General features: G+C 43.0%; 9 protein-coding genes and 1 pseudogene across 51 annotated transcripts; 7 read left to right on the top strand and 3 right to left on the bottom strand.

Annotated features, from left to right (window-relative positions):
* Positions 1 to 17,002: 17,002 nt before the first annotated feature.
* On the top strand, positions 17,003 to 24,045 carry LOC106599481 (eukaryotic translation initiation factor 5). Of its 6 annotated transcripts, none has more exons than XM_014190773.3 (12): positions 17,004 to 17,141; positions 17,336 to 17,497; positions 18,594 to 18,869; positions 19,046 to 19,127; positions 19,276 to 19,448; positions 19,942 to 20,053; positions 20,164 to 20,285; positions 20,464 to 20,622; positions 22,410 to 22,571; positions 22,709 to 22,873; positions 23,024 to 23,164; positions 23,307 to 24,045. In XM_014190773.3, exons 3-12 carry the CDS (start codon positions 18,798 to 18,800, stop codon positions 23,400 to 23,402), a joined length of 1,284 nt encoding a protein of 427 aa, XP_014046248.1. In that variant the 5' UTR covers positions 17,004 to 17,141; positions 17,336 to 17,497; positions 18,594 to 18,797; the 3' UTR covers positions 23,403 to 24,045. The 6 variants fall into 6 exon arrangements, with proteins under 6 accessions (XP_014046223.1, XP_014046248.1, XP_014046277.1 ...); XM_014190802.3 differs by having other exon boundaries at positions 17,336 to 17,527; positions 18,776 to 18,869; XM_014190738.3 differs by having other exon boundaries at positions 17,336 to 17,527.
* Positions 24,046 to 24,964: 919 nt separating this feature from the next.
* On the top strand, positions 24,965 to 54,887 carry mark3a (MAP/microtubule affinity-regulating kinase 3a). Of its 17 annotated transcripts, XM_014190616.3 has the most exons (19): positions 25,985 to 26,164; positions 27,954 to 28,136; positions 30,698 to 30,751; positions 33,981 to 34,029; positions 34,655 to 34,720; positions 35,441 to 35,511; positions 36,009 to 36,065; positions 36,624 to 36,860; positions 37,034 to 37,174; positions 37,913 to 38,012; positions 40,036 to 40,148; positions 40,253 to 40,400; positions 40,555 to 40,772; positions 40,898 to 41,001; positions 43,526 to 43,792; positions 44,579 to 44,605; positions 51,855 to 51,934; positions 53,702 to 53,746; positions 54,148 to 54,887. In XM_014190616.3, the coding sequence occupies exons 1-19, from the start codon at positions 26,057 to 26,059 to the stop codon at positions 54,222 to 54,224; spliced, it is 2,145 nt and encodes a 714-aa protein (XP_014046091.1). In that variant the 5' UTR covers positions 25,985 to 26,056; the 3' UTR covers positions 54,225 to 54,887. The 17 variants fall into 17 exon arrangements, with proteins under 17 accessions (XP_014046046.1, XP_014046071.1, XP_014046017.1 ...); XM_014190571.3 differs by lacking the exons at positions 25,985 to 26,164; positions 51,855 to 51,934 and adding an exon at positions 24,965 to 25,622 and having other exon boundaries at positions 37,034 to 37,153; XM_014190542.3 differs by lacking the exons at positions 25,985 to 26,164; positions 51,855 to 51,934 and adding an exon at positions 24,967 to 25,622.
* Positions 54,888 to 54,937: 50 nt separating this feature from the next.
* ckba (creatine kinase, brain a) lies at positions 54,938 to 67,679 on the bottom strand. 4 transcript variants are annotated; one of them, XM_045716811.1, is made up of 9 exons: positions 60,658 to 60,729; positions 59,830 to 60,031; positions 58,494 to 58,681; positions 58,198 to 58,352; positions 57,915 to 58,047; positions 56,208 to 56,379; positions 55,785 to 55,908; positions 55,438 to 55,627; positions 54,938 to 55,257 (listed from the first exon to the last, which is right to left on the bottom strand). In XM_045716811.1, exons 3-9 carry the CDS (start codon positions 58,669 to 58,671, stop codon positions 55,079 to 55,081), a joined length of 1,131 nt encoding a protein of 376 aa, XP_045572767.1. In that variant the 5' UTR covers positions 58,672 to 58,681; positions 59,830 to 60,031; positions 60,658 to 60,729; the 3' UTR covers positions 54,938 to 55,078. The 4 variants fall into 4 exon arrangements, with proteins under 4 accessions (XP_045572767.1, XP_014046157.1, XP_014046183.1 ...); XM_014190682.3 differs by lacking the exons at positions 59,830 to 60,031; positions 60,658 to 60,729 and adding an exon at positions 67,539 to 67,679; XM_014190708.2 differs by lacking the exons at positions 58,494 to 58,681; positions 60,658 to 60,729 and adding an exon at positions 67,539 to 67,557.
* A 233-nt stretch (positions 67,680 to 67,912) lies between these two features.
* LOC106586281 (tRNA (adenine(58)-N(1))-methyltransferase catalytic subunit TRMT61A) lies at positions 67,913 to 82,459 on the top strand (the record flags this gene model as incomplete). Its single annotated transcript, XM_014173443.3, is given in 10 exon segments — positions 67,913 to 68,126; positions 68,129 to 68,263; positions 70,570 to 70,599; positions 70,602 to 70,625; positions 70,628 to 70,678; positions 70,681 to 70,786; positions 81,517 to 81,567; positions 81,569 to 81,630; positions 81,633 to 81,729; positions 81,731 to 82,459. Coding segments are annotated over 10 exon segments (846 nt in total), but the record flags the coding sequence as incomplete, so codon positions are not given.
* A 20,907-nt stretch (positions 82,460 to 103,366) lies between these two features.
* Positions 103,367 to 118,742, bottom strand: bag5 (BAG cochaperone 5). Of its 5 annotated transcripts, none has more exons than XM_014190445.3 (3): positions 118,601 to 118,742; positions 106,252 to 107,094; positions 103,367 to 106,122 (listed from the first exon to the last, which is right to left on the bottom strand). In XM_014190445.3, exons 1-3 carry the CDS (start codon positions 118,621 to 118,623, stop codon positions 105,585 to 105,587), a joined length of 1,404 nt encoding a protein of 467 aa, XP_014045920.1. In that variant the 5' UTR covers positions 118,624 to 118,742; the 3' UTR covers positions 103,367 to 105,584. The 5 variants fall into 5 exon arrangements, with proteins under 5 accessions (XP_014045920.1, XP_014045932.1, XP_014045908.1 ...); XM_014190457.3 differs by lacking the exon at positions 118,601 to 118,742 and adding an exon at positions 116,331 to 116,575; XM_014190433.3 differs by lacking the exon at positions 118,601 to 118,742 and adding an exon at positions 113,301 to 114,589.
* A 385-nt stretch (positions 118,743 to 119,127) lies between these two features.
* Positions 119,128 to 127,784, top strand: coa8 (cytochrome c oxidase assembly factor 8). Of its 2 annotated transcripts, none has more exons than XR_006769587.2 (5): positions 119,128 to 119,414; positions 126,201 to 126,398; positions 127,050 to 127,113; positions 127,220 to 127,390; positions 127,633 to 127,784. XR_006769587.2 is itself a non-coding variant. In XM_014190405.3 (5 exons), exons 1-5 carry the CDS (start codon positions 119,268 to 119,270, stop codon positions 127,748 to 127,750), a joined length of 618 nt encoding a protein of 205 aa, XP_014045880.1. In that variant the 5' UTR covers positions 119,128 to 119,267; the 3' UTR covers positions 127,751 to 127,784. The 2 variants fall into 2 exon arrangements, 1 of the variants encoding a protein (XP_014045880.1); XM_014190405.3 differs by having other exon boundaries at positions 127,220 to 127,310.
* A 1,786-nt stretch (positions 127,785 to 129,570) lies between these two features.
* LOC100380464 (kinesin light chain 1) lies at positions 129,571 to 169,154 on the top strand. Of its 10 annotated transcripts, none has more exons than XM_014171030.3 (16): positions 129,572 to 129,988; positions 142,898 to 143,168; positions 143,431 to 143,661; positions 143,804 to 143,882; positions 151,789 to 152,017; positions 153,098 to 153,185; positions 153,712 to 153,813; positions 157,815 to 157,988; positions 158,127 to 158,226; positions 158,466 to 158,518; positions 159,091 to 159,158; positions 159,252 to 159,360; positions 159,633 to 159,770; positions 164,363 to 164,493; positions 166,161 to 166,227; positions 167,103 to 169,154. In XM_014171030.3, the coding sequence occupies exons 2-16, from the start codon at positions 142,899 to 142,901 to the stop codon at positions 167,166 to 167,168; spliced, it is 1,905 nt and encodes a 634-aa protein (XP_014026505.3). In that variant the 5' UTR covers positions 129,572 to 129,988; position 142,898; the 3' UTR covers positions 167,169 to 169,154. The 10 variants fall into 10 exon arrangements, 9 of the variants coding, with proteins under 9 accessions (XP_082811485.1, XP_082811477.1, XP_014026505.3 ...); XM_014170859.3 differs by having other exon boundaries at positions 159,633 to 159,797; XM_082955359.1 differs by lacking the exons at positions 166,161 to 166,227; positions 167,103 to 169,154 and adding an exon at positions 164,652 to 165,698 and having other exon boundaries at positions 129,571 to 129,988.
* A 6,249-nt stretch (positions 169,155 to 175,403) lies between these two features.
* LOC106599230 (zinc finger FYVE domain-containing protein 21) lies at positions 175,404 to 184,699 on the top strand. Of its 4 annotated transcripts, none has more exons than XM_014190368.3 (8): positions 175,404 to 175,607; positions 178,796 to 178,846; positions 179,044 to 179,212; positions 179,645 to 179,720; positions 179,912 to 180,003; positions 180,378 to 180,431; positions 181,407 to 181,537; positions 181,716 to 184,699. In XM_014190368.3, the coding sequence occupies exons 1-8, from the start codon at positions 175,434 to 175,436 to the stop codon at positions 181,749 to 181,751; spliced, it is 783 nt and encodes a 260-aa protein (XP_014045843.1). In that variant the 5' UTR covers positions 175,404 to 175,433; the 3' UTR covers positions 181,752 to 184,699. The 4 variants fall into 4 exon arrangements, with proteins under 4 accessions (XP_014045843.1, XP_014045835.1, XP_014045852.1 ...); XM_014190360.3 differs by having other exon boundaries at positions 181,685 to 184,699; XM_014190377.3 differs by lacking the exon at positions 180,378 to 180,431 and having other exon boundaries at positions 181,685 to 184,699.
* Positions 184,700 to 188,297: 3,598 nt separating this feature from the next.
* On the top strand, positions 188,298 to 226,406 carry LOC106599225 (transcription factor IIIB 90 kDa subunit-like; annotated as a pseudogene). Its single transcript, XR_014391918.1, has 15 exons — positions 188,298 to 188,502; positions 189,137 to 189,217; positions 190,757 to 190,930; positions 194,341 to 194,372; positions 195,493 to 195,565; positions 200,590 to 200,739; positions 201,549 to 201,641; positions 201,759 to 201,885; positions 202,035 to 202,074; positions 202,186 to 202,283; positions 202,849 to 203,110; positions 223,983 to 224,044; positions 224,180 to 224,261; positions 224,372 to 224,424; positions 224,906 to 226,406. The product of XR_014391918.1 is annotated as a transcription factor IIIB 90 kDa subunit-like (transcript).
* LOC106599217 (BTB/POZ domain-containing protein 6-B) lies at positions 195,922 to 199,153 on the bottom strand. The gene is made up of 5 exons (XM_014190342.3): positions 198,754 to 199,153; positions 198,239 to 198,524; positions 197,947 to 198,037; positions 197,734 to 197,852; positions 195,922 to 197,316 (listed from the first exon to the last, which is right to left on the bottom strand). Exons 1-5 carry the CDS (start codon positions 198,842 to 198,844, stop codon positions 196,284 to 196,286), a joined length of 1,620 nt encoding a protein of 539 aa, XP_014045817.1. The 5' UTR covers positions 198,845 to 199,153; the 3' UTR covers positions 195,922 to 196,283.
* Positions 226,407 to 226,771: the final 365 nt, after the last annotated feature.

Genomic DNA, 226,771 nt, shown 5'->3' with positions numbered 1-226,771 from the left:
TTATGACTTTGGAAGGAGGAAGGAAACCACATTAACAGCCTTGTTGTTGACAGGATAGGCATTTCAAGTGAGTCAGGCTGCCAATTCTTCCAGGTTAATGTCTCAATCTCCCCTGGAAGACTGTCAGTGTTTTGATAATAGCTTGTGATAAGGATTTAAGGGAAACACCATTCTTTGATGATAATGGCCCCTGGGATACCATTGAGGAAGCATGTAGTGGATGGGACTGTCCATTGAAAAAGATAAGATAAATACCATCCTACGTCTCTAATGGGGCCATCCAGAACGCATTCAAATTGACTTACTGATTACCGAATGTGTTGTGAATTACTGTACATTTTGGAATTTCCAATATTTGACTACTACTCTCACAAGCCAAAAAGTGAGACTACTCCCCACTCAGCTGAAGCAGTCACGGATAGCCTTACTGCCGTTGTCTCCATCTACAGGGCACTATTGGTTCTACACTCACTGCAAATGAAGTCTTTCCATTAGGCATTTTTGATGAGGATTAAAACCACTTGACCTCAAAATGAAAAACTTTAGGCAGTTTTAATTCCAATTTCTCTTTAAGACAGTAAATAATAACTTGCCATATAGTACCTTTAAAAAGTTGACAAAGACATGTGAACAGAGCTCCAAATATTGTGCAGTAGGGTGAGAATTTTAGGGTCATGTTGTTTAGAGTGGGGTCGTTATTGTCCTCTACCTGAGACTTCCCAGTTCCCACACTCAGCAGCAAAAAAGGCAGCCATACCAGGTTGCAAACCTGGTTTGGGACAGGAAAATGGAGTACACTTCCTGGCTTGCCTCCAGAACCTCCCAGGTCTGTCTCTGTGACAGTCCTCCCTTCCAATGCAGCAGAGTAGGCAGGTGCTCCATAGTACTACAACAGAGGTAAACATGTATCAATACATAATATTGGAGATATCAAGCCTGTACTCAAGCTATTCCCTATGGAATAAAATTAGTCAGTGCTGTGGATCATCCAGACTTTGGAAACCCTGTGGCATACTCATCCGTGTGAAGTGGGGCTGTTTAACTTTGTACTATAGCTTCTTAAAGATTTTATGTTGTATTTTGCATGTTGAATTATTTTGTAATAAAAAGAGCTATTCATTACATGTCTGTGAGGCACCTCTGTGTAGTTGACATTTCTCAATTTCTCCTTCATGGATTCAAGAATTATGTGGTTATTTAGTATTTTCTGCCTTACTCAAGGATTTCCCTTCAATTGGTTAGTCAATGATTCCAAGTCATTGTTACCATTCTGTCAATGAAAATGGAAAGTATACACTCTAAGTACTTGTCTAGCCGACCATGATTTATTTTGTGTATCAGTTCCAGGTAAACACTCACTTTACCCGTAAGCTACACTACCGGTCCAAAGTTTTAGAACACCTACTCATTCAAGGGTTTTTCTTTATTTTTGCTATTTTCTACATTGTAAACTAATAGTGAAGACATCAAAACTATGAAATAACACATATGGAAACATGTAGTAAACAAAAAAGTGTTAAACAAATCGAAATATATTTTATATTTGAGATTCTTCAAATAGCCACCCTTTGCCTTGATGACAGCTTTGCACACTCTTGGCATTCTCTCAACCAGCTTCACCTGGAATGCTTTTCCAACAGTCTTGAAGGAGTTCCCACATATGCTGAGCACTTGTTGGCTGCTTTTCCTTCACTCTAAGGTCAGACTCATCCCAAACCATCTCAATTTGGTTGAGGTCGGGGGATTGTGGAGGCCAGTTCATCTGATGCAGCACTCCAGCACTCTCCTTCTTGGTAAAATAGCCCTTATACAGCCTGGAGGTGTGTTGGATCATTGTCCTGTTGAAAAACAAATGATAGTCCCACTAAGCCCAAACTAGATGGGATGGTGTATCGCTGCAGCATGCTGTGGTAGCCATGCTGGTTAAGTGTGCCTTGAATTCTAAATACATCACAGACAGTGTCACCAGCAAAGCACCAACACACCATAACACCTCCTCCTCCATGCTTTACGGTGGGAAATACACATGCGAAGATCATCTGTTCACCCACACCGCATCTCACAAGGACACGGCAGTTGGAACCAAAAATCTCCAATTTGGACTCCAGACCAAAGCACACATTTCCACCGGTCTAATGTCCATTGCTCATGTTTCTTGGCCCAAGCAAGTCTCTTCTTCTTATTGTTATCCTTTAGTAGTGGTTTCTTTGCAGCAATTTGACCATGAAGTCCTGATTCACACAGTCTCCTCTGAACAGTTGATGTTGAGATGTGTCTGTTACTTGAACTCTGTGAAGCATTTATTTGTCCTGCAATTTCTAAGGCTGATAACTCTAATGAACTTATCCTCTGCAGCATCCATCCTTCCTTTCCTGTGGCGGTCTTTATGAGAGCCAGTTTCATCATAGCGCTTTATTGTTTTTGCGACTGCACTTGAAGAAACTTTCAAAGTTCTTGAAATTTTCCATATTGACTGACCTTCATGTCTTAAAGTAATGATGGACTGTTGTTTGTCTTTGCTTATTTGAGCTGTTCTTGCCATAATATGGACTTGGTCTTTTATCAAATAGGGCTATCTTCTGTATACAACCCTTACCTTGTCACAACACAACTGATTGTCTCAAATGCGTTAAGGAAAGAAATTTCACAAATTAACTTTTAAGAAGGCACACCTGTTAATTGAAATGCATTCCAGGTGACTACCTCATGAAGCTGGTTGGGAGAATGCCAAGAGTGTACAAAGCTGTCATCAAGAAAAAGGATGGCTATTTGAAGAATATCAAATATAAAATAAATGATTTGTTCAACACTTCTTTTTGTTTACTACATGTTTCCATATGTGTTATTTCATAGTTTTGACATCTTCACCATTATTCTACAATGTAGAAAATGGTAAAAAGAAAGAAAAACCCTTGAATGACAAGATGTTCTAAAACCTTTGACCGGTAGTGTACCTATGACTTTGGAAGGAGGAAGGAAACCACATTAACAGCCTTGTTGTTAACAGGATAGATGTTTCAAGTGAATCAGGCTGCCAGTTCTTCCAGGTTAATGTCTTTATCACCACTGGAAGACTGTCAGTGATTTGATAATAGTTTGTGATAATGATATAAAGGGAAACGGAATACTGTCCATTGAAAAAGATAAGCTAAATACCATCCTACCTCCCCAATGGAGCCATCCAAAATGCATTCAAATTGACTTACTGATTACTGTATGTGTTGTGAATTACTGTACATTTTGGAATTTCCAATATTCGAGTACTACTCTCACAAGCCCAGAAGACTTTCAGGGGATTTCCTTTCTCAGGGGAAGCACAATCACTGATAGCCTTACTGCCTTTGTCTCCATCTACAGGGCACTACTCACTACATATTAAGTCTTTCCATGAGGCATTTTTGATGAGGAATAAAAATCACTTGACCTCAAAATGAAAAACATTAGGCAGTTTTAATTCCAATTTCAGATATGTATTATTATTATTTTTCTTTAAGACATTAAATAATAACTTGCCATAGAATACCTTTAAAAAGTTGACAAAGACATGTAAACATAGTTCCAAATATTGTGTTGTTGGTTGAGAACTTGAGGGTCAGGTTGTTAGAGTGGGGTCGTTATTGTCCTTTGCCTGAGACGTCCCAGTTCCCACACTCAGCAGCAAAAAAGGCAGCCAAACCAGGGTGCAGACCTGGTTTGGGAGAGGTCAATGGGGTACACTTCCTGGCTTGCCTCCAGAACCTCCCGGTCAGTCTCCATGACAGGCCTCCCTTCCAGCGCAGCAGGGCTGGAAGGTGCTCAGCAGCACTACAACAGAGATAAACATTTATCAATACATAATATTGGAGATATCAAGCCTGTACTCAAGCTAATCCTTATGTAATAAAATTACATTCAATGCTGTGGACCATGCAGACTTTTGAAACCCTGTGGTATACCCTGTTTTACCTTGTACTGCCGTAGTCCCTCAGTATCTCACTGACTGTTATCTTGAGACGTTCAATGTCGCTGCACTCCAGCACTTCTCTCACTTTAATCAGTATGATGTGCCACTGTTTAACATCAGGATTCTGATAAAAATAACTAATGTCAGTAGAAGAATGTTGACCTTTTAAAGTAATTACACATTCTGAGAAGAACCAGCTGCATCTTATCAGGTAGAAAGGAGGCATTTATAGTAATTGGTGTACAACGGGACTAGCTTTTTCACCAGGCCTGAGAAGATGGAGTGAAGGAGCTCGGCATCATGCATCACTCTTTTGTTCACATAATCCCATCTCTTCACCAGCTTCCCATGGTTACTCTGCACCAGGTGTTGAAGGTACAGAAGGGTGATGGACTGATAGGCTTTGTTAATCACAGTCTGCAGAGAGAAGGGACAGAGATGTATAAAATAATACACTGGAAAGAACAAGAGAGAAGTGTTGAGTATTTCACATTACAGTTTCGTTATAAGAATGTAATAGGAGGGGCCTCCCAGGTGGCGCAGTGGTCTGTGCCACCAGAGATTCTGGGTTCGTGTCCAGGCTCTGTCGCAGCCGTCCGCGACTGGGAGGCCCATGGGGCGGCGCACAATTGGCCCAGCGTCACCCGGGTTAGGGAGGGTTTGGCCGGCAGGGATATCCTTGTCTCATCGTGCACTAGCGACTCCTGTGGCGGGCCGGGCGCAGTGCACACTGACCAGGTCGCCAGGTGTCCGGTGTTTCCTCCGACACATTGGTGCGGCTGGCTTCCGGGTTGGATGGGCATTGTGTCAAGAAGCAGTGCGGCTTGGTTGGGTTGTGTTTCGGAGGACGCATGGCTCTCGACCTTCACCTCTCCCGAGTCCGTACGGGAGTTGCAGTGATGAGACAAGACTGTAACTACCAATTGGATACCACGAAATTGGGGAGAAAAAAAGGGGTAAAAAAAGAAGAAGAATGTAATAGGAATGCTCTCAGATGTGAACAGTGAACACACCTTTTGTGTGTCCTTGTCTTTGGGAAGGTCTTGGAAAATAAATGTAATCTCTTTCATTAGATTTTCCATTTGTTCATCCTCTCTTTTGAAATACTTCTTCAAGGAAATCTGGGGACCACAAAACATTGTAACACCGTCCAGTTTCCCTTAATGGTTTCAAGATAATTTAATACAAATTAAGATTGCAAAATTAATGTGTTTCTAGGATGAAGTTCTTGTTGGAAGTGGGAACTTGTGGATTTTGAACAGATAGGCTTGTCTTGCTATAGTATTTCTATTCAGCTGGCGGGGAAATTAACCTGTGCAAGTTGAAATGGTTTTTCCAGAAGAAGCTTCCAAGAAAGAGCTTCCAACCCCTTAAGTGTTGAAATGGTTTTAACACAGTCTAAGCTTGTGTCATCTTTGGCAATCCTTGAAATATACAACCTGCAACAGATACATAATCATTTATAATCATAATGATTATCATGATTCAACAACAATACATGAGATTTGATTTCATAGCGTAAGAAGAAAATATAAAACTTACTCGAGTTCATTGCAGGTGTTGAAAGTCTTAAAGAAGTGCATTGTACTTGACGTGCCCATTCCTGCTTGTTTCTGAAGGTGCTTCTTTTCAGCATTGACATACCTACACAGTTTAGCACAATAAGCACATTCACTCAACATTTTGCCTGGTCTCGGTGCATTACCAGACAAACAGCAAGACAATGAAACAGTAGTGTGGTACTAAGAAAAGGTGACAACTACCTTTCCACGAAGTCCTGTAGCTCTTGCCAACAGACTATTTGGACCTTGCGCATCAGAGTTTGGCTCATCATCTTTGCTTTCTGGAGAACAGCATTGATGCACTATGTAGAGGAGGAAGAGTCACATGGAGAGAAATGGCTTAGTATAGATTTACAGTGATACACTTTATTATCTCTTTACACATCACTGCTGGTTGAAGTACCTGAATGACATCCAGATGCAGTTTGATAAAGGCCTCCTCTCCAGAGACACACACCTCTCTACCTGACTCCTCATTCTGAAGGATCCTCCTCAGTGATGTGGAGGTGTCCTCCTACAATGGGTCAGAAAGAGAGACTGAAATACGTAAAATCTTCACAGGAACTTCATGGGTTATTATCAAATAAAATATGTTTAAAAATCAATACATGATAGAAATCTAGCCCTCAAGAAGTGTGCTTGTTTTGAGATGACATCACATCACCTATAGTTGATTCACCTGCACAGTGGCCAGGAGTTTCTTCTCAGCTTGTGGGATCCAGTCTGTCAGAAGGAGAAGGTCAACTGCATGTAGAGCCTCATCCCAGATGTCGGGGTGTCCTAGCAGCTCCTCACTAGAAAAACAACCCAGAAATGTATGCCATTACTGCTTTAGTATCAGAATCAGTACTACACCATCACAGTGAGAGTGAATGAGAGAGAGAGAGTGTGCAGGTGGGACAGAGTACCTCAAGTATGTGTGTAGTACCCAGTCAAGAACTGTGAAGGCCTCTTTTTTTGTGTTGACATGCTGAAGGATCTGCTGTAGACAGTCAAACATACGCTGATGATAGCAAGCAATCAAATGCTTCAGCAACTGAGCCTCTTTGAGCAGGGGTGCCAACCTCAGAAGCTCCCCTTGCACAGTTATTTGCACCTTAATCAGGTAGCCCTCCAGCTTATTCACAGTGATCCTTGCTGGCAGTTTGGGGAAGTGTTTGTCCACAGACGCTTTAATAAGATGAAAGTACATCTGGTGCAAGACTTCTGGGTGTGTATCGTCCTTCTTCTGAGCCTCATGGCACATAATCTCTTCCGGTGGCCCCTCCAAATTAGCTTCAAGTCTCTCTTGAGGGACAGCATGGCTGACCCTCAAAGCTTTTGCAAGTACACTGAGCAACGACTGTCCCTTCTCCTGACCCCCCTGATTGTCCAACTCCTGATGGTTGTTAAAGCCATTCTCCATGTAGGGATTCCCATACCCCAAATTCCCGGTTTGGTCCTCTTCTGTGAATAATACCAATAATGCAATGCATTTGAATGAATACAGTGCTCAAAAAAAATATGCAAAAGACCATTATAACACCATTCGTGTATTCTTAGTTTATTCATTATAAATTGAATACTGTTTGTTTTGGTCATGCTATTATTACATTAAAATAACACATTTATCCCAACAAATGTAGACCTATCTTCTTGCTTATGGAACAAACATGACGAATGACAAAAACTCAGACAAACATTATAGACCATAATAATAATAATAATCTGGATCTCACCATCTGTAGGCAGTGTACTGTTCTTAATCAGAGGACTCACGTCCTCTCTCCCCAATGGCTTACTCTTTCTGCTCATGAAGTTGAATTTCTTCATGGTTTTCTTCTGGGTTGATTGCCTGACACACTGATTGCCACAAAAGGGACCACTGCTGAACTCAACTGGTCCTTAGTCAGAATCCAAGTAGGTGGATATGATGATGGAATATCTTGAGAGGATGTAGCAAGTACATGTACAGTAGTCCAAATGAGGAATACTGTAAGTCACAGTTTGTCAACCAACCACCAATATCCATACAATTGGCCGTTTACGAAACTATATAGAGTGGTGCTGGAGCAGGGAATTCCCCATTTCCTGATTAGAGACACCACAGTGTTGCTTTCAGTTTCTGTGGCTGCATTGTATTGTCCTGTACACCTATATACCATTACATGTTGAACAATACACTCATTGTGAAGAATTTTTTAGGAGAATCCTGTTAATAGACCAACTGATCTGTTAAATGGACTAAGGTAGACATGCTGGAGGTTATAGTCTGAACAAATGTGCATTATGCAGCACTTGCCTAACTGAGTGATGGTATGAATCAACTGTTTTGAATTCCCCAAAACTTTCCCAGGTCGGGAACATTTTCAAAGTGTGGGGGAATATTTGGTATATTCCTTAATAACAACTGCTCTACCTGGTTGTTTCATTCAACATTTACATAATCAAATTCCCCAACCATTCCTCCTGGAAGGGGCTCTGGATAAATGTGATTGCTAATCCACTCATAGCACGCCCTGACAAGCTGTTGGTCTGGTTTCATAGAAGAAAATATGAAAAAGTACTGTTGGTGTCACAGGGGTGGTTGAATAGAGACCAAGGCGCAGCGTGTATAGTGCTCATTCTTTGATTTTTAATGAAAACACTTCAACAACAAAACAATAAAACGACCAACAACAGTCCCGTCAGGTACTCTAGACTAAACGGAAACAGAAAACCCAAAACACATAGACAAAACACCCCCCTGTCACGCCCTGACCAAAAAATGACCTCATACCAGGGTCAGGACGTGACAGTAGGCCTATTTGTGTCTGCCACAGTAGATATATTTATGATTGACTGAGAAATATAATTTATTGAAGTATGAAACCAAAGGCTGTTTGTTTTACAACTGCTAACCAGAGATGTGGGTGGGGCAGTGGGTATGGTAGTGCTTGTGTATCAGGATAAAGGGAATTTTCCCAGGTGAACGCTAAACTTTCCCTTATTGTTGACATGACAATCATGATTATTCCAAGCTGAGCTAATGATGATGCAATCATTTTATCAGTACCAAAGAGGAAGAGGTAAAGCCATAGAACACCTTTGTCAGTACTAATCACAAGGGGACATGCTGTTGGGGGCACTGAGCTATACATGTACAGTGACTTCAGAAAGTAATCACACCCCTTGACTTTTCCGCATTTTGTTGTGTTACAGCTTGAATTTAAAATGGATTCAATTGATATTTGTGTAACTGGCCTACACACAATAATGTCAAAGTGGATTAATAATAAATAATAATAAAAATAAAAAAGAAATGTCTTGAGTCAATAAGTATTCAACCCCTTTGTTATGGCAAGCCTAAATAAGTAAAAGAATGTGCCCATTAAGTCACATAATAAGTTTCATGGACTACTCTGTGTGCAATAATAGTGTTTAACATGTTTTATGAATGACTACCTCATATCTGTACCCAACACATACAATTATCTGTAAGGTCCCTCAGTCGAGCAGTGAATTTCAAGCACAAATTCAACTAAAAAGACCAGGCTGGTTTTTCAATGCCTCGCAACGAAGGGCACCTGTTGGTAGATGGGTAAAAATAAAAAAGCAGACATTGAATATTCCTTTGAGCATGGTGAAGTTATTTATTACACTTTGGATGGTGTATCAATACACCCAGTCACTTGAAAGATACAGGCGTCCTTCCTAGCTCAGTTGCCGGAGAGGAAGGAAACCGCTCAGGGATTTCACCATGAGGCCAATGATGACTAAAACAGTTATAGAGTTTAATGGCTGTGATAGGAGAAAACTGAGGATGGATCAACAACATTGTGGTTACTCCACAATACTAACCCAATTGACAGAGTGAAAAGAAGGAAGCCTGTACAGAATAAATATACAGTTGAAGTCAGAAGTTTACATACACTTAGGTTGGAGTCATTAAAACTTGTTTTTCAACCTCTCCACAAATGTCTTGTTAACAAACTATAGTTTTGGCAAGTCGGTTAGGACATCTACTTTGTGCATGACACAAGTAATTTTTCCAACAATTGTTTACAGATTGTTTCACTTATAATTCACTGTATCACAATTCCAGTGGGTCAGAAGTTTACATACACTAAATTGACTGTGCCTTTAAACAGCTTGGAAAATTCCAGAAAATGATGTCATGGCTTTAGAAGCTTCTGATAGGCTAATTGACATCATTTGAGTCAATTGGAGGTGTACCTGTGGATGTATTTCAAGGCCTACCTTCAAACTCGGTGCCTCTTTGCTTGACATCATTGGAAAATCAAAAGAAATCAGCCAAGACCTCAAAAGAATTGTAGACCTCCACAAGTCTGGTTCATCCTTGGGAGCAATTTCCAAATGCCTGAAGGTACCACGTTCATCTGTTCAAACAATAGTACGCAAGTATAAACACCTTTGGACCATGCAGCTGTCATACCGCTCAGGAAGGAGACACATTCTGTCTCCTAGAGATGAATGTACTTTGGTGTGAAAAGTGCATATCAATCCCAGAACAACAGCAAAGGACCTCGTGAAGATGCTGGAGGAAACAGGTACAAAAGTATCTATATCCACAGTAAAACAAGTCCTATATCGACATAACCTGAAAGGCCGCTCAGCAAGGTAGAAGCCACTGCTCCAAAACTGCCATAAAAAAGCCAGACTACGGTTTGCTACTGCACATGCTGACAAAGATTGTACTTTTTGGAGAAATATCCTCTGGTCTGATGAAACAAAAATAGAACTGTTTGGCCATAATGACCATCGTAATGTTTGGAGGAAAAAGGGGAATGCTTGCAAGCCGAAGAACACCATCCCAACCGTGAAGCACGGGGGTGGCAGCATCATGTTGTGGGGGTGCTTTGCTGCAGGAGGGACTGGTGCACTTCACAAAATAGATGGCATCATGAGGAAGCAAAATTATGTGAATATATTGAAGCAATATCTCAAGACATCAGTCAGGAAGTTAAAGCTTGGTCGCAAATGAGTCTTCCAAATGGACAATGACCCCAAGCATACTTCCAAAGTTGTTGCAAAATGGCTTAAGGACAACAAAGTCAAGGTATTGGAGTGGCCATCACAAAGCCCTGACCTCAATCCTATAGAAAATTTGTGGGCAGAACAAAAAAAGTGTGTGCGAGCAAGGAGGCCTACAAACCTGACTCAGTTACACCAGCTCTGTCAGGAGAAATGGGCCAAAAGTCACCCAACTTATTGTGGGAAGCTTGTGGAAGGCTACCCGAAATATTTGACCCAAGTTAAACAATTTAAAGGAAATGCTACCAAATACTAATTGAGTGTATATAAACATCTGACCCACTGGGAATGTGATGAAAGAAATAAAAGCTGAAATAAATAATTCTCTACTTTTATTCTGACATTTCACATTCTTAAAATAAAGTGGTGATCCTAACTGACCTAAGACAGGGAATTTTTATTAGGATTAAATGTCAGGAATTGTGAAAAACTGAGTTTAAATGTATTTGGCTAAGGTGTATATAAACTTCCGACTTCAACTGTATTCCAGAACATGCACATGTTTGCAATAAGGCGCTAAAGGAAAACTGCAACAAATATGACAAAGAAATTAGCTTTATGTCCTGAATACAAAGCTTTGTTTGGGGCAATTCCAACAACACATCACTGACTACCACTTATCGTATTTTCAAGCATGGTGGTGGCTGTATCATGTTATGGGTATGCTTGTCATCGGTAAGCACTAGGGAGTTTCTTGGGATAAAAAATAAACGTAATAGAGCTAAGCACAGGTAAAATCCTAGAGGAAAACCTGTTTCAGTCTGCTTTCCAACAGACACTGGGAGACAAATTCACTTTTCAGCAAGACAATAACCTAAAACACAAGGCCAAATATACACTGGAATTGCTTACCAAGATGACACTGAATGTTCCTGAGTGGCCTAGTTACAGTTTGAAAAGCTATGGCAAGACCTGAACATTTTTGTCTAGCAATGATCAACTACCAATTTCACAGACCTTGAAGAATTATGAAACGAATAATGGGCAAATGTTGCACAATCCAGGTGTGGAAAACTCTTAGAGACTCACAGCTGTAATCGCTACCAAAGGTGATTCTGACATGTATTGACTCAGGGGGTTGAATACTTATCTAATCAAGATATATTAGTGTTATTTTTCATGATTATTTGTTTTTACAAATGTTAGAATTTTTCTTCCACTTGGATATTGAGTATTTTATGTAGATCTTTGACAAGAAATGACAATTAAATCCATTTAAATTTCACTTTGTAACACAACAAAATGTAGAATAATTCAGGGGGTTTGAATACCTTCTGAAGGCACTATATTTGGGGGTTGGGGGAGTGATATGAGGGAGGGTCCTTCACCAAATACATTTGAATTGAAACTGCAATGAGAAAGTTTTTGTTTGTGTAAACTAATTTCCAGTATTCTCAACATCAGTACTATTCCATTGAATAGTTTAACATGTGTGTTGTGTTTTATTTTGCTTGATATGGTCATTGTGTGTAAATAGAGAGAATTCTAGTGAAGGATTAGACAGGGAGGATTAATTACTTCCTCCCTGTCTCTGACGCACACTCCACTACATCAACCCCATCAAAGAAGAAGAAGGATTTGTCCAATGGATGAAAGGGGAGGGCGGGGATAACCAGTTGTGCAGACAGTTCACATTTTGGCTACATAGGTCTAGCATTGAAAGAGAAGAATGAGGAGGCATTTGCAACATTTCCATGGAAACTTACCCCTACACCAGTGTGTTGCCAGTGTTTTACGTTAATGTAAATTCAAGTGTAATTGTGTTTCCAATAGGAGTGTGAAACTAAAAACTTGGGTAGAGCAGAATCAACAACCACTGCATCATCAAAATCAAATCACATTTTATTTGTCACATACACATGTTTAGCAGATGTTATTGCGGGTGTAGCAAAATGCTTGTGTTTCTAGCTCCAACAGTGCAGTGATATCTAACAAGTAATATCTAACAATTTCACAACAATACACACATTACACACAAATCTAAAGTAAAGGAATGGAATTAAGAATATATAAATATTTGGACGAGCAATGTCAGAGCGGCATAGACCAAGATGGTTGCTTTGTGTAAAGGTGTTAAAATTCACAGTGAGCCATTGTTATGTAAATGAGGGCTGAAAAGTACCAGTGGCCTGGCTTTGGCCCCAGGTGAAAGTAGATCCACCGGAGCCATGGCCCAGTGAGACACGGGTGCTGGCCCGCATAGATGGAAACAGAAAAGTCTGAACCTTTTGGGTAAAACACTGGGGTAAATCCTGTATGGAAATGAGCCATCTGGGAGAATCTCAATAGCATACTCCTTGAGTCCTCTCTCCTTGCCTTCTTCTCAAATCCCATTGTATGAGAAAGCCAGAAGTCCATCCCCTCTGACCTTTTCCAATGGGTTTTGAGAAGGAGGCAAGGAGAAAGAACGCAAGAGCCTTTTGTCATTTGGGCAAAAGCTCGTCCTCCAGCCTCTATCTTCAGTGACATAGAAACCAATAAGTGGTCGGTGGTTGAGAAGTCAATTCGTTAGTAGGTGAACGGAAGAGTGTCCTCCCCTCCTTGATAGCCACCTTTCATCGAGGATGGTAATGTGTATCCTACCGGAGTCCTTCGCGGAAGAGTTTTGATATCTGCCACACCCCCTTTGAAGCAGTTGTTGTTTTCTGGAAGGAGAAATATGCTATTTATCTTTTTATCTAAAAAATGTCTTGCACCACTAGCTACATTTCTTTTATCAATATACACATTTATTTGGGGATTTCACCCCTGTAAATGTAATTTCATACAAGTGGATTTTCATCAACGTTCCTTCTACTCGCCGCCTATCCTCGATTAGGCCTACCTTTGACCTTTTTCAAAAGTAGAGAGAGGAAGGAGGAGAGAGGACGCAGGAGTTTAGCAAATCCAATTGAGAAGGAGTATGGAGTTGAAATTCTCCCTCTGAGTGGGACCAATGGCGTTGAGGTACAGGCAACTCAGAAAGATGGCGGAAACTGGAGACGGTGATGAACTTCAAACTTATGGTGGTAAAAGCAAGGAAGATTGGACAATGGTCCAGAAGAATAGAAAACAGACCAAAGTAGTGCTGGGAAACAAAACAGGTAGTTCTGCGAATGCCCCTTCTTATCTTGTAGGAGTGCGGTTTGTTGAGGAGGGGAGGGGAGGATTGAGTTGCCAAACCTGAGGAATCCATTTGAAATATCCAAGCTGGTGGAAAGAGTGATGGGTGAATGCAGTGAGGATTACGATAAGTGGACTTGTTTTGATTTTGTGTACTTGATTCGAGAAGGTTACCGTGTCGTGCGTAGCTCTTCGGTGCAGTGCACCCCTCAAGGGGGTAATATCTGGCGTTCATAGGAAGTCAAGATGGAAGAAATAACAAATATCCCTGGAGTGATTGATGCACATTGGATTAATCAAGTAGTTAATGGAGAGAAAGTGAAGAGTCTATCTGTAATTTGTTTTTTAAAGCGGAGACCCTACCTACCGAGGTGAAGAGTCCCTACCTACCGAGGTGAAGATTGCTGCAGTGTAATCACTATAGTGCCTTTGGACATGTGGAAAGTGTCTGTAGATGAAAGAAGCAAAGGTGTGAAAGTTGTGGAGATCACATTGAGTGTGGTTTGAGTTTTAATCGTGTGAAATATTTCAATTGTGGTGGGAACCATGTTGCTTCATGTTTGGAATGCCCGATGAGGGTGAAAGAAAATGAGGTGGCTAAAGTCAGGGCCAACCAGAACATATCATATGCAGCGGCTGCCGAGAGGGTTGAGGGGGCGAATGGTCCTGAAGGGCCAATGGTGGTGGATTCACTGCAGGCAGCAGGGGTTGGCTCTCATCAGCAGGACCCAGATATTCTACAGGTTAAGAAGGTGGACTTTGTACTTATGGCTATGGTGATCAATGGCACTGCCAAAGTGGAGAAAAGGTCTCGAAAGATAGACATCATTGTGGATGCGGCCAAGCGGTTTCTGGGATTGGAGGACTTCTCGGCGATGGAGTTACATGAAAAGCTGTCACGAGCTGTACTACCCCGAGTGAGGAGATATGGAACTTTGAAGGATGGAAGAAGTGGGAGTCTGTTCCCTTTCAGTCGGTCACTCTGCATAACATGCTATGGGGAGTCAACAACCAATCACATTCACCTGAAGAAAACACGCCCAACGGGCAGAGCCCATCCTCAGAAGTCCCGCCTTCCTGGCTATAACACCATGGCTCGCATTCATTTCCTCAATTCTTCGCTCTTCAGCTCACACAATTTACAAGCATCTTAGGTGTCTGTTAGTGGGGAGAGATTATTCGTCCACCTAGATGTTGCGAGTTTTGGGTCTTGTTATTGGTTTTTGTGTTTGCTAAAAGCAAACTACTTTCTGCTCGTGTAGCTAATGCTTCCTTGCTTGGGTAGGATTTGTGTTTTCTAAAAGCCTAGCACTTCTGCTCTGATTGTGTAGTTTGTGCTTCCTTGCTTGAGTAAGATGGCCAGTGGTAAGAGTAAGCTTAGGGCATGATACTCACAAGTGCTGTCCTGTTTGCCTAGGGTGGAAACACACTCAGTGTCACCGGAAGAGTTCAGACTCAGTTGTCCACTGACTTCTTAGGAAAATTGGGATTACTGGAGAAGGGCCTCTCTCTTTTTTTATCAGTGTTAAGGTGGCCTCAGGGCTGAGGAGACAGGGAGAGAGTGTGTGGGCTACTCGGAAAGGGGGGTTTGATCGACAGAACTAAGAGCACTGCATATCAATTACCTGGAGCTACTTGCTGTTTTCCTGGTGGTGAGGAGTTTTCTTACAATATTGGAGGGACAACATTTGTTGGTAAGGTCCGACAACAGGACGTCAGTGGCGTACATCAACAGGCAGGGGGAGAAGCGGTTTCTCTCTCTCCTGAACCTGGCCTGTTATCTGCTAAACGGGAGCAGTGCTCATTTCTTGTCGCTCAGGGCGACATACCTCCAGATCTACTTTCCAGGGGGTCCTCTGTCAGTAGAATGTACTGGAACTGCCATGTGCAGTAGTGCACTAGGCCAATGCATGATTTGACCTCGTAAGTGTCCGAGTTCCCAGTTATTTTGAACGCGCCATAACTACTAGTTGGCACCGCAGAGTGCGTCATCAGATGGCACGCGTGATGGGAGACGCCATTTTGATATTCTTAGTTAAGACATACGCAAATGTGTGTGTATGATAGCGCCTTAATCTTTCTACATGGAAACCATGTATTTCATATGATTCCGCTCCAGCTCTTACCATAAGCCCGTCCTCCCCAATTAAGGTGCCACCGACATCCTGTGACATCCTGCCTATATTTTCAGACGCGCAAGGTAACTGCAAGAGACAGGTCGGAATGTCTTACTGAAATACGGGACAGATCAACCTTTTTGTTCTACATTAGTGGTGTTTGGTTGCGGGAGATGGGACAAAGGCCAAAATTGCAGACTGTTGCGGCGTTCACATGCTAGTCGGAACTAGGAAACTCTGAAATTTCTGACTCGCTAACTGGTTGCAGTTATACACGTGTTGCGATTAATGAATCAGCAAACATTTCCTAGTTCCGACTACATGTGAACGTGGTATGCCCCGTACAATAAAATCATAGAGATCCTATTAAATTACTAGTTCCTTATTATATGCATAAAACCATAGATCCTATTAAAGATACACTATGCAAATAATTTAATTTGTATTTTAAGCAAACGAGACAAGTTTTCTTGTTTCTATCATTTACAGATATCCAGGGTCACACTCCAACATTCATTACAAACAAAGCATGTGTGTTTAGTGAGTCCACCAGATCAGAGGTAGTAGGAATGACCAAGGATTTTGTCTAAGTGCATGAATTAGACAATTTTCCTGCCCTGCTAAGCATTGAAAATGTACAAAGTAATTTTGTGTGTCAGGGAAAATGTATGGAGTAGAAAGTACATAATTTTCTTTAGGAATGTAGTGGAGTAAAAGTAAAAGCTGTCAAAAGTATAAATATTAAAGTACAAATGCACAAAAAAACCAACTTAAGTAGTACTTTAAAGTATTTTTACTCTACACCACTGTAAAGAGTGCAAATAGAAACAATATACAGCTTCGCTTCTTAGACTTGCTTTCAATGAGAATCTGTAACACACATTTATATGTGAATTTGGTTCAGTCACCCCCCTCAAAAATGTAGCTTTAAATCCTTAATTCTATGAGTAAGACCATGCACCATAATAGGATGTATGGTGCTGCGTTCAGCATAACTGGGAACTCGGACTTCTCCGACTTCAGTGCGTTCAAGAACACCGGGAACTCTGAAAATAACGAGCAACGACTGGGAAAAATAACTTTTTACTCGGTCATCCAATTCCGAAATCTAGTTGTCTTGAAAACACCATAGGAATTCGGTCAAATTATGAAATCACTGATCTTTAGGTCGGAGAAGTCGAAGCTCTAAGATGATCCCTGAGTTTCCGACTTGGAATTCAGAGTTGGATGACTGTTCAAAACTATTTTTCACAGTCGGAACGCGTTCCCAGTTGTCTTGAACGCACGGTAAATCTGATGTCGGAGATTCCCGAGTTCCATGTTCGCAGTTGTCTTGAACGCGGCAATAGTCTGCAGTAAAACCCCACAGAAGAAGCAGAAGCATTGAAAAATAACCTTCGAGAGGTAAGCAATTTTACTGTCGACCTTCTGACTGTTGTCTAGCTAGCAATTGTTTTATCAATATGTTATATTTAGCCAAAGCTAGTTAGGCAACATACAAAAAAACTAGCTAAAGTTAGCGTGAGAGTATCAACGTGCTAGCTGTCCGCATTATCTAGTTAGCAAGTTTCTACTGACTGACTTTCGCGTTTCCTTAGGTAACCCCACTCTGAGGGCGTCCAGAATATTTTCACAATAGGGGCAAGAATCTGCTGGATCGTGTCACCTCCGACGTTCACGACACTTATTTTGCCACCACAAGCCTAGCAACACATCACAGCTATTGGCAACCATTCACTGCGCCTCTTGGACGACCAGCGGTGTGTTTATGTCTTTGTTTTACGAAATCGGTGAGTGCATTATGACTATATAACGATTAAAGTGCTATCGTAAATGTATGTATATTTTAAAATTAAATTATTTGCGTCTTAACTAAGAACATCAAAATGGCGTCTCCCATCACTCGTGCCATCTGATGACGCACTCATCAGTGGCAACTAGTAGTTTTGGCGCGTTCAAAATAACTGGGAACTCGGACACTTACGAGGTCAAATCATGACGTCGGAGCTCTAGAAAGAGGCTCGAGGTGGAATTCAAATCGACCTTTCCCAGTCGGAGCGCGCTTTTTTCCCCTCCCGATTTCCAGTTGTTTTGAACGCGGCATGAATGACGCTTTCAAGATAACTGGAAACGAGGTCGAATCATGACGTCAGTGCTCTTCAGTGGGAACTCTAGAAAGATGCCGGAGATTCCGAGTTGGATGACTCTTAATGATATTTACCAGTCGGAACTCGGTTTTCCTGAGTTGTCGGGTGTTCTGGACGGCCTGACGGCGGATATTTCCGAGTTCCCAGTTGTTTTGAACTCTGCTTACGCTAGCTTCATCAGTCAGGCTTTCTGGTTGCTAATCCACCCAGCCTCGTTTGTAAGTGGTTTGGATATCGAAGTGAAAGAATGTGTCGTTAAATGTATTAGCTAGTTAACGGTAAAGCAAAATCAATTGGCTGGCTAGCGTAGCTAGTTAACAAACACAATGACCTGTGAGATTAACTACTCTAGTCGTGAAGATGGCTAGCTCCGTAGGTTAGAGTAATTTTTGATGCCGAATTTGATGTCTTCAACTCGTGACTTGACCACCTCGATATGGTAATGCATGGTCAGAATTGGAGGGCAATGAGCTAAATGTCAGACTGCCCTTTCGTCTGGTCTGTAATTGTCAACGGTGATATTTCATAAGAGCCACACTATGGACACATTGGGTTGCTAACAGTATACCTATACAGATTATAATTATATGACTTGACCTTTTAGTAACATAGGCTACTTGGGTTTTCAATAAAAGCCATTGCCGTCTAGGAAGTTATCAGAATCTGTGGCACTAGAGCTGATGTCCGTGCCTTTCTCCTTTTCTTTCAGAGCTGTTGTGCAGCTGTTGGAACCTGTGTGGGGGAAACCTAGTCTACAAGCAAGGAGCTTGCGGCCACTTTGGCAAAATATTTTTCATGTCAGAGACGGAGCACGCTTGCAGTCGTTTATGTCATCCCCTATTTTCCAGACAGAAGATCCCGAAACATCTCCAATATCTTTTTATCTTACAGATAGTGCTAGTAGCCAGCAAAAATGTCTGTTAATGTCAACCGCAGTGTGGCAGACCAGTTCTATCGCTACAAGATGCCCCGTCTGATTGCTAAGGTGACTATCTGGTAGAGTATGATCCTGTAAGAGAAATGACTTACAAATATCAAGAATGTTGAATGACTATCTTTGGCTGTGTTTGGTCTAGTTCTTTTCCAGTGCGATGTGCAGGCCTCAATGGTGATCATCTGCAAAATGATTCTACTCATTTATTTGTTTTTTTTTGTGGCCAGGTTGAGGGCAAAGGAAATGGAATCAAGACCGTCATTGTCAACATGACTGATGTTGCAAAGGCACTGAGTAGGCCTCCAACATGTAAGTTAACCTCCCCACCACAAGTGTTTTCTGAAGTGCTAACATTGACTCGCACCATACATTGATACCTTGACGTGACTAAATGTTAGTGTGCGTAACCATCCGTTGGCTTAGGGCATGTTGATTTTGACTCTTATGCTCCTTGCAGATCCGACCAAGTTTTTTGGTTGTGAGCTTGGTGCTCAGACCCAGTTTGATGCAAAGAATGACCGCTTCATCGTCAACGGATCCCATGAGGCGAACAAGTTGCAGGACATGCTAGATGTATTTATCCGGAAATTTGTGCTGTGTCCTGAGTGTGATAACCCTGAAACTGATCTGGTAACTATTTGAGGAACATATTTGTGGTGTACGTTTGGGTAGTAGAGGGGGACAGGAATAAAATGTGTCGAGTGCATTGATCTGTGGGACTTTGCAATTGTAATTTGACCATTATACCAAAGCCACAGATGGTCAGTTTTCCCGGTAATGTTTTGTTAATCATGTATTTTTTTATTTTACTCCGTGTAGTGTTGTATCAAGGTCCCTCCTGAGGCCTGTAGATATGACACAGCCCTGGTCAGGTTTTTGTATATAGATATATTTGATGTCCTGCCAACGTTGTGCTATATCTGTAATTTTGGGTTCTGCTTGTTCATGCCGCAGCCATTTGGATCTAATTTTGTATGCTACATACCCTGCAGTGAGTGATCAATTGTCTTTTTGTCTTGCAATACAGTTATGGTCTGTTGGGTAAATTATTACTTGTCTGTTATTGGTGGTATAGTCAATGTCATTAGTGAATATGCTAATTTGTTTGCCCTCTTTATTGCAGCATATCAATCCTAAGAAACAAACAATCGGTAACTCCTGTAAGGCCTGTGGGTACCGTGGCATGCTAGACACACGACACAAGCTCTGCACATTCATCCTCAAAAACCCACCAGGTAAGCACACAATAAGAATTTGCCCATGATCGATTTGTTTCCTTACTAATCTAAAAGTCAAGTCAGATATGTGGCCTATTGAGTTAATTAACGTGCCGGTTTTTCATCAGAAAATGAACCTGGGTCTGTGGAGAAGAAGAAAGATAAGAAGAACCGTAAGAAGGACAAGGAGAATGGCTCTGGCAGCGTAGAGGCTGGGAACCATAACGACATGGATGCCCCTGATGCCATGGTGAGTATCCTCATTAATGTACACAAACCATGCCAGTTCTTAATGTTAGCGGTTGAATAGGGGGAACAAACATCCATCACCCGCCTCCAAGCTATTATTGGTCTGAGGGACTAGTTTGTCAGTATCTCAAGCCTGCCATCTAGCAGCATTGACCCAGTGATAATATGTTGTGTATCAGAACGGTGAAGATGATGAGGATTGGGCAGAGGAGACCACGGAGGAGGCACAGAGACGAAGGATGGAGGAGATCAGCTCCCATGCAAAGAACCTGACCCTCAGTGAGGACCTGGAGAAGACCCTGGAGGAGCGGGTCAACATATTCTATAACTTTGTCAAAGTAAGTTGTGCCTGAAACTAATTACAAGGATAATGAAAGTTGGTGAGTGATTGTGAAATTCCCTTTGATATGGTGTAGGTAACTTTGGTCCTAGAGTGCTATAAGCACTTCATGTTTTTGATTTAACCAGACCAGGTGTGTTGCATTTAGTCAGTCACTGAACTAATCAATTAGCTCAGTTGGTCTGGTGTGGGACGTAGTTGGGACAAGCTCCCGCAGTACCTGCGGTAAGGGTGTGAATGTTTTAACGAAGTTGGGATCCTTAATGTTTAGAACAATCCCTAACTTAAAAACAATGTTTTTGTATCCCCCCCCCCCCCCACTTAATTGAAATCGCAGTGCAGTTATTTTCTGTTATAGGCTATAAAGGCCTAGGAAAGTTGTGTAAAACAAGAGGAACTTTTTAGGCTACTTTGGTGAATTTACAAGACATTGCGAGATGCACATTACCAAAACGTATGAGCATGTTTCTGCTGCCCCTCACCCACGTTGGCCTGTCTACTCTCTTTTTCACTAATGATGCAAATGTGTGGTCAGTCTTCTGTTTGTTGTGTGTAGAATATTTTAGCCTTTATGGTACAGGGCTCCTGAGTGGCACGGGTCTAAGGCACTGCATCTCAGGGCTAGAGGCATCACTACAGACCCTGGTTCAATCATGGGCTGTATCACAACTGGCTGTGATTGGGAGTCCCATAGGGCGGTGCACAATTGGCCCAGTGTCGTTAGGGTTTGGCTGGGGTAGGCTGTCATTGTAAATAAGAATGTGTTCTTAACTGACTTGCCTAGTTAAATAAATGAAACCGATTCTGCCGGGATACAGCAGCCTCTTCGGGACAGTTTTGCGAGCACAGGGTAGCCTATTCTTCGACTCTGCCTCATCTGAAATGGCAGTAGGCTACCGGGAGCCTTTATCGATTTACCCTTTTCAGACATAATTGAATGTGGCCCCATTAACGCACTGCAGCTACGGCATGTTTGTCTGCTAGGGTAGGGTGCGCTACGGCTTTTTAAATGCCGACAAAACTTCTGAAGATATGAATGGGCATTGTACTTGTCTGAAGGAATGAGGCTTCTGAAGCAGAACTAATGTCTATCACTAGGCGACCAGAACTGTCAATCAAATCTTCAGTTGCTGTGCGCAGCCTGCTGCCTTGCCTGCGGGCAGACAATCTCTCCTAAAAAAGTACTTTTAAAGTTAGTTAAATACCGGGACATTTAGTAGAAATAAAACCTCTAGCTACCATGCTATTTAAAAAAAAAAAAACACAGCAGCACATAATCACGTTTATTGTTGGGGAGAAAATGCAGAACATTTTATGCCAGAGAGCAGAATTCTGTCACTTATTTATTTTCTTGGTCTGCGACGCTCACAATTGTCGCTATCGACATGTTACTGTAGCTGTGTTCTATGTCTGTAAAGGTTTGCGGTAGATGACTTCATTGCCCGGTCCAGGCGGTCATACATGGGTAATAGAACCATTATACTGCATTGTAAATAAATGTGGATTATTTTTTATTTTTTGCGTTTTTACTGGAAAACAAAGAGGAATGATAGTTTAAACATTAAGCTAAATTGTCCATTTGTCACGTCCCTAACCTGCGGCACTCCAGGATCAGGATCTCCTATAGGGTAACAATGAAAAAGTGAACATTTTATGCCGGGAACCAAGAAGTGTTGCCTAGCAGTCCTGTTCCACACTCAAATCTGTGTTGCTAGGCTTCTTGCTCTATTTTGAAGACCATGGTGTTAAAAGCGTTCTTGCTGTGGTTACTTTCCCTGTCTCCAGCAAAAAAGGGAGGACTGCGCTATTGATGCAGCAGATAAGGAGATCTTGGTGGAGGCAGAGCGTCTGGATGTGACGGCCATGGGACCGCTGATTCTGAGCGAACTACTGTTTGACGAAAACATCCGTGACCAGATCAAGAAATACAAACGCCATTTCCTTCGTGTGAGTCTTCACTCGTATTGTTACGTTTGACCTCTGTCATAACCTCATAACTCAGTGGTAATGCATTCAAGAGGGGACAGTTGACCAAAACCTTCTCAAATTGATCATGGTTTTGTTACTGTTCCTTATGACTTCAGTTCTGTGTGAATAACAAGAAGGCCCAGAAGTACCTCCTGGGAGGCTTTGAGTGCCTGGTGAAGCTGCACCAAGCCCAGCTGCTGCCCCGTGTGCCTGTCGTGCTCAAAGACCTGTATGATGCTGACCTAGTGGAGGAGGATGTCATACTGTCCTGGGCAGAGAAGGTGTGTGGTTAAATGTGTACATTGCTCGCACACCAATACATTTGAATGTCCCCACTTAGCTTAATACGTAGCGTCTTGTAAAATAAGTGACGTTTAATTGTCTGTTTGCTCGGTTCTCTAAGTCTCGTTGCTCATGACTGTCTCTTTCAGGTGTCCAAGAAGTATGTCTCTAAGGAACTTGCCAAAGAGATTCATGCGAGGGCGTCTCCTTTCATCAGGTGGCTGAAGGAGGCGGAGGAAGAGAGTGAGGGCAGTGAGGTAGAGGAGGAAGAGGATGATGAAAATGTGGAGGTACTGGTTAGACTATCCCCTGATTTCACAGCTTTCCCAGTTATATACTGTTTGAGGTGGGCTACTAGGATCTGTTTAGTCAAAATTGCAGCTAATGCAAGACCTACTGTAATGTAAGAATTATTTTCTCATACTCTCTCAGGTTGTATATGATTCTTCTGCTCGGGAACTGAAAGTGGAGACAGTAAAACCGAACAAGCCTGATGAAGAGGACGACTTCGATATTGATGCAATTTAAACAAGGATGCCATTTTTGAGAAGTTGTAGCTTTGAATCACATTTTCTCATCTTGTCAAATCACCAGCCCTCCTTTCCTTTTCTCACACCCTTACTGCTTCCTGGCATGATTAACATGGCGCTATGCACATTTCCTCTGTAATTTTGAGATGTATCCGATCTGAGATATGGGTGGGTTTTGGGGGAATTACTTGACTGGCATGAATTTCTTCCCTTTTTTGTCATTAAATGTTTTACTGTCCACAACTGTATTTTGTTCCAATTGAATAATTAGATGGTATTCTTGATATTGTCAGATCTGTGATGTGTAAACCGTGCATAACCTCTATGGATGTCACTCAGTACTCAACACACTTGTGGTATTCCCCCTCTTGACAAGTCAGCAGTGCCATCGCAGCATATTTTTGAATTGATACAACTTTTTGGAATAATGAGAGCACAGGGGGAAAAAAACACTGAAATATATGAAGCTCATCAGGGTGACTCCTTAACCCCACCTGATTTGTATTCAGTATATTGCATCAGTATCTATTATAGGCCTAATTCACTTGGATGAGGTAAATATACACTGAACAAAAATATAAACGCAACATGTAAAGCATTGGTTTCATGAACTGAAATACAATATCCCATACATTTTCATACTCCCAGAAAGGTTATTTCTCTGATTTTGTGCACATTTGCTTACAGCTCTGTTAGTGAGCATTACTCCTTTTCCAAGATAATCCATCCACCTGACCTGTGGCATATCAAGAAGCTGATTAAACGGCATGGCCATAACACAGGTGCACCTTGTGCTGAGGACCATTAAATGGCCACACTAAAATGTGCAGTTTTGTCACACAACACAATGCCACAGATGTCTCAGGTTTTGAGGGAGCGTGCAGTTGGCATTCTGACTGCAGGAATGTCCACCAGAGCTGTTGCCAGAGAATGTAATGTTAATTTCTCTACCATAAACTGCCTCCAATTTAGTTTTAGAGAATTTGGCAGTACATCCAACCTGCCTCAACCGCAGACGTTGTGTATGGCGTTGTGTGGAAGAGCGGTTTGCTGACGTCAATGTTGTGAAAAGAGTGCCTCATTGTGGGGTTATGGTATGGGCAAGCAGGCATAAACTACGAACACAATTGCATTTTATGGATGGCAATCTGAATGCACAAAAATACCGTGACGAGATCCTGAGGCCCACTTTTTTTAAAAGGTATCTGACCAACAGCTGCAGATATGTATTCCCAGTCATGTTAATTTCATAGATTGGGGCCTAATGAATTTACTGATTTCCTCATATGAACTGTAACTCGGTAAAATCAATGAAATTGTTGCATGTTGCGTTTTATTTTTGTTCAGTATATTTTCTTTATGGGAGGACCTGCCATCCAGCCATAACCCAGCTACCTTTGGAAGCACAACCACTGACTGACTCATGGTTTCTGTAGGTAAGGCATGAACTTGTACAGAGAAAGACCTGTTATTTCCTATCTGTCATTAATGTGAATCACTGAGCGGTGACCGCGCTATCACCGGCTGTATTGCGCTCCAATGAGCGCCGAGGGACGCCTGTTTCCTCACTTCCTCTGCTGTTCTGACAGGATTTGGCCCGATCCAACCCGTGAGTAGCCATTTTGGTCCCACCTAAAACACTAGCCTCATTCGGCATCGGAGATGGACGAAATTGAGCCGACAGCGAGTCAGAAAGATAAACGCTATTGAAACTCATGAATACAAACGGACAGGACATCAAGGCATACAAGGATTGCGTTACAAAAAGGAGCGATTTTGGGACCGGTGACAACAACCATCTGCCGTCCCCTCTGTCCGAGTGCTATTCTAGCCTAGATTGGAGCCAGTCTCTGATAATTACTTAAATTTAAGAGGCCATGTATGGCATTTTGCAAATAAAAATATAGCTTATCAGCATTCATTCTCAATATAAATGACTATAGGCCGAGTGAGCGTTATAGGGACATAGATGTCATCGTTACACTTTTTCTGCGTCCTCGGGACACCTTGAGACACATTTGGATTGGATGGACCGATGTTGAGACAGTATTCCGAATCCATGGTTTTGGTCCAGAAGCAAGAGTACAATCGCCACCCCTTGTATTGCCAAAAAAAGGTGCAGAATTGAATCATCCGGGAAATAGAGGCAACATTCATCGAGAATAAAATGTCAACAAAAACTCCACTACCTACGGTCAATGAGAAAGAGGCGGAAAGCGTAAGTAAACGTATTATTAAGTAGTTAGAGGTGTATTGTGTCTGACAATACAAAGTAACCACTCTCCCTGTTCCATTGTATCATACCCTTTTACTTAGGCTACAGGCTACATTGTATCTGAGTGTTCGATACATTGTGTCACACGGGAGATGGGAGTATGTTCCTCTACTGTGCATGCCCTGGCTGTAATCTCCTATGTTGCCTGATAACTCGACATATGCTGTGTTTGGTCTGTGGACAGTGATAAATACTCGTTTGTATCTCCATCCAAACCTTACCTGTTAGAGGACTGGTTTTTAAAAGTGTCGACCAATAGAGGTGACAATTGCTCGCCTACCAATGGGCTTACACAGTTCCCACCCCTTTCAGTTCAATGACAATCGTCTGTCAGTTTTCATTCTCGTTGAGAGTATCGGGCAAGCGCCAGGGGATCTATGAGTTACCCCCACAAAAACGAGAGAGTTATCTGGTTAAATGGCATTCAAATTGCCAGCACAAAAATGACAGGGTCTCCGTCGACGAAGAGACCCCCCATCACCATAGTAAGTAACGATTTATTAATAAGAGAAATCTCTGCAACTCTAGGCTACCTGGAATTTTCATTTGGCTAATTGAGGACGAAACTCTCTTGGAATGTCTGTTAGTGAATTTGATCGTTTTATACTGTTGTATGAAGTTGCCTTCATCCTCAGTATCTGGTTAATCTGGAATTTACATTATAGTGAAGGAACATACACTGAGTATACAAAATATTTATTACTTTTCCCATGACAGACTGTCCAGGTGAATCCAGGTGAGAGCTATGATCCCTTATTGATGTCATTTGTTAAATCCACTTCAATCAGTGTGTAGATGAAGGGGAGGAGACAGGTTAAAGAAGGATTTTGAAGCCTTGAGACAACTGAGACATGGATTGCGTATGTGTGCCATTCAGAGTGTGAATGAGCAAGAAAAAATATTGAAGTGCCTTTTAACAGGGCATGGTAGTAGGTGCCAGGCGCACCACTTTGTGTCAAGAACCGCAACGCTGCTGGGATTTTCATGCTCAACAGTTTCTCACATGTATCAAGAATGGTCCACCACCCAAAGGACATCCTGCCGACTTTACACAACTGTGGGAAGCATCGGAGTCAACATGGGTCAGCATCCCTGTGGAATGCTTTCGATACCTTGTAGAGTCCATGCCCCGAGGAATTGAAGCTGTTCTGAGGGCAAAAGGTGGGGTGCAACTCAATATTAGGAAGGTGTTCCAAATGTTTGGTATACTCAGTATATTGCCAGGTAATAATACGTTGTGTGATCTACTTAGAGAAGGTTTATGAGAGAGTTGAATTGTTCTCACATTCAGAGGTGTTGTGTTTAGGTTGTTGTCTAGGCTGGTAGTGGATCACAACAGAAATTAAAACATGTTGCAGTGATGGGACAAGGCTGTAACTACCAATTGAATGTCACGAAATTGGGGGGAAAAAGGGGTTATGTTTTTAAAATTTTTATTATAGCATCCCTGCAAGTGATAACAGCACTGCAACCCAGTGTTATGGTTGGCTTTACAGGAAGTCTAGCCTGATCCAACAGACTGACCAGCACAGCGATCTGTCTGGTTTACAAGGCTATTGGACGTCTGCTGAATCTAGTGCATTCTTACTGGTAACATCCTGATCAATGCAAACATCAGAATCTTATTAGCCTATGCTTTTCCTTTTCTTCCAGTTCAGCGCTGTATATCTTCTCCCGCAACTGAAGCTGTCTGTGTGGCCAGGGAACCACTGATGCCCAGGTTAGGGGTGGGGTTGTTAGGGCGGAGTGAGAGCACAGAGCAGGCCCTGTTGAGGGAGCTGAATGGGGGTGGAGAGTCGATACTGACCATCAGAAAAGTCTCTATCTGATTTTGGGATGGGGTGTTGTGGGCTTTTAACCATGGTCAGAGGATCAATATGCTGGACATACACTGGATCGTCAGACTGCACTACAGTGAGTCACCTACACTAGGGTGTCAAAATTCCCTGGTTTTCCAGAAATCCTGGTAGGAGGATTCCGGATTTCCTCCTTATTCCCTCTTCATTCCGAGGGAATTTATTGAAAGTTCCCAAAATTTTGCAACCCTAACCTACACTAATCTTTCTTTACCCTCTTGGTTTGCTTGATCCTAATCTGTTCAATAAACATGTAATAAACAGGAGAGTTGTTTTGGATCCTGACAGGGGATGGAATGCCCCAGCATGAGCCACTGCTAGTGCAGAGATGTTCCACTCCTGTCTGTCCGTCCGCTTGTCAGTATGTCTGTCCACAGCACACTGTTTCACTCATGTCTGTCCGTCTGTCTGTCCACAGCATACGTCTCACAGCAATGGGCGCCAGGAGGTCACCACACGCTCCGTTCGCTCGGGAGTCCGCACCCGAAACTCTGGTGCCGACGAGCAGCCTCATGTGGGGAACTATCGGCTCCTGAAGACCATTGGGAAGGGCAACTTCGCCAAGGTCAAGCTGGCCCGCCATATTCTCACTGGCAGAGAGGTGAGAGGAGAGACCAGGCCTGCAGCAGGACAGGCTGCTGTAGCCCCTTTCTGGTTTACCTAGCTTCACAGACAGGTAGCCTAGTGGTTAGAGAGTTAGACTAGTAACCGAAAGGTTGCAAGATCGAATCCCTGTACTGACGAGGTACGTTTTTTTTGTTCTGCCCCTGAACAAGGCAATTAACCCACTGTTCCTAGGCTGTCATTGAAAATAAAAATGTGTTCTTAACTGACTTGCCTATAAAGGTATAAAAAATAGACTCTTCTTTCCCCTCTCAATAGCGTTGTTCTTGTTGTGCAAGTATGAATTGTATCTTTTTCATCAGTAGGTGACATTAAAAAAAAGAAGCAGCTAGTTTATTAGGTACACCCAGCTAGTACTGGGTAGGACCCCCCCTTTCCTCTAGAACAGCCTGAATTCTTCATGGCATGGATTCTGCAAGGTGTCAGAAACATTCCACAGGTATGTTGGTCCATGCTGACGCAATGGCATAACACAGTTGCTGCAGATTGGACGGCGGGACATTCATGCTGCGCACATCTATCTCATCCCGTTCTCTCTCATCCCGTTCTCTCTCATCACGTTCTCTCCCATCCCATAGATGTTCTATTGGGTTTGGTCAGCAACAATGTTGAGATACGCTGTAGCGTTCAATCGTTGCTTGTTTATATCAAGGGACCTAATGTGTGCCAGGAAAACATTCCCCACACCAGTACACCACTGTCACCACAGCTTTACCGTTGACACCAGGCAGGATGGGTGCATGGACTCATGCTGCTTACGCCAAATCCTGACTCTGCCATCAGCATGACAGGAACAGGAACTGGTATTTGTCGGACTAGGCAATTTTTTCCCACTCTTCAGTTGTCCAGTGTTGGTGATCGTGTGCCCACTGGAGCCGCTTCTTCTTGTTTTTATCTGGTATGAGTGGAACCCAATGTGGTCATCTGCTGCAATAGCCCGTCCATGACAAGGATTGACGAGATGTGCGTTCTGAGATGCCGTTCTGCATACCACTGTTGTACTGTGCTCTTATTTGTCTGTTTGTGGCCCGCCTGTTAGCTTGCACGATGAGCTGCTTTCACCCACAGGACTTCCGCTGGATGTTTTTTGTTTGTCGCACCATTTCCGGTAAACCCTAGACACTGTCATGCGTGAAAAGCCCGGGAGGCCGGCTATTTCTGAGATACTGGAACTTGCGCGCCTGGCACCAACGATCATACCATGCTCAAAGTTGCTTAGGTCACCCTTCCACAAGCTTCCCACAATACGTTGGGTGAATTTTGTCCCATTCCTTCTGACAGAGCTGGTGTAACTGAGTCAGGTTTGTAGGCCTCCTTGCCCGCACACGCTTTTTCAGTTCTGCCCACAAATTTTCTATAGGATTGAGGTCAGGGCTTTGTGATGGCCACTCCAATACCTTGACTTTGTGGTCCTTAAGCCATTTTGCCACAACTTTGGAAGTATGCTTGGGGTCATTGTCCATTTGGAAGACCCATTTGCGACCAAGCTTTAACTTCCTGACTGATGTCTTGAGATGTTGCTTCAATATATCCACATAATTTTGCTTCCTCATGATGTCATCTATTTTGTGAAGTGCACCAGTCCCTCCTGCAGCAAAGCACTCACACAACATGATGCTGCCACCCCGTGCTTCACAGTTGGGATGTTGTTCTTCGGCTTGCAAGCATCCCTCTTTTTCCTCCAAACATAACGATGGTCATTATGGCCAAACAGTTCTATTTTTGTTTCATCAGACCAGAGGACATTTCTCCAAAAAGTACGATATTTGTCCCCATGTGCAGTTGCAAACCGTAGTCTGGATTTTTTTGTGGTTGTTTTGTAGCAGTGGCATCTTCCTTGCTGAGCGGCCTTTCAGATTAGGTTGATATAGGATTAATTTTACTGTGGCTATAGATACTTTTCCACCTGTTTCCTCCAGCATCTTCACGAGGTCCTTTGCTGTTGTTCTGGGATTGATTTGCACTTTTCGCACCAAAGTACGTTCATCTCTAGGAGACAGAACGCGTCTTCTTCCTGAGCAGTATGACGGCTGCGTGGTCCCATGGTGTTTATACTTGTGTACTATTGTTTGTACAGATGAACGTGGTACCTTCAGGCATTTGGAAATTGCTCCCAAGGATGAACCAGACTTGTGGAGTTTACTATTTTTTTCCCGAGGTCTTGGCTGATTTCTTTTGATTTTCCCATGATGTCAACCAAAGAGGCACTGAGTTTGAAGGTAGGCCTTGAAATACATCCACAGGTACACCTCCAATTGACTCAAATTATGTCAATTAACTTGGAAGATTGGAAGCAAGAAGCTTGGCTTGTGTTATGTACAATGTAGATGTCCTTACCGAGTTGCCAAAACTATAGTTTGTTAACATGAAATGTGTAGAGTGGTTGAAACACTTAGATTGGAGTCATTAAAACTAGGTTATGTAAACTTCTGACTTCAACTGTATGTGCTGTGTTGATCCCAGTCAAGCGTCCTCAAAGGATAATTGTTTATACTGGTATTTCATCTTTTACACACCTTGTTTTTGCTCTCTCCTTAGGTGGCAATAAAGATCATCGACAAGACACAACTAAACCCAAACAGCCTTCAAAAGGTAAGGATCCTCCCCGTGTGGCTACGATTCACAGTTCACTTATTGAGGTGGTGTGACAAAATTGATCATTTGTGAGTGTGGCTGTGCAACCCCTGACCTTTGTAGTTTTGGCCCTGCTTGTGGTTGTTGCCAGTCAGATGGCATTATTGATCTGATTGATGTGCTGTAGCAGGCAGGGTTTTGGTAGACAGAAAGCAGAGCATGACTCGGGCATACCCGGGAAGCTTGTGTGGCCGTTGGTATTCTGCCTGCCCAGCTCTGAGACTTAGGGTAAGCATCTCTCTCACTCACTGCTTAGCTGCAGTTTACATCTTTTTTTCCCACCATTGATTCTGTGCTTTGTATTTAAGGCCTGGCCCTTCAGCATAGACTGTGCTAAACCAACAGAAACAATCAGAGCCATGAGGGGCTCTTCATGAGGTGGCTTGTTGGAAACACACAAAGCATGACTCTTCTGTTGACAACCTTCTTGTAGGTCCTTAGAAATAAACCCTAGGAGGAGTCATGTTGATTTAACTCATTTATAGCAATGCAAAGCTACAAATATCATGCTTAAATGGCCCCTTTGCCAGTTGAAATCCCCTTGTCTTACAATGCTATCAGAGACTTTGATTTGTGAACAATAGAAACTCTACCTCTCTCTGACACGGTCCTTGTTTTGATTTATTGACCCAATAACCGAAGCCACCCGCATTTGTAGTCTCCTCTTCTCAGTGTACCTTGGCCCTTGACCTTTGTGTTATGTAATTAGAGGTGTTGGATGTGAAGTTTTGTTTTCTTCCTAGTTTGGAAGAGAGGAGGCCCAGCTCACATCTGTCACAAGCTTATTGTGATTTTATTTCGCCTCCCTCGATCCATCCCTAGCCATCCCCCCTACTTCACTGGAGGTCACATGACCAGACCAGGCTGTTGTTGCCTAGGTTAGAGGGCAACGGTTATGGAAGCCCTTGATTAAAGGTAAACCGATTGTTCTCAAATGTTGGTGTGGCATCTGCTTCTACTGCTCTCCTGCTCTGTTCTCCTCAAGTCACCACAGAGCAGCACTAGTCTCAGTATATGCTAATGAGTGCAGAAGCAGTGCTCACCAGTAAATGTGGAACTGCCTGTTAGAAAGTGACCCGCTGTGACAATTAGCATTGCGCAAGTAAAGATGAATGATCCATGTATTAGTGCTCTGGTATAGCTGCACTGATTGCAACAACATCTAGAAGTGTTGTGTCTTGTGATGTTTTGGCAGAGTTCTTAAATGCCCTGGCCTGATAGTTCCCATGTGGTCTGTGTCTATGCCTCTACGCACACTCTGGAGGTTTCTTGATGTAGACTGAAGTCTAACGTGTGTGTGTGTGCATGTGTGTGCGTACGTCTGCATGCGTGTGTGAGAGTGAGAGAACTGACCAGTTCCGCTCTTTGTCACCCCATAAGCCTGTCATTAACTGCTGTAATATAGTGTTATCTGTCCCCCATAGTTTTTTCATTGGAAACAATGATACGCCTGCCTGCCTTTCCATGACATGGAAAATGGCCTTTGATTTTTTTCTCAATATTTATGCAGACTATGACAATATTTTGGATGTAATAATGGGTAGAGAGATGTAATGGGAAAAGTGAGTTTAAATTTGAACCATTCCGGTCTTCATCCTCCTCCAGGCTGGCTGGCTTCGCCAGTACGGAGTGTGGCCTGTGTCTGTCTGTCTTTTTGTCTGTTTGTTGATGACTTAACAGTTAGTTTTGTATGTTTTTAACAGGCAGATCAGCTTTAATATTACAGATAGAACCCACAATCTATCTATGTAATTGTTTACTTAATTTCCTATCCCCCATATACAGTGCATTCGGAAAGTATTCAGACCCCTTGACTTTATCCGCATTTTGTTACGTTACAGCCTTATTCTAAAATGAATTACATTAGTTTTTTTCCCTCATCAATCTACACAATATACCCCATAATGACAAACAAAAACAGGTTTTTAGACATTTTCGCAAATAAAAAAACAACAACAACAACTGAAATATACATTTACATAAGTATTCAGACCCTTTACGCCTCCCTAACCCCGATTGCTCAGTTTGGCCGGGCGGCCAGCTCAAGGAAGAGTCTTGGTGGTTCCAAACTTCTTCCATTTAAGAATGATGGAGGCCACTGTGTTCTTGGGGACCTTCAATGCTGCAGACATTTTTTGGTACCCAGATCAATGACACCCTTGTTTTTAAGCCCTAGATTTCTAGCCCCTTGATATTACTGTTGGATCTGATTTGAATAGCTAACATTTCTATGGCCATAATAAATAGATATGCCGATAATGGATAACCTTGTTTTACTCCTCTTGCCCATTTTTAATACTTTCTGAGAAGTAGCCATTATTTACTATTTTATCACATGGGGTTACTATACAAAACTTTGAACCCATTGTACAACACTAAAATAGTCAAATTATATATAAATTCTAGTCGTACTTTATCCAAGGCCTTTTCAAAATCAGCTATTAATGCCAGGCCTGGTTTCCCAGATTGTTTTTGTAGTGTTCTATTGTGTCAAGTACTTGTCTTATATTATCTACAATGTATCACCTATGTAAAAAAAAACGGTTTGATTAGGATTAATATTATCTGACAATACCTTTTTAATTTTAAGTGCTGTACATTTTTCTAGAATTTGATGTGAAATGAAAGGGGCCTCCAGTTTTTTTTTTAGGTGGACTGGATCGTTATATTTGCCACCTGGGTCCTGTTTCAGTTACAGTGAAATTAGACCTTCTTGCTGAGTATCTGATAGTTTATAGTTTTTTTTAATAATGGACCTTTGGGTGAACAGTTAGGATATGTTATTGAGCTGCAACTTTCAGACATGGTGATATACTGTATCTCCTCTAATGCATTGTTTATGTCTACTGCAGCACTATTATGTCTTGGATAATGCCAGCCGCACAGTAGTATGGCACAACATCAGGCATGTGTCCTGTTCCATTAAAGATGGATGACTTTTATTATTTTATGGATGGAAGGGGGATGGGAGCACAGCTAGCTATAGTTAAAGGGAGTTCAATCAAAAACAGCACATGGCTCTGACACAACTCTGCAATGGTTATGGAGCATTTGTCTAGTGTGTGCGTGCACAACCTGCTCAAATTAAGTTGAAAATGGTAAAGTCTAAGGTTCCCTACGGTCTCTCTTCTCTGACACATCCAGTCCAACACTGAAATATGAATTAATTTCTTTTCTCTCCTTCCAGCTCTTCAGAGAAGTAAGAATAATGAAGCTTTTAAACCACCCAAATATAGGTAAGCAGAACACACGCAGACACACAATTGCAGCTGGGGAAGGAGACGGGATTCTCTGCTAATTTAGTTTGATTTTGTACCCCACGCATGTCATGATTTCTCAAACCTGATTATAATGACATGCACAATGATAACCATCTAAAAGAGAGAAAGAACCGCTTCTACATCCCACCTCTGCTATATATAGCCCTGGAGCTCAGCCAATCGTCATCCAGAGACTGTTAGATCAGCTCACAGAAAACACTGCAGGGAAGACGACTTTACAGTATATACCCAGTAAGCATGTGTGAGTGGCCTACAGTATATGCACACATGAGATATGGTAAGCGTTAGTGTATGACTGGGTCCCACACACAGGCACGCATGCACAAAAGGAAATTAGAAATGTCTTCAGTTTTCTCTGCCTCCTCAAGGCTTTCAGCAGTGGAAAATGTAAGTTATTGGATTCCTTGCTTTAAGTTACGACAGCTTGCTATTGATACTGAGGAACAGAAACTCCCTAGAACCATCTTGAATGCCCTGTGCGCTATCCAGGACAAGCATTTTACAAAGTTGAGCCAGAAAGATGCAATGTATTAGTTGTTATTGCGTGTGGGCAATCGTTTTCTTTCTCTTTCCCCCTCAGTCAAGTTGTTTGAGGTGATCGAGACAGAGAGGACACTGTACCTGGTGATGGAGTATGCCAGTGGAGGTGAGCAGTATTACGCCTTGGCTTCTCAGCCCTCATAACTGCTGTGATGGTAAAGGGCTTGGTGAAGAGTCATACATATCAAGTGCTGGTGAAGTTACTTATTTTTAGAATTTTTTTGTGTGTGTGTGTGGGGGAGGGGGTTCGAGGTGAGGAGGATTATTTATTTAAGATGTTTGAAGAGGTAGTATTTCAGATGGGCAGGGACTCTGCTGTGCTAGCTTCAGGGAGAAGCTGGTTCTTCCATTGGGGTGCCAGGACAGAGAAGAGCTTGGTCTGGGTGGGAGAGCCAAGAGAGACACACACACTTACTCCCTGCCTCCGGTCAACACTGAGTGTGTGTGGGAGGGTTTTGAGGATGCAGAACTAGAGGTTTTATGGGGAGAGTTGTGTTGATGCTGGTGCCCTCCCCCCACACACAAACACACAGGTGCGTGGGTGGAGGAAAGCCTCTGATGTTGTAGCCATACTCAGAAGCTTGTGCCTTCAGGACAGAACTACAGTATATTAATTAGAGTTCTGTGTCTCTCTGTAAGCATGAGGAACAGTTAGGCTCGCATACCTTTTTTCAAAGTAGTTATTGACTTTTAAAAACATTTTTTTTTTTTTTAAACATTTACCTCATTTGATGTACTGTCTGAAAGTTTACATTTTTAAACTTTTTTTCCCTTTGAAATATTCAACCTTTAATTTCAGCTCCTTACTTTTGTGTTTCTCTTGCAGGAGAGGTCTTTGACTACCTTGTTGCACACGGAAGGATGAAAGAAAAAGAGGCCAGGGCTAAATTTAGACAGGTAAGTACAGGACTTCTCCCGCAGTGTGCTGGATTCACACCCTGCCTGCCTTGCCATACGTCACAAGTCAGTGTCCTGACCCACCCAGGGTAGACTGCTGTCGCTGTGGAGTTATAAGAACTGACAAAACACAGAGCTCCCCTCATCTCTTATCTCTCTGTCACTGATGGTGAAACACTGGGGGTGTGCTGCCTACACACAGTGCTCTGCAGTGGAAGGACATGCACACTCAGAAATGTCTAGGCTATAGCTTCCTACTTCCCTGGTCTCACTGCAGGTTCATCTTACTGCAGAGTTTCACTGGGGGCACTGATACACTGATACATGTAGAACAGGTGCAGACAGGAAGAGAGGAGACACAGTTTTCTCCCAGCTAGCTGTATCTTCTCACTCTACACCACATCTCCTCACCACATCCTTCACCGGGGGGGGAGGGGAGGGGGGTGTGAAAACATTGTCAGGTGGAAGACTGTAACTGTCTGTCTGTTTCTATGTAGATCGTATCTGCTGTGCAGTACTGCCACCAGAAGCACATTGTCCATAGAGACCTGAAGGTAAGGAACCAGTGAGGGCCTACATGCTACCACATGTAGAATAAATATTGATGCTCCTGTATTTTAATCTCGGTTAGCGTGAGTGGGTCGACCTCGGTGGGAGTGACTCTGTTCAGAGTTCCCATCTCCTCTCCTCTGGCGGCAGCCGCGTGTTTGCACTCTGCTTCCTCTGTAGAGCTTCATGAATGATCCATGAGGACAGAGATGTGAGAACGGAGAGCAGCCATCTCCACCCTGTGTGTTTGTGTCACTGGGGAGAGGAGGAAACGCAGTTAAACTTTAAACACGACACTAACTTTGACTTGCAGAGCACTTTGTTTTTGTGGGGGGGGGGGGGGTTCTGTAAAGGGCCCTCTTCAGGCATCAGTTGATCTTTTTGTGCCTCTGACATCTCTATATCTTATTGGAACTCTACTGTTATCATGAGTCTTTAAGTTATTCAAGTATTTGCTTTTACCTGTGACCCAGGTGGTCTGTTACCTATATCTAGTCGATTTCACTGCTATCTCTCACCTCATCCTACTTCCGTCTTCTCTCCCTTCCCTCCCGTGTCTCTAGGCAGAGAACCTGCTGCTGGATGCAGACATGAACATTAAGATAGCAGACTTTGGTTTCAGTAATGAGTTCACCATGGGGAACAAGCTGGACACGTTCTGTGGCTCCCCACCCTACGCCGCCCCAGAGCTGTTTCAGGGGAAGAAGTACGACGGGCCCGAGGTGGACGTCTGGAGCCTAGGGGTCATCCTTTACACACTGGTCAGCGGCTCGCTGCCCTTCGATGGGCAGAACCTCAAGGTCTGCAAAAATACGATCGCAAAAATATTTCCATCCTCAGTTCCTTTGTCATTGGGAGATTCATAGTCAATGAAACATATGGGTAAAATTTTAGATGAACAAGAACTCACAATTTCAAAGATGTCCTCACTGCCTGTCTCATTCACTCTTTCGCCCTGTCTGTCTCTCTGTAGGAGCTTAGGGAGCGGGTTCTGAGGGGGAAATATCGTATTCCCTTCTACATGTCCACAGACTGCGAGAACCTCCTCAAGCGCTTCCTGGTGCTCAACCCGGCCAAGCGGGGGACTTTCGAGGTGAGGGACGACAGCGAAAATGTAAATATTCTACGCTTCTTTATTCACTCCGCCATGGCACTCCAGAGCATTTCTTTCCACCCGCCATCTCTCCATCCATCCACCACTCCATCCATCCACCACTCCTCGGCCTGGCATCTGCTCGACACTCCTCCCACCACTCTCTTTTTGTGCTGATTACATATTCTCCCTTCTCTTTATCTCTCTCCACTGTTGGCACAATACATAATTCATGATCACTCTTATTTTTATCCTTTTTGTTTCTGAGAACAACACAGACGTTGTTTTAGTTCCTGTGTTCACATTGTGTGTGCTAGAATTCATCATTATCCCTCTTGTCACCAGATGGTCAGATTAGCTATAACCTTGTATTGAAAGATATAATTTAGAATCGGTGTCGGCCTCGTGGTTGTGCGTTTCCTATTATCTTGTAAACCCATCGTACACGACGGTCCTGTTGATTGGCGAGTTTGTTTGAAAATGACATTATACAGACTTTAAATGGCGATTCTGCTTTCAAACAGCAGAGTGTTGCTTCGAATCGAAATCTCTATCCAATCTTTTTCAAGGAAACCACAATTCACTTTATTTGAGTTCAATGATGTGAAAGTGAATTTAAGAGGGTTCCTTATGTTACACACATCCCCCTGTATCCGTATATACGTATGACTGATCATGATGTTAAAACCCTGTACTAAGAGGGCCCTGGCCTGTATTACAAGGGCGCTGTATTATGAGGACTATTTATTTTTCTTTCAGCAAATCATGAAGGACCGCTGGATCAACGTGGGATCGGAGGAGGACGAGCTTAAGCCTTTTGTAGAACCAGAACAGGACATCACGGATCAGAAGAGAATAGGTACTAAACAGGAGAAAAACTGCTCTTGTTATTGCGCTTCAGAAACTCAAGTGTGTAGGCAGCAGCAGCAACACTGCAACAGAATCACTCTCACTATTTAAACACTTTGAAAAGAAAAAGAAGAGATGCAGCATAAAAGCAGCCCTGTTTCTGCGAGAGCCCCTGAGAGAGGGTGAGACACATGAGACAGAGAGAGCCTCCACATCCTGCCCTGGATAAAAGCACTACGGCGGGAGAGGGAGGGGTAGAGAGGGCGTATGCTCTGAAAGATGTCCTCTGGAGTGTGGGGGTATTGCATAATAGCAGCTGGGATCTCTGTCAGAGCACATGTGTTAGAGGGAGATGCCAGTCACCTAGCGCACATAGAGAAAGAGAGGGGGGGAGAGAGATTGGATGGAGCACATGTTTCACTGAGGGTTCTGTAGTCTAGTGGAGAGAGATCACATGTTTCACTGAGGGCTCTGTAGTCTAGTGGAGAGAGATCACATGTTTCACTGAGGGCTCTGTAGTCTAGTGGAGAGAGATCACATGTTTCACTGAGGGCTCTGTAGTCTAGTGGAGAGAGATCACATGTTTCACTGAGGGCTCTGTAGTCTAGTGGAGAAAGATCACATGTTTCACTGAGGGCTCTGTACTCTAGTGGAGAGAGATCACATGTTTCACTGAGGGCTCTGTAGTCTAGTGGAGAGAGATCACATGTTTCACTGAGGGCTCTGTAGTCTAGTGGAGAAAGATCAGATGTTTCACTGAGGGCTCTGTAGTCTAGTGGAGAGAGATCACATGTTTCACTGAGGGCTCTGTACTCTAGTGGAGAGAGATCACATGTTTCACTGAGGGCTCTGTAGTCTAGTGGAGAGAGATCACATGTTTCACTGAGGGCTCTGTACTCTAGTGGAGAGAGATCACATGTTTCACTGAGGGCTCTGTACTCTAGTGGAGAGAGATCATGTTTCAGGGGACTTCCGATCTCTTTCACCCAGTGGAACAAATAACTCCTCAGTGGGCTTAGTGAAGCCTTATCTTCCAAAACAAATTGGATGGATAGATGGAGAGAAGGATGGATAGATGGAGAGAAGGATGGATAGAAGGAGAGAAGGATGGATAGAAGGAGAGAAGGATGGATAGAAGGAGAGAAGGATGGATAGAAGGAGAGAAGGATGGATAGAAGGAGAGAAGGATGGATAGAAAGAGAGAAGGATGGATGATAGAAAGAGAGAAGGATGGATGATAGAAAGAGAGAAGGATGGATGGATAGAGGGGGTGGAGAGAGAGAGGATGGGATAGAAAGAGAGAAGGATGGATGAGAAAGAGAGAAGGATGGATAGAAAGAGAGAAGGATGGATAGAAGGAGAGAAGGATGCAGAGATAGATAGAGGGAACTGATCTATTAAAGGAGCTGATGTATGATGGAACTACAGCTCTGGGATCTTCCCCACCTGGCATGCTCCTCTCAACGTGATGCGAGCAGCACAGCGGGGGTGGAAGTGATTGGTCGGGAGGCAGTGGAAGATGGGGAGTGATTGGTTGGAAGGCAGCGGGGTTGGCAGTGATTGGTTGGGAGGCCTGAGTGTTCCCCATTCCTCCCCCCTGGCACTTTTCCTCCTCTGCTGATGGATGGGGCGAGAGGGAGGAGGGGTGATAACACCTGAGCTGGAATGCAATGCTGACTCACTCATGATGAGGTTTCTGCTGCATTTAATAAGTGGTGGATTCGCTCTTGTCGTTATGGTGGAATAGGAAGATATAAATACACCATTGCTTTAAATGAGTCAGAGGACAAAGTGTGCATAATTGCTTATGAATTTTGTATTAACTATGTAGAACACACTAAGGATGTGGGCTGTTTTTGGCTGCTGACACTTGCGAATAAAGATCTCTCTGGTATTATGTTTGGTAACATTTTGGGTTGCAGGATTGGGGTCAATTCCATTCAATGAATAGTCCCTGAAAATGAGAAAGTTGTTGACAATGGTTGTAGAGGTGAGGGCTGTGTATGTGAACCCATGTCTCTGTACTGTTCCAGATGTAATGGTGGGGATGGGCTTCTCTCCAGAGGAGATCCAGGAGTCTCTGGCCAAGATGAAGTATGATGAGATCACTGCCACCTACCTGCTGCTGGGGAGGAAGTCTTCTGAGGTCAGAGCAACACGATGGATAGTTGTTGATATCTTCGTTCTAGTACACAGTATATCCAGAGTCCAGTCTTTTTAACGTGTGTTCTTGTGACCTTTGACCCCTAGCTGGAGCCCAGTGAGTCAACCTCCAGTAGCAACCTGTCCCTGGCCAAGCCCCGGCCCACCAGCGAGCTCAATGGCCAGTCTCCCTCACACCTCAAAGTCCAGCGGAGCGTCTCCTCCAACCAGAAACAGAGACGCTACAGTGACCAGGGTGAGACACTATCACAAACATTTAGAGGCAATTCTCCTCTTTGACTCATGCTTTTCATCTCAAGTGTGAGACTAAAGATATTCAGTTCTATGTAGGCCAGTAATGTTTCTATATCCTTTTACTATTTCTTCCTCGTTTTCTCTCTCTTCTCCAGTGGGTCAGAATGTTCCCCAAGGGTCCGGATACCCCAAGAGGAGCCAGACCAGCACGGCCGAAAACAACATCAAAGAGGAGGGAGGGGTGCAGCTCCGCAAACCCAACACCCCCGGGGGGCGCAGTGTCCCCCCTTCCAGCCCCCTTTTGGGGAACGCCAACAACCCCAACAAGGCTGATATTCCCAATGGAAAGAAGGGTGCTACCCCCGTCCCCAACGTGAGTGTCTGCTATTCCATGAAATGATTGATTCTATAACATATTGTGACACTTGAAGTGGGGAGGAATCCCTCATTCTGATTTGATGATGTGTGCTGAATCAGCGTTTCTGTACCACCCTGCAGAATAACACTGGCTCTGGCGGGATGACGAGGAGAAACACGTACGTGTGCAGCGACAAGAACGCTACGGACCGGCTCTCTGTCATTCCCAATGGGAAGGAGAAAAGGTAAGGAACAGGCCGGAATGTTACTGTGTTCACTGGCTGCCTGAACTAAACCCCTAGTGGCCCCTTTCACAGGAACCCTCCACATGGCATCAGCATTCAACACAGCACCTTCACTGTCCATCTCCCCAAGGGCACAGAGGAGAGAACTATGTGTAGTAATATTGTTATTATTGAGAGAAGTTATTAAAGAAAAACACAACAAGGCCTTTAGGGGAGAAATATCATCAATTTCTTGCTCTTCTTTTACTTGTCTTTCTTGGCTCCCTTTTTCTTCTCTTCTATCTTTCTGGTTACCTCTTGGTCTGGTTGTGTCCCAGTATAACTGAGATGTCTGCTTGTGTGACGGGTAGTCCGTTCTCTGGATTTGCCCCCGTGTTGTCTGGCTCGTCCACCTCGGTCCAGCTGAGGGACCAGGCCTCTGGCCCTCTCTCTGCCTGCCCCTCAGACTGGGCCACGCTGCCCCACTCCCACTGCACTCTGGACTTCTACAGGCCCAAGTAAGACTGCAGGCAGGGCCTCCAACTGTCTGTTTGACCTCTCCCACACCACGTGTAGACCACCTATTTCACTGTCTCAGGCCCTCTCTAACCCACGCAACGGCCCCACATCGACATCCATCCCTTTTATGGACTATCTCTAACCGTTGTGATGACGACATCTCTCCCTCTCTGTAATCTCTTGTAGGAGACAGCCCCACCCTTTATTATACACACAACTCTGTTCCCTAATCTCTCCATCCTCTGCTTGGACCTTGGAGCTTTGGTCTGACCCTGGTCTTGCCCTGGTATGGCACTGGGCCCGGTTTCCCAAAAGCATCTTCATTAACGTTGCACTTGAAAACGCTCGTAATGTAACGCCTGCCTATGACCACTTGTAGGACAGCTAAGTGCGTCGTTATATGTTTTTTTTGCCCTCCTGTGTCACTTTATACACAAAAGATCTCCGCTAAACATAGAATCACATGGTTTATCTTTCTCGCTGTGACCACAGATAACTTAGAACAAAGTTGCCAATGTCTTTGCAATTGATACAAACAAGCGATGTATGAAAAGATGCTTCAAACCGAGATGACTGCATCAAATTATAAATACAGTAAGTTAAAGGCCTATTTCAATCATATTGAAATACATTTAATGTTCAATAAATTGTGGTTTATTTTGCTACTGTCTAAAGGCTACTGTCTTTAATTTGTCTCAATATACTGTATTTCATGGTGTGTAACCTAACGTGTGCAATGATGTGCCAAATCAGTGATTTAGTGCATTTTTATTGGGTAAGCATTAGAATAAGCCGCCTGTCACGGATTCCCCCGGTACTGCTGCTCATTCTGTGCACCAGCTCTGGAGACTACGTCACAATGGCCTTCAGCATCACTGAACTGTTTCATTACGCACACCTGGTTCCCATTCCCCCTGATTAGTAATTGTATATATGTGCCCTCTGTTCACCATTGTTTTGTCGGTTATTGTTCCCATGTCCGTTGGTCTGTATTTTGGCTTGCGTGTATTGTGCACTTGTTATTACGGGTCTCGCCCCGTGTAGTGTATTGCGGGTCTCATCCCGTGTATTTATTAGAGGTTTAACCTCGCTCTTTTGTTTGGGTTACATCCCTGTGTTTTTGTACGTGTTTGTTTTGGGCTTCGTCCCCGCGCCTTTTCATGGCATGTTGTATATTTTGGGTATTAAACCTCCCTATTATGAATTCCTGCGCCTGTCTCCCATCATTTATACAATGTGACACCGCCTCAATATTTGCAGCCATAGGTGGTAATATCTCTCTAGTAGCATATCCGTCGTCAGTATTGTGAAATTATTCTAATGTTAAGGTAAGATTTGAATGGAGAAAGCTGACCCGAGAGGAAATCTAAAGACAACATCGTCCCGGTATTGAGTTTATAAAATTACCTAAATTAAATAAAAACCAGTGATCGATACATAAAAAGCGAACATATGAATGAACGTCTGAGAAACTTGCATCCAAACTTGCATCCTTTCTTTCGATCCTATCAGTATCGACACATGCTCCAACGATGCACTTAGCGACCGTTCATTCTGCATGGTGTTTTGGGAAACGCATGTTACGTCTTTGGCCGTTGTAGGAAAGATGCATCGTTAAAACACTCGTAAGCCTAAATTCCATCGCTATCAGGAAACCGGGCCCTGTCTGGCACTGGCAGCTCCACCACCCACCTCTACCTCGACTATCCAAAACTGTGCCGGTCACTCCATGTTTCCCCACTAGCCATGTTCCCAAACTGTTCATGTAACCTCTCTTTGTTTAGTTCTAACTGGATATTAGGACTTCAACTCACTTTAATAATAGAACACTTTAGGGAACTACTAGGATTATTCGAAATTAACATAATTAACAGATTAGATTTCATTTTAGAGTTTAGGACTTGAAGGTAAGGTTCTGGTGATATGAAAATGGCCCACCTGGTGATACTATGTTTATAACTGGTATGTACTGCCAGGTGTTTGTCTGTCTTCTCTGTATCATCTCTTCCCTCCGTCCTCCCTGTAGTGTGGCCGTGTCTCCTGGCCAGCGGAACCCTGTGGTGTCCACCCACAGCATCACCAGCGCCACCACGCCCGACAGACTACGTTTCCCACGAGGCACGGCAAGCCGCAGCACCTTCCACGGCGGCCAGCTGAGGGAGCACCGCACGGCCACCTACAATGGGCCCCCAGCCTCACCCACGCTGTCCGACGACGCCGCGCGCCTTACCCAGACTCGTAGCCGCGGCTCCAGCAACCTCTTCTCCAAACTCACCTCCAAACTCACACGCAGGTAGGTGTCAGGGACTACAGCTCCATGCCACTCAACTCAACTGAGTCCAAGCCCCTAAAATATACTCTGACTATATCGAGCTACTGTATATCAAATCAAAACAACAGGTGTGGACTAACAGTGAAATTCTTACTTATATGGTTTGTTTTTAATCCTTCTGAATGGCCTTTGAACACTATTCCTTTTAGCATCCTGAATCACATTGTGTGGAACGTTCAGTCCTACTAACAATAGATTGTTCCAAAAGCACTGATAACGTAGCCTGGGTGCCAGCCTAAGAAATACATATAATTAAATTTACCTCAAGTGTAAACCAGCAGGGAAAACCCAATTGAGTTTTTGTCCAGACTGACTAACACATCTCAGGCGGGCAGCCAGGCTACTGACAACAATTTAGGGACGTCCCAAGACTAACCTGACATTAGGAATAGAAATCAACATCTGTCTTTTGAACCTTCTCCTTCTCACCATTGATGATTCCAACCACCCTGCACTCTTAGAAAAAAGGGTTCCAAAGGGTTCTTCGGCTGTCCCTATAGGAAAACCCTTTTTGGTTCCAGGTAGAATTCTATTGGGTTCCATATAGAATCCTCTGTGTAAAGGGTTCTACATTGAACTCAAAAGGGTTCTACCTGGAACCAAAAGGGCCCGGCTGGGTCTTCAAAGGGTTCTGCTATGGGGACAGCTGAGTGTGCTTTTGTTCACTAATTTCAACCAATCAGTCATATTCCTTCAGTTGTCCTTCCTCATGTTCATGTTTCTTTGTGTTTCCTGATTCTGTTGTAGAAACATGTCATTCAGGTTTACCAAAAGGTAGGACCCCTTATTCCCTTCAGTGTGTGCAATTAATCAACTAAAACTCTCTTTAACCAATAATAAGCTGGAAGTGACAAACTAACACACTGCTTAGAACCTTTGTGATTGGTCTCAGGCTTCTAGAGTTAAAGATGCGGTATATTCTAAGGGCAGTGTTGCCCTCTTGATCGGTCAGTAAAAAAATCCATCAACAGCCAACAGAAAGCTTGCCACTAATCAATCTACAATGCATGCGGTGGGGACGGGGCTGCTTACGTAGTTGCTATTGACTGGTTTGTTTTTCACAAAGCAATGATTGGTTAGTATTGAACTGTTGTTCCAGGTAAGTTTGTGTGTTTTATGTTGACTGATATGTGTTTGAAAGGTAGACAGATTCTGGTGCTCTGTCCAGTATTGTATTTTGTTGTACGTTTATGGGTTATGATCGACAGTCCCTGTGATAACTTGGCTGGCTTGTAGCAATGTGATCGACTTTGTGATGTGGTGACGCATGATATAGATCCCTCAAATTCAACTGTGGACCTGGAAGCCAGTTCCACTGCTTTTTTCATTCTTCCCCTCTAATCAGGCACTGGTTTTAGATCTGGGACACCAGGTGGGTGCAATTTAATTATCAAGTAGAACTGAACCTGCAGGCTCCGGACCTCCAACTAAGAGTTGAATACCCTGATATAAATGATTCTGATAATTATTGTTTATAAGGCTTTGGGAACTGAAGTTTGTGGAATATTGGTTTGTGGAGTCATATGTACACTGTTAGGGAACCAAGAGGGTTGTGAAATAAATTATTGGGTTGCTTTTTGTGAACAAGATCAGATGCAATTCACAAATTCAAAGGGAATTATGTCTTGAGACATCAATTTCTGAACATCTACAAGCGGATGGTCTGGCAGCTCAGGAGCAGTTTTTTTTAGAAGTGAAGACAAAGACAAAGCTCTCCCACCATACCTTCTCTTCAGAGAAAACCTTCTGTTCCTCAGGCTGATTCAAGGCGTGTTTACACTGCTCCTTAGCCCAGAGCTAAGAGCCTGCTTAGCCCTGGGCTAAGCGAGTGTTCATACTTGCACATTCTAAATTGGACTAGCACCAACCTTAGCCCAGGGCTAGCTGGCCCTGCTCCGGAGTAGGTTAGAAATGACTTTTCGGGGCTAGCCCAAGAAACACGGTGCCAAAATAGCCAGTGTGAAACAGGGTCATTGCATTTTGGTACACCAGAAGTACATTAATTTCCAATGGAACGCTGCGTTTGCCTTGCAGCATTGTGTTGCAGAGGCAGTTGCAGTGCGTTCTGTGTGGTGCGTATGTTGGATTTACCGTAGACGGCTTGACAGAAATGGTAGCAGATGGTGAATGTTGAACTTTTGTTGCACACGTATCCAGATGATGCTGCGTACCATTTTACGCAATGACGCTATTGCTGTGATTGAGGCATTAAGCTCAGGGCCCTGGGTCTGAACCCCACCCTGTGCAACTGGTTCCTGGACTTCCTGACAGGCCGCCCCAGGTGGTGAAGGTAGAAAACAACACTTCCACTACGCTGAACCTCAACACAGGGGCCCCACAAGGTTGCGTGCTCAACCCCCTCCTGTACTGCCTGTTTACCCATGACTGCGTGGCCATGCACACCTCCACCTCGATCATCAAGTTTGCAGACGACACAACAGTAGTAGGCCTGATTACCAACAATGACAAGACAGCCAACAGGGAGGAGGTGAGGGCCCTGGCAGAGTGGTGCCAGAAATGTCAACAAAATGAAGGAGCTTCAGGAGACAGCAGAGGGAGCACTCCCACATCCACATCGATGGGGCCGCAAGTTCGTCGACGTACACATCACTAACAGTCTGAAATGGTCCACCCACACAGACAGTGTGGTGAAGAGCGCCTCTTCAACCTCAGGAGGCTGAAGAAATTCTGTTTGGCCCCTAAAACCCTCAAACTTTTACACATGCACCATTGAGAGCATCCTGTTGGGCTGTATTACCGCTTGGTGCGGCAACTGCACCACCCGCAACCGCAGGGCTCTCCAGAGGGTGGTGCGGCCTGCCCAACGCATCACTAGGGGCACACTGCTTGCCCTCCAGGACACCTACAGCACCCACTGTCACAGGAAGGCCAAAATAATCATCAAGGTCATCAACCCCCCGAGCCACGGCCTGTTCACCCCGCTATCATCCAGAAGGCGAGGTAAGTATTTTAAAGCTGGGGCAGAGAGGCTGAAAAACGGCTTCTATCGCAAGTCCATCAGACTGTCCACCCAGTACCTTGCCCTGAACTTAGTCACTGTCACTAGCCGGCTACCACCCGGTTACTCAACCTTGCACCTTAGTAGCTGCTGCCCTATTTACATAGACATTGAATCACTGGTCACTTTAATAATGGAACACTGGTCACTTTAATAATGTTTACATACTGTGTTATCATTTCATACGTACAGTGCCTTGCAAAAGTATTCACCCACCTGTGTGCAATCAGTGTCACATGATCTGTCACATGATCTCAGTATATATACACCTGATCTGAAAGGCCCCAGAGTCTGCAACACCAATAAGCAAGGGGCACCACCAAGCAAGCGGCACCATGAAGACCAAGGAGCTCTCCAAACCGGTCAGGGACAAAGTTGTGGAGAAGTACATATCAGGGTTGGGTTATAAAACAAATATCCAAAACTTCGAACATCCCACTGAGCACCATTAAATCCATTATAAAAAAAATGAAAGAATATGGCACCACAACAAACCTGTCAAGAGAGGGCCGCCCACCAAAATTCACGGACCAGGCAAGGATGGCATTAATCAGAGAGGCAACAAAGAGACCAAGGATAACCCTGAAGGAGCTGCAAAGCTCCACAGCGGAGATTGGCGTATCTGTCCATAGGACCACTTTAAGCCATACACTCCACAGAGCTGGGCTTTATGGAAGAGTGGCCAGAAAAAAGCCATTGCTTAAAGAAAAAAATAAGCAAACACGTTTGGTGCTCGTCAAAAGGCATGTGGGAGACTCCCCAAACATATGGAAGAAGGTACCTTGGTCAGATGAGACTAAAATTGAGCTTTTTGGCCATCAAGGAAAATGTCTGGCGCAAACCCAACACCTCTCATCACCCTTGAGAATACCATCCCCACAGTGAAGCATGGTGGTGGCAGCATCCTGCTGTGGGGGTGTTTTTCATTGTCAGGGACTGGGAAACTGGTCAGAATTGAAGGAATGATGGATGCCGCTAAATACAGGGACGTTCTTGAGGGAAACCTGTTTCAGTCTTCCAGAGATTTGAGACTGGGACGGAAATTCACCTTCCAAAAGGACAATGACCCTAAACATACTGCTAAAGCAACACTCGAGTAGTTTAAGGGGAAACATTTAAATGTCTTGGATTGGCCTAGTCAATCCAATTGAATCGGTGGTATGACTTAAAGATTGCTGTACACCAACGGAACCCATCGAACTTGAAGGAGCTGGAGCAGTTTTACCTTGAAGAATGGGCAATAATCCCAGTGGCTAGATGTGCCAAGCTTATAGAGACATACCCCAAGGGACTTGCAGCAAAAGGTGCCTCTACAAAGTATTGACTTTGGGGGGGTGAATAGTTATGCACGCTCAAGTTTTCAGTTTTTTTGTCTTATTTCTTGTTTGTATCACAATGAAAAATAGTTTGCATCTTCAAAGTGGTAGGCATGTTGTGTAAATAAAATGATACAAACCCCCCCAAAATAAATTTTCATTCCAGGTTGTAAGGCAACAAAATAGGAAAAACGCCAAGGGGGTGAATACTTTCGCAAGCCGCTGTATATACTGTATTCTAGTCAATGCCATCCTATTCAACCATTGCTGAATACAGTATATACCATTCTATCCTACGTATTCTACAGATATACTAAATATTCTATCCACATACTGTCCATAATGTCAATGCATCCCATCATATACTGTACATATTCAGTACTTGTCAAAGGTTTGGACACACCTACTCGTTCCAGGGTTTTTCTTTATTTTTACTATTTTCTACATTGTAGACTAACAGTGAAGACATCAAAACTATGAAACAACACATATGGAATTATGTTATAACTAAAAAAGTGTTAAATCAAAATATATTTGATGTAGAAAATAGTAAAAATAAAGAAAAACCCTTGAATGTGTAGGTGTGTCCTAACTTTCGACTGTTTTCATAGCTTTTCTATTGACATTTAATTAGATCAATGATAATAATATTGTTGCATTCTTTTTGCCTGGAGCAGAAAAATGTGTCTCGTCTATGCATTCTCTGTACAGGGCAAGATCACATTTCAATAGTGAAACTATAGAATTTGTATTTAGAATACTAGAATGAACCTTCTTATGATGGTCCAAAGGTCAGCCATGTTAGTCAGGGAGTTGGTCAACCATGGTTTGCCAGTGCTGTGATAAGATATTGTGTAAAACAATGAATGTGAAGAATTGATCTGCACTGTATTTGTGTTAGCTAGCTAGGCAGACAGTTTTAGAATAATTATTCCATAATTAGAAACATTTAACTGCCAATATGGAAACATTCCATTCAAACAATGCATTCAATCCGCAGCCATACACTGGCGCAAACAGTTGATGATAGGACTTGGACAAGTTGTAAATGCAACAAGTACTGATATTTTGTCATATTATAGCACTCACAGCTTTCCAAGAAAATAAAATCTGAGACATTTATGGTCTGTTTACATATGCTTTAGAGGCTGTTTATACAGAAAATGTCTCAGATTATAATTATATGACAATATTTTCCATTGACTATAATTATTCCATTACATTAATTTCTGATACATCACATGCCTTCCTTATATTTTCCTCCCTGACCAAGATGGCTGCCATTTTGGTGCCATTATGTAACTTTGAGGGTTTATGGTATAGCCCCTCTAGAAATGTAATAGGATCTGTATGAGTGAAACATTGTTTTTGAGGTCAGACAGGCAGACAGCAAGGTTTACAAAGGCTGGAAGCAAGAATACATAATGTGTTAATAAATGTCTTACTTAGCAGAGAGGTTGTTGTTCGCATGTTGTGTTTGTCTGTTAAGGTTACCACAAGCCCCACTCCGTTGATCTACATGCGTGCATGTGGGTGGAGTGGGATTTTTGGAGTAGCGGACACCTTTTGGTAGCACAATATCCTCGCCGGTCCCACTCATATTCACAAGGGGGCGATAACAATGTATTATCTTTTGAATTTTTGTATTTAGTGAAAACAAGGAAGAGTCTCCTTCCCTTGCTAGTAGTAGCAAGCTGGCAGCTAAAAACATAGCAAGCGAGCTAGTTTTTTTTAGCTTCCCTAATAATCAGATTTATAATTAAAATATCGGGCAAATATTCTTATACTTGCCCGTGTGACCTAGAACATTGTCCCAGTTTGATATGTTGCTTGAATGTATTCACTCCCATATCAGATAAAATAGAATGTCATGTTTTGGTGGTGGAGAAAAAGCATATATCTCGCAGCTGTTTTTACCAGTGTTGGAAAAAGTACCCAATTGTAATACTTGAGTAAAAGTAAAGATACCTTAATAGAAAATGACTCAAGTAAAAGTGGCACCCAGTAAAATACTACTTGAGTAAAAGTCTAAAAGTATTTGGTTTTAAATATACTTAATAAGTATCAAAAGTAAATGTAATTGCTAAAATATACTTAAGTATCAAAAATAAAAGTCTAAATCATTTCAAATTCCTTATATTAAGCAAACCAGACAGCACCATTTTCTTGTTTTTTTTTTAATTTACGGATAGACAGGGGCACACTCCAACACTCAGACATAATTTACAAACGAAGCATGTGTGAATTTGACACATTTCCTGTCCTGCTAAGCATTCAAAATGTAAGTACTTTTGGGTGTCAGGGAAAATGTATGGAGTAAAAAGTACATTGTTTTCTTTAGGAATGTAGTCAAAAATATAAATAGTAAAGTACAGATACCCCAAAACACTACTTAAGTAAAAAATACTTTAAAGTACTACTTAAGTACTTTACACCCCTGGTTTTTACCAGTAGCCTGGAGTCCCTAGTTATTACATCTAAACAAAATACATTTTGGGGAGATTCTAAAAAGGCTACAATGTTTTTTTAGTTAGTTTATTTACAGTCACTGAGATTATTATTTTCTTATCAATGTAAAATAGGCTACTTTGATGCATAGCCTATAGCAAGGTACTCAACTCTTACCCTACGAGGTGCGGAGCGTGCTGGTTTTCTGTTCTACCTGATAATTAATTGCACACACCTGGTTTAACAGGTCTAAATCAGTCCCTGATTAGAGGGGAACAATAAAAAAATGCAGTGGAACTGTCTTTGAGGTCGAGTTGAGTTTGAGGGGCCTATAGGCTATAGATCAAGGAACCAAGCAAGCTTCATTGCCTACACAAACTGTGCAGGAGCTCACTGGAGCTGAGTACCAACACCTAAAATGTTCTACTGCTTGAGCTCCTGTTCCTCTTATAAAATATTAGCTCGAAAGTATTGTGGAGCTCCTGCACCTAAATATAAACAGCACTGGTACCCAAAATGACTACCGGCACCTATTTCATTTCAAGTCAAGCACTTCACACAACACTGCCCCCACGGCTACAGAAGGAACGATACAGCGTGTTACAATTTCATGTGGCACAGGAGTACATCGAATGTCAGAGCGCACAACAAGGAGCCATCCCCTTTTGTGATGCAAAACAACAGTGCAACACTGCGCTACGCTCCGTCGGCCGCGTTTGCATATTCTGTGTAGACCCCTTTATCCCAGGGCTTTGGAATACAAGTGTGAATCCTTAGCCCAGGGCTGAAGCTTAGCCCAATAGCCCTGGGTGAACAAATGATTGTGTGAACACAGGATAAGATAGCACAGGGCCAGTCTTAGTCTGGGGCTAAGATAGCCCCGGGCTAAGAACAATGCAGTGTGAAAAGGCCTTTAGTGGCGACCAGGAGTTCTACATCTCAGGAAGTTCCGTCACATTTGCAACCCTCCCATCTTTCTTCCTTCACCATGTCCTTGTCACTCATTTCATTTCTCTGTCGAGTGATTCTTATTTCTGCACAGAGTAACAGCATCTTAGAAACGATTGGTTGAACTATAAGGAAGGAAGTCTTAGCAGGGAGTCTCTTGTCTCAGTAGTAGGCAATGCGCTTTGCCCTCCCTTCACACTTCTCCTCACTTGTGTATTGCTGTGATCCAATGTCTCCCTGACCTTTCTGTGCCCTTTAACCTTGGACCTTTCACTGCTCTTCCTCCCCTCAGGGTCAGTATTGACCCGGCCAAACGGCAGACGGCCAAATCAGGGCCTGCCATCCCTTCTTCCCAGGGAGCAAAGACTCTTAGTAAGTCTTCTGTCCACTCATCTCTCCTCTTCTCCCCCTTCCTCTTCCTCCTTGTCATCCTGGCATTATCGGCCTGTGATCATGTCATTTTTTCTTACTCTCTTTTCATGTATCCGTAAAAAATACACGCTTTCAAGAGCGGAAGATATAGGAAGTTGTAGGAAGTCGCAGATGGAGACCTAAAGTAAGGGATCATTTCAACCCTTATGTCCCCACAAGAGTTAGGCTCAACTCTGTATGTCAGAGTTCTGTGTGGAGAGAACAAACTCGTATACAACATGGTCACATTACCTTCTCTCTAGAATGTGTATGTGACACTCCCAGCCCCAGATACAGTCTCAGTACTTCTCTTGTCCCTCATCCCCCTGGCTAGAGGCTGCTATCTTGCCCACTAACTAAACCCTCCAGGAATCAAACTTTCTCTACCCTCCTGTAGACTCATTTCAAAGCTTGTCTACAGCACAAAACTCATTACGGTCTGTGGACATGGTATGCAGTCCTACAATGGCCCTGTAACTGCTTGCCTAATTGTCTTTCAAGCCAACCCCCTCTCCTCTAAACATAACCAGTGTCACATAGAGGGAAGAAACATGGGACATGTTAGAGGACGTCTAGAGGACCTCTGTCCTGCTGTCTGTCAACCTCGAGAATAGACTGCATGAGAGCTCCCACAACAGCCCCAGTCTGCATGCACTGACCCTAATACACAATGTGTGTATTAGAGGTGTGGGTGTGTGGACTGTAGTTCCACTGTATGGTTTTGTTTTTGTCTTGTTTGGGTGAATCTCTTCATGTCAACAAATGTATCCAAACTGTCATACCGTCACTCAACACATTTCCATTCCTGTATCCCCTTGCTCTATGTGGTCTGTTGAAGCACTTTTGTTAGTTTGAACACCAGCGAGACTGATCAGTGTGACCAGTTCAAAGTCTCTTTTTCCATTGATTCTGCACAGGTTTCATGTCAACACTTCCATAATGAGGTTATAGTTATTTGGTGGTGGCTTTCTTGTTTCTAAACACTTCTACATTAATGTGGATGCTACCATGATTACGGATAATCCTAAATTAATCGTGAATAATGATGAGAGCCGAAAGTTAGACACACAGATATCACCCCCCCCCCCCCCCAAAAAAAATGCTTGGAAGTATGATTTTTGAGTCTATAACTTTCTCACTCATTATTCATGCAGGATTATCCGTATTCATGGTAGCATCCACATTAATGTAGAAGTGTTTAAAAACATATATTCTTATTTACAATAAAAGTGACTCCAAAATGACACACAATACATTTACAATTAATTTCTATTGGTTACAAAATCATCTGAAATGCATCCAACAAATGTATAGAGTCAAGCTTTGCGTGTTATGAATTTGGGAACAATTACTTAACTAATTTACTACTTTAATATACATATAAGTGAATTTGTTCCCATACGTTTAGTCCCCTATAATGGGGTGGGGAGGACTATGTACAAAACGTGCTGTAATTTCTGAACGGTTCACCCGATATGGATGAAAATACCTTCAAATTAAAGTAGTCATTGTGTCATTTCAAATCCAAAGTGCTGGAGTACAGAGCTAAAACAATGTGTCACTGTCCCAATACTTTTGGAGCTCACTGTATGTTATATCTCTCAATGTATATTCACAGTACAGTGTTCTCTGTCATCCTTGAAATGACAAAACACTCTCTTTGGAAGTCCACATTTTGTGTTTTTTCTCTTTTTCCTAATCTTGCTCTGCTCCCTCTACAACTGTCAGAGTCTCAACCGAGTTTGAGAGAAACGGGAGATTTGAGGGCTCAAGGTGAGGTGTATGTTGCTTTCTCAACCTGATATTCCTGTGATGACAGAGATATCACTTCACTCCCAGCTGTTCTCCATTCTGTCAGTCAACCAGTATTCCCATCTGTCTATCCATAGGGTCCTTCTCCCTCACCTTTTCCCCATGGAAGTGGTCTCTGTATGTGATGAAGGGTGTGGTTATTTTAGTTCATTGTGGTTTCCTCATTGAGTGTTGTGCTCCTCCTAGTGTGCTGCATGACCATCCGTTTACTGTATGCTTTGCTAATTGACCCTTTGATCAACACCTTGCATTATTTTGTCTATTCACGATACCGAGCCATAAACAGATATGAAAATGACTAAACCTAGGGGAAAATGCAGAGCTTTAGTTAATTCAACTTCTCTTTATCTCCCCCTTATCAGTCGCAATGTACCTGGGGATCAGAAAGGGGAAAATAAAGACGGTAAACCCCGCTCCCTCAGATTCACTTGGAGTATGAGGACCACCAGCTCCATGGAGCCTTGCGACATCATGGAAGAGATACGCAAGGTGCTCAACGCCAACAACTGCGATTATGAACAGCAAGAGTGTTTCCTGCTGCTCTGTGTCCATGGTGATGGACATGCTGAGAACCTTGTCCAATGGGAGATGGAGGTGTGCAAGCTGCCCCGCCTCTCCCTCAATGGCGTGAGATTCAAGAGGATATCAGGCTCATCCATCACTTTTAAAAACATTGCATCCAAAGTCGCCAACGAGTTAAAGCTATGAACGAAAGGGCAAACTATGTCTAGAAAGTATTTAAGCTGTACAATCATTAAAGTAGCAGTTTCCATTTGTCGACACAAAATACAGTATGTATTGAATGATAAAATGCCAAAAGCATTCCTCTATACAATAATCACTGAATTACTAATAGCTACAGTATATACTCTGGTCATGTTAGACCATCATAACAAATTGAATATAGTTGGTCATGCTGTGAAAATGGACAAAGCTTTGTCTTTATTTATTTCATTATTTACACTGAAAACAAGGTTCTTACTTTCAAGACAGCTACACATTGTTATACTCCGTTTGTTTTATATATTGTTTGAATTTAGGTGGAATTTATGTAAATGCTCATTAGGTAAGAACACCAGTGTCAATAAAAATGTCTACTTGACTCGGTATATTTTAGTTCTAAATGAGGATGGGGAAAGAAAGAATCAAACATGGAAGAAACAGTTTTTATTTTCATATCCACTCACATTGAAAGAGGACCTTGTATGAGAGAGTAAGTGCTGTTTATTACAGAGTGCATTCCAGGATAATGTCACATTCATTCAGATGACAAGGAGGAGGCAATCATGAGTTTCACTTCTGGGCAGGCATGAGGTCATCAATAGACTGGCCCTTCTCCAGCTTCTTCTCCATCTCAACCAGCAGCTTAACACCATCCACAACCATTTGCACAAGCTCCACCTCAGAGAAGCCCAGGCGGTCTGCGTTGGAGATGTCGAAGGTGCCACCCACAGCTGCGGTGTCCACCCCACCTGGAATGGAGACAACGTCAGAAGATGGAATTAACAGCTACAAAACTCCTTTCAGAGAAATTCCAGCTTTAATGCTAGAACTATTGCCAGTGTTATTTATTCTACCACCTTAATGTGCTTGTAAGTTACCCTGAGCAAACAAAAGTAGATATCTGGTTCTGTGACGGATAAATGTTTTACCGGTTCCACGTTTCTGGAGCCTTAGCCTCTTGAGCACTTCCTCAAATTTGGCATGCTTGCTCATGTTGGGGATCTTGACGTGGACTCCAGCACGTAGCCCTGTGCCCAGGTTGGATGGGCAGGTAAGAACGTAGCCCAAGTGCTCATTCCACATGAATGAAGTGCCCTTATCTTTGAACAGGGTTTCAATCTGAGGAAAAGTGTCAAATTTTAACAAGGAAAGGAATACAAACGCCATCGATTGATCATTGCCCGCATGTTTTTACAACGAGCAATTTTTATATGGCAACAGAAAATTATCCTTATTTAAATTCTCAAAACCTTGAAAGTATTCCTTATTCACTCACCTTTGTGAGGCCAGTGCAGAAACGGTTGAACACCTCCTTCATGTTGCCACCCTTTTGCATAGAGATGACACGCAGGTGGTCCTCCTCATTGACCCAGACCAGAAAGGTCTTGGTATCATTGTGCCTTGACAGATTAGAATAAATAGATGTTATATGGTCCGCTTACAAGGTCATGGACAATGGCTTATGCCACCACCAGCGTATAAACTATTATGAATATTTACCCTCTGACTTAGCAGAGATTAAGGTACATCTAGTTAGAGGGCATCTGAGAATTTCCTATCCCTTCCCGCAGTCATTTACTTGAATAAAGTAAGGTTGGAGAAGTGAGAAAGTAAGAATGACAGGTGAGTTAGAACAAAACCAAATTCTAATACCTTTGAGGAAACCTAGAAGTGTGAGAATGAAAAACCCTGTCCTCACCAGATACCCCTGCCATCAGGCCAGTCCCGGGCCATGCCAGAGGCCAGCAGCAGAGGAGACACAGGCTTGTCAAACAGGAAGTGGTCATCAATTAGCTGCTGCTGCTCAGCATCTGACATGTTCTTCAGGGCATAGTACTTCCCCTTCAGGTCACCGGACAGGGAGTCCAGAGCTGCAGCGGAACAAAATCAGATGTGCCAGATCCAGTAAGCTCGCACAGAGCCAATGTATGAGTGAATGTGCAGTCTTCATTACGTGGCTATCAATCTGGTTGTGTTACAACCAGAAATTACCTTAAGGAAGAAAGGATCAATTCAATGTATATAAATATGTCCAGACAGTGATCTCCAGTCTAAAGCAGGGATCTTGAACATTTCCTTGCCCAGGGACCCAGATCATGTTAGCAAAATGTGTTTCTTCCCCCCACACCTTGTCATCCAGTGAATAATAATGGAAAGGACAAGTATAGTCAACATTTTAAAATGAATAGGTTTGGTAGATAAAACACTATTATTTTGACATCCCCACATTATAATTGGCAGTAGTGTCAACTAACATTAGCTAGAAAGGTAACTCCAATTAGGGCTGTGACAATTCTGAAATTTTGGGTAACGATTGTTGTGCAAATGACCATAGATAGTAATAATTGTCATTTTTGTTGAAGTGTTTTGAGCTTGTATGCATCATTAAGACATACCTAAATGCAGAAGACACATTTCAGTTGTACAACTGACTAGGTATCCCCCTTTCAAATACAACATAGACCTACCCAATTCATACAACACAGCTTTGGTGACACTCCTTTCTCAAAAACAAATGTTTGACAAATTGCAACTTTTGGAAATGAATTAGGGAAACTATCTACACTTGAATATACATTTTACCCCCCCCCCCAAAAAAATGTTTATATTAAGACTATACGATAATTGTGCCAGCTCTATGCCAAACACGGTCGCTATTAGCAGCTGTTTAAACAAAGGTTTGCCATGTGCAAAAATGTCCAAGTCAAGAAAGCTTACCAGCAGCCAGCATCACTTGCCATGAAAAAAAGCACCTGTGATTATCAGTCAAAGCCTGTCAGATACTCCATTGAACACAATTTGCTCAATATTAGGAGTTGAGAAATAAAGTTGACATCATTAGAAAGATGATTATTCACCTCTTTTCCATTGTAGGTATGCAATTCAAAATGTGTCTAGTCTTGTTGCTAGTAAAATTCATAAAACATTCACTTTAATTTTATATACATTTTAATATTTTTTTCACAGATCCCCTGCACTACCTCTGGAAAAAAAATATATAAGTGTACAAATGTTTTTTAAATAAATACCCCTGGTCTATGAATACCCTTGGTCTGAAACGATCCTTTGTAAGTAACAGACAAATAAATTCACATAGTTCACCACTAGAGGGGACCCTCTACACAGTAATGTTGCAAGAGGGAACTGGCATCATTCTAGGCTGGCAGAATGATGCCCCAGACCCTACTGCAGTACTGGATTGCCAATCTCTGCGCCGCTCCACCACACAGTTCAAACACCATTCTAGTTAATCTGTCTGCAATTCTACCATGCATTAAACACACCATCCCAACCCCTCAAGATATTGTTTCTACACTTCCCATCTTTGCAATTTATTGGGTAAAAACATTTAGAAAATACATTCTGTCCATCTTGATAATTTTTTGGGGTGGGTTTAAGTAATTACCTTCGACTGACATTTTCTCAACACCCCTTCGCTCTCCACGGCTGCAGTGTGGGGGCAGGCAGAACCCACGGATGCTCCTGCCTGTTCGGACACGGGAGCTAATGACATAGTTGGGGTCCAGGTCATCTCCACCCTGTACATTTTTTTATCAATTAAAAAAATTATAAAAATTAGCCTACAGTTAGCTGTAACTTGACAACACTGGTCTACTTTCCTGCAGGGTACACAGTTGAACATTTGCCTTAGACCACAGTCAACCAGGTACCCATTTAGAGGGCAGTACCTTCAGGTTGTCTGGGTTGAGGTCAGTCTTGTGCTTGTCTGTAGGCTTGTATCCCCCATGTCTGTCCTCAATGATGGGATCCAGCAGCTCCTTGAAGACCTCGTATGTCTCCTCATCTCCAGCCACACATCCCACAGTCATGATGAAGGGATGGCCTGGGGTAAAAGAAAACAGAGGAGTCAATTAGGAGACAAATTGTAGAGCATGACAAACATTAACAACCTCAATAAATAATAGTTAGCATTTCATCAGAATCCAAAGGTGGAGTCGACAGACTCCGGATGGGTTCGTTTTACCAGGATTATCAATCCCCGTCTGAATGACACCATCTATGGTGAAGCCGTTGGGGGTGGCACGGTCTCGGAGTTTGGTGTACATGTCCTGGGTTAAGACCTTGGCCATGTGGTTGTTGTGCTGGCTTAGGTCAGGGAACTCCTCCTCAGGTGACAGCCTCTTGATGGTCAGTTTAGCCATTTTATCATTGCTGAACAATAACAAACACATTCTACAGGGTAAGCCACCTGCTATGCTTAAAAATGCATTTGGACTATCTACTTAGTGTCTCAGTTCCCCTCAAAAAGGGTTGGCTATACTATTTTAGTTCATATGGAGTCACCAGATTGTCACTTATTGCAGTGACATTCTATGATGGTTTCCGTATTGATACATTCTTATGGTATGCTAGACCAACAAGCATTATTCCCAGCAGAATTTGAAAGGTTATCTGAAACTAATCATTGAACCATTGTGCTTTGGGCATTTGGTATGGATGCAGGCCAATGGAATACACACATCCTTCTTCCTATTGATTACACTCGTATAGAGTTATATAACCCATCAACAAGGTCACTGTGCAGAACAAAAGGGTATGAGCGCCTCCCTAGATGTGATACTGGATCAGAGATGGAAACTCGAGTCTGAGACTCAGACTCGAGTCGCAAAGAAAATGACTTCCGACTTGACTTAGACTCATGATCAATTGACCTGGACTCTAGATGAGCAACTCGTGATCAATGGAAGTCAGTACTGGGATAAGTTTGTTGTGCATTCTGTCAGATAACATGGAACAGGCTGCATTAACAGAGAAAGTAGTTCGAGACAGAGGGCTGAAAATTGTTCTAGAATGTCTGCGTTCCGCAAAAAAAAAATATGCATTCAAGGACGTATCTATTTCAATGGGAGGATAGTAATTACTCATATTTGCACTTTGTCCTTTGGATTGAGCGGACATTGTGTATGCTATTACTATGTAGATAGGAACAAGCAAAAGTTAAGCTATTGTTTGTCTTAAGTAAAGCTTGTTAAAACAAGCAAAAGTGAACTATTGTGTATCAGTATGTGAAATCATGTCATTTAAATAATATGCTGTAAATTACATAATTTTGACAGTGTTTGGCAACTAACTAAATGTTTGAAATTGTCCAAAAAATTATGTAGGAAATAATTTACTTCAAATCATTTACAAGGTTAATAGACCTAACCCACAGCAGGCAGAAAGCCATTGCCAAAAGGGACTTGAGACTTGACCTCTACCTCAGACTTGTGAACATTCTGTACTGGACGCCCTCACTAAACGCACTTTTAAGAGGCAGAACACATGGCTTGATGGTTGAACGCTGCATGGATCTTTACCTGGGTTATCAATCCCGGTTTGAATGACATCATCCAATGTAAATCCACTGGGCGTTTGTTTGCTCCTTAGACGCTCGTAGATGGCAGGAGTCAAGATCTTAGCCATATGATTATTGTGCTGGCTGAGATCTGGGTACTCCTCACTAGAAGCGTACTTCAGCTTTAGCAGGTTGTGGGTGTTTCCGAAAGGCATGACTGATCCCTGGACGCAACACGGAGTGGAGGAAAAAAAATGGTGAATGTGAGCTTAAATAGTACAACATAACTCTCAAATACTAGGTTTTTATTATGCAACTGCATGGCTCAATATGCGCATTGTGCAGTAAGCGAACGACAGTCACGATTATATAGGCTCGAGGAAAATGTCGACAGAAAGTTAATAAAATAAAGAGACCTTTACTCTAGAGGCGGAGTGATGGAATGCATGTCAAATGCTAAAGATTGCGCAGCAGTGTCATTCCAATCCAAGTAACTATTTTATAGAGCTCTAGTCTAGAGTGGTTTTTGCTTGTGAAATCCAAGTCGCTCAGAACAATAAGGTAGGGTAGGTTATGCGAGACAGTAACAGTTGCGGCACACTAGACTATCAACATGACGAGGTCTCCTGCTCGATCACGGCTACAGATTACTTTTTTGCGTTGTCTATTGTTATCGATATTTCGCCGAAATATGTAAAATATATGAATGGATATCGTTTTAAATATATCCTCTGCTAAATATATATATATTTGTAAGTATTTGCTAATGAGTCACTAATGTGTTGATTTCGGGTTAAAACGACTGATGCCATTCTGATCATCCTCGAGTGAGTAGAAATAGGGGTCCTACCTGCTGCCGAGGCTGGTCACTACTACTGGGGGAAGACACAAAGATCCCTATTTTTCCGACCGTGACGCGCAATCACCAACGTTATTTGGTTCTCCAGTAGAAGAAAATGGTCTTAGAGATGGTTCTTTATAGTAGGCGAACTCGGCTCCCATTGGTCAGTGTTTGTATTCCATTCATTCTATTGGTCGAACACTAGGCTATACGCCGAGTTGATATTCACGTAAAAATAAGGAATTCCCCTCGATGCGGCCACAAATACAAACATTCTTTCCAATTGACCCCCAATTTAAAAGAGGCAACTTCGTAGTCTATTTATAGTTATACATAAATAACAAAACATGCCGAAATGCTGCTGTGTTATTCAATGTACATGTAACAAGGTAAAAAAAATGCTCCCACCTAGGGATGTGACTTCAGGCTATTCTGTGTGGAAGACTGGGAAATGTTGGGACCAGGTGTCCAAGTAGGCTACACATAGCTAGCTGTACATGTTGAAAACGTTTAATCACAGGTAAGACATTTAACTTGTTTAGTCCGTTTGTAACTCCACTCACTACTTGTAGCTTTATAGTCAGGTTGGTAACTAGCTAGTACTCACTCACATGGCTGCTAGCACTGTCAAGAAAAGGGCACGAGAGAAGCAGTGGCGGTTCTAGACCATTTCAACTGGGGGGGCCAAGCTGTGGCCAGTTGTACTGTTAGAGGGGCCAGTTATATTAGACGTTATTGTGGTCATATCGTTTTGCATGTGGTACGATCCGCCCCTATAGAAAATGTTGGGTTAAATTAGTGTTCCGCGTTGCCACTGTCTAATAACGGATGTAAAAAAAAGAACGATAGCAAAAATTAGATACTTAAAAATTATTTCATACTCCACATTTAGGGGGGCCACAAGGGGGTCCAAAATTGTCAAAGGGTACTGGCCCCCCCTGGCCCTCCCCCAGAACCGCTAGTGGAGAGAAGCCCTACAATATTACGTTTTTCTAAGTAGTGAGAATTTTAGGGAGCAAGCAATGTTGAAAAGTCATTTAGACATGTACTTTTCTTGAATGCACTTTGTAATTGATTAAAACAAGCAAACAAAAAGAAAACTGCATTTGAACGTTTTTGCTGTGAGCCAATTTAGTAACCTAGGTAACCATAGGTTGTTTTACCCACAGGTGGGTGGGGCCAGGAAGCTCCATCTAATACCTACTGGTACTATACCAGATTGCAGTTTTTAGATGTTCCCTTACCTTGGCCTTCGCACTTTTCTCTTGAAACCTTTTATATGTAACTACATGTAATCGAAAATGTAATCTACTTAATCCCAAAAGGTAATTTGCATACTACAAGAAAGGTTTTTAAAGTGTAGTCACTTTTGAGGAAACAACTCAGGTACACAGTATAAATATGATAAAAATATGAAATATGATGTATTTCCTATTCAACAAAACTGTATGAATAATAATTTAAATTAATTATATTTTGTCTAAATATAGTATAATCAATTTCTAAAATGACTAACTATAAGATTTAATCTTCCTTACAAATGTAAAATACATTTGTCTATTTACTGTTAGAGAAAATGTGCATATCTTCTGAAGGTCTCTCTAGATCAAAACGTCTGCTCCCATCGCTGTGAACATCTCGTTACGATGTAAGGATTCCAGACATATGCATTGTTAGTGGCTGTGACCTAGGGTTCAGCCAGGAGTTGATAGACACTTGGAAAAGTGAATTAAATTGTAGGAGGGACAACCCAGCTTCAAGTGGTGTCAGATTTCACATCTTGCTTCATACAGGCAGAAGAGACATGTGTCCATGAGAATCAGGGCTGCTGCTCAATCTATGGTGTCCACATAATGATTTATAAGCGAAAAATGTCCGTCGGAACAGGTACCAGAACCACGCAGGTCCCCAAAACAGGGGACTTTACATCTAAGAGGTTTAAAGGCCGAGTGCAGTCAAAAGTGTGATTTTCCTCTGTTTAAATATGTATTTCCATACTATGAGGTTGGGATAATGTGAAAGTGTGAAAATGATAATGCCCTTTTAGTGTAAGAGCTGTTTGAAAAGACCACCTGAAATTTCAGCCTGTTTTTGGTGAGATGACATCACCAGGTGGTAAATGAGTTAAGGGACCAATAAAAAAAAGAGTTCCAAACCTCTCTGCCAATAACAGCTAGCCCCTCCCCACTCAGACCACTCCCAGACAGTCCTAGTGAAATTCTTGCTTGAGAAATTGATCTTTGCTAAGAAGCAATTTTTTCTTCTTCTTTTTGACCATTTTAGTTGAAAACAATCACAGTAAAATACTTAATTGTTATCCAGAAATGATTTAATATTGTGATAAAAATGGCTGCATTGGACCTTTAACGGTTATACATATGATATAACAATGTAAAAATGTGATTTTTAACCATAGAGAAAAATAGGACTTTTCTGTATATCTATGCCATTGTAGCGTCTGTGACACCATGGGCAGTGCCATTGTGTCACAGTTGTCGTAGGATGAAGCGGACCAAAGTGCAGCGTGTGTGTCGTTCCACATTTTATTTTCACTGTGAAACTATGCAATACATACACATAAACTAAAGAACAAAAAACAAACTGTGACGCAGAGGGGAAACATACACTAACTCAAAAAACAATCTCCCACAAACCCAGATGGGAAAACACCTACTTAAGTATGATCTCCAATTAGAGACAACGATGACCAGCTGCCTCTAATTGGAGATCATCCCAAACAAAACCCAACATAGAAATACAAAACTAGAACATAACATAGAAAAACTAAACTAGAAAACCCCCGTCACACCCTGACCTACTCTACCATAGAAAATAACAACTTTCTATGGTCAGGACGTGACAGTACCCCCCCCCCCCCCCCCCCCCCCAAAGGTGCGGACTCCAAACGCACCTAAACAACAACAAAAAAACAAAACAAAAAAAGGGAGGGTTAGGTAGGGTGACTAATGTCTATGGCGGCTCTGGTGCGGTACGCAGAACCCTCTCATCCCGCGGATCCTCCAGCAGAGGAGGCGGCTTCAGTTTGGGGCATAACCCCCGCTCCGCCCGCTGATCCCTCCGCTTTTGTGTCACCGGACCCTGGATCGTCGCCGAAGGACCCGGACCATGGATCATCACCAGAGGTTCTGGACTGCGGACCGTCTCAGGAGGTCCCGGGCTGCGGGCCGTCTCAGGAGGTCCCGGGCTGCGGGCCGTCTCAGGAGGTCCCAGGCTGCGGGCCGTCTCAGGTGGTTCCGGGCTGCGGGCCGTCTCAGGAGGTTCTTGCTGTAAACCGTCGCCGGAAGCTCTGGAATGGGAGCCGTCGCCGGAAGCTCTGGACTGGGAATGTGCACTGGAGGCCTGATGCGTGGGGCTGGCACAGGTGGCGCCAGACTGGTAACACGCACCTCAGGGCGAGTGCGGGAAGCAGGAACAGGACACCCCGGACTGGGCAGGTGCACTGGAGGCCTGATGCGTGGGGCTGGCACAGGTGGCGCTAGACTGGTGACACGCACCTCTGGGCAAGTGTGAGGAGCAGGCACAGGGCGTACCAGGCTGGATAGACTCACTGGAGGCCGGGTACGTGGGGCAGGCACAGGATATACTGGGCCATGGAGGCGCACTGGAGGTCCCGAGCATAGAGCTGGCACAACCCGTCCTGGCTGGATGCTTACGTTCGCCCGGAAAACGCGGGGTGCTGGCACAGGACGCACTGGGCTGTGAATACGAACTGGTGACACAGTGCGCAGAGCCGGCGCAGGATATCCTGGACCGAGAAGGCGAACTGGAGACCAGGAGCGCTGAGCTGGCACCACCCTTCCTGGCTGAGTGCTCAACCTAGCTCAACAAATGCGGGGCGCGGGCACAGATCGCACCGGGCTGTGAATGCGCACTGGCGACACAGTGCGCATCACCGCATAACACGGTGCTTGCTTCGTCACTCGCTCCCCACGGTAAGCACGGGGAGTTGCCTCAGGTCTCCACCCTGACTCTGCCAATCTCCCTGTGTGCCCCCCCAAAAAACATTTTGGGGGCTGCCTCTCGCACTTGCCTCGTGGTTGGTATAGTGCCTCGTAATTTCGCCGCTCCGCTTTCGCTGCCTCAATCTCCTCTTTAGGACGGCGATACACCCCAGCCTGACTCCAGGGTCCTTTCCCATCCAGAATTTCCTCCCAGGTCCATTCCTGTTTCTCCTGGGCACGCTGCTTGGTCCTTTGGTGGCAGGAGATTCTGTCACGGTTGTCGTAGGATGAAGCGGACCAAAGTGCAGCGTGTGTGTCGTTCCACATTTTATTTTCACTATGAAACTATGCAATACATACACATAAACTAAAGAACAAAAAACAACAAACCGTGACGCAGAGGTGAAACATACACTAACTCAAAAAACAATCTCCCACAAACCCAGGTGGGAAAACACCTACTTAAGTATGATCTCCAATTAGAGACAACGATGACCAGCTGCCTCTAATTGGAGTTCATCCCAAACAAAACCCAACATAGAAATACAAAACTAGAATATCATAACAACATAGAAAACCCCCCTGTCACGCCCTGACCTACTCTACCATAGAAAATAACAGCTTTCTATGGTCAGGACGTGACACATTGAGGTTACAACCCATATGAATCCCCACCCAGTTGACTACTTTGAAATGAATAAGCATGGTGGAAGCTCTCAATATCACTGCCCAAGGCCAGGTTAATGCAGGGGCTTACTGGGGCTGAAGGGCGCAAGAGGCAGCTAAAATAAAATAAATAAAGGAAATGTATACAGTAATATAAATATATATATGTATATGTGTATCTTTTTTTACTGCAACCGCCAACCACAGGAAGATTCAGGAGCCCGCTCACAATGAGTTTAGACAGCCTGCTGCTGCCGCTCTGCTAATCTTCAGATGGGGGAGGCCTGCCATGATTGGGTAACTGGCCCTGCCTTGATTGGGTAACTGATTATTTAAAAAAATAAAAAGTTTTTACAGCATAATAATATACAGTGCCTTCGGAAAGTATTCAGACCCCTTGACTTTCCCCACATTTTGTTACAGTCTTAATCTAAAATGGATTTTAGATGGGCCTTGGTCAGGGAGGTGATCAAGAACGTGATGGTCACTCTGACAGAGCTCCAGAGTTCATCTGTGGAGATGTGAGAACCTTCCAGAAGAACAACCATCTCTGCAGCACTCCACCAGTCAGGCTTTTATGGTAGAGTGGCCAGACGGAAGCCACTCCACAGTAAAAGGCACATGACAGCCTGCTTGGAGTTTGCCAAAAGCTACCTAAAGACTCTCAGACCATGAGAAACAAGATTCTCTGGTCTGATGAAACCAAGATTGAACTCTTTGGTCTGAATACCAAGCGTCACGTCTGGAGGAAACCTGGCACCATCCCTACGGTGAAGCATGATGGTAGCAGCATCATGCTGGGGGGCTGTTTTTCAGAGGCAGGGACTGGGAGACTAGTTAGGATTGAGGAAATGATTAACAGAGCAAAGTACAGAGAGATCCTTAATGAAAACCTGCTCCAGAGCGCTCAGGACCTCAGACTGGGGCGAAGGTTCGCCTTCCAACAGGACAAGCACACTGCCAAGACAACGCAGGAGTGGCTTCGGGACAAGTCTCTGAATGTCTTTGAGTGGCCCAGCCAGAGCCCGGACTTGAACCGGATCGAACATCTCTGGAGAGACCTGAAAATAGCTGTGCAGCCCCATCCAACCTGACAGAGCTTGAGAGGATCTGCAGAGAAGAATGGGAGAAACTCCCCAAATACAGGTGTGCCAAGCTTGTAGCATCATACCCATGAAGACTCGCTGCTGTAATCGCTGCCAAAGGTGCTTCAACAAAGTACTGAGTAAAGGGTCTGAATACTTATGTAAATGTAATATATCTGTTGAATTTTTTTAATTTGCTTTGTCATTAAAAAAAAGACAAAGCCCTGGGCCGATGCTTCCTTAATCTGGCGCTGCCCCTGCTAAAACTGCCTTTTTTCCCCCAGTGGCCTCTATGATTCTCTGTTTTTACCCAATGTAAAATTATATGAACTGACTAGCTTTGGGACACAACATCGAGAGTCAGTGTATTGGTTGGACTCCCTGAGTGGTTCCAAGAGTCCACTCAATACACAGATGTTGTCCCAAAAGCTATGAACTGACCTTCTGCGGCCCATGTAAATAGGCCTAACTAACTGTTAGGCCTACAGTTTGCAATCCCTAGGGATTCATTAACAAATATAGGACTGTCATGTGAAAAATGCTGAAAGTCAATTATGATTCACTTAATAGCTTGTTCTGCCTTTTTACGAAATCCTATACGTCATCAACTTGAGGCTGCACAGCTCAGCTGTTGAAGAGCATTTAAAAAGCACAGTGTTTGCGCCTTTTCGCAGATTTATATACCATCTGAATTGCCTCATTCATTGCACGATTCAGTGGATTACTGCGAATGAACCGAAGTCTCGTCTGGTCAGTGGTATCTAACAAATCCACATGTGAGATCTGCAAGAGCATGTGAACAGCAAGTAAGTTAGCTAACAAGGCTGAATCATTAACCTTTCGACATATAAATCACTTCGAATATGATCTTTACATCGCTTTTATACAGTAACGTTACTAGAGTTACTTCCAAGTAGCTACGTTTATGGCGGGTCAAACGTTCGTTGCCTAACTTTAGCTAATGTTATCTAGCTAGCTAACTAATGAATGGCGTTAGATTGCACCCCCCTCATAACATTGAAGTTTTGCACAGTGAAGTTGCCGAATAGTGTACTTGGAAAAGCAATATTACATTTGTTGTCGAACCAAGCTAGCTAACGATGAAAGGTTGCTAAATTGCATTTAACTAGATTTGTTCATTTCCTATTTTAAAATGAACAAACTGTTTTTCACTTACATTTTCTCCATGGTTGTGGCTGTTTTTAGGTGGAGGCACTCAAATAACTGAAGTAAAGTTTCTCCACTGTTCTAATTCGAAAATAAACAGCGGCCGTTTAAGATTTAAATGATACTTGTATTTAAAACAAAATATACAACTCGCACGTGCAAGTATTCCAATGAGTATGAAAATAAACAAACTCATTTTGGAGGGATTTTGATGTTCGGACCACCTAACTTCAGGAGGCAGAACTGATTTTAGCTAAACACAGCTATGTCGCCCAATACATTTCGCAAACTTGTATTTTTATGCATTTGTGAAAAGTGTTATGTTTGTCATGGGGGAACTGTTCACTAGTTTACGCTCTTTTTGATGGTCTTTTGTGGTGATAACATCTGGAACTCTTTACCTTGGTTCCCCCTTGTAGACCCTGTAATAGAAGATATGAGTATTCAGAGTTTATCCAGGAGGGTGATGTTGCCATTATCTTCCTTGGTCATGACTCAGTGATGCCAGTCAAGGTGTAGCAGGGTTCCCAAACAGACATGCATGGAGTCATTTGCCACTCCAAGGACCTGATAGGCCAGCGCTTTGGCACAATGGTCACCTGGTCTATGTGCTGCACCCCACCCCTGAGCTGTGGACCCTCAACCTGCCCCACCGCACCCAGATACTCTACACAACAGACATTGCTAACATTACCATGATGCTGGAGCTCAAGCCTGGCTCTGTCTGTGAATCCGGTGAGAGGGACAAAACCTGCTGATTTCCAACTTTGTGTAAGCTACTTTATCTGAGGACATGAATAATTTGAAACTTTCCCAAACGTCACCGTTTTCACAGAATAACTACTTAGCATACGACACACGCATACAGTATGGATTGCATGTTTCGTGTCCCTGTAGGAGAGGGTCACAGAGAGAAGACCTGGAGGAGGAATGTGTCATAGACTAGTGGGAAACACGCACTCAACAACAAAAGGCTAAATGTGACACCAATGATTCTTGTAACAGAGTGGCCAGTTAGTGAAAGCTCTCACTCAAGAGCTAAGTGGAGGGGACAAGATCACACTTGGCTTTTACATTTTAGTCATTTAGCAGATGCTCTTATCCAGAGCGACTTACAGTAGTGAATGCATACATTTCATACTTTTTTGTTGTTGTTGTCCCTCCCCCCGTGGGAATCGAACCCACAACCCTGGCGTTGCGCACACCATGCTGGTGTTGCAAACACCATGCTCTACCAACTGAGCCACAGGGAAGACCTGTGATGACGCATGTCAAGTTGTCATGATTATCTACCTTTGAAGAAAGCCGTTGATGCTGTTTTCACTGGGACACACCGTGTGGAGTTTTACATCCCATTTCTTAGACTTGGAGTGCCCACAGGTGTCAAATTGTACTTCAACTTTCTCTCTTGACAAATTCAGTTAAGTGGTCAGTTATGAGAATGACCTGAACTAGACGTGAGATGGAACACCACAGTAGTACCATCTAGAAATCTCCCCCAGTAAGGAGTGTCCACCGATTGAATTCATTTCAGAAGTAAAGTGATTGTGTGTGGGTGGTTAGTGGATGGCTGATGCAGCCTTGGCCATGTGTACGTGCCTGGCTAGGAGTGTCTGGAGGCAGACGGCTGCTCTTGCTGCAGTGCTTTATCATGCTTTACTGCTGTTCTGTTCCTTCCCAGTCGGGCAGGATATTGATGGAACATCGGTAACCGTGTGTGCCGACTCAAGACGGCGTATCGATGAACAAACGGTTTGATCAGCTCCCACTCGCCCTCCCTGGCATAATGGAGAGCCGCAACATGTCCTGCAGTGTTGCAGTGAGCCATCTGCCGATAAGCACTTACTAATATCAGGGGTGACTTATTTTGTCTTGAGTGACTTTGGGAGTGACCAATATAAACAGGCAATGATAGGTGATTATCAATTGGCTGTTCTGAGTGCACCATGTGTTGTAGGGAGAATTCAGTCACTAGAGTCACCTTGCGGCTAGATTGCACTGAAGTTCAGCAGGCTAGCGCAAGCACAAGGTCTCCTGTTATATTCTGCTTTTTCTCATGTTTAATTTCTTCCCTCTTTGCTGCCCGCTGACCAGGCTCCATCCTGCTGCCAGGATTACATGCTGACTAGACTGGGAGCGCGGTCGAAAAGCATTAAACATTCATGGCAATTTAGCTAGCTAACTCATTTGTCCTGGGATATAAAAAGAAAGTAACTCTTGAATGATTAGGTGTCCTAAAACTTTTGACCGGTGTGTGTTTGATAAAATATGCTATTTAAAAATTAATATTTTTTTACAGTGGAATATGTAAGTAATGTCTCCTCCGTGCACTCCATGCTTAGGCCTTCACGTGTACCCTGAGGGAATGTTCTTGCTTGATATTACCATGGAAGGTGACTGGATGTTTTGGATACTTGCGGTTTGAAGCTATCCCCATATTGCTTAAGGATTGTCATAGTAGAACATCACACACACTTGAGCAGAGTTGTGAATGAAATTGGGGAGTAAACTACAAAGCCTGGGAAATGGTTTACCATGCAGTAACACTACCCACACACAGCATCAGATTACATGCAGTAAGTAGTTACCAGGCACTTGTCTGTGCCCCTGCGTTTAGCAAGTCAATGTCCCGCTCTGGGGTAAACATTGCACCCATTGTTGCCATGAGAACAAAAGCAGCAGTGATGCAATGTGAGGAGGGGGAGGAGAAAGGGTCACTGTAGCCCATCACCATGTCCCCCTGCACTAACCACGTGTCACAAGATCGCTTCAGATGCAATCAGACAACAAAGTATTGTTGTGGTCATATAGTATGATGTACAGTCCAATATTTGATTACTATTTTTATGTTTGCACAACTACACAAACTCTCTAACATGTACTGTACATCAGACACGTTGATGGAATATGACATGAAAATGGTATTGATCTGTTTTTGACATTTTTCCCGTTGTGAAAACGCCAGCCATCTATGACACTACCATTGCCACTAGTCGCATACCCTCTTAACCCATTCCCTGTTTGTTTTGTTGTGGTTGTAGGTACGGGCAGCAGGTCTCTGTCCCACGCCATCCTGCGCCCACGGGCCACCTGCACACGGGTTCCACCAGCAGCATGCTGAGAAGGTGGCGGAGGAGTTCAGGGAGCGTAGGCTACCGTCCGTAACCAGGACATCTGCATGGAGGGTGGCATCCCCTCTCCCTGGGAGGCTGTCCAACATGCCAAGATTGCCATGAAGAGGCAGGGTAAGACACGAGGGTGTGTGTGGCGAAATCCAAAAACTTGGTCCCAATAACATGACTTTGGCCTGTCCACTCTGAAATCCCAGCAAGCCTTTGTTCCCTGGCAGTGCAGTGCACTCTTCCATATTGGGTATTGATCTGGATCAGCAGAGCGGTTATTAAATGTGTCCTTGGCTCGCATGTGTTCCTCCCTGTTTGTTTCTTCCTTGTCACACGGACGCAGAATAAAGTGACCTGATTAAAGAGCATGCAGTGTTCTCCGTGGAGACCAGGGCCCCTGGTGCAGTGGGGGCAAGCCTGGACAAGTTGGTGGCTTAGTTGGGTGGTCAGTCTCTGTGCGAGCGTGTGTTCGTGGGCTAAAGGTGGGACATGGGTAGAATACATCAGGGCTATTATTCACATAACCCTAGCCTAGTACAGTTACTTACTTTGGATCACTGGTTTATAAACTGCTTTGTAAAAGATTGAGGTGATTTTTATAATCCTGAGGCCCATAAACTGATAATCTTATTAAACGGAAGCCTCCATAAGAAATGGAATGTGGCACATGGACTAGCAGCAATGCAAAGACTCCAGCACCCTTTCCTACATTTTCTCCCGCGGTAGATGTTTCACTCCTCCCTTTTATGGTTTCACTTCTGCATATTCCTCTTTAGCTATCCGACTCCCCCTTACACACACACACACGCGCGCACACAGCCAGATATCTGGATATAGAATCAGTCCCATGACCATACAGGGTTATGTGCTGTAGGGAGAGGTTGCATGAGTCTCCTTTAGGCAAGGCACAATTTATTTCCCTCTGTTCCAGTCTTATAGACTTGAGTCCCGCCAGTAGCCTGACGGGTAGGAGCGTTGAGCCTGTAACCGAAAGGTTGCTGGATCGAATCCCCGCGCTGACAAGGTAAGAATATGTCATTCTGCCGATGAGCAAAGGCAGTTAACCCATTGTTCCCCGGGTGCCGTTGATGTCGATTAAGGCAGCCCCCCGCACCTCTTTCATTCAAAAGGGTTGGGTTAAATGCGGAAGACACATTTCAGTTGAATGCATTCAGTTGTATAACTGACTAGGTATCCCCCTTTTCCCATCTCGCTCTCGTTCACTCCTCTAGAGGACTGAACACTATGGAGCTGTGTCTCTGTGCTTCAGCCGAGGGTATCCAGCAGTTGACCAGTCAATTATACTGCCCCTGTGAGCTTCACATGCTCCTGCACAGAGCTTGTATAACCATTAATAATAAGTGTGTTTTCCTTTCCCTGCTTTAAATTTGGTCATGCTATCTGAGAACCAGGGTAAGGGGCAGAATGTGGAGAATTTCTTTTTTTTTTCTCACTGTAATTCTTTAAAAAAATTGGCCAGTGGCCTGCCCCTTTTTATTTAGAGAAGCTGTGCTCCGAAGACTCTGTATCCTGGCACAGACCAATTCCCCCCCCCCCCCCATTTCCAAGATTAGACATTGTTTTTTGTGTGAGTGCTTGTCTAGTATTTTACTTTTCTTCTACTTTGGTGTGGGTTTGGCACTTACCAGTACATGTCTGCTTGTGTTGCTTGTTGGACTTGTAAGGCTAAAAAGCCACCACTGTTCCTACACTGTTAAATCTACAATCAAGTCTCCTCACAGTGAGACCTGGGCTTCTGTAATAGGTGTGTGATTTAGGCTGCATGCTTTACTCAGTCTCTCCAGGTTAATGAAGATATCTTGGCAAGCTGCTCTCATCCCCTGCTGTGCGGCTTGTATTTAGTAGAGGGAGATTCTTTGCAGTGTGCACACATTCTTGGATGTTAGTTAATGATGTGCGTAGGATTTCTCTGGATGCATTATCTCAGTGGAAACGCATGCATAGTCTTGTGCGTTTGATTCTACTCATGTATTTGTACACACGTTCTGCCTCGGCTCTTTCAGTTCTGTGAAGTTCAATACTGGTCCTGTCACTGATTCTTTGTCACCATAGAAACACACACACATTCTTCTCCCTGGAGCCTGAGTGTTGCACGTCCAGGTTTTGGCCAGAGGAGGAGGTGATCCTGGGTTAAGTGGATCTGCTGTGATCCTGGTAAACTAAACTCATGAGCAGTGGTGGAAAAAGTACCCAACTGTCATACTTGAGTAAAAGTAAAGATACCTTAGTAGAAAATGACTCAAGTAAAAGTCACCCAGTAAAATTCTACTTGAATAAAAGTCTAAAAGTATTTGGTTTAAAATATGCTTAAGTATCAAAAGTAAATAGAATTGCCAAAATGTACTGAAGTATAAAACATTTCGAATTCCTTATTAAGCAAACCAGATAGTACCGTTTTTTACATTTACTGAAAGATGTGTTCACACTTCATCATTTACAAACAAAGCATGTCGGTTTAGTGAGTCCGCCAGATCAGAGGCAGGAGGGATGACCAGGTGTGTGAATTGGACTATTTTTCCTGTCCTGCTAAGCATTCAAATTGTAACGAGTTATTTTTGGTGTCAATGAAAATGTAGAGTTAAAAAGTACAATATGTAGTGAAGTAAAAGTAGTCAAAAATAAATTGTAAAGTACAGATTACCCCCCCCCCCCCCAAAAACGTTTTTTTTACTTAAGTACTTTACACTACTGCTCATGAGTGGCAGACCTGTCCCTCTCTCTCTCCCCCACTGCACTTGTTCTGCTCCAACCCCTTTTACTCCATCTGTGTCCCTACACAACCCTCTTAACCTGATTTTAGACCTGGCCACACAACACGCGCACACACACACACACACACACACACACACACAATGTCCCTACTTGAAGATGAGACAATTGGCCCAACCGTGTTTGTGTTACTGACCTCTCTCTGCATTGTCAGTATGCATGGCTGCCTGGCCCCAGATATATTTTGACTAGTTAGTTGTCAAATACCTTGAACAATAGCTTTCACACACTCCCTGGATCAGTGTTGTTGACAGCCTGATCTTCACTAGCTCCACCTCTTCTGCTTCTCTCAATCAACCACGGGTCAACAAGGGTCATCATCATAGCAATTACAATGCTTCTTGAGCAACCAGTGAAAAATTGCAATGTGTTCTTCTGTTACTAAACACTGATGTTATATCATTAGCATTTTAAAATGATTGACTTGCTGTTCTGTTCAACATAACACACAAGAACAATGAAATGTTTATGATTGGGTCAATATCTTGTTAGTCTGCACACAAGAGTTTATGTAAACAAATGGGTCATTACATCAATTTGGTGCCTTAAAAAATATAAATTTATTTCACCTAATTTTAACATTATTTCATAAGAGCACATGTTCAATTCCATAAACACGCTTTCCCATCTCGAGGTTAAATTTAAAAAAAAATATTAAGTGCCTATTAAAGATGCACTTTTCAGAAATTGCGCCGCCATTTCCTGGTTGCTAAAATTCTAATAGTTCACTTAATTTGAGTATGTGACAACCAGCAAGTATAGTGTAGAGAATCATTGTACCGTCTAAAGTGCTGTGAAATATATTTTCCATAACCAAAATGTTTGTACTTTCATCTGTTTTGAAGATGGACCTTTTTTGTCTTCTTTTTTTTACACTATCACTTCTAAGACCTGCTTTCAATGAGAATTATAGAAACACTACCGTTCAAAAGTTTGGGGTTACTTAGAAATGTCCTTGTTTTTGAAAGGAAAAGCCAAAGAAATTGTCAATTTTAAAATTGATAAGAAATACAGTGTAGACATTGTTAATGTTGTAAATGACTATTGTTGCTGGAAACAGCTTTTTTTTAATGGAATATCTACATAGGCATTCAGAGGCCCATTAACAGCAACCATCACTCCTATGTTCCAGTGGCACATTGTGTTAGCTAATCCAAGTTTATAATTTTAAAAGGCAAATTGATAATTTAGTAAACCCTTTTGCAATTATGTTAGCACAGCTGAAAACGGTTGTGCTGATTTTTAAAGAAGCAATAAAACTGGCCTTCTTTAGACTAGTAGTTGAGTATCTGGAGCATCAGCATTTGTGGGTTTGATTACAGGCTCAAAAGGGCCAGAAACAAAGGAACTGTCTTCTGAAACTCGTCAGTCTATTCTTGTTCTGAGAAATGAAGGCTATTCCATGTGAGAAATTGCCGTGTACTACTCCCTTTACAGAACACTTCAAACTGGCTTTAACCAAAATAGAAAGAGTGGGAGGCCCCGGTGCACAACTGAGCAAGAGGACAAGTACATTAGAGTGTCTAGTTTGAGAAACAGACGCATCAAGTCTAATTGGCAGCTTCATTAAATAGTACCCGCAAAACACCAGTCTCAACGTCAACAGTGAAGAGGCGACTCCGGGATGCTGGCCTTCTAGGCAGAGTTGCAAAGAAAAAGCCATATCTCAGACTGGCCAATACAAAGAAAAGATTTAGATGGGCCTACACTGCCTTTCCAGGCTAAACTGTTATACTCGACCTGCTCAGTTTTCTACCACAAAACACTAGAAAATGGCCAAAAAGAGTAGAACCGTTTTCACCTGCTTTTACTCTATTTGACTGTTAGATGTTCAATGTTTCTTCTGGGGAAAAAAACAAGTTTCACCATATTAAAACGAGTTCAGTTGAGGGAAAGATGTAAATAAGTCACTAATCACATGAAATAAAAAATCTTCAGAAATGACTGTCAAAGCAACAAAATAACTAGGGCTTTACAATAATGGAGAAACTTGGAGAAATGTTGGGTTTAAGTCGGTTAATCTTCCTAGAGGTAACACAAGATTGACAGAGGGACATGTCAAAATGCTGAATTGTAGCACTTTAGCAAGCCTATATAAAAATTAAAAAATCTGATTTATTGAATTCTCCATGTGGTCTATATTAAAGAGCACTTAATTTAATATAACAGGCTTTTAATAATTAAAATTCAATATTGGTGCACAACATTGAACTTGAAATATCAAAGATGGAACTCTTTTCTTCGTGGAATGACCCAAATGGTACCGTAGATCAAATAAATTCAAATTTTATTGGTAACATACACATTGTTAGCAGATGTTAATGCGAGTGTAGCGAAATGCTTGTGCTTCTAGTTCCGTCCGTGCAGTAATATCTAACAATTTCACAACTACCTTATACACACAAGTGTAAAGGAATGAATACGTACATATAAATATATGGATGAGCGATGGCCGAACGGCATAGGCAAGATGCCGTAGATGGTATAGAGTCCCGCATATACAGTCGTGGCCAAAAGTTTTGAGAATGTGAAATTAATATTTGTCTCAAAGTCTGCTGCCTCAGTTTGTATGATGGCAATTTGCATATACACAATAATGTTATGAAGAGTGAGCAGATGAATTGCAATTAATTGCAAACTCCCTCTGCCATGCAAATGAACTGAATCCCCCAAAAACATTTCCACTGCATTTCAGCCCTGCCACAAAAGGACCAGCTGACATGTCAGTGATTTTCTCGTTAACACAGGTGTGAGTGTTGACGAGGACAAGGCAGGAGATCACTCGGTCATGCTGATTGAGTTCGAATAACAGACTGGAAGCTTCAAAAGGAGGGTGGTGCTTGGAATCATTGTTATTCCTCTGTCAACCATGGTTACCTGCAAGGAAACACGTGCCGTCATTGCTTTGCACAAAAAGGGCTTCACAGGCAAGGATATTGCTGCCAGTAAGATTGCACCTAAATCAACCATTTATTGGATCATCAAGAACTTCAGGGAGAGCGGTTCAATTGTTGTGAAGATGGCTTCAGGACGCCCCAGGAAGTCCAGCAAGCGCCAGGACCGTCTCCTAAAGTTGATTCAGCTGCGGGATCGGGGCACCACCAGTACAGAGCTTTCTCAGGAATGGCAGCAGGCAGGTGTGAGTGCATCTGCATGCACTCCACAAAAGCCGTGGCCCTTGCCGAGCAAGGGGAACAACTACTTCAAGGTCTCAGAGCGAGTGACATCACCGATTGAAACGCACCCCGCTAACTAGCTAGCCATTTCAAATCGGTTACACCAGCCTAATCTTGGGAGTTGATAGGCTTGAAGTCATAAACAGCTCAATGCTTGAAGCAGAGCGAAGAGCTGCTGGCAAACGCACGAAAGTGCTGTTTGAATGAATGCTTACGAGCCTGCTGCTGCCTACCACCATTAAGTTAGACTGCTCTATCAAATCATAGACTTAATTATAACACACAGAAATACGAGCCTTAGGTCATTAATATGGTCAAATCCGTTTATTCTTTCAGTGAAATACGGAACCGATCTGTATTTTATCTAACGGGTGGCATCCCTAAGTCTAAATATTGCTGTTACATTGTACAACCTTAAATGTTATGTCATAATTATGTACAATTCTGGCAAATTAATTACGGTCTTTGTTAGGAATAAATGGTCTTCACACAGTTCGCAATGAGCCAGGCGGCCCAAACTGCTACATATACCCTGACTGCTTGCACGGAACGCAAGAGAAGTGACACAATTTCCCTAGTTAAGAGATTCATGTTAGCAGGCAATATTAACTAAATATGCAGGATTAAAAATATATACTTGTGTATTGATTTTAAAGCAAGGCATTGATGTTTATGGTTAGGTACATATTGGTGCCACGACAGTGCTTTTTTTCGCGAATGCGCTTGTTAAATCATCATCCGTTTGGCGAAGGAGGCTGTGATTCGATGAGAAATTAACAGGCACCACATCGATTATATGCAACGCAGGACAAGCTAGATAAACTAATAATATCATCAACCATGTGTAGTTAACTAGTGATTATGTTTTGATTGTTTTTATAAAATAAGTTCAATGCTAGCTAGCAACTTACCTTGGCTCCTTGCTGCACTCGTGTAACAGGTAGTCAGCCTGCCACGCAGGCTCATCGTGGAGTACAATGTCCACAATTGGTGTCCAAAAATTCCAATTACCGATTGCTGTGAATGATCAATCGGTCGACCTCTAACCTGTACTGACCTCGCCTTCTGGATGATAGTGGGGTGAACAGGCAGTGGCTCAGGTGGTTGTTGTCCTTGATGATCTTTTTGGCCTTCCTGTGACATCGGGTGGGGTAGGTGTCCTGGAGGGCAGGTAGTTTGCCCCCAGTGATGCGTTGTGCAGACCTCACTACCCTCTGGAGAGCCTTACGGTTGTGGCGGCGCAGTTGCCGTACCAGGCGGTGATACAGCCCGACAGGATGCTCTCGATTGTGCATCTGTAAATGTTTGAGTGTTTTTGGTGACAAGCCAAATTTCTTCAGCCTCCTGAGGTTGAAGAGGTGCTATAGCTACACTGTTGCGCCTTCTTCAATACGCTGTCTGTGTGGGTGGACAATTTCAGTTTGTCCGTGATGTGTACGCTGAGGAACTTAACTTTCCACCTTCTCTACTACTGTCCCGTGGATAGTGGGGTGCTGCCTCTGCTGTTTCCTGAAGTCCACAATCATCTCCTTTGTTTTGTTGACGTTGAGTGTGAGGTTATTTTCCTGACACCACACTCCGAGGGCCCTCACCTCCTCCCTGTAGGCCGTCTCATCGTTGTTGGTAATCAAGCCTACCACTGTAGTGTCGTCTGAACTTCATGAATGAGTTGGAGTCGTGCATGGCCACACAGTCATGGGTGAACAGGGAGTACAGGAGAGGGCTGAGAACGCACCCTTGTGGGGCCCCAGTGTTGAGGGTCAGCGGGGTGGAGATGTTGTTTCCTACCCTCACCACCTGGGGGCGGCCTGTCAGGAAGTCCAAGACCCAGTTGCACAGGGAGGGGTTGAGACCCAGGGTCTCGAGCTTAATGACGAGTTTGGAGGGTGCTATGGTGTTAAATGCTGAGCTGTAGTCGATGAACAGCATTCTTACATAGGTATTCCTCTTGTCCAGATGGGTTAGGGCAGTGTGACTGCGTCGTCTGTGGACCTATTGGGTCGGTAAGCAAATTGGAGTGGGTCTAGGGTGTCAGGTAGGGTGAATGTGATATGATCCTTGACTAGTCTCTCAAAGCACTTCATGATGACGGAAGTGAGTGCTACGGGGCGATAGTCGTTTAGCTCAGTTACCTTAGCTTTCTTGGGAACAGGAACAATGGTGGCCCTCTTGAAGCATGTGGGAACAGCAGACTGGGATAGGGATTGATTGAATATGTCCGTAAACACACCAGCCAGCTGGTCTGCGCATTCTCTGAGGACGCGGCTAGGGATGCCGTCTGGGCTGGCAGCCTTGCGAGGTTTAACACGTTTAAATGTTTTGCTCCCGTTGACTGCGGTGAAGGAGAGCCTGCACGTTTTGGTAGCGGGCCGTGTCAGTTGCACTGTATTGTCCTCAAAGCGAGCAAAGAAGTTGTTTAGTTTGTCTGGGAGCAAGACATCGGTGTCCGCGACGGGGCTGTATCTCTAATGTCTCTCTGGAAGGCAAACCTGACTCGAATTTCGTCTACCTTATTGTCAAGAGACTGGACATTAGCGAGTAGTATACTCGTGAGCGATGTGCCCGTCTATGGAGCCTGACCAGAAGACCGCTCCTTCTGCGACGCCATTGTTTTGGGTCGCCTACTGGGATCCGATCCATTGTCCTGGGTGGTGGTCCAAACAGAGGATCCGCTTCAGGAAAGTTGTATTCCTGGTCGTAAAGTTGGTAAGTTGACGTTGCTCTTATATCCAATAGTTCTTCCCGGCTGTATGTAATAAGACTTAACCTCTCTGAGGTAGGTGGGACGCTGCGGGACACACTCGCCAACAGCCAGTGAAATAGCAGGGTGACAAATTCAAAACAACAATCTCATAATTCAAATTTCTCAAACATACAACTGTTATATCCCATTTTAAAGATACACTTCTCGTTAATCCAACCACACTGTCCGATTTCAAAAAGGCTTTACGGCAAAAACATAACATTAGATTATGTTAGGACAGCGCCTAGACAAGAAAAACCACACAACCATTTTCCAAGCAAGGAGAGGCCTCACAAAAACCAGAAATACAGCTAAAATTAATCACTAACCTTTTGATGATCTTCATCAGATGGCAATCATAGGACTTCATGTTACACAATACATGCATGTTTTGCTCGATAAAGTTTATATTTATATCCAAAAAAAAACATTTTACATTGGTGTGTAATGTTCAGAAATGTTTTGCCTCCCAAAACTTCTGGTGAATGAGCACATCAATTTACAGAAATACTCATCATAAACGTTGATAAAATATACAACGGTTATTCAAAGAATTATAGATAGACACTTCTCCTTAATGCAACCACTGTCAGATTTCAAAAAAGCTTTACAGCGAAAGCAAACTTTGCAATAATCTGAGTACAGCGCTCAGATGTCAAAACAAGCCATACAGATACCCGTCATTTTGGAGTCAACAGAAGTCACAAATAACATTATAAATATTCACTTACCTTTGTTCTTCATTGGAATGCACTCCCAGGAATCCCAGTTCCAGAATAAATGTTTGTTTTGTTTGATAAAGTTTATGTTCAAATACCTCCTTTTTGTTTGCGCGTTCAGTGGAGTAATCCAAATGCACTGTGCTCGCGCAGTTCAGACAAAGTCAAAAAAGTTATATTACAGTTCATAGAAACAGGTCAAACGATGTATCGAATCAATCTTTAGGATGTTTTTATCATAAATCTTCCATAATATTCCAACCGGACGATTCCTTTGTCTTCAGAAATGAAAAGGAACACACCTCTCACGGGAGCGCCCGAGATTGAGCTCATGTCATTTTCTCAGTCATCTGACTCCATATGCTCTTATTCTCTCCCCATTCACAGTATAAGCATGAAACAACGTTCTAAAGACTTGACATCTAGTGGAAGCCTTAGGAAGTGCAAAATGACCCCACAGACACTGTGTATTAGATAGGCAATCACTTTAAAAACTACAAACCTCAGATTTCCACACTTCCTGGTTGGATTTTTTCTCAGGCTTTTGCCTGCCATATGAGTTCTGTTATACTCACAGACATCATTCAAACAGTTTTAGAAACTTCAGTGTTTTCTATCCAAATCTACTAATAATATGCATATCCTACCTTCTGGGCCTGAGTAGCAGGCAGTTTACTACGGGCACGCTTTTCATCCGGACGTCAAAATACTGCCCCTACCCCGATGAAGTTTTAAGATTTCCTGGGGTAACAGTGTAAGAAATAATACATAAAAAAAATGAAATACTGCATAGTTTCCTAAGAACGCGAAGTGACCATCTCTGTCGGCGCCATCATAAGATCTGTCTTTATACTATGGGCACCGATAGATAACAAGCAGCAATAGTTCCGGTGCTTGGGTATTTCGTCACTGGTTATTTGGACAAGGCCCTTTTTTTCGCAGGTGTATCTCGTCTTTAGAATTTTGTGAGGGGACATTCGGCCCATAGGCTGGCCCATAACTTGCAAAGAGCGAGGGTGGAGCTCCTCGTTACATTTCCGCTCCTCATTATAGCATCTTTATCTCTTCTCTTAATACGTGTGGACCCAGAACTTAATCGAACAGCTGACCAATTATGCAAGACTTAACTGAGATTACATTGTTGTGGAAGGATGTAAAAAAAAATCTAAATATATATATATATATATATATATTATATATATATATAATTCCAACATTGGAATCCAAGTCAGGAGCTGAGTGTTTCTGGTCTCTAAACCTGTTTTCTGAATCTCTTAAACATAGCTAGAAGATTCTCCATTAGGGATGAATATACCAAACTCAGGACGTTTACATAGAAATTGCCTAGAAGTAAGTGTGTGTTTTTGTTTTTTACCCTTATTTACCCTTTGTCTCCATCCTGTAATCCCCCTGTCTCATTCTCTCTCTCCCTCTGCAGGGGGACGTGTGTGTGCTCCTTCTCCCCATGTATTGAGCAGGTGCAGAAGACATGAGGCGCTGGCTGATGACGGTTTCGAGGCGATCAGCACTCTGGAGTTTCTGCTGAAGGTGCATGCGTGCGCACCATCATGCTCCCCCTACCAGACTTTGGTACTGACCGGCCCCTGGAGATCCCCACCGACACCCCAGTCCCTAGCAACACCTCTGTTCTCTAAGACAACTATGCCCCCCGTGGAGATGGCAGTGCACACAGGCTACCTCACCTTTGCCACCAAACCCCGGGTGTAGAGGACTGACTGCTGGAGGTTGTAGATACTGTTAGTCTAGGAGGCTATGTCAGGGGAACTCCAAGATTTAATGCAGTGCTGGTGACTTGGGTCCTAACTTGACCTGGGTGGAAAACCTCTGCTCACAGACTGATTTACTGTATTTTTCTTCCGCTCCCCTGCTCAGCTAAAACTCTACATTTCACAGTCGACATCCTCTTCGGGAGAGACGCGATTGAGAAATTGCTGCTGTTTTAGTCTTCCGTGGACTTTGATGAATGCGTGCATACACACGTACCCACACATACTCAAACACTCTCACAGAGGGAGGGAAGAGAAAGCTAAGTGGGATTTTATTAATAGGCAGCTGATTGCCGAGGGTCTCCACACAGGGCTGTGGAGAGCTGTCTGAGAGATTTGCTCTTAGTCTGTCATGTACAATCACTCTTATCATGCCACCGATATCTTCTTGCATCATTCAGGATTGAAATAATACTACCTTATTTCCAATTGATGGTTACAATGTCCCATTACTACCCAGTTTCTCTCTTCAGTTTGTTTCTAAACATATTTTTATATTTGTTTTGCACTTTGTGTTTGGGAGATGGTGTTTTGTCTCAGCCTCATTACAGCATCACCCTCTGCAAAATAAACACCTTACTACCTTTCCTACTGCCTTGCTTGTACTGTGATATGTTTTCTTTAACTTACGGTGTGCTATTATCTTCATTACTGGACAGAGCTGTGGCTCCAGACCAAAAAAGGCAGAGGAATGGCAGCTGTTCAGGCTGGGAGGAGGTGCAGATGTGCTCTACTGCCCTCTCTTCCTCTGTGTGAGGGACTGTAAACATTTTACTGTAGAAGAAACAGACCATTACACAATGGAACACAACCTCTGCCCAATTATTTTGTACATTGTCTGTACTCCTCACACATGACCAATGAGTTTGTACAGGTCTGCAAATGTAAAAAAATATATATATCAGTGGGAGAACCTAGGGTTTAACACTTTTATTAATTATTTTTCCCCTAATCCTACCACCCCTATCCTAATTGGAGTAAACTAATGGACAACAACACTTAGGCTTCTATTTGCAGCTTATACATACTATATACATTTTGCAGACACAGTATATTTTACATTAGTTATCTTTTGTTTTTAGTCCCATCCTTCAGCTACCCTCAACCCCTCCCATATATCTCTGAAGACCATCCAGTTTTATTTGTATTTGCCATGTGTTTCAACTGTGCTGTGATGTTTCACAAAACTTCTGAACCTTTCTGTTTTCATAGTTTCTACAGATTGTAAATTAAAGATGAACATTTTTGCTAAGAGTATTATTGATCGATTTGACTAGGACTTTTCAAATCACCCAGCAGTGCTATTTGCAGAGTTAGCTCCAGGTAAATGTTTAAATTCTTCAGCCATTCCAGAACCTGTAACTAAAAACAACCTACATATGGACAGCACCAAAACAAATTATCGAATGATTCTGTCACTTTGCAGCAACATCTGCAGAGCTGGGACGGTTTTGAATCCAGTGTCATTGTGTATCATGTGCCATGGAATCGGTATATCAAATCTCTTCACAACTATTTTGCAAGCTGTATGGCACAGCTGTATATGTGTTTGTCCTTAAATGAAACTGGTATACTTTTTTTATTGATCACAATTCTCTTGAACCAATTTAGGTCTTTAATGCAGGGCCGACAGACAAGTTCCTTACTTTCTCCCTCTTCCACTTGCCTCTTCCATTTTTGCGGTAATGCTCCAATTAACTGGTTGTAGTTTTGGATAGAGCAGACATTTCCATATATTTCCAGTCGTATTTATGACACAATTTTCAAAGATTATAGCTTTTTTTTTTATCAATTAGTATATTTGAGTTTAACCATAATATTTGTGGCCTTTAGTGAGAGGTCTAATGCTTTAATATTTAATCATTTCTGCCCTTCAAATTCATATTATATAAATCGGCCTGTTTTTATTTTTTTTCTGGCTTGCATTTCCAAATAAAATTGAATAATTAACAAGTTGTTAGGTGTAGGCAGGGTCATAAGCAAATGTGTAAACTGGGATATAACTAAAGAATTAATCAGGCAGATTTTTTTTTTTTCCATAAATAGACAGGTATTTTCCATTCCATGGTAGCAAGGTCTTATTTTTGGTAACTTTCTCTTAAAATGTATTGCAGTGATATCATTTCTTTAGGGATATGAATACTGAGTATGTCCACTGTCAGACCATTTTATAGGTAAATTTCACAGTAAGGTAAAAGTTTTATTTTTGAGTGAACAATAATATAGTACACTTATCATAGTTTTGTAATCTGTGGAGAGATCCAAATTGTGTGTTTAAAATAAATACGACTCATCAGCATACAATGACACATTTTGTTTTTAAGCCCTGGGTTTCTTGCACCTTGATATTATTGTTATTGGATCTCATTTCAATGGCTAACGTTTCAATGGCCATAATAAATAGACAGTTTAATACTTTCTGAGAAGTAGCCATTATTTACGATTTTACACCTAGAGTTACTATACATCATTTTAACCCATTGTATAAGAGACTCTCCAAAATTGAGATATTTATATAAATTCCAGTCGTACTTTATCATAAGCCTTTTCAAAGTTAGCTATGATTACCTTATCTCCAAAACTGATTTGAATGAATAATATCGACAATACCTTTTTTAATTCTTTGCGCTATGCATTTTGCATCACTACACTGAAGTGTAAGGGAACTCAAATGTTTATTTTACTTTTATGTAACTAGGCAAGTCAGTTAAGAACAAATTGTTATTTACAGTGACGGCCAAACCCTAACGACACTGTGCGTCGTCATATGGGACTCCCAATCACAGCCAGTTGTGTTCCAGCCTGGAATCAATTCAGGGTCTGTAGTGACGCCTCTAGCGCTGAGATGCAGTGCCTTAGACCACAGGGCCATGGACTGGATCTTTATATTTACTTGTTTCAGTAATGGTGAAATCAGAGCTTTTTGTTGAGTATCTGATCAACCATTTTCATAGGAGTGGTTAAAACATGCTAGTAACAGTCCTCTGGGTACATCAGAAAAGTTTTGATATACACTACCGTTCAAAAGTTTGGCGTCACTTAGAAATGTTTTTGAAAGAAAATAACATTTTTTGTCCATTTAAAATAACATCAAATTGATCAGAAATACAGTGTAGACATTGTTAATGTTGTAAATGACTATTGTAGCTGGAAACAGCCGATTTTATTATTTATTTATTTTTTGTAATTTTTATGGAATATCTACAAAGGTCTACAGAGGCCAATTATCAGCAACCATCACTCCTGTGTTCCAATTGCACGTTGTGTTAGCTAATCCAAGTTTGATCATTAGAAAACCCTTTTGCAATTATGTTAGCACAGCTGAAAACTGTTTATCTGATTAAAGAAGCAATAAAACTGGCCTTCTTTAGACTAGTTGAGTATCTGGAGCATCAGCATTTGTGGGTTCGATTATAGGCTCAAACTGGCAAGAAACAAAGGCCTTTCTTCTGAAATTCGTCAGTCTATTCTTGTTCTGAGAAATGAAGGCTATTCCATGTGACAAATTGCCAAGAAACTGAAGATCTCGTACAACGCTGTGTACTACTTCCACATAACAGCGCAAACTGGCTCTAACCAGAATAATGAGACCCTTTAAAAAAATGTATTTCACCTTTATTTAGCCAGGTAGGCAAGTTGAGGACAAGTTCTCATTTACAACTGCGACATGGCCAAGAATAAAGCAAAGCAGTTCGACACATACAACAACACAGAGTTACACATGGAATAAACAAAACATAGTCAATAATACAGTTGAAGAAAATCTATATACATTGTGTGCAAATGAGGTAAGAAAAGGGAGGTAAGGCAATAAATAGGCCATGGTGGCGAAGTAATTACAATATACCAATTAGACACTAGAGTGATTGATGTGCAGAAGATGAATGTGCAAGTAGTGATACAGGGGTGCAAAGGAGCAAGATAATAATAATACAGTATGGGGATGAGGTAGTTGGATGGGCTATTTACAGATGGGCTATGTACAGGTGCAGTGATCTGTGAGCTGCTCAGACAGCTGCTGCTTAAAGCTAGTGATGGAGGTAAGAGTCTCCAGCTTCAGTGATTTTTGCAATTCATTCCAGTTATTGGCAGCAGAGAACTGGAAGGAAAGGCAGCCAAAGGAGGAATTGGCTTTGGGGGTGACTAGAGAGATATACCTGCTGGAGCGCGTGCTACGGGTGGGTGCTGCAATGGTGACCAGTGAACTGAGATAAGGCGGGGCCTTACCTATCAGAGATTTGTAGATGACCTGAGGCCAGTGGGTTTGGCGACGAGTGTGAAGCGAGGGCCAGCCAACGAGAGTGTACAGGTCGCAGTGGTGGGTAGTATACATCCAACTGCATCCAATTTGTTGAGTCATTTTGTAAATTACATCGCTGAAGTCGAGGATCGGTAGGATGGTCAATTTTACGAGGGTATGTTTGGCAGCATGAGTGAAGTATTCTTTGTTGCGAAATAGGAAGCCGATTCTAGATATAATTTTGGATTAGAGATGCTTAATGTAAGTCTGGAAGGAGAGTTTACAGTCTAACCAGACACCTAGGTATTTGTAGTTGTCCACATATTCTAAGTCAGAACAGTCCAGAGTAGTGATGCTGGGCGGGCGGGCAGGTGTGGGCAGCGATCGGTTGAAGAGCATGCATTTAGTTTTCCTTGCATTTAAGAGCAGTTGGAGGCCACGGAAGGAGAGTTGCATGGCATTGAAGCTTGTCTGGAGGTTAGTTAACACAGTGTCCAACGAAGGTCCAGAAGTATACAGAATGGTATCGTCTGCGTAGAGGTGGATCAGAGAATCACCAGCAGCAAGAGCGACATCATTGATGTATACAGAGAAAAGAGTCGGCCCGAGAATTGAACCCTGTGGCACCCCCATGGAGACTGCCAGAGGTCCGGACAACAGTCCCTCCGATTTGACACACTGAACTCTGTCAGAGAAGTAGTTGGTGAACCAGGCGAGGCAGTCATTTGAGAAACCAAGGCTGTTGAGTCTGCGGATAAGAATGTGGTGATTGACAGAGTCGAAAGCCTTGGCCAGGTCGATGAATACGGCTAAGATTTTCTAAAAACCTGTTTTTGATTTGTCCTTATGGGGTATTGTGTGTAGATTTGATGAGGGGAAAACAAAACAATTTAATACATTTTAGAATAAGGCTGTAACGTAACAAAATATGGAAAAAGTCAAGGGGTCTGAATACTTTCCAAATGCACCGTATATGCCGATTATTTGATCGTCTGACTGCATTCTGTCCCCTATCAACACTTTTTTTTTACTTGGAAGTTTTATGTTCTTTAAATAAAGCCCCCTACCATGTTTAGAATAAAGCCCCCAACCATGTTTAGAATTAAGCCCCCAACCATGTTTAGAAAGTGTATTTGTGTGTATATGGGTTGGGGAGTTAATGATGTAATCCTGGCATTTGTGTGGGTTATAAACAGCCCTGTGTGGTCAGGTTGTGTCGAAGCTGACCCTGTTGTTATGAGATATAACAGTCTCACCTGTAGCCCAGGTGTCATCAGCCTGTCCCCAGCTAGAAAGGGTCTAATCTAGAGGATGGAGGCTGGGAATAGCAACTCTGAGCCCCTGGAAATTCCACTCCTAATCAGCTTGTCATCTGCCCTCCTGAGCTGAGATATGGCACAGGCACAAATCACAGAGCACTGACAGGCAGGCTTGCGAAAGCAGTCATTAGGATGGAACCTAGGACGGACCTCGGATGGAAGAGAGGGTGCGTCCAGCGTCCACTAATGGTTAAAAAGAGGGTTTACCCACTGTGAAGACCAGGGATGAGTGTTTGTGGGGTCCAAGCACAGAAAATAGTGTTTTGGCCACTGTTCTTTTCTTTGATGTTGAGCTAGTGTTGGAATGTGTATGTGATGGAATCTATGATTTATATTTATCCTCTGATCTTCAAGGACATCCCAAATGTGTTTCTGAGTCCATCCAGCTGTCCGGACAAAGACTACAAATGATCCAACCACTTTGAACTGATGATTGTCGACTGTAAACAGATCCCATCTCTCTCTTGCACCACATCTCTGTATCTCTTCTTTCTCCTCTGTCCCCTCTCCGCACTGGGAGTTTAAACCCCATGATCTGGTGCGGCTTGGTGCTTTAAAAAAATAAATGCAATTATGTAGCATTGTTGAGATTATAGAGGAAAATCGACTCAGGGTAAAGCTGTGTCTTCTTGTCGGTATTGTGGCTATTAACCCTCTTACTGAAGCTGCTCTGGGTTAGGACAACCATCCCATATCAGCGACACTAAGTGCCCCTACCTCTGTCACAGGGTTTGCTTCTTCAACTCAAGCAATGTCAGTAGAGACCAGTCATGTTTCTATGTGTCACACATAGCAAGCTATCTCCTGTAAACTGAGCTGCAAATTATACTGAACAAAAATGACCGCAACATGTTAAGTGTTGGTCCCAGCTTTCATTTGCTGAAATAAAATATCCCAGAAATGTTCCATATGCAGGTGTGGCATATCAAGAAGCTGATTAAACAGCATGGTCATTACACAGGTGCACCTTGTACTGGGGACAAAAGGCAAATCTAAAATGTGCAGTTTTGTGTCACAACACAATGCCACAGATGTCTCAAGTTTTGAGGGAGCGTGCAATTGGTATGCTGACTGCAGGAATGTCCAACAGAGCTGTTGCATGAGAATTGAATGTTCATTTCTCCGCCATAAGCGGCCTCCAGCGTTGTTTTAGAGAATTTGGCAGTACATCCAACCGGCCTCACGACCGCAGGACCTCCACATCCGGCTTCTTCACCTGCGGCTTGTTAAAGGAGGGATGGGGAGGGGGGTGCTGAGGAGTATTTCTGTCTTTAATTGTTTTATTTTATTTCACCTTTATTTAACCAGGTAGGCAAGTTGAGAAAAATTTCTCATTTACAATTTCGACCTGGCCAAGAAAAAGCAAAGCAGTTCGACACATACAACAACACAGAGTTACACATGAAGTAAAACAAACATACAGTCAATAATACAGTAGAAAAATAAGCTATGGTGACCAGTGAGCGGAGATAAGGGGGGACTTTACCTAGCAGGGTCTTGTAGATGACCTGGAGCCAGTGGGTTTGGCGACGAGTATGAAGCGAGGGCCAGCCAACGAGAGCGTACAGGTCGCAGTGGTGGGTAGTATATGGGGCTTTGGTGACAAAACGGATGTCACTGTGATAGACTGCATCCAGTTTATTGAGTAGGGTATTGGAGGCTATTTTGTAAATGACATCGTCGAAGTCGAGGATCGGAAGTATGGTCAGTTTTACGAGGGTATGTTTGGCAGCATGAGTGAAGGATGCTTTGTTGCGAAATAGGAAGCCAATTCTAGATTTAACTTTGGATTGGAGATGTTTGATGTGAGTCTGGAAGGAGAGTTTACAGTCTAACCAGACACCTAGGTATTTGTAGTTGTCCACATATTCTAAGTCAGAACAGTCCAGAGTAGTGATGCTGGGCGGGCGGGCAGGTGTGGGCAGCGATCGGTTGAAGAGCATGCATTTAGTTTTCCTTGCATTTAAGAGCAGTTGGAGGCCACGGAAGGAGAGTTGTATGGCATTGAAGCTTGTCTGGAGGTTAGTTAACACAGTGTCCAACGAAGGTCCAGAAGTATACAGAATGGTATCGTCTGCGTAGAGGTGGATCAGAGAATCACCAGCAGCAAGAGCGACATCATTGATGTATACAGAGAAAAGAGTCGGCCTGAGAATTGAACCCTGTGGCACCCCCATGGAGACTGCCAGAGGTCTGGACAACAGTCCCTCCGATTTGACACACTGAACTCTGTCAGAGAAGTAGTTGGTGAACCAGGCGAGGCAGTCATTTGAGAAACCAAGGCTATTGAGTCTGCCGATGAGGATGTGGTGATTGACAGAGTCGAAAGCCTTGGCCAGGTCAATGAATACGGCAGCACAGTATTGTTTCTTATCGATGGCGGTTACGATATCGTTTAGGACCTTGAGCGTGGCTGAGGTGCACCCATAACCAGATTGCATAGCGGAGAAGGTGCGGTGGGATTCGAAATGGTCGGTAATCTGTTTGTTGACTTGGCTTTCAAAGACCTTAGAAAGGCAGGGTAGGATAGATATAGGTCTGTAGCAGTTTGGGTCAAGAGTGTCCCCTCCTTTGGGCGAGTAGCTGTGGGGGGTGCAGTACTGTTGACCGCGGTAGGGGTAGGTGGAAAGCATGGCCAGCCGTTGAAAAATGCTTATTGAAATTCTCAATTATAGTGGATTTATCAGAGGTGACAGAGTTTCCTATCCTCAGTGCAGTGGGCAGCTGGGAGGAGGTGTTCTTATTCTCCATGGACTTTACAGTGTCCCGGAACTTTTTTGAGTTTGTGTTGCAGGAAGCAAATTTCTGCTTGAAAAAGCTAGCCTGTGTATATTGGTTTCTAACTTCCCTGAAAAGTTGCATATCACGGGGGCTGTTCGATGATAATGCAGAACGCCACAGGATGTTTTTGTGTTGGTAAAGGGCAGTCTGGTCTGGAGAGAACCAAGGGCTATATCTGTTCCTGGTTCTAAATTTCTTGAATGGGGCATGCTTATATAAGATGGTGAGGAAGGCATTTAAAAATGCTGACGGGATGAGGTCAATATCCTTCCAGGATACCCGGGCCAGGTCGATTAGAAAGGCTTGCTCACTGAAATGTTTCACGGAGCGTTTGACAGTGATGAGTGGAGGTCGTTTGACCGCTGACCTATTACGGATGCAGGCAATGAGGCAGTGATCGCTGAGATCTTGGTTGAAAACAGCAGAGGGCAAGTTGGTTAGGATGAATCTATGAGGGTGCCCGTGTTTACGGCTTTGGGATGGTACCTGGTAGGTTCATTGATAATTTGTGTGAGATTGAGGGCATCATGCTTAGATTGTAGGATGGCTGGGGTGTTAAGCATGTCCCAGTTTAGGTCACCTAGCAGCACAAGCTCTGAAGATAGATGGGGGGCAATCAGTTCACATATGGTGTCCAGAGCACAGCTGGGGGCAGAGGGTGGTCTATAGCAGGCGGCAACGGTGAGAGACTTGTTTTTAGAGAGGTTGATTTTTTAAAGTAGAAGTTCAAATTGTTTTGGTACAGACCTGGATAGTAGGACAGAACTCTGCAGGCTATCTCTGCAGTAGATTGCAACACCGCCCCCTTTGGCCGTTCTATCTTGTCTGAAAATGTTGTAGTTAGGGATGAGGATTTCAGAGTTTTTGGTAGAGACACGGCTAGGACATCCGGGTTGGCAGAGTGTGCTAAAGCAGTGAATAAAACATACTTAGGGAGGAGGCTTCTAATGTTAACATGCATGAAACCAAGGCTATTATGGTTACAGAAGTCATCAAAAGAGAGCGCCTGGGGAATAGGAGTGGAGCTAGGCACTGCAGGGCCTGGATTCACCTCTACATCACCAGAGGAACAGAGGAGGAGTAGGATAAGGGTACGGCTAAAAGCTATGAGAATTGGCCGTTTATGACGTCCGGAATAGAGAGTAAAAGGAGCAGGTTTCTGGGGGCGATAAAATAGCTTCAAAGTATAATGTACAGACAAAGGTATGGTAGGATGTGAATTCAGTGGAGGTAAACCTAGGCATTGAGTGATGATGAGTGAGATATTGTCTCTAGAAACATCATTGAAACCAGAAGATGTCATAGCATGTGTGGGTGGTGGAACTGAAAGATTGGATAAGGTATAAGGAGCAGGGCTAGAGGCTCTACAGTGAAATAAGCCAATAAACACTAACCAGAAGAGCAATGGACAAGGCATATTGACATTAAGGAGAGGCATGCTTAGCCGAGTGATCACAAATGTCCAAGTGAGATTCAGACAGCTAGCCGGGCCATAGGTAGCAAGTTGGCAGAAGATGGAGGGAGGTCTGTTTTTAGCCACCTCGTGCGTTTCCGTTGGTAGATTAGTGGGGTTCCGTGTGGTAGAGGGGACCAATCCAATTGGCAAAATAGTTATAGTTATAGTGGCCCAAGAAAATTGTCCGATAGACCTATTAAGATAGCAGCCGATAAGACAGCTTACGATTAGCTGGCCGCAGATGGGTGTTCAGGTTACATCGCGACGGAGGGGCCAGTTGGATAACTCCCTCGGGCAAATAACGTCGGTAGTCCATTCGTGAAGGCCCGATGGGGCTCCGCATCGGCAGTAAAATGGGTCCGGATAGGTGATTGTAACCCAGGAGTGGCTGATGGAACTCTTCAGCTGGCTAGCTCCGGAATAATTGATGTTAGCGCCGGAACCGACGTTAGCCAATAGTCACTTGGGTAGCAGCTAGCTAGCTGCAAGATCCAGGTGTAAATGTCCAGAGCTTGCAGTAGAAATCCAGAGATATGGAGAGAAAAATAGGTCTGGTATGCTCTGGTCTGAGTCGCGCTGTACAAAACTGGCGATAGCTTTTCGAGCTAAGGGATAGCTGATGACCGCCAACCGTGGCTAGCTGAACTCCAACGTTAGCCAGTGAACTGGCCAGCCTCTGGCTAACCTCTGGCTAGCTTCTGTTGTGGATTTCAGATTTGAGGTAAATAATACTTTTTTTTTTTATTTATTGGTGAGGCAGGTTGCAGGAGAGTGTTTTGAGGTTGAGTTTTTAGAAAAAAAAATATATAAAAAGATATGCGAAGAAAATATGTAAATATATATATATACACGGGACACGACAAGAAAAAATAATAAAATAATAAAGCCCTTTTGTGGGGAAAAACTCATTCTGATTGTCTGGGCCTGGCTCCCATGTGGGTGGGCCCCTGCCCTGTCGTGAAATCCATAGATTAGGGCCTAATGAATTTATTTCAATTGACTGATTTCCTTCTATGAACTGTAACTCAGTAAAATCTTTGAAATTGTTGCATGTTATGTTTATATTTTTGTTCAGCATAGTTCTATGGTCATAATACACAGTCTGATAATCATATCTGACAAGTAGTTCAGCAAATTAAGACGGTGGACACCTCTCCATAAAAAGCTGAATCTTTTGCATTACAATACTGCACACAAAAACAACATAATTATTGAGGCCTTTGGTGCGGGAGAGATAGGGGGTTGCTTTAGGGTCTATTTTTGTAGGTACTGCCAGAGGGGAAATGGAACATGATTGTGGAGCAGCCTTTTCCCATAGATAATGGTCCACAGGCATCAGGGTCATTGGTCATAGAGACGTTCCAAACAAAATAAAAAAGTAGGAACTGCTTGGTCACTGTCTCATCTCACAAGGCAATTAGTAAGTGTCCTACTCTTACTACTACTTACTTACAGTGGGTGCCTGTCAAATCCATAGATCATGAGCGACATTATTTCTAAATGTGAAATATGATTTAAATTGTAAATCTCCCTCCCACACAATCCCATTTTGAACTACATGTTTACATTGAACCGCACTACCAATCAGAGGTGATTAGTGTGTGGTCTGTCAGGTTGAGGTCAATACTCCTGGTCACTGGATTAGACACGCCTGATTATTCTACAGTGCTGCATTATTCTTTCTGCTGATTGGTTATCCCAACAGGTAAACATTTGTCCTCTGTACATCCATATTTTGTATGTGAGGTCATTTTGGTTTTGGAAAGAGATTGATTTCCAAATTGATTGGTTTTGTGATGAAAAGCCCATGTCTGTTTACCCCTGCCTGAAGGCTAGGGCCCACTTCACACAGGCTGTGTTGAGATTATTCTAAACCAAGGATGAGAGCCAAACAGGTACAGTAGAAACTATTTCTGTATCTCTGTTGTAAAACATCCCCTGACATGCTTTCATACCCTCTCCTTTTATTCCTTTCAGCCCTCCTCATTGCTATTTCTCTTTCCATCCCTATTATCTTAGTTTTAATCTTACCAGTAAGTGTAAACATAGTGCACTACTGCTTTCCCAGACTGAAGTTCCATCTTTATTGACACAAAGTCACCATGGTGAGTTCTGGCTGCCTACATAAGAGCTGTAATAGCAAATAGTTTTTTGTAGCTACTACAAGTGTCCTGTACCGATTCCCTAACACAGCGTCAGTTCAGTAAAATCATCACACGTCCATTAAACATCTCAGCTCCTCCATGCATGTCAAGCACTGCTACACACAGCAGGGCATCAGGGTTGGATGCTGCTGTTATCAGCATAGCTTAGTCAGCTGGTAACCTGCTGAGATAAAGAAAGCGAGAGAGACGTCATGGCAAGATTCAAGATACTTTACCCAAAATACTTTATTATTATACTTTGATCATGCAGCTGAATGCTGATAGTCCTCTCAGAGCTTAAATTCAAGGCAGTCTTCCATCTGATGGTTCTGAGGCCTCTAGGGCACACTTCCAAGCAGGGTTGCACAGGGTTAATGTGCTGGGTTAATACGCAGAGCTGCATTACATTGGCTCAATGATCAGGGATGGGCACCTGCTGGGCGAGCTGTGATAAGATCCTGGCTCTGCAGCAGGAGGGAAGAGGGGTGAGGTGGGGGTGTGATCCATGACTCCTGTCCCAGGTGATCCCTGTGTTCTAGTGACAGTGAAGGCTACCAGTTCTCTGCAGTATCAGGAGCACCCCCTTGCCACTCCCTACCCTTCACTTTTGAAGCACCACACGCACACACAGATTTGAGAGGGGAAATTGCCATGTCTTTAGATGTGAATGGAGACAGAGATGTCTGTGTGTTTTATCATTAGTCACTTCTTTCGGGGTCAGCGTCGATGCTTTGTTCTCTCTGGCACAGACGTCATGGCTAGTCTGGTAGCTGAGCAGGAGGGTGCTGAGACTGTTATCTACTCTGAAAATGTCACATTTATTCTCCACAACTGGAACGTTGCCCAACTGTGCCCAGTGCAATATAGAGTACACATTTACTGTGGATCTGAATAGCACCAAACCTTTCCTTTTTATTTAAACTATCCCTACGTTACTGTAATAACTGAAAACAGCTGACCAAGGCCCACCATTTTACTTAGGTTGTCCAAGAACACTCCACAAAATGCCCACACACTGCCTGGTTCCCTACCACTAAAATAGAACGCTGTATGACTTATTTTCGCCATGAGTCATATGAAACATTTGTCCACCACAACCATTTTAGAACTAACGTGATAGATTTGAAGTATAAACAGGTCACACAGAGGAGCTCTTCTTCCGAGGACTTGTGGGCATTCACAATCTCAATGAGTGCTAATAAAAATAGCAAAACAATTCATTGAGTAGACCTATAAAGATTATGGTGCCCTGTGTTGGACAACCATATCTGTTGTTATATGTACACTGGCTGCCTGGACGTACAGGCTACCCAGTCATGCAGTTTGTACAGATAAGATATTACCAGTGTATTTTTCCTTTGGTTCCTAGGTCAGTGTTTTACAAGACAGGTTTCACTATTACACATAAAAAGGGAAGATACGTTGTTATAAAGTAATTATGTCAGGCAAATTTGCTGCGAATGATGTAATAGGAATTATGGTTGAACATTGTACTTTTCAGGAGGAAAAGCCATAAAGTTTATATCAAACATGAGCCTTGTGTCACACATGCCTGCTCACTATCAGCCTAATCACAAGGTCTTAAAGGACTTGTTTGAATGTGACCAACCTTGTGACAACACCACTGTGCTCACCACTGGCCCTTATAAAAGGGCATTTAAGTTTGCCCTCATAACATGAAAAGGCTCACCTTTTTAGTTCTGTGGCTATGAGACTCATTACATGTGTATGGTCTATGATGATTATTTTTGTAAATATATTTTTTCATATATATTTTTATTGGACATATAAAGAAATACAAATTATAAATTGAACAGATACATCCTTTTATCCGCTTATACATAATTAAGTACCTCCCCTTAACAACAAAAGCAGCATACACACAAAAATTAAATCAATTAAAACATACAATTGGAAATAATAATATATAAATATACATATATATGCACATGTATACATACATACATACATACATACACACATACATACATACATACATACATACATACATACATACATACATACATACATACATACATACATACATACATACATACACACACACACACACACACACACATACATACAAAAATATCACAACATACTATACATACCATACTATCCTCCCACACTCTCTCATATCCCCTGTTGGCCAAAAGTATTACTCCTGATCAATAGAAGGCAACTGTTCAGAAAAGGAAATTAAAGGCTGCCATCTCAAGAAAACGTAATCAGTGCAACCTCTCAAAGTGTATTTAATTTTTTCTAAGTGTAGAAAAGACATTAGATCTTTCAACCAGGCTGATACAGTGGGAGGTTTGGAGGATTTCCAATTAAACAAGATCTGCCGGCGGGCTATGAGGGAAGCAAACGCTGCAACGTCTGTTTTACTTTTAGTGAGACTAGGAAACAAAGATGGAACTCCAAATATAGCTATCAAAGGACAAGGCTACAGGTCAATATCGAGAATGTTAGAGAGAGGATTAAAAAAGGATGACCAATACTCAGACAGCTTAGAACATAAATAAAACATATGGGTGTGGGCTGCTGGAGTGATTGAACATCTATCACGTCTCATTTGTGTCTGGGAGGAATTTACTACGTTTTTATTTAGTGTAGTGAATTCTGTGCAAGTCCTTGAACTGAATTAAACTTAACCGAGCACATGAGGGTGTGGAGTTAATCCTAAGAAGGGCCTTCTCCCACCAGTCATCTGTAAGGTCAAGTTCACGACCCCAGTCTGTCTTAATTTTGTTTATTGGAGAGGGTTCAGAGGAAAGTATGATGTAATATAATCTAGAAATCAGGTTACATCTCTTCTAGCAATGTCTTGGGAGGTAGTTGAGGAAAGGTGGGAAAATGAGAGCAAACAAAGAAAATAGCAGAAAATATTAGAATGAGCCAGATTACATTTAGCTACGAGATCATTAAAACTGTCAAACTTCCCTTCTAAAAATACATATTTGAAACATGCCAAACCTCTCTCTCGCCACAAAACAAAAGCCTGGTGGAGTTTGGAGGGTAAAAATAGATGATTGTTACAGATAGGGCTTAGAAGAGAAAGGGCAGAAAGTCTAACATGTTGACGAAATTGTCTCCAGATCTTCAAAGCAGAGAGCACAATGGGGTTTCCAGTATACTTTGAATGACTCAAGGACAGTGGGGCATTAGTAAGAGCAGAAAGGGAGTATGATTGGCAGGAGTGTGCTTCTATTGAGCACCAGTTCGTACTTGAAGCATTACACCAGTCCATAATCTTTTGAATATTGGCTACCCATTAGGAAAGCAGTACATTTGGAAGTGCCAATCCTCTATCTTGTCTCCTTCTTTGAACTATTGCTCTATGTAACCTAAGTGATTTGCCTGCCCAGATAAAATGACTGATGAGCCTATCCAACGTGGTAAAAAATGATTTTGGGCATAAAGATTGGAAGACATTAGAAAAAGGTATAGAAACCTAGGTAAAATTTAGATTTTAACAGATTGGATTCTGCCAGCTAAGGAGAGAGGCAAACTCTCCCAGCGTTGTAAGTCTGCTTCATCTTGTGTGACTAGACTTGCAAAATTAGTTTTATGGAGGGTAGCCAGAGAATGTGTTATATTCACACCTAAATAGGAAAAACCAGAGGGAGACAGACGGAAATGCAGGGCTCCAATGGGGAATTTGCTTGGCAGCGGGGTTGATCGGAAAATGTTAACTTTTCTGAATGTTCAATTTGTAACCCGTGAATGATCCAAATGTGTTTAAAATATGCAGTATGTTATCGACAGAGTTCACAGGGTTAGTGATATATAATATTAGATCTGTCACGTGTACTCCCTCTCCGGCCTCTAGGTCATCAGGCTGCTGATTATCCCGCACACCTGTCACCATCGTCAAGCGACTCCATCACCTCCTTGATTATCTTCCCTATATCTGTCACTCCCCTTGGTTCTTTCCTCAGATGTTATTGACTCTGTTTCATGTCGGTGTGTTTGTTTGTGTTTTGTTTTTATTGTTTTGTTTATTTATTGAAGCACTCACTTCCTGTACTTGCTTCCTGACTCTCAGCGCACTCGTTACAAGATCATCTGCATACAGTGACACTTTGTGTTCTTCACCAGCTCAGTGGATTCCAATGAATGATAATGATCATTTTAAGGCCAAGGAAAGCGGTTCTATCGCAAGTGCAAAAAGGAGCGGGGACAAAGGGCACCCTTGACGGGTCCCTCTGGAGAGGGGGAAGTATTTTGAATGTTGAGAGTTGGTGTGTACACTAGCCGTAGTATCAGAATAGAGCAGACGTATCCATGAGATGAAATTGGACCTAAAACCAAATCTTCCCAAAATCTTAATCTATTATGATTCTTGTGTTAGGACGTTGGTACTGTTCTATACTCCCGGAGGTACCAAAGGGTGTGGCAGCCCCTTTGGTACCTCCGTGATGGATGCTGTGTACTGGTTTAATGGGTACAAAAGTTTTTTTACCAGGGACCTTGGAGAAGAAAAATGTATCTGTTTATTGTCTTGTCCCCATACCCACAACTCCAGGCTGGCACAAGATCTGTTGATATGGTAAGGCAGTGGTTGGTGGACTTTAGCCTGCTGTTTTAATATGCCATTTGCTCCAGGCAGCTCCTCCCTTGCCACTGCGTTTATGAGGAAGTCTACCACTGGTGAAGTCTGAAGGGCACCTGTCAAACTGCACGTAACTGTTCTAAATACTGCTTCCTCCAGTTAGTGAAGTAGCCAGTGTGGTCCATCCAGCCTTCCACATGTCATCAGAGACAGACAGCTATGTAGACATGAATGCAGTCACTGAGTCATTGTTTGTCTCTGTGTTTCCTTTATTCTGAGAACAGCATAGTCGCTGAAGTTCCAACTTGGTAGGTTTGTCCGACAGATTCCACACTGAGACAGCTAACCCCCTGCTAAGAATAGAACCACTATTTGTTTAGCACGGGTAGTGGTGAGAGTTGGGGTGTGGGGTTCTATTTTCTAACTCCATTTTAGCATTTCTCCATTTGAACAGAGACCAAGGTGTGTCACATTCCTCTTAGTATTCATAGACAGACAGTAGGCTATGCCAGTGTCCAACAGAACGTGCTGAAGGGCAGGTGAACACTGTAGAGAGAAGGAGAATCTGAAACCTGGACAGATCCTTTGAGACGAATGAGAACACTTCAGGTTGGGGGAACAGTGGCCCCTGAAATACAGTAGCTAACACATCAAGACGCTGTGTTGCTTTCTCCATTCCAAAGCCCACTGTCCAAGGTGAAATGTTAGCCCTGGCCTGGCTGTGGTAGGGATGCCACAATGATCGAGTGCCCCCTGGAGCATGAATGAAGATGTGCCAACCTCTAAGATTAGACACTACCCGATGCCAGATACAGTGTAAATAGATGTGGCATGTGTTGTATATGTGTTCTCAGCCTTAAGCATGGCTTTTAAGGGAACTGAGAATGTAGGACTTGGTTTTGAGCTTGCTGCAGAAGGGATCTGTTTACAAAGGTTTCAAACATAGATTGATGCTCACCAGAGAGTGTAAACACAGCAAAATATGCAGTAGAAACAAGACAGCCTGTGTAGAGCCACTGAAGAGTCCACTCAGAAGACAGTTATGTTGTTGTAGAGCTGAGCTCTCTTGTCCAATGGAATAATGCTTTGCTCTGTTTTGAGGGGGATTTAATGACAACAGTAAATATGTGGAGATGCCTTACCCTATCTTTAGGATCTGTGTATGTCTGCATGTGTGTACTCTGAGTCCCTGAGGTTGGGGTGAGGGATGGGCAGCAGTACATTTGTGGGAGTGGAAAAACAGAACAACATCCACAGTGCAAACAAGGGCCAGTTTCCGTGGAGGAGTGAGTAATTCCTGTTGCTGCGGCAACCAGCCAACTGCTACTCTACTCCCATCATTTATGAGCCTTGCAGCTCTGTCCTGAGATTATCCCAGTTCAGTGAATTGAACCGGGATATAACAGACGTCAGCAGTCCTTGTTGCTCCAGATAGTTTCTGGCTGCCCTGCAGCTGGATAAGTTATGTACATTAGAGCAGAATATCTTCCCTCTGACTGGCTGACTCTCCTCCAGTCTGTTTGCTGTGACCTCACCGCTGGCGGTGTAATCATTTCTGGAAACCCACAGAATTTCTCACAGGGACCATGTGGGTGGGTGGGTGGGGGGGGATTAATTCCACAGCTGTCGTCCTTGAGTTACGTGTTTATTTGCCGAGGTTTGGCGCAAACTCAATTCACAATAACCTACTTACAGACAGATGGGGCTCGGACCCGGCCAATGAAGAGAATCCACTGGATGATCATGGGACCTCACGTTACCCTGTCTTTCTATATAGAATTATAATACATTTCATGTATGTAACTATTCTAGCGACACATTACATGACATGAGTCACAAAATACAGTATAGAATGCTCCAAACTGTTTATAAACACACATAGCAAACAAGAGCACCCACACACTACACTATTCACTCAAGTGGGGCCAAGCTCTCCAAGATCTAAATCAGGCGGTGTGGTAGGAAGGAAAATCATTAGACTCCAACCACCCAAGCCATAGACTATTCTTTCTGCTCCTGCAAAGCAAGCAGTATCGGTACCGGTGCAAGTCTGGCACCAACAGACTCCAGAAAAGCTTCTATCCCCAAGCAAAAATACCGGATAAATAGCTAACAAAATAGCTACACGGACTATCTGAGTTAACCTTTTATTTTGGCACTGTCTCTATGAGCACTCACAGGTTCCTACACACTCACACACACACTCACTCCATCACCTGTTCACTCACACATAATATACGCATACATTTATACTGACTCTACACACACGCACACCCACTCACATACAAGCTGCTGCTACTGTTTATCTTATACTCTGTTGCCTAGTCACCTTACCCCTATATATATCTACAGTACCTCCATCACTCCAGTATCCCTGCACATTGTAAATATGGTATTGGAACTGACCCTGTATATAGTATGCTTACTTACTTACTTATTGTTTTTGTTATATTTCTTCTTATTTCTAGTTTTTTTCATTGTTATTGATTATTGCATTGTGGGGTTTTGAGTTTGTAAGAAAGGCATTTCACTGTACTGGTGCATGTGACATTAACACTTGAAACTTGAATAGAAAAAGATGGGGAGAAGAAGAGCTGAAACATAAACAGTGATGAAGGGGGGAGGACAATGTGTTTATGTGTGGATGGTTATGTCATCCAGCAGGGTTTCTATTTTAGCCAGAGTAATGGTGCAGATGCAGAAGGGAAGAATGTTACGTAACTTGCATACAAAGAACCCACTGCTACGGGAGCACTGATCTGGGGGGGGATTGGGTGGGTGGGTGGAGGGAGGGAGGCAGGCAGGGGGATTGATTTGACTAAGCATCATTGACAGGTTGTTGCACATAGCGTTACCGTGTAGCAGCACTGAACCATGTTGTGAGGAACCGAAACGCTTGGCATGTTTTCAAGTTAATGCGACACACTAATGCAGTCCTCATAGCGACACCAAGTTTAAACACGCTGCAGGGTGCAGTCCATATGTGTGAGTGGGCCTCGCCCTGATTAACAGCACACACACCCTCTCTCTGGACGTTGACATTGTCACTGGGTGTTTGCGTGGCCTGTTATCTGGCTCTCTCTAGTGGCCATAAGTAGGAACAATTGTGCCCTATGGGAGAAAGAAAAATAGAGACAAAAAATATCTTGGCACAGTACCTATAAAATGACCCAGTGTTTAAGTTGGCAGGCACTCTAAACTGATACTGTAATAATGCTATAGTGATACTGTACAGAGTTGCAGGTGATGGAGCGGAAGTGAGCCCGTGCTGAGACACTCTGTCGTGTGAAAGGTCATGACCCCACACATGGGGTTTACATTTGGATGTGTTCCGTGTGGCCAGTCGCCCTGTCCCTCCCACAGTTCTGCTTCTGAGCTAATGCTCTGAAAAGCCTTTATATGATGGACTTTTAATGTAGAACGCTGGGAGCTTTTCTGAAATCCACCAGTCAGCCTCTGTGTATGTGTGTGTGTTGAGGCCAAGGTCACTGACGTCTTTATGAAGTGTGGGCGTTGGGAGGAATCTCGGACTATGGTTGATTGGATACTTTGGGTTCAGGTAGAGGTCAAGGCTGGGCAACAGGCACTTTAGTGCCCCAAAACTCATACCAGTTAACAGTCTACACCTCAACTCAAGCTTCTTTACCCAATCAATCAATCAAATGTATTTATAAAGCCCTTCTTACATCAGCTGATGTCACAAAGTGCTTTACAGAAACCCAGCCTAAAACCCCAAACAGCAAGCAATGCATGTGTAGAAGCAATGCAGGTGTACCCTTAGTTCCTATCTGTCCTTATGCAAAGCTATACTATAAACTGATGGAATGTGACCATATACACTACCTTTCAAAAGTTTGGGGTTCAACAGTTAAAAGTTCAACAGTGAAGAGGCAACTCCGGGATGCTGACCTTCTAGGCAGAGTTGCAAAGAAAAAGCCATATCTCAGATTGGCCAATAAAAGATTAAGATGGGCAAAAGAACACCGACACTGGACAGAGGAAATCTGCCTAGAAGGCCAGAATCCCGGAATCGCCTCTTCACTGTTGACATTGACACCGGTGTTTTGCGGGTACTATTTAATGAAGCTGCCAGTTGAGGACTTGTGAGGCGTCCGTTTCTCAAACTAGACACTCTAATGTACTTGTCCTCTTGCTCAGTTGTGCACCGGGGCCTCCCACTCCTCTTTCTATTCTGGTTAGAGCCAGTTTGTGCTGTTTTGTGAAGGGAGTAGTACACATCGTTGTATAAAATGGAATAGCCTTCATTTCTCAGAACAAGAATAGACTGACGAGTTTCAGAAGACAGTTCCTTTGTTTCTGGCCATTTTGAGCCTGTAATCGAACCCACAAATGCTGATGCTCCAGATACTCAACTAGTCTAAAGGCGGACAGTTTTATCACTTCTTTAATCAGAACAACAGTTTTCAGTTGTGCTAACATAATTGCAAAATGGTTTTCTAATGATCAATTAGCCTTTTAAAATGATAAACTTGGATTAGCTAACACAATGTGCCATTGGAACACAGGAGTGATGGTTGCTGATAATGGGCCTCTGTACGCCTATGTAGATATTCCATCAGCCGTTTCCAGCTACAACAGTCATTTACAACATTAACAATGTCTACACTGTATTTCTGATCAATTTGATGTTATTTTAAATGGACAAAAAAAAACAAAAAAAACCATTTGGGGTCACATTTCTAAGTGACCCCAAACTTTGGAACGGTAGTGTATGTACATACATAAATGGGTGATACATTGGGCTTCATTTGGGTGGCCTTTCAAATCTGTAGCAGACAAAAAGTACATTGGCAGTACAAATCTAGCTAGATATACTACTCCCAATGGAAAGTCTTTAAATATAGTATTGATATTTTGAAGGTTAACAAATTGTAGTTGTTTTTATACATGGAGTTTTGTAACCTGTCTACTCATATGATAGTGTTGTCATGGGAATGGCAAAACCAGGAATAAAAAAATAAAAAGGTCTTTACACAACTAGATCCGGAACACACCTTTTTTATTTTGGAGTCGGAATAAAAAGTCTAACAAACCTATTATTGAAGCATTCACACATCATTTAAACCTCAGTGTGCGTTTGTACACGTGCATCTTGTATGAGAAACACAGCAAAGCCTGTCACAATCCACTTAGTCAAAGGCGACTGGAGAAACAGATCGTCAAATTAAAACATTTAATACTGTACCCCACAGACACATTCCTGCCATTTGCAAAGTAAGCAAACCAAAAGGTCCACCACAGAGTAAGGAACATAAAAAGTTTCCTTAAAATAAATCAGCTTTGGTACTTGGAAAAATAAAACAAACTTATAACATTCTTCACTGACAAAATGATACATTCTACCCCTAAAATGTTCAATGCATTTTCAAACACGGGATGCAACTGATGCATACATAGTTCAGATAGAACACCTTGCATTGCTTTCAGATAAGAGGTTTGTTCTATTTTTGCAAGGTTGTGTGCAACTGTGCGTTGATAATCACACCTACTGGTACGTGAGCAGATCAAGAGGAGAATTATAACAGTAGCTAGTGTTAGCCTCTGATCTGGCAGGGTTGGTTAATTTGAGACAGCATTAGGTTTGCTGTGTGAACAAACACCCATTACATGAAGGCCACACTGAACACTGTCTAATCGAATCATTATCTCACTTATGAGTCAGACATCCCATGACCGTGTAGCTGGATTTCACTGTTTTTGTGCCATATGTTTTTCAACAGCAGCAGGGGAAGGGTTGAATAACCCCTGTCGTGTTGAGAGTCTGGGAGTTCTGTGGGAGTTAACTGAGGACTGTTTATGCTCTGTTAGTACTTAGGGCTATCTACCAGGCATGCAGGGGTCCATTTATTAACAGCTGAGGTATAATGCTGAAAATGTGTAAAAAGTGCAAATTTCTCACGGTGACAATTTCCTAGGTGCTCCTCAGTCACCCATTTAGTGCTTTTTCTTGTCTTTGTGCATTCAGGATTCTTTTGTAAAAGGTAGCAGCCAGTCCCTCCCTAGCTTGTCTGTGGAGTATGGTGGGGGCTGCTTTGTTTGGGATAAAAACACCAGAAGGGGGGTGAAAGGAAAGACACAGATTTTTTTTACTAATAGCTTCCTACCTCTGCTGAAGCGGTTTTAGACTGCCCTGTCCACTGTGATCACTGTCAACAGCTATAATAATAGTAACGTAAAATCAGTGACCCTCACCAGGGCTCCCAGACACACTCCTCTGACAATAGAAAAGTCACAGACAAAAACAAAACCACCTCCACACTGTTTTTCCCCTTCACTAAATTCAATGCAGACAGGATATAGCCTCACAAACACACAAGTCACAATCAACATTTAGCTACAAATTACAGACAAACATAGTAATTTATCATGTCTACAAATATTCAGTCTTTACAACTAGGCCTTTAACTAACCCTCCAAGTTGACAAAGGATCTCACAGGCCGTTTAACTTCACTGAGTTCCATGCCCATCTTCATTATTGTAGGCCAGTGGGTAAAGCCATGAATAAGCTCTCCTTTTCATTTGTCATCTGAACAGTTGCCAGAGACTGGTGTGTCCAGCCATGGTTAGGGGAGTTTGCCTCAGAAGTGTTGATTAAAGGAAGAAAGGGAGCAGAGGAGAAGCAAAATGAACAGGTGAAGATCTTGTCTCACAGTGCTGATGTACACTCTCTGTTCATCTCGGTAAAGAAGTATTTTGAGACATCACAGACATCGTTTGGGTTAATTTACAACTGACCTCCAAAGTAGTCAAGCAAAACATGGATACCATTGAGATGTAATTACTCTAGTCCCACTCCTGCTTTTGAAAAACAGATGACGTGATTGGATCTTAACTACTCTGACCACCACCATAACAGGCTTCAGTGCTTTTGGCCGCAGGCTTTACAACCACACAACAACACTGATCAAAACTCATACACATACAGTAGATTTAAAAAAGATGCTCAATAAACTTTCAAAAGCACGTCATAACACTTTTCTCCAAATTGTATTTCACAAAAATGTTCTTGGGTTGGTTTTTTTACCCACAGGCCAGTGACAATGACAACAAAGAGACCAAAAGCGCTGCTGCAGTGAATTCTGGGATTTAGTCAAAATGTACAGACCCCAACTCTTAGAGTGATGATACACCAGTGTATATATACAATTTAATAGGTCGGCGGACGCATACTTCAGCTATGTATAGTCTTTTCCAGTGGATTAGTATTCCCACTCGTCTGTCTTCATGTCCAGATAGCTGAGGATGTTCTGGGCAAACTTGACTGCCTGCTTGCGGGCCACTTTGGTCATCTCATCACCCTGTGGGTCAACTGCATCCAGGGCCAGCAGCTGTTTAGTTAGAAGCTCCTCAAGCAATATGTAGCTCTTGTCGGCCCGCTTGCCGTTGAAGCAGAGTACCTGGGCCTGGAGGTCTGACAGGCTGCCCAGGACCATCCACACAGCCCTGTGTTGTGGGGGCTCGTTGGAGCCGGGCTGGCGGCAGATCAGGGCCTCACGGAGGTCCAGGAAGGTGATGACAGCCTGGACCTCTAGCACAGCGCGTCGGCGGGCCTCACGGATACAGGGGTTACGGGCCGTGTCCACCTGGTCCAGGTGTGTGAGGAGACTCTGGAGCTCAGGCTTGGGCCTGAAGAGGTCGCCCACCCCACAGTGTCGCAGGACCTCCCCGCGCAGCTGGCCCACCCGACCCCGCACCGCCTCAATCTGACGGATTGAGTCATTCTGCGCCAAGTCATACCTGAAAAAAGAAAAAGATGTATACAACATCACATTTCTGAGCCAAGATCTACCTGAAAGCATGTATACACACATGCATACTGTATTTCCTTTCTGTACTATTATTTGTAATTGTAGTAAAGCTGTGTACCTGCGGGTGTCGTCTCCCTCTCCCTCCAGGTCCAGGTGTTTGAGCAGGCCGTTGATCTCCTCCACCACCTGTTTGCGGTAGTTCCGGACCGCTGCGTTCCCCGACACATCCAGGGCGTCCAGCTCCACCAGGAGCTCAGTGAGCACGCGGGACAGGTGGGCACAGCTATCCCTCCCACTCAGCCCCATCAGCAGTGCCACCAGCTGGCTGCGCGCCCCACTCACCTGCACCATCACCTGGTTGATCCTCTGCACGGCCACGTGCGTGTCTTCTGACAGGGGGAGGGTCTGCTGGCGCGTGCGCCCCTCGATCACGTCCTGCACGGCACACAGTCGTGTCAGGGCCCGATAGCGAGCCTTACGGAGGGGTACACTTCCTCCTGTCTTCACCTGGGTAAGCCTCAGTATCAGCTCCTGCACGGCATCCACCAGCTCATCACTGATCTCTGCTGTGCCCCCGGCCCGCTGCGGTTCCACCACCCCCTGCTCCACCAGCCTCTGGGCCTCCCGGCTCAGCTCCTCGATGGCCAGGCGGGACGGGTGGGTGGCGTTCTCCTCAAGGTAGCGCAGCAGCCCCTCCACCTCCTGGGCTGCTCTCTTGCGTGCCCCCTGTAGGTCTGCCCTGCCCTCCGTGTCCACCTGGTCCACCTCCAGGAGCAGCCGGGTCAGCTCGCGCTCCAGCCGTCGATACTCCCGCTCGTTCTTCAACCCACTGAAGGTGCACACCTGAGGGCCCAGAGACTGGACCTCCCGCTGGACCTCATAGAGTCGTATCATGGCTGGGTGCTGCTGCTGGCTGCCATGGTCCATCCTCTTTCCACCATCAAAGGGCTTTCCAAACAAGCTGCAAAACAGGCACAGCACAAATGCAATAACAAAAGTTCACAACTAAACACATTCATAGGCAAAATCTACACTCTCTAAAATGTCATATTTTTTCAATCAGTTGTTCAACTTTAAAATAGGAAAATGTGAAGAAAAAAATAAGCTTATCAGTATGAGGCTTGTCCAATTCCGTATGTTAGGCCAGGTGTTCTTGTTTCCATTATGTAATGTTGACCTAAGCTGCCTGCGGTTTTCCAAGCTCCACCCAAAATAAAAACAAGCGTGAACAAGACGCTTTTGTACCCTGTTCTTACCTCAAAGAACAAATAGTTACTGGAGGTTTAAATGAACTTGATGCACTTGATCAAAGTACAATACCAATTTGTTAGTGTGACCGTTTAACCAACAAGAATTATGCAGGCATGTCCTAAAAACAGGCAATAAATTAATTAAAACATTCAATTATAACACTAGCATGACAATCATTAAACTCCTTACTGAAAGTAGGCTACAGCTCCAGACACAGTGTTGGCTACTATTTCAGTTTATGTCCAAGGCTGTCTAATGAACGCCACTGAACTACATCTGATTACTGCAGCGACAACAATGCCGTTTTACTCCCCAGGTCTGAAATAACCATAATTGAGTTACATTCTTTAGGGAACGTCTGAGCGGACTGAAAATGACACCCAACAGAACTAATTCCTCTCACTCAAAGATGACTGTTTCCTTAATTGTATAAAATAGTCAACAACACTACTTACAAAAACTCCAGAGGGAAAACTCAATGAATAAGATCAAGCTGGCTCAGAAGAACACACCAGTAGCCTAAATTCTGCACCATCGGCATCCAGACACCGCAGATTGAGAGGCTCTCAAAATATTGTATTTGCAGGCGGTTCCTCTGCTGCTATTTAAGTGATGTGTCTGTAATGTCACAATAGACAGGTCATTCTTCTCATTCTTAAAGAGACAGTGTATCACTGTTGTTCACCATATGAGGGATTTTTCCAAACGGGGATTATGGTGAGAGAGCGCCGATTTGGCAGTCATTATGGGATTACTAGGGTCCATTTAAACCATATTTAGACAGTCCCGAGGAAAACATGTCTATTGGTTACATTGCAATACCACTCAGATAATAAACCCAAATGAAAAGCCTCAAATAATGTCAGTGTTACATAGGTTTTGACTATAGTCTATATGTAGTATTGTCTAAGAAGAGTAGAGGTCGACCGATTAATCAGAGTGGGCGATTAATTAGGGCCGATTTCAAGTTTTCATAACAATCGGAAATCGGTATTTTTGGACGCCAATTTGGACAATTTTTTATTTTGTAGTAAAACATTTTATTTTTTATTTTTTTTTAGACCTTTATTTAACTAGGCAAGTCAGTTAAGAACACATTCTTATTTTCAATGACGGCCTAGGAACGGTGGGTTAACTGCCTTGTTCAGGGGCAGAACGACAGATTTTTACCTTGTCAGCTCAGGGATTCAAACTTGCAACCTTACGGTTAACTAGTCCAACACTCTAACCACCTGCTTTACATTGCACTCCACGAGGTTACGCGAATGCAGTAAGAAGCTAAGGTAAGTTGCTAGCTAGCATTAAAGTTATTTTATAAAAAACAATCAATCAATCATAATCACTAGTTAACTACACATGGTTGATGATATTACTAGTTTATCTAGCCTGTCCTGCGTTGCATATAATCGCTTAGGTACACGTTGCTCCAACCATAAACATCAATGCCTTTCTTAAAATCAATACACAAGTATATATTTTTAAACCTGCATATTTAGTTAATATTGCCTGCTAACATGAATTTCTTTAAACTAGGGAAAATGTGTCACTTCTCTTGCAAACAGAGTCAGGGTATATGCAGCAGTTTGGGCCGCCTGGCTCGTTGCGAACTGTGAAGACACTTTCTTCCTAACAAAGACAGCCGACTTCACCAAACTGGGATGATTTAACAAAAGCGCATTTGCGAAAAAAGCACAATCGTTGCACGACTGTACCTAACCATAAACATCAATGCCTTTCTTAAAATCAATACACAGAAGTATATATTTTTAAACCTGCATATTTAGCTAAAAGAAATCCAGGTTAGCAGGCAATATTAACCAGGTGAAATTGTGTCATTTTGCGTTCATTGCACGCAGTCAGGGTATATGCAACAGTTTGGGCCGCCTGGCTCGTTGCGAACTAATTTGCCAGAATTGTACGTAATTATGACATAACACTGAAGGTTGTGCAATGTAACAGGAATGACGTTTTGTTTGAGATGATAGTTTCCGGATTCGGCCATATTAATGACCTAAGGCTCGTGTTTCTGTGTGTTATTATGTTATAATTAAGTCTATGATTTGATAGAGCAGTCTGACTGAACGATGGTAGGCACCAGCAGGCTCGTAAGCATTCATTCAAAATAGCACTTTTGTGCGTTTTGCCAGCAGCCCTTCGCAATGCATTGAGCTGTTTATGACTTCAAGCCTGTCAACTCCCAAGATTAGGCTGGTGTAACCGATGTGAAATGGCTAGCTAGTTGGCGGGGTGCGCGTTAATAGCGTTTCAAACGTCACTCGCTCTGACACTTGGAGTAGTTTTTTCCCTTCCTCTACATGGGTAACGATGCTTCGAGGGTGGCTGTTGTCGATGTGTTCCTGGTTCGAGTCCAGGTAGGAGCGAGGAGAGGGACAGAAGCTATATTGCTACACTGGCAATAATAAAGTGCCTATAAGAACATCCAATAGTCAAAGGTATATGGAATACAAATCGTATAGAGAAATAGTCCAATAATAACTACAACCTAAAACATCTTACCTGGGAATATTGAAGACTCATGTTAAAAGGAACCACCAGCTTTCATATGTTCTCATGGTTTGAGCAAGGAACTTAAACGTTAGCTTTTTTACATGGCACATATTGCACTTTTACTTTCTTCTCCAACACTTTGTTTTTGCATTATTTAAACCAAATTGAACATGTTTCATTATTTATTTGAGGCTAAATTGATTTTATTGATGTATTATATTAAGTTAAAATAAGTGTTCATTCAGTATTGTTGTAATTGTCATTATTACAAATAAATAAATCCCCCCCCAAAAATATATATATATTATTTTTTTTATTTAAATCGGCCGACTAATCGGTATCGGATTTTTTGGGGTCCTCCAATAATCGGTATCGGCGTTGAAAAATCATAAATCGGTCAACCTCTAAAGGAGAGCCATTGGAAAAAGTCAGTTGAGACAATATAGGCCTAGGGCTTATAGTATTCTCCTACACGCCACACGATTGTTCTGAAATCTATTTTGTTGCTAGTAACAGATAAGATTAGCATTCAAATTGGCCATTTTAATTTATAGGATTTGTATTATATTCAATAAATATAGGAACTAACATTTGATTTGGACCAAACCTTTTTTTTCTAACGTTGAGTAAGACATTAGGAATCCAAAGAAATTGTCCAAAGCCTCCCACGAACCCCCACACCAATCCCAACCCAACAATGACTATACAGTATCATTTCTCTGTGTTTGACAAGTAGTATGGAGCTGCAGCTTGGAGTATTGTTTCTTCAGCCGATGTAATGTATTCTCAGTGAATTTGTTTTTGTTTGTTTTTCCCTGTTCAATTAGTCATTGATGTTGTTAGGTTTATGTCCCATCCCACATCCTGATAATACCAGGTTCTGACCACTAAATGGTGCTGTTCCTGCTATTAAGTGATTTTTTTTAAGAACCCCTCAATGTTTAAGGGATAGTTCACCCAAATGACATATTGGTTTCCTTACCATGTAAGCAGTCTATGGACAATGTCTGACAGCAACCCATTATTTTGTTTTGTTTACCTGGCCACTGTTTCAAATGCTAACTTTTTTGCATTTGTGGCAAACATGAAGCGTGAAAATGCTAATATAGGTACCATTGACTTGAATTGGATTTGTGGCACAAATGCTTAAAAGTTAGCATTTGAAACAGTGGCCAACAAAACCAAAGCATGGGTTGATGTCATACCTTATCAATTCATGGGTTGCATGTTTTGTCAAAATATTGTTTTGAACATTCGTTTTGGACTGATAGCCGACTGAGCATTCTACTCAATGCATCGTCAATGAGTGCTGATGAAGATTTAATCAAAAGTGCATTAGTGGCTTGGAAATACAATGAAATTCAAAAGGAGGCAAATAATTAGTCGGAAAACCTTTTGTCATCATTTTGAGGTCAACATATTGACTTTAGATGCAGTAGAACATTAGCTAGCTAAGATTGAGGGGAGGCCACTGGATTTTAGCCGGCTAAAGTTAGCATTGTTAGCTATGTTTGACAAACTTTAATAGCTAATGACAACATTACCATCTGTCTAAAGTAAATTTGGCGACATGATAATGCTGATGAAGTTATTTCCTACTAAATATGACTACTTTTGCAATGCCATTGTATTTCCAGGCACTATAGTGTAATTTAGATTAAACCGTTAGCCTCCATCCAGAATGACTGGGCTGATCACCACTTTCTTACACATTGTTAGAAAAAAAAGTTTGGTCAAAATAAGATGTTAGGTACTATATTTACTGAATACTGTATGAATCCTATAAATTAAAATGGTCATTTTGGGTGCAATTTTTTTTAATCAGAGATCAAATTACATTTCTACAAAATAATGTTGTAGGAATCTTATCTGTTTAACTACAGAAACGATTTGAGAATAATGTGAGATGGTGGGTGTCATGGCTTGCTGAATTGAAATGGTTTGACACAGAAAGGACAACAGGTATTTCTGAGGGCTAAACGAGAAATGAAAGACAAAATGATTTCATTTTTCCAGAACAGGCCTCAGGAGAGAGACAGGCACTAGGCTACTTGTTGTCTTTTGAATGAATATAACCAGACACAGTAGTATGAAAGACCATCACAAATAATACTGTGCTGCTATTGTACTACCTAAAAGCATGGTGACAACCATGGGCCGAATCCACACAAATCGACAACTAGATGAGTTAATGTAACTCTACATGAGTTGCATTGAATAAAACAGCATACATTTCATTTTGCTGTCAGTTTAGGATGAGTAATAAATTAAACCCGAAAGGCTAGTCAAACCTCCCAGATATGTAACCTCACTCTGTATGCCAGAGAGAGGTAGCCTATCAGGAAGGGACAAACATTGTTATGACCACATTCTGAGTCTCTGGAAAGGTCTCCAAACCAGGATGCCACCGGCAAATGCCCCTTTTCTGGCCACAATGGGGCACGGCTTAGGCTACCTGTGAGGCCAACAGTTTACAAATCAAAAATTGCCCGACACAGAACTAGATATGAGCAAACAGATCAAACTTGAAGTCTTCTGTGGGCTGCCAACATGGCTAATATGTCTACATATCTTAGACCCAGGTCATCAATACATTCATACCTGTCGTCTAGAATTGAGCTGTGTAAGGCAGGGATCAACTAAATTCAGCTGCGGGACAATTTTTGGGGGAGCGGATGGTCAGGTGGCCGGAACATAATTACAAATAATTTGTAGACTTCAAATTGACCGCAGGAAGCTCAAACAGATATAACATTTGATTAAAACAATCGTTTCAAACCTTACTTACGTTTGTATACGATCTCATCCATTTCTCTATTATGCGTGGTAAAACTTTCCTAAATGTAAGTAACTTTGAGCTGATTTGCTGGTGTTTTTAGTATTTTATGTCCAACAATGGAACAAAATGAAAAGAATTTGGCTCAGAAAACTTTGGGGGGGGGGGGGGGGGGGGCAAATAAAATCACCAGTTGGGGAACCCCGGTGTAAGGTGATGCTCCGTGAGGCTTATTGTCTGAGAGACCCATTCTCCAATACGAGTTCTAGAACAGTCCCTCTTCAAACGCAGCAAACCAGTGAGCAAATACTTTGCATTGCATGCCTATCTACAGTAACGTTACTACATGCCTACTACAGAGGGCTTTAAGCATTATGTAATCGTAAGCAGCCGATCTAATAATTTACTTACCGACGAAAGGAGATAGAAATAGCAGTGAACACAACAACAGTGACACCGCAAAGAATGCATGCACCAACTCACATACCGCCACATAGGCTTGCAGTGCTGCCTCTGGCCTATCTCTCAGACAAAACGTATTTTCAAAACTGTCAGTTGCTAGGTTTCTGTTTCAATGTAACAGACGCCAGCAATGTCTCACCACCTTCCCAGCTGCGCATGAAATGTCTCACCTTTTCAAAGCGCCAAAGACATTCGCGCACATTTCTAAAGATGTCCGTTTCCATCAGCTAGCCAACAATGATCATAATCGATGTTGTGTCATCCAAATACGTATCCTTTCTCTTTATGTAGGTATGTAACGATTATTTGTTTTCAATGGCTGATTCTCCTCGGTACAGTCCAACAGCACTATGCACTGCGGTGTTGCCCCTCCCACGCATCAATTCAGAGGGTTTGTTCACGCGCGTCATAAACTAGTCTTCAATGGACTGTACAAAGGGATCGTATACAGAGTTGCGCAGGAGTTTGATGTTATATTTCCTATTAAAAACAATTTGAAATGTATTGTATTTACATGGGATATCAAGCACTTGGCATCTCTGGCAGAAACGTGAGACCAACTAAGGTGCTGATGGAATACCACAATGACATAGATCAAATTTTTCTAAATATTTTATGCCAACTTCCATATCCATACAGGATTCAAGAGGTAAAACTGCCTGTACACAAAATGGATTAGTTACGGCCCAGGGGCTTAAATTCAGGAGAATATATTGCAGGACATTCAGACAGAAGTGTATAGCCTAGAACAGACTACAAGAATTGAGCAATGGTCGGCCAAGACATATAGATTCGGAAAATTTGACCATGATTCATAACCACCTACTGGCAACGGTGTAGAACACATCATGGGGACTGTGGAGGATGGTTGACCACTGAATGACCGATGGTCAGTCTTGGGCCCCCTACATATGGTGTGTAATGCAGAATATGACAGGTAATTGTGTCCGTTCATATTTAGCCTGTATCTGCAACATTTGAACCTGAATAGGTCCCAGGTATCTTCTCTGTTTGCTGCCTACTGAATATGAGATAGTGTGACCCTGAATAAAACCTTGGCCAATGGCCATATTTGTAAGCACTATGACCAGTGGTTTAGTGGAGGGTAAATGCAGCACAATCAGCGTTAATCCACCCATTGTTTTACCATTGCATCACTAACTGTGACCTAGGAGCATACAGAGAAGGAATTGCAAGTTGCATCAAAATAGCCCGGAAGTAAAGATACACTGGGAGCCAAATTTGAAATGGAGCAGGGTGGGACAAAATTGCATTAAAACACAATTTAAATGTACACTGAATAAAAATATAAATGCAACATGTAAAGTGTTTCATGAGCTGAAATAAAAAGAGACATGTCACCCATTGAGCATGTTTGGGATACTCTGGATCGATGTGTACGACAGCGTGTTCCAGTTCCCGCCATTATCCAGCAACTTTGAACAGCCATTGAGTGGGCCAACATTCCACAGGCCACAATCAACAGCCTGATCAACTCTATGCGAAGGAGATGTGTCATACTGCATGAGGCAAATGACGGTTACACCAGATACTGACTGGTTTTCTGATCCACGCCCCTAATTTTTTTTAAAGGTACCTGTGACCAACAGATGCATATCTGTATTCCCAGTCATGTGAAATCCATAGATTAGGGCCTAATTAATTTATTTCAATTGACTGATTTCCTTATATGAACTGTAAATCAGTAAAATCTTTGAAATTGTTGCGGTTATATTTTTGTTCAATATATTTTCGGAAGGGCTGTGGTCACTATTCAATTAAAGGTGCAATATGCAGAAATTGCTCTGCCATTTCCTGGTTGCAAAAATTCAAATAGTTCGCCTAAGTTCAGTTTGTGACAAAACAAGCAATGTATAGTGTAGTGAATCATTGTACCATCTAAACAGCTGTGAAATATATTTTCAATAACCCAAAATATTGTATTTTCAGCTTTTTAAAGTTGGTGTACAAAAGTAAAAGAAGCAAAAACTATACTTAAGAATGGGAAGCATAGAAATATGGTACATATAATAGATCTAACACTTCCTATACATGCTTTCAATGAGAATTACAGATCTAAAACTCACATTTCTATGTGAATTTGGTCAGTCCCCCAAAAAGGTACATATTGCAGCTTTAATATATCTTATGGTAGTGGAGCTATTTTATAGTTTTTCCACAGGTCAATTATTTTCCCTTTACGTATTATAGCAACCCTATATTGTTGGCAGCCCTGGTGTGAAGGAGCGAAATGGCAGAGCAGACCGTCATATGAGCCTAAAAACATTGATATGCAACTTGGAATTAACATCTAAGAGGCCCAGTGCTTCTATAGTAAAAAGAAACTCACATCTGTGCCATTTGCGAACGATGTTGTTAGGCTACATTGTATTGTATTAAGAAGACCACAATGGAAATACTTTTCTAAACTTTGTTGTGTTATCCTGAATGATTTTTAAATGTATTGGATCAACATGTGTGGTTATATATATATATATATATATATATATATATATATATTTTTTTTTTTTAATTGTCAAATAAATCATATTATTCTTTCCTTTTCAGAGAGTACAAGTGATACATTGTATAATTTCGCTTGACCGTGAGAACCACGAGTTCTTTCAAGTTTCGCAATGTATGTTCTGGAGGTTTGCATAAAAATAAAGTTAATAGGCTATTACATGTCACTGGAGTTGCCTATAGGCTTACTATTTCATTTTTTCACGACATCTAAACTGATTGAAAGAACACACTATAAGCCCGCCACATGATCTCCAGGACAGACAAGCCACTCCACCGCTGCTTTGATTAACATATGTGGGATATGATGGGTATAGGGTCTTCTCTATTCGCTACAAAAAATTGTAAAGGAATAATGTTAGGAAACAAGAAGTTCAACCTACAGCGGTCAACTGATTTGGCATAAATAGAAGCAAGCACCAACAGCTTGATAAAAAGTGTAAAAAACATATGTGAAAGCTTAATTATAATATTAGGGAAATAGGTCCATGGTAAAAACCAGAGAATAGAATACAATTGGATGAAATAGAACAAATATCTGTTGAGATGCAGCCACGTGGATCGCGGTTTCTAAAATCAATATGGGCAGCGCCCTGTGCTGAAAGTTGAGTAGGCAAATTTACTAACAAGAGGGCTTTGTTGGACCACTATTTAAAAAAAGAAGGAGTTAGGCTTACCTGTGTAAGGGGAATTTTAGTCAAACCTCTTTAATGCTTGTATAATGAATGATCTTTTTAAGGCTGTATAGCTTCTTGCATTTCAAAATGGGGAACCGTTGATCTACTTCAGAGAAACTGTCTAGAGTGATTTCCTGTTGTTTTGACTCACTAGACTAGAACTAGCTGTTGCCACAGAACGAGACGACCAATTCACATCTGTACCTTTTACCCTAGTTTCGTCTCGTTCTCCACACACGTACACATACCAAGATAACGTGTTTTGTATATGCTTATATAAGAGTTTATCTTTATAAGGCTTCACTCGTGTCATCGAACTCTTGGCGGTACACATCAGAGTGCATAACTGACCAGCTTCATTATTGCAATTCTTATTAATAAAGATTGCTTGTTTGAAGAAATAACAAAGTCTCTCTAACTTGGTTAGAATTTTCCACCACACCTGTTTGACAGACGCAATTATGTTATCCATATATTTGTCACTATAGCTATTTCCTCCAATACTGTCACAATGCACTCCTTAAATAGGCCTACCTGCTTTCTGCGTCAGACTTTGGCCTCATGTCTGGGGTGGAAAATCAACTTCTGAAAGTACCATGCTTAGATTCATAATGACATCTCAGATTGAATTCTTTGCAAACAGCAACAGTTTCGTTGCAAACAAGACACACTGGTTTGGCATTGGAGAAATACATTTATGATTAACATATTTTAATAGAGTAGGTAAAGGCCTATTAATAGAGACATTAGTGAATTAACCACTGTAATCAGATCGAAATTATCACATTGTCATTTAATTGATTATCCCACTAACCACGTGTTAAATGTGCAGTGTGGGGATATGAATTGGGCAGATAGTAGGCTATATGTTCTGGCCCGCCGATTAGCTACAAGCTCAGGAACAAATTGGCTAGAGGCCAACCCCAATTGTATATTGTAAATTCAATCACCCCCTTCACTATCATCTTCATTCAGATCATTAAAAAATGTGTGGATATTGGCTAGTGCTAAAGTTGAAGAACCCGTGTTGTCTCTGTGAAATGAAATTGTTGTTGCCAGTGCACTCTGAAGAAGAAACAACGATACAATGTCGCCTAACAACATCGCTCGCAAATGGCACCAATGTGAGATTTGTTTCACTATAGAAGCACTGGTGCTATTAAATTTAATTCCAGGTTGCATATAAAAATATTGAAGTGCATATTGGATGGGCTGCTCTGCCCATAACAGTCACTCCAAGAATACGGTTGCTAAAAGATTGAAATGGGAAAATAATGTAGGCCTACCTGTGAAAAAACTATGAAATAACTCCCCAATTCAGTCTTATGCAGACTATATATTTAATGTATTACATGAATGGTGACCACAGTTCTTCCGAAAATACATTTAAATAGTTTTTTTAATGCGATTTTTCCACCCTGCTCCATGTATACAATGTATTGTATTTCAAATTTGGCTCCCAGTGTGGCTCGTTCCGGGGGTATTTTGACTCATCTGACATTTCCCTCTCTGTATGTTCCTAGACTGTTACCTTCTAGCTCCCATCTCAAATGAGCATCATCTACAGGCCTATTAGACCTCCATCTGAGTCATCTTTGAGTCTTTAGAACTTCAAAATAACTGGACAGGTAAAAGTAATCTGGTAGAGCCAGATTACATGTCAGTTCACATGTCCAATCATGTGTCATCAGTCAGTTATTACTGAGGAAGGAAATGTGCACTTTAAAGGAATTCTAATGGAGCCTTTGGACTTGTCCAATAAGAAAACAGATTTGGCAATGTTGTGCACTACTGGAACACAACCCATGAGTGGACATGTGAACGCACCGGCTCCACCAGATTACTTTTACCTGTCCAGTTATTTTGAAGTTCTAATCAGTGATGGAAGGGGGAAGGAAAGCTGTAGCTAGCTACATTTTGTAGAATTTTAACGGGGCTCCCTATGTTGGAGGACAATGATCCTCTTTGGAACAAGTGCACCACTGGTAAACAAAGGACGCCCAGTCACCTCACCTGTCCCTTGACAGCAATTTTGCTCCCTGAGAACATCAAATGTCAACCAAAGTGCAATAAATCAACACATATGAATGAAAACACTACTGTGGCGTAATTGTTTTGTCTTTTAGGTACAAGCTAAATGTAGGCTAGCTAGCTACGCTGTATTAGATATCTGAACGGTGCTAGCTAAATAAACAAAGTTGAAATAATAGAGATAACTACTATTATAAACTGTCAGGAATATATGATAAGCTACATGTCCTCATGCTTACCTGCATAACCAACGTACAGCCATAATAGGGAAAAGATCGATATAATGCTAAACATTACCACGCACAACCACAATCTGAGATTTAGCTACTAGCTAGCTGTCTACTACTAGCTTTTTTTCAGGACGAATGCGATCACGGCTAGATGGTATACGGTTTATGTCAAATTGCTATATAAAGTTGAAAAATGTAGCATTTTAGTTAACCCAAATCCCTTTCCTAACCTTAACCTATATCTCCTAAACTGCTACATTAATTCTCATAACCTGTTACGAAAAGTACATTCTGGGCAATTCTGACAAACTGTATCCCATCTAGTCGATACCGTGGAAATACGAAGAATGACAGGCTGGCCAAAATAGATATATGAAAGCCGTTTTGGGCGTTAAATTAAATACACATGTGGACAATGCTAATAAGTTATACTCGCGCTTCCGCAGACAAATGGTTATGTTAAATAATTTGACTAAGTAAACAGCAAGACGTGTTGACGTTGTGATATACCTCGGTCGTCCAACCTAATTTAAATACAGGAAGTACATGGAACGTCCTCTGTCACGTGGTAGCGTTGCAAGTTGGTCACAGACGAACTAAACAGTGGCTATTTTCGTGTTACTTACGTCCAGAAGGTCGACGACGCTGTAAAACACATTGTAGAAGAGGCCCTGAAATGAGTGGCAAAACGACAGGATATTTTCTGCGGAGGTCACTATGGCCTTGTAATCTTTTAGGTCCATTGCATATGCGGCGCATATCAGCGAACGCCAGTCGTCGGTGCAGTTCGAGTGAACCAACCAAGCAAGCGAATTCAGTGAAGGTGCGTGGAGCCACTCACTAGCTAGTTTCTCATCAATGAGTTGATTTCACGTGCTTCATTATTGCACGTCTCTGGTCTGAGTTTCAGAGACCTACCTCCAGAAGAATTGTTTGCTAATGTTGGTTGATGAGAATTTGTTTTCATTTTTATTTAACCTTTATTTAACTAGGCAAGTCAGTTAAGATCAAATAATTGACAATGACTGCCTAGCAAAAGGCCTCCTGATGGGACGGGGGCTGGGTTTAAAAATATAGGACAAAACACACATCACGACGAGAGACCACAACACTACATAAAGAGAGACCTAGACGACAACCGCATGGCAGCAACTCATGACAACACAGCACAACTATCAATAAGATTGAGTCTTTGAATGAAGAGATGGAGATAAAACTGTCCAGTTTGAGTTTTTGCAGCTCGTTCTAGTCGCTAGCAGCAGCGAACTGAAAAGAGGAGACACCCCGGGGATGTGTGTGCTTTGGGGACCTTTAACAGAATGTGACTGGCAGAACGAGTGTTGTATGTGGAGGATAAGGGCTGCAGTAGATATCTCAGATAGGGGGGAGTGAGGTCTAAGAAGGTTTTATAAATAAGAATCAACCAGTGGGTCTTGTGACGAGTATACAGAGATGACTAGTTTACACAGGAGTATGGAGTGTAGTGATGTGTCCTATAAGGAGCATTGGTGGCAGATCTGATGGCCAAATGGTAAAGAACATCTAGCCGCATGAGAGCACCCTTACCTGCCGATCTATAAATTACATCTCCATAATCTAGCATGGGTAGGATGGTCATCTGAATCAGGGTTAGTTTGGCAGCTGGGGCGAAAGAGGAGCGATTACGATAGAGGAAACCAGGTCTAGATTTAACCTTAGCCTGCAGCTTTGATATGTGCTGAGAGAAGGACAGTGTACCGTCTAGCCATACTCCCAAGTACTTGTAGGAGGTGACTACATCAAGCTCTAAACCCTCAAAGGTACTAATCACACCAGTGGGGTGGGGGGCATTAATCTTACCAAACCACATGACCTTTGTTTTGGAGATGTTCAGAACAAGGTTAAGGGCAGAGAATGCTTGTTGGACACTAAGAAAGCTTTGTTGTAGAGCGTTTAACACAAAATCCGGGGAGGGGCCATCTGAGTATAAGACTGTATCATCTGCATATAAATGGATGAGAGAGCTTCCTACTGCCTGAGCTATGTTGTTGATGTAAATTGAGAAGAGTGTGGGGCCTAGGATCGAGCCTTGGGATACTCCCTTGGTGACAGGCAGTGGCTGAGACAGCAGATGTTCTAACTTTACACACTCCACTCTTTGAGAGAGGTAGTTAGCAAACCAGGCCAAAGACCCCTCAGAGACACCAATACTCCTTAGCCGGCCCACAAGAATGGAATGTTCTACTGTATCAAAAGCTTTGGCCAAGTCAATAAAAATAGCAGCACAACATTGCGTAGAATCAAGGGTAATGGTGACATCATTTAGGACCTTTAAGGTTGCAGTGACACATCCATAACCTGAGCAGAAACCAGATTGCATACCATAGAGAAAACTATAGACATCAAGAAGGCCAGTCTGTTGATTATTGACAAGTTTTTCCAACACTTTTGATGAACAGGGCAAAATAGAAATTGGGCTATAACAGTTAGGATCAGCTTGATTTCCTCCTTTAAATAAAGGATTCACCGTGGCTGCCTTCCAAGCAATGGGAATCTCCCCAGAGAGGAGAGACAGGTTAAAAAATGTCAGAGAGCGGCATGGCAATGATAGGGGCAGCAACCTTAAAGAAGAAAGGGTCTAAACCATCTGACCCAGATGTTTTTTTTGTTGGTCATGTTTAAGGAGCTCCTTTAGCACCTTGGACTCAGTGACTGCCTGCAGGGAGAAACTTTGTAGCGAGGCAGGAGCATCAGGGCTAGTTGCATTAGATGGGGTGGGAGATGAGGAAATGTTGGACGGGTAAGGAGGCATGGCTGAGTCAAATAGGAATCCTGACTTTATGAAGTGGTGATTAAAGAGCTCAGCCATGTACTCCTTGTCAGTAATAACCACTTCATCAACATTAAGGGACATGGGCAGCTATGAGGAGGAGGAGGAGGGTTTATTCTCCAGGTCTTTAACCATTTTCCAGAACGAACCCGAGTGCACTTATTTATCATTTGCCTGAATGAGAGCCAGTCAGCCAGAGTATGCGTGTGCTAGGGCTGGGCGATATGGCCAAAATATTATATCACGGTATTTTTAAGAAAATTGGACGGTATGACGGTATTTTAAGTTTTTGAATAATACAAGGTGGCAACACATACATTCTAAGTGATTTCAATGAGTCTTTCTCCATTCTGATTGTTTTATACTGTTCAACCCTTCAACCCAAACTAATTTCAGCACTTTTATAATTTCTGCATTTCCTGCACTTAATTGCAGTGGTGGAAAAAGTACCCAATTGTCATACTTGAGTAAAAGTAAAGCTACGTTAATAGAAAATTACTCAAGTAAAAGTGAAAGTCACCCAGTAAAATACTACTTGAGTAAAAGTCTAAAAGTATTTGATTTTAAATATACTTAAGTATCAAAAGTAAATGTAATTGATAAAATGTACTTAAGTATCAAAAGTAACAATAATTTCAAATTCCTTAACCAGATGGCACCATTTATTTTTTCTTCTTTCTTTTACGGATAGCCAGAGACACTCCAACACTCAGACATAATTTACTGACCAAGCATTGGTGTTTAGTGAGTCCTCCAGATAAGAGGCAGTAGATGACCAGGGATGTTCTCTTGACACGTGTGTGAATTGGACCATTTTCCTGTCCTGCTAAAGATTCAAAATGTAACAAACTTTTAGGTGTCAGGGAAAATGTATGGAGTAAAAAGTACAGTATTTTCTTTAGGAATGTAGTGAAGTAAAAGTAGTCAAAAATAAAAATAGTAATGTATAGATACCGAAAAAACGACTTAAGTAATACTTGAAAGTATTTTTACTTAAGTACTTTACACCACTGCTCAATAGAGATCATTTCCACACTGCCACATAGGGCTGCACGATATGGGCAAATAATCTAGGACTTATTTTTAACCAAATGTTGCAAATTAGAGCAAAACTGTTGGAATCATGGAAATATAACTACTGTTCTAATTCTATAGTTCGAATAAAATGGTGGGAAATTTGAATACAGTGTTTGAGATGACAACGAATTAAAATACCAGGGAGTTGTGACAGGGTAGGAACTGAATTGTTGGTACGTGTTTCCTAGGGGACCCTATAAGCTTTGGCTACCTTGCATGTTTTCTCTTAGCGACTTCATATAGCTAACATATTCCTCTTTGATTTAGAAGATACTGTTGTACAAACATGCTGGTTTAGGTCTACACCATCACTGGTATTATCAGGTTGTATTAGCTAGCTACGTTTGCTTTTACTCAGTACATGTATTAGCTAGCTATTAGCGGCTAGCAGTTAGCGTCTCAAAAGATTTAGGGCAACTAGTTAAGAAAATACAAACTAACTGTTTGCTGATGTAAGAAACAGAAACGAATAGTGTCAGTATAGAACGATAGTTGATTAATTTTAAGAAGCAAAGTGAAAACAGCATTGTCATCAACATTGTTGCATGTGCTGCATTGACCAGGCAGACTGAACGTAAGCGTCTCGTTGATGAACAACAAATGCGCTCCTAGAGTGACAGGGGGCGTGGCTATGTGGAAAGTAGCACAGAGAGAAAGACCGAAGAGAGATGACTCAAGTAGCGAAGCAAACTATACAAATGGGCATTACACATGGCGTATTACATTTAACAAACCAAACATTCCAATACCAGTATAGAAGGTAAAGTAAAAACCCAAACCGGTCCCTGCATCAATACCGGTATATCATAAAATACGGTACACCGCCCAGCCCTAGCGTGGGCCGAGACTTTATCCAAATGGAATTCTTGAAGGGGAGTAACTGCCAGATCACGGTCGAACCAGGGGCTGAACCTGTTTTTAATTATCATTTTCTTAATGGGGGTGTGTTGGTTAACAATACCATGGAAAATATAAAAAAGAAGGTACAAGCGTCTTCGTCAGAGGGGATAAAGCTGATTCTATACCAATTTACTGTGGCCAGGTCATTAAGGAAGGCTTGCTCATGAAAGTTTTTTTTTTTTACCAAGCGTCTAGGACAGGTCGTTTCACTGAGCAGCCATTACGAAAACAAGCTGCAAAAAAGCTGCAAAACAGTGATCGCGATCAGGATTCTTTGTGAGGATAACATCAATGAGAGTAGCCTTTTCTGGGTGTTTGGAGTCATGTCTTGTGGGATTGGTAATAATCTGAGAACGATTTAGGGAGTCCCATTGCTTTAGGATTTGGTCAAGTGGTTTAAGCATGTCCCAGTTTGACCACCTAGCAGGACAAATTCAGAGTTCGTGTAAGGGGCCAGGAGAGAGCATATTCCTACTGCTAGTAACAAGTCATGCCATCATCATACACAATAGGGCGACTTCCTGCTTACAAAAATATTTGCCAAGACTCCTATTGCCTCTTCCTAATGTGAACATGCCTAAAGAGAGGGTGCAAATTGGTAAAGCCAATAGGGGTTGGCAGAATTGAATTGTTGATTTCTGTATGCAGGAAGTCACACTGCTTTATACAGTCCCAGTCAAAAGTTTGGACACCTACTCATTCAAGGGTTTTTATTTATTTTTACTATTTTCTACATTGTAGAATAATGGCAAAGTTATCAAAACTATGAACTAACACATGGAATAATGTAGTAACCAAAAAAGTGTTAAACAAATCAAAATATTTTATATTTCAGCTTCTTCAAAGTAGCCATCCTTTGCCTTGATGAAAGCTTTGCACACTCTTGGCATTCTCTCAACCAGCTTCATGAGGTAGTTACCTGGAATGCATTTCAATTGACAGGTGTGCCTTGTTACAAGTTCATTTGTGGAATCATTTTCCTTAATGCATTTCAGCCAATCAGTTGTGTTGTAGCAAGGGGTGGTATACAGAAGATAGCCCTATTTGGTAAAATACCAAACTGTAACAGATCAAATAAGCAAAGAGAAACTACAATCCATCAGACATGAAGGTCATTCAATCCGTAAAATGTCAAGAATTTTGAAAGTTTCTTCAAGTGCAGTCGCAAAAACCATCAAGCTCTCATGAGGACCGCCACAGGAATGAAAGACCCAGAGTTACTTCTGCTGCAGAGGATAAGTTCATTAGTTACCAGCCTCAGCAATTGCAGCCCAAATAAATGCTTCACAGAGTTCAAGTAACAGACACATCTCAAGATCAACTGTTCAGAGGAGACTGCGTGAATCAGGCCTTCATGGTCAAATTGCTGCAAAGAAGCCACTACTAAAGGACACCAATAATAAGAAGAGACTTGCTTGGTCCAAGAAACACGAGCAATGGACATTAGGCCGGTGGAAATATGTCCTTTGTTCTGATGAGTCCAAATTTGAGATTTGAAGGTTCCAACCGCCGTGTCGTCTTGACGAGACGCAGAGTAGGTGAAAGGATGATCTGCACATGTGCGTTTCCCACCGTGAAGCATGGAGAAGGAGGTATTATGGTGTGTGGGTGCTTAGCTGGTGACACTGTCTGTGATTTATTTAGAATTCAAGGCACACTTAACCAGCATGGCTACCACAGCATTCTGCAGCGATACGCCATCCCATCTGGTTTAGTGGGACTATCATGTGTTTTTCAACAGGACAATGACCCAACACACCTCCAGGCTGTGTAAGGGCTATTTGACCAAGAAGGAGAATGATGGAGTACTCTATCAGATGACTTGGCCTCCACAATCACCCGACCTCAACCCAATTGAGATGGTTTGGGATGAGATGGACCGCAGAGTGAAGGAAAAGCAGCCAACAAGTGCTCAGCATATGTGGGAACTCCTTCAAGGTTGTTGGAAAAGCATTCCTCATGAAGCTGGTTGAGAGAAAGCCAAGAGTGTGCAAAGTTGTCATCAAGGCAAAGGGGGGCTCCTTTTTTAAAAACTTTTTCATACCCTGTTTTCTTCTAAATGTTGTGATATCCAATTGGTAGTTAGTCTTGTCTCATCACCCCAACTACCGTACGGACTCGGGAGAGGCGACGGTCGAGAGCCGTGCGTCCTCCGAAACCCAACCAAGCCGCACTGCTTCTTGACACAATGCCCACTTAACCCAGAAGCCAGCCGCACCAATGTGTCGGAGGAAACACCGTGCACCTAGCGACCGTTTCAGCGTGCACTGTGCCTGGCCCGCCACAGGAGTCGCTAATCGTTGTCCCATTGCGCACATCCCTGCCGGCCGAACCCTCCCCTAACCCGGACGATGCTGGGCCAATTGTGCGCCGCCCCATTGGTCTCCCGGTCGCGGACGGCTGCGACAGAGCCTGGACTTGAACCCAGAATCTCTAGTGACACAGCTAGCACTGCGAAAAAGGCTTGGAACTTTGAAGAATCTAAAATGTATTTTGATTTGTTTAACACATTTTTTGGGGTTATTACATGATTTCATTTGTGTTATTTCATAGTTTTGATGTCTTCACTGTTATTCTACAATGTAGGTGTGTCCAAACCTTTTACTGGTACTGTATAATGTCATAAAACAAATCTCAAATGACACAACCAGGCTATACTGTCACCTAATAACCAAACACCCTCAATAAGAACATTGCCTTGCTTTAAATATGGAATTGATAGGATGTATTTTAACCATCCCCTCTTGTGTCATCCCCTTTGCTGTGTACTGTCTGTTTTATAGAAGTAACATGATTAGGATGTTTTATTTTAATTTTAAACAGAGATCCCAGTTCATCCCAGCTGCTGAATCTAAGCATGACTGGGTTGGTCCACCTCACAGGCTGTCTAACCTGCGACCAATCATATACCACATCCCTGAGAATGAGACTGAATTGGAGAAGCAGCTTAGAACCTTGAGGCAAGAGACGGAGGATTGGAACCATGCGTTCTGGACCAATCAGAATATCACTTTCAACAAGGTTTGCTTCCTCAATTATCCTTATTAAGTATCCTTAATTATCTGTTGACTCATCTCAGAGACACCTAAAGCAGTAGTGGAATCACAGATTATTTACTACTTAGCTCAGCTGTTGTTGATACACTTTTTCTGTGATTTTCTTGTTGGTGTTACTTAATTTCAGTAGTCTCTGGCTAGCGTAAGCCTCTTTGGACCCAAAATTAAATGTAATCTAAGTTGTAACTGCTAAGCTAAGCAAAAACCCATCAGTAAATGTGTATTGAGTTAGCTATAATAGATTATAAACTGGGTGGATCAAGCCCTCAATGATGATTGGCTGAAGGCTGTGGTATATCAGACTGTATACCATGGGTATGGCAAAAAATGACTTTGTACTGTTGTAATTACATTGGTAACCAGTTTATAATAGCAATAAGGCACCTCGGTTGTGATATATGGCCAATATAGCACGGCTAAGGGCTCTTCATAGGTTTTATTGCTTAAATTTAGACAACACATTTTGTCCACCAGAGGGCAGCACTGCACTGATCTCAAATATTGAGGTAAATATATATTTTTTTCCAGTACTTTAGTAGTGTATACATTTTTTTGTAATTTTTTTTATTTTTTTACTTTGTTTGGGTTAAAAGGCTATTTCTGTTGTCTCATTTAGGAGAAGGATGCCTTCGTCCTCTCACAACTGAAGGAGAAAGGCTTGACTGAGAGAGATGAGAAAGGTTAGCTGATATTGTGATTTGAAATGATGAAGGATATCAAACTGATGGATGACAGGGGGGTGGTTGGAATGTGTCTTAATGTTTGTTGTTCCTTATATTTTCTCAGGAAGGAAAAGGGCTTTAAACAGTGAAGAAATGGCAGTCTTTTACAAACATTTCCTGGATGAAAACTGCATAAGACATGCAAATTACAATAAGTAATTTTGGGTACTATTGCTTACAGTTTATCAAACAGGTGCAAAAGGATGCCCTGTATTGTCCTACTGTTTAATGAGGGGTGAGATAGCCGGTCATCAATAGCAGGTCTTGAAATATCATTATTAATTAATGTGATATAACTCATGCTCAGGGTCAACAATACATTTTTTTTATTGAACCTTTATTTAACTAGACATTAACTAGGCATTGCTGTATATGTAAAACTAGTATGCACATAAGCAAGCCATTGTGTGAATATAATGAGTTCTCTCCTATTTATTATGCTATTGTCTCTTTTCCCTGCCTTCATCTCATTGACAGGGATTGGTACAGACGTAACTTCACAATCACCTTGCTTATGGGCAGAGTGGCTTTCCACAGCGTCTGGAGAACACTTGCTGAGAGAAGAGGCTGGAAGAAAGGCAGCCCTACCACATGATACTCCATTAAATATGCTATCTTCTATTCTCTCACCTTAGTGTTTAGTTGTCTTTTATTTGTGTTGTCTTTTATTTGATTTGGTGCAACAGTTGAGTGAGGAACTCCCACAACACTCCCCCCACCTGTCATGATAATACTTTTACTAACCCAGTCACTTGTTCTAGGATCGGGAATGAAAAGAGAACAGAAGAGGGTTAGACATCTAATAAATAGGTGGGTGCTTATATTTGTCCTGTTTCACATATGTGCAAGTGTGTAACTTGTACAAGTGTGTGTGGTGTGAAATGTAACAGTTTTAATTTATTTTTTGCATATCCCTCTCCCCTGAGACACCCTCAGAGAGTGGCGTCACACCCAGCGCTCAGACATTATTGATGGTGACAGTGGCACAATTAGGGTTAAGTGCCTTGCACAAGGGCAGATCCTCAGCTTTTTCACGTAGTCAGCTCAGGGATTCAAATCAAAGTTTATTTGTCAGGTGCACCGTATACAACAGGTGTAGACCTTACAGTGAAATGCTTACTTACAGGCTCTAACCAATAGTGCGAAAAAAAGGTGTGTGTGTGTGTGTGTGTGTGTGTGTAAATAAAGAAATAAAACAACAGTAAAAAGACATTTGAAAATAAGAGTAGCAAGGCTATATACAGACACCGGTTTGTCAGGCTTATTGAGGTAGTATGTACATGTAGGTATGGTTAAAGTGACTATGCATATAAGATAAACAGAGAGGAGTAGCAGCAGCGTAAAAGAGGGGTGGGTGGGTGGGGGGGCACACAATGCAAATAGTCCGGGTAACCATTTGGTTCCCTGTTCAGGAGTCTTATGGCTTGGGGGTAAAAACTGTTGAGAAGCCTTTTTGTCCTAGACTTGGTACCACTTGCCATGCGGTAGTAGAGAGAAAAGTCTGTGGCTGGGGTCTTTGTCAATTTTTAGGGCCTTCCTCTGACACCGCCTGGTGTAGAGGTCCTGGTTGGCAGGCAGCTTTGCCCCAGTGATGTACTGGGCCGTACACACTACCCTCTGAAGTGCCTTGCGGTCGGAGGCTGAGCAATTGCCATACCAGGCAGTGATGCAACCGGTCAGGATGCTTCCTGCCACCCAGTTTTATATTGTGATTTTGATTGTATGCACAAAAGTGCTGTCATTCAATCATTCATTCAAATTGATGACAATACTGTATTAATCTAAATAAACCTGGATGAAAGTAAATGAAATCCCTCACGTGATACAATCGATGATGCTAGCCAGAGACGGTATAGAAACCCTCTAAAATCTCTGAGTTTGCCATCACAATAAATGTCAGTGTCGGACTGTCAGTGTCACTTCCCCTTTAATCTGAACTGGACGACATCATGATCAAGGAAGGGGAGTTGGGGCGCGAGGACTGTGACGCCAAAGACAGTACAGTGTGAAGATAGGCTAAAACTGCTCCAAAAGAAATCCCCGATCACGCTTGTAGGCGACGTTGGCTAGCTAAGCTCATGCGTAGAGACACGTCACCGGGTCTAACTGTCGTCTAGCGTCGAACTGCGCATGTGTTGGCCGTTAAATCAAAGGCACTCCTTCAATATAAAGCTGTTTTTGACGAAAATGAGAACGTGTCAGTTTATCACTTTCACGAGGTTGGAGTAATATAATGTTTAACTACGTAATACATTGGCTCGAATTTAGGTTGTGCCTTTTATATTTTTAGAAAATTAACAACTAAGGAAGATTTTTTCACTTCTCTTATTGACTTCTCAAACCCCGAACCCCGGCCTGGGCTGTTTGGTCTCTTTTGCAAGCATTCCCAAAGTCTCGCGATGTTGCGCCTCTGAGTTTAGAAACTATGGTAACGCCATTTTCGCCCAGCAGTTCAGTAGCCAACAAATGTGTCTGGAGATGTAAGACCTAGTTAAATGGAACGTTGTCTATTTAACATGAAAGATCATGTAATCATTTTTTGGTTCAGATATCACTTCCCGTACATGTAGCTAGCTAGATGATGCAGCGATAAGCAATAAAGCCGTGACAGGTACCGCATTGGTTTAAAATGTATCTGCGGTCAGTCAGGAAGAACAGCGCAAGAGACAAGACAGTGAGCTTAGTTTCTGTTCTCGCAAAGTCGATCTAACAAAAATATTAACTTGTTCTTTCAGAATATATACACAATTTCAGTGTTTTCAATCAGAAACTGCATTGAAGTCGGACTAACTCCTCACTGTACTGTGTTGGGCAACGGATGTCCAACAGAACGGTAAGGTTTGACTACCTGTCACTGGCAGTGAATTAACGTTAGCTAGCTACCGACTGATGCCGAGATTGTTTTAGACGCAATCTCTTTCTGTTCAATTCACAAAAGTCAGTTTTTGTAATTCATCTGACACATGTTTTCTTGTTTACACTTGTTATTGACTTCTCATGAGATTAGGTTGCTAGGAGGATTGAGGAAGCTTGTTATGCTAGCTAGCTAACGTTAGCTGCTATAACGTTATTAACCAGTAATAACCACGCACTAGGCTGAACTGCGGCTGCTATGTTTGAGGACACTGAACTGGTTCTACAGGTTCATCCATTTATATAATTGTTAACTAGAAAACGGAGTAGGGGACCTTACTGAAAACACCAGTTCAGTTGGCCAAATATCCATACATGTTTATGTGGTCTCACCCAGAGCTACTTTTATTTCGATGTCTGCCTGCCTAGCCTAGTGTTGATGGTTTTCATTGAAATTCACAATTTTTGTAACCTTTATTTAACCATGCAAGTCAGTTAAGAACAAGTTCTTATTTACAATGACGGCCTAGGAACAGTGGGTTAACTGCCTTATTCAGACTGCAGAACGACAGATTTTTACTTTGTCAGCTCGTGGATTCGTTCTAGCAACCTTTTAAACTAGGCTACCTGCCTTCCCAATGTTCTGTCGCTAGGAGGACTCTTGTGCCCTCTGAAAGCGTGCCTATGTTGATGAGGGGTTATCGTACTAAACGCCACTTCATTGTAAAGGAAGTTTCACACAACTACAGAGGACAAGCATAGGTACAAGGTGGGCATTTCCTTATATATTATTATTGTTATTATTTTATTATTTATTTTAAAACTATTGACCTTAGGTGAATCGATGTAGTCGGAGCTAGAGTCAACAAAGCCTGGTCTCGGCTCCACTCCTTGGTGAAGTTAATCAGAAAGGAGGATGCAGATGCTGTGTTGGCCAGGGATACTGAGACCAGTGTATTTGGGCTGACAGCTGGGGGTTTGAAAGTCGGGCCCTGCTGAAATGTGGCAGTGAATGTTAATTATACTAGGCTGCTCTTCAGTAGGGGAGGCATGCCAACAGTCAGGTCTCTGCTCCCTTTCCTCTTGTTGGTGGTTCAGACTTCACTCTGTGGTTATTTCTGGTTTGAGGTGAATATGTTTCTGGCTGGTGGGCGTACACACACACATGCTGCAGACCCAGAGGAAGCTGCCGTCTATAACATTAAAATGTAGATGCTGTGTTGTGCGTGAGATATGACTCTCTGTCTCTGTGTGGTGTCTGGTTGGGTGGGGAAGTTTCTCCCAGCAACCTCGCTCCTGAGTCATAGTTGATGATTAACAGCTTTCACATCGCTGACTAACCCTCTGAGTAATCTTACACAATCTCTACATTCATGCAAGAATGTCTATACAGCACTGGTTAGTTCCTCTTTTCTGCAGATTTTTTTTCTTTCTGTGCCTATTGTGTAATGAGTAAGGGTGTGTGTGCCTAATCTTAACTGTCACCTAACTTGCTGCAAGGAAAATGTTGACATCTTAAAGCAAAAAATGTTTTTACATTTAAAACCTCAAGACCGAGAAACTCTGAGATGATGGTGGTGGTAACTGTCAGTGATTTCATGCAGACAGGTCTGAAGGTGCCTTTCGGGCAGCTCTCTCACTTCGGCTCATACAGCAGCAGCTTTGATACCCAATTAGTATGAAAAAAAATTCTGTTGGTCACCTGTGGTCTATTTGCATTCTAGACATAGCCTACTGTATGCATTCATTCCTTAAATCCATTCAACAGCTTGTTCTGCAGTATTGGGCAGGGAATCGGTTGAGGATCCCACCGCCTCTCTGAATCTCCATAACAGCACACACCTGACTCCAGGGAAGTTGAACGAGTTTAACATCCCTTTGAGAGCACTGAGTCTCCCCGGGCTACGCTTCAAGCCAGATATTTGCATTTCAAATGATAACATCAAAATACTTCCCTCTTCTTCCCTACGGTGCTTTTTGTTCAGGGTTTCATAGGAAGAAAGTAACAAAAACTAGAGCATGTAAACAGAGATCTGCATGGGACTGATTTCTTAATCCAGCTCCCGCTCGCACCAGCAGCATTCCATACCGCACCAGCCCACTCCCTCCTGCTCCCGCAAGAACTGGTCCCAAACCCAACCAGTCTAGGTGTAGGCTATGTGACGCAGCTCACCTGCCAGCCATGGTCCAAGCAATTTTGCACCCTATAGGCAATGTAAAAATGCGCAAAAATAACCAGGTTAAATTACTAGGGATTATCATGCCCCATTTATATTAAGCTATCAGTATTACTGAGTTTATATCTGCCAATAGGCTAGACGTAGTTTGAAGAGAGCAGAGTTGGGGAGAGAGAGGACACTTGCACTTTCTCGAGACACATTTAGCATATAACCTACCTCTTAGGAGCTGGCCAATTTTCAGATGGAGACAAATATGGGTGATCAATATTTATTTATAGGCAATGTAGTAAACTATAGCCTAATCATATTTAGGATAGAGCCTAGCCTATAAATCGGTTGACCGATATTATCGACCGCTATTAGCCTTTCCCATAAATATTTGAGAAACACATTTCATGCAATTCTACTATACTTTCTACTTATGTCTCCAGTCATAATCTTTTTTTAATGTGACAAATTACAGAGTAGCCTGCTCCACTGACACTGACAAACAGATCAATAAAAACGATGTTAACCATAATAAGACTACGAGAAGGGGAGACACAAATATAATATGACTTCCATCTAAACTGGAGGAGGAAATTATTATCCAAAAACAAACTTTTAAGTGGCACTGACCCATCAATGATAGCCTAAAGAGTGAATATGCGCAGTGTGCACTCACCGGGGATATGGCCGATGCACTCTGTTGGTGCCAATAAGATAGGCTGTAGGCCTACTGTTTTTCGCAAGTTCAGAATTTTGATAACTAAAATACAGATTAGTTGACTTCTCTTTACAGCAATAGCCATTTGCTTTCCAAACTATATTTTCCTGTGATTGAATTTTTAAATAATGCGATATGCCTACTTTTCATTTAAAGTCGCTACTCTACAGTCATCTATTTGGTATTTGCCATGCACCCTTCCCAAATGGTGCGTGCTGTCTTGCCATCCGACTGTAGGCGATGCAATTAAAAACAGTCCACACCTTTAGAGGAAGCTAATGATCCGCTGTCACCAAATCATGTTTTAGTAGCCTATTGTGAATTATTTTATTTATTTATGTATAGACAGGAGTATGTTAATTAGGCTATAATAATAATACTTTTGGCAATTGGAGATAAGATGAAGATCAGATCAAATTTTATGACCAATTTATGCAGAAATCCAGGTATTTCCAAAGGGTTCACATACTTTTGTATATATAGTGTACAGTGGCAAAAAAAGTATGTCGATACCCCTTCAAATTAGTGGATTCGGCTATTTCAGCCACACCCATTGCTGACAGGTGTATAAAATCTTATGCACAGCGTATAAAATCTGTAGTAAACTGTAGCGTAAAATGTAAATCTGCAATATGTCACATTTTGGGCGAACTGACCAAATACCTATAGAAATATAAGTTATAAATCTGTCATTCTCATTGAAAGAAAGTCTAAGAAGCGCTAGATGTTTACTATGTGCGCTATTTCTATGCTTCCAGTTTCATTGAGACCACATATACTGTAGAAGAGGTAAGCTACTGAACTTGAAGCGGCAAATGCTGATTGTGTGAGTAAAGCGACAGAGGGTTTTTTAATACAATAGGAAGCCTAACGCAGAAGAACGACCGTTTCCAATTAAAACATTTTTCATCCCAAAGTTGTGTGTCTGACTGCCCGCTTCCGCCCGCAGCATGAAAAATGCAGACTGCGCAGCAATGATTTCTACTTGGAAGTTTGATACAGAGAGATGGTGTTTGTCAGTTTCATGTGTGTTTTACGACTCCAGGGGTGTATGTTGTTTTAATTGACCATGGTTGTGGGCGGTTTCTATCAGTGAATAGCGCCTTATATACACGTGCCATAGTGTTTCTTATTAATTTTAGTACCATAGTGATTGGCTAGAGGACAATGACTAAGATGAGTCATTCTACCTCAAAAAACACAAGAAAGAGGATTTTGACACGCACCATCTCAGATTCTTTTTCCCAAGATGGCGTAGCAGTCAGACGTCCTTTGTCCTTGTCATGTCCCGTGTATATATATTTTTTTCTTCGCATATCTTTATATATATCTCTTCTAAAAACTCAACTTCAAAACACTCTCCTGCAACCCGCCTCACCAAATGTGGTGCGAATCTGTTTGTTTCTTTTAAAAGTATTATTCACCTCAAATCTGAAATCCACAACAGAAACGAGCCAGAAGTTAGCCAGTTCACTAGCTAAAGTTAGTATTCAGCTAACCACGGCTAGCGGTCATCAGCTGTCCTTTAGCTCGGAAAGCTATCGCCAGTTTTGTACGACGCGACTCAGACCAGAGCATACCGGACCTATTTTCTCTCCATATCCCCTGATTCCTATCGCAAGCTCTGGACAGTTTCACCTGGATCTTGCAGCTAGCTAGCTGCTATCCGAGTGACTGTTGGCTAACGTCAGTCCTGGAGCAACCACCAATTATCCCGGAGCTAGCCAGCTGAAGAGTTCCATCAGCCACTCCTGGGCTACAATCACCTAGCCGGACCCGTTTTACTGCCGATGCGGAGCCCCACCGGGCCTTCACGACTGGACTACCAACGTTATCTGCCCGAGGGAGTTATTTAACTGGCCCCTCCATCGCAACGTAACCTGAACGCCCATTAGCTGTCTTGAGCATATCGGCTGCTAGCTGAATAGGTCTATCGGACAATTTTCCTGGGCCACTATAACTATTTTGCCAATTGGATTGGTTCCCCTCTACCACACGGAACCCCACTAATCTACCGACGGAAATGCACGAGGTGGCTAAAAACAGACCTCAGTCTTCTGCTAGCTTGCTACCCATGGCCCGGCTAGCTGTCTGAATTGCCATGACCCCAACCAACCTCACTACTCACTGGACCCTTTTGATCACTCGGCTAAGCATGCCTCTCCTTAATGTCAATATGCCTTGTCCATTGCTGTTCTGGTTAGTGCTTATTGGCTTATTTCACTGTAGAGCCTCTAGCCCTGCTCAATATACCTTATCCAACCCTTCAGTTCCACCACCCACATATGCGATGACATCACCTGGTTTCAATGATGTTTCTAGAGACAATATCTCTCTCATCATCACTCAATGCCTAGGTTTACCTCCACTGTATTCACATCCTACCATACCTCTGTCTGTACATTATACCTTGAATCTATTTTATCGCCCCCAGAAACCTGCTCCTTTTACTCTCTGTTCCGGACGTCCTAGACGACCAATTCTCATATCTTTTAGCCGTACCCTTATCCTACTCCTCCTCTGTTCCTCTGGCGATGTAGAGGTGAATCCAGGCCCTGCAGTGCCTAGCTCCACTCCTATTTCCCCAGGCGCTCTCTTTTGTTGACTTCTGTAACCGTAAAAGCCTTAGTTTCATGCATGTTAACATTAGAAGCCTCCTCCCTAAGTTTGTTTTATTCACTGCTTTAACACCCTCTGCCAACCCGGATGTCCTAGCCATGTCTGAATCCTGGCTTAAGAAGACAACCAAAAACTCTGAAATCTCCATCCCTAAATACAACATTTTCAGACAAGATAGAACGGCCAAAGGGGGCGGTGTTGCAATCTACTGCAGAGATAACCTGCAGAGTTCTGTCCTACTATCCAGGTCTGTACCCAAACAATTTGAACTTCTACTTTTAAAAATCAACCTCTCTAAAAACAAGTCTCTCACCGTTGCCGCTTGCTATAGACCTCCCTCTGCCCCAAGCTGTGCTCTGGACACCATATGTGAACTGATTGCCCCCCATCTATCTTCAGAGATCGTGCTGCTTGGTGACCTAAACTGGGACATGCTTAACACCACGGCCATCCAACAATCTAAACTTGTTGCCCTCAATCTCACACAAATTATCGATGAACCTACCAGGTACAACCCCAAAGCCGTAAACACGGGCACCCTCATAGATATCATCCTAACCAACTTGCCCTCTAAATACACCTCTGCTGTTTTCAACCAAGATCTCAGCGATCACTGCCTCATTGCCTGCATCCGTAATGGGTCAGCGGTCAAACGACCTCCACTCATCACTGTCAAACGCTCCCTGAAACACTTCAGCGAGCAGGCCTTTCTAATCGACCTGGCCCTGGTATTCTGGAAGGATATTGACCTCATCCCGTCAGTAGAGGATGCCTGGTTATTCTTTAAAAATGCCTTCCTCACTATCTTAAATGAGCATGCCCCATTCAAGAAATTTAGAACCAGGAACAGATATAGCCCTTGGTTCTCTCCAGACCTGACTGCCCTTAACCAGCACAAAAACATTCTGTGGCGTTTTGCTAGCTAGAAGGAGCTGCAAAATCTGGACCCCTACAAATCAGCCGGGCTAGACACTCTGGACCCTTTCTTTCTAAAATGATCTGCCAAAATTGTTGCAACCCCTATTACTAGCCTGTTCAACCTCTCTTTCGTGTCGTCTGAGATTCACAAAGATTGGAAAGCAGCTGCGGTCATCCCCCTCTTCAAAGGGGGGGGACACTCTTGACCCAAACTGCTACAGACCTATATCTATCCTACCCTGCCTTTCTAAGGTCTTCGAAAGCCAAGTTAACAAACAGATTACCAACCATTTCGAATCCCACCGTACCTTCTCCACTATGCAATCTGGTTTCAGAGCTGGTCATGGGTGCACCTCAGCCACGCTCAAGGTCCTAAACGATATCTTAACCGCCATCGATAAGAAACAATACTGTGCAGCTGTATTCATTGACCTGGCCAAGGCTTTCGACTCTGTCAATCACCACATCCTCATCAGCAGACTCAACAGCCTCGGTTTCTCAAATGATTGCCTCGCCTGGTTCACCAACTACTTTTCCGATAGAGTTCAGTGTGTCAAATCGGAGGGCCTGTTGTCTGGGCCTCTGGCAGTCTCTATGGGGGTGCCACAGGGTTCAATTCTTGGGCCAACTCTTTTCTCTGTATACATCAATGATGTCTCTCTTGCTGCTGGTGAGTCTCTGATCCACCTCTACGCAGGCAACACCATTCTGTATACTTCTGGCCCTTCTTTGGACACTGTGTTAACAACTCTCCAGACGAGCTTTAGTGCCATACAACTCTCCTTCCGTAGCCTCCAACTGCTCGTAAATACAAGTAAAACTAAATGCATGCTCTTCAACCGATCGCTGCCTACACCTGCCCACCCGCCCAGCATCACTACTCTGGATGGTTCTGACTTAGAATATGTGGACAACTACAAATACCTAGGTGTCTGGTTAGACTGTAAACTCTCCTTCCAGACTCACATCAAACGTCTCCCAATCCAAAGTTAAATCTAGAATTGGCTTCCTATTTTGCAACAAAGCATCCTTCACTCATGCTGCCAAACATGCCCTCGTAAAACTAACCATCCTACCGATCCTCGACTTCGGTGATGTCATTTACAAAATAACCTCCAACACCCTACTCAACAAATTGGATGCAGTCTATCACAGTGCCATCCGTTTTGTCACCAAAGCCCCATATACTACCCACCACTGCGACCTGTACGCTCTCGTTGGCTGGCCCTCGCTTCATACTCGTCGCCAAACCAACTGGTTCCAGGTCATCTACAAGACCCTGCTAGGTAAAGTCCCGCCTTATCTCAGCTCGCTGGTCACCATAGCAGCACCCACCCGTAGCACGCACTGCAGCAGGTGTATTTCACTGGTCACCCCCAGTGCCAATTCCTGCTTTGGCCGCCTCTCCTTCCAGTTCTCTGCTGCCAATGACTGGAACGAACTACAAAAATCTCTGAAACTGGAAACAGTTATATCCCTCACCAGCTTTAAGCACCAGCTGTCAGAGCAGCTCACAGATCACTGCACCTGTACATAGCCCATCTGTAAATAGCCCAAACAATTACCTCATCCCCTACTGTATTTATTTATCTATATTTGTAATATTTCTACTTTGTACATTCACCTACTGCAAATCTACAATTCCACTGTTTTTTAATTGCTATATTGTATTTACTTTGCCACGTGGCCTTTTTATTGCCTTTACCTCCCTTATCTCACCTCATTTGCTCACATTGTATATAGACTTCTTTTTGTACTGTGTTTTTGACTGTATGTTTGTTTTACTCCATGTGTAACTCTATTGTTGTATGTGTCGAACTGCTTTGCTTTATGTTGGCCAGGTCGCAGTTGTAAATGAGAACTTGTTCTCAACTTGCCTACCTAGTTAAACAAAGGTAAAATAAATAAAAGATTGTTCTGAAATCGTTTATGTAGTTAGAAACGGATAAGATCAGCATTCCTTAAACATTATTTTGTTGAAATATAATTTGATCTCTGAGAAATTAAGCTAATTAATTGCACCCAAATTGAGCATTTTAATTTACAGGATTCATATCATCTTAAATAAATATAGTACCTAACATTCGATTTGGACCCCAATTCGAACCTAACAATGAGTAAGACATGAAGAATAAATTGAACAAAATCCTCCCACGGACCATCCAAACTCCCTCCAATCGCACACCACCAACCAGTATACACTATCAGTTCTCTGACAAGTAGTATGGAGCTGCTGCTTGGAGTATTGCTTCTTCATCCTTTAATGTATTCCCTGTGAATCTGGTGATGTTTTTTTCCTCCCGTTCAGAGAAATTACTATTGAAGTCGCTTGCATTATTTACCATACCGCTGGTCCTGATACTTTTGTTAATTTAGCTGGTCTCTTCCATTTTATTAAATGGATCACATTATCTTTGCAACTTTGGGTAGGAAAACAATAGCTTTTGCTCATGATGAAAATACACAAACAAAAATATAAACGCAACATGTAAAGTGTTGGTTTCGTGCTCTGAAATAAAAGATCTCAGTAATTTTCAATATGCACCAAAAGCTTATTTCTCTCAAATTTTGTGCGTTTCTCCTTTGCCGAGGTAATCCATCCAGCTGACAGATGTGGTATATCGAGAAGCTGATTAAACAGCATGATCATTACACAGGTGTCACGTCCTGACCAGTAAAAGGGGTTATTTGTTATTGTAGTTTGGTCAGGGCGTGGCAGGGGGTGTTTGTTTCGGGGTTTTTGGTTTATGTTCTATATTTTCTATTTCTATGTTTTTATCTAGTTTTCTATTTCTATGTTGGGGTTTTGGTAATGACCTCCAATTAGAGGCAGCTGGTTGTCGTTGTCTCTAATTGGAGGCCATATCTAGTTGGGTTAGTTTTCTCTTGTGTTTGTGGGTGGTTGTTCCTAGTATAGTCTGTGCACCTTACGGGACTGTTTTCGTCGTTTGTTTTGTTTAAGTGTTTTTCCTTTAATAAATAAGATGAGCACTTTACCCGCTGCGTTTTGGTCCAATCCTTACGACGACCGTTACAGAACCACCCACCTAATAAGGAACAAGCAGCGGAGGAAGGAGCAGCAGGAGAGCTACTTAGAGTCGTGGACATGGGGGGAAATATTGGATGGAAAGGGACCCTGGAGGCAGGCTGGGGAGTACCGGTGATCGAAGGAGGAACTGGAGGCAGCAAAGGCAGAACGACGGAGGTATGAGGCATTATATCCTCCATTTCAGGAGGTGAGGAGGCAGACCCAATTTTTTTTCGGGGGGGGGGGGGGGGGCACACGGGTAGGTTGGCTGGGCCAGGGGTGAGCCCTGAGTCAACTCCCCGTGCATATTATGGGGAGCGTTTGGCGTGGAGAGCACCGTGCTATGCGGAAGTGCGCACGGTCTCGCCCATCCGCACGCACAGTCCGGTGCGGTCGATACCAGCCCCCCGCAAGTGCCGTGCTAGAGTGGGCATCCAGCCAGGAAGGAGTATGCTTGCTCAGCACATCTGGCCACCAGTGCGTCTCCTAGGCCCAGGCAACCCTGCGCCTGCTCTACGCACGGCAGCCATCATTCCTCAGCACAGCCCAGTTCGCCCTGTGCCAGCACTCCGCCCGTGTCGGGCTACAGTAACAACTCAGACAGGATGGGTTGTGCAGGCTGTGCGCTCCAGACCTCCAGTGCATCTTCAAGACCCAGTGTATCCTGTTCCTGCTCCTCGCACTAGCCCTGTGGTGCGTGTTACTGTTCTGGCGCCTCAAAAGCCAGCCCCACGCATCAGGCCTCTAGTGCGCCTGCCCAGTCCAATACGTCCTGTTCCTGCTCCTCGCACTAGCCCTGCGGTGCGGGTTACTAGTCTGGCGCCTCCTAAGCCAGCCCCACGCATCAGGCCTTCAGTGCGCAGTCCCTGTCCAGAGCTCCCGGCGACAGTTCCCCGTCCAGAGCTTCCGGCGACAGTTCCCCGTCCAGAGCTTCCGGCGACAGTTCCCCGTCCAGAGCTTCCGGCGACAGTTCCCCGTCCAGAGCTTCCAGCGACAGTTCCCCGTCCAGTGCTTCCGGCGATGTCCTACAGTCCGGAACCTGCAGAGATGGCCCACAGTCCGGGGCCTGCAGAGACGGCCCACAGTCCGGGGCCTGCGGAGACGGCCCACAGTCCGGGGCCTGCGGAGACGGCCCACAGTCCGGGGCCTGCGGAGACGGCCCACAGTCCGGGGCCTGCGGAGACGGCCCACAGTCCGGGGCCTGCGGAGACGGCCCACAGTCCGGGGCCTGCGGAGACGGCCCACAGTCCGGGGCCTGCAGAGACGGCCCACAGCCCGGGGCCTGCAGAGACGGCCCACAGCCCGGGGCCTGCAGAGACGGCCCACAGCCCGGGGCCTGCAGAGACGGCCCACAGCCCGGGGCCTGCGGAGACGGCCCACAGGCCGGGGCCTGCAGAGACGCTCCTCAGGCCGGGGCCTGCAGAGACGCTCCTCAGGCCGGGGCCTGCAGAGACGCTCCTCAGCCCGGGGCCTGCAGAGACGCTCCTCAGCCCGGGGCCTGCAGAGACGCTCCTCAGCCCGGGGTCTCCAGCGACGCTCCTCAGCCCGGGGTCTCCAGCGACGCTCCTCAGGCCGAGGTCTCCAGCGACGCTCCTCAGGCCGAGGTCTCCAGCGACGCACCTCAGGCCGAGGTCTCCAGCGACGCACCTCAGGCCAGAGCCTTCAGCAGTGGTCTACAGCCCTGAGCCTTCAGCGGGGGTGGGCAGGTTAGAATGGGGACTAAGGCCGGAGCCAGAGCCACCTCCGTAGTTGGAGGATTGGGGGGGGGGGGGGGGGGGGGGGGGTGTAGCACGGGAGCCATCGTTGACGGTGGCCACCCTCCCTTCCCTCCCTTTATGTTTGGGGTATTTTTTGTGGGGTTTTTGTTTTGAGGTGCATTCGAGGTCTGCACCTTTGGGGGGGGTACTGTCACATCCAGACCAGTAAAAGGGGTTATTTGTTATTGTAGTTTGCTCAGGGCGTGGCAGGGGGTGTTTGTTTTGTGTGTTTCGGGGTTTTTGGTTTATGTTCTATATTTTCTATTTCTATGTGCTTATCTAGTTTTATATTTCTATGTTGGGGTTTTGGTAATGACCTCCAATTAGAGGCAGCTGGTTGTCGTTGTCTCTAATTGGAGGCCATATTTAGTTGGGTTAGTTTTCTCTTGTGTTTGTGGGTGGTTGTTTCCTGTATAGTCTGTGCACCTTACGGGACTGTGTTCGTTGTTTGTTTTGTTTAAGTGTTTTTCCTTTAATAAATAAGAAGATGAGCACTTTACCCGCTGCGTTTTGGTCCACTCCTTACGACGACCATTACAACAGGTGCACCTTGTGCTGGGGACAAAAGGAGACTTTAAAATGTGCAGTTTTATCACACAACACAATGCCACAGATGTCTCAAGTTTTGAGGGAGTTTTGCATGCAATTAGCATGCTGACTGCAGGAATGTCCACCAGAGCTGTTGCCAGAGAATTTAATGTTCATTTATCTATCGTTGCTTTTCAAGAATTTGGCAGTAAGTCCAACCTGCATCACAACCGCAGACCACATGTAACCACACCAGCCCAGGGCCTCCACATCCAGCTTCTTCACCTGTGGGATCGTCTGAGGGGGGTGGAGAGTGGTTGCTGAGGAGTATCTCTGTCTGTAATAAAGCCATTTTTGTTGGTTAAAACTCGTTCTGGTTGGCTGGGCCTGGCTCACCAGTGGGTTGGCCTGGCTACCAAGTGGGTGGGCTAATGTCCTCCCAGGCCCACCTACCCGTGGCTGCACCCCTACCCAGTCATGTGAAATCCATAGATTAGGGCCTAATGAATTTATTTCTGACTGATTTCCTTCTATGAACTGTAACTCAGTAAAATCTTTGAAATTGTTGCATGTTGAGTTTTATAGGTAGAGAACATTGAACAGAACAAAGTTATGTTAATAACTACATTTTGACAAAAATGCAGATAGAACCTTCTAGACCCAAGCTCTTGATCTGTCCAGGCATATCTACATTGTCAACACCTCAGCTGGGCTCTGTTTACACTGACAGACAGGCAGCAGTCAGAGCAGGTCTTCCAAAACATCGCCCAGGCACTTCTCTTTCTTTTCTCAAAAGCCCTGCCTGCATGTGTGTCATTGGTTGATAAGCACACTTTGTGCAACAAACCTAGTGATTTTACCACGCAGACACACATACACTAAGGCGTATATTGATTAAGAAACGCTCAATAGATAAGAGTAGGCTGGATGCTGGAAAGGCTGTCTGATGATAAAATGTAATATGCCGCACAACTGTGAGGACGGAAGTAAAGATCAAGCAGAAGTTTCTAATTCTCGAACATATTGGGATACAGCCAGCAGTAAACTGATATGCATATGCATTTAGCAACAGTGAAATAACGGGCCAGGGTATTCATACTTCTACTTATACATTTTTAACTAAATCCATTCCTCTTCTGTGTGTCTGGTACAGGATGCGTGAGAACATGTCTGCCATGGTGTGTGTGAAGGAAGAGGAGGAGGACCCTGGGGAGAAGCTGTCCCAGGATGAGATCATCTCCAGGACCAAGCAGGTGATCCAGGGCCTGGAGGCTCTAAAGCAGGAGCACAACTCCATCCTGGAGGGCCTTCTGGGCACGCTGCACTGCCTGAAGCAGGATGACCAGGGAGTCCTGGTGGAGGAGAAGTCCCTCATGATCCGCAAGTCCCTGGAGATGCTGGAGCTGGGCCTGAGCGAGGCACAGGTTAGTACACTGTATAGGTCTAGGCTACACACCTCGGGCTGGGAGAGAGCTAGAGCCCTCTGGGATCTAATCTTTTGAACTTTCAAATTAGACAGCTAGATGGAGAACCCACAGGCACCTACCACCTAAATGGCCTGTGTCAGTAAATCAGACTACAACCAAGGATTATCCATGAATTATTTACTACCAGTCTTCTCAGTGTTCTTCTTTGACCTCTTGCCCAGTTGCCTCACCCCTAACCCCCTCACTGTGTTTGGCCCAGGTGATGATGGCGCTGTCGGGCCACCTGAGCTCGGTGGAGTCGGAGAAGCAGAAGCTGCGGGCACAGGTGCGTCGGCTGTGCCAGGAGAACCAGTGGCTGAGGGACGAGTTGGCAGGCACCCAGCAGAAGCTGCAGAATAGCGAGCAGAGTGTGGCTCAGCTAGAGGAGGAGAAGAAACACCTGGAGTTCATGAACCAGCTGAAGAAGTACGATAAGGACCTGTTGCCATCGGTGAGTTAACCCACACACACACACACACACACACACACACACACACACACACCCAGACTGACGCACACCACCACTTTTCATTTGCCTGGTTTACACTGAATGACAATAGCAATGGTCTGCCTTCCCTGTTTTCCTCTGTTAGGAGGAGAAGGACTCTGACTCCAGTAAAGAGAATCTGGATGATCTGTTCCCAGACGACCAGGATGACCAACCTCCAGGCAGTGAGTCTTCTTCTTGTACCCATGTCTCTCTCTGTTCCTCACCTCATGTTTCCTCTCCTTGTTCCTACTTCCCACATTCCCTCCCCACTCACTCCAATATATTAACTTGTCCCTTTCTCCTCCTGTTGGTCTGAAAGTCCTTATCGCTGTGAGCTTTAAAGTGCTATTAGTCAGAGCTGGTTGAGTGTGGAGGCAGGCCAAATGGAAATGGACCCAGTGAGCCAGATCACACAGTCACCAGGTTGGGTTCACTCCAGCAACCAGCATGTACAGGAGAGGATCTGAAGCAGAGGGACAACACTCACTCCCCACTAAGCTGGGCATTTATTGACAAAATTAAACAAAAGGGTCCTACGTACAATAACGTATAATGATCCTACAGAGAACCACTTCCAGCAAATGGGGAAAAAGCATCAGTAATCTGCATAAGTAACATATTGCAGGGATTTAAAGGGTACATCTCCAGTAATTGCTCCACTGCATAGAGAGCTAATAAGATGCATACAGGGATGTGGAGGGAGGGAGAGAGAGAGGGAGGAGCAGGATCTCTCTAGTCCTTTGTTGTGTTTGTATTGGGTTGTTAATACTTTATTTTATTCCAAGTTTCTGCCTGCTTAATGAGCACAATCTGAAGTGCGAGAGGGAAAGAGAGGATCAAAGGAAAGAGTGGGTAGTGCCAGGAAGCTCTCCAGAATGCGGGGGAGGCAAGCATCAAATGCTCCTGAGTGCGCTCACATTAATCCTGCCGCCACATTAAGCAGAGCTGACTGAGACAGGGCTCTGTGTCTGTCTGTGTAGTGTGAAGTGGATTAGACTCCTCTCCTGTCCTGACTGGTACCTCCCTGAAATACACTTATGTCTTAGGTCCCTCTCAGAGCAGTGGTGGAGATAGTTTAATTGCTTGTCCCCAGCTACACTGGGTTTACAAAAGTATGTGGACACCCCTTCAAATGAGTGGATTTGGCTATTTCAGCCAGACCCACTGCTGACAGGCGTATAAAATCGAGCACAAAGCCATGCAATCGCCATAGACAAACATTGGCAGTAGAATAGCCTTACTGAAGAGCTCAGTGACTTTCAACGTGGCACCGTCATAGGATGCCACCTTTACTGTCAAGTCAGTTCATCAAATTTCTGCCTGTTAGAGCTGCCCCGGTCAACTGTAAGTGCTCTTATTGTGAAGTGGAAACGTATAGGAGCAACAACGGTTCATTGGTAGGCCACACAAGCGGGACCGCTGACTATTGTAAAAAAAAAAATTGGTCTTAATTTGAAGTTTGTAGCGCATAACAATTGTCTGTCATCAGTTGCAACCCTCCCTACTGAGTTCTAATCTGCCTCTGGAAGCAACGTCAGCACAATAACTGTTCATTGGGAGCTTCATGAAATGGGTTTCCATGGCCGAGCAACCGAACACAAGCCTAAGATCACCATGCTCAATGCCAAGCGTCGGCTGGTGTGGTGTAAAGCTCGCCGCCAATTGGACTCTGGAACAGTGGAAACGTGTTCTCTGGAGTGATAAATCACGCTTCACCATCTGGACGGTTCTGTGCGTCCAACTTTGTGGCAACAGTTTGGGGACAGCCCTTTCTTTCATGTTTCAGCATGACAATGCCCCGTGCACAAAGCGAGGTCCATACATAAATGGTTTGCAGAGATTGGTGTGGAAGAACTTGTCTGGCCTGAACAGAGCCCTGACCTCAACCCCATCAAACACGTCTGGGATGAATTGGAACGCCGACTGCCAGCCAGGCCTAATCGCCCAACATCAGTGCCCGACCTCACTAATGCTTGTGGCTGAATGGAAGCAAGTCTCCGCAGCAATTTTCCAACATCTAGTGGAAAACCTTCCCAGAAGAGTGGAGGCTATTGTAGCAGCAAAGGGGGACCAACTCGATATTAATGACCATGATTTTGGAATGAGATGTTCAGGTGTCCATTTTTGGTCATGTAGTGTAGATGGAGCATAGCTCTTTTTTTTTTTTAGGTAGTTACAGTGTAGTGAACGTTTGTTCCTGCCCTCGCATATATGAAGTGAAAAGACCATGACAAGTGACCTGTTTGTGAGTGACCTTTTTGCAATGCAGCGCTACCTTTTCAAGTCTATTGGATATGTTTGGCTTTGCCTGGGGCTGTGACGATCATGGAGTTTTGGATGACCATAATTGGCCAGCCAAATTAAGTTATTAATGACTGTAATAACCGTTCCTGACTGCATGTGCTGCCATAGAAATAGAATGAATAGAACGGGGATTCCAATTCGAGTCAATATTGGGTCGACTGGCGGCCAGGTTGTCACAAGTTACCACAGCCACAATGTCAGGATTGGTTATATGAGTGAAGGGAAATCAGCCAACAAGTGCTCAGCATATGTGGGAACTCCTTCAAGACTGTTGGAAAAGCATTCCAGGTGAAGCTGGTTGAGACAATGCCAACAGTGTGCGACGCTGTCATCAAGGCAAAGGGTGGCTATTTGAAGAATCTCAAATATAAAATAGATTTTGATTTGTTAAAAAAAAATGTGGTTACTACATGATTCCATATGTGTTATTTCATAGTCTTGATGTCTTCACTATTATTCTACAATGTAGAAAAAAGTAAAAATAAAGAAAATCCTTTGAATGAGTAGGTGTTCTAAAACTTTTGTGTATATTGTAAAAAATCTAGCTTTTTGGTCTTAATTTAAGATTAGGCATAAGGTTAGCATTGTGGTTAAGGTTAAATTTAAATTAAGATTTTAAGAAGTTCCTTTGTAGAAATAGGTGGGGTTTAGCCATAATCATGACTTTGTTGCTGTGGTAACGAGTGACAACCAGAACAGGCTCAACCGCACGAATGCCCCGTCTTCAGTTAGCTGTTTGTTCCTCACGAAAATAATATAAATATATAGTGCCTTCGGAAAGTATTCAGACCCATTGACATTTTCCACACTTTGTTAGGTTACAGCCTTATTCTAAAATGTATTCAATTGTTTTTTTCCCTCATCAGTCTACACACAATACCCCATAATGACAAAGTAAAAACAGTTTTTTTGAAATGTTTGCTAATTTATAAAAATTGTAAAAAAAACGTATTAGATTTAGATATTCAGACCTTTTACTCAATACTTTGTTGAAGCACCTTTGGCAGCGATTACAGTCTTCAGTCTTCTTGGGTATGACGCTACAAGCTTGGCACACCTGTATTTGGGGAGTTTCTCCCATTCTTCTCTGCAGATCCTCTCAAGCTCTGTCAGGTTGTACGGGGAGCATTGCTGCACAGCTATTTTCAGGTCTCTCCAGAGATGTTCGATCGGGTTCAAGTCCGGGCTTTGGCTGGGCCACTCAAGGATATTCATAGACTTGTCCCGAAGCCACTTCTGCATTTTCTTGGATGTGTGCTTAGGGTCATCGTCCTGTTGGAAGGTGAACCTTGGCCCCAGTCCTGAGCGCTCTGGAGCAGGTTTGCATCAAGGATCTTTCTGTACTTTGCCCCATTCATCTTTGCCTCAATCCTGACTAGTCTCCTAGTCCCTGCCACTGAAAGATATCCCACAGCATGATTCTGCCACCACCATGCTTCACCGTAGGGATGGTGCCAGGTTTCCTGCAGATGTGACGCTTGGCATTCAGGCTAAAGAGTTCAATCTTGATTTCATAAGACCAGAGAATCTTGTTTCTCATGGTCTGAGAGTCATTTAGGTCTGAGAGTCATTGGTGGAGTGCTGCAGAAATGGTTGTCCTTCTGGATGGTTTTCCCATCTCCACAGACGAACTCTAGAGCTCTATCAGAGTGACCATCGGGTTCTTGGTCACCTCCCTGACCAAGGCCCTTCTCCCCGATTGCTCAGTTCGGCCGGGTTGCCAGCTCTAGGAAGAGTCTTAGTGTTTCCAAACTTCTTCCATTTAAGAATGATGGAGGACACTGTGTTCTTGGGGACCTGCAATGCTGCAGAAATGTTTTGGTACCCTTCCCCAGATCTGTGCCTCGACACAATCCTGTCTCGGAGCTCTACGGACAATTCCTTCGACCTCATGGCTTGGTTTTTGCTCTGACATGCACTGTCAACTGTGGGACCTTATATAGACAGGGGTGTGCCTTTCCAAATCATGTCCAATCAATTGAATTTACCACAGGTGGGCTCCAATCAAGTTGTAGAAACATCTCCAAGATGATCAATTGAAACTGGATGCACCTGTGCTCAATTATAGCAAAGGGTCTGAATAATTATGTAAATAAGGTATTTCTGTTTTTTTATTTTGAATACATATGCAAACATTTCTAAAAACCTGTTTTCACTTTGTCATTATGGGGTATTGTGTGTAAATTACTGAGGATTTATTTATTTTTAATCCATTTTAGAATAAGGCTGTAATGTAACAAAATGTGGAAAAAGTTAAGGGGTCTGAATACTTTCCGAAGGCACTGTATATGCAGTGCCTTGCGAAAGTATTCGGCCCCCTTGAACTTTTCGACGTTTTGCCACATTTCAGGCCTCAAACATAAAGATATAAAACTGTAATTTTTTGTGAAGAATCAACAACAAGTGGGACACAATTATGAAGTGGAACGAAATTTATTGGATACTTCAAACTTTTTTAACAAATGAAAAACTGAAAAATTGGGCGTGCAAAATTATTCAGCCCCTTTACTTTCAGTGCAGCAAACTCTCTCCAGAAGTTCAGTGAGGATCTCTGAATGATCCAATGTTGACCTAAATGACTAATGATGATAAATAGAATCCACCTGTGTGTAATCAAGTCTCTGTATAAATGCACCTGCTCTGTGATAGTCTCAGAGGTCCGTTTAAAGCGCAGAGAGCATCATGAAGAACAAGGAACACACCAGGCAGGTCTGAGATACTGTTGTGGAGAAGTTTAAAGCCGGATTTGGATACAAAAAGATTTCCCAAGCTTTAAACATCCCAAGGAGCACTGTGCAAGCGATAATATTGAAATGGAAGGAGTATCAGACCACTGCAAATCTATGAAGACCTGGCCGTCCCTCTAAACTTTCAGCTCATACAAGGAGAAGACTGATCAGAGATGCAGCCAAGAGGCCCATGATCACTCTGGATGAACTGCAGAGATCTACAGCCGAGGTGGGAGACTCTGTCCATAGGACAACAATCAGTCGTATACTGCACAAATCTGGCCTTTATGGAAGAGTGGCAAGAAGAAAGCCATTTCTTAAAGATATCCATAAAAAGTGTCGTTTAAAGTTTGCCACTAGCCACCTGGGAGACACACCAAACATGTGGAAGAAGGTGCTCTGGTCAGATGAAACCAAAATCGAACTTTTTGGCAACAATGCAAAACATTATGTTTGGCGTAAAAGCAACACAGCTCATCACCCTGAACACACCATCCCCACTGTCAAACATGGTGGTGGCAGCATCATGGTTTGGGCCTGCTTTTCTTCAGCAGGGGCAGGGAAGATGGTTAAAATTGATGGGAAGATGGATGGAGCCAAATACAGGACCATTCTGGAAGAAAACCTGATGGAGTCTGCAAAAGACCTGAGACTGGGACGGAGATTTGTCTTCCAACAAGACAATTATCCAAAACATAAAGCAAAATCTACAATGGAATGGTTCACAAATAAACATATCCAGGTGTTAGAATGGCCAAGTCAAAGTCCAGACCTGAATCCAATCGAGAATCTGTGGAAAGAACTGAAAACTGCTGTTCACAAACGCTCTCCATCCAACCTCACTGAGCTCGAGCTGTTTTGCAAGGAGGAATGGGCAAAAATGTCAGTCTCTCTCGATGTGCAAAACTGATAGAGACATACCCCAAGCGACTTACAGCTGTAATCGCAGCAAAAGGTGGCGCTACAAAGTATTAATTTAAGGGGGCTGAATAATTTTGCACGCCCAATTTTTCAGTTTTTTATTTGTTAAAAAAGTTTGAAATATCCAATAAATTTCGTTCCACTTCATGATTGTGTCCCACTTGTTGTTGATTCTTCACAAAAAATTACAGTTTTATATCTTTATGTTTGAAGCCTGAAATGTGGCAAAAGGTCGAAAAGTTCAAGGGGGCCGAATACATTCGCAAGGCACTGTACATACACACTCAAAGGCCAGTTTATTAGGTAGACCCATCTAGTACTGGGTCGGACCCCCCTTTGCTTCCAGAACAGCCTGAATTCTTTGGGCATGAAAATGTTGCTCAATTGATATCAAGGCACTTAACGTGTGCCAGGACAATATTCCCCACACCATTAGACCACCGCTGTACCATTGACACCAGGCAGGATGTGGCCATGGACTTATGTTGCTTAGGCCAAATCCTGACTCTGCCATCAGCAGGACACAACAGGAACCGGGATTCATCAGACCAGGCAGAATTTGCCTGTGCTTAGCTCCATTCCGTTTCTTTTTTATCCTGAAAAACTCCCAGGTCCTTAACGATTACAAGCATACCCATAACATGATGCAGCAACCACTTTGCTTGAAATTATGGAGAGTGGTACTCAGTAATGTGTTTTATTGGATTTGCCCCAAACATAACACTTTGTATTCAGGACAAAAAGTGAATTGATTTGCCACAGTTTTTGCTGTATTACTTTAGTGCCTTGTTGCAAACAGGATGCATGTTTTGGAATATTTTGATTCTGTACCGGCTTCCTTCATTTCAATCTGTCAATTAGTTCAGTATTGTGGAGTAACTACAATGTTGTTGATCCATCCTACATTTTCTCCTATCACAGCCATTAAACTGTAACTGTTTTAAAGTCACCATTGGCCTGAAATTCCTGAGCGGTTTCCTTCCTGTCACGCAACTGAGTTAGGAAGGAAACCTGTTTCTTTGTAGAGACTGGGTGTATTGATACACCATCTAAAGTGTAATTAATAACTGCACCATGCTCAAAGGGGTATTCAATGTCTGCTGTTAATTTTTTTCCCATCTACCAGTAGGTGCCCATGTTTGCGAGGCATGAGAAAACCTCCATGGTCTTTATGGTTGAATCTGTGTTGGTTTGAAATTCACTGCTCAACTGAGGGACCTTACACATACTGTAATTGTATGTGTGGGGTGCAGAGATGAGGTAGTCATTCAAAAATCATCTTAAGCACTACTATTGAACACAGTCCAAGCAACTTATTATGTGACTTGTTATCAAATGTTTACTCCTGAACTTATTTAGGCTTGCCGTAACAAAGGGGCTGAATACTTATTGACTCAAGACATTTCAACTTTAAATTTTTTATCAATTTGTAAACATTTCAAAAAATTATTGTGAGGTATTGTGTGTAGGCCAGTGACACACACAATCTTAATTTAATCCATTTTAAAACAACAAAATGTGGAAGAAGTCAAGGGGTGTGAATACCTTCTGAATGACCCTGTGTGTGTATATATTTATTTTGACGGTTATTTTATTTTCATGACGGTCTTCATCCGTAACCATTGGTTACACAGTAATTGTGCCAGCCCTAGCTTTTCCATGCATGTCGATAGAATTTGTCATTCTTGTCGCGGACTTGCAAACAGTCTTAGCTCTATGGAACACCAGGGATCATTTGTTACTGGAGACATTTTTGGTACTTTGGGTGTGGTGGGGAGGGTTATTACTGCAGAGGACCACTGCTTCTTCAGCCCATTGGCCCTCCTTCAGAGTCAGTACAGAGCTGTGGGCGTCTAATGAGAAACCCAATCAGGTGGTTTCCAGACCTCTCCCTTATAACACACACACACACACACACACCTCAACCGTACATATTTTCACACAATCTCTCATGCAGTGATATGAGACATTTGGATGGTTTCCCGACCCAACATACTTCATATGTGCCTGTACAGTGTCTCAGTTTCTCCACTCCAGCAGTAATTTTGTGTGTGCGCGTGTGTAGTCTATGTGAGTATAGTTTATGTTATGTTTAACCCCTCGCCCGCCCTCCTCCGCCTCTGTGTGTATCCAGTCCAGCAGCCCCACGGTAGTGCAGCAGCAGCCGCGGCCCAGCAGGGTGGTTATGAGATCCCGGCCCGCCTCAGGACCCTTCACAACCTGGTGATCCAATACGCCTCCCAGGGCCGCTACGAGGTGGCTGTGCCCCTCTGCAAACAGGCCCTGGAGGACCTGGAGAAAACCTCCGGACACGACCACCCTGACGTGGCCACCATGCTCAACATCCTGGCCCTGGTCTACAGGTCAGCCCGGGGAAGGGGCTCTGGGGTGGGGAGGTGGGCCGTGGTGGTTGGTATTGGCTGTGGATCAATTATAGTCAATATACACCGAGTGTACAAAACATTAGGAACACCTTCCTAATATTGAGTTGCACCCCCTTTGGCTCTCAGAACAGCCTCACTTCATCGGGGCATGGAGTCTACAAGGTGTCGAAAACATTCCACAGGGATGCTGGCCCATGTTGACTCAATTGGCTGGATGTGTGTTGGGTGGTGGACCATTCTTGATACACATGGCAAACTGTTGAACGTGAAAAACCCAGCAGTGTTGCAGTTCTTGACACACTCAAACTGGTGCGCCTGGCACTTACCTACCATACCCCGTTCAAAGGCACTTCAATATTTTGTCTTGCACATTCACCCTCTGAATGGCACACACACACAATCCATGTCTCAAGGCTCAAAAAGTCCTTCTTTAACCTGTCTCCTCCCCTTCATCTACACTGATTGAAGTGGCTTTAACAGGTGACATCAGTAAGGGATCATAACTTTCACGTGGATTCACCTGGTCAGTCTATGTCACTCCTAATGGTTTGTACACTTGGTGTATGTTTGATCCTGATTGGACAAGATGTCAGCTTGTATAGTAAGAATTGTCAGCTGCTAGTTCTGGGAAATGGGAAGAATAATTGATTGCATTGCATGTTTTTAAACCTGACAATGCTTAATATGGGTCTATCCAAGACAAAACATTAATCCATAACAAAGGGTTGTGTTGGACAAAATGGTTGTTTATGTGGGGAGAGACTTGGTTACGATCCCCAATGTTGTCAAACTTGTACTTGACACCCTGTGGCAGGGATGTAGTCAAGTCGCTAAACCTCGAGGTCAAGTCCGTGGTGTCCGAATCATTTATACTTGAGTCCCTTGGTAGTGCTAAAAGTAGATTTCCAACAATATGAAAATAACGACTTTAGTCCGAGTGAAGTCAGAGTCCTGGACTCGAGTACTACAACACTGCCCTGTGGTAATAGACCTCATTGTCAGAGAAACCACGGTAACATGCCCCATGAGTCCTCTCTCTCTTTCTCTCTCCTCTATCAGGGACCAGAACAAATACAAAGAGGCAGCCAACCTGCTGAATGACGCTCTGGCGATCAGGGAGAAAACTCTGGGCAGGGACCATCCAGCGGTGAGTGTGGTTTCTCATCAATCTCTGTGTCGCAGCAGTATTTCTCTAACCAGCCAGCATGGAAGGTCCACTAACTGTGTCGACCCCAACAGGCTTGTGTCTCTGACTCTCCCTGGACCTCCAGTTCCCTCAGTGCAGACTCAGAGCAGCAGAGGTTAGGCTCTCTATCACCCCCTCGTGTCTGTCACATGTGGGCCCCAGACCACCCTAGTCTAAATCAAAGATCACTGTGGGTCCCTCTGGGGTCTCAGTGGTCTGGTGGTTTGAGTGATATACACGTGGTGGAGATTCATCCTGCTGATTGGGATATAATTACATCGCAGTAATCACTTTGTGTTTCCCCTCCTTGTCTTCCTCTCATCCGTCGGTTACGCCTCTAATTGGTTAAATTCACCTGATCAGTTGCGCTCTGCTGCCGTGGTTGAGCCTTGTGGACACTCAATTATACATGCACAGATGATTTAAGACTGTCCTAAGAGTGTTTTCTTTCTATTTCTGTGTGTCTGTGTGTCTGTGTGTGTGTCAGGTGGCTGCTACACTCAACAACCTGGCCGTGCTCTACGGGAAACGGGGGAAGTACAAAGAGGCGGAGCCACTTTGCAAGCGGGCTCTGGAGATCCGGGAGAAGGTGGGTCAGAGGGCACTGGTCACTACAAGGCATTGTGGGAATGGAGTGCTAACACTGCAGAACAATCCTGATTCCTGCTCCTCTCCAAATATATCTTGCTCAAGTTTCAAAGGACGTTGCTGTTCTTTCGAAAGTTTCCCTCTTAGTTAAACACAACTTTAAACATTTATTTTCTGACTATATGTTCTCCCCTGCATCCGCTCCCTCCTCCCAAGCCTCCCTATAGCTTTGTGTTGTTCAAAGAGGAACTGTGACTTTGGAGAGAGTAAAGTCCTTGGAGGGTTCATTAGTTTTGGCTGCACAAAATGGGATGCTTATAAAGGAGAAGCTCAGCAGTCCTGGAGATGCAAAGTGCAGTCTCTCTATTTATCTATCTCCCTTTCTGTTTCACTCTCTCGCTCTCTCCCTTTGTGCCTTTTCCTCTCATTCTCCCTCTGTGCTAAGAATGACATGTCTACTCCCTCTGTGATGTCGTCTGTGCTAGAGCTTAAGGACAGCGGAGACATTTTATTTATATTTTCCACTTCTTAAACTGATGATAAAGCTCTCTCTTGAGCTTAGCGATTTGCCACCCAGCTTTCGGCAACAGAGGAAGGAAGAAGGCTTTGCTGATGCAGGAGGAATTTTCCTGCAGTTCTCTCTTTTAATAGCAAGCGCTTTTCCCACTGTGTGAGCTGCCTCAGTCCTTGGTATATCCCTAGGGATGAAGATTAGAAGGAGGAGGAGGAGGAGGGAGGGTCTCTCTAAAAAGTTCCCCAGTAACATGCACTAGCCTGGTCTGGAGTTAAACAGAAGCACTCCTCAATAAAACTCTCTCAATATATCACCCAGACCAAGCAGTTGTTTCCTTTTTGAAATCCTATACTTCTAATGATGTTAACAGTAAACCCTTCAAATCCACGTAGAAGCTTCACAGGAGAGAGGGGGAGTGAGGCTCGTACACGTCCAGGAGCACAGGTTGCTATTGATAATTCGGACAGAAACCGTCAATCAGAGTGGAGCTGGACGACATGGACAAAAATCGCAATAAATTGCCTGAATTGATGCAATAACGATAAACGGAACGATAAGTTTATAACATTAATGTGCACCACAGTTTTTTTTTATGATACTTTAAACTACTACAACTAGTCTGATGGTTGTAACCATCACGTGTCCCATTAACATCACCCATATTAGTAAATGTATTTCTTTTAAAACTTCTCTAGTATAGGCTACTTATCGTAATGAACGATATCAGAAACATGCCTGCGATAAGTGTTCATTATGGTCGGTATCGATCATTTTTGGTTTATCGTCTCAGGTCTAAGTCAGAGAGACTACCTCCTAATGACTACCGACCTGTAGCACTCACGTCTGTAGACATGAAATGCTTTGAAAGGCTGGTCATGGCTCACATCAACACCATCATCCCAAAAACCCTAGACCCACTTCAATTTGCATACCGCATCAACAGATCTACAGATGATGCAATCTCTATTACACTCCACACTGCCCATTCACACCTGGACAAAAGGACCACCTACGTGAGAATGCTATTTATTGACTACAGCTCAGCGTTCAACACCATAGTGCCCTCAAAGCTCATCACTAAGCTAAGGACCCTGGGACTAAACACTTCCCTCTGCAACTGGATCCTGGACTTCCTGACGAGCCGCCCCTAGGTGGTGAGGGTAGGTAACCACACATCCGCCACGTTGATTCTCAACACAGGGGTGCGTGCTCAGTCCCCTCCTGTACTCCCTGTTCACTCATGACTGCACGGCCAGGCACAACTCCAACACCATCATTAAGTTTGCCGATGACACAACAGTGCCTGATCACCAACAACGATGAGACAGCCTATAGGGAGGAGGTCAGAGACCTGACCTGATCAGGACAACAACCTCTCCCTCAACATGATCAAGACAAAGGAGATGATTGTGGACTACAGGAAAAGGAGGACGGAGCACGTCCCCATTCTCATGGACGGGGCTGTAGTGGAGCAGGTTGAGAGCTACAAGTTCATTGGTGTCCACATCAACAACAAACTAACATGGTCCAAGCACACCAAGACAGTCGTGAAGAGGGCACGACAAAACCTATTCCCCCTCAGGAGACTGAAAAGATTTGGCATGGGTCCTCAGATCCTCAAAAGTTTTTACAGCTGCTCCATCCGGAGCATCCTGACTGGTTGCATCACTGCCTGGTATGGCAACTGCTCGGCCTCCGACCGCAAGGCACTACAGAGGGTAGTGCGTACGGCCCAGTACATCACTGGGGCCATGCTTCCTGCCATCCAGGATCTCTATACCAGGCGGTGTCAGAGGAAGGCCCTAAAAATTGTCAAAGTCTCCAGTCACCCCAGTCATAGACTGTTCTCTCTGCTACCGCACAGCAAGTGATTCCGGAGCACCAAGTCTAGGTCCAAGAGGCTCCTTAACTGATTCTACCCCCAAGCTATAACACTTCTGAACAGCTAATCAAATGGCTACCCAGACAATTTGCATTGTACCCCCCCCCCCCCCCCCCTCGACACCAGTACTCCCTGTAGATAGCCCTGCTATTGTTATTTACTGCTGCTCTTTAATTATTTGTTATTCTTATGTCTTGCTTTTTTTTGTTGGTATTTTCTTAAAACTGCATTGTTGATTAAGGACTTGTAAGTAAGCATTTCACTGTAAGGTTTACCTGTTGTTTTCGGCACATGTGAGAAATAAAATTTGATTTGATTTAATCAGCAAGCCTCTCCAACCCAGGCCTCTGTCACTCACTGCATAGAGGGAGGGAAGATCATCATTCCCCTGCTAATGAGCAGTGAGCCTCTCACTCCTAACTCCCAGTCTCTGTGTCTTTCTCTCAGTGAGTCAGTCAGAGAAACAGAGTTAGCCCTCAGCTCTGTTCTCCTTCCTCACCCAACCCCTTAATGACACCTCTCCTCCAGCTCTGCTCTGACTTCACCCGCCTATCTAATGGTCCAGACAGATCACATAAAGGACAGAACTGCCCGGGGAAGGACTGCCCGTTCCATGATCTCGCCATCACGGTTGACAACTCCCTTGTGTCCTCCTCCCAGAGTGCTAAGAGCCTTGGCGTGACCCTGGACAACACCCTGTCGTTCTCCACCAACATCAAGGCGGTGACCCGATCCTGTAGGTTCATGCTCTACAACATTCGCAGAGTACGACCCTGCCTCACACAGGAAGCGGCGCAGGTCCTAATCCAGGCACTTGTCATCTCCCGTCTGGATTACTGCAACTCGCTGTTGGCTGGGCTCCCTGCCTGTGCCATTAAACCCCTACAACTCATCCAGAACGCCGCAGCCCGTCTGGTGTTCAACCTTCCCAAGTTCTCTCACGTCACCCCGCTCCTCCGCTCTCTCCACTGGCTTCCAGTCGAAGCTCGCATCCGCTACAAGACCATGGTGCTTGCCTACGGAGCTGTGAGGGGAACGGCACCTCCGTACCTTCAGGCTCTGATCAGGCCCTACACCCAAACAAGGGCACTCCGTTCATCCACCTCTGGCCTGCTCGCCTCCCTACCTCTGAGGAAGCACAGTTCCCGCTCAGCCCAGTCAAAACTGTTCGCTGCTCTGGCACCCCAATGGTGGAACAAGCTCCCTCACGACGCCAGGACAGCGGAGTCAATCACCACCTTCCGGAGACACCTGAAACCCCACCTCTTCAAGGAATACCTGGGATAGGATAAAGTAATCCTTCTAACCCCCCCCCTTAAAAGATTTAGATGCACTATTGTAAAGTGGTTGTTCCACTGGATATTATAGGTGAATGCACCAATTTGTAAGTCGCTCTGGATAAGAGCGTCTGCTAAATGACTAAAATGTAAATGTAAATGTAATTATTCTGTTCAAAGTAATGGTGATGGGGTCTCTTTCTGTTGTTATAAGTATTCCCTTTTCATCCTTTCACTTTGAGATGGTTTGATTAGCGTGAACCATTATTGCTTTATTACTCACTGTTTTGTTATATTAACATGGCCTCCCCCCATCTTCTCCTGCCCAGGTTCTGGGTAAGGACCACCCGGATGTGGCCAAGCAGCTGAACAACCTGGCCCTGCTGTGTCAGAACCAGGGCAAGTACGAGGAGGTGGAGTACTACTACCAGCGGGCCCTGGAGATCTACCAGACCAAACTGGGCCCTGACGACCCCAACGTTGCCAAGACCAAGAACAACCTGGTGAGAGGGTCACATAGGGGTTAAGAGATTACTGACTTTGAGTGATGACTGCACCTTTTAGAATGAGTAATGAGAAGAAGAGTTTCTTACGTTTTGAAGGTCATATTCTTACATTCGGTCTCTCTCTTCCTCTCACAGGCGTCCTGTTACCTGAAGCAGGGGAAGTTCAAGCAGGCTGAAACTCTGTACAAAGAGATCCTTACCCGCGCACATGAGAGGGAGTTTGGCTCTGTAGACGGTAAGACACACACAGTAATCAAGTATCGTCTGTCGTTTGATGTAAAGGTGAATGTTCTTCATTTTAGTTGAAAAGCTTCTGAAAACAACAATGACCTTTCAGTTGAATGTTGTAATGGTTTGAGCCAGACCATACCCTGCTGTCTGCCTGAATGTCAGTCAATATTTTTATTTTACCTGCGTGTGTCTTAACCCCTATTTTACCTGCGTGTGTTGGTTGTTGTTTGTCTCTGACTGCAGATGAGAACAAACCCATTTGGATGCATGCAGAGGAGAGAGAGGAACAGAGCAAGGTGAGAGACTGTGTGTGTGTGTGTGTGTGTGTGTGTGTGTGTGTGTGTGTGTGTGTGTGTGTGTGTGTGTGTGTGTGTGTGTGTGTGTGTGTGTGTGTGTGTGTGTGTGTGTGTGTGTGTGTGTGTGTGTGTGTGTGTGTGTGTGTGTGAGAGATGGAGAGTCCACTTTCACTAAGGGCCATGGTATTAGTCACTGCTGATGCTGTGGATGAACTTTCACAACTGACAGGGGAAAGTGTTTCCGTCACGGTGTGAAAGGTTTATCGATTTAGACGGCTGAAGAAGAAATCGTGACCGACCGTAATCTCTCAAATTACCACCACAAAACACTCTGAACACTCATGTATTTTGGGGGCGCATTAACGATCTCGAAAATCGGGCTAATTTCATATTTTCATATCTGATGTAATCCAAATCTCCTTTCGCGGTTCCGTGTCATTTGTCAAGAATTAGCTGGGATATTTATGCTGTTAATTAATGACCAACCATTTTACTATGGTGGTAGATCTCTGTCGTTAGCGTTTGAAGTCCTTAAATCCTGACAGCTGATGGATGTGGTGGTTCATCTCTAGGGAAAGCAGCAGGACAGCTCCCCGTTCGCAGAGTATGGAGGCTGGTACAAAGCCTGTAAAGTAGACAGGTCAGTATTAAGTATGGAAACTGTAGTGGTATGCCTATGGACCTGTATTTGATTACATTAGTTCATGATGTGTTTATAATGTCTGTCCGCCAGCCCCACAGTGACCACCACCCTGAAGAACCTGGGCGCCCTCTACAGGCGGCAGGGTAAATTTGAGGCGGCAGAGACCCTAGAAGAGGCCGCTATGCGCTCCAGAAAACAGGTGTGACCACTGTCCTCTTCTGCCACTTACCTGCCTGAATAATAGATTTGCCAGCCCAGGGTAATGTGAAACCGGATGTGAACAGACTGGAGGAGTATCATTGGTCCAGCTGTCTAAACTGAAATACTAGCAGGTCTTGGAGAGTCTGTTGTAAACCAATCCATAACAAAATCCAACACATGATGCGATGTTGATCACTGAGAATGTTTTTTTCTGTGTTTGTACGTGTTTATTTGGTTCATAATGTGTGTGTTTCCTGTCCACATGGCCAGGGTCTGGACACGGTGCACAAACAGCGTGTGGCGGATGTTCTGAGCGAGCCAGAGGCGCGGGAGAAGCAGTGGAGCCGTGAGAGCCTGACCTCCGACGCCACAGTCAAGTACGAGAGTGGCCCGGACGGGGGCGAGGAAGTGAGTATGAGCGTGGAGTGGAACGGGGTAAGTACAGTACACAGCCCAGGCCACACACAGGGAGTAGGGAGGGGTACAGACACACCCCTTAGATCCTCCTAGAGAAAAGCCCAATTGGGAAGGAAAATATTTGATATGATTGGCTTTGTGATTAATATCTCATCTGATTTCTCTATTTGCTTTGAAAACGTCTCTAGAAATGATCAATGTTAAGATTATACATTGCAATTGATGATTTATTTAAGCTACTAATGAGCAGTGAACAGTGGCTTCTGTCGAGGATATTACTGAACATGTAAAGTTATTTCTTACCTACTCTTAAAGTGCATCTCCTCTACAACTTGTCAATTATTTGATGAGGACTGAGTTGCCAGTGGTAACCTTGGTGGTAAATGTCCTAGATTCTATATGACTCCATATTATTTGTGTGATAGCTATTAGTTATAATGCTGATTGACTGTCTGGCTAGTTTGTAGTTATAATCACCTCCTCTGTTCTACACTCATGCTTCTAGTCTACACTCATGCTTCTAGTCTACACTCATGCTTCTAGTCTACACTCATGCTTCTAGTCTACACTCATGCTTCTAGTCTACACTCATGCTTCTAGTCTACACTCATGCTTCTAGTCTACACTCATGCTTCTAGTCTACACTCATGCTTCTAGTCTACACTTATGCTTCTAGTCTACACTCATGCTTCTAGTCTACACTCATGCTTCTAGTCTACACTCATGCTTCTAGTCTACACTCATGCTTATAGTCCTCAACTGAGTGAACACTCCAGCTGCTTACATAAAATGACTTCTCAGACCTTTGTGCCAGCAAGTTACTGTGTCTAGTATAGAAGCCATATGTTTTGTATGGTTCTATTTTGTTTTCAGTAAACAGCATATTGCACACATGACCACGTCCTTTCCATGCATTAGTCTGACAACTGTATGCTATTCCCACTGGCTCTATCCGATTACTGCAGTAAAGTCCTCTTGGTCACAGCATATGTTTGCAAACCACACCACACTCTCTGCTGTAGTCTGCTATTCAGAACTGTCCTGCTCCCATAGCAACAGTAGCCATAGTGCCCAAGACAACCAATCAGCATCTCCTCCTTGGAGTCCCCTGCCTGCCTGGTCTGCCCTCAGCTCAAGGCTCTGGGGAGACTGGGCTCAGGCACATTCGTAACCTGTGTTCTCTACTGTACTGCTCACCTATCGGACTGTCTCAGTCAGACACTAACCTGTGTGTTAAACAACACCTCTGTCGCTATGGTGACTCATTCATGTTCTCATCACTACTGATGCATGTGGGCTCTGTACTGTACATCTTCAATGTCCCTCTGACACTTTCATCATGTGTGTTTGTGTTTACTGTACTGTATGTGCCTCTCCTGCCCATTGGTCGCTGCTTAGGTGTGTGTGCGCGTGCGCGTGTGTGTGTGTGTGTGTGTGTGTGTGTGTGTGCGTGTGTGTGTGTGTGTGTGTGTGTGTGTGTGTGTGTGTGTGTGTGTGTGTGTGTGTGTGTGTGTGTGTGTGTGTGTGTGTGTGTGTGTGTGTGTGTGTGTGTGTTTGCTCAGACACAGTGTGTGTTTGTGTGACCTGTAGAGCTGAAACCTCTGTCAGACACACATAGTACATACTGGTAAGGATGGATGGACAGACTTAAACATGTATGATGATTGTGATACAGTACCCCTGCTGTCTTTTTCCCTGCATCCAGTGGCAGGTTATTACCAGCCAGAGTGGTGGGACAGCATTCAACCTGTCCCATTATTCTAGCTGATTCTGAGTGTCTGTTTACTGTCTGCATCCCTTTGTCTGTGCATGCAGTGCTGTGGTGGGCTAACTTGATGTTTCCTCTGAGTAAAACCTGTACTACTGTGTGTGTGTAACTATGATTTAAGTGTGCTATAAGACAGACTGTTCCTCCAGACACAGTATCTCTCCAAGAATACCCCCTTCACTTCTGCTTTGTTTGGTGTTCTCTCACCCACATTAGTCCTATTTCCCATTTGTTTGTCGTCTTTTTGGGGTTTTCCGGAGCTTTGATTTGATTTGCCCATGGATGAGCTTCAGGTCCTCTGAACTTGGCAGTGGAAAATGGCTGATGTCTTTGTACAGGGAATTGACTAATGTTTATTATAGAAACCTAACTGGGTTAGAACACACAGGCAGCCGTTTTAGTTTATTTTGGGGTTATAGTCACATTGTTGGTCGTTTTTTTAGATCGGCTGAATTGAGCCTGTTATATTCATTAACTATAGTTCTATTCATTCGCTTTCCAAATGACACAACTACCAAATTTACCAGCATGGCCAGGATACTGGTTAGCTCATACTGGCTAGCACCTCAGTGTATTGAGAGATACTTTAACTGACCATTTAGGCTCTGAGGTCATATGAGCAATTCTAAATCCATGCTGCCTTTGCTTCAGTTGGATGCACTTGATAAGGTTTTCAAGTGCCATAAGGACTGATATAATTCACTCCATTACTTTTTAGGTTACTGTTTTTACTTTACCCTTGGTCCCTGGATTTGTGTGGTTTCTTATAGTTTCCTTTGCCCTATAAATCTCTTTTGCTGTTGCTAATTTTGAGTGCTGATGCAGTTGTAAAGCACCGCCACAGTCCTACCTGGAGAAATACTGTCTCTGTAGGGGAAACACTGGCTGACTGCTGCTGTCTGTCTGTCTGACTTGCTCTGCTTTACTTCTCTTCCCGAATTTTCTCACTTTACTCTACCTCATCTTCATCTCTGTTTTTCAATACCTTCTTCTGCCTCTCTTGGTATTCCTTTAATTGGTCTACCTCTCTCTCTTTCTTTTTTCCCTCTCTCTCTTCACCCTGTCTGACCGGCAGGCATAATCCCAGATGCCTTGTTGTGGTTCTAAGTACTTGTCTTCTGCATGACGGACGCCAGCTCGCCTGCCACCCCTCCAGCTTTGCAGTTGTGTCTTCTCTTCAGGCTCTTCTCTCCTCCTCTGGGCTGTCTGTCTGGCGACTCTACTGGGCCAAGCTGTCCCTAGTTCTATCCTCCTATCCACTGTCAATGGAACCAGGGGACAGGGGGGCTGGGCTCTATGTCTCAGAACCAAGCCACTCCTGCCTCCTACCATTACCGTATCTTGCTCTTTGCTGTACTTAAATACTCTGTCTCCTCACTCTATCTGTTCTATCTCTCAGTAGGGTGTGTGTGGTGTTGCGTTTCCAGCATTTACTAGAAGTAATGATGCATACCGGTCTGCTTTTGCTCGTAGTGATTTAACTAACATACTGTGAATTCTATGAGTTGGTGGCATGATCATCATACTGTATGCTCCCTCAGAGTACCGTGGTGGCTCTAGGCTGCTGTCGAGTTTCTTTAGTAGTGTTTGATCCTGTGCTCCATATGGTCCTATTGATGTCAAACTTAACAGTGTTGTCATGTCCTGATCAGGAGGGGGTGTCAGAAGACAATGCAGCTCCTGTGTATACAGAGCCAGATGGTGGGAGGGGAGGGGGAGTGTAGAGGGTGGTATAGGACAGAGGGGTGGGACATGCCTCACTCTGCAGCGTGGAATCTGGACACTTCTCTTTATGGCTCCTACTAATCTACTCTGTCCTGTCTGTGCTTCTTATAGTATGTATCTCTTAACTTGTAATAAAACGTAACTCTTTGCTCACCCACATCTTTGCCTGTAGCCTCTCTGTGTGCTCCCTCTCTTTCTCTCTGCTGTGTGTGTGTGTGTGTGTGTGTGTGTGTGTGTGTGTGTGTGTGTGTGTGTGTGTGTGTGTGTGTGTGTGTGTGTGGTGTGTGTGTGTGTGTGTGTGTGTGTGTGTGTGTGTAAAACGGGGTTTGTGTGTGTGTGTGTAAAACGGAGTTTGTGTGTGTGTAAAATGGTGTGTGTGTGTGTGTAAAACAGAGTTTGTGTGTGTGTAAAATGGTGTGTGTGTGTGTGTGGTGTGTAAAACGGGGTTTGTGTGTGTGTAAAATGGGGTGTGTGTGTGTGTGGTGTGTAAAACGGGGTTTGTGTGTGTCTAAATCTTGATGGTAGAGATCAACTCCGGGACCATGGTAATGTGACCCTACTTCTTTTCCTTCTCTTCTCCATGGTGGTGTCCTAGTGGACAGGTCAGAGGTTAGGGGTCAGAGCTATGTGAATAACCACAGAGCATGAAAAGCTGTTACTCCAAGATCTGATCAAACATAGCAGGATGGATATTGCTACCTTGTTGTAGATGAATAAAGCATGACAAGCTTTAGAAGGAATTTACATTGCTCAAGAGAACTATTGTGAGCATAACCTTATAAGATGTTTTTGGAGGGCTTCTCTAATTTCTTTATAGCGTCATTTCTGAATAGCACACGGATGAGGCCGACATGTTTTGTCTCAGTAGAGAGTCTAATCAGATGCACATGCAAAACCAAGCACATGCACAGGCCATCACATATGCAAACAGAAGAATTTGCTGAACCAGTTCTCTGTATTTTCATGCACACATATCTGTACTGAGTATGCATGCATGTGGGGGTGTGTGCAACTCTGCATGCATGTTTGTCTCTACCTGTGTGTATGCAAGATGTGAGTGTGAAAGTAACCCTCTGACCTCTCTCATCAGGACGGTTCCGGCTCTCTGAAGCGGAGCGGCTCCTTCAGTAAACTCCGTGCCTCTATTCGCCGCAGCAGTGAGAAACTGGTCCGCAAGCTGAAGGGCGGCAGCTCACGGGAGTGGGACCCCAAAAACTCTGGGTAACTATTCTCCTCACCTTTGACCCCTTCATGCACAGTTAGTTAAATAAAGGTTAAGTAAATACAGAAAGATACAGAAAGATCTAGTGGTAGCACACTAGATGCCACTAGATCTTTTTTGTATCTTTTTGTTTTTATTTAACCTTTTATTTAACTAGGCAAATTCTGAATTACAATGATGGCCTACCCCAGCTAAACCCTAACCCGGACGATGCTGGGCCAATTGTGCGCCACCCTATGGGACTCCCAATCACGGCCGGTTGTGATACAGCCTGGAATCGAACCCGGGTCTGTAGTGACTCCTCTAGCACTGAGATGCAGTGCCTTAGACCGCTGCGCCACTCGGGAGCCCCAGAAAAGACTAAGCCACCCTGCTCCTGGAGGGATCTCTACTCTGCTATGGGTTAACTCTGGTGTAACTCTGAGGCCTGTTTGGCACAGCTAATGAACCACTGAGCGTTGCACTAACTAACACAGTCAAGAGCCTGTTACTTGTGCATTTTCACTTGCATACACTATGAATGCCACATACTGTGACTGGTACAGACTTTTAGTGGCTCAATGTCACGCTCTAGAAACAGGGTAAATATTCCAGACTACATTGCCTGTGTGGATATGTCCAGTGTAGGAAGTGCTTTGAGCTGACAGGCAGAGCTAGTCGAACTGATTCTGAAACTACAGAGGACTCCGACTCCTAGTGCCTCAGTCAGCAGTGAGATTCTCTATTTTATGTCCTTATAATTTGAATAAAAAGTAACATCTGCTTTAAAAATAATAATAATAGTTTTTCCACAAAAATTGTGAACTAGGCCATTATTACTCCTGTATGAGCGGAGAAAAATACTCACATACGCACAATGCAAAACAACTTCCTGCGGCCATGTGTATACAGAGTACCCTCAATCAGCTGTGAGGGACAATCTGGCCTAGAGACAGGACTAAATAGAGAATGGTTAAGAGCTCTAGATGACCAAACTACTACTAATTGCCTGCTTTGAAATGCCTGCATATGAAAGCCATATTTTATTTTATTTGTTTTCTTTATTTCATCATTTTTAAACCACATTTTCAAAAATCAGTGTTTTTTTTTGCGAACTTATTTTTGTCTGCATGGGCATTTGGTTTTATTTTAATATTCTAATACATCTATCTATCTATGCTGTGTTTTTATTTATGACTAATAAACTTTTCCAAGTGAATGGCTACTGCATGCCTCATCTGTTTGTTGACATTCTGTTTTATGACTCATTTTCCTCTCTTCTGCTCTGTCTATCACTCAGACCATTTTAACGTTCCTAACTCTTTATCAATGACGATTTATCCCCATTATGATGATCTCTCTTATCCAGGAGACAGTAGAGTGCTGTATCAACAGAATTCAATGAATTTGGCGCAGAATACTACTCCCTTTAATCAATTTGTTGTCACACTCTCTTCAACTTTGTGTGTCCTTTAACCCATATGTTATGATTTAGCTCATAGAGATGGCTTTATGTATTTGTGTCGGGGCATTGTCTGGTGAAACTAACCCGTGAGTGAGTCTCATTTTTGTTATTAACCCACATACCATCTCCATGGGCCACATGTCCCTCTCCTCACCCCTGACTCTTGACCCCTCAACCCGGCTCTCACTGACATCTCCTTGCATGCCACTGGTCTGGGTGCAGCATGAAGCGAGCCAGCTCACTGGGTGTTCTAAACGTGGTGGACAAGGCTACCGGAGACCTCTACCAAGTAAGGAGCCTAACTGTCTCTCTCGCTCCATCTTTCACATCACTCAATCTTTCCCCATTTTTTTTCTGGGTCTCTTCTCCCTCACCATCCCCTGTGTTTATCTTCCTCCCTCTTTCTTACACACTACTCTCTGATACTTTATGAAACAACAATTCCCCAATGGTCCTCTTGGTCCTCTTGGTTGTGATCTGTGGTCAAGCTGGCCCTTGCCCCTGTCCACCTGTGCAGTCATCTCAGAAACTGGTCACTAATGTAATGACTAACATGTCTCTCATTGTGTGTGCACTAATCTATAACCCCTTAGTCACAACTCACAGTAATGAATGATGTGCACGGTAGATGTAGGAAATGATACAGTTGATTTATGTGGCTGTAATGAGGAAATGAGATTTAAGGTGAACCAGGTATAGTAGTCTGCAACCAGATGATCAACAGCAACCATTCAAAATTCTACTTGCAACGTTCTACATTAATTGACTCCAATGTTAATCCTTTTATAAACAGACTGCTATCAATTGTTCACCACGATAAATCTGCCTGGATTTATTTGAGAATATGCATCACTGGACCATGGTACCATTCTACATGGTGGGATATTGGTTCTGCCAACCTACCATACGATAAGGGTGTGACTGCAGAATACAGTAGTGCACCAGATTTCAGCATCTCATTTATATTGTATACTACATTCCCCCAAATACTGCAACAGTAATCAATCATGAACTGTCTGTATTCCATATTCAAGCAAAACAGACCTTTTCTCCATGGAAATGTGAAGAATGTTTTGTCTGTGATGTGGACCGTGTACATGAACTGTTTCTCTTTAGTTCTTCAACCTATTCTGAACCCTATGCCCTCTCTGCTGCCTACTCTAGGAGCGAAATAATCATCTGAGAAAGAGTCGTGACCTGAGTGCCAGCCACACTGACCTGGCGCATTGAAGGTCAGAACGTTCCAGTGGAGAGGTGACAGAGGTCATGGGGTCAGTCTCCTGAACAACCCCCTCCCCGTTGTAGGTATACAGCTGGCTACAGTACGTAGGTTTCACAATCTCATTGCACTTTGATCTCATCGCTGGGTTGCTTAGGTGTTTTTATTTGAAATGTTTTCTCTTTTTTTCAATCAATATATATCGAGCAACATGAGATTAGTTATAATGAACGACAAATGTATAACGCTAAGTCAAGTGTAAATGCGTGTGTGTGGATGTAAGTATGCACCTATATTTTCTAGTTAAGTGCTCAAATGAGAGAATGTTCATTTTTGTATTTTCTGTGTGTGTGGTTGCTTTGTCCTACCTTACCTCCACAGATCTAAATCGTAACTTAAATAATTTGGTTATCACTTGAATGGAATATGTGAGCAGTTCAGGAGGTCCCAATAGAGTACTTAACTCTGCTGTCTCACCCCCTTTCATCCAAATTCATGTCCTGTGTGTTCTTATTGAAGTGCTAGCTGTGCTTGTTGTATTAAGTTTTATGTTTTACATTTTGGTTGTGTCAATTAGGGTTTATTTTATTTCCTATGCTGATCTGGGGAATCTTATTTCTTTGTATCAGAGGTCTTGAAACTGATAGCTCTGCTTCTAGTTTCACGATGTTACTGCAATTTAAAGCAACTGCTCAAAATGTATGTGAAGTTATGAGGCAGGATCGTTCTGTTGGCACATTAAGTAGATCTGGTCGATTTCTCAGGATTGTCACAGAACAGAAGATGGCTAGCGAAGCTAGTTTTGATATACACTGACTGTACAAGATATTTAACACAAGAACCTGTTACAATCAAATGCATTTTCCAGTAATAGCAGAAAAATACTGTTACAATCTGGAGTAAAGACATTGTTTACCAATTTGTACCAATCTGTTTCTGTATGTTGAATGATGAATCAAGAGTAAGACTATGTATAAAGAGTGAAATTAAGCTGAAGCACTTGGACTTCATTAGATGAAATATCCAACCAAAAAATTCAACAAATGTTTTTATTGATCCATTATAGGACTTGCTGTCACCCCCACATTTACATTGTTTTACTTTGTTCTCAAAACTTTCAAGTTGACATTTGCTCGTTTCCGAAGCTTGCCTTTTTAGGTCCACAGACATGATCCTACTGACATGGGTTTGGGTTGCTTGTTGGGTGGACTGTTAATGTGGTCTGTTGATGGGGATGTGTGATAGAGTTCTGTTATGTAAGGAAGGTGACTGTTAAATTTGACTTCAGACATCATAGGCCCAGGAACTTCCCCAGTCCCTCACCAGGATGACTTAGAGGGGTGAAACATGACTAATTAGGGTTCAATTGACAAGACCGGTTACACTATCCAAGGAACAGGACCTATTTTATGATAAACAAGCAAGTTGTCATGAGCAGAGTGAACCATGGAGTAGTGAGTAATTTGCAAGTAATCCTATGAGCAGTGGTACAATGGCTGCGTTTACACAGGCAGCCCAATCACATCAGATCTTTTTCAGGGCAGATCCGATTGGTCAAAAGATCAGTAAATAAAACAAATATCAGAATTGGGCTGGCAGTGTAAACGCAGCTTCTGAGTCACTTGAGGTGGTGCACAGAATATTATGGAGAAGGACAACACGCCCTGAACTAGTGAAACACTGCTGGGAAATCTTAATGATGACATCACCCTATTATTTGTGACACAGTCAATGCACCAGCCTCTTTACTGTCCAAGTTAACTTTTTTTTGTTTGGGGTTGGGCTTGAGTGTGTGTTGAGTGTGTGTATGTTTGGGGATGTCCTGGGCTAGACTGGCAATAGGAACACAATTGGTAACTACCCAAACTTCCAGCCCCTCTCCCTTAGGATGACTGCTGTGCTGGCTGGATCCCTTTAGCCTGAACTGTGATGAAGTGTTTGTCCAGAAAAAAAATATTATATGGTATAAATTGTTTGAATAAAACTATACAAATATTTTTCTTAGTCCCTATCATTCTTTGGTCTGATAAATGAGCATGATCACGGAGCAGAGCATGGCAGTGGAGAGGGGAGATGCACACAGTAGAATTATCGTTCTCTCAGCGCCCCCTACTGGATTTTTATTATCTCCAACGACTATGAAATACCCTATCTGTAATCATACAAACACTTCAAAAGTGATCATGTTTTAGGGAATCTAAAATCTTGAATGAGTCTTGAACAAATTGAAAAAATATACAATATTAGAATGCATGTTGAGGGTTTGGGATAAGGTGGCTGGGAGGGCATCAGACACTTCCCTGAAGTATGTGTGGTGCCTCCACTCATCTCACTTCGGTCTTTCGGTGGACCCAAGCTCCCCAAGTAGAGCCCCGCCAGCCACTATACTTACATTTAATTAACAAGGTATTACACACTGACAACAGTATTTAAGCGGCAGTCTCCAATGTAAATTCAGCAAAAAAAGAAATGTCCCTTTTTCAGGACCCATTCTTTCAAAGTTAATTTGTATAAATCCAAATAACTTCACAGATCTTCATTGTAAAGGCTTTAAACACTGTTTCCCATGTTTGTTCAATGAACCATAAGCAATTAATGAACATACAGTCATTAAGACACTAAGAGCTTACAGACAGTAGGCAATTAAGGTCACAGTTATGAAAACTTAGGACACTAAAGAGGCCTTTCTACTGACTCTGAAAAACACCAAAAGAAAGATGCCAAGGGTCCCTGCTCATCTGCGTGAATCTGCCTTGGGCATGCTGCAAAGAGGCATGAGGACTGCAGATGTGGCCAGGGCAATAAATTGCAATGTCTGTACTGTGAGATGCCTAAGACAGAGCTACAGGGAGACAGGACGGACAGCGGATCTTCCTCGCAGTGGCAGACCACGTGTAACAACACCTGCACAGGATCGGTACATCCGAACATCACACCTGCGGGACAGGTACAGGATGGCAACAACAACTGCCCGAGTTACACCAGGAACGCACAATCCCTCCATCAGTGCTCAGACTGTCCGCAATAGGCTGAGAGAGCCTGGACTTAGGGCTTGTAGGCTTGTTGTAAGGCAAGTCCTCACCATACATCACTGGCAACAACGTCGCCTATGGGCACAAACCCACCGTCACTGGACCAGACAGGACTGGCAAAAAGTGCTCTTTACTGACGAGTCGCGGTTTTGTCTCACCAGGGGTGATGGTCAGATTCACGTTTATCGTCGAAGGAATGAGCGTTACACCGAGGCCTGTACTCTGGAGCGGGATCAATTTGGAGGTGGAGGGTCCATCATGGTCTGGGGCGGTGTGTCACAGCATCATCGGACTGAGCTTGTTGTCATTGCAAGAAATCTCAACGCTGTGCGTTACAGGGAAGACATCTTCCCCCCTCATGTGGTACCCTTCCTGCAGGCTCATCTTGACATGACCCTCCAGCATGACAATGCCACCAGCCATACTGCTCGTTCTGTGCGTGATTTCCTGTAAGACCGGAATGTCAGTGTTCTGCCATGGCCAGCGAAGAGTTATGTTCATACAAATATTTACACATGTTAAGTTTGCTGAAAATAAACACAGTTGACAGTGAGGACGTTTTCTTTATTTGCTGAGTTTATTTACAATGTATCTACGATGACATAACCCTCAGACCTTTGGTACATTAGGAGAGGAGTTGGAGCTTAAAAGCCCTAAAAAGGCACAGTGCCTCAAAGTACAAAGAAGAACTTGCTTTATGTTTTTTTTTGTGTCCTCTGTTAATGTTTGCTCAGCCTACTTATTCACACTTTCTATATATGTAATGTATACAATAACTATGTATTTATACTATGACTCCCATATCCATGAGATGCCCACCGCGCTCTTTTGACAGGTCTGATAAACTGTTTTATCTGATTCTTCAAAATGGACGGAACAGACAAGGTTAACTTTGGTTCTAGTTAAGTAAATGCCAACAAATCCAACGTATTACATGGAATGTGCACGGGCTCCATGATGGCAAAAAAAAAAGCACAAGGTTCTTGAATATTTAAAGAGATTGTAAGCAGATGTGGTTTTCCTGCAAGAGGTACATTTTTTTAGATATAATGTTTTAGATAGAATTCAAGCTACAGTATATTATATCAAACCCAGACAGGAACTATTATTTAAGCAGGAGACCTAAATCACACGTTCGGCAACTGACATAGCAATAAAAAAAAGCAAATTTAAGGAGCCTCCAAAGAGGCTGAAAAATGTCATCTCTACAAATAATTTGCAGGACACCTGGAGATTACTATTCCCAACTACAAAAGACTACTCCTTTTTTTAAATGTTTTTTATAAGAAAACCGATTCAATAAGTGATTACATTTTTATTTCCAAAAATGCACTCATCAATATACTGGGTTAAAAAATCCAGGACATAGTAATATCGGATCATTCTCTGGTATCATGCTTAATTACAGCAACAGAAAATACACTTACTGACAGAATATGGAGAATGAACAGAGCGCATCTTCAAGATCAGACATTTATTAAATAAGTGAACGAAAAAATAAAGACCTTTACCATTACAAATGTAGACATAGAGGACAGACATCATTTGGGATGCTTTTAATAAGGCATACATTAGGGGAATGATAATCTCATACTCCGCAAAAGTTTAATCCGAGTTAGAAATTGTAATTAAAGAAAAACAAATCACTATCTTAGAAAAAAAACCTAATTATTTACAAGGTAGAAGAAAAAACAATGTCTGAACTTAAGCAGGAATATGATAGTTTACTTTTGAAGAGAGCCAACCGCTACAGGTTAAACTCAAATAAAGCATACTATTTAATGTCAAATAAACCTGGTAAACACCTAGCAGCCCTTACAAAATGAATACACGATAAACTAGTTATCAATTGAAAAGATAAGAATACAAATGCTTTAATTAGAAACAACAACGCTATTAATAAAATTCTTAAAAGCCTTTATGAAAATCAATATAAATCAGAATTAAACAACCGTTGGACTGATCCTACAGCCTTCTTAGACTCATTAACCCTGAAGCAACTATCAGCAGACAAAAAATAATCACAAAAATAGAAATAGATCACTCGAAAATAAATATTAGAGACCGTTAAAACATTCACCGAGAGAAAAGCACCAGGTATGGACAGCTTTCCCATAGAATTTGATTTAACAGTCTGGGACAAAGTAGAGCCCCTATACTCAAATGACAACACACATGTCACTAAATTCAGTGCTTCTGAGTTCCATGTATCAAACAGTTATATTAAAACCATGAAAATCTGGAGAGTCTCCTGCAGATTACAGACCCATAACTTTCATAAATTGACAAAATAATAACAAAACTCATAAGCAACAGAATAGCAAAAGTCTTACTAGAGTTGATATACACTGCTCAAAAAAATAAAGGGAGCACTTAATCAACGCAATGTAACTCCAAGTCAATCACACTTCTGTGAAATCAAACTGTCCACTTAGGAAGCAACACTGATTGACAAATTTCACATGCTGTTGTGCAAATGGAATAGACAACAGGTGGAAATTATAGGCAATTAGCAAGACACCCCCAATAAAGGAGTGGTTCTGCAGGTGGGGACCACAGACCACTTCTCAGTTCCTATGCTTCCTGGCTGATGTTTTGGTCACTTTTGAATGCTGGCGGTGTTTTCACTCTAGTGGTAGCATGAGACGGAGTCTACAACCCACACAAGTGGCTCAGGTAGTGCAGCTCATCCAGGATGGCACATCAATGCGAGCTGTGGCAAGAAGGTTTGCTGTGTCTGTCAGCGTAGTGTCCAGAGCATGGAGGCGCTACCAGGAGACAGGCCAGTACATCAGGAGATGTGGAGGAGGCCGTAGGAGGGCAACAACCCAGCAGCAGGACCGCTACCTCCGCCTTTGTGCAAGGAAGAGCAGTAGAAGCACTGCCAGAGCCCTGCAAAATGACCTCCAGCAGGCCACAAATGTGCATGTGTCTGCTCAAACGGTCAGAAACAGACTCCATGAGGGTGGTATGAGGGCCCGACGTCCACAGGTGGGGGTTGTGCTCACAGCCCAACACCGTGCAGGACGTTTGGCATTTGCCAGAGAACACCAAGATTGGCAAATTCGCCACTGGCGCCCTGTGCTCTTCACAGATGAAAGCAGGTTCACACTGAGCACATGTGACAGACGTGACAGAGTCTGGAGACGCCGTGGAGAACGTTCTGCTGCCTGCAACATCCTCCAGCATGACCGGTTTGGCGGTGGGTCAGTCATGGTGTGGGGTGGCATTTCTTTGGGGGGCCGCACAGCCCTCCATGTGCTCGCCAGAGGTAGCCTGACTGCCATTAGGTACCGAGATGAGATCCTCAGACCCCTTGTGAGACCATATGCTGGTGCGGTTGGCCCTGGGTTCCTCCTAATGCAAGACAATGCTAGACCTCATGTGGCTGGAGTGTGTCAGCAGTTCCTGCAAGAGGAAGGCATTGATGCTATGGACTGGCCCGCCCGTTCCCCAGACCTGAATTCAATTCCGCACATCTGGGACATCATGTCTCGCTCCATCCACCAACGCCACGTTGCACCACAGACTGTCCAGGAGTTGGTGGATGCTTGAGTGCAGGTCTGGGAGGAGATCCCTAGAGGAGACCATCCGCCACCTCATCAGGAGCATGCCCAGGCGTTGTAGGGAGGTCATACAGGCACGTGGAGGCCACACACACTACTGAGCCTCATTTTGACTTGTTTTAAGGACATTACATCAAAGTTGGATCAGCCTGTAGTGTGGTTTTCCACTTTAATTTTGAGTGTGACTCCAAATCCAGACCTCCATGGGTTGATAAATTGGATTTCCATTGATTATTTTTGTGTGATTTTGTTGTCAGCACATTCAATTATGTAAAGAAAAAAGTATTTAATAAGATTATTTATTTCATTCAGATGTAGGATGTGTTGTTTAAGTGTTCCCTTTATTTTTTTGAGCAGTATATATTAATCAAACAGGATTTATTAAAAATAGGCACTTACAAATACAAGAACATGTTTCAGTATAATAAAATATGCTAAAAAACAAGATATAGACTTATCAGTAATGGCTGTTAATGCCGAAAAGGCTTTTGACTGTCTTGAATGGCCTTTTCTATTCAAAACTTTGGAAGCCTTTAACTTTCCAACTGAAATAATACATTTTATATACAAATATTATAGAAATATCGTAAAGCAAAAATATACACAAATAATAAAGTATCTGATTAAAAAAAGGGGCACGAGACTGGGATGTCCTCTCTCCCCCCTCCTTGTTTGCACTGGCATTTTAACTGCTTGCAGAAATAATTAGACAGGACCCAAACGTAACAGGTATCAGTATTGGTAAACATAAATATAAATTAAACTTATTTGCCGACAATCTTCTGATATAACTGACTAATTTTGAAAACTCAATGCACCTTTTAAAAAATATTTTCGGTATACTCTAAAATCTCAGGATATAAAATTAGCGTGGGAAAAAACTGAAATAATGGCAATAGGGGGGAAAAAATCATGATCTACAGCAATCCCTTAAGTGCACCACAAAAAGTATGAAATACTTAGGATGTTTAGTAAGTGACGACAACAAACCACATATATATAAATGTAACTTTATCCCATTAATCAACAACATGAAATCAGATCTAATTAAATGGAACAATCTTCCCATAAATCTTACTGGTAGAGTATACATCTTTAGAATGTCATGGCTCCCAAAGTTGTTATATTTATTTTCGGTAACACCGATTACCCCAACATTCTTTAAAAAAGCATACTCGGCCCTAACAGACTATATGGCCAAATAAAAATCTGAAAAAAAGTCAAGTTTTACATATCAACTCGCCGCCCATTCCCAGAATCTTTTCACATGTCTGTTTTCAACGGATGGAGCTAAGAACAATAACATATTAATCGTTAGATTCTAGAAGAATACCCAAAAACCACACCCCATGGAACAATCCTTGCATAGTTTTTCCGAATTCACCGATTGGCCCACATGGAAAACTACAGGCATAGAAACCGTAAATTGCTTTTTATTTATTGGTCGTATGTCTTATAAATCAAAATAGCATGTAGGATTTTCTATTGCAAAGAAATTGTTGAATAAGCAAAAAACATGACTTTTTTGACTGGCACAGCCAATGGGTGGCGTCATACAACCAAAACAACATCACTTTGCGTTTGCTCCAGTTCATCACATGACATCAGTGATTATACTCCACGTATTTATATTGGATAACGGCTATGTCAATCAATTAAATAGGCGTGTCTTTGGTGTATGGGCGGATTTTTTTATTTTATTTTTATAATTGCTGGTTGTGGAAAAATGTCTTCAGTGCCTGATGGCAAGAAATTGGTTCGAAGCCCAAGTGGACTTCGAATGGTCCCGGAGAATGGAGCGTTTAACAGCCCTTTTTCGTTAGATGAACCTCAGTGGGTCCCGGACAAAGAGGTAAGTGACTATTGGGTCTGAAATAACAAGAGGGCAACGCCGTTCAGACAAACGGACTTGGCCCCTGAACTGGGCGTTGCATACTTGCTGCTGCTGGCCACTGTCAGTACAGTAGGGTCAAATATTTGTATAACTAGCTAACCTAAGTTAGTAGACATTGTTCTATCTGATAGGGTTGTCACTAGCTAGTTACCACAGTCACAATTGTCTATTGTAAAAAAAAATAATGTAAACACATTTGTTTAGGCATAAGGATAACGTTAGCAGTGTGGTTAGGGTTAGGTTAAAATCTAATTTTAAAAAGAGAATTGTAGAAATAGGCAGGGGTTCGTTTTAACAGTACTCTGCAGTTTGCTACCTGTAAATCCCAAGAGCTACCGGTAGCTAGCCGCAGTTGTTAACGTTCTAAAGTAGGCAACATGGAGCCATCGCTAACGTTACAGTAGCTAACGTTAGCTAGCTAACAGTATTTTGCAACTCCAACAGGGTCTACCAAAATACAGAACAAAAGCTGCCACCTGCCTCGGCAAGTAATTGCTGTTCATTGCTGTTCATATGACGGCAAGTTAGCTTAAAACCTTATTTCTCTGCGAGATGTACACATGCCAGTGGTCCATGATCATGGGTCTACATTTGAAAGCACTGTTTTGCTGTCAGTGATGCTGCCCTGGACTACAAGAGAATGTCAAAGAAAGGGAACAATGGAGGGTGTGAGTGAATGAATGTGGGGGATGGGCATGGGACATGGCTGTGTGATGGACTACAGTAATCCTTCCCAGCAGCTTCACACCTCACTGCCTCTCCACCTATGTGTGTTTGAATGGTCACAGCTTTAAAATGTGGTGGTATTAAAGTAGCTATTACATTTCTATGAAATATGATCGATAATTAACAACAATTACATTTTTTTCCCCTTCCAAATAATGGTAATTAACTATGTTGAATAGTAATGGGGGAAAAATCAATAGTTACATATCGGGATTATTTTAGTCAAAATGATTTGATGTATAGTCAATAACAATTATTTTTGTGCTAGTTAGCTGTATCTGCACCAAAACTCCAGTATTTTACCTTCATAGCATGTTCTCCATCTTTTTAAATAGAGAGACAATTACTTTTCAACACTTATTTCCATGACATCAAAACTTGTTTTCGCATGGAATATGGTGAGCAATATGTTTGGAACATTGAATTGCAATAAAATCACAGTATCGAGTTAGGGATGCACCATTGTGACATTTTTGTCCGATTCTGGTATTTTCCTTGACAAAAAAAATGATACCGATATTTAAAATTTCAGCAGCCTTTTAAGCATTATAGTACAGTTAAATTGTTAACACAGGTGTCACTACAGTCCCTGGTTTGAATCCAGGCTGTATCACATCCAGCTGTGATTGTGAATCCCATAGGGCGGCGCACAATTGGCCCAGCGTCGTCCAGGGTAGGCCGTCATTGTAAATAAGAATTTGTTTTTAACTGACTTGCCTAGTTAAATAAAGGTTACACACACACACACCACTGACCAAAAAGTTATTTTGTTGGCATTTCCGCATGTCCCCATTACCAGTAAATCATAATCAAAACCTATTTCTTTCACTTGCTGTGTTTCGTTGTTCAATTGTTCAGTCTCAACCAGGATTTCATCATACATGTTAAGCAGTGAAGTTTCGGCTGTCTGTCCGTGGCCTCTCTTCTTCTGTGTGTTTTTCTTCGGTTCGTTTCCATCTTGTCCAGCTGTGTATGTAACATTTCACGTAAAACCTGTTTCTTGTCTGTATCGAAGTAGCTGCCCTTGTACCTAGCATCGAGCATGGTGGCGACACCGTAAAGAGGCTCGGCGAGAATGGCACCGACTCGCTTGTTCACAGCCTCAAGTACTTTTGTAAGTTTTAACCCCACAGTCTGTCGGCAGTTTTGTTGAGCAGGCCTTTCAATGCCATGACAGAGGGTATCGTGTCTGCTGCAGACACAGTTGAGCTTATTTCTCAAGTCAGTTGTTCAAATGGCGCTAGGAGTGTGTTCATGTTTCCAAGTTTCAAACATGTTCTCAAATGCCATTGAAATGGCAGCAGCGGTATGAGAACCAGCACATTCTTGAACATGCAATATGGCTTTCCTCTGTACGAAATCCTCGTCGACCCACTGTGCTGTCAGACTCCGCATGCTCATGGGGCTGAGATCGCTGGTCCAAATGTCAGTCGTGAAGCCAATACCAGTGATGCCCATAACAAGTAGCTCGTAGATGTGCATTATAACAATACTGTGTAACTCCGGTAGGGAAACATCTGAAAAATAGTGCCAACTTGGTAGTGTGTACCGGGGCTCGACCAGTCGACGAAAGCCAACATCATCCACGACAGATCGGTTGATTGTCAAGGGCAATGAATTCCATTATCTTGGCGTTAATAGATTTCGCCTTTCAGTTGTCTCGCTGAAATTTTCTTAGTCTTATATATAACTGCTCGACTTGAACTTGTTTAGTTGTTGGAAGTGTGCACTTAGTATTTTTCTGCTTTTGTTCTGTTGCTCTATTTTTCGTGGCGTCATTACGTCATCTACTTACGTTATATATGCACGTCAGCGTTGACATCGGTTTTGCACATCGGCGTTAAACTAGACATCGGGCCGATGTTGGCATTTTTAGCTAATATCGTCCGATTCCGATATGCTCACCGATGTATCATGCATCCCTATATCGAATCGCAATAACTTATCGGGAGGTCCCTGGCAATTCCCAGCCCTAATGTTAAAAAGCAGCTTTTCTGAGTTGGAATAGTGTGGGCATACACGTCATGAAAAATATTAATGTAAGTAGACCGATGATTGGCCAGCTCGTCCTGAGGAAATGGCAAGCATTTTTTTAAACATCTGTTTGAGATACATGTTTGAGTTGGGGTTTTTCTCTCCAATTTCTGCTTTGGCCACATGAGTATAGGATGAGTCAACCACATTTATTTGGGTATGAGTTAACAGAATGAACTTTTTTTTAAAGTGATATTTTCATTGGACAGTTACTTTAAAACAGTCAGTGTTACCTTACAGTCTGGGATTATGCTACTGTGAAGTTTGTGATGATCGTGTTATTGGAAGGGAGAGGTCTTTTGGTAATCCATTTAAACTGTGAGGTTGTTGTCAATGTTTGAACTTGAGTTAACCAACTGTTGGCTAATGTCCTGTTCCTCTTACAGTGCCCAAGCTGTATGCAGTGCACCAAAAAATTTGACTTCCTTACAAGAAAGGTTTGACTTGCTTTACTATGATCCCATAATATATCAGATAAATTACAAGTTATAGGCCTAGGCTTTACCTGACTGTGGACCCAAAATGTTTTTGTAGCCCTTAAATGCTTTTGCACAGTTAAGGTCTCTGGAATGTGTGGGACTGTGCATTCCTTCTTTACCCTCTGCATTCCTTCCCCTGTTCTGTTGGTGTTCAGCACCACTGCCGGCGGTGTGGCCGGTGTTTCTGTGATAAGTGCTGCAGTAAGAAGGTGACTCTTCCCCGGATGTGCTTCGTTGACCCGGTCCGGCAGTGTGGGGAGTGCAGCCGGGTCTCCCAGAAGGAAATGGAGTTCTATGACAAACAGCTTAAAGTGCTTATGGGAGGTGAGTTTAAAGGGATGAATCAATCGTGTCAGGAGGACACCCAAACACACAGCCCTGTCTATGTTAACAGCTGTGTGTACAGGGCGGTTAGTGAGCAGGGCTAGGCCAGTGTGGTTCTAAATAGACTCCTCCAAACTGCATCACTCAGCCAGGCCCGTAATGAAAAATCCATTAGCAGCATGATGAGATCCAGGGCAAGGGCTGGTTGCAGTGGCAGGGACATACTGTGGGGAGGGGAAACTGGAGACAAAGCCTTGTAGCATGTTGGACTAATGGGGTCGTGTTAGCATGGTCAATCAATGCTGTATTCTTAGTATAACAACACCAGTGGACTGGGAGGTATCTACAGTTTGATTGGATTCTTAGTGATTTTTGATTGGCATGCTTTTTTGATTTGACTCATTGGTAACATTACTACTTTGTCAAACTCAGGTGGTACATTTATTGTCACTTTGGGCACCTCCGAGAAGTCTGAGACCATGATGTGTCGTCTCTCCAACAACCACAGGTATCGTGAGTGTTTTATATTTCACACAGGCACACAGGAAAAGTATCTAGAATGGAGTTATTTAGGTTAATGCTGAAAGTACATGCTTTGATAGAACCACTAGAAAAATACACATTTTTCACCTGAAAGACTTTCAGTAGATCACTTTCTCACAACTCCTCTCTTGCTCTTTTATTTCTCCCTCTCCTCAGGTATCTCTTCTTAGATGGGGAGAGCCATTTTGAGGTGGAGCTGTCTCGGATCTCCAGTATGCAGGTGTTGACAGAGGAGTCCACCCCCGAAGGTAAGGCTCTGGATCAGATGTCCTCTGGTTGTTAACACAGCCTGGCTTTATCTCCCTCAGTACGAGAGTACAGCAGTGATACAGTGAAGCTTGTTGAAAGCGTATTGATCAAGAGACATTATGGCTTCCTGTGGGTGGAGGAACTAGCTCTCTCCTCTTTATGACCAGAAGTGTAATCATAAATCCACAGTAAAATTCTGATTACTTTGTCTCTTCATTGTATTGATTTGAAACCCCATAACTGATACAACAACATGGTAAGTACAGTAAGTTGGTGGTGGTACCTGACTGTTTCCTCTCTGCTATATTATTAACACTCTCTCCCTCTCTCACCCTGCCTCTGGGCGGCCTGGCCCTTCTGCTTTTGGCCTTAGAGAATGACATTCACACTTACACCAGTCTGCTGGACAGTCAGTATATCTCTGAAGGTTAGCACTGTTATATTCCCTTGCCCCGCACTCTCCCTTATTCCTCCCCATCTTATCTTCATCTGCCTGCAGAGTTTGTGGCCCTGCTTTTGATAAGGATGCCTTTGCCATCATTGTACATGCATTTGATAGTGGTAGAACAAAGGCAACATCCTTAAAATCCTTGTTGTATGCATGCTTCCATGGGGGGGTATTATGTGTGTGATTATGCACCCAGAGTGAGTCTCATTGCCCCTCTGCCTGTGACCAGGATCATGTTCATTAGGGCACACCATAGCAAATGTACATTGAGTGTACAAAACATTAGGAACATCTTTCTAATATTGAGTTGCACCGCCTTTTGCCCTTATCAGTCTCAATTCATCGGAGGATGGACTCTACAAAGTGTTGAAAGCATTCCAATGCCTCCCACATTTGTGTGAAGTTGGCTGGATGTCCTTTGGGTGGACCAGTCTTGATACACATGGGAAACTGTTTAGTGTGAAAAACCCAGCAGCGTTGCAGTTCTTGAGACTCAAACCAGCGTGCCTGGCACCTAATACCATACCCTGTTCAAAGGCACTTAAATATTTTATCTTGCCCATTCACCCTCTGAATGGCACACATACACAATCCATGTCTCAAAGGTTAATAAAGCACAACTTTTTAAGCCGTTTCCTCCCCTTCGTACACTGATTTGAATGTAGATTTTAACAAGCGACATCAATAAGGGATCATAACTTTCACCTGGTCAGTCTGTCATGGAAAGAGCAGGTGTATCTAATGTTTTGTACACTTGCTGTAAGTTCATTTTATTAAGTCTATTGCTAGGTTTCTTTATCAGTTTGCTTGTTATTATGTACGTTTCACGCAAAGTTCATTAGTTTGAACATCCGGTAGCTGTTTTAGTTTCAAAGTCTGAGCTAAAGCCTTGAGTCTATACAAGTATAGTGAGTGTGTTACTCAACCTTGCCTAACTTTGTGTTTTGTATCCAGGTGGAAACTGCAGGGCCAGTGGCATGTTGCTCCACTACAAACCAATGGGCTCTCAGGATCCCAAGCAGCTACGCATGGAGGCAGCAGAGGACAAGAAAACCGCCTCCTCTTGGCTTGCTGCCATGCACAAGGTACACCACCATAACAGTCTGGCTTGTGTTTTTAATAGGAATGTTATATTTTACTTAAAATGTTACTGGAATGTATGTTGTGATATCCAAGCTTCAGACCCACCATTGCGTACTGTGTGTATATGGCTGAATAGTTATTTTGTATAGCTCTGCTTGTACTACATCTGTTCCCTAACAGGGTGCCAAACTGCTGTATGAAGCTCGGGACCAGTGACTGGGTTAAATGCGGAAGACACATTTCAGTTGAATGTATTCAGTTGTACAACTGACTAGGTATCCCCCTTTTCGCTTTCATTGCTAAGATGACTAGAGTGGGATGGCACAGACCAAGTGTTTTCCTTCCTACCCTTAAGTCTCACATTCTCTAAATGCCGACAGCGCATTTTAACCACACTTCACTTGAACTATTTGGCCAATAAACCATCCTAATGCTGCTATCTATGTAATGCTATAATAGACATAAGACACTTGGCATAACCCTTTCCCTTCACCACCATTAATGTGACAAATTACCTTGAAAGCATTATGTAGGGTCTGACACATAGTTCAAGTGAAGTTTCTTTATATATTCTGTCTATGCTCTGCTTTCAGTGCTGACAGATTATTCACTGATTCTAGTGAAATACACTACTGGTCAAAAGTTTTAGAACACCTACTCATTCAAGTGTTTTTCTTTATTTTTACTATTTTCTACATTGTAGAATAATAGTGAAGACAAACTATGAAGTAACACCTATGGAATCATGTAGTAACCAAAAAAAGTGTTAAACAAATCAAAATGTATTTTATGAAATTCTTCAAATAGCCACCCCTTTGCCTTGATGGCTTTGCACACTCTTGGCATTCTCTCAACCAGCTTCACCTGGAATGCTTTTAGAACAGTCTTGAAGGAGTTCCTACATATGCGGAGCACCTGTTGGCTGCTTTTCCTTCACTCTGCAGTTCGATTCATCCCAAACCATCTCAATTTGGTTGAGATCGGGGAATTGTGGAGGCCAGGTCATCTGATGCAGCACTCCATCACTCTCCTTCTTGATAAAATATCCCTTACACAGCCTGGAGGTGTGTTGGGTCATTGTCCTGTTGAAAAACAAATGATAGTCCCACTAAGCCCAAACCAGATGGGATGGCGTATCGCTGCAGAATGCTGTGGTAGCCATGCTGGTTAAGTATACCTTTAACTCTAAATAAATCAGACAGTGTCACCAGCAAAGCACCCCCACACTATAACACCACCTCCATGTTTTACGGTGGGAAATACACATGCGGTGTGGGTAAACGGATGATCTCCGCATCTCACAAAGACATGGCGGTTTGAACCAAAAATCTCCAATTTGGACTCCAGACCAAAGGACAGATTTCCACTGGTCTAATGTCCATTGCTCGTTTCTTGGCCCAAGCAAGTCTCTTCTTATTGGTAGTGGTTTCTTGGCAGCAATTTGACCATGAAGGCCTGTTTCACACAGTCTCCTCTGAAGAGTTGATGTTGAGATGTGTCTGTTACTTGAACTCAAGCATTTATTTGGGCTGCAATTTCTGAAGCTGGTAACTCTAATGAACTTATCCTCTGCGGCAGAGGTAACTTTGGGTCTTCCATTCTTGTGGCGGTCCTCATGCGAGCCAGTTTCATCATAGCGCTTGATGGTTTTTGCGACTGCACTTGAAGAAACTTTCAAAGTTCTTGAATTTTTCCGGATTGACTGACCTGTCTTAAAGTAATGATGGACTGTTGTTTCTCTAAGCTTATTTGAGCTGTTCTTGCCATAATATGAACTTGGTCTTTTACCAAATAGGGCTATCTTCTGTATACCCCACCACCTTATCATAAAACAACTGATTGGCTCAAACGCATTAAGAAGGAAAGAAATTCCACAAATTAACTTTTAACAAAGGCACACCTGTTAATTGAAATGTATTCCAGGTGACTACCTCATGAATCTGTTCGAGAGAATGCCAAGAGTTTGCAAAGCTGTCATCAAGGCAAAGGGTGGCTATCTGAAGAATTTCAAATAATAAAATGTTTTGATTTATTTAACACTTTTTGGGTTACTACATGATTCCATATGTGTTATTTCGTAGTTGATGTCTTCACTATTATTCTACAATGTAGAAAATAGTAAAAATAATGAAAAACCCTTGAATGAGTAGGTGTTCTAAAACTTTTGACCGGTAGTGTACATGTATGTATACACAGTTTATGAAATGCTTTAAATTTAATCCCATGCATTGGATTTTTGTATAAACTATTTTGTTAAATATTCCTATTTTAACACAACATGCTGTGTATGTACTTTTTACTGCTAAAGTATTTATAGTTTTTGTAGCACTTGTATACATTTTTTTTTTCTTACAAGATGACTTAAACATTTTGTTCTCATGTTGGCTGGCTTTGCTTATAAATGAATTGCACAACCCCAACAAACTAGCCCTTTAATATAAGGGTAAACTGAAGTGTGAAGCAACACTTTTACTCTTCAGTTGTGTTTGCTTATATCCAACTTATTATGCTTCACATACCAAACAAAATACTTAAGAGGTTTTCATTTTTGACCAAAACTAGAAAGTTACTGATATTCTATGGTTTTACCTTTTTGGATAAAATGTCACATTTTTGCCATGAGTACTGCTCACATAAGTAGGCTACACTCCATAATCAATTGCATTAATTTGGTAAGAGGCATGTTGAAATGTGTTTGCTGGATGTGTTTGAGGCATTGTGTGTCAAGAAATTGCATTAATATGGTATTTCACTTTAAGGACCTTTGTTAGTCCTTGCTTAGTTCACAAGGATGTATTTATTATTTGAAATCATGTAATCTTTTATACATCCTTGCCCTATGGTTCTGAAGTGATCTACAGGCCTATTTGAATGCCCTGATGCTGGACATGGAATCTGTTGCTGCATGATGCAGCAGTATTTGAGATGGCTAGACTCAATTCTTTCTGTTATCTACATTGTGTTCATTCAAGTTGAAATTGGAAGTTTTGCACTAAATGGCATTGTTAAATTGATACATTCAGCAGTTATGAAGTACCACTGCACTTTATGGTCTCCCTTTTTACAATCACTGACCTAATAGTAATTCTATTTCCGTTTCTAATTGAATGTGTCAATGTCCTCTTTTATTGTTAACTCAATAAATGAAAGTGTTTGTAATGGTATCTTCTCATAACATTTGTATTTACAAATCACAGAACCCATGACAATGAAAAGTGCATTATTAAATGAAAGGCCAGTAATTAATTTTGAAACACCAATTTGATTGGCCCACGGGTAAGGTGGAACAATACACATGGGACAGCAAGTGTACTCATCTAGCCCTGATAGTCCTACATTTCAGGTTACAGGTCAGAGCAATACATTAGACATGTATACCACCTTTTGGACAAATATCTTCTGTTTAGAATTAGATAATTATGACACTGAAAAGCAACATGTCACCAGAGCCATGTATTTAGATTTTTTTATTTTTTTTTTTAATCGCAGGTTTTGCTGTGATTAATCATTTGCTCAAATTTAGCTATAATTTTAGTCATTTAGCAGACGCTCTTATCCAGAGCGACTTACAGTAGTGAATGCATACATTTCATACCATGGAATCGAACCCACAACCCTGGCGTTGCACACACCATGCTGGCATTGCAAACACCATGCTCTACCAACTGAGCTATCTATCCTAGATTTTTTTTTATACAAAAAGCGTTACAAGAATATTGACGTCTTGATTTTTGTCCAATGTAGTGGTTAGCAAAATCTAGTAAATTGTTAAAGCACACTTTCTTTAACCTTACTTTTAATTTGCTTTGACAGAGCTCCATAGTGGAGGTGTCATAATACCCATAAAACCTAGCGGTCAAACAGGGAAATGGATCAAATCGTTTTTCCACCATTCACTTTTCCCATTAGGGATTTTAGAAACACTTAAAATAAGGGCTGTGTTTCATGTAGGCTTACCCTGGCTTGACGTTTTGATAACCATGTACATTTCTCTCGGTCAAGGTGACTTATTAATATATTCAGCTCTATTTACTCAGATTCAAAAATGACAATTAGCATTAAAGTAGACATGCAAGACTACAAATCCCTGCAAGCTCCTGCATGTCATTTCTAGCTGACACCTTTGCTAGAATTTAGTAATGAATAAATTGGCAAAATTCTGTGAACTGTCTTGTGCAAGTTTTAAATTGACACATTGTCAATTTAAAACTTGCACAAGACAGTTCACAGAATTTTGCCAATTTATTCATTAGCTAACATTAGTTAATCCAGAGATTCTTACCTTTGCTTCGATTCGGCAGTCTTGTCCAGACTATCGTGGCAATTGTACTTGTTTATGATAGCCACATCCAGGCTGTATCACAACCGGCTGTGATTGGGAGTCCCTTAGGGCGGCGCACAATTGACCTAGCGTTATCCAGGTTTGGCTGGTGTAGTCCGCCATTGTAAATAACAATTTGTTCTTAACTGACTTGCCTAGTTAAATAAAAATACAAAAATTAGCATTCCATTTTGTGGGGGAATATATTGATAAGTCACCTTGTCCTAGAGAGATTTACACAGTTATCAAAACATCATGCCAGGGTAAGCCTACACGAAAGTGTTTCTAAAATCCCCTATAGGAAAAGTGAATGGTAGAAAAATGATTGGAACCAGTTCCTCCTCCTATGATATAATGGTAGTCCGCAAACAAACGTTAACAGTGCATGCCGCCACCTACTGTGCTGGAATGTGTGGTCAATCACTGTTTACATCATTAGCTCCACATTTCTAAATCCTCCTTCCAAACTCAGTACTTCTGAGAAAATAAAAAAAGAGCCCTTCTAACTTCTAATAGACCCTTCCCCATTCTCAAAATCCCTACCAACCTACACTTCAATCTTTCCCTCTCTTCAAGATACTTACAATAAAACATCACGTGCTCCACCGTTTCATCGACCACTCCAGACACAAACTATTCACAAGCTTGCCAACCAGATGTAATGACAAGTTCAATGTACAAAGTCCTAGGTGCAATTGAGCAAACTTTCTTCCTAATCTGACTTTTGAATCTTGTTCTACTGACCTTTCTTTGGAGGGCATATAAATGCCGGCCCTTGGGCTCAGAGTGCCATCTCTTCTGCCACACGTCTATCAAAATGGCTCTCATCTTACATTTGGCCTCACCTCATTAATATCAATCATATCTCATTTTAAAGCTCTTTTGGTTATCTGGTCTACAATTTAATCCCCTTTGGAACCATTTCCTTGTTTGACCGTTAGTTTTTATGTGTATTATGACTCATTCTGTGCTACTCTATTGCATTGTTTGTTTTTGTTGTAAGAACTGGAAGCATAGAAATGCGTACATAGAACAGACCTACCACTTCTTAGATTTGCTTTCAATGAGAATGACAGCTCTATAACTCACATTTCTATGTTGAATTTGGTCAGTTACCCAAAAAGTTACACATTACAGCTTCAAGTGTATAGATGATCTATTTTGGATATTTTCAGTGTTTTTTTTACGCTTTCAGGCAATGCGATTAATCACGATAAAAAAATAGTGCTCTAAAATTACCAAAAGTTTACTGCTTAAAACTCTGACAGACCTAATTATGGCTCTGCCTGTCACAAGACAATGATTTAGGGTCCTGTCTCTTTAAAATGTCAGAACGTTGTATTCAGTGACGTAGTTCGTACCTTCCGGGCGTTTGTAGTAGCAGAGTCTGATATATGTTTTATATTGAGCATAATGAGTGTTTTAATAAAGGGATAGAGAATGATCAATGCTGGGGCATATCACCCTCAAAAGTTAGCTTGGACCAATCCATTTCTCAAGTATGAAAACGCACATGTTAGCGATGTGGATTGATCAATACTTGCATGGTATTTCACTGGCTAGTTATGGCATGACAGTAAATAATGTGCGGTTTAGAACCCAAATAACAGTACATTTGGGTGAGATACATTCTTCAAGACACTACAAAACATTTAAATAGATATAGAAGGCTTGGGAATGCTCATTAGAAGCTGACGCGCTGGCTTGGAATTCTGCTCGGGGAACTTGCTAGCCACCTCCTACTAGGTCACACCGCGGTCAACATTGCCTCTGTATTGCTGTTGGATTTGGCTGGTGCGTATTCATTATCCAGTATTTTTCTCAACAATTCATCACCACACGATGGAAACCATGGTTACCCATTAGCTTACATAGGCAAGCTAACTCTGTTAATGGAGTCTAGCAACTTTGCTGCCAGACAGGTTCCAACCCTCACTGCAGATGAAGACTCAAGACAGGATTGTGTGTTTATACAGCAGCTAGCTGCCACATTAAACATGCTGAACAATCATTGACGGCAATGCCAAGATCATTGATGTTGGACCACTACCAGTGCATCCTACAGAAATGTCTAAATGTACAACTAGCTAGCTAGATTACCACACCAGGCTTTGCCACGTAGCAGGGTTGTAGTGGTGGAATTATCCCCCAAGCCCTGATCCAGGGTCAGGTTACAGAGGATTTAAGAAAGTGTTCACTTCTCCGGCATCTTTTTATTGTAATAGTCAGTTATTACATCCAAACTCATTCATAGACATCATGTCATGCAGTGTGAGTGTAGGACACTGTTGTGGTAGTAGGTTATGCCTGCTTGACCACAACCTTTTGGCTGGAAGAGTACAATACATTTTTATGGATCCAGTAAATGCAACATTTCATATGTCTACAGCATTTCTCATTCACAAAAATGTGACTTGTCTCTTCTCTTTTCTCTAGGCTGTGCTGTGTGACCAGATCTCACCATGAGTTCCAGAGTGTGTAAGAACTGTGGGGGCACGGACATCGATGTGGACCAGGCCAGAGGTGATGCCGTGTGCATGGGCTGTGGCTCTGTTCTGGAGGACAACGTCATTGTGTCTGAGGTCCAGTTCATGGAGACAGGAGGGGGAGGCTCCTCGGCTGTGGGACAGTCCGTAGCTGGAGACGGTGGGTGCAACTGGACTGTCAAGACATTAAATAATGACATGCCATAATAAAAATGAATCATAATATTCTGAGAGTTTGGTTATAAGAAACTCATATCCCATTTTACATGCAGTTTTTCATGACATAATGAAGTTAAGTCAATTGGATTGCAAAATGACATTTTAGCAGGGTGCATGACATTCCCCACCCTCTCCCAGACCCTGTAATCTGCAGTCCCAAACCTAACTCAGTGACGTGGCCTGGCCCACGGCCCCTGGCTAGCCACTCAGTTGATTGTTCAGAGGGGACAGTCAGCTGTAGACTGGCTTTGTGGTGGGGTTGGATTTTTCTGGCACATCTGTTTGAAGTTCTCCTGAATCCCCACTAGAGTGCAGTGTTGTATTAACTTTAGTTTGAGATGAGCTTACTGTCTTTGACCAATTTGTTGTCATGCGGTGTTGTCACACTTAAAAAAGTTTGACCACACTCAAATGTACTTTTGTGTCCAATAACATAATAACAATGCTGTATTAACATTTTATATTACCATTTTTGTAATTTAAATTATAGCAGATGTTGATGAATGCCTGTTGTTTTGTAAATGTTAAGATTGCACTCTTGGGGTGTCTTGTCTCTCATTCTCCTGTATCTATAGCCTCAGGAAGGAACCCATCTTTTGGAGAAGGGTTCTGTACAGGTGTTGGAAGGGAGTCACAGGCTCAGTCCCTGCAGAATGGTGAGTCAACATTAAGGGTCAGCACTTGCATTCCTAAAGCATGGGTGTGCATGCATCATGAGGACTAATTGCACTTACAACAGGCCTAATACAAGTAAATATAGGTGTGCTAGGAGATTAACCTTTGTTTTAATGCTGTCTTTCAATGTCTTGAAAAAAAAGCATTTTGCCTCGTGCTAGACAGACTAAACGGATACCATCTGCTTTACATGGGCATCTGCCCCTCTTTAAGTGGCTTCCTTATCAGCACTTTATTTCAAAAGCACTTATAAAGTGGTTTTGCCTTCACCAACAAACTTGGTAGGGACAACCCATTTCCTTTATGTCCAATAGGAGGTTAAGAGAGGGTGTGTCTACAGCAAATCTTGGTTGGCAAAGGGAAACATCCATTGCATGCTGGAATGCCTCAGGAAAGGGCTGATGATGTAATTTCCTTTGTCTGGTAAGACACATTCAATCAGTCTGTGCTCCCTGGTTTGATGATTTCCTGTCCTGTTTGTTTAGTCATGTCTATTTAGAAGTTGCATTTTTTTGGCTGAGTAAAAGTATTCTACTCTGTTATCTCCCAGTGACCTGTAGTCATCTGAGGCGCCTCCTGCTGATGAGCAATACTGAGGATCAATACTGATGATCAATGCTGTTAAGTGCTGATGATGAGAGCGAGAGAGAGACGTGGATACAGCTGTGTGAAAGGTCTGTCATGCTGTGTAGATTGTGAGAGAACAAGAGTTGTGCTGTGATGGAACGCTCTCCTCCATAAACATCCAGTGTCTCTGCTCTTTCTCACCCACCATCACTCTGATTAATGACTGGAATCATCCCTCCCCACCGACACGGCTCCCCGTCCCCCACCCCAACTCATCACGTCTCCTCACAATGACTAACAGGTTGCTTTTCCTATTACTGGAGAATATCCCATATGTCCTGCGGTTGACCATATGGCCTCAATATATCTCCAGTGTGGAAGCTTTCCAACTTCTCCCTGGCAGGGTGGTTAGATTTTATCCAGCTGTCACAATAAATGTACCAGATGGTAATGCTGGTTGGGGTTCGGAAGAAGTTTAGACAAGGCCTGTATAGAAATCAGGGTCTTTCGTTTTTCAGACAACTTGATGCGATGAGGGGGGAGTGGTATGAGTAATGCTGGTGGTGTGCAGATGCCCTGTAATCTGAAGACATTTGTTCAGCAAAGCAGGGGGACTATTTTAGCGCAGTAAGATTTTGCATTACCTCAACAGCAGCAGTAGTTTACCACACGCATCTCACAAGTACTTGTGTGTATTGACTGGGACATCTGCTTGTGTATAATGTCCGAGTGTTTGCATGCAAAATTCATCAGGCGAACAGAGGACACATGGCTCTGGAAACACCTGAACTGAACCTCTGTTAGAGTAATTACATGCCCTGTCATTTGTGTGTATATTTGTCTGTCTACTCTGTTTATTGTGCACCTGAGGGTGCGTCTGAGTGTAGGTGTGTACGAATACGACATGCATGTGTGGGCTGTGTAATGACATGCCTGTGTTTGAGTGTCTCCAGGGAGACGTCAGATCAACACGCTGGGCCACCAGCTGCAGCTGAACCAGCACTGCCTGGACACGGCCTTTAACTTCTACAAGATGGCCGTGTGTAAACACCTGACAAGGGGCCGACTGGTGGCCCACGTGGTGGCTGCATGCCTCTACCTTGTCTGCAGGACAGAGGGGACACCTCGTATCCTTTCACACTGCAGAGGGGGGGAGGTGGGGGAGTAACAGAGGAAGGAAGGAGATGAGTGAGGTGAAAGTGGAATGCAAAATGTTTATACTACAACAAACACTTTTTATATTTGAAACGTTAGCTGTAGCATCAATCTCCAGGAGTTGTAGTAGTTTTGGGCATGAATTGTGTTAATGCCCTGGTTGTGTTGTGCTCAATGCTAGGGCTGCACAATATATCGGTGAGCATATCGGAATCGGCCAATATTAGCTAAAAATGCCAACATCGGCCCGATGTCTAGTTTAACGCCGATGTGCAAAACCGATGTCAACGCTGACGTGCATACCTATATAACGTAAGTAGATGACGTAATGACGCCACGAAAAATACAGAGCTACACAGAACAAAAGCAGAAAAATACTAAGGGCACACTTCCAACAAGTTCAAGTCGAGCAGTTATATGAGTAAGAACATTTCAGCGAGACAACTGAAAGGCGAAATCCATTAACGCCAAGATAATGGAATTCATTGCCCTTGACAATCAACCGTTCTCTGTCGTGGATGATGTTGGCTTTTGCCGACTGGTCGAGCCCCGGTACACACTATTTTTCAGATGTTGCCCTACCGGAGTTGCACAGTATTGTTGAAACTCACATCCATGAGCGTCACTGGTATTGGCTTCACGACTGACATTTGGACCAGCGATGTCAGCCCCATGAGCATGCGGAGTCTGACAGCACAGTGGGTCGATGAGGATTTCGTACTGAGGAAAGCCGTATTGCATGTTCAAGAATGTGCTGTTTCTCATACCGCTGCTGCCATTTCAATGGCATTTGAGAACATGTTTTGAAACTTGGAAACATGAACACACTCCTAGATCCATTTGAACAACTGACTGGAGAAATAAGCTCAACTGCGTCTGTAGCAGACGTGATACCCTCTGTCATGGCATTGAAACGCCTGCTCAACAAAACTGCCCACACAGACCGTGGGGTTAAAACTTACAAAAGTACTTGAGGCTGTGAACAAGCGAGTCGGTGCCATTCTCGCCGAGCCTCTTTACGGTGTCGCCACCATGCTCGATGCTAGGTACAAGGGCCGCTACTTCGATACAGACAAGAAACAGGTTTTACGTGAAATGTTACACAGCTGGACAAGATGGAAACGAACCGAAGAAAAACACACAGAAGAAGAGAGGCCACGGACAGACAGCTGAAACTTCACTGCTTGACGTGAATGATGAAATCCTGGTTGAGACTGAACAAGTGAACAACGAAACAGCACAGCAAGTAAGTGAAAGAAATAGGTTTTGATTATGATTTACTGGTAATGGGGACATACGTAAATGCCAACAATAACTTTTTTGTGTGTGTATAACCTTTATTTAACTGTCTCAGCCTCCAGTATTTATGCTGCAGTAATTTATGTGTCGGGGGGCTAGGGTCAGTCTGTTACATCTGCAGTATTTCTCTTGTCTTATCCGGTGTCCTGTGTGAATTTAAATATGCTCTCTCTAATTCTCTTTCTTTCTTTCTCTCGGAGGACCTGAGCCCTAGGACCATGCCTCAGGACTACCTGGCATGATGACTCCTTGCTGTCCCCAGTCCACCTGGCCGTGCTGCTGCTCCAGTTTCAACTGTTCTGCCTGCAGCTATGGAACCCTGACCTGTTCACCGGACGTGCTACCTGTCCCAGACCTGCTGTTTTCAACTCTCTAGACACAGCAGGAGCGGTAGAGATACTTTCAAAGATCGGCTTTGAAAAAGCCAATTGACACTTACTCTTGAGTTTCTGATTTGTTGCACCCTCAACAACTACTATGATTATTATTATTTGACCATGCTGGTCATTTATGAACATTTGAACATCTTGGCCATGTGCTGTTATAATCTCCACCCGGCGCAGCCAGAAGAGGACTGGCCATCCCTCATAGCCTGGTTCCTCTCTAGGTTTCTTCCTAGGTTTTGGCCTTTCTAGGGAGTTTTTCCTAGCCACCGTGCTTCTACACCTGCGTTGCTTGCTGTTTGGGGTTTTAGGCTGGGTTTCTGTACAGCACTTTGAGATATCAGCTGATGTAAGAAGGGCTATATAAATAAATTTGATTTGATTTGAACTAGGCAAATCAGTTAAGAACAAATTCTTATTTACAATGATGGCCAACCCCGGACGACGCTTTGCCACTTGTGTGCCGCCCTATGGGACTCCCAATCACGGCCGGATGTGATACAGCCTGTATTCGAACCAGGGACTGTAGTGACGCCTCTTGCACTGAGATTCAGTGCCTTAGACCACTGTCAACAATTTAACTGTACTAGAATGCTTAAAAGGCCGCTAAAATTTAAAATATCGATTATCGGTATTGGCCAAAAATGTGATATTGGTGCCTCCCTACTCAATACCGTTTTTGTACTGTCCTAATGTTAAGCAAATCAACTTTTCACATCCCATAATTTTGCTGCCATTGTTTGGTTTATTGTTCCCTGTCATTGCCTCTGAGTATGATGTAGTTATGTACCAGCCAGTGGTTTCACAGGAAGGGCAGGACACGTCGTTTTTATCTGATAGAACAAGAGGGAGCAGAGCAAAGCCTTTCCCATTTACATTGTTTAACCTGTGTGTGTGTTTGTGTTTGTTGGAGATGGAGTGTTGGATAAAGTAAAAATAGCTCTACTTCCTTTTCCACAGCTGGGGAAAACAGTCTGTATTACTGTCACAGAGGACTGACATAAGTTGAGAATGAGGACACAAGAGGCAAACCTTGTTCAGTGTGTCTAACAGCTGAAATAGCATGTAGCTCAGCGGAGGGACGTCTTGATATTTGTGATGGAGGCTCAGGGGACCATCAATTAATACAGTTAGTGGGATCGTTCCCACACGTGCAGTTGTTGGTAAAGGTTTAGGCTATGGTCACATCCATGATCTTGATGAATGACAGCCAAGTTTTCACATCATAATTAAACGGCCATGTTTCACAGGCAGGGCTTGGAAGTAAGCTCGCTCCCTCCTTCCCCATACAACTGAAATGGCATTGCTTTAAGCGACTGTTATTATCTCTGAGGAACTTGTTATTATTATGATGACTGAGGTGGGAGTCTGTAATCTCATTTCCAGACTGTGTGGGATCATTATTTTTCCATTTCAGTGGTGACCATAACCCCATTGTGAGGGTTGTCGCAAATCTACTTTGGCTGCCGTTGGATGGGTGCACCTGTCGCCACGGAAACTGATGCAGGGGGTGTGTTGGTCGCAGGAGACGGGTGTCTCTAGAAGCTAACGGGGGTGAGTGCTGGGGGGAGTTCAGAGGTCACGGGGTGGTTGATTCCCCCAGAAGCTGTTGCTAAATATATTTACAAATGCTGCTGGCCTGAGGTGACACTTTTTACTATCTTGTTTTTATATTGACTTATAAGCCACCCCATTCACAGACATGCTGCTTGACCTCAGCGACCTCCTGCAGGTGAGTTTCCAATGAGTAGGCCTATACTAATTTTCCAAATATATATATTTTTTCAACCGTTATTGAGTTTTTGCACATTGACATTGACATTTATCCCAAATTTCTAGAAATGAAAGCTTTTCTGAATATGAACAGTTGCATACATCAAAGTTGTTTCCTTATTTTTGTTGTAAAATTATACATGATCCCATGCCCACATTGACCATGAGTATTACATCCAACAAGATGGATGTTGGCCCGTGCAGTATGTTGTGCTTTGTAATTAAAGCCAGGGACTGTATAAATATAGGTCAATTTTTATGCATATAAAGTCAGTGTTAGGGTGGAGGGACATTTCTCAGAGACACTGCTGGTCAGTTTTATTTTTATGCTCCCAGCTGTCCTTGAAGAGCTGACCCCCCCCCCCCCCCCCCCCCCCGGTATTTGAAGGGTAGGAGTGGAATGGGGGTGCCTGTCCAGTCTAGGGTCAGTGTGCTATGTGTAGATATTCCACCAATCCCCCATTTGTGGAGCCTCACCCAGGCCAGTGCAGTAGTTACTTCCCCCCCCTCTCCCATGGGAATGCATGGTGATCTACCTCCCCATCATCTGAGGCGTGTGCTCTCTAATCCCTGGGGACACTATGACATGGACAGGGTCCAGGTGGAGGCTTCTCCAGGCTCTGTCTGGATTGACATGTGCCACCTCCACTGTTGGTTGCCATGGTGCTTGGCTAACAATGTATTTGTGTATACAAATGTTTAATCGGGACCCGTCTCCTAAAATAGATCAGACTGTGGCTGCCATAGACCCAAGAGTGAAAGCTTGTCTGGTAGAGACCTAAACCCCTTAAGGTCTGGAGCGTTAGCCTGGAGGAATGAGACGGAGCTGGGCTAGAAACTAGAGCTTTAGTCATCCCCTGGTCTGGAAAAATCACTGGGCTTTCTAGATAGTATGCCAGCTAAGCATTAAGTTACACTTACTAGACCAGATTTGATCACACGCTACTCATGTTATGTAACTCTGGATCATGTATCCTTACGAGAACGTTGTGGACTTGACAGGGTGGGTTTCAGTGACAGTTGCACTACCCTCATGTATTTCTGGTCTTAAATCTCTTTTCCCTGTCTTTCCCCCACAGGTAAATGTTTACGTCCTGGGTAGAACCTTTCTGGTGCTGGCCAGAGAGCTCTGCATCAACGCCCCCACCATAGGTACCTATCATCTGCCTCCCATACTCCGTTTTATTGTAAACAAAGAACTATACAGTTGAATGAGTCTTCAGACAAATGCTGTTGGTTGAAGTGTTGCCTTTTTTTGCTGATAAGGACACCTACAGTATTTACCATTCATTAAAAGTCTGAGCTAAAATTGGTCATTTCGCTACAACAAATATTTGGACGCAACGGTGTCATGATGACGTCTTGACCACATCACTTTTACCAGCTTGGTTGTAGCGCTCCTCAGTGTACCAAGACACTGAATAATCCCTTGAGTAATAATCCCACCAAAACAACAGATTTCACACATGCAGGTGAGTTGTATAATAATTAGCAGCAACATCTGTGGCTTATCTCACAAAATGTTTATGATTTTCTGCAGGTTCGTAAGCTCTCAAACAGGAACATCAGGGTTGATCAGCATCAAGCTGCAAACCATTTAACTGTATTTTATGTACAAAACAACATCATTGCAGAGGCTGTCCACAAGTGCAATATGACTTTTTACAAGGGACTGCTTTTTGCAGCGTTAATTAAAATAATACAAATAACATTTTTTTAAATAAGATAAAACGTTCCTTGACTTAAAAATAGTATTTTGTTTAGTCTGACACTCTAGTGTCTTAATGCTACATTATTTATAAGGCTGGAACATATGGATGTAGAGTATGGTCTATATGTTCTCTACCTCTCCTTTTATGACCAGTCCAGCTTATGCATAGAACACCAGCTCAGGGATCTGTCCCCCCTGCACCCCAGTCCCGTTGGTACTGTCCGAGGAGCACTGGAACTGAAAAGTCACTTTTCCACACTGCACCTCCGTCATGCCCTCCTGGCCAAAATAGCTCAGCTCATTCCCGTCCAGCACGACACTCACCGTATAAAAGGCATCCTGCTCCACTTGAACTGGGTGTTCAAACCACACAGAAAATGTACTGCTTGATCCGTCCGACACAAACTTGGTCAGGTTCTGTGCTAGGGTCACCCCTTGCCGCTTCAGTTCAATCTTGACACTGTACTCGGCCTTTCCGCCACTTGACCCGTACAGACCCAGTCCAGCGATAAAGATCCGCTTGTCCACTGCAAACTGGATGCTGTCACAGCGGCCCCTGTAGCGCCACTGGTTGCTCCGATAGGCTGACGACTGGAAGCGGTGGCACCTCTGGGGCGCCAAGCCCTGCCTCTGTGCCAGTGGGAAGTCCAGTTTGGGCTTGGTGGCCGCTGTGTACCACAGGAAAATGTCATGCGTCTCCTCCAGTGTCAAGATGTCTGACTGGGCCGCCCCATCAGCGAACTCCTCCAGGGTCATAGTGGGGATGCGCACCAGGTAGAGTGCCTTGCCCAGGACAGATCTCTTGTTGTGGGTGGTTGCCCTCAGTCCTTGCCTCTTACACTCAGCTGTGGCCCAGCTCATCACGGCATCAAAGATCACCACCTCCTTGCTGTTTAGGGTCTCTCTCTGCAGGATGATCTTCAGGGTCTGCAAGTCGATCTCACAGAAGCCCTCGGAGCCCAGGGCCAGCTCAGCCTGGGCGTCAATCACCTCCCAGCATCGCTGTGTCAGCTCAGGCTCCTCAAACAGACGGCTCTGGGACAGAAGCACACAGGCGTTCTTGGCCTCCAGGCTGGTCTCCAGGAAGGTGACGCAGGCCTTGGCCAGGGCTGGTACAATGTACTTCTTGGCAGCATACAGGGTAGCCAGCACGGTGTCCGCCTCCAGGTCTATCGCATCACTGTACATGTAACTGAAGGGAACAAAATGGAGGAGAATGAGATTCTGGTTTAGTAAAGAAGGCAGACCAGCATGTGGAGAATTCATGATAGATATTCTTTCGAAGAAAAGAGGTAGGACTTGGCACAGCTTGCCCTATTTTCTCAAGAGGATAAAAAAAGCAATCTCTCATTGCATTGGTTTCGGATTACATTGTTATAGAATCTACAACAAAAAGAGCCGTTCTCTTCTTTAATGTTTTTTCCTTCAAGATGAACAAAGAGCAAAGAAACCTGAAATTACAGTGCTCTACACTACTGCCCATGCCCTTTGGTGCTCTAGCATTTTGGCACTTAACCCGTCTTGCTTTGGATGAGTAATCATTTATTTTGAAGTGACATTGTGCTTGTCATGTATAATACTGGTTTAGTATGAGGAGCGAGTGGCTTACTTCAGCAGAATTAGAAAAGCAGCAGGTTCCACGTCTGGGATATGGATTTCGGACTCCTCCTCTGCAAGATCCCCGTAAAACATGGCACAGAAGACCGAGCTACCCACTGCCAACACATACTGGAGGGAAAGACAAACGGACACATTAGTCACTCATCATATTTGTGATGGTTCTGAAAAGTGAACTTATTTTTCCAACTGGAGATGGAGCTACCTTGTGTACTGGTACTTTCTGAGATTCACCAGGGGGACCAACAATGAAATGTATGTCGGCCATGAGTTCATTGTTGAACATCAAGGCATTCCTAGAAGGGAGAAGATGATCAATTGGGTATCATGACAACATGGGCTATTCCATATAGGGCTTGTTTTTTGTCAGTCATACATATATTGTAGCCTGAACAATGTGATTTGACTCTAATTATGGACATAATAGGCTATTGTAAACCAAGTCAATGTTTTTACTAAATATAAATAATGAATTATAAGTAAATAGTTGAGACTACCTCTCCCGTAGCGTGGGGTGGGAGGACTGCCAGCTGGGAGGATCGATGTTGTTGTTGTTTATGTTTTGCTGGGTGGTCGGTGTTGTTGCAGCAGTGGTTGACTGGGTGACCTGCACATCGCTTTTCTTGTCACTGGCGGTCACCGTAGTACCGTTGTTGGTTAGATTGGTGGTCGCAGGGTACAGTTCTGCAGCCATCTTCTTCTTCAGGGACAGGGTTAGAATCTCATAGCATACTGGTAACCTGCCTGTGTGTTTCCCAGTCTTTTTAGACTTTTTCAGTGTTTCTGGAAGTAAGAGTAAAAAAGTCAAACACTTCATGATCCGACCATGATGGAGTAACCTGCAATCTGCTGTTGGCATCGGCACACAAAGCGTTGATCCCTTTCCTATAAATAAACCACGAACTCTAGGATCTACTGTAGTAGCTATTATTCTGCGTTGACAATTGATACACAAATCGTGTCACTTATATAACTATGCTGCATAAATTCAGCGATTATGAAGTCTACTAACCCCGAATCAATTGTAAGAGCAACATAAACAATATCCGTCCAATTGGGTTGTATTCCAACTTCAAGCTGAATACTTTTTTTCTCTTTCTCATTTCATCCTCTTGTTGCGGCTGAGTTGTCTCCCCAAAACGTATTACGTTCTCGCTTTTCGAGCAGATGGTAGTTCCATATAATCGTTGCTCGCTTAGAGTCCGCTGTTTTCCTGAGCAAATACTGGCAGATGTTTTTTCTCCTAAAGCTACTTATCAACTAGGACAAGGCGTGGGTTACTCCTTAGCTGCAGTCTGGATTCGATGTGAATGGTCATTTGTCGGGTCGAGAGTTTTACTTGCTGTCTATTTTTTTATTTATTTTTGGTGTAATCCTCTCGGACGCCCAGCTCGCTGCCAACAAATCAGATTTACGCATACCGTCAACGTCAGAAGCCCAGAAGAGCCTCCCTCAAGCCTCACCAGCTAAAAAAATAAAGCTCCCAGCTCCCACTGTAAAATTCACTGCAGCGTCCGAGCATAACCCGGTCATTGTTTCTGATGTAATAATAGCCTACATTTTATTTTAAATAACTGATTATAGTTTATGCGTAATCACTGTGTAATTTGGCTTTAAACTGTTAATGTCATATCCGATTGATTTAGTTGTGTAATAGCTCCACTCATCCCAAACTTTGTCTAATTTCTGACGTCGCAAAATTAGTTGAGCTTTAACACCTTTATTTCCTTTTGTGTATTGCTGAGTTAACATCAGCAGCACCACTTGTTTTTATTATTGGATGCATGGCACGCGCAAAATCTGAGCGCACGAGGCCGCACTGGTGTTTACCTTGGGTGAATGTGGGCGAGTTAGATCATAGAGGGGATAGTTCCTGAAGTTTACTTCGTTAACTTGAATAGAGCCAGCCCAGCAGCCATGTTAGATTCGAAAAGGTAGGTTAGGGACAGGGATTGGGGGATGGCCATATCCTATTACCAGTCAGAGGGCTCTGCTGCTGCCAAGGGGATAATTTGTCGACTTGATGTAAATTTCTGTCAGACTAGATGCTGTGTTGCATATTGCTGCCTTTCGCAGGTCGGAGTGCGGACTGCACATTTTGTTCACAAACAGAAGGGGAATGGGGAAAATTGCACAGTCATCTAACCCTATACCTAAACACTATCCACAAACACCCACCACACCATCCCATCCCAGTACTTTGGCCCTAAATGATCCCGTCCATCTGCCTGGGAGGATGGAACCCCTTCTCTCAACTTCCTGTAGATCTTCTGTACTAAAATCGCACCAAACATTTATCTGCTGCTGCAACTACCACATGTATCAGTGCAGTTGATCACCATGGCAAGAAATCCAACCTTACTAAAACGTATCCTCTCTGGATCTCTATCTTGAGGCCTACTCACTGGGGGAGAACTACCAGTCAAATCACTCACCTTTGGGCTATCCTCTACTCTCTTCACTGCCTGAGCATAGGAAACTTTCTGCCCCACTCGAACTCTGGCGGTCTTTCTCTCACGGGCACTTCGGATCCCCAGCTGCATGGGCACCCCTACAATTTACACACCGTGCTTTCTCTATCCCCAACTGTACACTAAGAGATCATTTGATCCGACATAACTAAGTGTAACTATTTGTCCTTATTGGTCACAATGTGATCCACTGGGAATGGTATGAAGATATCCAATACTTCTTACATTTTCATTAAAGACATACCACTTTCTGATCAATGTAGTCTACACACAGTTGTAAACCCCGTATATCATTGAGACATCTGCAATGCATATATTAGCATATTAATATTGCTTGTCTTGGTTGGATCTTGAAGAGTGTATCATTCTCATTCTAGACCCCTGCCTGTACATCCCTCGCTTTCCTCACATGCTGGAGTTTGGTGAGAAGAACCATGAGGTGTCCATGACAGCACTGCGACTGCTGCAGAGGATGAAGAGGGACTGGATGCACACTGGACGGAGGCCATCAGGACTGTGTGGCGCAGGTAACCATGAGCACAGTTAAATCACACCACACGTTAGCACCACAATCACACGTAGGCTAACCCTCATCATAAATAACAGAAACCACAGGGGAACCATGTCCACTGGTATCCCACACTACAGGGAACTGTAATCCTAGGTCAGATTCGGCTATAATCACAGGTGACCTTTGTTCATAGGGGACCCCTAATCACAGGTAACGCTCATAAGTAACCACAGGCTCCAATCAGCGACAGTGTACTGCGGTCTGTTCCCTACTTACTGGGCCTGAACAGAACCCTGCTCAGATGTATTGCTGGCAAGACATCCTGAAACTGAAGAGCCAACTTCCCCGGGCATGTGGACATTTTATGCTCCTATTTTCACTTTTCTCCCTTTCTCTCCTCTGCAGCTGCAATATCTGAATAATTAATTGCTTATTAATCATTGAGAGGATTCGCTTACATGAAGGATGGAAAAGTTTAGATGAGCTTCTTACTCAATAGGAAGTGAATGTGTGAGCGAGACTGTGGGATTGCTAAAAGCCGGCTACTAGAACGTCAGATGATTCAAACTGCTTGTGTAAAAACGGAACCGTACATCCATCTTTAAAGACATTGCGTTTTGTAACTGACTCCATGCACAGTAGCATGGGTTACTGTAAAACTGAATTGATGATTTATCTTTGACTTAGATTATCGTTAATAGGGTATTATGACATTATTGCATGAATTTTATACTACATTTGGTGAGTACATTTGAAAATATAAGTGTTGGCAAGGTGTGTGGGATGGATGGTGTGTTTCACCTGTGCGTTTGTTTGTGTTCTCAGCCCTGTTGGTCGCTGCTCGTATGCACGAGTTCCGCCGTACCATCAAAGAATCATCAGTGTGGTGAAGGTGTGTGAGGCCACACTAAGAAAGAGGTGAGAGCTGCTTGAGAAGCACATTACAGCATCCTCCAAAGGAAATCTGATTAGCCTTGCGTGTTCTCACTAATCTCTATGAGGAGTACAGTAACACTATTCTTTCTCATGGTTCAGGTTGAATGAGTTTGAGGACACGCCCACCAGTCAGCTGACCGTTGAAGAGTTCATAAAAGTGGATCTGGACCAGGAATGTGACCCGCCCTCTTTCATCGCTGGCCAGAGGAATAAAAGAATGAAGCTGGTGAGGAGGAACTGCTGAGAGGATACAACTGTACCGCCCGTGTGTATTTATCTTGTCCCGTGTTTTAACCTTTGTTTTGTCCCAATGTGGTACGGTTGTCTTTTTTTTCATTCACATGCTGCTCTTTTTTGTGTTTTTTTTTCTTCTAGCTTGAGGAAGAATTGGAGAAGAAGATTGGCGATGTTCAAGGTGCCGTTATGATCAGTATCTAGTCAAGTTTTAATGAAACTCTTCATAAAGTTCCAAAGAGTATAAAGTTAGAGTGGAGTCAGCAGAGTTGTTTGGGTTTTATCTCAACAGGTGAGATCCATGAGTACCAGGATGAGATTGAGATGGAGCTGGAGCAGAGCCGGCCCAAGTTGAGAGGGATGTATGGGTCCTATGCAAAAACCGGTACGGCACAGATGGGTCCTGCTGCGCTCGCCAGCCATGCCAGTCCTCCAGCTAGAACCCCCTGTGGAGGATGGAATATCTCCGTATTCTGCCAGTCTATTGTCGCTAGAGCCTGGAACTTCTCTACATACACAAATGTTTTTTTAGATGACCAAATTTGATGTTCACTCAAAGTGCAAATGAGAATGTTATGATGACGCACCTTTGCTGTCTAACTGTAATGGGCTAAACTCTCTAACCATCTGCACCCCTCTAGCTGGTTGTGTTGTGTTGCGTTTGTTTCCCACTGCATGGCCTTCAGCAGGGGAGGACGCTGGCTGTCTGACTGGCAGGCCTGTTGCTCCTCTGCCTGGGCTGGGAGTCCAAATTATAACACACACACTGGGCTTTTATCAACACTAAGAGGGCTGTCATCATGATGATACTTTGACAGCTTAATGGTACCATAGGATTATTGAGGAAATAATTTTCTGCATCATGTCAGATAATTTAGCTGTCAGTTTCATGACAAAACGGAAGTACATGTCTTGTTCTTTTTCTCCCCCTCTCCTAGATCCCCTGGAAAAAGAGGATGATGATGATGAAATATCTCTTCCTGGCTGGCAGGAGAGGGAGGACAAGGAGCTGAAAGCTGTGGCCCAGCACCTCAACAAGGACCTGTGTGACCAGGTTCTCCCAGGAGAGGAGGAGGAAGGGTATGGAGAGAGGCAGGAGGAAAGACTTCCACGCAGAGGCCCATCGCTGGTCTCCCTCCTAGGGCCCATGCACACCGCAGCCAGCCTGGGCCTCCCAGAGTCCATCAGCAAGTGCACCGAAGAAGAGAAGGAGAACGGTGAGCAAACCTGTCGCTTAAGGCGTCCGCATGCTTCAGTTCGGCTGGCGGGTAGCCGAAGTTGGCTAGGTGAACCGAACAAGTGTGCTCGCATCATAATATATGCACAAACTCTTCCGAACTGTTTCGGCTGGGAAGCATGCCTTTACTCTTGATGATTTTTTTTTAATATATACTCTTTGTTGCATAGGAAATATTCCTTACTGCTACTTTCTCATTTTGATATTCCACTGTCACTCACTTCACCCTGTCTTCCATTTCTAGAAATGTCAAGATGTGAGGGTTTTCATAGGTGTGAGAGATGAGGAGTATGTTGACTGATGTGGTGAAGGGGATTGATTTTCATGGGAGTGGGCATCTGGGGAGTGTAGAGAGAAGGTGAAAGGTGAAGTGTTAGTCGAAGGAGGGGATGGGTTAGTGTGCGGCCACTAAGACAGCAACGTCATCCTGACCTTCTATTGTCAGTCGAATGGATTATAAGATGGGGTTGGTTTTAAAAGACGCACCATTCCGTGATCAAAATCGTCTTGAAACATATTCTTTAAAATTAACGGATCAAAAGGTTTTATTGAATGATGTCAGTTTGTCGTTGTACATTTATCATGTGGATCTCATCCTCCATGTCCAGAATGGGGAAAAAATCAGTATTAGCCTATGTTTTGACTCGTTTTTATGTAAGGCTTTTAATATGCTGCTCTTTTAACATGTGGCTGATCTCGTAGTGAGAGAGGATGATTAAAGGAAACCAGTGTGTGTGTGTGCCTCTTTTGTTTTCATTTGGAGCTGTATCGCTGAAGATGGTTGATGCAGGCTGCCAGAGGTCTCTCAGGCCTGGCTAATTGGGAGGGGCAGAGGTTCAAGGGCTCCCCAGCTCAATCTTTAAAGCATTAAGTGGGCAGAGTAGTACCTTGTCATTAGTGTGGTGTCTTTCATCCCATGTGTGTGTGTTCTGTTTTCGTGCACTGTTGGTTTGGGCACTACTTAAGGGGGAGGGGGTCCTTTGAGAGCCTGTTTGTGCATTTAAGACACTAAAGATTGTTTTAGTCCACTCAATCTGTCATCCATCTGTCAAGCCTGTCTTGAAAGGTGGAAACCAGAGGCATGGTTAGAAAGATTGTTACAATTTGAAGTGTTCCTCTAGTCTAGATTCCTTAGTCTCTAGACTGATTTACACTTGAGTCAGGAGATGGCAGCCAGTCTTGGCATAGATTTGTGACTCGGCAGCCTGATGTTTATATCAGAGCTAGCACCACAGGTCTCAGAGTGGTGGGGAGATTTTTTTTATCCTGATGGTAACCAGTTAAAATTCTGGAACCTAGTTGTAGAAGAGACATTGAGGGTTGCCCTATTGCCTGGGGCAAACTGAACTGAGCAGTCGGGCAACTTGAGCCCGCTCTAAAGTTTCCCTTAGTGATTTTGTTTTCTGGTTACCATTATTCCATTTTTAAAGTGAAAGGTGGACAATTTATGACAGCTGGGCAAGTTGACCCTGCTCTGTGGTTACCCCATTAGGCAGGTGATTTAAAAAAAAAAAACATGTTATACCTGAAAACAATAAAACTGCAAAGAATTCCTGTGACCTAAGTGCTCAGACGCACCAATAGCATTTGCTGGCCGAGATTACTTAGCACCTCTGAACGTAATTTGCGGACCGGGTGCGCACCGATTTTACATGTAGAATCATGTGAAAAATGTTGGTGGTCAGATGTCACAATTGGTGCTATGTGTGCGAGTCTTAATTATCTGTGATTTCATTTGTGATCAGTTTTTGTGAGAGATGTTGCTGTTTTCATTTGTTTCCCTCTGTTTCAGTTGACAGGTGTTAGGCTACTCTGTTGCGTTTTTTGCGGTTAAACCATGTGCAGCTATTATGAGGACGACATCGGATGTTGGTTTCAACTTGGCTTTCTGTACAAAGCCTTCCTTTACAAAATGAACCTCTTTTTTTTTGTCATTTTCTTCTTATAAAAACATGATGCAATAACTCTTCAATATGTCAAATGGTGAGATGAATGCTACTGCTACATGGACATACAGTGCATTCAGAAAGTATTAAAAAAGAAAGTATTCCCCTTCACTTTTACCAAATGTTGTTACATTACAGCCTAATTCTAAAATGCATTAAATAGTTCCCCCCCCCCCCCCCTCAATCTACACACAATACCCCATAATGACAAAGCAAAAACTGTTTTTTTGAAATGTTAGAAAATGTATACAAAATATCACATGCATAATAAGTATTCAGACAGTACTTTGTTGAAGCACGATTTGCAGGGATTACAGCCTTGAGTCTTCTTGGGTATGATGCTACAAGCTTGGTACAGCTGTATTTGGAGAGTTTCTCCCATTCTTTGCAGATCCTCTCAAGCTCTGTCAGGTTGGTTGGGGAGCCTGGCTGCACAGCTATTTTCAGGTCTCTCCAGAGATGTTCGATCGGGTTCAAGTCCGGGCTCTGGCTGGGCCACTCAAGGACATTGAGACTTGCCCCGAAGCCACTCCTGTGTTGTCTTGGCTGTGTGGTTAGGGTTGTTGTCCTTTTGGAAGGTGAACCTTGGCCCCAGTCTGAGGTCCTGAGCACCCTGGAGCAGGTTTTCATCAAGGATCTCTCTGTACTTTTCTTCATTCTACTTTCCCTCGATCCCAGTCCCTGCTGCTGAAAAACATCCCCACAACATGATGCTGCCACTACCATGCTTCACCATAGGGATGGTGCCAGGTTTCCTGCAGATGTGACGCATGGCATTCAGGCCAAATAGTTCAATATTGGTTTCATCAGACCAGAGAATTTTGTTTCTCATGGTTTGAGAGGCCTTTAGTTGCCTTTTGGCAAACTCCAAGCAGGCTCTTGTGCCTTTTACAGAGGAGTGGATTCCGTCCGACCACTCTACAATAAAGGCTTGATTGGTGGAGTGCTGCAGAGATGGTTGTCCTTCTGTAAGGTTCTCCCATCTCCACAGAAAAACTCTGGAGCTCTGTCAGAGAGTGACCATCGGGTTCTTGGTCACCTCCTTGACCAAGGCACTTCTCCCCGGATTGCTCAGTTTGGCCTGGCGGCCAGCTCTAGGAAGGCTTTGTTTTTGCTTTGACATGCACTGTCAACTGAGGGACCTTTTTATATAGACAAGTGTGTGCCTTTCCAAATCATGTCCAATCAATTGAATCTACCACAGGTGCACCTGAGCTCAATTTCAAGTCTCATAGCAAAGGGTCTGAATACGTATGTAAATAAGATATTTCTGTTATTTTAAAACCTGTTTTCGCTTTGTCATTATGGGGTATTGTGTGTAGTTTGAGGGGAAAAAAATTATTGAATCAATTTTAGAATAAGGCTGTAACATAACAAAATGTGGAAAAAGTGAAGCGGTCTGAATACTTTCCGAATGCACTGTATATGTGTCAGGGATTTCTTCGTCGGAGGACGATATAGCGAAATCATCGTCGGAAAAAGATGACCAAAATGCAGCAGGGTTGTGATAGTTCATTTTTTGAACATTTAATAAACTCAAAAAACGAACATACAAAAATAACAAAAACGAACTCACGATTTACAGACAGTCCTGTTAGGCTTACACACGCTAAACAATCTCCCACAAATATACAGACAAACACACCCAACTAATATAGGACTTCCAACCAAAGGCAACACCACACAGCTGCCTTCAATTGGAAGTCCACCCCAATTAACTCAACATAGAAACAGATCAACCAGACTACACATAGAAATACATCAACATAGACCATAACTCAAAACCCGGAAATAATCAATCAAACGCCCTCCTAACTAACACACCACCCTGAACCACATAAAACAAATACCCTCTGCCACGTCCTGACCAAACTAAAATGACAATTAACCCTTATCCTGGCCAGGACGTGACAATATGCTTTGTGTGCTTGCATCGGCCACATCTACAGGTAGGAAAATCACCAATCTATTTACTCATGAAATGTTCACATTTTAGAATGTAATGATAATTTAAATGCCAACTTGCCAATGTCTGTACGAACCCTGAATTAGTTGTAAAATGGTTTTAATATGGGCTATGATGATGGGATCAGAGTGTTTCTAACCAGGTCACATAGTTAAAAAAAAATCCTGGCCCAAGGGAGGATGAAACCCCTGTCAAACTGCAGCAGCCTTGTACTTGTTCATATGAATTCTATTTTAAAACTAGACTAACAGAGGGGTTTTCGTTACAGAGACAACTAGGTTGTTCCACAAATGAGTGCCTTTTGCGTCCCTTTGATATTTTAAGTAGAGATTGTGCACAACTATTGAAAAGCCGATATATTAAATGAAGTGCTCTTTTAATATAGACCACATGGAAAGTGCAGTAAATCCCTTTTAATTTTTTTCCTATGAATAAAGACTGCGTTTTGACATGTCCCTCTGCACCCTCGAGGAAGATTTTAACCTGCGTAACCCCAACATTTCTTCAAGTTTACACCATCAGTCATTTCTGTCGATTTATTTATTTATTTATTTGATGGAGAAAAAATATTCTAATTTTAAGGTCAATGCTGTTACATGAACTGAACTCTCGTTTTAATATGGTGAAACGATTCCTTTTTCACAAATTATTTTTCAAAAGAAACATTGAACATCTTCTAGTCAAACCCTAGTGTAAAAGGCAGGTGAGCTTGTTCTACTCTTTTGCCATTTTCTGGTGTTTTGTTTTGGAAAACAGTAGGTTGCGCATAACACGTCAACCCCATCTTGAGATGGAAAAACATGTTTTATTAAGATGAACATTTTTGCTTTTTATAACCATGTTAAAATTGGGTGAAACAAAATGTTAATCAAAAAGCACCCAATTTGGTGGAATGACCCAACTGTGACTTGACAATATAATTATCATAGCTGAGCTTGCTTTATGCATGGTTGCATCATGTAGGCCTATGCATCTGTAATTAAAAAGTTAACAGTCTAGCCTATTGGATTGAAAAGACCTAGGTAGCCTAGCAAACCTAAGTTTGAATATTAACCAAATGTGATCACATTCACATTTTCTCAACACGAATAAATTGGCTTAGGTTAGAAATGCATAACGTTACCGCTTAATTTCCACTGGCCAGATGGGACAGTGCACATACTGTAGGTAGGCTACAGTTCAGCAGACTGAAAAAAAAACCTTTACTTCTATTCGAGTGGAAAATTATGAATCGGACACCTTATCGATCGCAACAGCTCATGGCTCTCCTGGAATCAGAAGTTTTTTTGACTCAACGGAGGAACGTAGTCAGAGAAAGGCTGATGAATGTCTTACACGAGCTGTGTATGCAACTGGTTCACCTTCGATGTTCACAGACAATGTGTATTGGAAGAGATTTCTGAATGTTGTTCACCCCTCCAACCAGACATGCTTTATCTACTCAGTTACTGGATGCAGAGTTCAAGTGAAGGTCATGCAAATCATAGAGAAAGCAGACTGTATTGCAGTTATCTTTGATGGGTGGTCGAATGTTCGTGGGCAAGGAATAATTAACTATCATCTCCACCCCTCAACCAGTATTCTACAAGAGCACAGACACAAGGGACAACAGACACACCGGTCTCTACATTGCAGATGAGCTGAAGGCAGTCATCAATGACCTTGGACCAGGAGGTCCAGGGAGAAGACATAGAAGCCTGAGAGGAAGACAACCAAAGCGTTAGTTTCTAGACTATCATTTTACAGATGTATGTTGAAAACGATTTTGGGAGATGCGATGGATCATTGGGGATCATTCAATATTCCCTTTCTTTTGTTGTTCAGTGAAATCACCCCATGTGAAGAGTCAACTCATTTAATTAAAGTTCAATTCGTAACTAAATAGTTTTATTTCTATTGGAAGGATTTAATCATTTGCAATTATGTCTACTTATGATAAAGTAAAAGGTTTATCTTTCTGTCCTCATATGTGGTAAATACAGTTGAAGTTGGAGGTTTACATACACCTTAGCCAAATACATTTAAACTCAGTTTTTCACAATTCCTGACATTTAATCCTAGTAAAAATTCCCTGTCTTAGGTCAGTTAGGATCACCACTTCATTTTAAGAATGTGAAATGTCAGAATAATAGTAGAGAATTATTTTATTTCAGCTTTTATTTCTTTCATCACATTCCCAGTGGGTCAGAAGTTTACAAACACAATTAGTATTTTGTAGCATTGCCGTTAGATTGTTTAACTTGGGTGAAACGTTTCGGGTAGCCTTCCACAAGCTTCCCACAATAAGTTGGGTGACTTTTGGCCCATTTCTCCTGACAGAGCTGGTGTAACTGAGTCAGGTTTGTAGGCCTCTTTGCTCGCACACACTTTCTCAGCTCTGCCCACAAATTTTCTATAGGATTGAGGTCAGGGCTTTGTGATGGCCACTAAAATACCTTGACTTTGTTGTCCTTAAGCCATTTTGCCACAACTTTGGAAGTATGCTTGGGGTCATTGTCCATTTGGAAGACCCATTTGCTACCAAGCTTTAACCTGTTATGGATAGGGGGCAGTATTTTCACGGCCGGATAAAAAACGTACCCGATTTAATCTGATTATTACTCCTGCCCAGAAACTAGAATATGCATATAATTATTAGCTTTGGATAGAAAACACTCCAAAGTTTCTAAAACTGTTTGAATGGTGTCTGTGAGTATAACAGAACTCATTTGGCAGGCCAAAACCTGAGAAGATTCTGTACAGGAAGTACCCTGTCTGACCATTTCTTGGCCTTCTTGATCATCTCTATCCAAAACAAGGGATCTCTGCTGTTACGTGACACTTCCTACGGCTCCCATAGGCTCTCAGAAGGCAGCAAAAAGCTGAATGGTGGCTTTGCAGGCCCTGGCTGAAAAACATTAGCGCATTTTGATAGTGGTCATTCAGAGACTGGAGGCGCGTGCACGAGGCGACCCCATGTTTTTTTTCTTTCGTCATTTTACAGCATTTTAAAGACAAGACTCTCGTTAATCTAACCACACTGTCCGATTTCAAAAAGGCTTTACAACGAAAGCAAAACATTAGATTATGTCAGCAGAGTACCCAGCCAGAAATAATCAGACACCCATTTTTCAAGCTAGCATATAATGTCACAAAAACCCAGAAGACAGCTAAATGCAGCACTAACCTTTGATGATCTTCATCAGATGACACACCTAGGACATTATGTTATACAATACATGCATGTTTTGTTCAATCAAGTTCATATTTATATCAAAAACCAGCTTTTTACATTAGCATGTGACGTTCAGAACTAGCATACCCCCCGCAAACCTCCGGTGAATTTACTAAATTACTCACGATAAACGTTCACAAAAAACATAATTATTTTAAGAATTATAGATACAGAACTCCTTTGTGCAATCGAGGTGTCCGATTTTAAAATAGCTTTTCGGTGAAAGCACATTTTGCAATATTCTCAGGAGATAGCCCAGCCATCACGGCTAGCCATTTAGACACCCACCAAGTTTAGCCCTGACCAAAGTCAGATTTACTATTACAAAAGTTTGATTACCTTTGTTGTCTTCGTCAGAATGCACTCCCAGGACTGCTACTTCAATAACAAATGTTGGTTTGGTCCAAAATAATCCATCGTTATATCCAAATAGCGGCGTTTTGTTCGTGCGTTCCAAGACACTATCCGAAGTGTAAATAAGGGTCACGAGCATGGCGCAATTCGTGACAAAAAAATTCTTAATATTCCATTACCGTACTTCGAAGCATGTCAACCGCTGTTTAAAATAAATTTTTATGCAATTTTTCTCGTAAAAAAGTGATAATATTCCGACCGGGAATCTGCGTTTAGGTAAACCGAGGAAAGAAAACAAAGCATTCGGTCGACGCGGGCACGCGCCTGAGTCTCACAGTACTGTAACCAGCCACTACCCAAACGCGCTACTTTTTTTCAGCCAGAGCCTGCAAAGCCACGATTCAGCTTTTTGCCGCCTTCTGAGAGCCCATTGGAGACGTAGGAAGTGTCACGTAACAGCAGAGATCCTTTGTTTTGGATAGAGATGGCAAAGAAGGCCAAGAAATGGTCAGACAGGGTACTTCCTGTACAGAATGTTCTCAGGTTTTGACCTGCCATTTGAGTTCTGTTATACTCACAGACACCATTCAAACAGTTTTAGAAACTTTGGAGTGTTTTCTATCCAAAGCCAATAATTATATGCATATTCTAGTTACTGGGCAGGAGTAGTAACCAGATTAAATCGGGTACGTTTTTTATCCAGCCGTGTCAATACTGCCCCCTAGCCCTAACAGGTTAACAAGAAATTTGTGGATTGGTTGAAACACTTAGGTTGGAGTCATTAAAACTAGTTTATGTAAACTTCTGACTTCAACTGTATATCCAATGCATAAAAACATGTAAATTTAAATGGTATTAATATTAATTTACTTTATATTCCCGCAAAGTTTCCACCTCCTGAATATACCCCAAAATGTGCAATCCTACACACACACACACACACACACACACACACACACACACACACACACACTCTGCAGCACTCTGATGGGAAGGACAAATGGGCTACTTAATTGTGCGTCAGTTGATGAATCATGAGGCAATGCAAGTCAGTCTAAAAAACATTACATTGTCCCTCTTTTTTTTCCAAAGCTTCTGCGTCTATTTTTATTAAACCAACTGACTGAGGCAGCAGGTAGCCTAGTAGTTATTACATTTTTGATTTTACTAGGCAAGTCGGTTAAGAACAACGTTTTTTATTTTATTTTCAATGACGGCCTAGGAACAGTGTGTTAACTGCCGCCTTCAGGGGCAGAACGACAGATTTTTACCTTGTCAGCTCGGGGATTCAATCTTGCAACCTTTCTGTTACAAGTCTAACGCTCTAACCATTATGCTACCTGCCGCCCCGTTAGAACGTTGGGCCAGTAACTAAACTCAGCAAAAAAAGAAACATCCCTTTTTCAGGACCCTGTCTTTCAAAGATAATTTTTAAAAATCCATATATCTTCATTGTAAAGGCTTTAAACCATGTTTCCCATGCTTGTTCAATTAACCATAAACAATTAATTAACATGCACCTGTGGAACGGTCGTTAAGACACTAACAGCTTGAAGACCGTAGGTAATTAAGGTCACAGTTATGGAAACTTAGGACACTAAAGAGGCCTTTCTACTCACTCTGAAAAACACCAAAAGAAATATGCCCAGGGTCCCTGCTCATCTGCGTGAATGTGCCTTAGGCATGCTGCAAGGAGGCATGAGGACTGCAGATGTAGCCAGGGCAATAAATTGCAATGTCCGTACTGTGAGACGCCTAAGATGGCGCTCCAGGGAGACGGGACGGACAGCTGATCGTTCTCGCAGTGACAGACCACGAATAACACCTGCACAGGATCGGTACATCCGAACATCACACCTGCGGGGCAGGTACAGGATGGCAACAACTGCCCGAGTTAAACCAGGAACGCACAATCCCTCAATCAGTGCTCAGACTGTCCGCAATAGGCTGAGAGAGTCTGGTCTGAGGGCTTGTAGGCCTGTTGTAAGGCAGGTCCTCACCAGACATCACCGGCAACAATGTCGCCTATGTGCACAAACCCACTGTCGCTAGACCAGACAGGACTGGCAAAAAGTGCTCTTCACTGACGAGCCGTGGTTTTGTCTCACCAGGGGTGATGGTCGGATTCGCGTTTATCGTCGAAGGAATGAGCGTTAAACCGAGGCCTGTACTCTGGAGCGGGATCGATTTGGAGGTGGAGGGTCCGTCATGGTGTGGGGCGGTGTGTCTCGGCATCATCGGACTGAGCTTGTTGTCATTGCAGGCAATCTCAATGCCACCAGCCATACTGCTCGTTCTGTGCGTGATCTCACAGCAAGATCTGGCAAATCTGGTGCAGTCCATGGGGAGGAGATGCACTGCGGTACTTAATGCAGCTGGTGACCACACCAGATACTGACTGTTACTTTTGATTTTGACCCCCCCCCCCTTTGTTCAGGGACACATTATTCAATTTCTGTTAGTCACATGTCTGCGGAACTTGTTCAGTTTATATCTCAGTTGTTGAATCTTATGTTCATACAAATATTTACACGTTAAGTTTGCTGAAAATAAACGCAGTTGACAGTGAGAGGACGTTTCTTTTTTGCTGAGTTTAAAAGGTTGCTAGATCGAATCCCCGAGCTGACATGGTAAAAATCTGTTCTTCTGCCCCTGAACAAGGCAGTTAACTCACTGTTCCTAGGCCGTCATTGTAAATAAGAATTTGTTCTTCACTGACTTGCCTAGTTAAAAGGTTGAATAATTCTTTTTTTTTTTTTATTTAACTGAAAAGTGCTGTGGCAAATGCCTGCTCGCCACACGTTTGCCGGCGGCCCTGGTCTACATAGCTTTGTCTTAAGGGAGCACTGTCCTATACCATTTAGAGCAGGCATTGATTGAAGTGCTTTCATCCAGGCACTTAATCCAATCAATGACTTTTGGCTGACCTTAACTGCCTCACTGAGCAAAGTCAACCTCTGGCACTTTTTAAACGGTTCTGCTTTTATGGGGCTGGGAATGTCAGCGCTCCGCAAGGGCTGTTTTTAAAAGTGTTGGCTTCTGAATGTAGGTGAATCTTAGCTAGGGTTGCAAAGGGAGGGTATACAATATTACTAGTTAACTGGTAAAACATAAAAAAATTCTGATGGTGACTTTCTAACTTGAACGTTTTTTTTTTTATCACATTACATTTTGGGTACTTCAGATTAACACAGGTGTCTGTAATTATCTCTGGCCCTCTGTGTGGCCTTTTATATATTTAGTATCATCAACTTAGGGAATACCATTGGTGCTTTAATATGAGGGTTTCAGCATATTTTTAAAAATACATTTAAAAAATGTACTTTTATAAAAAGTGTCCCATGTCTGTTTTGGCACAACTAGTGGCAGTTGTGAAAAAAGTAAGTAGTTGGAATAGTAATTTTCTGACAAATGCCATTGTTGATTTAGATGCTTTTTCATTAATTAGGCTATTTCTTCTTGAACCATATGACCGATCCACTGCAAACTCATGGACAATATGGACACAGATATAAAACGTTAGCCTGCCTTCCTTTCCTTTTTCTCTTTAATGTTTCACCTCTATTCTCTGAACATTCTGGTAACTTTGTTAAAATACCGGTAGTTTTGCAATTCTAATCTCAGCACTTTCATTTCAGTTGTTGATTGCCCAGAAACCAAACTCACGCCTCGTTTTCCCCACATCTGTCAGGTGTTGATAATCATTAGTCACCCAAGGACTGAAGTTGTGCATTGCTGCCAGTGCTTAAAGCCATTTGTAAATAGACTCACCCAAGCAGAAATCCTGCCTCTCCAATTCTAAGACTACAACTACTACTCTGGACACTTTATAGCTAAACCTACCAATTTATAACGACCTGTGTGTGTGAATGTCTTAAAGCAGATCTAACTGAGCAGTGACAGGAACGCCGTTTCCTCGTTTTGGCTGTTAAAATATATATTTAGAAGCTATTAAAGGTGGAATAGAATCATATGTTTACTGCATCAGCAGCACCACACTCTACCCATGTTACCCGAGCTAGCCTTAAAAAAATGTAGTCCATTGTAAACACCACAGCTTTTCTATCCTCCTTCCCATTTAACAAAAAGGCAATCATAGAGAGGTCAGATGGAGCTAACCTCCACCCACACATACACACACCCATCCTCCGCTTAGTCATTACACTCTGTCTCTGACAGCTATGGATACCTCAATTCCACAGTGAGGAGGCGGGATGTGGGGTGTTTACAATGCTTGGGGGCGGTACAGTAGAACCGGGGCCAGCTTGACAGATGGCTGGATGGCCAGCCACTCTGAGAATCGTGTGGTGGGGTGATGACTGATGACAACACAGAGATGCTAAAATGTGGAAGAAATAAAATAAATAAAAACATCCTAGTATTTATTTCAAGCCTCTGTCTCTACAGGCCTACTACACTTTTTCAGCAAGTCTCACAAAGCCCTTTTCTGAATGTGAAACCACGCTGAAATATGTGTGTTTTCTGAAGAGCTGCAGTAGTGTCTCCTAGACTTGGTGAGATGCTGCATCATAGTCTGTGACATGTCATCTGATAGATCATGTCCAGTCAGGACTCTGTCTCCCTGGCCTGGGGAGGGAAGGGAAACGGTGTGTCTGCAGCTCCCAGCCTGAGTGGAGATGACAGCAGCCGTTTACCATGCAGTAGCAGGAAAGCATATGCCTCAGGCTGTTACGTCACGCATGCCCCACACACACACACACACACACACACACCCACACACAAGGCACCAGATTGGTGGCTTTCAGGACATTCACCACAGAATGACCTTGATGCAGTATAGGGTCAGAAGGAGGACTGTCCCCAACAACAAAAGAATCTTAGTTGACCGAGAGTCGACTGTTCTTTCGACCAGTCAATTGTTCAACATTTTTAAACGTGCATTTTTCCATATATAAAGACACACCCTATGTTTGAATAAAACTAGTATACTGAGCTTGTCTGACGCTTTAAGCACTGCAATTAAAAATGAAGACGCACATGTTACTAAAGAGGTAGCCAGATATCAGTATAGCCTAACCAGAAGGGGAAAAAACCTGTTCCTGACCCTCCTCCAGCTGTTTGCCGTTAAGCTCCTGAATTTGCCTGTAACCGGCTACACCAGTGGTCGGCAACCTTTTCCATTTGGAGTGCCAAGTTATTGTATCATATCTACTGATCTGCGTGCTAGTTATGATTTTCATAAGCACATTTTTGTGGAACAGTTTAATTTAGAATAAAGTCTTCATCTCAAAATCAATGTCATGTGGTTAATCAAAATGATATCTAAATGAAAATGGTACAGATCTAAAATTAACTTCTATTGCCATTATGTGAAAATAGCTGACATAACAGATAAAAACATTGCAGCCTGCAGGTAGAAAATATCCGGATAAAAAAATAAATATCCTTTAAATCACATTGGCTACGCATGGCAAGGAAGCCTTTGAAAATGTCTTTTCATAAAATTGATTCTTATCAGAAAAAGAACCACAGAGAATTCAGATATGTTAAAGGCTTGGAAAGGATAATGAAGTGGGCTGTAATGCCTGGTGGATCCCTGTCTCCCAAGGTTGAGTACTAGAGATGCGCTCAATATGATGAACCAGCACAATGCCCTGCCCCCAGAAGCACTATATCTCTCACTAGCTCCCTTTCGATCTCCCTCCATCTCGATCTCTCTTGCACTCCTTCCCTCTCTGGCTCAGTGCAGGGGCCCAGGCATGAGGAGCAGGTGGCTGAGTGGGAGTAGGGTCTGTCTGGGCTCTGTCAAGGTTAGGGAGGTCACATTTTAATGGGTGCTCTTCTCCTCGCCTCAGCCTGGCCTGCCCCTGTCAGTCATGGAGAGTATTACACTTTTTTTTTCTCTGCTCTCCTTGTTTGGTTGTCTTCAGGGCAGAGCTGCCATGTAGTCTATTTGATACGATTGCTGGTTCTGAATGGAAACTTTTGAGAATGATGAGGCTTGTCATGTTCTCAGGTTAAGGGAAAGGCTGTGTTTGATATGCTTGGAGAAGTGTTGTTGGGAACATCAAGGTAGTCTTGAAGTCTGGGTAATGGTGATCCACCGTGAGCAGCACCATGTCACTAGCTGATTCATCCTGAGGATCACACAAACTCTGGAGAGTCTTTTGTTTTCTGGGAAGAGAGCGGAGAGGGGAGGAGGATGCAGGTGAGAAGGAACAGCAGACACAAGCACCGATGGTCCCTGTCATTTGCTGAACCACACTTTTTTTTTCTCTCGTTCCTCTGAAGACTGAAATGAAATATGGGCTCAAGGAGATCAATGAACTTCAGCGATGCTCTTCTTCTTTCTCTTTCTCCATCTTCAAAAGGCTCTCTCCACCTGCTAGGGTTTGTTCCTGAGGGCATGTTTCTTTTCTTTATTTATATCAGTGAAGCTTTGCGGTGTAGCATCTAATCTCTGACCACATCACAGGCAGGCCACCTGAGACCGAGCCGTACAGGGGGGGATGGGGGTGAGCCATCAGTTAGGCTGCCTGAGACCGTGCGGGGGAGTGGGGATTGGTGTGGGGGTGAGCACGAGTCAGGTTACCCATATCTGAGGATCTGGACAGAATGGGGTGTTTTTAACTTGCCCACACAATTGATGATCTGACAGTGGTCTATTCCTCCGCTTCCTCCTCCTTGCCTCCCTCTCCTCTCCTCCCCTCTGTGGTGGATTGAGAGTGCATTCCAGAGTGCTCCGGGGGGAGGGGAATCTGCTGGAAAATAAATGTTCCCTGGAAAAGGAAAGGCCCAAGAAATCCTGGGGCTCATGGCATCGATATGCAGGGTGTGCTGTGCCTTGTGCTGGGATCTGGGGGTACTTGAGGTTCTGCCAAAACTCCTCAGGCTCCCGTCAGCCAGCCCAGGCCTAGGTGCTGGGGAGGGGCAGAGCGAGACTGTAGAAACCAGTTTTTTTTCTAAACAATCTCCCACTATGATATCATTTTTAGTAGGGTTTTATCAAAGGAGAATAGAATGTGTAAATTGTAGATGGAACGATTCACCGAAATACATCGGTCCCTGTTCAGATGTATAAGATATGGTCTGCGGGACCCCAAACCGATTCAATTGTAGCATGCATTGGTCAGAAAATCGATTCAAACGTTATGAATCACCGGTTCACGTTTTCTTTTTTGATGTTGCTCAAATTACTTTCTTTCTACCTTCTGAAAATAGCTCTTTTGTAACAACTGTGTCCTCCAGTGTGGAAGTAAGCATGTAATTGTGTTGACACTCATTAATCTATAAGTCATTTTGCATGCCTGACAACCTCAGTTTCGCATTCTGGCGCAGATGTGTGTCACCTTCAGCATTCAAATGTTTGTAGAAATGGCTTGCACAATATCAGGCTTTATTTGTTGAGTGACAACGAAGGTAAAGGTAAAGAGCCATGCGTCCTCTGAAACACGACCCCGCCAAGCCGCACTGCTTCGTGACACACTGCTCACTTAACCCGGAAGCCAGCTGCGTCAGAGGAAATACCATACAGCTGGCGATCGAAGTCAGCGTGCATTTGCCTGGCCGCCACAAGGAGTCGCTAGAGCGCGATGGGACAAGGACATCCCAGCCAGCCAAACCCTCCCCTAACCCAGATGATGCTTGGCCAATTGTGCACTGCCTCAAGGGTCTCCTGGTCGTGTTCAGCTCCGACACAGCCCGGGATCGAACCTGGATCTGTAGTGACGCCTCTAGCACTGCAATGCAGTGCCTTAGACAGCTGCGCCACTCGGGAGGACCCTGAATAATGTTTTATCGGAATAAAAGTAGCCTAAGCTACCAACGGAGAAACAACTCATCTGACTATAGCCTACGTACTGATCGGGGCTTACATTATATTTTATTTCAATTTTTCAGGTTCACCATCTGCAATACTTTTGCTTGAAAGAAATCTGTATATATGGTCATTTTTAGATATACAGGATAAAGTTGATAATTTCATAAAGAGGACAGCAATCACTTTTGCTACCCGCACTGACTGCATGGTCGACGCGGGAGAAGCCGTCCTCAACTTCCCAACACTCTAAATCATGAAACACGCTGAGAATCTCACTGCTGATAGGTACTTATCACAGTGGGAGGCCGTTCTTTCTCTTGCTACAGCAAAAGCGGTACCTGCTGCATGCCGACCCGGTAGCGACAAACCTACCGATTTTCTACTTCTTGAATTCTTGTAAGTGGTCAACAACTTGACTTTGAGACAGAGATCACGAACCCCCACGTGGGGCAGCCAATAAAAAAATTGCAATTTTCTCAGTACATTCACAACTGAGCAAGTCACACTTCATATGCAATGTAGGCTATGGGATGGTAGCTAGCAAAGTGCACAGACGCAATGCACATGACACAATATACTTCCTCCAAGCCAACAAACCACTGTAGCGAGTATTGACATAATTCAATTACAATGGATTAGCAAGTTTCCATGAAACAGCTGACAAGTTAGTGCAGTGTAACTTGTGCTAGCTAGTGAATATGCTAACATAGCTAGCTAGCTAAACATTTGGCTATGGGCTGGCAGTATGGTATTATGGAGAGTGAATTCAATTGTTTATAAGTCTTCTTTCTAGGTAGTTATCTAGCTTTGGCCATTTGGCTAGTATCAACAAGGGCTTTCTACAAAATAGCAACATTTAGCGCAAATACCTTGGAATCTAGACCATAAGCGATATGCTTTGCCAAACAATGCTACTGCCACCTTCTGGTTTGGAGTATTTTAACAAGGCTGAGTGGCTGACGACTTCCACGTTTTTCTGTGTGAACACAAAAGATCGTGACTGCCGACACTGTTCAGAGCTGCTAAGTACGATTCTAGCATGTAAACTCCCCCATTTTTTAAAGATGCAAGGGCACTACACAACACTTAACAATACATTAATGAAAGCTCTTACAATATTAAATGATTACATTTCTCTAAAACAGGCTATAGGCTACATGTGCACCACCAAGTCAGAACAGTAGGCGAAAATAAGAGGGGAAAAGGGACCAAATGTATTATGGTGAGGTACATGGACTGCTAACAGCTTACTACACAACATGCACTTAGTATTACTTTCTTAGCTACAGTATACATACCTCCCTGGCATGTTACATTATTATGCAGCAGCATACAATACATTTTTGGACTCACCTTGTTGTGTTGTCCTCACTTGAACAGGAAGGTGGTGCGGCAGTCCTTGTGGGCAAATTTTATCATCAAACTTACATCAAAGTCTGGCATTCTCTGGATTTATGGTGCTTTCAAGACAACTGGGAATTTGGGTGAAAAAACAAGGTTGAATCATGACATCAGTAATCTTCAGGCCAGAGCTCTTGTAAGAGGCCAGAGTTCCCGACTTGGATATGTGAGTTGGGTGATCGTTCAAAACGTATTTTCCCAGTCGGAGATCGTTTTTTTCCCTCTGAGTTCCCAGTTGTCTTGAACTCACTGAAGTCTGAGATTTCCCAGTTGTTTTGAATGCGGCAGAAGTCATGCTGGATTAACAACATGGCCAATTTATTCAACCTTTTTCTTCTGCATGGTATTGTATGTGAATGTTTATCCTTTTAAGCTTAGAAAAGAGACCCTTAAACCCAGAGATGGACCACACACCCACTCCACTAAATAGCAGGCTAGTGATTACTTCTCAACGCTTGCAGTTAGCCACTGATTCCCTCCAAACCACTCATTGTTGAATTTGCGATTTCCAACTTGTTGTGTAATGTTAATGGCCGATGAGCACCGATATGTTTTATCTATAATTTCTCTTCATATGACAAGGATTGAAAAGGATTTGCCAGTAGATTGTCGACTTGATACATGACTGCTTGTTTAGCTTGCTAGCTAAGATTTTGAAAGTATGATGTTGACATGGTCAGTCCAATCAAAGATACGGTAGATATGTGATTTGACGTTATTTTATCTGTGGCCAATGACCTTGAGCCTTCTTGGATGTGCACTTTTAATGTAACTCTATGGCAGCACCCAATGGGCTTCAATTTTCAACCGCTCCCTATATATTTTGCTGTGACGTAGTGTCGCCATGAGTGACAGAACACTGAACCAATCACGGCGCAACTAGAGAACATTACCAACCCCTACGCTCCATATTTTCCACTGGCTGCCCCACCACCACAGAAAACACTGAGCTAGGCTGAAACACCTGCATTTTGGAGAAGCCTTACTCAAGAAAGCAAAAATGAGACCAAGTTTGTATGCGGCTTTATTAACTCTATTTTCTATTTTTTATTATTAGATTAAATGCAAACTGATATGTGACACGTAATAATGTCAAAATAACATGCAAAACAGACAAAAAACAGGTGGGGCTCTGGCTAAGTACTGTCGGCAGGCAAACGTTTGACAATCCTACTGGTGTGTCTGAGCTTTAAACCATTCGATTATAAGACGGGGGTGAAATCATAGCAATTTTTTAAAGATAAATATTGATACATTAATAGCTCTAATACTATTTAATATGCAAAAATTACAAATATTTATTTTGGGGGGGATGCCCAGTTTCCCTTATGAGATCCCTACATACAGCACACACAGCTCAGACAACTCCATCAGCAGCATATTTGAATTTATAATGGAAAACGAATGTGTTTATGCAACAAATGTTAGTACACCAAATTTCATTGATTCGTTTCTCTAATCAAACCGAGTAATTTTAAACTAAAACATAGTTCCTGTATACCTCTTTTTACTTTTTTCACATTTGGTATGTTACAGCCTTTTTCTCAATGATTTAAATAAAACATTTTCCTCATCAATCTACACGCAATACTCCATAATCACAAAGTGAAAACAGGTTTATAGATTTTGTTTTTGCAAATGTATTACAAATGAAAGACATTTATATAAGTATTCAGACCTTTTGCAATGAGACTCAAAATTTGAGCTCCGGTGCATCCTGTTTCCATTGATAATCCTTGATGTTTCTACAACTTGGAGTCCACCTGTGGTAAATTCAATTGATTGGACATGATTTGGAAAATCACACACCTGTCTATATAAGGTCTCACAGTTGACAGTGCATGTCAGAACAAAAACAAAGCCATGAGGTCAAAGAAATTGTCCATAGAGCTCTGAGACAGGATTGTGTTGAGGCACAGATCTGGGGAAGGGTACCAAAACATTTCTGCAGCATTGAAGGTCCCCAAGAACACAGTGGCCTCCATCATTCTTAAATGGAAGAAGTATGGAACCGCCAAGACTCTTCCTAGAGCTGGCCACCCGTCCAAACTGAGCAATCGGAGAAGGGCCTTGGTCAGAGAGGTGACCAAGAACCTGATGGTCACTCTGACAACATTCCTCTGTGGAGATGGGAGAACCTTCCAGAAGGACAACCATCTCTGCAGCACTCCACCAATCAGGCTTTTATGGTAGAGTGGCCAGACGGAAGCCACTCCACAGTAAAAGGCACATGACGGCGTGCTTGGAGTTTGCCAAAAAGCACGTAAAGTCTCAGACCATGAGAAAGAAAAAAGATGATCTGGTCTGATGAAACCAAGATTGAACTCTTTGGCCTGAATGCCAAGCATCACGCCTGGAAGAAACCTGGCACCATCCCTACAGTGAAGCATGGTAATGGCAGCATCATGTTGTACGGATGTTTTTCAGCGGCAGGGACTGGGAGACTAGTCAGGATCGACTAGAAAGATGAATGGAGCAAAGTACAGAGATTCTTTATGAAAACCTGCTACAGAGTGCTCAGGACCTCATGCTGGGGCCAAGGTTCACCTTCCACCAGAACAATGACCCTAAGCACACAGCCAAGACAACGCAGGAGTGGTTTCAGGACAAGTCTCTGAATGTTCTTGAGTGGCCCAGCCAGAGCCTGGACTTGAACCGAATCGAACATCTCTGGAGAGACCTAAAAATAGCTGTGCAGCGACGCTCCCCATCCAACCTGACAGAGCTTGAGAGGATCTGCAGAGAATGGGAGAAACTTCCCAAATACAGTTGTGCCAAGCTTGTAGCGTCATACCCAAGAAGACTCAAGGCTGTAATTGCTGCCAAAGGTTCTTCAACAAAGTACTGAGTAAAGGGTTTGAATACTTATCTAAATGTAATATTTCTGTGTTTTATTTTTTATAAATTAGCAACAATGTCGAAACCTTTTTTTTGGATTTGTCAATATGGGCCTTTTCTGTGTAGATCTATGGGAAAAAACGATTTTAATCCATTTTAGGATAAGGCTGTAACGTAACAAAATTTGGAAAAAGTCAAGGGGTCTTAAGGGGTCTGAATGCTCTGTATCTGGATACATATCGAATCGTCTTGAAAGGGAAAGATGCACATCCCTAGACAGATTGGGACCTATCTCAACTGAACTCGACTGGCTGGATTGCTTCTATAGTATTATTGCAATTCACTATACCCCAACCTTGAAGGTGTGTGTGTGTGTGTGTGTGTGTGTGTGTGTGTGTGTGTGTGTGTGTGTGTGTGTGTGTGTGTGTGTGTGTGTGTGTGTGTGTGTGTGTGTGTGTGTGTGTGTGTGTGTGTGTGTGTGTGTGTGTGTGTGTGTCCTGTGCACCTGTCTCTCCTTAATTAACTGGGAAGGCTGCCTGTGGATGCTTTTGGCACGGCTTTGAAGTGTGAACCCGGGGAAGGAGGGCTCTCTGAACACGTCAAAAGACCGGGAGCTGACAGAAGTTAAACGACTCCCATAAACCTGCAACATATTGCCTCTTAAGATGCGATTCTCCTCTTCCCTTTGATTGGGACTGTGTCTGATGTCTTTAGGCAGGTGACGGAGTCCTACTTTATTGGAAAATGGCTAATCAAGGAGAAGAGTCTGTGTGTGAAAGCTGTTGTATTTATTTTTTCATTCTTTCCGAAGTCAAACCCTCCATCCTTTTTGTCTCCGTTATCAAAGGTAATCAAAACTTTTCCTTTGTGGAACTAGTTCTTTTCCCCCTTCCATCGTTGAAGTGTTGAGTGCGCTGGGATTTGAACGATCTCCTGTCTTGTCTCGGCATAAAGGTGGCTGTTTCTTCTCTGACAACCTGAGTAATCATCAGAGGAAGGAGGGTAAAAATGGAAATGCAGCTCAGGCATCCATTGTCTCGCAACAAAATGCAAATTGTTGTTTCAGCAACAAAATAAAACGTACTGCAATCTTGAAAGCACATCGTAATTGAGAAGAAACTCTGTACAGGCAGATCAACTTAAAGCAGAGTTAAGCCTATTAGTTATAGTTATCAGAAGTTACTGTGCTTATTATTTACTGATAAAAATCCAGGCACAATTTTCTGTGCAGAAACACAATTGATGAGTGTTTGTAAAGTGTTATCTGTTGGGGAATTTCTCTCTTTCTCCCAGAGTGAGTTGACGTACCAGAGAACCTACAACAATAATGATGATGTCGCGTTTATTTTTCAGATGGGGACACTGAAAATGGAGAGCTCGACCTAAGTGGTATTGATGATGATGAGATTGAGCTGGTATGTACTAACATTTTGACATTTAGAGGGCACCTTCTATTGAAACATCCATTCATTCTGAAATGACAGTATTGCCAGCGAATAAAAACTGGAAATGCATAACTGAGGTCATTTATGTACTTCCCTTCACTGCAGTATCTCCTGAATGACAAAGAGGTGAAAATCAAGACTGAGCTTTAGATGAAACAGAACGAAGACTACTTGAAAGAGCAGAAAGGTTCAGCCACACCACACAATGCACATATTGTAATATACTGCTTTGTCTTGACTCGCCTTACTGATAATTACATTCCCAATTTAATTCCCAATCCCCATTTATACTTTCAGGAAAGGAAGAGAGGATAGCGAAAGAGAAGGAGCTGGGGATTTACAAGGAGAAAGTAAATCATCAACATCCTGCCAGTCTAAAGAAGCAATGAGCTTGGGATGGCCTGGGTTTGCTAAAGCCCTCTGTGCACTTTCGCTGCCGAGCAGACAGACACTAAGCTCTCGTGTGTCAATGTGTGTGTGCATATTTTCCACTCGAATGGGTTTCTCTCATTTCACGTCAGGCTTTGGCAAGGCCCAGGCCCTTTGTTAGGTCCAACATCTGCTCTCTGGTTTTAACTAGCTAGATTAACTGCAGCGCAACATATAGCTAATGAGGTGTGGAGGCTTTGAAAGCACTGATCCAACAACCGTATGCCATGCTGTCCAATGTCACAATCAGCCCCGTCCCATATACTGTAGCATAGCTAGAGCATCCCTTCGTTGTGCAAAGTATAGTTAAAACTGTAAAATGAGCTAAAGAACCAATGTGTCCTAAGTAATTGCAATTGACAAGGTACTGGGTGATTTGAAACCCCATTGTGTGCCCTGCAGCCCAAGAGTTCGGCCTTCAAGAAGAAGGTTCTGATCCATGCCAGCACAGCCGACGAGGCTATAGAGAAGATGCTGGAACAGAAGAAAATTTCCACTAAGATCAACTACGACATCCTAAAGGAGCTGAACGTTAAGTCCAGCACCAGTCCTGCCCGCCAGATAGCAGAGTCCCCAAAAGGAGCCACCCCTGGAGCCCAGAGGCTGACGGGACAATACCGCAAACCTACCAACGTCCCTCTGAGCCTGGGCACACCACTCAGCACCTTGGGAAAGAGGTAGGTGGAGCAGAACCACAGTGCAACTCAGTATATTTAATAATCCCACTGCTGTTCACTGTCATATATTATTCAATATATTCAGTATTGGCTGAGTAAGCTTCAAGACTGAATTACGGCAGCAGTGTAGAATAAAGGGCAGATGACTAGAAATGTGAGTATGAGGCTATCAGGATTACAGTGTTCTGAATGATGCAACAGTACTTTGTCCTTCTCCAAGGCTCCGGTCTGTCACTGGGGGCAACATGCCCACTTCCCGGCCTGTTGAAGCAATGTTGCTGCTGTTCTTAATAATGATGAGGCTGCACTTTTCCCCTAGCCTAGAATGATCACCAGCGACAGGCAGACAGATGATTCCATTTCCTTTTTTTCCCTGGAAGGCTGTGGACTCTCAGCCTGCCACTCACTCCCGTGGGACTCTACTTCCCTGAGAATTACCTTCTCTCTTTCCCAGGATTTGCTTGAGCTCTCATTTGCTCTCTCTCTTTTCCTCTCCCTCTTTCTCAACACGCACACATTCAGTACGCTATGATCCACTGAGACTTTCTGCTGAAATTAATCTGTTTCTTCAGCTTTGAGAAAAGTCATTTGATGTTTTCTGTTTGCTTGGTATTACTGAAATTGGTTTCCCAACTATCCCGCTTTTAAACCTCTTACACTAAATCTAATTTCGGTGAAACCGTCTTGCAGGTGTACGAGTCTTAGACCCAGCCTAGACCTAGCCTTTTAGTGGTGGAACCAGGTGAGGCTCCTCCCCCTTCCTGCTGTGGTCAGTATTAATGGAGTCATCTGGTTGCAGTCCCTCCCTCCAACCAGCCCAAACCTCAACCCTGTGTATACTCTGATCTCACAGGCTTTAGAAATAACCCAGCGAGGCTGGAGTGGAGGGCTATGTTTTTTTAACAGCACCACTCCACTACTAGTGGCTCCAGTCAGTGGCCTAGCTCTTCCTTGAAAAGTTTACATTTACTGTAGGCCTACACGTACCAGTTAAAAATACTTTCTGTTATTGAAGAGGCCGTCATTGACAAATCTTTTCCACCTTTCTTTAAGAATGGCCATTTTCCCTCTAACTGTCCGCTTGTTACATTTTTAAAATGCATTAATGTCGTGTCAATAAATATTTCATGTACATGGTTTTTGAATCATTCATTGTACACTTTCACTTGTTTTTGCTGAATGTGACTGTGCCTTGGCTAGCAGGTAGTTTTTAAGACTCACATCCACTTGCTGAGAAAAGGCTGAGCTTTGCACTTTAGTGTTGCTTGCTCAACAAGTTTTTTTTAACCACAGGACGGGGTCACACCATGTGCTAGGACTCGCTAGTGTTCCACGACTCGCTAGTGGAGTGGAACTGACCTTCCACAGTGTTGTATTATTTTCCAGACAACGCATCGAGCCCCAAGTGGATTATCATTTTATACCATGGTTATAATTTAACACATTTTGACACTAGAGATGTTACTTTGCCGGTAGAAATGTGTTCAACATCCACTGAAGTAGCTAGCAAGTTTATTAGATAGCTACATTAGTTGCCAAACACAGACTTGGTAGTTTAGCTAACCAAACCATCAGTCCTAGCTTGACATTA

Source organism: Salmo salar, chromosome 01, assembly GCF_965601325.2.
Source record: "Salmo salar chromosome 01, fSalSal1, whole genome shotgun sequence".
NCBI lineage: Eukaryota > Metazoa > Chordata > Actinopteri > Salmoniformes > Salmonidae > Salmo > Salmo salar.
This window is presented reverse-complemented; position numbering and strand designations above follow the sequence as displayed.

What these genes read in the sequence shown, in the direction of transcription:
- LOC106599217 (XM_014190342.3), bottom strand. Translation starts at nt 198,844, where the DNA reads ATGAGAAAGAGAAAAAAAGTATTCAGCTTGAAGTTGGAATACAACCCA. An exon ending in AGAAAGTACCAGTACACAAG is followed by an intron (nt 197,853 to 197,946) that starts GTAGCTCCATCT and finishes CTTTCCCTCCAG; the next exon opens with TATGTGTTGGCAGTGGGTAG. An exon ending in GCTTTTCTAATTCTGCTGAA is followed by an intron (nt 197,317 to 197,733) that starts GTAAGCCACTCG and finishes TGTTCCCTTCAG; the next exon opens with TTACATGTACAGTGATGCGA.
- bag5 (XM_014190433.3), bottom strand. Translation starts at nt 113,332, where the DNA reads ATGTGCGCGAATGTCTTTGGCGCTTTGAAAAG. An exon ending in GTCTTTGGCGCTTTGAAAAG is followed by an intron (nt 107,095 to 113,300) that starts GTGAGACATTTC and finishes CCTGTTTTGCAG; the next exon opens with CTTGTTTGGAAAGCCCTTTG. An exon ending in GAGGGAGACGACACCCGCAG is followed by an intron (nt 106,123 to 106,251) that starts GTACACAGCTTT and finishes TTCTTTTTTCAG; the next exon opens with GTATGACTTGGCGCAGAATG.
- ckba (XM_014190682.3), bottom strand. An exon ending in CCTGATGGCAGGGGTATCTG is followed by an intron (nt 55,909 to 56,207) that starts GTGAGGACAGGG and finishes TAATCTGTCAAG; the next exon opens with GCACAATGATACCAAGACCT. An exon ending in GCTCCAGAAACGTGGAACCG is followed by an intron (nt 55,258 to 55,437) that starts GTAAAACATTTA and finishes TCTCCATTCCAG; the next exon opens with GTGGGGTGGACACCGCAGCT.
- coa8 (XM_014190405.3), top strand. Translation starts at nt 119,268, where the DNA reads ATGAGTGGCAAAACGACAGGATATTTTCTGCGGAGGTCACTATGGCCT. An exon ending in GACTGAGAGAGATGAGAAAG is followed by an intron (nt 127,114 to 127,219) that starts GTTAGCTGATAT and finishes ATATTTTCTCAG; the next exon opens with GAAGGAAAAGGGCTTTAAAC. An exon ending in AGACATGCAAATTACAATAA is followed by an intron (nt 127,311 to 127,632) that starts GTAATTTTGGGT and finishes TCTCATTGACAG; the next exon opens with GGATTGGTACAGACGTAACT.
- LOC106599481 (XM_014190748.3), top strand. Translation starts at nt 18,798, where the DNA reads ATGTCTGTTAATGTCAACCGCAGTGTGGCAGACCAGTTCTATCGCTAC. An exon ending in ACTGAGTAGGCCTCCAACAT is followed by an intron (nt 19,128 to 19,275) that starts GTAAGTTAACCT and finishes TGCTCCTTGCAG; the next exon opens with ATCCGACCAAGTTTTTTGGT. An exon ending in CATCCTCAAAAACCCACCAG is followed by an intron (nt 20,054 to 20,163) that starts GTAAGCACACAA and finishes GTTTTTCATCAG; the next exon opens with AAAATGAACCTGGGTCTGTG.
- LOC100380464 (XM_082955351.1), top strand. Translation starts at nt 142,899, where the DNA reads ATGCGTGAGAACATGTCTGCCATGGTGTGTGTGAAGGAAGAGGAGGAG. An exon ending in TGGGCAGGGACCATCCAGCG is followed by an intron (nt 153,186 to 153,711) that starts GTGAGTGTGGTT and finishes TGTGTGTGTCAG; the next exon opens with GTGGCTGCTACACTCAACAA. An exon ending in CTCTGGAGATCCGGGAGAAG is followed by an intron (nt 153,814 to 157,814) that starts GTGGGTCAGAGG and finishes TCTCCTGCCCAG; the next exon opens with GTTCTGGGTAAGGACCACCC.
- LOC106599230 (XM_014190360.3), top strand. Translation starts at nt 175,434, where the DNA reads ATGGGCGGATTTTTTTATTTTATTTTTATAATTGCTGGTTGTGGAAAA. An exon ending in TTGACTTCCTTACAAGAAAG is followed by an intron (nt 178,847 to 179,043) that starts GTTTGACTTGCT and finishes GTTGGTGTTCAG; the next exon opens with CACCACTGCCGGCGGTGTGG. An exon ending in GGCTTGCTGCCATGCACAAG is followed by an intron (nt 181,538 to 181,684) that starts GTACACCACCAT and finishes TATTTTGTATAG; the next exon opens with CTCTGCTTGTACTACATCTG.
- mark3a (XM_014190492.3), top strand. Translation starts at nt 26,057, where the DNA reads ATGAGTTACCCCCACAAAAACGAGAGAGTTATCTGGTTAAATGGCATT. An exon ending in ACCCAAACAGCCTTCAAAAG is followed by an intron (nt 30,752 to 33,980) that starts GTAAGGATCCTC and finishes CTCTCCTTCCAG; the next exon opens with CTCTTCAGAGAAGTAAGAAT. An exon ending in TCATTCAGGTTTACCAAAAG is followed by an intron (nt 44,606 to 53,701) that starts GTAGGACCCCTT and finishes TACAACTGTCAG; the next exon opens with AGTCTCAACCGAGTTTGAGA.